At 42.6% G+C, this 221,764-nt stretch overlaps 12 protein-coding genes across 34 annotated transcripts in view; 7 read left to right on the top strand and 5 right to left on the bottom strand.

Moving 5' to 3' along the window:
• Positions 1-5,276: 5,276 nt before the first annotated feature.
• On the top strand, positions 5,277-10,584 carry LOC110516678 (sialoadhesin). The gene is made up of 7 exons (XM_036973705.1): positions 5,277-5,441; positions 6,324-6,722; positions 7,503-7,814; positions 8,065-8,337; positions 8,840-8,939; positions 9,232-9,397; positions 9,645-10,584. The coding sequence occupies exons 1-7, from the start codon at positions 5,387-5,389 to the stop codon at positions 9,876-9,878; spliced, it is 1,539 nt and encodes a 512-aa protein (XP_036829600.1). The 5' UTR covers positions 5,277-5,386; the 3' UTR covers positions 9,879-10,584.
• Positions 10,585-13,605: 3,021 nt separating this feature from the next.
• LOC110516655 (DNA repair protein XRCC1) lies at positions 13,606-37,165 on the top strand. 2 transcript variants are annotated; one of them, XM_036973703.1, is made up of 17 exons: positions 13,606-13,998; positions 14,337-14,429; positions 18,490-18,597; positions 18,726-18,884; positions 22,138-22,215; positions 22,695-22,818; positions 23,010-23,122; positions 23,855-24,023; positions 24,196-24,451; positions 25,013-25,129; positions 31,502-31,574; positions 31,731-31,839; positions 33,366-33,402; positions 34,492-34,628; positions 34,922-35,012; positions 35,266-35,341; positions 36,087-37,165. In XM_036973703.1, exons 1-17 carry the CDS (start codon positions 13,948-13,950, stop codon positions 36,192-36,194), a joined length of 1,899 nt encoding a protein of 632 aa, XP_036829598.1. In that variant the 5' UTR covers positions 13,606-13,947; the 3' UTR covers positions 36,195-37,165. The 2 variants fall into 2 exon arrangements, with proteins under 2 accessions (XP_036829598.1, XP_021450709.2); XM_021595034.2 differs by having other exon boundaries at positions 33,363-33,402.
• A 610-nt stretch (positions 37,166-37,775) lies between these two features.
• On the top strand, positions 37,776-54,180 carry LOC110516667 (D(2) dopamine receptor A). Its single transcript, XM_036973704.1, has 8 exons — positions 37,776-39,777; positions 45,656-46,043; positions 46,379-46,488; positions 47,254-47,390; positions 51,634-51,848; positions 52,009-52,092; positions 52,366-52,732; positions 52,909-54,180. The coding sequence occupies exons 2-8, from the start codon at positions 45,687-45,689 to the stop codon at positions 53,103-53,105; spliced, it is 1,467 nt and encodes a 488-aa protein (XP_036829599.1). The 5' UTR covers positions 37,776-39,777; positions 45,656-45,686; the 3' UTR covers positions 53,106-54,180.
• Positions 54,181-62,209: 8,029 nt separating this feature from the next.
• LOC110516644 (persulfide dioxygenase ETHE1, mitochondrial) lies at positions 62,210-66,724 on the top strand. Its single transcript, XM_036973701.1, has 7 exons — positions 62,210-62,691; positions 63,924-64,068; positions 64,284-64,432; positions 64,683-64,812; positions 65,386-65,475; positions 65,842-65,958; positions 66,291-66,724. Exons 1-7 carry the CDS (start codon positions 62,500-62,502, stop codon positions 66,335-66,337), a joined length of 870 nt encoding a protein of 289 aa, XP_036829596.1. The 5' UTR covers positions 62,210-62,499; the 3' UTR covers positions 66,338-66,724.
• A 1,280-nt stretch (positions 66,725-68,004) lies between these two features.
• On the top strand, positions 68,005-94,350 carry LOC110516631 (pleckstrin homology-like domain family B member 3). Of its 2 annotated transcripts, XM_036973699.1 has the most exons (16): positions 68,037-68,637; positions 71,195-71,275; positions 79,958-80,106; positions 80,363-80,473; positions 80,786-80,923; positions 81,456-81,584; positions 82,649-82,831; positions 83,988-84,098; positions 85,583-85,684; positions 85,837-85,924; positions 86,622-86,799; positions 87,137-87,224; positions 88,869-89,015; positions 89,275-89,482; positions 92,620-92,705; positions 92,869-94,350. In XM_036973699.1, the coding sequence occupies exons 2-16, from the start codon at positions 71,215-71,217 to the stop codon at positions 93,001-93,003; spliced, it is 1,914 nt and encodes a 637-aa protein (XP_036829594.1). In that variant the 5' UTR covers positions 68,037-68,637; positions 71,195-71,214; the 3' UTR covers positions 93,004-94,350. The 2 variants fall into 2 exon arrangements, with proteins under 2 accessions (XP_036829595.1, XP_036829594.1); XM_036973700.1 differs by lacking the exon at positions 71,195-71,275 and having other exon boundaries at positions 68,005-68,637.
• Positions 94,351-100,791: 6,441 nt separating this feature from the next.
• On the top strand, positions 100,792-115,272 carry LOC110516606 (myelin-associated glycoprotein). Of its 5 annotated transcripts, XM_021595000.2 has the most exons (12): positions 100,810-101,454; positions 101,833-101,877; positions 102,213-102,311; positions 103,445-103,804; positions 103,939-104,244; positions 104,337-104,600; positions 104,711-104,977; positions 110,357-110,626; positions 110,732-111,031; positions 111,447-111,534; positions 111,606-111,675; positions 112,138-115,271. In XM_021595000.2, exons 3-12 carry the CDS (start codon positions 102,260-102,262, stop codon positions 112,771-112,773), a joined length of 2,613 nt encoding a protein of 870 aa, XP_021450675.1. In that variant the 5' UTR covers positions 100,810-101,454; positions 101,833-101,877; positions 102,213-102,259; the 3' UTR covers positions 112,774-115,271. The 5 variants fall into 5 exon arrangements, with proteins under 5 accessions (XP_036829593.1, XP_036829592.1, XP_036829591.1 ...); XM_036973696.1 differs by lacking the exon at positions 103,445-103,804 and having other exon boundaries at positions 100,809-101,454; positions 112,138-115,272; XM_021595003.2 differs by lacking the exon at positions 101,833-101,877 and having other exon boundaries at positions 100,809-101,454.
• A 1,315-nt stretch (positions 115,273-116,587) lies between these two features.
• On the bottom strand, positions 116,588-148,806 carry si:dkey-24p1.1 (uncharacterized protein LOC556718 homolog). Its single transcript, XM_036973692.1, has 17 exons — positions 148,768-148,806; positions 137,496-137,575; positions 126,271-126,666; positions 125,858-126,139; positions 125,231-125,485; positions 124,755-125,024; positions 122,678-122,971; positions 122,041-122,352; positions 121,637-121,906; positions 120,995-121,261; positions 120,319-120,400; positions 120,091-120,163; positions 119,826-119,980; positions 119,462-119,519; positions 118,948-119,051; positions 118,096-118,174; positions 116,588-116,995 (listed from the first exon to the last, which is right to left on the bottom strand). Exons 2-17 carry the CDS (start codon positions 137,557-137,559, stop codon positions 116,762-116,764), a joined length of 3,195 nt encoding a protein of 1,064 aa, XP_036829587.1. The 5' UTR covers positions 137,560-137,575; positions 148,768-148,806; the 3' UTR covers positions 116,588-116,761.
• A 2,230-nt stretch (positions 148,807-151,036) lies between these two features.
• Positions 151,037-152,287, bottom strand: irgq2 (immunity-related GTPase family, q2). Its single transcript, XM_021584238.2, has one exon. It carries the CDS (start codon positions 152,285-152,287, stop codon positions 151,139-151,141), a length of 1,149 nt encoding a protein of 382 aa, XP_021439913.2. The 3' UTR covers positions 151,037-151,138.
• Positions 152,288-154,182: 1,895 nt separating this feature from the next.
• LOC110516537 (B-cell receptor CD22) lies at positions 154,183-160,419 on the bottom strand. Of its 8 annotated transcripts, none has more exons than XM_036973691.1 (10): positions 160,015-160,419; positions 157,810-158,292; positions 157,506-157,659; positions 156,918-157,295; positions 156,427-156,747; positions 156,073-156,336; positions 155,760-155,879; positions 155,498-155,624; positions 155,195-155,276; positions 154,183-155,041 (listed from the first exon to the last, which is right to left on the bottom strand). In XM_036973691.1, exons 3-10 carry the CDS (start codon positions 157,564-157,566, stop codon positions 154,619-154,621), a joined length of 1,776 nt encoding a protein of 591 aa, XP_036829586.1. In that variant the 5' UTR covers positions 157,567-157,659; positions 157,810-158,292; positions 160,015-160,419; the 3' UTR covers positions 154,183-154,618. The 8 variants fall into 8 exon arrangements, with proteins under 8 accessions (XP_036829586.1, XP_021450624.2, XP_021450618.2 ...); XM_021594949.2 differs by having other exon boundaries at positions 158,198-158,292; XM_021594943.2 differs by lacking the exon at positions 157,810-158,292 and having other exon boundaries at positions 160,015-160,418.
• A 10,528-nt stretch (positions 160,420-170,947) lies between these two features.
• Positions 170,948-183,630, bottom strand: LOC110516512 (sialic acid-binding Ig-like lectin 11). Of its 4 annotated transcripts, none has more exons than XM_036973686.1 (9): positions 183,563-183,630; positions 176,151-176,302; positions 175,597-175,953; positions 175,033-175,353; positions 172,932-173,189; positions 172,517-172,810; positions 172,215-172,341; positions 171,913-171,994; positions 170,948-171,759 (listed from the first exon to the last, which is right to left on the bottom strand). In XM_036973686.1, the coding sequence occupies exons 2-9, from the start codon at positions 176,209-176,211 to the stop codon at positions 171,367-171,369; spliced, it is 1,893 nt and encodes a 630-aa protein (XP_036829581.1). In that variant the 5' UTR covers positions 176,212-176,302; positions 183,563-183,630; the 3' UTR covers positions 170,948-171,366. The 4 variants fall into 4 exon arrangements, with proteins under 4 accessions (XP_036829581.1, XP_036829582.1, XP_036829583.1 ...); XM_036973687.1 differs by having other exon boundaries at positions 172,215-172,269; XM_036973688.1 differs by lacking the exon at positions 175,597-175,953.
• A 3,063-nt stretch (positions 183,631-186,693) lies between these two features.
• Positions 186,694-194,866, top strand: LOC110516475 (sialic acid-binding Ig-like lectin 9). 5 transcript variants are annotated; one of them, XR_002472386.2, is made up of 7 exons: positions 186,694-186,838; positions 187,006-187,075; positions 187,199-187,537; positions 187,839-188,168; positions 188,271-188,584; positions 190,205-190,316; positions 194,009-194,866. XR_002472386.2 is itself a non-coding variant. In XM_036973684.1 (7 exons), exons 2-7 carry the CDS (start codon positions 187,009-187,011, stop codon positions 194,115-194,117), a joined length of 1,245 nt encoding a protein of 414 aa, XP_036829579.1. In that variant the 5' UTR covers positions 186,694-186,838; the 3' UTR covers positions 194,118-194,866. The 5 variants fall into 5 exon arrangements, 4 of the variants coding, with proteins under 4 accessions (XP_036829579.1, XP_036829578.1, XP_036829580.1 ...); XM_036973684.1 differs by having other exon boundaries at positions 187,009-187,075; positions 188,271-188,558; XM_036973683.1 differs by having other exon boundaries at positions 188,271-188,558.
• A 21,648-nt stretch (positions 194,867-216,514) lies between these two features.
• The window catches only part of LOC118936488 (sialic acid-binding Ig-like lectin 14), a 9,945-nt gene continuing 4,695 nt past the window's right edge, over positions 216,515-221,764 (bottom strand). For 2 of the 3 annotated variants that reach the window (XM_036973680.1, XM_036973679.1), the window contains exons 2-8: positions 220,515-220,666; positions 219,961-220,317; positions 219,392-219,712; positions 218,888-219,145; positions 218,473-218,766; positions 217,503-217,599; positions 216,515-217,247 (exon numbers count right to left, since the gene is read on the bottom strand). In XM_036973680.1, the coding sequence (XP_036829575.1) occupies positions 217,136-217,247; positions 217,503-217,599; positions 218,473-218,766; positions 218,888-219,145; positions 219,392-219,712; positions 219,961-220,317; positions 220,515-220,575 (1,500 nt within the window). In that variant the 5' untranslated portion in view covers positions 220,576-220,666 and the 3' untranslated portion in view covers positions 216,515-217,135. The remainder of the gene's footprint in view (positions 217,248-217,502; positions 217,600-218,472; positions 218,767-218,887; positions 219,146-219,391; positions 219,713-219,960; positions 220,318-220,514; positions 220,667-221,764) is intronic. The other variant, XM_036973681.1, reaches the window with a different exon arrangement.

The following is a 221,764-nucleotide window of genomic DNA, read 5'->3' as shown; positions in this document are numbered from 1 at the left end:
GTTAACTTGCTAATGTTGACCATGAATGGAAGTCAGGCTAGCGAGAAAACATTTTAGCCAGGTAGTCTAGGACAACAAAGAATAAAAGTGTTGACTGTTTCATCAACAAGTAGGGTGAGTCAACATATTTAACTACTTGAAATAGCATGCACCGACACACACACACACACACACACACACACACACACACACAAATCAGAACCATGGACAGCCACATCAGATTTAGCTTACGTTGATTGGACTAAATAGTTTTTGGTTATCTTTTACTTGTCACTGTATTAGACTAAGAATAGATGATTTGATGAGGTTGAAATGTTGAAGTTGAAATGGTGCTGGAATAGTGGAGGCAGCTCCTGTTTTCTTTGCGACTTGTGGTAACTCTCCGTGGTTCTAAATCAATAGTTGTTTAGTGGTCAGAAAATTTTGGAAACATTCACTTGCTTGACCCTGCTGTAGGTAATGTAACGGTTTGTTGCATGTAATATGCTTGGTTTGTGGACTTCACCAGACAGAGGTTGCTCTCTGGTTTTGTGATGATGCAAAGGTGCGGTTGAATTTATTTGGCCCATTTGCTGTAGACTTGATCAGCCATCTCACTTTGTGGATAACCTATGCTCCTCACGGAGCAAAAGGTTAAGTGAAGTCATCTCACTCTAGTCAGGTGAGTGAGGGCGTTCAAAAGCTCCAAGATCTTGGTCTCCAGTTCCAAGGCTTTGGCTGTGTTCTCTCCTTCCCCTCTCTCCCCATTCTCCCCACCTGCTCCCACCCTCAGCCCCTTCAAGATGGACTGTAGGGCATCTGCAATCTTCACTGAGTCCATCTGGTCCCGGTCATCCCATATCTCCTCTACCCAGTCCCAGGTCGTCCACAAAGTTCCCAATGATCCGGAGCCCCGGCTGTCGATGCTCTAGCTCTCTAAGCCTCCTCTTCCCCACCTCCCCAATGTCATTCCCCACGATGCTGGGAAGGAGAAGATCATAACAGGTCAGACAGGATATTATCATAGCAACAACTGTGAAATACACTAGATGGCAGTATGTCAACACCCATTGTAACTTCAGAGAAAACTGTCAACCTCAAATCAAAGTGTATTTGTCACTTGCACAGCATACAGCAGATATAAACAGTACAGTGGAATGCATACTTGCAAGCTTTTCCTCAACAAAGCAGTAATACTAAGTCAGATAAAATAAATATTACAAAAAAAGATAACACATCTCTCTCTCCCCCCTTTCTCTTACGTCAGCGTTTTCAGAGAGGTGTTCTTGCTAGGCAGTTGACAATGTTCTCTGTTCCTCTCTCTGTGATGCCAGTGGTGTCCAGGTAGAGTTCCTGAAGCATAGTGTTCTGCTCCAGGGCATTCTACATCTCCAGAAACCCTTCCGAACCCAAGTTGTTAACACACATACTGTACAAAATAGAGGAGTTCAAGTGTGAGATAGAGGAACTATGAAACAGTGTTAGAGATGCAATTGTTATTTTCAGAAATGTTTTTTTTCAGAGTCACTTACAACAGCTTTTTCACCTGACACTCATTTGATTTCAACACCTCAGATTCCAGGATGGCTGCCTCCCTTTCCAGGCAGTTACAGTATATCGCAGACTGAGAAAAAATACAAATAATAGTTACCTACATGAATGAGTTAATTGCTATTCTTCTCATCAGTTAGTCCCTGTTAATGATCAAACATTTGCAACAGGTGGTGCAGAGCTGTGTCACACAATACAAATGCAATGAATACTCACTAAAGAGATTCACAGAGGTGTAATATCAGAGCTAGCCTGCTAAGACCTCTGTTTCCGATGTTGGAGTATCCCAGGTTGAGCTCCTTGAACCTATGTGGTCAGAATTGCAACACATAGTGTTACACTGCACAGTCAACCACTCAGCTTAATCTTGAACAGGTTCAGAATCCGGATCTCTGGTGCCGCCCTGCTGGTGACTTCCTTCATGTGCAGCTCCATCAAACAGTGGAGCAGGTTCTGCGCTGTCTGATTGGCTAGCTGCCTACCCTTAACCGGCTTCTAGAACCAGATACTCAGCCTGGTGCGGATATCCTCCCCTTCCAATCCCACCTCCATAGGGGCCAGCACCAGCCCATCCAACTGTCCCCCCCAGCCTGGTCCGGAGAAGCACTGTGAAGAAGTGAGTGAACATCTGCAGGTTCTCCACCCTAGTCTGGTCCAGGTGGAGCTCTTGGCTCAGTAAGGGAGTTGGGGAGGTAGAAAGTGGGGGGATCTCACCAAAGCACCAGAAGTCCAGAGCCTTGATGATGTGCCCCTACTTTGAGAGGTTGATCGCACAATACAGAGCGGCCAGATGCTTCTGGACGGTCAAGTGGAAGAAGGAAAACATCTCCACCCTCTCCTCTTTCAGAGGCACCAGGATCTGACTGAGTAAGGTGCTCTGTATATCTACTGGCGTGAGACCATAACATTCCAGCTCCTGTATGTCGAACATGATCATACTCTTTAGAAGGTTTTCGTAAGCTAATCTCCCCAGGTTTGTCAGCTGTTGCCTAACTAGAGAAAGTACCTGAAATATGGGGGTGTTCCTCTCCACCTTCCCTTTTAGTGCATGGTGCTTTGCTTGCTGTAAACAGTAGTAAACCTCGTTTGTCCTAAGTGGGTTCAACTCTAGAGACCGTGAGTCACTATCTTCCTGACTGGAGAAGAACTCAGCCAAGGCAATATAGATGATATAGCAATAGAGAGGGATGAAGGAGAGCACATAGAGGTTGTCTTTGTCCACCCTGTGGTGCCTTGGGGGCTCAGGAGGTGGCGAGGGCAGATGCGTTAGCAGGCCTGGTGGGCGTAGATGCGTGCCCATCGACTGGCCAGGGCGAAGTACTCATGCTGGCTGCTGTCAAATGACTCGTTGTCCACAGTCACGAAGAGATCAGTGTATCGGATTGGAGTTGGAGGCCTGCCCTCCCCTTTCTGCGTAAGATGTAAGTCATTCTGTACGTTCCCGAAGGGTATTTCTGTGAGCTGAAAGGTGAACTGCAATAGAAGAGAGACAAGTAAATTACACGCAACACATTACAATAAGATTCTCAAGTCATATCTAGGAGAAATGTTGCTGCAATTTGTGTATCATGATGTCTTTATAATCAAATATTGATTCAACATTTAATTCAATGTCAGTGTTACACAGTTTGGCCCAACTTTAATGTTATCAACCTACCTCTGATATGAGAAGATTTTACACTCCGCCAAGGTTTCAACTCTTCCTCAACTAAATTATCAAGACAACGATTTAAATGATACATTTGACTCATTTGAAAGATACATTTTCCCCACCTGGGGATTGAATACATTAAATGGTGTTATATTACTGATGTGTGTAAGTTGGGCACACTAGAAAGCATGTTAGTGATAATTGATTAATCATCTCATGTCTTTAATATTGATGGTGGATGATAATGGAATTCATTACCTTTGACCTCAGGGGTCACAGTGAATTTACTCTTGCCTTTGAACAGTTTTGAAATGGGTCTTTTTGCCTTTTTCTTCTCTGCAGAGATGAGAGAAAAAAAATGCATAGTTTCTTTGTGAGAAGATGTTAAAGTTCACAGTTAGCCATTGTTGTGCAAATGCAATCTCAGATGGAAACTCAACAGAATGTCTTATCACATTGACAGAGTATTTTATTGACTACTATATACAGGCTACGATGAGTTCCTTTTCTATCGCCGTGCAAGGATGAGCATGTACGCAAACCGCTTGCCAGTCCAATCTGCAATAGTTAAGACCTTGCTTGGAAAGACATTAGAGGCTTTGCCACAGTTCAGTGAATTGCACTTCAGTTGAATACTACTAGCCCGAATTGACTACGTTAATCATTTCCCCGTAACGTCCTATAGTTCAATAAGTCAATCTGACATCATTCTTGGGCCTGCGCAACGGCATTGATTGTGAAAGCCTCCTCTGATTTTGGCCCCTTTCCCAAAACTGATTGTACTGCGCTTAGAGTGATATCAAATCAAATCAAATTTATTTATATAGCCCTTCGTACATCAGCTGATATCTCAAAGTGCTGTACAGAAACCCAGCCTAAAACCCCAAACAGCAAGCAATGCAGGTGTAGAAGCACGGTGGCTAGGAAAAACTCCCTAGAAAGGCCAAAACCTAGGAAGAAACCTAGAGAGGAACCAACCATATCATGTGCTCCAGTCTACAATCTCACTCCATATGCACAATAAAGATAAACAAATAAAATAGTGATCTTTTACTTTCTTTTAATTTTGTCTGCAGTCTGGCTGCTGTTTACCTTTCCAACACAACATTGACAAGTTTTTGCTCCTGCATAATGAGCTTGAACTGCTTCATTTTCCAAGTAACTGCTTATTTTGCATATTTACATGGGTTGAACCCCCTCCCCTCTTGATCTTCAGTCATGCTGACATGTATTCATTTTATTCACCTTGATCTTGACCTCTCTACACGTTGTTTTTCATAGTTCTTTTCATATCTGCAGCTTTTACGTGAAGGACATTCCATGTTGTGATCCTGGCTTGTGCACCGACATTATTCAGTCTATTTCTTTAAAACGAGTAATAGGAACTTTGCTGGAAGGTTCAAAATACTGTTCTGTAGCCCACCTCTGAAATGTCAGTGGATAAAGTTCAGGTCACACTCTTTATTTATCTTATTAATTACTAACGTTCTATTGAATTTTACTATCTACATTATCAACCTCCATTTATGCCAAATTAAGATTGTTTTCCCTGCACGAATGCAACGGCCTTACAGCTAATAATGAGTGGGAGTCAATGAGAAGAGAAATGCAACGGCCTTACAGCTAATAATGAGTGGGAGTCAATGAGAAGAGAAATGCAACGGCCTTACAGCTAATAATGAGTGGGAGTCAATGAGAAGAGAATTACTGGTATGAGGAAACGGCTAACAGCATGAGTCTGAGTCACACATGTCCTCATGCATCTCCTCACACACATAACTGCTGATGTCTCTCTTTCCTTTATATGTCACTTAGGCAATGGAATCCTCCGACTTCAGGGGTGATGGGCCTGTTTTAAAAAAGCTGATTTTAATTAACAGTTATCCTTCTCACACGAGTGTAGGATCATCACTTACTGCATTTTCACCTTGGCCAGTGCACTGCGCAGACACACAATGTATCGTAAGCCAATGGGTGTATTATAGGCCTATGTATTACATTAATGCCATTACAAATTATGATATAATATGAGATGTACTGTATTTGAAATGTGTTAGCTTAACTGTATAGTACTGCAAACTATTGGGGAAATTCTTAGTGGTCTTAAAATAAATTCATGACACCGTGACATTGTGAAACCAAAACAACTTCCTCCTCGCCTCTTCTTCCATCACACCTTCCTTCCCTCTGTTGTGTCTGTTGAGCATGCTTCTAGTCATGTGTCTGGACAGAATGCTCCTGCTGTGTACTGTGATCTTTGGTGAGTTGCTTATGATGTTATATTTAAATGTTTTAAAATGTGCCTAGAAGGCCAGCATCCCGGAGTCGCCTCTTCACTGTTGACGTTGAGACTGGTGTTTTGCGGGTACTACTTAATGAAGCTGCCAGTTGAGGACTTGTGAGGCGTCTGTTTCTCAAACTAGACACTCTAATGTACTGTCCTCTTGCTCAGTTGTGCACCAGGGCCTCCCAATCCTCTTTCTATTCTGGTTAGAGACCGTTTGCACTGTTCTGTGAAGGGAGTAGTACACAGCGTTGTATGAGATCTTAAGTTTCTTGGCAATTTCTCGAATGGAATAGCTTTCATTTCTCAGAACAAGAATAGACTGACAAGTTTCAGAAGAAAGTTCTTTGTTTGTGGCCATTTTAAGCCTGTAATTTAACCCACAAATGCTGATGCTCCAGATATTTATTGTTTTGTTGCTTCTTTAAACAGAACAACAGTTTTCAGCTGTGCTAACATAATTGCAAAAGGGTTTTCTAATGATCAATTAGCCTTTTAAAACAGTAAACTTGGATTAGCTAACACAATGTGCCATTGGAACACAGGAGTGATGGTTGCTGATAATGGGCCTCTGTACACCTTTTTTTACAATTGATTCAATTGATGATTGAATGTAATGTGAACGCAAAGTTCTTCCTTCATAGTATTACTTTAGGATGTAGTTTTAGCCAGGAGTGGTTATCTGTTGGATGCTACGTGTTACTTCTGTTCTGTTTTAGTGTGGTGCTACTATTTTGACTTGTACAGTATCTTCTTCACATCTACCAGACAGTGACACAGTTGCACAGTCACATTGTTGCACTACAGGGCTTTAACTTTTGATATAGCTATTGTCTCTCTACTACTTCATCTCAACAGGCTTCTGGAGGGACACCCATGCTGTGTCCCCCGTGCCCTCCATTCCAAACCGTGTCCCTGCCTTGGTAGGCTCCTGCGTGGTCATCCCCTGCTCCTTCACTCCTTCAGCCTCTCATTCCGCCCTGGGCAGGCAGGGGAGAGTGGTCGGCGTGAGGTTGCGCTACAAGACTAGTCACATCTCCATCCTGCAGCGTACAGCTTTCAGTACGGAGGACAAATCCACAGTCAGCAGGGAGTTCCTGGGCCGGACATCCCTACAGGGAAACACGGACGATGGAGACTGCTCTGTAATGATTGACAGGGTCCACCTGGCTGACTCCAATGTTTATGAGCTGGCGTTGAAGGGCCATGGACAGAATGACTGGGGGAATGCGAGTAGGGTCAACATCGTTGCGTCAGGTGAGAGGGATTTCATCGCACATAATTACATACACTGAGTATACCAAACACCATCCTAATATTGAGTGGCAATCCCTTTTGTCCTCTGAACAGTCTGAATTTGTCTGGCATGGACTCTACAAGGTGTCAAAAGCATTCCATAGGGATGCTGGCCCGTGTTGACTTCAATGCTTCCCACAGTTGTGTCAAGTTGGCTGGATGTCGTTTGGGTGGTGGACCATTCTTGATACACACAGGAAACTGTTGAGCGTGAAAAACCCAGCAGCGTTGCAGTTCTTCACACAAACCGCCTGGCACCTACTAACATATCCCGTTCAAAGGCACATAAAACTTTTGTCTTGCCCATTCACCCTCTGAATGGCACACATACACAATCTATGTCTCAGGGCATAAAAATCCCCTTCCTCCCCTTCATCTACACTGATTGAAGTGGATTTAACAGGTGAAATTCTGGATTCACCTGGTCAGTCCATGGAAAGAGTAGTTGTTCTTAATATTTTATACACTTTAGTATATCTCTTGTTATTTAACAGAATATCTGTGTCTCATCTCTTATTATATAGAGATAAAGTAACTGCTATCCTTTTCGTCGTTAACATGTTATATAAGTGATAAGATAGTTATTTTATATGGCTCATGTTAATACACCAATCTACCAATGTTTACTCAACCTGAGTTGAATTATCCCTAATGCTAATGGACTAAACATTTACTTTATCCCCATTTAGACTATGTTCATCAAGTCAGTTCTTATCTTTCTTTGTCCCCCTCACTGACAAGAGTCCCCAGAGCTCCCAGTGATCAGCGGTGTGGGGGCAGCAACAGAAGGACAGATGGTGTCACTAAACTGCAGCATCAGTTACTCCTGTCCCTCCCAGGCCCCCACCCTCCAGTGGCGGTGGGGGAGAGGAGTTCAGGAGAAAAGCAGCGAGTACGGGGAGCTGCAGGTACTCCAGCCCCAGGGCCAGGGGCCTACATTACGGACCTCTCTCACCTTTATCGCATCGTATCGCATCAAACCCAGAATGAGGTGTGAGGCAGTATATCCAGGAGGAAGAAGAGTATACACCGTAAAGGTGCTCCATGTGACATGTAAGTACTTTTCTATATAAAGTTATGATTGTTCGTAATGCTAAGCCAGGGCCCATATTCATAGTGTTTCAGAGTGCTGATCTAGGATCAGATTCTACTTATATAGTGTATTTATATAGGTGGGCCCCTATATAGGTGGGGGGGGGGGGGGTGGGGGCGGACCCCTTTCCAGTAGATCCCACGTACTCTAAAGTCCCTGATCCTTCCATGATGCTCTTTCTCTCACACCCTCCCTTCTTATATCCCCCAGACAAGCCTGTCATCCTCCAACTCTCCTCCTACTGTGTTGTGAAGGGGTTGGAGGTTCTGTGTCGCTGTTCTGTGGACTCCAACCCCCGGCCAGGCGTAACCTGGAGTGTCAACGGTAGTGTTCCACCATACAGTTACAACACATCAGTAGGCTCAGAGAACGGTACACTAACAGCCATGCTGAGGGGCCACATGGACACTCCACTGAGGATAGTCTGCTTCGCCATTAATGCACTGGGCAACGACTCCCACACACTGCTTCAGGCAGAGGACGGTAAGCATCAGGACACCACGCCCACAAGAGAAATACATGGGTGCATCTAAATTGTACTTCCTTGACTCCTCACGTCCTCTCTCCTCGCTTCCTTCTCAAAACTCATTGGAGGAGAAGGTCAGAGGAAAGGAACCTCTGACCTTCTCCTCCAACATATTTTGAGAAGAAGGCGAGGACATGTGGAAACAGGGAACACACAATTGAGATGCACACACATTTTACATGGTGTACTTTAGGCAGCATCTGTACTGTGAGTAAAACATGAGGGTGAAATACTAAGCATGAATCGTTCAAGGTCACTAAGGCCTATTCTTTTAGATGATCTTTACAAATGTATGACTGGTTCCTGTAATTTCACTGGTTGGTTGACCTGTTCCAATAATACAGTATAATAATACAGTGTAATATAAGATAAGAAGATAATCTGTTTGCTGAAGGTTGAAGAGCAAACAAAAGTGGTATCTTTAGTTTACATAGCAATGTTTTTGTTGTTGATTGACAGGTTCTCTGCTGTGGAAAGTGATACCTGCAGTATGCATCTCTTTGGTCACCTTCCTCCTCTCTCTACTTCTCCTGTTCTGCTGTCGAAAGAGTTCAGGAAAGTAAGAAACATATTTTCTGAGAGTTGCTTGTCTCTGACTTCTCTAACGTCTGCCACCATTGTGCCTCAATTACTTCAGATGTTTTGCAAACTTGGAATGACCAAATTACACACCAGTACATCAAACATATGTTGTTTCATTTAAGATAACATTGAATAGAATAATGAAAGAGGAACTATTCATTCACATGTAAAACCGTTCCAAGAGGAGACATCTTACATCTTAAAAGTAGATGTTTCATGATGATGTCCTCTCTAATCCAAACTCTTGTCTTCGCCTTCATTCCTTAAAGACGTGTGCTGACCTGCAGACCTCCGGTGTATCCTGGGGACATGGGTATCTACCAGGATCGGATGCCCCTCTACATCAACTGCACTGAGGTCAACAACATCTACACCAATGGCAGTTACCAGCTGGTTTACCAGAACTGCACCCCTCTTTTCGTCCGGACCAAACAGGTACCTGTTTGGGTTATGTTCAAACGGTTTTTGTGTTGCCAATAAAGTTTTCTTTTGTAATGAATTTGCAGTGGGCTCAGTGTTTTAAAGTAGCCCCTATACATCCTAAAAATATGCCAAACAGGTTCTGTACCAAAAATATAATTTTGCTTGTAATTGGGTATATTACAATACAATAGCTTTATTATCCATTGAAACATAAATATCCAATTGAATGGTTGATTAACCACATTATGTTGTGTTTCAGACACATCCTATCGGGAGGCGAGGTGGGGAGAGACGAGGTGGAGAGAGGAGAGGGGGAGAGAGGAGAGGGGGAGAGAGAAGAGGGGGAGAGAGAAGAGGAGGTGAGAGACGAGGAGGGGAGAGAAGAGGAGGAGAGAGTCAAGGGGGCACGGTGGACAGAGGAACAAGAGACAGACAAAGCCCTGCCTACAATGACAATAACACTGAAACAGCTATCTACTTGGAGATCATCTGAGTTCATCTCTCAGTGTGGTATGTCATGGATAGCTCTGGTCCAGATCATTAGCACTAATGGCTTGGATCAGCGTTATGTCATGGAGTGGAAGAGAGCTCTTACATTGTATAACAAGACAAGCATGAACATACTGCTTGACTGATAATGGCACAATGATATGGTATCCGCTTGATATAATTTTGCATGATTATACATACAGTACCAAGTAGTTATGTGGCACATTTAGATTATCCTTCTCTCCTTTTTAATGATATATATATATATATATATATATATAACTTTTGTGTGCATAATTGTAGACTTAATATCCCTAGCTACTTCATCAGTGCATATACTTGAAGATAATGGTCCACACACATTATTCACCTATTTCATGCAGTACATTTAGCATCATTACACATATAATGTCTGTATAATGATATTCTAGATGGGATGAACAGGATTGTATGATGTAATGATGATAAAGGTGTTGGACACACCTCTCTTATAAAACAATCACTTTTGTATATGTTTTATATAAATGTGCCCTTCTTCACCTCCCAGCCTGACCCTGTACTCGAGAGGATTGATGGTTACTAAAGCAAAAAAGCAATTTGTCACTACACTAACAAGATATTTCATATGCTGCCATATGTATGTTCTGGTTCTATATTCATGTGACAAAATAAAGCTTTTTTTCTGTGCTTTTAATGTTGATAAGAAATGATCTCTCTATTTTATTATTTTGTTCTACCACCAACATGAAATACAATCCAGTAAGTGGTAGAGTATACCCCCATACTGGTTGCAATATACAGTATCATACATCATCCCTTGAGAGCTTTTGTTCCGAACCCACTATGGTGTTTCAGGTGCCAAGTTTATGGTCATGTTGCAACAGTATGTAGGAGGGAGATTCCGAGGTATGAAAAGTGTGCAAAAAGACATGGGACAAAGGAGTGTGTCGTTTCAGTGGGAAAAGTGGAGTGTGTCAATTGTGGGGGTGGCCATGTTGCAAGGGATCAGAAATGTTGTGTGTGGGTGAGACAGGTGGAAGTTTCCAGGGTGCAAGCAGTGCAGAAAGTGTCATATGCTGAGGCAGTGAAGAAAGTAGAGGATGGTGGGCAAAGGTTGAGAGAGCCTGAGAGGATCCCTGTGAGTAGTAAGCCAGTACAGAGTGACCCTCACAGTTTGTGCTTTAGTAAGGTTGTCTTCTTTGCCTTTATTGCTATGGTCATTAATTCTACCGCACAGATGGAAAGGAAATCCCAGAAGATTGAATTGGTAGTAGCAGCAGCAGAGACGTTTTTGGGAGTCAGAGATTTTATCGCAGAAGAACAACAGGGGGGTTTGAGAGAAGAGGTTCCAGTCTCCCAGGCTGACATCCTAGTGTAGGATCTGTTGGGGCCAAAGTAGTGGGAAGGGGTGTTGGGGATAGTGGTACATATTGTATATTTGTATATTATATTGTATATTGTATATATATGTACCGCTAAAATTCTAGACCAACTCTACTCCACGCACAGAGACGTGTACAAAGCTCTCCCCCACCCTTCATTTGGCAAATATGACAATAATGCTATCCTCCTGATTCCTGCTTACAAGTAAAAATGAAAGCAGGAAGCACCAGTGACTCTGTTAATAAAAAACTGGTCAGATGAAGCAGATGCTAAACTACAGGACTGTTTTGATAGCACAGACTGGAATATGTTCTGGGATTCTTCCGATGGCATTGGGGAAGTCACTGGCTTTAACGTCACGTCAGTGATGTCAGTCACTGGCTTTAAAAATAAGTGCATCGATGACGTCATCCCCACAGTGACCGTACGTACATACCCCAACCAGAAGCCATAGATTACAGGCAACATTCGCACTGAGCTAAAAGGTAGAGCTGCCGCTTTCAAGGAGCGGGACTCTAACCCGGAAGCTTATAAGAAATCCTGTTATGCCCTCTGACAAACCGTCAAACAGGCAAAGCATCAACACAGGACTAAGATCGAATCGTCCTACGTGTACTCCAAGCATGCGTTGACCAACTGGCAAGTGTCTTCACTGACATTTTCAACCTCTCCCTGTCTGAGTCTGTAATACCAACATGTTTCAAGCAGACCACCATAGTCCCTGTGCCCAAGAACACTAAGGTAACCTGCCTATATGACTACCGACCCGTAGCACTCACGTCTGTAAACATGAAATGCTTTGAAAGGTTGATCATGTCTTACATCAACACCATTATCCCAGAAACCCTAGACCCACACCAATTTGCATACCGCCCCAACAGATCCACAGATGATGCAATCTCTATTGCACTCCACACTGCCCTTTCACACCTGGACAAAAGGAATACCTATGTGAGAAAGCTATTCATTGACTACAGCTCAGCATTCAACACCATAGTGCCCTCAAAGCTCATCACTAAGCTAAGGACCCTGGGACTGAACACCTCCCTCTGCAACTGGACTGACGGGCCACCCCCAGGTGGTAAAGGTAGGTAGCTCCACATTCGCCATGCTGATCCTCAACAAGGGGGCCCCTCAGGGGTGCGTGCTCAGTCCCCTCCTGTAATCCCTGTTCACTCATGACTGCACGACCAGGGACGTTTCCAACACCATCATTAAGTTTGCTAATGACATGACAGTAGTAGGCCTGATCACCGGCAATGATGAGACAGCCTATAGGGAGGAGGTCAGAGACCTGACTGTGTGGCGCTAGGACAACAACCTCTCCCTCAACGTGATCAAGACAAAGGAGATGATTGTGGACTACAGGAAAGGAGGACCAAGCATGACCCCATTCTCATAGACGGGGTGGCAGTGGAGCAGGTTGAGAGCTTCAAGTTCCTTGGTGTCCACATCACCAACAAAGTAACATGGTCCAAGCACACCATGACAGTTGTGAAGAGGGCACAACAAAACCTATTCCCCTTCAGGAGACTGAAAATATTTGTCATGGATCCTCAGATCCTCAAAAGGTTTTACAACTGCACCATCGAGAGCATCTTGACAGGTTTCATCACTGCCTGGTGTGGCAACTGCTCGGCCTCAAGGCACTACAGAGGGTAGTGCGTTTGGCCCAGTACATCACCAGGGCCAAGCTTGCTGCCATCCAGGACTTCTTTACCAGGCGGTGTCAGAGCAAGGCTCTAAAAATTGTAAAAGACTCCAGCCACCCTAATCATAGACTGTTCTCTCGGCAAGCAGTACCGGAGCGCCAGATCTAGGTCCAAAAGGCTCCTAAATAGCTTCTACCCCCAAGCCATTCGACTTCTGAACTGCTAATCAAATGGCTACCCAGATCATTTGCATTGCACCCCCCCCCCCCCCCCCCCCTCTACGCTGCTGCTACTCTGTTATTATCTATGCATAGTAACTTTGATAACTCTACCTACATGTACATATTTCCTCAGTGCCCCCGCACATTGACTCTGTACAGGTACCCCCTGTATATAGCCCTGCTATTGTTATTTACTGATGCTCTTTAATCATTTGTTTTTCTAATATCTTACTTTTTTTGTTGTATTTTCTTAAAACTGCATTGTTGGTTAAGGGCTTGTAAGTAAGCATTTCAATGATCGGCGCATGTGACAAATACAATATTTTTTCCCTATTTCCCTTTTTTGTGAACAATATGTATATCTATTTTCGAACTGTGAACAGCAGCAACACGCAACAAAGCGTCTAGTCGACCGGAAAACCACACGAAGAACAAAAAGTAGAAGAAGACGAAAAGCGTCAACTGATTTGATTGGCTAAATAAAATATCAACCGGAAGTTACATTGGAGGTTGTGAATTGAGAGGGATTTGGTGAAATTCAGTGGTCACGGTTCAATCTTCAAATACATTCCGGGTGTTTCTGTCCGCCTTCACATGATAATAAAATTCACAGGGAAGTAAAATACAATATATTAAATACAGAAATGTTAAACAGTGTACTTCTATGGAGCATTAGAGGTGTTTTGTTTGCTATAAACTAGCCATGAACGTGTTCCATTGTTTGCTAACTAGCTGAAAGCGTAGAGCTGTTCATTAGCTGAAAAAAACACAAATAATGCGGCATTACTTTTTTGACAAGTCAAGTGACTAGCGCAAAATGCCGGAGATAAAACTCATGCACATCGTGTCTTGCAGCACTGAAGACAATGTAAGTTTTCCAACTACTATCTAGACTAATTAACTAGTACAGTATTCGTTAACCCGCTTGCTACCTTCCAAACATGTTAGCTAGCTAGGTTTGCTTGCTGTCTGATTGAGGCATAATGTCAACTGTCTGGCCCTTTATATATACAGTCTGCACATTGCTTTTTTTCAGTACTGTATAGTATTCGAAGTAGCTAGCTAGCTACACTTCCCAGTCATTTTTGTTGTTGTCAAAAATGTATCTTCTTGAATTTAAACAGTAACTCCTGTTTCCAGTGGTAACAACACCAGATGGCAATTGCAGTTCATGGGGTCCTAACTATTCTTGTTGTTTCCTTGCAGACTCACAAGGCTGACAACCTGCTGAGCTCGGACACATATAGAAAATGGAAAGCAGCAAAGGCAGGGGAGAAACAAACCTCAGTCATTATACAGGTAATAGGCTACTTCTGCACTCTTTTTATGGGATTGTCTAACAATTGACTGACTCCAATTCACACAGTGAATTTGAGGGTGTTAAAATGTGTTGTGTGTGTTATATCTTAGTGTTGATTCTAGTGGGGTTAACACCAGTTGGATTTAAATTGACGCAACCTGCAGTGAATAAATGAAGTGTATTTGAATCGCAGTGGAATCAACACCGCTTGTCGTTACTCGACGGAGTTAATTTCCGTTAATTCTATCGGTGAAAAATACTTGGGAGTGGCCCATTTATATTCCCAGCATGCTTTGTTACATGTTGATTTTTGGAATAGTTTGTTTTAATATATACTGTATGTTTCTGCATACACATTAATTAATTGATCTAAGACAAATAACATACATTTTCCTAAATTATTCCAATCTGTAAGTGGTTGGACTTATTACACCCGTACTGAGATGGTTGTTCCTGTTTAGATGTTTGAGGTAGTCTTGTTTGACGAGTTCTTCACCATAGCAGTCGTTCTGAATGCAGATTGTAGATAATCAATTGTTGAATATCTTCCCTATTAGGGGTGTAAAAGTTCATATTTTTTAACGAAATTGGCATCTTCAACCTTAAGGAAACACTCCCTAACTGAATAACTACCACTAACAGGTCCCGATCGTCGTCATCATAAAGGGAAAATAACAGTTTAATAAATTCCCGACGCAACAATGCTGTAACGTTAGTAGGAGGGAAAAAAGCAGAGCAGCAGCTCAAATGTGAGTGACAAGGGGAGCAGGAAGGGGAGAGAGATTGCGACCAAGTCAACGTGTGCTGGTAGACTACTTATTGCTTGTTATTTATCATCTCATCTGATTACACCAGGGCTCTTCAACCCCAGTTGGAGAGCTATCCTCCTGTAGGTTTTTGCTCCAACCCCATTTTTAACGAACCTGATTCGGCTTATCAACCAGATAATTATTATCATCAGGTTCTCTAGATTATAGTTGGAGCGAAAGCCTACAGGACAGTAGCTCTCCAAGAACAGGTTTGGAGAGCCCTGGATTACATAGTGCCTGTATTGACTGCATCAAACCAAGAGACGCAAGATAGCCAGATGGCTAGCTAATGTTAGCTAAGCTAATTGAAACTACTTAACTTTAACTATACAGTTTCTCCTCTTCTTAATCTTACAGTAACAACTCCATTCAGATTATTAAGTAGCAGTTTACCTGTTGGCTCTTGGTGTTGTAGTCTGTCCTTCTCATTTAGCTTCTTGTTCTGTCATTTTAATTCCATCTTCCATTGATTAGGCTCGATATCTACTAAAAAAATAAAAAAATAATTTAACCTTTATTTAACTAGGCAAATCAGTTAACACATTTTTATTTACAATGACTGCCTACACTGGCCAAACCCGGACGACGCTGGGCCAATTGTGCGCCGCCCTATGGGACTCCCAATCACGTCCGGCTGTGATACAGCGTGGATTCGAACCAGGGTGTCTGTAGCGACGCCTCAAGCACTGAGATGCACTGCCTTAGACCGCTGCGCCACTCGGGAGCCCAGTGGCTAAAATCAAATCAAATCAAATTTTATTTGTCACATACACATGGTTAGCGAGTGTAGTGAAATGCTTGTGCTTCTAGTTCCGACAATGCAGTAATAACCAACAAGTAATCTAACTAACAATTCCAAAACTACTGTCTTATACACAGTGTAAGGGGATAAAGAATATGTACATAAAGATATATGGATGAGTGATGGTACAGAGCAGCATAGGCAAGATACAGTAGATGGTATCGAGTACAGTATATACATATGAGATGAGTATGTAAACAAAGTGGCATAGTTAAAGTGGCCAGTGATACATGTATTACATAAGGATGCAGTAGATGATATAGAGTACAGTATATACGTATACATATGAGATGAATAATGTAGGGTATGTAAACATTATATTAGGTAGCATTGTTTAAAGTGGCTAGTGATATATTTTACATAATTTCCCATCAATTCCCATTATTAAAGTGGCTGGAGTTGAGTCAGTGTGTTGGCAGCAGCCACTCAATGTTAGTGGTGGCTGTTTAACAGTCTGATGGCCTTGAGATAGAAGCTGTTTTTCAGTCTCTCGGTCCCAGCTTTGATGCACCTGTACTGACCTCGCCTTCTGGATGATAGCGGGGTGAACAGGCAGTGGCTCGGGTGGTTGTTGTCCTTGATGATCTTTATGGCCTTCCTGTAACATCGGGTGGTGTAGGTGTCCTGGAGGGCAGGTAGTTTGCCCCCGGTGATGCGTTGTGCAGACCTCACTACCCTCTGGAGAGCCTTACGGTTGTGGGCGGAGCAGTTGCCGTACCAGGCGGTGATACAGCCCGCCAGGATGCTCTCGATTGTGCATCTGTAGAAGTTTGTGAGTGCTTTTGGTGACAAGCCAAATTTCTTCAGCCTCCTGAGGTTGAAGAGGCGCTGCTGCGCCTTCTTCACGATGCTGTCTGTGTGAGTGGACCAATTCAGTTTGTCTGTGATGTGTATGCCGAGGAACTTAAAACTTACTACCCTCTCCACTATTGTTCCATCGATGTGGATAGGGGGGTGTTCCCTCTGCTGTTTCCTGAAGTCCACAATCATCTCCTTAGTTTTGTTGACGTTGAGTGTGAGGTTATTTTCCTGACACCACACTCCGAGGGCCCTCACCTCCTCCCTGTAGGCCGTCTCGTCGTTGTTGGTAATCAAGCCTACCACTCTTGTGTCGTCCGCAAACTTGATGATTGAGTTGGAGGCGTGCGTGGCCACGCAGTTGTGGGTGAACAGGGAGTACAGGAGAGGGCTCAGAACGCACCCTTGTGGGGCCCCAGTGTTGAGGATCAGCGGGGTGGAGATGTTGTTGCCTACCCTCACCACCTGGGGGCGGCCCGTCAGGAAGTCCAGTACCCAGTTGCACAGGGCGGGGTCGAGACCCAGGGTCTCGAGCTTGTGATGAGCTTGTAGGGTACTATGGTGTTGAATGCCGAGCTAATAACTTGCCACATGGAGGTTCTAGCTCTGACTTTAGCCTAGTGCCGGTTTGATGACTTGTGATTGGATGACAAAAACGAGCTACATGTGCCACGTGAAAAGGAAAAGCAGCAGCGTGTGAAGCGCCATGTAGACCATCTGCATTGTGAATTCACGTGGAATTGGATGCATTTTTCTTATAGTTTTAATGGAAACCGATAAATGTCTGTTAACTGACAAGAAAACATTTCCAATTGTCACATCCCTACTCCCTAAAGCTTGATTCCAACAGGAATGACAAATTACTTCACACCCCTGCATATATAGCCCATGAGCCATGTTTTTCAGACCACAATGTTGGGGGGTGGAACTAGGCCATAACTAAAGGCCTTATGGAATCTATAATGTATGGTCATAAAGGGTTTATAAAAAAGATACGGAATGGAGCTAAGCACACACAACATTCTAGAGGAAAACCTGGTTCATTCTGCTTTCCACCAGACACAGGGAGATTCATTCACTTTTCAGCAGGTTAATAACCTCAAACACAAGACCAAATCTACACTGGAGTTGCTTACCAAGAAGACTGTGAATGTTCCTGAGTGGCCGAGTTACAGCTACTTGCAAATCTATGGCAAGACCTGAAAAATAGTTGTCTAGCAATGATCAACAACCAATTTGACAGAGCTTGAAGAAAACATTATTTAAATTTTTTTGCACAATCCAGGTGTGGAAAGCTCACCCAGAAAGACTCACAGCTGTAATCGCTGCCAAAGGTGCTTCTACAAAGTATTGTGTCAGGGGTGTGAATACTTATAAATGAGATTTCTGTATTTAATTTTCAATACATTTGCAAACATTTCTAAAAACATGTTTTCACTTTGTCATTATGGGGTATTGTGTGTAGATGGATGTGGGGAAAAAATCTATGTAATCCATTTTGAATTCGGGCAGTAACACAATAAAATGTGGAATAAGTCAAGGGGTATGAACTTTTCTTAAGGCACTGTATGTATTGTGACATTGCATTGCCCTGTTTGTTTTTTCCTAGTTTGTACTAAATAACCCATGCTCTTTCCCCCATCGTTTCAGTTTGAGAAAGAAGAGCAGGTGTACAGCATAGACATAGGAAATGAAGGGTCTGCTTTTATTGAGGTGCTGGTGGGACACTCAACCTCTGTCAAAGACCAGGACTATGAGGTATGCCACCCCCTTACTGTATATTGCAGTACCTGTTTACCTCGCTGATATCTACCACACTGAATGCACTACCATTAGGTATAGTGTGCTGCTTAATTCCTAAGAGAACCTCTCACTGTCTCTCCCAGGTTCTGCTGGCCACGTCGTCCTTCATGTCCCCCACGGAGAGCCGTAACAGCACCAACACCAACCGTGTGCGCTTCTTTGGCCCTACCCAGCTGGTGAAGGCTCAGGCCCAGGAGAAGTGGGACCGCGTGAAGATTGTGTGTAGCCAGCCGTACAACAAGGTGAGCTGCACACCACTAAGAGAGAACTTTAGTGGACAGAGAGCTTTGGGTGTGTATATGATGCCACCTAAGTCATTGTAAACCAGGGTCATATTCATTAGGCAGCAAAAGGACTGAAACAGGGTGGGACTAACTACACTTGTCCAATAAGAAACGTCCATTTTCGTTTTCCATTGCGAAACATTTTGCTACGTTGTGCCCTAATCAATACAACCCTGGCGATGCGGTATTAGTCAAGTTATTTGAAAAATGGCATCTCTTACATTCAGTGTCTCAGCTAGGGTTTTGACGGTCTTGGAATTTGAGGTTACAGTAATTGGCCAGGCCAATGTACATGGTCGAGGACATAATGAGGAGGGGGGTGGTCTGCTTCTCAATAAAACCTGTTTAAAACACGCTGTTAAACTTTGTTATTATCATGGCATATCATTATTATTATTATTAGGTTATTACTTATTAGTGGAGTCAAAATAAAGCTGTATGTCTGCCTTGTCCTTTTCTGTTGGTTTTTCCTGCATATAAAAACATTCTATTCAGATCCTATTTCGACACACAAAATCATTGCAACGGATTCCAATGGGTTTTCTACCACTTTCCCCCGAAATAGTCGCATAACGTCACAATCCGTGCTGCTGTCATTCGATGGCATTGGCATATGACCTTCAAAGAGAGTACACTAATGAGAGAAATGATGTACCCTAAACTTCTGAAAATAGGCCTTTTACAAGATTAAATCATGACAGGAGCGTTTGATTTTTTATTAAGGAGATGGAGTCCAGACAGGCTACTTTAGGAAACTTTCTGAATGGACATATAGGCCTATAGAGCCCCCACAGTGGAGGTGTCCATACAACCTTGTGGTCAAATAGGGAAATTGTTCCAATTGTTTTTCCACCATTCATTTTTCCCATAGGGTTTTTTAGAAACACTTAAAATAAGGGCTGTGTTTCGTGAAGGCTTACCCTGGGGTGACGTTTTGATAACCATGTAAATCTCTCTTGGACAATGTGACTTTTAGCAATATATTCACCTCTATTTACTCTAATTTAAAAGTAGACATCATGCAAAACTACAAATCCCTGCAAGCTCCTGTATGTCATCTCTAGCTGACACCTTTGCTAACAGTTGTGTAATTTTAAAACTTGCACAAGACAGTTCACAGAATTGACAACTTTTTAAGAAATGTAGCCAATTTATTCATTGCTACATTTAGCTAACATTAGATAGTTAATCCAGATATTCTTACCTTTGCCTCAATTCGTCAGTCTCGTCCAGGTCATCATGGCATTTGTAGTTCTTTATGATAGCCACATTAGCAGCTAATTAGCATTTCATTTTGGGGTGGGGAAATACCGGCAAATATATTGATAAGTCACCTTGTCCTAAAGAGCTTTACACGTTTCTCAGAACATTAAGCCAAGGTAAGTCTACACAAAACACTTATTTGAAGTGTTTCTAAAATTAATGGTGGAAAAACGATAACTTTCATGGGTATTTTGACTCATTCTGTGGTACTCTATTAAGAGAATAAACTAAAACACACACACACAAACACAACCTGCACCCGTCAATCAAAACCACCAGCGTATGTCAGACACAAGCAAATATTTCTCCTTTCCTTAAAACGTATTTAAAAAACCTATGCCTACCTTAAGCTTTCTGATAGTAGGCTATAATGAAGTAAAGTATGAAGGGGACAGCTATGATATAGTATGAAGATTAAATTGACAATCTTTAAAATAGAAACAAATACACGCAACAGCCTATTTATCTGCGACTCTGATTATCGAGGGGGAGAGTGTTAAAAAATATTGTTCAAATATTGCGAGCGACTATAATTTGAGTGGATGTAAAAAAAATAAAATAAAAATAAAAACTGACTTTGTTGACTTCCTACTGTGTGAGGTGAAGGACATTTTTGTTTACTGAGAAGCCCAGCTGGGCACTTTCCTACATTTGACATTTACAAGAAGCAGGACAAGTACACTATATAGATACTTTTGTATGTGGAGACACCTTCAAATTAGTGGAATCAGCTATTTCAGCCACACCTGTTGCTGGCGGGTGTATAAAATTGAGCACACAGCCATGCAATCTCCATAGACAAACATTGGCAAAGGGCCTTACTGAAGAGCTCAGTGACTTTCAATGTGGCACCGTCATAGGATGCCACCTTTCCAACAAGTGTGTTTGTCAAATTTCTGCCCTGCCAGAGCTGCTCCGGGTGACTAAGTGCTGTTATTGTGAAGTGTAAACGTCCAGGAGCAACAACGACTAGAGCTGCATATCAGCCAGGACTGGGCCTGACCAGCGTAGATAAGTCTTTAAATTAAGAAAAGATTCCGAATCAAATTATACCATGCCAGATTGGAGAGGATTGGCGCATTTTCCATTCGACACATTAGTGTATTATAGGCCTCAGAGCCAGAACAACATTGTCGACTCCTGTTGCATAATTAATGAATAGTCAGACACATCCAACCTTTTTTTAAATAACAATGTATTTATTTATTAGCAAGCAATGAAAACATCCATTTTATGAAAGAAAGTCCACACATCAATGATTTTTTTTGCCATAGCCTATAGCACTCTCCACCCCCGTGCATCTAGAGATTAGCTGCTCAAACATCAAAGGAAAGTTGGAAAGAGGAGATGGAGAACATTTTGTAGACACTGTTAGCAAAACATTTGCTTATAATCATTAGTAAAAGTTTCCGCTATTCGGTAAAGTTTATCTCCAGAAAATAAAGTTAATAAAACATTTTAAAATCCTCAAATAAATGTTGGCCTATTTTTAAATTGTTTGGACGGTTATTTTAATGACAGTCTTCATCCATAACCGTCAGTTTTAATGACAGTCTTCATCCATAACCGTCAGTTTTAATGACAGTCTTCATACATAACCGTCAGTTTTAATGACAGTCTTCATCCATCACCGTCAGTTTTAATGACAGTCTTCATCCATAACCGTCAGTTTTAATGACAGTCTTCATCCATAACCGTCAGTTTTAATGACAGTCTTCATCCATAACCGTCAGTTTTAATGACAGTCTTCATCCATAACCGTCAGTTTTAATGACAGTCTTCATCCATAACCGTCAGTTTTAATGACAGTCTTCATCCATAACCGTCAGCCTCACGGTTATTCAGTTACTGTCACAGCCCTAGTCTCAGCACAGTTCCTATTGTTCACCCTTATGAAAATGATTCCGATTGGAATGACATGACGACAAATGGCATTTTCCACCCTCAGAGCATAGCATACGGGGTGGCCTTCGTGAAGTTCCATTCACCATCAGAAAAAAGTGATCTACCAACCACACCAACACCGGTAAGAGAAGCTCAGCCGTCATCTTTAACCTTCTACATAACCCACTCTCCACTGAGACTGACTCAATAGACTCATTCACTATAAAACTATATCATAAAATCAAAATGCTTGCAGAGTTTAACTCAAGTTGAATTACATGTTTTCTGACCATTAAAGTGATCTTACATATAAGTCCAAATGCAACCATCTGTTGCACATATCCTGTAATATGCTCCAACGGGCACTGTTTTATTAGTTGGTGCTTGTCTTCCCCAATCATTTGGGATTGGCATATAGCTGGATCCACACAACAGATGGGCTAGGCTGTGGACTCATCTAGAGAGTAGACAACTTTTTTGCAAAACTTCCTTTGATTTGAGTGAACTAACTTGAATTCATACCATCAAAAATGATGTTTATGTACAATGTCCTGTGCTTTCCTAACATGACTGACTTGATCAGACTCTCTCCCAACACTAACGTCTCTTGCCCCATGACAGAAGTTGACGAAACTTGGCCAGTTTCGGGTGAAGGATGAGGCCCCCTCGGCTTGCCCTAGTCTTCAGCCAGGCAGCCTCTTCTTCAACAGAGAGAGCACCTCCAAAGGCAGCCCAGCGCTCAAGGGTACTACTCCTGTACTCAAGCTAAAGGCCTAGTTACAGCTGATTTCACATTGCAGGTTTATTAGTGCGCATTGATGTGGTGTGATTGAGTGCGTGAGCGAAAAGCACCATAAGGTCTGCTGGTGGGGTGAGAAATGTGAAACAATATTTCCCAACTTCTCTCACAATCTCATCACCTCTTCTCCCCCACAGTTTCGCCACAGACTGAGAAGCTCAGCTATGCATCTGCCGCCCTGCAGTCTGGGTCTGGGTCTGGGTCTGGCCACTCCTCAGCCCCACCGTCTTCCAGCTCTCCCCCACCACAGGTAAGGACCAAGGCTTGGTATGTCCCCCAAACGGCACCGTAATCCCTATATAGTGCACTAGTTTTGATCAGAGCCCATAGTGATGCATCATTGGCTTCTCTAAGACCAGAACTGATGGTGAATCATTCATTAAGTCCTTCCAGGCTAGTGTGAACTGACGTGAAACTCCAGGCTATGATACTATGATACTATATGTCCCAAATGGCACCTTATTATATTCCTATATAGTGCACTAGTTTTGACAAGCGCCTTATGGGCCTTGGTCAAAGGTAGTAGGGAATAGGGTGCCATTTGAGAGGCAGACCATATTGATTACTTTAAAAAGAGGTACAAGGTGATTGTTCGGTAGACTGCACCCTCATAGCTAATGTAGTATAGATTTAATGTAAACATTGTAAATCATCAATAATGAAAAGAGATGACACAGTATGGAGGTATATGTTTTGCTTGTGGCACATTTTTTTTTCAGAGGCTCAGAGAGAGATCATTCTTTCAAGCAAGAGGCGATGTTACTCACTTATAAATGCATTTGCATAAGTGTAAACATAATTAGGACCTGCATTTGTTTGCTTGTTTGTTTTTCTCTGCTCATTTTTGTCGATTATCCCACTTCTAGAAATGATAAGCAGTTTCAGCAGTTTTTGAAAAGCAGCTTTGCTCTTTGAGGACACATTTCTGTCATGGTTTTACCATAAGGCCAAATTGCTTTATCCATCCTCTCCTATTTCCTAGGCACCAGTGAAGAGGAAGTTTGAGTTCAGTAAAGAGCGCCGGTCTGCTCTAGCTCCGCCCCCCTCAAAGAAACCCAGCCCTATGGGCTCCCCTGAACTGGGCACTACCACCCCGAAACCCAAGGTGAAACCCAGCACAGCCAGTACTCCCAGCCCCAGCACTGACAAAGGTAAAGACACCCTGCAAGTCAGTCAGTCAGCCAGCCACTCACTGACTCACTCTACACCTTTTTCACCTATGCTTGTGTGAATAAAGTAAGTTTAATAAATCAATGCAAATACCCTTATAGAATATATAACGATTTCCCACTCTCCTCACCTCTGTCATACTTTTCACCCCAGCCTCCCCTGCGCAGAATACCCCAGACACTAAGAAGAAGGAGAGCCTGCCCAAACCAGAAGCCAAGTCCAGACCCAAACCCTCCAAAGCCCAGTCCAGCTCCTCTGATGCCCCTGTTCCCATCAACAAGATCATGGAGGGGGTGGTGTTTGTGCTGAGCGGCTTCCAGAACCCCTTCCGGGGGGACCTGAGGGACAAGGCCCTGGCCATGGGGGCCAAGTACCACTCTGACTGGACCCCTGACGCCACACACCTCATGTGAGTGGAAGAGATGGAGGGTGCTGGAACTGGGAGGTTGTAGTTTGGGAAGTACTCCTTAGTTGAGTTCTCATTGTAATCTGAATACATATTGGTCAATTAAAGATGCATGAAAATGGTAATAGAGTGAGGTTAGAACATATTGGAAACAGGTCAACAAGAATTTTGTGGAATACAACCAACAATGGGGCTAGTATTATTGTGGTAGAAATATTTTTAGGAGTAATATTATCAAGTATAGTCTCCATATCATATACATCCAAGATTAGTGTAACTACAGGAGTATTACAATAACAGCATGGAAAGCAAAGCAGACCATGTGACCCACATTGGCCTAATCACGCTCTCCCGTAGTAGCAGTGGGCTGTCCCTGGCTTCCGTCCAGTGCCTGCATCCCATAGGGCAACCTATTTATTGTACTATACAGGGAATAGGGTGCCATATTTGGATGTAGCCACGGTCCCTTTGGACTGTGGTCGAAAGTAGTGTACGATATAGGGAATAGAGTGCCATCTGGGATGCTGCTGTGCTAACCAAGGGTTTATCATCTGCTTCATCCAGCTGTGCCTTCTCCAACACCCCCAAGTACAGCCAGGTGAAGTCAGCAGGGGGCGTCATCGTCCGGAAGGAGTGGGTGCTGGACTGTCACAAGAGGAAGCAGAAGATCTCCTTCAAACAGTAAGGGGAGGGAGGGGGAGACGGAGGGAGGCAGAACGAGGGGGAGGGAGGCAGGCAGAGAGGGGGGAGGATGGTCAACTCAGCAAAAATAGAAACGTCCTCACTGTCAAATGTTAAGTTCGCTGGGAAAAAAAAGTGTAAATATTTGTATGAACATAGCAAGGTTCAACAACTGAGACATAAACTGAACAAGTTTCACAGACATGTGACTAACAGAAATGGAATAATGTGTCTCTGAACAAAGTGGGGGTCAAAATCAAAAGTAACACTCAGTATCTGGTACCAGCTGCATTAAGTACTGAGGTACATCTCCTCATGGACTGCACCCAATTTGCCAGTTCTTGCTGTGAGATGTTACCCCACCCTTCCACCAAGGCACCTGCAAGTTCCCAGACATTTCTGGGGGGAATGGCCCTAGCCCTCACCCTCCGATCTAACAGGTCGCAGACGTGCTCAATGGGATTGAGATCCGCGCTTTGTCTGGCCATGGCTGACATTCCTGTCTTGCAGGAAATCACGCACAGAACAAGCAGTATGGCTCGTGGCATTGTCATGCTGGAGGGTCATATCAGGATGAGCCTGCAGGAAGGGTACCACATGAGGGAGGAGGATGTCTTCCCTGTAACGCACAGTGTTTAGATTGCCTGCAATGACAACAAGCTCAGTCCGATGATGTTTTGACACACCGCCCCAGACCATGACGGACCTGCTACCTCCAAATCGATCCCGCTCCAGAGTACAGGCCTCGGTGTAACGCTCATTCCTTCATCGATAAACGCGAAGTCAGACCATCATCCCTGGTGAAAGAAAACCGCGACTCGTCAGTGAAGAGCACTTTGCCAGTTCTGTCTGGTCCAGCGATGGTGGGTTTGTGCCCATAGGCGACGTTGTTGCCGGTGATGTCTGGTGAGGGCCTGCCTTTACAACAGGCCTGCAAGCCCTCAGTCCAGCCTCTCTCAGCCTATTGCGACAGTCTGAGCACTGATGAAGGGATTGTGCGTTCCTGGTGTAACTCGGGGCAGTTGTTGTTGCCATCCTGTACCTGTCCCGCAGGTGTGATGTTTGGATGTACCGATCCTGTGCAGGTGTTGTTACACTTGGTCTGCCACTATGAGGACGATCATCTGTCTGTCCTGTCTCCCTGAAGTGCTGTCTTTGGCGTCTCACAGTACAGAAATTGCAATGTATTGCCCTGGCCACATCTGCAGTCCTCATGCCTCCTTGCAGCATGCTTAAGGCACGTTCACGCAGATGAGCAGGGACCCTGGGCATCTTTCTTTTGGTGTTTTTCAGAGTCAATAGAAAGGCCTCTTTAGTGTCCTAAGTTTTCATAACTGACCTTAATTGCCTACCGTCTGTAAGCTGTTAGTGTCTTAATGACCGTTCCACAGCTGCATGTTCATTAATTGTTTATGGTTCATTGAACAAGCATGGGAAACGGTGTTTAAACCCTTTACAATGATCTGTGATGTTATTTGGATTTTTATGAATTCTCTTTGAAAGACAGGGTCCTGAAAAAGGGATGTTTTCTTTTTTTGCTGTGTTTATAAAAACTGAAAGAGAAGATAGACTGTGGTGTTGAAAAGTCTGCTTCAAATAAATGAGTTCTTTGACCCATTCTCTATCAGAAAGCAGCCATTATAACAGTCTTTGAATTCAGCGAATTAAGTGAAGTTGTCAGTTAATGGTGTTTATAAAAACACCTATTGCCAAGGCTTTACCTGTACCTATGCAGCTCACTGAAGAGTGTTACCTTGAAGAGTTGAAGCCTGCTGTGATGGAATCAGTCTAACTTCCACTAATGATTCTTGTCACTACAAGCGGGCTCAATGAAGATCTCTCTTCAGTCTAAACTATGTGTATTGATTCTCGAGTTAGTCAAAGCAAGGCCTCAGATAATATGAAAAGGGTATTTGAGGGTTTCTTACCGCACCGCTCTTCAAAGTGAAAATGTCTTTCACATAAGGTCTTCACTTCTTGTCTGTCGCCTGAGGTGAAATCACGGCTTCCACGGGTAGTTACCAGACCTGGTTTCAAATACTATTTGTATTTCAGTAAGACCTCATTTCAAATACATTTCAAACAAAGTATTTTGACAAAAAAAAATTAAATACAAGTTGAATTTTGGAATGTATTGAAAATACGTTTGAAATGTATTGACATGCATTTATAACTACTTATATTTAAAGTAGTTGTTTTGGACTGTGTATTTCAAATTACTGAAATACACAGAAAAGTGTATTTTCAAATACTTACACAACAAAAATATAAGCGCAGCTGCAACAATTTCTAAGATTTTACTGAGTTACAGTTCATATATGGAAATCAGTCCATTTAAATAAATTAGGTCCTAATCTATGGATTTCACCACTGACAGGGGTGCAGCCATGGGTGTGCCTGGGAGGACATAGGCCCACCCACTTGGGAGCCAGGCCCAGCCAATCAGAATGATTTTTTTCCTAAGAAGGGTTCATTAAAGATATAAATACTCCTCAGCACCCCCCTCAGGCGATCTCGCAGGTGAAGAAGCCAGATGCCAACGTCCTGCGCTAGCGTGGTTGTGACAACTGCACATTTTAGTGGCCTTTTATTGTCCCCAGCACAAGGTGCACCTGTGCATTGATCATGCTGTTTAATCAGCTTCTTAATATACCACACCTGCCAGGTGGATGGATTACCTTGGCAACTGAGAAAGGCTCACTAACAGGGATGTAAACAAATTTGTGCACAAAATTTGAGAGGGAAAAGCTTTTTGTGGGTCTGAACATTTTTGGGGATCTTTTATTTCAGCTCATGAAACATGGGACCAACACTTCACATGTTGCGTTTATATTTTTGTTCAGTGTAAATATGCATGTATTTGAACCCAGGTCTGGTACTTTCTAGGCTAGGTCAGGTCCCAGTGAATGCTGCCTGCTTCAGTCACCTCCACCATATTTTTCTACACTGTTCCCTACTCCTGTACAATGCGCTAATTTTCTTTAGTCTGACAGTATTGACATCATGTCTCTTTAATTGACCCTCATAAATGAATATCGGCTCATCTAATTCGAAAGAGGTTTGCCGAATTGATCAAGTACTGTTGTAAGTGGGTGTTGCGGAAATAAGTCCAATTAACACTGTTGAGCTATTAACACGCTAATTGTGTGTATTTTTCTCTGCGTTAGCATCAGAATTCTACATTGGGACGCGCACACACACTACCACCATTATTTGGCTGTGTTTACTGACCACCTCTGCTGGAGACTGCTTGCCATCTCTCTCTACCACTCTCCTTTTTGTATAGAGAATCCCTCATGCCTTCCACTCGTCTGTCCTCGTTCCTCATACATCCAAGCCATCTCGTCTCCATTGTGCAGCTCTTGTTTGGAGTGCGGAGCTCTGATGATTTATTTCTTATTTAAAAGCTGCATCTGCTATGGATAATTAAAGGGTCCACTTCCTTTTGAAGTAGACTAGTGCTCGTACACACACACACACACACACGGGATGTAGACACATGCATACTCAAACACAGAGACAGTCGTTACACGCTCATACACAAACACACAGCCCAACTCTAACCAGAAAAACACTGTTATGCATCTAAATGTTCTGTGCCTTTTGTCCTTACGAGAACACTTCAAAATGAAAGGAGGGAACAGAAAAGAGGAGAGGTGCACACGCTAGCACACTTCCCTCAAGTGGCATCAAGATAAACCGGCAACAAAATGGAATGAATGGGGAATAAATAAGAAAACTTTGCGTTAGTGTAGATTATTGAAGGGTCCGTCCGTCGGTAACATCTGAAGTGCCTCGGAAACCTTTTTAGATTCCCTTTTAGCAATCACAGACCTAGGCTATGTCCCAAATTTCACTCTATTCCCTAAATATTTTTTTTTCTTTACCATTATTACCTTAGATAACAAATTGTGATGAAAACTAGTGTTGTGCATATAACCATTTTCTTCCGGTAAAGCCCTTGACCTTTTCATAATTGGAATTTTCGGATGAAAGGAAAAATTTAACTGATAAAATACAACTTTATTCCTCCCCTCAGATTGTGCATAATTTCCCACAGGAGGCCTTTTGGTAGGCCATCATTTTAAATGAGAAGTTAAATAAAGTTTAAATAAAAAAACATTACAAAAATTATGATCGTATTGACCATGAATGGATCCCAGTGCTGTCGTCACGGTTACGTCACCAGTAGAGGTGAATTTGAATACAATAGCCAATTGAATACAGTGGCTAGCTATTCAACATCACAATGTTAGTCCACTATATTTTTGCTACTTTTATTATTTGATATTTCGTCGGCCCTTGGCTCATCATTTACCTGAATCAACAATCAGATATATTGATCAATCTGATTTTATTGTAGAAGTAATTCATCAAAAAGGCACATTAACATATTAAATGTGCTCACGGTCATACAGTAAATGTTTTGATCTGCTTTGATTCTTTTTTTGGCCCTGACATCGAGACTAATTCTTTTCCCACTCAATTCAGATTAAATACTTAGCCTTCCGGAGACCTCTGAGTGCAGAGGTAAACAAATCACTCTTGCGCACTGCTCTCCATAGAGGGAGGATAAGTTTTCCTTAAGGACCTACCCTCTGGTAAAGCTTTGAGAATTCTATTCCTTAACTCAATTCAATACATTTCCTTAGGTAATTCGCCACACTGCATATGAAGTGAAGTGTCCTAAGAGGATTGAGAAGCTCAGAGTCTCAGACCCCGTCTCTGTAAGCTAAGCATATAGCCAGTCGTGTGTGTGTGTGTGTGTGTGTGTGTGCACATGCTACACAACGTTAGGAAACCCTCTACTCCTTCATTTTCCAATCTAAACAGTGCTGTAGGATATGAGGAATCAAAGCACAGAATAGAGCGGTAACCGTGTGAGTAGTGATGACCCTTGATAGCCGTATTTCCGTCTTAGCGGTCGTCTTGGTGACTTGAGGGGCTGGAGAGTGTGTGTTTGTGTAAAAGGTAATGCATCTTTGATTGAGAATGATGTGTGTGTGTGAGAGGGTTAGCAACGCCGCTGTCAAGGCTGAGGCTCCATTTCATCTGGGTGCCACAGCCACACGCTGTTCCCCGCCGCCCCTCCCTCTTTCCTCATCCAGACTTATTGTTTTATTCCGTAATGTATTCGCTTCAAGGACGGCCTAATCTAATGCGATTTAAGCCACTTACATTTTTCATAGTGCACATTAGCGGTTTAGTCGTGCCTGAGTGGACCAGGTTAAGGGCTTTCCCTTAAGGGCACTGCCACCACACTGACACCACACTGGCACCACACTGACACCACACTGGCACCACACTGCCACGCTGGCTCGTCATAGGACCCTCTGTCCCTTTCTGTGGGGTGGCTCAGAGGGGACTGGCACCCCTTGATAGGTGTCGTAAAAACCTATTTACTGGTGTGAATGGCTTGGTTCCACTTCAAAAAGGGCATTTGTCTTGTCTGCACATGACTTTGATACTGCAGTAGACAGTATGTCATGTTCTATTGGTGGTACGGAGGTAGAGGTTGAGAATAGATATAGGCCCAGTAAATAACGTGATGTCAAATCCATATACTTTGTTTAGTTTGACTGCCTTATGAATTCCTCACGGAACTTAGCTCTTCAGATTCCAGGTAGTGCATAAATGTGTTTCCACCCTGTCTGCGTAGTAGCACTTTAACATTTGCAAAACAACATGTACAATTCCATTTACAATAGTGTATAAAATATATATTTACTTTGGAGCTGGAGAAATAAACCGACCACAGCGATCACTTATCCCAGGCATTTTGCGGATATCGTTCATTACAGTAAGTAGCCTATGCTAAGGAAATGTGAAGTTTGAAATGAAATACGTTTTGTTAATATGGGTGATTGTTAATGGGACACGCGATGCACATTGTTAAACTTGTCAATCTATTTATCGGTATTGCATCAGTTCATTTATTTTGTCCATATCACCCAGTTCAATTTACATACTGCAAATACATAATTGTGGGGGACAGAACCACCTCCAAGTGTCAAACAAATCCACTTAACAGGAAGAGGGAATTATGTGGATGCATTGACTGTGCTGTCCATGGTGCTGTTTTCTGGTACTGTGTGTGTGTGACCTGTCTCTGGCTAACCTTTTGTGTCTGTCTGGAACATGAAGTACTTTTCTGCACCCTTCAAATGTTGTTCTTCCAACATTTGAACCTTTGCGTAAAATTCCAGCCAGTGTGATCGTTCCTTTGCTGCCCATCTAATGGGAATCTTCTTGTTTACCCAATCAGATGTTTTCAACACTTATTGTTTTGCTTCTTTTCCCCTCACCCCTTTTTTGTATTTCTGTATTTTAAACAATCTTTCTCTTCTTCCCGCATTTCTCTCTTTCTGCCAGGTACCTGATGGACGGAGCGGAGTCCAGCTCGGAGGGGAGCGACGATGAGAGTGAGGAGGAAAAAGAGAGGAGGGTATGGGATTCTTAAACCATTCCATGACCTAGCAGTATGCCGTGACATGATTGCCTAAGAACAAAAACACTGCTTCAAATAATTGTAATGGTTCTGATTTACATGATTGTATTTGTCCTATTCCCACCCCCATACTGCCCTCTCCCTCGTTGGCAGACTCCACAAAAGAGGAGAAAAGAAGAACGGCAACCCACTCCCAGAAAGACCCCCATCAAGAAAGAGGAGGAGGATCTGTATGGTGTTTCCACAGACGCAGATGAACCAGGTTTCCATTTTACACACCTCCATTAGAGCTGGGATGACAAACCTCAAATGACCGTGATTTTGCTGCACAACGTTCCTGCAGATGGTTCTAAAACCATTTGGTCAACAGAAATAGCCTATGCATTATCTTGATTCCCGTTATAAAACTATCTGCCTGTCCCTGTTTCACGGTCGGCTGCTGACTCTCACTCCCTCTTCCCACTGTGCGCATGGTGGAGGGAGAGATGCATTCTGAGAAGCACAAGCATATGACCGTTGCTCAAAACGCTAATGCAGGAAAAATACAGTTCAAAGGAGCTACTGTTCTATACTGAACAAAAATATTAACACAACATGAAACAATTTCATTGAGTTAGTTCATATGAGGAAATCAGTCGATTTTAAATGAATTCATTAGGCCCTAGTCTATGGATTTCACCATGCCTTTAAAAAAAAAAGTTTATCCTAAACATTGAGGCTGTAGTCAAACCAATCAGGATCACTTCAGATTTTCAGTGCAGCACTGCTTTTTAAACAAACAGAACAGATACTAATTTAAGTGGCAGACATTATTCTCACCACTTATTTATAAACTTGAGTACATCATTGCTGCCAGTTTTCTCATGAGCTAATGGTGCTCTCATGAGCTAATGATAGCAGCTGAATCACGTGTATCAGAAAGGAAGGACCCTGACACGGCGTTGGAAAGGGAGGAGAAAGGAACATACACTCTCTGGCCGTACTCGTTTCCAGAGACTTGTTTCGTCACCTTTTCTTGCCAGAGCCGTTATTGCCGTAAATGTTTTTCTTCGACCGTGTAGTGAATGGAATCGCTCAATCGCCTTAATACATGTTGCTCAAGTGGCTAGCCGAGGAAGAAAGAAAGACCACTAAAGACTGAAGAGGATGGGAATGAAAGACGGTGAAATGGACAGAGGAAGTTGGGATCTGACTGCTTTAATGACTTGCATGGAGGGACGGACGGATTGACAACACCGCCGTAAAAAGGACATGCAGAGAGGGATGCGTGTGGAGAGGACAAGGGGAGCGAAAGAACGGAAAGAAGCACTTGCGTAGAGCAATCGCTGCCGAGAGACTTGTGTATGATTCTAATTGCTATGGTAATGCAAGGCCACGAGTAAGTGGTCCGGGCGCATTAGTGAGACGAGAACGTCTTTACTAACCCATCACGTACCTCAAAACATGAAAGAGGGAAGAAGAATGAATTGCGACTGGGTGCATCTCAATAGTCTAGAAGTAGCTTATTTTCCTTGTCTCCATCTGCACTGATTGGAAAATACATATTAAGAATATTAAGGAAACCTAGCCTTTAACTAGGGCCTAAATACAAGGCCTTTTTTATTTTGGAAGAGCAAAGCTTAGCGGTATGGGTAAAGCACTTACAAACGTTTCTACAGCATAGTATAGACTAATATGACCCGATGTAGGTTAGTTAGGTAAGCTGTAGGTTGCTAAGATGGTATGCTTCTGATGTAGGTTATGTTCTTCTGATGTAATAATATGTTATTCTCCTGTATCCCACAGAAGATGAGACTGGCATGGACACGGGGGATGAGCTGAAGAGGTAACTAACACCATCAAATGAACATGAGTGGGATATTATTCAGATTTGACTGTAGCGGGTGTCGAAGCCATTCCTACTGCGGTTCCTCTGGGTTGACAGTGCCTCTGGTCTCAGATCTCTGTGCTATCAGAGTTGCCCAGTGACCGTAGGAGTTGCCCAGTGACCGTAGGAGTTGCCCAGTGACCGTAGGAGTTGCCCAGTGACCGTAGGAGTTGCCCAGTGACCGTAGGAGTTGCCCAGTGACATTTAGGAGTTGCCCAGATAGCACAAAGGTCTGGGACCAAGATAACTTGATCCTCATGTTGGCGGGAGTAGGTAGGTTGGAGAGAGATTTTTTATTTATTTTAGACCCTTTTTCTCCCCAATTTCGTGGTATCCAATTGTTAGTAGTTACTGTCTTGTCTCATCGCTGCAACTCCCGTACGGACTCGGGAGGGGCGAAGGTCGAGAGCCATGCGTCCTCTGAAACACGACCCAACCAAGCCGCACTGCTTCTTAACACAGCACACATCCAACCCGGAAGCCAGCCGCACCAATGTGTCGGAGGAAACACCCGTACACCTAGCGACCTGGTCAGCGTGCAATGTGCCCGGCCCGCCACAGGAGTCTCTAGTGCGTGATGAGACAAGGATATCCCTGCCGGCCAAACCCTCCCGAACGACGCTGACCCAATTGTGCGCTGCCCCATGGGCCTCCCGGTCGCGACAGAGCCTGGGCTCGAACCCAGAGTCTTCGGTGGCACAGCTAGTACTGCGATGCAGCCCGGGAGGCCCTCCCCACCCGGGAGGCCCAGATTGTTCTCATTTTGATTCATCATTTGATTCATTAGTTATTTTTGTTGTAGAGCATCAATACAAGTCTAAAACTGAAATGGTCTTGCATCAAATATTCCCCTCGAGCTCTTTCAGTAATCTGAAGAGAGCCTGGGTGTTTGTTTTGTATGTGGGCAGAAATGTGTGGTTCTGTCGAATTTGTTGTGCAGCATCAATGAACAGGTGTGGTGTCTTCATTCAAGGACACCAGCAGAGCATCAGTCAGTAGTTTCATAACCCCCCTTTCATAAACAACTTTTCTCTCTCTCGTCGGCAGGGTGGAGAGCGAGAATCGGCAGAAGAAAGGAGAGAAGGAGAGAAAAGGAGTGGAGGAGGAGGACCCTTTTGGAGGGTCGACTGACGAGAACACTGACGCTGAGGCCGATGAGGACGAGCCCATCCCTGAGCTACCAGGTCTGTCTCTGTTTGTCTGTCTGACCTTGTTTGCCTCTCTCTGTACAGTCTGTGCTGGCTGGCTGTATGTGTCAGTTTGTTCTTGCTCATTGTTCATGTTATTCTAAATCAAAAAAGTACTTTTCTGTCAGCCACACTGGTTTTTCACAACGCTCACAAACGTCAAGTTGTCAAATTGCAGACAATTTCTTCTCTTTTTTTCCCATCAGTGATGAACAATGATGATTACTGTAATGCTATGCAGGGAGTCTTGCTCTCATGCTGATCTTTCATTTTCTTACTACCCTTTTTAGATTTCCTAACTGGAAAGCGATTTTTCCTTTACGGCAAGTTCCCCAACAATGACAGACGCCTACTCCTGCGTTACATCATCGCCTTCAACGGGTAGGGAGAGGAAAGACTCCAGAATAAGAGTAGGGCAGATTTTCCTGTAACAGTAGTACTTTACTAGTACTTTTAGAGGTAATACAAGTGATCAGCGGATGAGGGCTTGTGTGTCATTGTACCTTTTCTAAAACAGTGTTTGGATCTCAGACGAGACAGGTAGCTTTGGCACTCTCTTCAACCTCTTCAACCTCAACCCCTCCCCATATCTATCTTTCTTTGTCCCCCCCCCCCCCCCCCCCCCCCTCTTCAGGGCGGTGGAGGACTACATGAGTGAGAAGGTCCAGTTTGTTGTCACCAGCGAGGGATGGCACGACTCCTTTGAAGACGTGAGTGTGACCTCCCTTTTGTTTCCTCGAAAGACCTCTTGATGTTACGCATACACACAGACGCACACAAATATAAGAGTGATACACGAGAAGGCAAGCGCACACTCACACCACAAACATGATTGTGTAACACACACACACTTATAAAGGTGTCTTTGTAAAAAAAAAGTGTAATGACTCCAGGGAGTTAGAATGCTCGTCATCTATGTAAAGTGATCAATACATAATCTGCTCCCAAAAAGAGACAGAAATGCATCATGATATTTTCCTCATTGAAAGTCTTGAATGAAATAACTTTGACACTCTAGCTACCACATGACTATCTTAAGTGAAATAATTAGTACATTTTTCCTGGATAAGGTTTATTTATATTTTTTTTAAAGATCAGATTCTAGGACATGGAAAATATTTTTTTTTTTACCTACACCGGGGCCATTTGTTGTACATCGCTGATGTTTGATCTGATATTGGACGTGTGTGGTTAGTTGCCTTTTGATGTAGGTCTGTTACACGGACATCTGTATTCCACGCAAGCTCATTTGCAATGGAAAGTGCCTCTGCCAAGTCACTAGCTATTGAAATATATATGTTGTTGAACTATTTGCTGTCCCCTTTTAAATATTGGCTGGCGAACCCTCATGCCCTCAAAGGGTTCAGTCTCTACCCCTTTATAATTAAACAGTTTCCCACCTCCTGATATATTTTCCCCTCTCTCTCTCCCACTCTCGCTTTCTCTCTGCCACAGGCGCTGATGGAGAATGGTAATTTAAGCTTTGTCAAACCCACATGGATTTTTGCCATCAACGATCGACAGAAGACGCTGCCATATCAGCCCTACACTGTTGTCCCTTGAGACTTGCATTTGCCAACGTGCTCACACACACAAACACACACACAACAGTATTGTACCTGTCCAAAGGGTAGGAGAGGTGTACATTGAAGCCATAGACATTAGCTCTTCTCAGATCCCTAGGTAAATGAAACCAAGCAACGTGCCATTTTGGTACAAACTTTACTTGAGACCATCCAGAGAGATGGATGAAATGGTTTCCCTACCAGAGATGGCATATCTTCAAAGACTTATCAGCACCGGTGCACAAGAATAACTCTCCTATCTGTCTCGCTTTCAGGGCTTTTTATAACAACATATCTCTGCTTCACCTCCACTACCTCAGGGTCCATGTCGAAACTCCAGTTATCATGTCCTGAAAAGCCACTGGCTTTGATAGAGGGGAGTGTATGAGTGTTAGGAGCAACATAAAGAGACCTAGGTGTAGCCGGAATGGCACCCTATTCTCTATAAAGAGCCCTATGGGCCCTTGTCAAAAGTAGTGCACTACATAGGGAATAGGGTGCCGTTTACAGGCGTAAAGGTGTTTGTTAGTTATTTAAGGTCACTGACAATCGAGGCCAATGACCACGAAATATGAATAGAAAAGAAGGCCTTTGTCCTTGTTGCTATGTAGGAATATGAAATAGGCTTCAAGGATTGGTTGGTATTCCTCTCATCTTACTATTTTATTTTTCAGCAAGTCCGCTTTGGGCAAATGCATGGGATTGTAGTGTAATTTGTAGCATGTAGAATTACGTGTACTTTTGTTTTATTCATGTTGTATGCTTTTTGAATTGTAAACAGAAACTATTGTGTGAGGATCCAATAAGTCCTGTTTTTGCTTGTTTGTTTTTTGTAAGTATGTGATATGTGTTCACATCATCCTTATTTTTCCTGTCTGGATTCGACTTGTTTATTACAGCATCTTAGCTTTGCTTTCAGATTCTTCCCCCCCAAAATAAATATTTGATTAATTAAAATAATGGATTTTTTAATTAATTGTACACCCTCTAATTTGAATGGACCCCATCCTTCTTTCCTCTATTCATGCTGTTTCCATCCCTCCATTCTCTATCATCTCGCACCCCTCCCCCCCCTCTAATTCAGTTCTACCCATGTTTCCCTCCCCTGGGCGTCTGGCTCCTCTGCTCTCCAGTCAAGGGCATTAGGGTAATGGAAGAAGAGCCAGGGAGGAGAGGAGAGAAATTAAGATAAAATGTTTGAATTCTCTGCCATGATTATTTTGAAGGGAAATCATTTTCAGACTTCATTTGTTGTTGTTGTTGAAATATCAGTGGTGTGAGACGAATGCATACAGTTTTAAACATTCATTACCTGACCAGACACAACATACTCAACATTGTTAAAGTTGAAATGCCTTCTTTTTTTTACAAGCCTTTTAGGAGTTTATACTTAATTCCATTTGGAGCACCAGATAGATTCATAGACGTTTCAAAGCTTTTCTTCATTGTATGGTCTCATATCCCTCATATTTGGCATGTCCTTGAAATCGAGAGACCGGTAGATCTGAGAGTTTATCATGTGCAAAGTAAGGCCCTCTTCACTTCATAGTGTTGTCTATACTGTTTTTCTTTAGTCTGATAGACTATTTCTTAGTCAAATATCGACATTTTATAGCTATATGGCTACATTCTGATGTACATTGAGTATCATACCAGTCAAGTGGGGCGGCAGGGTAGCCTAGTGGTTAGAGCGTTGGACTAGTAACCGGAAGGTTGCAAGTTCAAACCCCCAAGCTGACAAGGTACAAATCTGTCGTTCTGCCCCTGAACAGGCAGTTAACCCACTGTTCCTAGGCTGTCATTGAAAATAAGAATTTGTTCTTAACTGTCTTGCCTAGTTAAATAAAGGTTAAAAAAAATAAGATTTAAAAAAAGTATTCCTGTTAGTGAGTTGTGCGTTACACAATCTTTTTTTATCAAGCTCTACTGTACTTCCTCAAGTTGTCAATGTGTAGGCTGTACCATTGTCTGGACCATTGTCTGTACCTTATTCACAGTCTCTAAGCATAGGAATGGTGTAAGCATTGGCTGGAAGGAGTTTACCCCATTGTGAAGTCCATGCGAGAAAGTGTGTGCATTGGCTATGTCCCGATTCTCCACTTTTTTCCAGAAGTGTACACTTGCACACTCCCTGTCACAGATTATAACGCATAGGAATGGTGTAAGCATTGGCTGGAAGGAGTTTACCCCATTGTGAAGTCCATGCGAGAAAGTGTGTGCACACTTTGGAAGAACGGTAAATAATTGGGTCTCAGCTATACTGTGTAGATCACATTATGCTCCCAGTGAGGGGCACCGGTGAGAGCTTTGTGCATGGAACAAATCAGCAGTCATGATCATTTTAAGTGAGTCATTTACTGAGATACTGTAAATGGATGAAGGGGTTTTGATTTGTACCTAATTTGTTCAAAGTTCAAGTAGCAGAGAAGCATGATAGACACAGAGAGGCTTAAAGGTCTGCTTCATTGGAGATAGTGTGCTGTCTTATCTTAACTTCTAAGGCAGGGGTAGGCAACTAGATTCAGCCGCAGACCCACTTTTGTCAGAGATGACGGACTGGGGCCTGCAAAATAATTCATACACTGCAAATTGACCAAGTAAGCCCAAAATATATCTTTTAAAATAAAGACACAATCACATACTGTATGTCTATCTTTTTATTTGTGGGAATACTTGGGAACAGATTTCCATTATTTTTAGAGGAATTCCTGCAGATTATAGTCCTTTTTTTTACAAAAAACTGAGAGGCCAAAATAAATGACGACTCGTCTGTTTGTACGATGAAAAACAACCTGAGTGAATAGCTGGCTTCATTCAGTACTTCACTGAACTATCTGTTATAATTAGGAGATATAATTCTTACTCTCACTGTGTTTTGAAGTGAGTTAAATGACATTGCCTATCGCATACTGCCTGCCCTCACCCATTGCTATCCCCGTGTATGCTTTAATGAAGCATATACATTTTCCCTTCGAATTGTCTTCCCCGTCTCATTTCTCTGATCTGGTTCTACTCATTGCGAGCGCTGCCAAACGTATATGGATGATTTTAATTTGTCGCACAATTAGAGAGCTTTTTACCCACTCGGTTCATTTGTTTTCATCTGTTTTTTTTCTGAATAGGTTTCAAGACAAGTGAGCGTCTCGTCTCCTAAAGAGAGTGCACGCACGCGCACACACACACACACACTGCTCACTGGATCTGATCCTAGGAACCACCAACGAGAGAGGAGGGGGGGAAAGAGAGAGGGAGAGTACCGCTAAATCACTTGGAGGAACGGACAGAGTGTGAAAACCAGAGCGAGGTGGAGAGAAGGGATTTACTGCTGAAGCACTCATTGAGGTGTAGAGGGAGTGAGTGTGTTGCATGTTATAGAGGTTGAGGTGTGAGCTCTGACAGGAGAAGGGTTAGCAGGCTCAGAGCACACTGAGTGGTGACTGACTGATTCACTCTACTGTCATTTTCCATTTTCTGCTTATTCAGAGTGAGTAGTGAGTGCATACATTGTCATACTGTCTGCTGTCTATTGCAGTTCTCTGTTCGGAGGGTATGGGACTGACTACCACTACAGCCGAGTGAGGGTAAGTTGCAGTTTAACCTACTTTTTTACTCATCATTTTGTTGCTATCTGGGTTGTCTCTGTATTTGTATGTTATCTGGTGTATGTCTGTGTGTACTTGTGCCCACATGAGTAGTTGGTCCTAAAATAACCACTCTATGAATAAAACCATGCTGAGGATGTTGTACTTCCACATGTCGAGTAGTAGTGGGATCTCTCTTTAATGTGACTTCAGTCCATGGTGTTACGTTTTATTGACGTTTCCCTTCACATATCTGGAAGTCCTCAACTATCCATTTGATCTCAACTTCTCGTTCCCCTCTTCTTCCTTGCCGTTTGAGCTTACTGACAATTATTCTGTCTCTCAGTATCCTTCTCTCCCACCGTTTATCGCAATATGTCATTTCCATGAGAACTCTTGATCTCCTGTCCCCTCTCTCCAAGGATATTTAGCTATAAGTGACCATACTACCACACATGAGACACGCACCTGAGTGTGGCTGATCAAAAAAAAAACGTTGTGACTAACCAGGCCAAAGCTGTGCCAGACCTGTCTAGAGTCCATGTGACAGACAAGGAGGGAGAGAAGACGGGGAGAAAGAGTGCATGGAAGGACAGAGCGATGATCCAGTACATGGGTTGTTGTCATTTAGAGACCCGATATTTAACAGTTACAAGTTAGGGACATATACTTAAAAGAATGAGGTGGCTGTTAAATATATTTTTCCAACACAACCATTTTTAGGGATTAAAGGCTTGTCAGAGAAAGAGAGATGAATGGGATGTTTTCCCTGAGAAGAGAGCAAGAGAGCGGGTTCTTATTTAATGAAAAGTCTGCACTACCTACTTCACAGGATAGTTTTTGAGTCTTCATCTGCATAATTTACTTTAAGTATGGCTTAAAGAATTGCTGACACATACAGTATTGAACAACAATGTTATCTCAATTCCCCTCTTTGACATATCTCATCTCTATCTAAAATTAGGTTGTTGTTTTTTTATCCATGAAACAAGCCTTAGAACACGCTTTGTACCCACTTTCCATAATTTCCCATAAGCACTGCCATGTAGAGCTTTTTCACAACAAGCCCATTTGCCGAACAGTACTGACAGTTTACCTTTGTTGTTAAACATATTGATTTCCTGTCAGTCAAAGGACTAAATGAAGTAGGATACAAATATATAGTAAATACGAGATACAAAGTATACTCCCTTACAAAAAAGATTGCTGTTTTGAAACTGCAGTTGATTGTGCTATTTTGGTCACAGTAATTGCAGAATATCTGCAAAATGTCTGCAGTAAAAAAAACTTATTTTGGATGCCGTATTTGCAGCATACTGCACTCTAACTGCAGTTATGCAGCAGTGTACTGAAGTTATACTGCACTCTGACTGAAATCTTTTTTTGTAAGGGTTGAAAGCAGATGCTTCCACAGAGGTGTGGTTTCTGAATTGGAGATGATCGTGGACTACAGGAAAAGGAGGGCCGAACACACCCCCATTCACATGAACAGGGCTGTAGTGGAGTGGGTCGTGAATTTAAAGTTTCTTGGTGCCCACATCACCAACAAACTATCATGGTCCAAACACACCAAGAAACTTGTGAAGAGGGCACGACAACACCTTTTCCCCCCTGGAAACTGAAAAGATTTGGCATGGGTCCCCAGATCCTCAAAGTTCTACAGCTGCACCATCGAGAGCAACCTGACTGGTTGCATCACCGCCTGGTATGGCAACTGCTCGGCATCTAACCGTAATACTCTACAGAGGGTAGTGCGTATGGCCCAGTACATCACTGGGGCCAAGCTTCCTGCCATCCGGGACGTCTATACCAGGCGGTGTCAGAGGACAGCACAAAAATTGTCAGACCCCAGTCACCATAATAATCATAGACTGTTCTCTCTGCTACAGCACGGCAAGCGGTACCGGAGCACCAAGTCTAGGTCCCAAAAGCTCCTTAACAGCTTCTACCCCCAAACCATAAGACTCCCGAACAATTAATCAAATGGCCAACCAGACTATTTGCATTGAACCCCCCCCCCCCCCCCCCCCCCCCCCTTTTTTTACACTGCTGCTACTCGCTGTTTATTAAATATCCATAGTCACTTTACGCCTGCATGTACAAATGACTTTGACTAACCTGTACTCCCACACTTTGACTCGGTACTGGTACCCCCTATGTAGCCTCATTATTGTTATTTTATTTTCAAACTTTAGTTTATTTAGTGAATCTTTTCTTAAGTCTATTTTCTTAACTGCGTTGTTTAAGGGCTTGTAAGTAAGCATTTTGCGGTAAGGTCTACGACACCTGTTGTGTTCTGTAAGTGTGACAAATAACATTTTGATTTGAATTAGTTGAGCAATCACCGTCCCATCATGCTTAGGGTCACGTATAAAAATGCTGGGCAGGCCATTATTTTGGCTACAATGGCTATCCACAGGGCACAAGTGGTCACTGAATGGTTGGATGAAAATGATGTAGAGCCATATTCCATGGCTGTCTCAGTCACCAGATCTCAACCCAATTGAACACTTATGAGAGATTCTGGAGCAGCTCCTGAGACAGAGATTTCCATGATCATCAGCAAAAGACCAAAATTATGGAATTTCTCGTGGAAGAATGGTGTTCGCATCCCTCCAATTGAGTTCCAGACACTTGTAGAATCTATGCCAAGCCTCACTGAAGCTGTTCTGGCTCGTGGTGGCCCAACACTCTATTAAGACACTTTATGTAGGGGTTTCCTTTATATTGGCACTTACTGTACCTGTAGTATTTCTGATTGTCTTAACTTTTTAACCACAACTAATAAGCTGTGCCTTTTCAGTCATTTTTTTTCTTCACCTCAAACAAAAAGTAACAAAGTCTGTTTTTGTATTTTAAAAATCTTTCCAGCACTCTCCCCTTCGATAACCACGTAGCCTGGAAAATGTAATGCTCTGAAACTATATATCCTGTGGAAACATCATACAATACCTGAACGCTTCTTCTCCCTTGCACAAATAAAGCTGTATGTCTGGAGATCACTGGCACGGGAATCTCTGAGGGCCCAGAATAGTTCGTACAATTTTTAGAAATAGAAAGTAGAAATATTGTTTTAATATACACATAAAACAATAAGAAAAGTGGCATGAACAGTGGCCCATTGGCCTTTATTTAATGATTTTTGCTAAAATATTTTTTTTATAGTAATATATAATCAGCCTTCGGCTGATCAGTGGGCAACGGCTGGCCCTCCTACCAAGATGGGCTGGCCCGGTTACATACATCTTAGCCAAATACATTTCAACTCAGTTTTTCACAATTCTTGACATTTAATCCTAGTAAAAAATTCCCTGTCTTAGATCAGTTAGGATCACCACTTTATTTTAAGAATGTGAAATGTCAGAATAATAGTAGAGGATGATTTATTTCAGCTTTTATTTCTTTCATCACATTCCCAGTGGGTCAGAAGTTTACATGCACTCAATTAGTATTTGGTAGCATTGCCTTTAAATTGTTTAACTTGGGTCAAACGGTTCGGGTAGCCTTCCACAAGCTTCCCACAATAAGTTGGGTGAATTTTGGCCCATTCCTCCTGACAGAGCTGGTGTAACTGAGTCAGGTTTGTAGGCCTCCTTGCTCACACACGCTTTTTCAGTTCTGCCAACACATTTTCTATAGGATTGAGGTCTTTGTGATGTCCATTCCAATACCTTGACTTTGTTGTTTAAGCCATTTTTCCACAACTTTGGAAGTATGCTTGGGGTCATTGTCCATTTGGAAGACCCATTTACGACCAAGCTTTCACTTCCTGACTGATGTCTTGAGATGTTGCTTCAATATATCCACATCATTTTCCTTTCCTCATGATGACATCTATTTTGTGAAGTGCACCAGTCCCTCCTGCAGCAAAGCACGCCCACAACATGATGCTGCCACCCCCATGCTTCACGGTTGGGATGGTGTTCTTCAGCTTGCAAGCCTCCCCCTTTTTCCTCCAAACATAACAATGGTCATTATGGCCAAACAGTTCTATTTTTGTTTCATCAGACCAGAGGAAATTTCTCCAAAAAGTACGATCTTTGTCCCCATGTGCTGTTGCAAACCGTCGTCTGGTTTTTTAAGGCGGTTTTGGAGCAGTGGCTTCTTCCTTGCTGAGCGGCCTTTCAGGTTATGTCGATATAGGACTCGTTTTACTGTGGATATAGATACTTTTGTACCCGTTTCCTCCAGCATCTTCACAAGGTCCTTTGCTGCTGTTCTGGATTGATTTGCACTTTTCACACCAAAGTATGTTCATCTCTAGGAGACAGAACGTGTCTCCTTCCTGAGCGGTATGGCGGCTGTGTGGTCCCATGGTGTTTATACTTGCGTACTATCATTTGAACAGATGGACGTGGTACCTTCAGGCGTTTGGAAATTGCTCACAATGATGAGCCAAACTTGTGGAGGTCTACAATTTTTTTTCTGAGGTCTCGGCTGATTTCTTTTGATTTTCTCATGATGTCAAGCAAAGAGGCACTGAGTTGTGATAGAGTGAATTATAAGTGAAATAATCTGTCTTTAAGCAGTTGTTGGAAAAATTACTTGTGTCATACACAAAGTAGATGTCCTAACCGACTTGCCAAAACTGTAGTTTGTTAACAAGAAATTTGTGGAGTGGTTGAAAAACAAGTTTTAATGACTCCAACCTAAGTGTATGTAAACTTAAGAATGCATCAGATGACCTGGCCTCCACAATCACCTGACCTCAACCCATTTGAGATGAGTTTCACCTTAAAGTGAAGGAAGAGCAGCCAACAAGTCCTCAGCATATGTGGAAACTCCTTCAAGACTGTTGGAAAAGCATTCCTCATGAAGCTGGTTGAGAGAATGCCAAGAGTGTGCAAAGCTGTCATCAAGGCAAAGGGTGGCTACTTTGAAGAATCTCAAATATAAAATATATTTTGATTTAACACTTGTTTTGGTTACTACATGATTCCATATGTGTTATTTCATAGTTTTGATGTCTTCACTATTATTCTACAATGTAGAAAATAGTAAAAATAAAGAAAAACCCTGGGATGAGTAGGTTTATCCAAACTTTTGACTGGTACTGTATGTAAATTAGATATTTCTGTTTTTTGAATTTATACATGTCCTAAAATAAGAGGTCACGAGGTCTTTACATTCCTGAATGCACTGTACATACAGCGTGGTATAGGCTAAGTTATCACCTGATGTAGGTTAGTAAGATGGTATGCTTCTGATGTAGGTTATATTCTTCTCATGTAATAATAATATATTATTATCCTGTCTCCCACAGAAAACGAGTCTGTGGGATCCATTTTAGAATGAGGCAATAAATGTGTAAAAATGTTGAAAAGGTCAAGGGGTCTGAATACTCTCCGAATGCACTGTATGTAGGCTGGTGTAGGTATGTAGGGTAGTTTAGAGGGACAGGGAGGGAGCTTTAGATCTCTCCCTTTAATTATGTATCTCAAAGCCAATCTGAAACATTGGAGTGTAGAGGTGCTGTGTTCGAGAAATAGGCTAAAGGTGGAGTGAAACTGCCAATCGAATGGAAAAAAACACTGTAATTCACTTAAAGTAGAAGAATATGGGCATGTAATAGATGCTTTTATCCAAAGTGACTGATGCGAAGTAACAACAAAGACATTTGATATGTGTGGCCCATATGGGAATCAAAACCACAACTGATATTGAAAGCGCCATGCTCCAATCTATAAAGCCATCAGCACCGGTTCGGTATCACATCCACAGGATGTACAACTCCAATCTGCATTGAGCTGAGATTGTGGAATTGTACATATATCTACTGTATGTGTTGTATATACAAGGTACAGAGTTTAAGTGCTTTGTGTGTCTAATTATGAGTTATAACTCTTGATGTTATTAGTCTCTCTTGTTACTTTTTCAGACTGTTCCAGACTCTCTCTGTCCAGAGGAGCATGATGACTACTTTCCCCAATGAGACAGGCTTCTCCTCCCTCTCTCCATCATACTCCCTCTCCTCTCCCACACCGTCCCTCACCTCCAACCCTTTCTCTTCCTTCTCCCTCTCTACCTCCTCCTCCTCTCCGTCCAACTGCTCCAGCTCTCCGTTGCTCTCCTCCCCTCCCTATAACTTCTACGCTGTGCTGCTGGTGCTGCTCATCTTTTGTGTGGTGTTTGGCAACGTGCTAGTTTGTGTGGCGGTGTCGCGCGAGCGTGCCCTCCAGACTACCACCAACTACCTCATTGTCTCCCTGGCCGTGTCTGACCTGCTGCTGGCCATCCTGGTCATGCCCTGGGGCGTCTACCTGGAGGTGGGTGGGTGTGTGGGTTCGTACGTAAGTGTTTCTATCCATCTGGCAGCCAGTGTTTTTCTGTCTCTCTTTCATTTGTCTGTCTCGTTCCCTGTCTTTTTCTCCTGGGCTATCTACACTAGTTCATTCGTAGGTGTTTCAAAAGCCCTCTCAGATAATGTCACGGTAGCAGTCAATAATGCATCAGCATGGCTGTGTCTCTAATGGTACCCTATTCCCTATGTAGTGCACTCATTTTGATTGGGGCCATGAATTACAAACCTCTGCTGTTCCGGAACACATGTAATAATCCCTCACGTGTGTTATTGTTCATACTGTATGTGTCCCTTTCCTAGGTGGTAGGGGAGTGGCGCTTCAGTCTCATCCACTGTGACATCCTCCTGACCCTGGACGTCATGATGTGTACTGCCAGCATCCTCAACCTCTGTGCCATCAGCATTGACAGGTACTCACACTCTTTATATCTATCTACAGAATCTATCTATCTAACTACAGTATCTATCTACAGTATATCTATCGCTCTATCTACAATGTCTGTCTGTCTCGCTCGCCCTCCTCCCATCACTCTCTTCTCACACTGTCTTCAAACTCTGGATTGATTTCATTGTGCCCTTGCAGCGAAAACATACTTTAAGGTGATGGTCATGTCTCCTGATGGGAAATTTATTTTTTTATGGTTTGTTATTTTTGTTTTCCCATCAGAAAAACATTTCCTGTCTTTTAGTGCACCCTCATCAACTTCGCAAGTATCATCTTCTTAACATGAGCTCATTTTGTCCCACCAAATCCTTCCCCTTTCAAAACCAGTGAAAGAAATTGACAATTTCAGCAGCCTCAATAGTTGTAGCCTAGTTTGTCCCATTGTAGATTGATTCGCTCTGACTGTGAAGCCATGTCTCAGGGCTTAGTGTGGGTACTGTTCTTCTTTCGTATCTGTCACTGACCACCAGCCCTTCGTAGGGATGACAGTCTCCTCTCCTCACACCGGGCTTTCTATGGATGGCTCTTAGAGTGGTTTGTCACGCTGCTGCACCGTGAAACTGACTTGGACAGCTTTTGTTTGTGTTCGACCGGTGAATGAGACTAACTGACAATGCAACTGAACTGTGTGTGGGCGGTGGTGGGCAAGGTGTTTGTGTGCGGGATTCTTTGTGCACACGTGCGCGTGTGTAGGCGTTAGCTCGAAAATACTGCATGTGTGTGTGTGCAGGTACATGGCGGTGGCGATGCCCATGCTGTATAACACCAGATACAGCTCCAGGAGGAGGGTGGCTCTGATGATTGCTGTTGTGTGGTTCCTCTCCTTCGCCATCTCCAGCCCTCTGCTATTTGGACTCAACAACACAGGTATGTCTGTCTCTGTATATGTCTCTCAGTCCCCCCCCCCCCCCACAGAGAAAACTGAATAACTCCAAAACAGTGAAAAGATTGGTCCTTTCTGTCCGAATGTCATCAGTTTAAGAGGAAGTGAAAGACGAAACACGATTCTGATAAGACTTCAGTTTTTCTTGGGTGCATACTGCTTGCTTGCATAAGTGTCTTAAGGTAACATATTTCACACGCTTTCACATTTTCCTCAAGAGATGCTGAAAGAAAGAAATATTTCTCCACTCCTGTTCCCGAGACAAAATGTTTAATTTGTTGTTTAATTTCACTGCTTGAAATGCAGATTTCTGCAGGAGTTAATATTGTATTACGCTACAGATGAGCGGTTATAGGCCTACAGTCAGTTTATATTTCAGTTACTATTCCATTTAACCCATATATTTAAATGAGGTAAATTCTGATTATTCATGGTTCCTCATGAGCGGGATATCAAAGGTGCATGTCAACAGCTTATCCCGGATAAGACCTGAAGCGAGATATGAGCTACTGTTATTCTGTGTGCATGTCAATGACTAGGCCGAGGCTACAAAGAAAGCATTTCCCCCCCGTCCTGAATAGCTGCAATTTGAACGAATGTTCCAAAAATATATACAGTGGGGCAAAAAAGTATTTAGTCAGCCACCAATTGTGCAAGTTCTCCCACTTAAAAAGATGAGAGAGGCCTGTAATTTTCATCACAGGTACACTTCAACTTTGACGGACAAAATGAGGACAAAAAATCCTGAAAATCACATTGTAGGATTTTTTATGAATTTATTTGCAAATTATGGTGGAAAATAAGTATTTGGTCACCTACAAACAAGCAACATTTTTGACTCTCACAGACCTATAACTTCTTCTTTAAGAGGCTCCTTTGTCCTCCACTCGTTACCTGTATTAATGGCACCTGTTTGAACTTGTTACCGTATAAAAGACACCTGTCCACAACCTCAAACAGTCACACTCCAAACTCCACTATGGCCAAGACCAAAGAGCTGTCAAAGGACACCAGAAACAAAATTGTAGACCTGCACCAGGCTGGAAAGACTGAATCTGCATTAGGTAAGCAGCTTGATTTGAAGAAATCAACTGTGGGAGCAATTATTAGGAAATGGAAGACATACAAGACCACTGATAATCTCCCTCGATCTGGTGCTCCACGCAAGATCTCACCCCGTGGGGTCAAAATGATCACAAGAACGGTGAGCAAAAATCCCAGAACCACACCTAGTGAATGACCTGCAGAGAGCTGGGACCAAAATAACAAAGCCTACCATCAGTAACACACTACACCGCCAGGGACTCAAATCCTGCAGTGCCAGACGTGTCCCCCTGCTTAAGCCAGTACATGTCCAGGCCCGTCTGAAGTTTGCTAGAGAGCATTTGGATGATCCAGAAGAAGATTGGGAGAATGTCATATGGTCAGATGAAACCAAAATATAACTTTTTGGTAAAAACTCAACTCGTCGTGTTTGGAGGACAAAGAATGCTGAGTTGAAGATGAAGGGCATTGAAGATGAAACTTGGCTGGGTCTTTCAGCATGACAATGATCCCAAACACACCGCCAAAGCAACGAAGGAGTGGCTTCGTAAGAAGCATTTCAAGGTCCTGGAGTGGCCTAGCCAGTCTCCAGATCTCAACCCCATAGAAAATCTTTGGAGGGAGTTGAAAGTCCGTGTTGCCCAGCAACAGTCCCAAAACATCACTGCTCTAGAGGAGATCTGCATGGAGGAATGGGCCAAAATACCAGCGACTGTGTGTGAAAACCTTGTGAAGACTTACAGAAAACGTTTGACCTCTGTCATTGCCAACAAAGGGTATATAAAACTTTTGTTATTGACCAAATACTTATTTTCCACCATAATTTGCAAATAAATTCATAAAAAAATTGATTTTCTGGATTTTTTCCCCCTCATTTTATCTGTCATAGTTGAAGTGTACCTATGATGAAAATTACAGGCCTCTCTCATCTTTTTAAGTGGGAGAACTTGCACAATTGGTGGCTGACTAAATACTTTTTTGCCCCACTGTATATGGCGGCAGGAACCTTCTCTGTCTGTCAAATAAATACATTTGATTTGTTGTAATGGATATTTCCGTAGAAGCAAGACGCAGTCTTACACATTGCATTGGGGCAAAACAATTAACGTTGTGTGTGATGGTGTAATCTTTATAGTTATGCTGCCATATAGCCAGCAATCTGCCTTCTGTTTAGCCAACGTTTCCAATGATGTCGAGAAAAGGACATTAAACCGCTAGACAACCGCCTCGTGTCGTGCTCATGTTTGCCATAGCCCACGGTTACAACAGACAAAGAACTACCTTTGTTTGAACTGTGTTTTTTTTGTGTACACGCGGCTGCGGAGTCACGGGTTAACTGAGCATCAGCTGAAAGGAGGCTAGTGGATCCCTCATGCACAGAAATCTATGTATTTTTAGCAACAGCAAGTCGGGTTCCAGAGAATCCGGAACCACAGTCACTCCGATGAATCTATTCAATCACACGTGCTCTAGTCTCATTCACTCATTTAAGTCTAGGAGAGACATAAACATGGCCCTGGAAGCCCCCCACGTGTGCAGAAACCCCACACTCCTTTATGTTATTAGCTATGTAAAATAACCATTGCGATCTTCCAGTCCATCTGTAGTCAGCCTGGAAGAAGATTTGCAGCCCTACTGGATATCTGGGTATCACCAGTTGGTGAGAGACCGAATGAACAATCAGTTAGATAGGCCTACATCCTGTTTAATCACGACGAACAGCTATGCAGTCACTGCCATCACTAACACCACACGCACATGAACACACAGACACACTACTGCTTACTAACAGCTTTCAGCTCTGTGTGCTTTTAATCAGTCAACAAGTTTCAATGGAAGAGGGGCTCATTGATTGGCCTGTCAGTCCACATCCACAATACAGAAGGTTTATCAGTGATGCGGGCTGACATTTTAAGTCGGATAACGCGCACATCATCATGTTTTGCTCAAGATGTTATTTAGATATTTTTTTAAAACTATTATTGCACTGTCTCGCCGGAGCTGTAGCTCGTGCAAAACGAAGCGAATATCACACTACCTCATCCCCATATTGTTACTTATCCTCTTCCTCTTTTGCACCCCAGTTTCTCTACTTGCACATCATCATCTGCACATCTATCACTCCAGTGTTAATGCTAATTTGTAATTATTTTGCTTCTATGGCCTATTTATTGCCTTACCCTCCCTACTCTTCTACATTTGCACACACTGTACATAGATGTTTCTATGATGTTATTGACTGTACGTTTGTGTGTAACTCTGTTGTTTTTGTCGCACTGCTTTGCTTTATCTTGGCCAGGTCGCAGTTGTAAATGAGAACTTGTTCTCAACTGGCCTACCTGGTGAAAAAAAAAAAAATATATATATATATATATATATATATATATATATATATATATATATATATATATATATATATATATATATATATATATATATATATATATATATATATATATATATATATATATATATATATATATATATATATATATATATATATATAATTTTTTTTTTTTATTTTTTTTTTTAAATTTTTTTACAGTAAATGCTCTACGGCCACTTCAGATATCAGATTGACCATGCAGTGCCTTTAATCTGCCTGTTAACATTCAGTAACCTTCGAGAGACCCGTCAACACACCGCTGGGAAAACGAGATGATTGGCCTTCAGGGTCACCATGTGTCCTATAGAACGGCTATGGTTATACTGTATATGGGGAAGCTTGCGTTTATTGGATTGGACCTACCATCTAAACATCCAATTCAACAGAAAGGCACCTACTTACAGTGTACAGCATATAGTCATTTGCTAGCAGCTGTATACTGTTGAAAGGGTTCAACTAGACTGTAGTGTGTTGTGCGATAGGCCGTGGCCTGGCCTTATAAGAAGCAGATTTGATATGCCTTTCAGACGTTGCATCCAGCCTGAATATGGAGAGAAACGGCCAATGCCGGATGCTTATGTACCCGTCTTCTCTGGAGCTAAACCAGGCATTTACTTGGTTGCCACACCATTACGGAGTGGACTTTGACATATTTTTAACAGCTAGGGTTGACATCTTTGGCTATCTGACCATAACTCTAGAGGAAAACCTCTCTTGCTTCCTCCTCCCACCTGTCCCCACTCCCAAACAACATCTGTGTTTCTATCCACCTCTTCTCATCCCCTTCACTCCATCAGCCAGTCGGGAGGAGACCAAGTGTGCCTTCGCTGACCCGTCTTTCGTGGTCTACTCATCCGTGGCCTCCTTCTACGTTCCGTTCATCGTGACCCTGCTGGTGTACGCCCAGATCTGTGTGGTGCTGCGGAGGCGGGGCCGACGCACCATGCCCCGCAGACACGGCCTGCACCCACAGGGAGGAGGCAAGACTGGGGAGGGCCACAGGCACAGGAAGGTTCATGATTAGTCAACCAATCTATCAGTTAACTAATCAGCCAGTCATCAATCAATTAACCCCATAAAACAGCCAGCCAATAAATCAGAGGCAGGATGAGGAAGTGAAAAAAGCTTGATTTAAAAGAAAAACGTTCTTATCTTTCCCTTCATCCTCTCAGAATAAGTCTACCCTCCCTGAGGATGTGAAGCTGTGCACTCTGATCACGAGGCCCCCCACCACCGCCCCCCAACGCAAGAAAGTGGTAAGTCGCTGGAACACTGTGACCATGAAATTGGATTACGAAATCTCCTATAATATGAGCCTTAGAACTACAGTACATATCTCTACATTGCTTGCTGTTTCTCTGTCTCTTATTTGTCTTTCCCTCCCTTCCCATCCTTTCTTCCTGTCTCTTGTCTCTCTCTCTCTGTCTGTATCTCTCGCTCTCACTTCGTTTTTCTCTCTATCGAGCTCTCTCTCTTTTTTCTCTCTCTCACCCCCTCCTCTCCCTGCCTCTCTCCCCCTGCCCTATTAGACGTTAGTGAAGGAGGCAGTGGTGCACCCCCTGGAGGAGGAGCCGTTGGGGTGTGGTTTCCTGTCCCAGTTAGACCAGAGCCTCCCCCCACCTCACCCTTCTCACCGCCCTCCCCCCTCCGGACGAGCCACCAAGATCTCCCTTTCTATCTCTGTGGTACCCGCGCCCTTCCCGTCACCGTCGGTGGCACCACGCTCCACCCTCGTACCCCGCCGTGCCACCTTCGAGGATGGCATGAGTGGCCGCGAGCGATGGAGGGAGCGCAATGCAGACAGGGAGAAGGGAGCGATGGAGAAGGAGAGGGTGAAAGGGACTCTGTCGCAGCAGAAGGAGAGGAAGGCGACCCAGATGCTGGCTATTGTGCTAGGTGAGAGAATCAGAAGGAGACGATGAGGGTGGCTGAATAGAGAATGTTTCAGCCAGTCCCAATTCACTCCTTCCCCCTTCCCATTGGCCTTTCAATGTTTGATGATCTGAAGGGAAGTGGCCGAGAGTGAATTGAGGCCTGCTCACACTCTTTCATTCTCCTTCCTTCTCCATAAGGTGTGTTCATCATCTGCTGGCTGCCCTTCTTCCTGACCCACGTGCTGAAGGCCCACTGTGGCAGCTGCTGTATCGCCCCCTCCCTGTACAGTGCTGTCACCTGGCTGGGATACCTCAACAGTGCCGTCAACCCCGTCATCTACACCACCTTCAACATCGAGTTCCGCAAGGCCTTCATCAAGATCCTAAACTGCTGAGTACAGGGAGGAAGGGGATGGGGGGAGAGTGGGAGAAAGTGTGAAAAGTGTAGAGGGGCAAAAAAAAGGTCAGAGACTTGAAATAAAACTAAAGAAGGGAAAGAGAGGGGTGAAAACAAAGACCAGAAGGGAATGGAAGGAGAGATGGAGGGGAAGGGGGGGACAGAGAGAGAGAGAGTCAACAGAATATTTCAAACAAAGCCCCCCAAAAATTGAACAGGTCAAACAGAAGAGCAAGTGAAGCAAGACCGATATACCAAATCAAAACAGACTTGGGAATTATAAAGGGGTTATGTACACTTCTGTAAATCTAAAACATAGCAGGGAGAGAGTAATATTCTGAAGGTTCTATGGGATGGGGTAGGGCACAAACAGTGGCAGAAGACTGTCCCACTCCTTTTGGGGATGACTAAGTAAGTGTATTACTCTCTGATACCCCTCTGAAGTATACTGTCTGCAGACATTGTCATTTAATTAACAGAGTTAAAACAGGACAGAGGTAATATTTTAAGGAGATACACAATAAATCTGCACAATTGTTCTCCAATAGCAGTCTTGTTGCGTCGTCCCAGTGTAAACATGCCTGTAAGAGATGTATTATATTAAGAATATGTTGGTGAAGATATGATGCCATAATAACATGGTGATATGATGCAATATGATAAGCGACTAATCAAGGTTTGTTCATGAGGTGTATGTATATATTGTTGTTTAGAGTGTGAGCTCTAAATATCTGTATTAGTGTTATTGTACAGATAAATGTAATAAATGATGTTCTACTCATATTGCTAGTCTGTCAAGTTTTCTGTACTGCAGGGTTGGGGTCAATTTGAATTGAAGTCAGTCAATTCTGGAAGTAAAGATATTTTCCAATTGATTAATAACGCAGAAAAAAGGTGTTTTCATTGACAACTTAATCTATGTTTTGGATTTTAAATTCAGATCACTTCCTTAATTGACTGACTTCAATTCAAATTGACCCCAGCCCTGCATTACTGTACTGGTCCAACAATGGACAGAAATGGATTAATTGACTAACTTGTTTTCAAAACTGTTTAAATACATTTGCTCTCTACGTTGATCTCTGGCTCTTCTCTCATCGCTTCTTTAAACCCTGTGGTGGTGAAGCAGTGTGGATGCTCCCCGTGCTTGTGGTGGTGAAGCAGTGTGGATGCTCCCCGTGCTTGTGGTGGTGAAGCAGTGTGGATGCTCCCCGTGCTTGTGGTGGTGAAGCAGTGTGGATGCTCCCCGTGCTTGTGGTGGTGAAGCAGTGTGGATGCCCCCCGTGCTTGTGGTGGTGAAGCAGTGTGGATGCTCCCCGTGCTTGTGGTGGTGAAGCAGTGTGGATGCTCCCCGTGCTTGTGGTGGTGAAGCAGTGTGGATGCTCCCCGTGCTTGTGGTGGTGAAGCAGTGTGGATGCTCCCCATGTTTGTCTGCCAACACCTGTCTGCTACAGTAACGTGAGAGGCCAAACAAATGCTGCTGATGTGAAACAGGACACACACACACACACACACACACACACACAAAGATAGTGGGTCAGTGTAAGTCATGGTTAGGTCACTATGACTTTGCGTTTGTGCGTGCCTCCCATTGACAACTCCTGTCCCATCGATGAACATAGACATGGTTTGTATGGGACAGTTTTTCTGTGTTTTTGTCATACTGTATGCAAACCAACCTAGGAGATCATTTAAAATGAGATGCCCTTCAAATACAAATGGAGTCATTGTATATTAACTTAAGTATGTTTGTTTTCATTCAGTATACTGTGTCTGTGTAACTGAGTACCTGCGAGTGAATGACTCGGGGGTACAGTATACATTACCCTCTGTTGTTAACCTCTGACCCTGGCTCACAATTATTCACATGCATATTTCATGATCGATGACAAGAGTGTACATATCTGTTACAGCCCTACCTTGTCCTGTCCTGCTCGCACCTACCTACAGCTACCCCTCTTCAGAGGAGGAGAGAAAGATTAAGGAGAGGTAAAATGGTGGAACTCATGAGAGGAGAAGAAGAGGGATGATGGGGGGGTGAGATAATGAAAAGATTAGGAAAGGAACTGGGTTGGGTACAGAAGGATGATTGCAGGTAGAAGAAGAGACAACAGAGGAGCGGTCTGGCGAAAATGAACTGAAAAAGACCAAGCCTGGGATAGACAATGCATTTGACAGAATTGTTGCCACTATTTCAATGATGTTGTTCTTGTGACTTTGGAACTCCAACTTTGAGTGAAGGAATAATAGATTCAGTTGAATAATCCCTGATGAAGTAGAGACACACAGCTCTCTATGGCTTACATTCAGGTAAAATCAATTTTCTAAATTTTTTGGAAACAAAATGTCCTTGCCTAATCTACAGTGGGTGGTATTTGATTTCCCAGCAAGCTTCAACATTTTTATTCAAATTCCTTATTATATTATATTATTATAGCAATTATGCTCTTTATAATAATTTTCTATAACTCTCATTCATGCACAATTCTGTTGATTTTACCGACCACACACAACTTGTGGAGGACTTAATGTGTATACAGATATATAAAAAAAAATCCGGTGTGTACTTGTTTATAAGAACAGAGATTGTATCAAGAAGTTAACATTCACCCTCAAAACACATTGTACAGGTTCTTGAAAGCTTGTTTATGTCTCTGCTAAAGGGCACCTGTGGTACCAATTCATCTGGGATTGGCCCAGAGCTCCCCTCTCTGGTCTGCTCTCCTGCCCAGCCTCAGACCCTCTCTGCTGGATCCCACTCAGGGCAGACTCCCCCTGGTCAGATCCATCCTCCACCACCTATCGCACGCCTCCAACCCCTACAGCATCGGTCTACTATCACCCCCCTCGCCCAACCACTACTCACACCACCCCCCCAGAAACTCCTATACCCAGACCTCACAAGTATAGATATGAAGGCCTCCATTTTCCTTCCACGTGCACAACATCCACGCAATGAACCCATCACCCCATCCCTCGGAACCTTCCCCTCGGTTTCCCTCAATGTTGCAACTGTGGGTGTACCAGTGGGGGTATTCCAGGAACCATTCTCTACACTCTTTGCACTCATGGGAATTCCCACTTACCACATGGGAATGGGCATACCACCACCACCTACCAATGCCCATCAGACAGACACAACCCCAACACCTCACCCCTCTGAGGTGAATCTAAAGGCCCAACAGCCCCGAACTGAAGCACGACTTGATCCCCCTACATCCTCCTCTGAGGTACCCATGGAGGCCCAACCCCAAAAGGTAGTCCCCTCGCCCCTCCAACCCCCGGACATGGCCTGCTCAGAGGACCCAAATTCAGAGACCTCCTCGCCCCTCCCTCCCTGTGATGGTGGCTCTCTGGAGGTCCAACAGAGGAAGCCATCTGAAGTGGATGAAGGATCTGTTGGGCTAGCACTCCCCAAAGACTGCCCTGATGAAGAGCCAGGTAGGCTACTGTGCAGTATTGGAGAGAGAGACTTGAATACACGGGCGTATTCATTACGGAAACCGTTTACCGTTTAAAAACCAAATGGAAGCAAACAGAACAAAACAAGAGTTTCTATTGGACAAATTCAGGTAGGTCCCTTCCCGTTTTGTTCCGTTTGCTTCCATTTAATGAAACTCTTGCAATGTTATGCAACAGAATTGGAGTATTGAATATGCCCCAAGTCATACTGGGCTTTTGGTTGATTAGCTTGTGTTCATGTCAAGCACCACAGTCTCCCTGGCTGTACCACGAACCTTTCCACGGTTGTATAATACACATTGTTCATTGCAGAAAATGTTCCAACCTATTCCTGGGCAACCATGACAGCTTGCCGACATGTCAACCACACAGGGCCAGATATTATACTTCTCTGAAACGTATTGTACTTTTCTATAAAGGTTATGCACGTACTTGTTAAAAGCACTTGAATGTCCAAGGTATCCAAAGAATGCAGCAGTTTATTCAAAATAACATATGCTTTATTCCATTCCCTTCTTACTGTAGATCTTGAGCCCCCGCGGTGCACTTGCCCCTCACGCCTGACAATGCTGACGACCTTCATCGCCATCTTCACCATTCTTTTCATCTTCTTCGCCATTTTAGGTAACCTCACTGACAATACAGTGCTTGGCATTGTCGACTCTGGCTTTGTCTGAAAACGTCACAAGCCTTTTTCACTCGACTCCTCTCAAAGCTCGCTGGGGGAGGAGGTCCCTTGCATCCTCTCCTCCAATAAGCTTTGAGAAAGCAAGGATTTTATGGCTAGTAACATTTACAGACACAATGTCATATCTTATTATATATACAGTCGTTTAGCAGACACTCTTATCCAGACCGACTTGCAGGCACAATTAGGGTTACATTGACAGATTTTACAGGCGCAATAAGGGCACATTGATTGGTTTTTCACCTAGTCGGGTCAGGGATTTTGAACCAGCAACCTTTCAGTTGTATAATAAAATACACATTGTTGATTGTATAAATGTTCCAACCTATTCCTGGGCAACCATGAAAGCTTGCAGACAGACGCTCTTAACCGCTAGGCTACCTGCAGCCCAAGACAAGATGCATTTGACAGTAAAAAAAAGGATGCAAGCATTCAACAAACACCCATTTTACCTTGTCCTCGCTCACTCTCCTTCGCATCGTGTTTGTCTCCTCCTCAGTCAAGTTCCTGTGTTTCCCACCCAACCTGACAGACATGGTGCAGCCATGTGGCATTAAAGGGAACTGCAGTGTCCCAATGCCAGTCCTGCTGCCCAAGCAACCCATCAACCAGACAGGTAACGCCAGTGCAGGTAATGCCATCCGATCCGCTGATACATCCGAATTGCATAGGTCTTCTTGGTACATTCAAATGCACAAGCAATCTGTAGACAACTGGCCAAATGACTTGCTATCACACAATGACAATAAGTAACGGATCCCACAAGTCAATATTGTACAAACTGAACAATGTCTTGCATAACCGAATAACGTGTTCAGGTTATGTCTGTGTTGACAGTTAATTTGTTGAAGCACCCCCATCCCACTCTGCCTCAGGTTGCCTAGGTCCAGTTGGTGCTGGTCGGAAGGCTTGGAGGATTGTCGGGGGGATGTTAGCAGAAGACAAGTGGGGCTGGCAGAGCAGTTTACACTGGAGAGGGAAACATGTGTGCGGGGGAGCCATCGTCACCCCACGTTGGATCATTACTGCAGCCCACTGCTTCATCCAGTAAGGGGGAGGGAAAGAGAATAAATGCTTTACCTATTGATTTATTTTCATTACGGTGTCCATCTTAGGACATCCTCAGCAACCCCTTTTGACTCTGAGGCTGTCTTAATATGGCAACTGTACTTATTACATTAGATAATATGTGCCTTCTATATCCCTGCATTCTCCATAACCCAGGTACAACATGTTGCAAGAGTCAGAGTGGCAGGTGGTTGTGGACACGCTCAGTTTGACGGACACATCAGTGGGCCAACGCTACAGAGCACTGCAGATCCTCTATCACCCCAGCTTCTCCGTAAACAACAACGACTATGACCTGGGGCTACTGCGCACCGTGGCTGACATAGACATGGGAGGTGAGAGGAATTAATGATGAAAGTTGTTCAGCGGAGGTTATATGGCTATATGTACGGATGCTCATATTCTGATTTAACCTGTTCCTGTTTGGCATTTGTCATGTTCATGGTTTCTCTCAAGGATGAAATCTAACTGACAACTTAACACTATGTCAACACAAAAATAATATCAGTTGGTAGAGCATGGTGCTTGCAAAACTAAGATGGTGGGTTCGATTCTTTATATTAAATGTGAAATAAGTAGAATGTGAAAATACTACCTTACAGAATCGCTTTTGATTTAACCACTGATTTATTGGGTACATGTGAGCTTATCGTCAGTGCAGTACAGTCAATGTGCTGCACAAAACGGAGAAAACTGTCAGAAACTGAGTGAAATGGGGAGGTACTATTTGAACTTATTTAATAAGGAACCAGTTTTCCATTGCAAGAAGTTTTGCTACGGTGTGTCCTAATGAAAATGACCCTGGTGTTGGGTTATGTGTTGCTTTAGGTGGGGTTCGACCAGTGTGTATGCCCAGTCCTAGAGAGTCCTTCCTTCCTGGTGCCCCCTGTTGGGTCACTGGCTGGGGCTTCACTAAAGAAGGGGGTGAGTCACGTTCACAAATATTCCCACACCACTTCCTTATAATTTTCGATTCAACTGATTGGCTGATCACTCTAATCATTCTGCCTTACTTGTCTTCCATTTTTACCACTTTTTCCACAATCACATCAAATTTCCTGACATTTGTCGCAGAATGAAGACAATGTTCCCTTCCATCCCATAATCTCATTCAGTAACCTGACAATTGTCTCTTCATTCTCTTCCCATTAATACACTCCTATTTGTATAATCTCCCCTTCATCTCTCTCATCTGTCTTTAACCCTCTGTTCTCTACTCCACCTCGGTCTGTCTGTCTGTCTCTCTCTCTCTCAGGCTCTGTATCGTCTGAGCTGCGACAGGCTCAGGTGCAAGTGATAGCCCAGTCCATGTGTTCCCGCCCGAATGTCTACGGCTCCTACCTCACTCCCAGGATGCTTTGTGCTGGCACCATGGAGGGAGGGGTGGACTCGTGCCAGGTACACACGCACGCACACCAAGAACTGCAAAACAAAATACTCAAAATACTGAGGAATCAGTTTATTCCATGAGAAAGGAAGGCCTCTCTGTTACTCCAGATGTCAATGGCTATACTCAGCTGGCCTATGCTCTCTACATATCAAAATGGTTCCCTGTCTATTAAGCATATCCACTTAGCTGGCACCAAGTAGACCTATACTGTATATGACATATTTTGATGTGTTCTATCATATAAATAGAAACAAATAATTACACACAACTTACAAGAAAACTAACATCACAGTGCATGCAGCGCACCAATATGCATATAAAAAATATCAGATTGATTGATTGATGCATGTACACTGAGTGTGCAAAACATTAGGAACACCTGCTCTTTCCATGATGTAGACTGACCAGGTGAATCCAGGTGAAAGCTATGATCCCGTATTGATGTCACTTGTTAAATCCACTTCAATCTGTGTAGAGGAAGGCGAGGATTTTTAAGCCTTGAGACAATTGAGACATGGATTGTGTATGTGTGACATTGAGGGTGAATGGGCAAGACAAACGATTGCATTGCCTTTGAACAGGGTATGGTAGTAGATGCCAGGCGCACCGGTTTGAGTGTGAAGAACTGCAGCGCTGCTGGGTTTTTCACACTCAACAGTTTCCCCTGTGTATTAAGAATGGTCCACCACCCAAAGGACATCCAGCCAACATGACACAACTATGGGAAGCATTGGAGTCAACATGGGCCAGCATCCCTGTGGAACGATTTTGACACCTTGTAGAGCCCATGCCCAGATGAATTGAGGCTGTTCTGAGAGCAAAATGGGGGAGGGTGGGGTTTTATGCATGCAGGCATTAATTCACGTGGTCTTCTCTGGTTGTAAGGGAGACAGTGGAGGCCCACTGGTGTGTGAGACAGGGAAGGGGGACTGGAGGCTGGCTGGGATAGTGAGCTGGGGAGATGGCTGTGGTCGGCCCAACAAACCAGGAGTCTACACCAGAATCACCCAGCTGCTCCCCTGGATGTACAAATACGTAGAGGTACATAGTTACAGTAGATGCACCAGCCACACAGAACTGGGTCAGTACTTCTCTGAATGTGAAAATGCACCACTCCATGTCATCATTTGGACTCTTTTACAGATGGATACATTTGAAGAATCTGGAACCCAAACAACAATGAATTATACCTCTGACAGCTAGATTTTATTAGCAGTAATGCGACCAATTACATGTATGCAAAATATTAAAGAATTATGTATTTTTGCTTGACATTCAATATTTGTAATTTTATTGAAAGCACATTCTCATTCAAACCATTATGGTTAATTACTCATAATAATGCATGGATTGTTGGATTCAGCTGGGACTGGGTTTGTTGCCTTTCTGGAGTTGCTGACAATAATCACATAGGGCAGAATGCAGTGCCAGAAAACGTGTTATATAAATACACCTATGTGCACAGTCATAGTGACACACTGAACTCTGACTAACCCTGACCCTATAAACTGACCCTATAAAGAAACGTCCTCTCTCTGTCAACAGTGTTTATTTTCAGCAAACATAACTTGTGTAAATATTTGTATGAACATAAGATTCAACAACTGAAACATAAACTGAAAAAGTTCCACAGAAATGTGACTAACAGAAATGGAATAATGTGTCCCTGAAAAAAGGGGGGATCAAAATCAAAAGTAACAGTCAGTATCTGGTGTGGCCACCAGCTGCATTAATTACTGCAGTGCATCTTCTCCTCATGGACTGCACCAGATTTGCCAGTTCTTGCTGTGCGATGTTACCCCACTCTTCTACCAAGGCACTTGCAAGTTCCCGGACATTTCTGGGGGGGAATGGCCCTAGCCCTCACCCTCCGATCCAACAGGTCCCAGACGTGCTCAATGGGATTGAGATCCGGGCTCTTCACTGGCCATGGCAGAACACTGACATTCCTGTCTTGCAGAAAATCACACACAGAACGAGCAGTATGGCTGGTGGCATTGTCATGCTGGAGGTTCATGTCAGGATGAGCCTGCAGGAAGGGTACCACATATTAGAGGAGGAGGTCTTCCCTGTAACGCACAGCATTGAGATTGCCTGCAATGACAACAAGCTCAGTCCGATGATGCTGTGATCCTCCACCTCCTTATCGCTCCAGAGTTCACGCAGATGAGCAGGGACCCTGGGCATCTTTCTTTTTATGTTTTTCAGAGTCAGTGGAAAGGCCTCTTTAGTGTCCTAAGTTTTCAGAACTGTGACCTTAATTGCCTACAGTCTGTAAGCTGTTAGTGTCTTAACGACCGTTCCACTGGTGCATGTTCATTAATTGTTTTATGGTTCATTGAACAAGCATGGGAAACAGTGTTTAAACCTTTTACAATGAAGATCTGTGAAGTTATTTGGATTTTTACGATTTATCCTTAAAAGACAGGGTCCTGAAAAAGGGACGTTTCTTTCTTTTTTTGTTGTTGCTGAGTTTATGTGTATGTGTGCGCGCGTTGAAAGTGTTGACATCTTGCACATGTCCACTGCTCTTGTTTAGTGCTTGGAGGTTCGCGAGGAGTAAGCTCCCCTTATCAGATTTTTTGGACTTCCTGGCTACATGCACAATAAGTCAGTATAGCTACAACATTTGTGCCTACCATGCTAATTTTGTTTTAGGCTATAGCCAAATATACTGCAAAGGCAACGGACCTCTACAAAGGATTGGGACACAAACTCGTTGGCTCAGTTCTGGGATTTCTACCCTGCCCGTCGCAGTGTCAGTTAAATCTCCTTGGAGAAAAAATGTGTTCAATTGTAAACCGACTGAAACCTGCTCTGGCCTACACGCTGCGCCTCCAAACAACCGGGCACTTGCGTAAAGTTCCAGCCCACATGGGCCCGGGCTTACGCACCAGCAAGCAGCCTCTGGAATCAGTCATCATACGACCTTACTGCGCCAGGATGGAGTTGGGAAAAGGGCCTTTCTTCAGGCAGGTGATTTAGCCGCTGCAATAATGTATATATATTTTTTGCTTTGGGACAAGGTTTGGCAAGTTATAGGCTGAAGTTTCAATTGGGCGCCGACTTTTTGGAAGCACAGTGAAAATATCAATACTTTTTTTCACTGCATGTAAACAAGTATTTTGCAATAGGTCAACATGAGAATTCATTGAAATGAGTCTTAGTTCACAAAATTAAGGTAATACGTATTTTCCAGACATCCTTTGTTTTATTGTTTTCAAACAATTGTTTGTACAACAATGTGGAAAGCTAGCGGAACTGTAGCGGTAGAGGGGGCGTATTCAAAAGGGAATGTTTACACATTTTCTGGCAGCAAAAACCCCACCTAAGATTTAATAACTCAAATCTAAACAAACCAAACTAGATAACTATTACATTATAACACAAGCACACAATCTTCATGCTTGTGTGACACTTGATATTCTGGATTCCCCTGATTGTCTATGCGATTCAAATCCACCCCACCCTCTGTGTCAAAACGGAAATAAGTGTTATCTGAGTTTTTCGGGGGCAAATGACACTGTCTACCGGTGTCCTAGCTAGCTAGTTAGCTACCGGTGTCTGCTGTGTACCGGAGCGTCGTTCACTCTCGCTTGCGAACACCTGCAGTCATTAGCAGAACTGCGGGAAACCAGTGCCCGACACGCGGGGGCTACCTCTCCCACCGGCTTTGTGCCGGAGTCCTAGCTTGTTAGTGTCCTAAACGTCTACTGAACAACTATCCTCGTTAGCAGAAATGCGGGAGAGCAGGGGCGAAGGACGCTCTACTGTTGTCCTAGCTAGCTACGGTTGTAGCTCCCGCCTCTTCTTCGGTGGTGTTTATCTGCGCTTGGCATCTAACTTTATGCTGCATTACCGCCACCTACTGTACATGAGCGCCTCCGTACGGGAGTCCTAGCTTAAAAATTGACCAATAGAAGGATAAACGGGGGTTCCTGTAGGTGCAGGAATGCCCACATGCAGGTCTGCCTCCAATTGCTGGCTGCAATTGCACCCTTCTCTTGTATGAAAATCCACCCTGACAGTGACACTTCACACAGAAAACAGCAAACCTATCACCATAAAAGACCACACCCGTATGTTATCATCCATGACTAATATACAGGCAGGATGTGTGTTATGTAATAGCATACTGTACTGCCCCCTCACCTTTTATAACCCGTGGTTACTCACTCACTTGTCCTTGCTTGTTCCAACCTTTACAGCTTTTTGAGTCGGTGAGCAGCACCTACACCTATCTGCTGGCTGATACAGAGAGCAGGGAGGCAGTCCTCATTGATCCCGTACTGGAGACAGTGGACAGGGATCTGAAACTCATAGAGGAACTGGGTTTCAACCTGAAAGTTGCAGGTAACTTAGATGTCTCTAAAACATGGACAAACACACAAGCATGCGCTCGCTAACACGTACACACACATATAGAGATGCACAGACTGACTCACTCACTTACACACTAACTCACTCCTCACACACGCACTAATCCTACATCCATTTTGATCTACTTGTTTATCGTATTCTTGTTTAGGATGACATACGACTCACACTGTACCCCCCCCCTGAATTAGTGAACACTCACTGCCATGCAGACCACATCACAGGCACGGGACAGCTGAAGAACAGGCTGTTTGGGATGAAGAGTGCCATCTCCAAGCACAGCGGGGCCAGTGCAGACATCCTGCTATCAGAGGGAGATAAGATCAGCTTTGGCAAACATGTGAGGACAGACCTACCTACAGCCATATAGCTATAGAGAATACAGTATGGGTTTGGACCTACCCCAATTTGTGGTCAATTTGTGAAACAATAGCCTACACATCATGTAATGTTACTCTCCAGGATCAGGGTTGTTGCTCTAAATGCTTTGGCTTTACTCACCTTCATCTCTCCTTCACACTCCCTTTCTTCTCTTTACTTCCCCTCCCTTGTTTTCTGTAAACCCTCTTACTGCCTCTCTCGTCCCTCAGTGTCTGACGGTGAGGGAGACTCCAGGACACACAGACGGCTGTGTGACGTTGGTGACAGGGGACCAGAGCATGGCTTTCACTGGGGACACACTGCTAATCAGGGGCTGTGGAAGGACAGACTTCCAGCAGGGTAACCTTTTCCACACTACATAGCTAAACCGAGCAGAACAAGACACATTTTACTGTAATGCGTTGGCCTGGTTGGGCATCCACCAGGCTGAATCCATGCTGGACACGACAAAGTGAAAATAAAGTATCTATGCCAACACAGTACTACAGTGTGACTCAAGTCATATTCTCTCTGATTTTTGACCTCTGTGGTGATTTATCTAGCCATGGAGATATTATCAGGGTATATCATAGACTTTCATCCCTATACACTATTGTTTCCCAATTCTTTGGTCAGGACTTATTTTAAACAATGCATGAAAAGTTTCTGGATCTTTGCCTCACCCACACTTGTTACATTGGTTTTGTAGTTATGCTTAGTGGACACAAGGTGGCAGTATTGTAACCTTTTTTCAGTGTATTCTGATCACAAATAGTGATTGTACTGTAGCCTACTCATGAGTTATGTTCAATAGGGCAAAACGTGAATGATTGTTTCTTATCGGACATGTCCAGGTAGTCCCTCCCTGTTTCAGTCCGTTTGTTTGGGGTCCAATGAAAACAACCCTGATCTGTTTGTTTCTCTACTTCCCAGGCTGCTCTAGGAGGCTCTATGAATCAGTCCACCAGAAGATCTTTACATTACCTCCTCAGTGTCTCGTCTTCCCTGCACATGACTACAAAGGTTGACAAGACATCCTCTTTATGCAATGTGTATATCCTTGTGTATTCCCTGACCCCCTTTCCTTGCAAGATTATTTTTTTTACATCTGCTCTTGGGGATAGCCTCACCAACTATTTAGTACAAGCATACCCAGAAGGCTTGTATACTCTCACAATGCTATGACTATCCTTTCCATAGACTTTACGAAGTTAACTTGTCCAGTGTACTGTACCACCACTCTTCACCATTTGTCTGCTTTCATTTTCAACTCCGTGTTCTCTTCGGAGTCATTCCTAAGCCAGATCAGACTGTGTTCTACAGTTGAGTGTAGTCATTGAATCATCATTGTGTTGTATTGCTAACAGGTCTGCTAACCCTGTACTGCAGGTCAGACGGCCTCCACAGTGGGCGAGGAGAGGAGGTTTAACCCCCGCCTGACCAAGAGCGTGGAGGAGTTTGTGGATATCATGACCAACCTGAACCTCCCCAAGCCTGCTAAGATAGGTATCTCAGACAGTCCCCCCTCTGCAGCAATTCTATTACAATGGAAACTGTTGTTGTGTATGATATAATACTATTCTATTACTATAGGGCCTATTATTATCTAGATTATATGGAGCTATTCTATTATAGTTATTATCAGTGGTCTTTCACCTCGCTTAAACCTCATCATGGGAAAGAGCATGACAAAGCTATTCGTGACGAGATTGCAAGATGTTACACACACTGTACTCTTTCAAACTGTCCTTTGCGCATCAGTTTGATTACTTGTTAGTGTAAGTTCTTAACTCACTGATAGAAACAAGATGTTGATTTGTTATTTCTCTCTCTGCCAGATATTGCGGTGCCTGCAAACCTGGTGTGTGGACTCCATGAGGTTTGAATGTCAAATCGATTTTTAGGATTTCACTTTAAGCACTATTGGGAGGAAGAGGGAAATTCTTTTCACCCGCCCACAACTTCATGTTTTAAATGCAATATTTTGTATCTAAGAAGTAACCAAAACTAAAGTTTGTCAAAAAATCTAAGAATGTATATATTTCATTTCCAATATGAACATAAATTCCTCCTTGTTTGCCTATGAAAAAAAGCAGTGTTCATGATTTGGTGGGTGTACAGATACTGAAATTGTATAGTAGAAGATGCATTCAAATACATGATCATAAAACATACCCATGTACATTGTGACATTTCTAATACAATCTCCTGGAGAAATGTGAACAGTAAAATGACCTAGTTTTATATTAAATCAAAATTGTTCAAATGTAAATGTCTGACTTAACTCTTTCTTTGACTACACCTGTATAAATTGCAGAATTGCAGTGTAACTTATGGAATATGCTCTGGTCGAAGGTTCCATTCATGGTTTAGTATTCATGAATGCTGGACTGACACAATTGAGCTCTTCCACATGGCCTTTCCAGCATCTCCTAGCCAAGGCAATGCACACGCACGCACACACTGTACAAACACATACCGTACACACACACAGTACTCTGACTGTTGCCAGCCATGGCCTTTTTGCATACCAGGAAAACCCAACTCCTATATTTGCATTTGAAATCACTGTGGGCCAAGTTTCCAATGCAAGAGTCCGAAACTCGTCATTGCCGTGCCTTTGTGTGCTTGTTTCTCTATCTACCTCTGTATTTATCCGGTATCATCCTGTTATTCTCTCACCCTCTTTATATAGTACCATGTTGTAATGTTCTGAACACATCACCATGATCGGCTTAGCCTTAGGATTCCACTTAGCTGTGTATCTAGCCTAGTAGCATACTACATTCATGTTTGTCCCACGGCCCATTGACTAGCCTCGACCTGGGAGACAGGTTTGGGGAGATGGGAGTGTCTGGCTCTGACTCAACCATGTCTCTTTTTCTGAACCTGCCTGATCATTTCATAATAATGGTGTACTGTGAGCTCACACATCTCAACGGTTCTATACCCTTCTGTATGTAAATATTTGAGGATGGTTACTTGAGCAGTTCATGCCTTTGATGCTGTGACAAAAGTGACAGCTTGGTTTGGACTGTCCGTCACCGCAGGAGACAAACAAAACATCCACATTAGGCAACTCTTCTCTCCTCTACCTACTGACAGACACACCTGCATTCATTGTTTTGAAATGCACAGGGTGTAACCAGTGTTGCCATCACACCTAAGCTATGTGTTATTGTTTTATTTTAAACTTTTTATATATATATATATATATATATATATATATAAGCAAAAACATACACAGACAAAAACAATTGGCACAATGTTTCGCCTGTGGAAAAAAAATGACCTATTCTTTGACTTTGTTGTGCTTTTTTTCAAGTCCGCAGCTGTTCTTTCACCCAGTCTGTACCCTGCCCCTTCCATCTGCTCTTGCTTTTACCCCATTCACTCTTTCTTTGCCCACTCACGCACTACTACCCACCCTGACTGCAGGCATTCTCTCTCACCCTGTCCACATGCCCTTGTTTAGGGGAAGACTGAGAGAATAACCTATCAGCTCAGTGAGACAGAACTGTTAGGGGGGCAGGGGCCGATAAAGGCCATTAGATATAGTAAAGACAGTGGAGAGATTTACGTGGCAGCTATTGACGCTTTCCAATGGCCCTTGGCATTGACAGCGACACAAGACCACCCGCGAGGTGTGTTGGCCGGGTGCCAAGCCAAACTGCTTTTGCGTTAGCCTATAGCGAGCCTATAACGAGGGCATTACAAAGTCATGTCGTCGCGGGAAATCCCAGAATAGAGTTCTCATTTCGGTGCGGAGCCCCCTCACAAATAGACCACAGAAACTGTATAGTCAGTTAGTGACGCGCTCAGTCGCGTTTTCACACTAACTTTGTGTTGGTCAGTGTGCCCGCCTCACATGCATTCTATTTTACCTGTTGACGACGACTGCGATCTGTCATTTATCGTGGGATTGATTTGAAATGATTGAATCAAACCAGAGAGAGGAGAACATAGACACCAAAGGTATTCAGACGTTATATGACAGCAAACAGAAACTCTGAAAGTTCTCTGGATGTAGTGACTGAAAGCGAAAGCGCGCTTCCCGTTTAAACCCATCACTTCGTTATTTAGTCACTCTGTTTTTATGAGCGTCTATTTTATTCAAACTCAAGAACAACAATACACATTCCCCACAACAAGAACGCTTTTGAATAGAAAGCGGCGTATTCTCAGGTAAGGCATGAGTTCTTTGTTTCTGTTCTGGGTCACTGTAGTTTGATACATTGTAACTGGTGAATGATCGCGATTTGATAACACTATGATTCTTATTATTTCCACAGTAGCTACCCACAGTGTTACTTATCTACTGAAAGTGGTCGTTTGTTTATAAATTGACATCATCCCATCTCATGACACTAATGAAGTCAATTTGAACTTGACATAGCATGTAAATAAATGGAACACATCATCGCTTATGTTTACAGAAAGCCGGTAGGCTACTGTAGCCTACTTTCTAAACTATTTATATAAATAAAATATAGGTCTATGCCATTTATATAAATGGACTATATTAAATAATACAGCTATCATTAGTCTATTAGTTCACACTAAGCCAAAAAGCCTACTTTTTAAAAAAAACTATTTTTGCAAATTGTGTACATACCATAACTTAAATAAAAACTTTTTGGGCGGTTTATTCGTTTTTAAAATGTCAGAATGCATGGTTGTATGATGATCAACATCCAGATACTCAAGATTCTATGACACCATTGTATTTGATTACCCAATATTTGGGACTTTTGTGCTTGAGCATAAGTAGTTAGATGGGCTAAAAAATGTCCTCAGGCCTATAGCTTTTCAATGTGTCATTTTCATTCTGAAACGATGAGAGGACCATATCTGGTTCTAATTCAAACATGTTTTTCTTAATGTCCCAAACCTCCTTTCCCAGGGCATTGTTTTCCTCAGTTTATGTAAACTCACATTTGTTTACCAGACTCTTCTGATATCTGTTGTTTATCATTGTTTATCATTTCCATTGGCTCATAGTGTAAACAAAGGGGGGGGGGGGGGGGGGGGGTGAGTATAGGATGAAGCTGAAATAGGTGGAGAGAAAATATTGCCTGGGAGGGTTGCCTTCAGGGGAGTCCAGAGCACATATCTATCTTCTGTCTTCAATCTCTCCTTGTTTATTTTTCTCCCACGCCCTCTTTTTGGCTGCACTTGTACGGACAGCTCTATAGCTGGGACCTAGCCTGTCATTAATGGGTCGTTATTTCGCTGACCTCAGAACGGAGAGATTTGCTCAGCCCACTGGAATCTCTGCTAATGTTGTTGAACTAGCATATATTCAAAGTCTGTGTAATTAGTGGTGTCTTCAAGCCATTCCAGTCAGTTTTGCAGTGTTGTAATGTGCACAAGTAACATTTGCATGAATTATTCTATTCATGCAGTGGTATCATAGTGTGATAATCTACTTTATTGGAGAAATAATTAGGCCTATAGGGTAACTTACTTGCTAATTAACTTACAGGAAATAAAATGAATCATCTTCCCTAACAATCAATGATCCTAGCTTGTATTTTAATCTTCAACCCTTTGGTCCCCTATAAACAAAAAAACAATTTCTTCCCCAACAGAAGCCAGTTGGTCCAGCTACAGTATCATTCTAGGAGTCTAACAATAGGCCTATCTGCCCTCACACCTAGATGACAGTTAGTCATGATATCTCACCTCTCATCTGACAGACATACGCCACACAGAGCTGTCCAGCCTTGGTTGTATTCATTAGGTACCAAACGGAAAAAAAAACAGACTGAAATGGGGAGGGACCTCCTGGACTTATCCAATAAGAAACGCTCATGTTTAAAATGTGTTTGGGTGCCCTAATGAATATGACCCTCTCACCTGCTTTTCCTGCTCAGGCCCCTTTGTGATAATGACAGTTTCCTCTCTCAGCCCATAGCCCTCCATAGGCTTTGGTGGTATACAGGGGGACTATCTCAGTGGGCTCTGTCATACAGCTCAGACTGGTCACCAGGTATTCCTGGGAACCTGATGTGTCAAGACACACTGGGGTGATGACAGTTTCCTGATAGCCCTCCATAGACTAACGAAGCATTGCTAAGTGGGCTCTGAGGTCAAACAGACTTGTATGGTCACTTCCTACTGGGCATACACTGGTTAAATCAACGTTTCCACATAATTTCAATGAATTTACATTGATCCAACATGGAATAGATGTTGAATTGATGTCTGTGCCCAGTAGGTAGGTTCCAAAATGGCACCATATCCCCTATACTTTTGACCAGGGAATAGGGTGTCATTTCTGATATACACAAATGTATCATGGCGCCGGAGAGGATGGCTGCCATTTTATTGGCTCTTAACTAACCGTGCTATTTTATTTTTTTCCACATTGTTTATAAATTATTTTGTACATAATGTTGCTGCTACTGTCTCTTATGACTGAAAATAGCTTATGGACATCAGAACAGAGATTACTCACCTTGAATTGGACTAATCATTTTTCTTTAATCAGTCTGACGAGAGTGATTTACTCCAGACACCCAAACAGACCCTCATCCCCGTCATTCGCAGGAGAAAAAGAGAGAGATCTTGCAGAAGGAGATCAGGGTGCCTTGTGAGGATCAGGCGACGAGTGGCTAATCTGCCTTTGCCATCCGTACTATTAGCCAACGCACAATCGCTGGGAAGTAATGGGACAAACTAAAAGCACGTATATCCTACCAACGGGACATTAAAAACGGTAATCTCTTGTGTTTCACAGAGTCGTGGCTGAACGACGACATGAATAACATACAGCTGGCAGGTTATACACCCTATCGGCAGGTTAGAACAGCAGCCTCTGGTAAGACAAGGGGTGGTGGTCTATGTATATTTGTAAACAACAGCTGGTGCACGATATCTAAGGAAGTCTTGAGGTTTTACTCGCCTGAGGTAGAGTATCTCATGATAAACTAGACCACACTATCTACCTAGAGAGCTTTCATCTGTACTTTTCGTAGCTGTCTACATAGTTGAAGTCGGAAGTTTACATACACTTAAGTTGGAGTCATTAAAACTCGTTTTTCAACCACTCCACAAATGTCTTGTTAACTAACTATAGTTTTGGCAAGTTGGTTAGGACATCTACTTTGTTAATGACACAAGTCATTTTTCCAACAATTGTTTACAGACAGATTATTTCACTTATAATTCACTGTATCACAATTATAGTGGGTCAGAAGTTAAAAATACACTAACATGACAGTGCCTTTTTAAACAGCTTGGATAATTCCAGAAAATTATGTCAAATGTCATCATTTGAGTCAATTGGAGGATGTGAAATGATGTCACATTTCATCATTTGAGACAATTGGAGGTGTACCTGTGGCTGTATTTCAAGGCCTACCTTCAAACTCAGTGCCTCTTTGCTTGACATCATGGGAAAATCAAATCAGCCAAGACCGCCGAAAAGATATTGTAGACCTCAAGTTTGGTTCATCCTTGGGAGCAATTTCCAAATGCCTGAAGGTACCATGTTCATCTGTTCAAATAATAGTACGCAAGTATAAACACCATGGGACCACACAGCTGTCATACCGCTCCTAGAGATTAACGTACTTTGTTGTGAAAAGTGCAAATCAATCCCAGAACAACAGCAAAGGACCTTGTGAAGATGCTGGAGGAAACAGGTACAAAAGTATCTATATCCACAGTAAAACGAGTCCTATATCGACATAACCTGAAAGGCCGCTCAGCAAGGAAGAAGCCACTGCTCCAAAACCGCCATAAAAAAGCCAGACTACGGTTTGCAACTACACATGGGGACAAAGATCGTACTTTGTCCTCTGGTCTGATGAAACAAAAATATAACTGTTTGGCCATAATTATTGTTATGTTAGGAGGAAAAGGGGGAGGCTTGCAAGCCGAAGAACACCATCCCAACCGTGAAGCACGGGGGGTGGCAGCATCATGTTGTGGGGGTGCTTTGCTGCAGGAGGGACTGGTGCACTTCACAAAATAGATGGCATCATGAGGAAAGAAAATTATGTGGATATATTGAAGCAACATCTCAAGACATCAGTTAAATCTTGGTCGCAAATGGGTCTTCCAAATGGACAATGACCCCAAGCATACTTCCAAAGTTGTGGCAAAATGGCTTAAGGACAACAAAGTCAAGGTATTGGAGTGGCCATCCCAATGCCCTAACTTCAATCCCATAAAATGTGACCCAAGTTAAACAATTTAAAGGCAATGCTACCAAATACTAATTGAGTGTATGTAAACTTCTGACCCACTGGGAATGTGATGAAAGAAATAAAACCTGAAATAAATCATTTTGAACGCATCCTATTCCAGGGCACCTGATCTGTCAGATGTCACAATGTGCTCATGGCTAACAGGTCAGGTCAGCGTTGGATAGTTCAGCTGTAATCCTCTGGAGAGTACTAGAGACCTGAGCAGTACAGTACCTGTATTCTATGGAAATGCCCTTTATTGTTACTGATGAAAATGTCTTTCATTGTTACAGTTGACCGCTATTGATATTGTGTGCTAGCCCATGGTGAGGCTGGCAGACTAGACACTAGACAGACTAGTGGGTTTGAATGGAGCACAAACTTGTATGTGTATGTATGTTGATTACATACTTCTCCCTCAATATGCAGAATGGCATACACTGATAACAGTAAGTTTCCTTTTTTAAGTCTTCTGGACTCAACGAAGAGAGACACTTTAGCTACTTGAACTGCTAGTGGGTTATGTATGTGACATTGTAACACCTGATGCCTTTCTTGAGGATAGGGCAGCAAAGTGCTCACCAATGCAGAAAATACAGGTGTTTTTATGTTTCTCAGGTGAGAGCAGCTCTTGCTCAATATCAGCCAGACAAATGTTAAAGGCACAGTCCATACATTTGATTTTCACCCTGAAATGCTCTGGAGGACTAAGGGGTTGGACGTGCTTGCTAGTGTACCCTTCTTTAAAAAAAACAAAGAATAAGACATATGACCAAACATGTACAAAGAATATACTTATACTTATTGGTGTAAATATTTTTGTTTGTTTGTGTTTATACTTGGTCTGGCCACCAGGGACAGAGAGAGTGTGGACTGTCCCTTGAATTGAATGGCAGCCCCAGGTCAACCCCAAGCAGGGCAGTTGTTCTAGTGTTGTGTGTATAGCATGTTTCCCTGGTGCCCTTGCATTGAGCCCATAGTGAAAACAAACCCTCTGCATTCAGGCTCCCCACAGTTTTTGTCATTGTTGTTCTGAATCCACTGCCTGCAAGTCGTTGTTCAATTTGTGAATATGTGTCATTAAATTACCCGTTAAGATGTTGCCGTCTGTTGCTTTAATGTAACTAAATAATCAGTAATTTTTATTCTAATTTCATTTTAATTTAATTTATTTATAATCAAAGTCATAATTGCTCAGTGAGTCAGTGGTTGTGGTAAAAAAATAATTGGGGGGTCCCCTTTTTTAGTTTCCCCCCCCCCCAAAAAAGTTATGTGCACGGCCCGGTTGCGAGATATTATTGTAGCAGTACTGCTGTACTTTGTTGTCGCTGAGTTTGTCAAATGATTCTCCATGTTCACACAAAACGTTCCATGAACATTCCAACCCAAGACAATTGTCTTGGATCTTATGGTACCAAAATGGCCGCCATCAAATGATCAAACAGAGTTTGTTGAACTGTATATCTATGACTGTGGCTGCAGCCTGTCCTCTTCGGATAGACAAGGCTGATAGGCCGACACATGAGCGTTGTCACCCAGTAAGGGGGTTGATGATGATTCCGTCAGCTGAAGTTTAACTGGATCCAAACCTGACCTCAAGTGGTCAAATGAGATAGAGGACACACACACACACACATACATACACACACACACACACACACACACACACACACACACACACACACACACACACACACACACACACACCAATCAATCAGTATCCTATGGCTGCTGGCAGTAATTGCCCCTCAGCGATGAATAAGGTTGATTGAATTAAATCCCAGTCCTGTAATCCTGTCAACACAGGTGGGTCAAGAGTGAACAGACTTCCACTTCTTAAGATATGGATGCAGATTACTACCTGCAGTGAGAGGGAGAAGGGACAGGTGTGAATGAACTCTGATTGTGTACTCTTTATCTCTTTCTCTAGTTCTGTGTGATTGGTAGTAAAGATTGTGGAATCCTTGCTTCTGTTTGTGTATGATCGATCACTGTTGAGAGAGCGTGTATGTTCTCGGGTGTGTAATGTGTGTGTACTAGTTGTATGACGCTTCAACTGTTGCTGGTTATTGCTGAGTCGAGGGGAAAGATTAGCACTGCAGTGTGAGAGATTGAGTCCTCTGACCTCGGACTTGAGGGTAATGCATTGTGTCACCTCCGGATAGGACAGTAGTTGTATAACACACACTAGAGCTGGGGCCATAAACTGAAAATGATCCACACGACCGTACCGACCATGCTGATATTGTTCATTACGATAAGTAGCCTATACTAGAGAAATGTGAAGTTTGAAATGAAATACGTTTTGTTAGTTTGGGTGATTGTTAATGGGACACGTGATGCTACAACCATCAAACTAGTAGTAGTAGTAGTTTAAAGAGTAATACAAAAACAACTGGTGCACATTCATGTTATAAACGTATCAATCTATTTACTGGTATCGCATCAATTCAGGAAATTTAGAGCAACTGGATCGCCCAGCTTTAATACTCACTCACTCACTCACTCACTCACTCACTCACTCACTCACTCACTCACTCACTCTCTCACTCACTTCTTGGGACCGCCTCTGATTCTTCCACTCTCTTATCGCTCCTGCCACTCCTCTGCAATCAAGACCTATTTTCAGCTCATTAACACACATGTTCAGCTTCCTCTTCCTCTCTATCATACCTTTCCCCTTAATTATGTCCCTTTCCACTCACTTTCTTTTCCATCCTTTTAAATTAGTCTCTTTGTGTTCCCTCCCTCCCTCCCTCCCTCCCTCCCTCCCTCCCTCCCAATCTTTTCTCTGTATTGTTGTCCATGGGCCCTGGTCAAAAGTAGGCAATATGGTGCCATTACAGCCTCAACCCTGGTGTGTTTGTTTAGCCTTTGTTTGTTGCTTTTGAATAACATCTGTGTTGACATGAAATAATGGACTTTACTCCTGCGTGACTCTCTCTCCAACACTACAGTCTCTCTTACTGTTGATAGTGTATCTCAACCGGATAATGCAAACGTACGTTTGGGTCATATGGATGTGAGTCAGTCTTGGTTTAAACAAAGATTTCTCCTCACCAGCATTCACTCTAATTTTGCCCTCTTCCCAAAGCACGACCTCCATGTGGTGTCCATTACATGTCATATCTGGAATGGAAGTAATAATAACTTCACCATATGGAATTTGGCATACGGTATTACTTTGTCAAAAATGTATGTGTAATTATGGGTATTGATGAATGGTAGCCATCCTCTTCAACATGCGTACATCCACACACGCACACACACATACACAATTAAAAACACAGTATATACATCATTCCTGCATGCAACCATGCACTATTCTTCTATAAACAACATAGTATTGTGTGTCCTGTGTACAGCTCTGTGAAGTTATATACCACACAGTCGGACTGTTTCCCATCTCCTCACTGGAAATATGACACTGGCCTCTGACATTTTAGAACCGACTTCCCCCCCCTCTCTCCCCCCACTCGTCTCCTCTCTTCCTCCACTCTCTGTCCCTCTCTCGCTCCCTCCTCTGTCTGTCTCTGTGTCAGTGTGCCAGTCTGTGTTTGGAAGCCCTCACTCATATCAGAGTTGTATATTTATCTCCATGCCTCCACTTCTCCAGGCCCCATCGCCTAATAAGGCCTGTACAGGGAGAGAGAGAGAGAGAGAGAGAGAGAGAGAGCAGGAGGAGAGGAGCGAGAAAGGGAGAGAGAAAAGAGGAGTTCAGGGAGATGGAGTAGAGAGGGAAAAAGGATAGGGTGGGAAAGGTCTGGACAATGGGAATCCAGATTTTCCCACGTGTGTGTGTGTGTGCATGCATGTGATTGTGTATGTGTGTACTCGGTTGCTGCCTGTGAGTGTGTGCACTCGGTTTGCTCGGTCGTTACTTCATATTTGCTGCTATTTTACTACTGCTTACACTCGTATGAGCAAGTGACATATAGACATTAAATAACCTAGTTATTGCTGAGAATTCCCCATCCAAGACCTCAGCAGTGATGCATATCGTTCATAATGTGGCTTTGTGTTGTGTGGGAGCAGTGTATAGTACTATGTACAGTGTATAGTACTTCAAAGGTGAATCCCCTTGTTTCTATGTACAGTGGGGCAAAAAAGTATTTAGTCAGCCACCAATTGTGCAAGTTCCCCCACTTAAAAAGACGAGAGGCCTGTAATTTTCATCATAGGTACACTTCAACCATGACAAAATTGTAGACCTGCACCAGGCTGGGAAGACTGAATCTGCAATAGGTAAGCAGCTTGGTTTGAAAAAAATTAACTGAAGGAGCAATTATTAGGAAATGGAAGACATACAAGACCACTGATAATCTCCTTCGATCTGGGGCTCCACGCAAGATCTCACCCCGTGGGGTCAAAATGATCACAAGAACGGTGAGCAAAAATCCCAGAACCACATGGGGAGACCTAGTGAATGACCTGCAGAGAGCTGGGACCAAAGTAACAAAGCCTACCATCAGTAACACACTACGCCGCCAGGGACTCAAATCCTGCAGTGCCAGACGTGTCCCCCTGCTTAAGCCAGTACATGTCCAGGCCCGTCTGAAGTTTGCTAGAGAGCATTTGGATGATCCAGAAGAAGATTGGGAGAATATCATATGGTCAGATGAAACCAAAATATAACTTTTTGGTAAAAACTCAACTCGTGTTTGGGGGACAAAGAATGATGAGTTGCATCCAAAGAACACCATACTTACTGTGAAGCATGGGGGTGGAAACATCATGCTTTGGGGCTGCTAGTTGAGAACAAGTTCTCATTTGCAACTGCGACCTGGCCAAGATAAAGCATAGCAGTGTGAACAGACAACACAGAGTTACACATGGAGTAAACAATTAACAAGTCAATAACACAGTAGAAAAAAAGAGAGTCTATATACATTGTGTGCAAAGCGCATGAGGAGGTAGGCGAATAATTAAAATTTTGCAGATTAACACTGGAGTGATAAATGATCAGATGGTCATGTACAGGTAGAGATATTGGTGTGCAAAAGAGCAGAAAAGTAAATAAATATTAACAGTATGGTGATGAGGTAGGCAAAATTGGGTGGGCTATTTACCGATAGACTATGTACAACTGCAGCAATCGGTTAGCTGCTCAGATAGCAGATGTTTGAAGTTGGAGATAAAAGTCTCCAACTTCAGCGATTTTTGCAATTCGTTCCAGTCACAGGCAGCAGAGAACTGGAACGAAAGGCGGCCAAATGAGGTGTTGGCTTTAGGGATGATCAGTGAGATACACCTGCTGGAGCGCGTGCTACGGGTGGGTGTTGCCATCGTGACCAGTGAACTGAGATAAGGCGGAGCTTTACCTAGCATGGACTTGTAGATGACCTGGAGCCAGTGGGTCTGGCGACAAATATGTAGCGAGGGCCAGCCGACTAGAGCATACAGGTCGCAGTGGTGGGTGGTATAAGGTGCTTTAGTAACAAAACGGACGGCACTGTGATAAACTGCACCCAGTTTGCTGAGTAGAGTATTGGAAGCTATTTTGTAGATGACATCGCCAAAGTCGAGGATCGGTAGGATAGTCAGTTTTACTAGGGTAAGTTTGGCGGCGTGAGTGAAGGAGGCTTTGTTGCGGAATAGAAAGCCGATTCTAGATTTGATTTTAGATTGGAGATGTTTGATATGAGTCTGGAAGGAGAGTTTACAGTCTAACCAGACACCTAGGTACTTATAGATGTCCACATATTCTAGGTCGGAACCATCCAGGGTGCAGTTGGAGGCCACGGAAGGAGTGTTGTGTTGTATGGCATTGAAGCTTGTTTGGAGGTTAGATAGCACAGTGTCCAAGGACGGGCCGGAAGTATACATAGTGGTGTCTGCGTAGAGGTGGATCAGGGAATCGCACGCAGCAAGAGCAACATCATTGATATATACAGAGAAAAGAGTCGGCCCGAGAATTGAACCCTGTGGCACCCCCATAGAGACTGCCAGAGGACCGGACAGCATGCCCTCCGATTTGACACACTGAACTCTGTCTGCAAAGTAGTTGGTGAACCAGGCAAGGCAGTCATCAGAAAACCGAGGCTACTGAGTCTGCCGATAAGAATATGGTGATTGACAGAGTCGAACGCCTTGGCAAGGTCGATGAAGACGGCTGCACAGTACTGTCTTTTATCGATGGCGGTTATGATATCGTTTAGTACCTTGAGCGTGGCTGAGGTGCACCCGTGACCGGCTTGGAAACCAAGCACTTGGAATGGGTCCATGTATCGTGAGATTTTGAGTGAAAACCTCCTTCCATCAGCAAGGGCATTAAAGATGAAACGTGGCTGGGTCTTTCAACATGACAATGATCCCAAACACACCGCCCGGGCAACGAAGGAGTGGCTTTGTAAGAAGCATTTCAAGGTCCTGGAGTGGCCTAGCCAGTCTATAGATCTCAACCCCATAGAAAATCTTTGGAGGGAGTTGAAAGTCTGTGTTGCCCAGCAACAGCCCCAAAACATCACTGCTCTAGAGGAGATCTGCATGGAGGAATGGGCCAAAATACCAGCAACAGTGTGTGAAAACCTTAAGAAGACTTACAGAAAACTTTTGACCTCTGTCATTGCCAACAAAGGGTATATAACAAAGTATTGAGATAAACTTTTGTTATTGACCAAATACTTATTTTCCACCATAATTTGCAAATAAATTCATAAAGAATCCTACAATGTGATTTTCTTTTTTTGAAGTGTACCTATGATGAAAATTACAGGCCTCTCTCATCTTTTTAAGTGGGAGAACTTGCACAATTGGTGGCTGACTAAATACTTTTTTGCCCCACTGTATATCTGTGTATGGTTATTGTAAGACCACATCATTGCACTGACTCAAATTTGTGTGCCATGCTTCTCCACAATGCACTTCCAAAGCTGGGAGGTGAATCGCCATTGTTTACTGTTTACTGTACAGTACCCTCTGTCCATACAGCAAAAGCCAGTCCTTGTCCTGAAATACAATGCCAAACCACCTTCTCACATCCTGCGTTCTCTCCTCTCTTTCACTATCGCTTCTTCCAGGGTGTTTTCTCCAGTAACAACTTTTCTGGAAGTACTTTAAAGTGCTTAGTGCTGCTGACACACTGGTGTACTGCTCATAGTGTAGTATCACCTGGTTAATTTAGCTCTTAACAATGCAGTGTATTGAATTGCCACTACATTCAGGGTCCTTGGGACGTTCCAACTCTGACGATACCCCATTGAAGTTCACATTTAAAATTGGCAAGGTAAGGGTGCTGTTCAAGGTTAAGGATCCCGGATCCTATACGGTACCACTCATCATCCCACCTTCCATCTCTTTCTATCCTACAGAAATGCCCCTCCACAATATGGACACCCCGAGGAGCCGATGGGAGCAGGGCTTGCGGCCGCCGTGGGTCGCACGATTGTCTGGAGGGCAAAGCCCCGCCTCTTCAGGGGTGGAGTCAGACACAGAGAGCAGCAGCACAGAGAGCGAGAGGGTAAGGAGGAGTGGGTCTCACGTTAACTAGCATCAGGCGGTTGGTTGTTTACACTGGTAATGTGGTCAGAGTCAGACGCTGCTAGCCAAAGCGACTCGACGTACACATCAGTGTATGTGTCCAACGCTGGAATTGAACCAGTAACTTTGGTGCCACAGTCATCGCACTCTAACCAACTGAGCCATCGGAATGACTTTTTGATCCAGGTTGAATAGTCTCTTTTCAATCGTCTGTGTGTCTCTTCTCTACCTCTCAGTCTCCAGCCAAACGTTTAGAGGCGCGGTCACCGAGGATACTACCGTTGCCCTCCATGCTGCAACAGCGAATCACAGAGATTGACCAACAGAGGGAGGAGCTAAAGATAGAGGTGAGACACTGATGGATTAATGAATGAACAAGTTAAACCCTCAAGGGCCTGATTGTGTCTCATATCAAACCATTTCTATGGAGAGTGGTGGGTGTTCAGTAAATGTATCTGATGAAGTCTGATTCTGGAACTGTTCACAACAAACCAACTCCTTTTTTGTAATGTCTCCTTCAAAGGCACATTCTACATTCTTCATTGTGGGACTAAACATCTCTCTCTCTCTCTCTCTCTCTCTCTCTCTCTCTCTCTCTCTCTCTCTCTCTCTCTCTGTCTCTGTCTCTGTCTCTCTCTCTTTCCTGTCTGCCACTCCAGCTGCAGCTGGAGATAGCCCTGTTGGAGGGTGAGCTGCAGGAGGAGAGGAACGAGCTGCGCAGACACACTCTGTATCTACAGACACTGCAGGAGGAAGGCGGGCAGGAGGAGACACACAGACAGACGGACAGACAGAAGGTCAGTAGTGCTGTACACACAAGGAGAAAGACAGACAGACGCAGACAGACTGACGGATGGACGGTTAGCGGTACACAGACAGAGCTCCATTCAATACCATCCAAAGCATCCTGTCTTCAGGCGGTATGTTTGAATCTCATGGTTTGGGACCGGAGAGTTATATGGCCTGTACATGAGTAGCTATAGCAGAGAGGTAGACACTGAATCACTTCATGTGACACTATAGGCCTAAGCTATGTGATAGTGGAATGAGCTGACAAACAGATGGAACTTTATATAAAGGGATGACTGTTCCCTCTCTCATCCCTCATATTCTTTCTTTCTTTCTTTCTTTCTTTCTCTTTCTCTCTCTCTCTCTCTCTCTCTCTCTCTCTCTCTCTCTCTCTCTCTCTCTCTCTCTCTCTCTCTCTCTCTCTCTCTCTCTCTCTCTCTCTCTCTCTCTCTCTCTCTGTGTCTCTGTCTCTCTCTCTCTCTCTCTGTGTCTCTGTCTCTGTCTCTGTCTCTCTCTCTGTCTCTGTCTCTGTCTCTGTAGGAGCGAGCCAGTCTGGAGGTGGAGAGGGCCCGGGTTGAGGAGCTGAGGAGTAGGTTGGAGGAGAAGGAGACATTGCTCCCCAGTCAGCCAGAGGACCAGAGAGAGCAGCTACTGATCCAACTACAACAGGTGATTTACTGATCCAGGAACAGTCCAATGACTGGGGTAGTATTCATTAAGACACGCAATGTTTTAAAACGTTTTGCAAAACAAAAACAAAAAGAGCTTCTTTAAGTCCAGGTTGTCCCTACCTGTTTCAGGTCGTTTTCTTCCGTTCGGTACCTTATCAATAGTACCCAGCTAACTGATTTCATGCCTTGCCACTAGACCGCGTGTAAAAGAGAATGCACTGCGTCTTCTACCTGTTTGTCTGTCTAGATGTAGTTAGGGTAGTTCACAGGTAGCCTAGCAGAGTGACATCACCCGCCCTGAAACTTGAAGTGAAGTCAACTTTGTGCAGTGGAGAGCTAGCTTTTGGTCTAGCCTCATATACAGTTGAATTCAGGTGCTAGTGACGGCATGGTTTCACACTGCCTCTGGTTGGAACCCACTTAACATCATGTGTTCTAATTCTAGCCTCTCTGGTCATGGTTATAAAGGATTGCATGTTCTTTCTTGTCGGCGGTACTAGTTATCTTTGTAGTACCTCTTCTACCTGATAGGTCAAAGTGTCATCGAGGTATCTGAGACAGACATGCAGGCAGGCAGACAAAGGGTTCGTTGTGCGTTTTGGCAGTGACACTGACATGGCGTGTCATTCTGATGACAGTGGATGTGTCCCACATGGCACCCTATTCCCTATATAGTGCACTACTTTTAACAAGAGCCCAATGGGGCCTGGTCAAAAGTAGTGTACTATATATAGAATAGGACGACCTTTGGGACACAAGCTTGAGAGCTACGACTTGGTTTAATGGTCTTGAATGGAGTGGTCCGACCAGTTGTTTTTTGGTTTAGTGTTCTAAGCCGCAGGCTCTTTCTGTACTAATCAACAGCTATCTTCCATTTTCTGTCTGTTCCTCTCCTTCTGCATCTTTCTTTCATCACTTTCTCTGCATCCCTCCATCACACTCTCTTTTTCCCTCCATCTCTCTCTCTCCCTCCATCCCGCTCTCTCCCTCCATCCCGCTCTCTCCCTCCATCCCGCTCTCTTTCTCTCTTCCCCTCTGTCCCTCTCTCTCTCTCTCTTCCAGGAGAAAGAGACGGTGGATGCAGCCGGCCGGGTGTTCGAGGACTGGGAATTCCGTGTCCTGGAGAGCGAGGCCGGAATAGAGGAGGAGGAGAGTGAAGGAAAGATGGAAGGGAAGGAGAGAGGGAACGAGGAAGATAAAGAGAAGGAGATCTCATGCCAAAAGAATGCTGTCAACTCAGCGCAGGTAAGCCAGGGTCGACAAATAAGAAGACGACAACATTTCAGAGAATCTCACAGCTCCAAGCTGGTTCTACTAGTTTGGTTAGAAGCTTATCCCCCACCACAGACTCTCTCTAAATGCCCCCGTCCTCTCCCCCCAACGGTAGTCACTCTCTGTTTGGAAACTGCTCCTCACAAGTAACCCCCCGCCCCCCATCCTCCTCTTCTTAAACTGAGACATGAGCGTGAACTCTCCCTTCTCCTCACACTCTACGGTATCACCCTCCACTGTCACATGACTGCACAAACAAGTTAGGCAATTGCATCAGAGGCCACTTTGGGAGGGAGGGAGGGAGGGAAAGTGGAGAAAGATGTATAGATGAAGGGAGAGCTCGTCAATTGAGGAAATGTATGAGGAAAGGAGAGGGACTGAAAGTAGAGAATGGAGAGAGATGGTAAAAGGGGTATGGTGAGAGCGGTGGGGAGGGGTTGAAGGATAAAAGGAAGGATTGTATCGTGAGGGAGCGAGAAGAAAGAGGATAAACTTAGGATATCATGTGATGAGAGAGAGAGAGAGAGAGAGAGAGAGAGAGAGAGAGAGAGAGAGAGAGAGAGAGAGAGAGAGAGAGAGAGAGAGAGAGAGAGAGAGAGAGAGAGAGAGAGAGAGAGAGAGAGAGAGAGAGAGAGAGAGAGAGAGAGAGAGAGAGAGAGAGAGAGAGAGAGAGAGAGAGAGAGAGTTGATTCAGCTGCACTGTGGCCTTGCTTGGGTTGACAGCTCATCTCTATAACCCTCTCTCTGTCTCTCTCTTTATCTCCTCCTCTCTGACATATTAACTGTGCTGAGCTGACATCACTGATTCCCTATTCCCTGTCATCTCCCACTCCTCTCCTCTGTCAATCGTCCCTCATCTCCTCTCATAACTCCAGTGGATGTTGGAAGGTGTGCGATTGAACACCCCTAGAGTAACTGACTATTGACATAAGTCGTGAGACATAACAGATAAGATGCTGTGCACATTTAACACAACAACTCTATAATGCTAACAACAACACCGTCTGGCTAACATGCCACTGGACGTACAGAACATGAATGACAGGAGACAGAATGGCGCGGTGTTTAATGTTAAGTGTCTGGCGTTTCATTGGTCGATTTCTTTTCTTTATTCATTATCTTTCTTCAGGACCGAGTCCAGCAGCTTGAGAAGCAGTTGAAGGAGATGGAGCGAGAGAAGGACAGAGAGATGAATGCCTTCAAGAAGGAGAGGAGAGAATTGCTCCACACCACTCAAAGGGTAATGAAGGGAACAGAGACTGATGATCAGCAAATGTCAGAACTTTAACTTAATTTATTGATTATTTGTCAGGGAAATTAGGATGATGTCGTATATTCCCGGTGGTTCAAGTATGATAAATATGATACATTCAATGATTGTCCCTGCTTGTGCCATCAAACCCCTGCAACTTATCCAGAACACTGCAGCCCGCCTAGTTTTCAACCTTCCCAAGCTCTCTCATGTCACCCTACTGGTCTACTGATAGCTACTTTATTGAGGAAAACATTTACTTTCTATGCCTGTGATATGTGGTTGTACCACCTAGCTATCTTAAGATGAATGCACAAACTGCGTATGCTAAATGACTACAATGTAAAATGTAAATGAAGTGCTTGGAAGCTAGATAAGAATGTCTGTTGTTGCCAGTGTTTTTATTCAATATTCATAATGGTTGTCTGAAGTGCCAAAGCGTGTGATTTGTCAACTCCCTGCTTGGACAGTGATATGGTTTGTTGTTGAACCAATGGCATGCCTTTGATTAGAATTATGACAGGGGGAGTTGAAAAGGGGGAGGAGACTAGTTAGAGACAGGAAAAGAGCACAACTGAGCTTAGAGAGAGAGAGAGAGGCATGACTGAAGAAAGGGAGGGAAGGAAGAAACAGGGAAGAGAAAAGCAGAACAGGGGAGGGTGACTGTGAGGGAGAGAGAGAGGGAATGAGTGAAGATAAGCTGAGAGAACTTAAAAAGCGTCGCTGCAACACCGGTAAGTGGAGAGACACCACGAATCAAATATGCATGCTTCAAGTGTCTGTAGACTGGGTTAATCAGAAATGGGATTTAATACAGGCTAAGTGTGTCAGTTAATAGTAGGACGTGGGAGGGAGGGAGTGGCAGATAGGGGGAGAAAGGAGGGACAGACAATGTGTTTCTGTACAACTGTGTCTGAATACAATAAGACTTTGTATGACATGCTAGGGTAGTCATATGGGTGGGAGTCACTAATGAGAAGACATATGGAACTGTTTTTGGCAGAGAGAAATTGATTTCATTGCTCATCCAGACACGAGAGAGAGAGAGAGAGACTGAGACGGGTTAACAGAGAATGCATACCGCTTCCGAATTGCTTATGTGTCTGTGAGTCAGGGAGAAGGGGTGGGAGGGCAACCGAGATATAGTGCGAGGGAGATCATTTTTTAACTCATTAGAGTGGTGCCTGAGAGCTGGCATGCGTTTTCCATTCTCAGTGAGTTGCAGATAGTCTTTTACTACCTGTTACACTCCTACTATGTCATTTCATGATGTGTCATGGCTAAATGTTGACACAACCATCTTAGTGTGTCGTGTGGTCATCCAGGTCTTATGACTGACGGCCTGTCCTACCTAACTGACATGTCTAGGTTATAACAACAACATTCACTTGTCTATTTTTTCACTCTCCTCTTCACGGCTGAGTTTATGCCATAACCGGTTATATAACGGTCATACTCCCATCTCTTATCAGGTCTTGAAAGAGAAGAAGCCACTCGCTGATTGGTCCAACATCCCCAGCTCGGTCCCTTGCATGATGTCACTCTCGCCGCTGACCATTCACAAATCACCTCAGGTATTGTTGCCGGGCCGTTACCACTGACACGGATCATGTTTTCCGGTTGTATGTGACACATACTGTACATAAACACTGATTTGATTCACTTGTTGTTTTACTCCCAGTAATGTACTGAAACACAAACTCACAGTGTTATTCCCTAACTTCAGGAACAAGCCAAAGAATCCGTCAGTTTACCCCGGAGACGGAGCTCGCACCGCAACAATAAGCTCGCCGATAGACCGGTCTCGGCGCAAGGTGAGCTATGATGGGTGTTTAATTATGAATTCCTTTGTCTTTTTTATTTGCTTTACCTCAGAGCATTTTTACATATTTGCTTTCTCTTTTTATTTGATCCTCTGTCTTTGTCTGTCTATTTGTTTGGTTCTACCCCATCTCTCTCTCTCTCTGCTTCTCTCTCTCTCCCTCTCTCCTTCTCTCTCTCTCCCTCTCTCCTTCTCTCTCTCTCTCTCTCTCCCTCTCTCCTTCTCTCTCTCTCTCTCTCTCTCTCTCCGCCTGTCTCACTCTCTCTCTCTTTCTCTCTCTGCTTCTCTCTCTTTCTCTCACTCTGCCTTTTCAGTCTCTGCTAAGATGTGTCAGTAGCAGATGTAGCTGTGTGGTATTACCATGCTGTGAGCAGGATATAGCTGTATGAACTGGATGAGCCAGTGGGGCTACTAGTCTATGGCTGTTTTTTAGAAATTCTGTTTGTTTGCTCCGCTGCTGCCTATACCCCATTTCCACGATCTCTCTCTAACCCACTGTGTGTGTGTTTGTGTGTGTGCGCTGTCATCCTCTCTCTCCCTCTATTTTCTCTCCTCTGCACTCTCCATTCTCTCCCCTTTTCTCATGCTCTCCTTACCCTGTCTCTTATATAATATAATACGTGATGTGTACTGTTTTTGTGTCCCTTCCTCTTTCTCTCTCTCTCTCTCTGTCTCCATCTCTTTCACAGGGCTGGTGAGAATGGTACCTGACAGTCCGAGCCCAGAGCGCTTCACTTCCCCTCTCCCCTCCCACCGGCACAGCAACGGGCACAGCAACGGGCACATCAATGGGCACAGACCTGGGCCCAGCAATGGCAGTGATCTCCTCACCCCCTGTAACAGTGCTAGTAGCTCCCGTGCTGCCAGGTCAGTGGAGGGGAAAAAAACGTCTAAAATCACAACGTTTAAAGGAACATGTTAGTGTGATTGTGAATAAGAGGAGGTATCTGATTGGCTGTCAGATGGGAAGAGATGAGTTGTCTGTGGAAGATTGATTGGGTGATTGGGTCAGCGTGGAGATGTAGTTGATGTGAGGTGGAGTGGGATAGACTGGTCAGGTGAGTTTTCTAGGTGTGTGTGAGTGAAATATAAATGCTGCTCTCAGTCTGTGTGTGCATGTGTCTGTATGCTTGTACGTCTGCGTCTCTGACAACAATAATGACAGTAACTCTGCTGACATATGTATTTTTCCTTCTCCCTCCAGCCCAAATCTGGGACTTTTAAACCTGGTGGAGATTGAGAGGAGACTGAGGGAGGCCAAAGCGGAGAGAGAGAGGCTTCTCAAAGAGAGGGTGAGTCACCACCATTAATATCCCTAATCACTTCAGACACAGCTTTAGACGTGCCAGGTCGTATTCATTAGGGCATACCATAACACAACGTTTAAAAACAGTTTGTTGGCCTCCCGGGTGGCGCTGTGCCACCAGAGACTCTGGGTTCGAGCCCAGGCTCTGTCGCAGCCGGGTCATGACCGAGAGGTCCATGGGGCGACGCACAATTGGCCTAGTGTCGTCCGGGTTAGGGAGGTTTTGGCCGGTAGGGATGTCCTTGTCTCATCGCACACTAGCGACTCCTGTGGCGGGCCGAGCGCAGTGCACGCTAACCAGGTCGCCAGGTGCACGGTGTTTCCTCCAACGCATTGGTGCGTCTGGCTTCCGGGTTGGATGGGCATTGTGTCTTAAAGCAGTGTGGCTTGGTTGGGTTGTGTTTCGGAGAACGTATGGCTTTCGACCTTCGTCTCTCCCGAGCCCGTATGGGAGTTGTAGCGAAGAGACAAGATAGTAACTACTAACAATTGGATACCACGAAAAGGGGCGTATAAAATAAAACAATTTGTTTATTATTGGACAGTTAATTCAGGTAGTCCCTCCTTGTTTCAGTCAGTTTTCTTCTGTTTGTTGCTTAATAATGAACACAACCCTGTTGTGTGACCACTTACTGATTACCGTACATAATTAACATGACCACCAGAAGAAAAAACACTGTGAAATGGAAGAACACTTCATAGAAAACGAACATACTCTCCTATGTATTTATTAGAAGCTAAAAACTTGTTTTATATGAGGCGTCAGTACAGAATATTTTATTTTAGAGTATTTTCATACATATCTGTTTTACCGTTTAGAATTGACTGCACTTTATTTGTCTAGTGTCCCCATTTTTAAGGTGTCATAAGTGTTTTGACAAATTCACTTATGGTGTATTAAATGTAGTCAAAAGTTTAGTATGTGGTCCAATATTCCTAGCACACAATGACTACATCAAGATTGTGACTCTACAAACATGTTGGATGCATTTGCAGTTTGTTTTGGTTACGTTTCAGATTATGTTGTGCTCATTAGAATGGTGTCATTTTGGACTCACTTTTATTGTAAATAAGAATAGAATATGTTTCTGAACACTTCTACATTCATGTGGATGCTACCATGATTACGGATAATCATGAATGAATTGTGAATTAATGATGAATGAGAAAGTTAGGTGCACAAGTATCATGCCCCCAAAACATGCCAACCTTTCAAGGGAATTTGTCCAAATACTTATGACACCTTCAAATGGGGGGACTAGATACATAAAGTGCTTTCATTTCTAAATGGTAAAACAGATTTGTATGAAAATACCCTCAAATAAAAGGTGACATTCTGTACTGTCGCCTCATATAAAAATATAATCTCAAATCCAAAAATGCTGGAGTATAGAGACAAATGAAATTTTAGCTTTACTGTCCAAATAAATACGTAGTATCCCTCAGCCTAGATATTGTACTTCATCTTAATCCCCCTGTTGTCAATAAAAGTATGCCTCTTTCTAAAAAATAAAAACTAATTGATGGTCTTTGAAGGGAGTCACCTTCTCCTCCAATATGATTGATAAGGACACAAGGAGATAGGATGCACAGAAAGGATCATTGAGATGGAGCCTGTGTGTTGATCCAGGAGGAAAGGAGGCAGGTGGTGGAGGAGAGGAGGCAGAGAGAGCTGGAGGGCCAAGGAGCAGCAGAACCAGTAAAGTCCCAGAGCAGGCTAGTCCCTGACCCAGAGGAGAAGCCCAAAACCACCAGTCCTGTCCCCAGCTCCCCTGAGGTATGTCTGTCTGGCTGCTCTGTCTTTCTGTCTGGCTGTACTGTCTGTCTGTCTGGTTGCTCTGGCTGTCTGTATTGTCTGTCTGTCTGTGTGCTCCATAGCGTTATACATCCTTTCTCCAACCTCTCCTTTTCCCCTGCTTATTGCTCTCAATCTGTCTTTCTTTCTGTCTCCTTCTCACTAACCTTGTGATGTTGACCTGTTTTATTTGACATGTCTATTGTGAAATTATATACATTATACTCATTATTTTTCTCAGCGCTCGCTACCTCTCTTCCTCTCTGCGAACTTTGACCTGCGGGCCCACGTGGAGTCGCTGGGTCACGGGGTGGCGGGGTGCATGGGCCTGCGTATGTCCCCGCGCCGCTGTGCCGGCTTCTTGACCAAGCGAGGGGGGCGGGTCAAGACCTGGAGGAGGAGGTGGTTCCTCTTCGATATGGACCACAGGCGGCTAGCCTACTACACAGGTGAGGGGGCTGAGAGAGAGAGAGACTGTGTGTGTGTTGGATGTTGGTGTGTATAAGCCTAAATGCTAGGGCTGTTGCGGTGACCCTATTACCGCCACACCGGCAGTCATGAGTCATGACCGCAGTAAAATTCCACCTGACCGTGGAGTTACGGTAATCTCCTGTTATGCACTCTGGACATGCTTTGGTAGTACCCAACTTGCTAATGACCATCAGGTCTTAACAGCCTGATACTCAGGGCTCTATTGTCCCTCTAACCACTCTGACATCATGGCAAATGCCATCGAAAATCACATCAAACACTTATCATCAAAACAGCATCATGCTTTTAAAACTAACCTCACTGTGATGATCAATTTGAAGAAGGAAGTTCAACAGCAGTTTGAAACAGTGTAAAACATGATCATTGCAGTTGTTCTTTCAAAACCTAACAAGGAAATGGACAGCTTTCTAAGTTGAGGATTAGTTCAAAACATCCATAGGCATATTATAGTTTATGCATCAATATCAAATCAAACTTTCTTTTTCACATGCGACGAATACAAATTGTGTAGACCTTTCCGTGAAATGCTTACTTACAAGCCCGTAACCAACAGTGCAGTTCAAGAAGAGTTAAGAAAATATTTACCAAATAAACCAAAGTAAAAAATAATAAAAAGTAACACTATAAAATAACAATAAGGAGGCTATATACAGGGTGTAACGGTACCAAGTCAATGTGCGGGGGTACAGGTTAGTCGAGGTAATTTGTACATGTAGGTGGGGGTGAAGTGACTATGCATAGAGAATAAACAGCGAGTAGCAGCAGTGTAAAAAACAAATGGAGGGGCTGTCAATGTAAATAATCCGGTGGCCATTTGGTTAATTGTTCAGCAGTTTTATGGCTTGGGGGTAGAAGCTGTTAAGGAGCCTTTTGGTCCTAGACTTGGTGCTCCGGTACCGCTTGCTATGCGGTAGCAGAGAAAACAGTCTATGACTTGATTGACTGGTGTCTTTGAAAAATGTTTGGTCTTTCCTCTGACACCACCTAGTATATAGGTCCTAGATGGCAGGAAGTTTGGCCCCAGTGATGTACTGGGCAGTACGCACTACCCTCTGTAGCACCTTACGGCCAGATGCCGAGCAGTTAACATACCAGACAGTGATGCAACTGGTCAGGATCCTCTCGATGGTGCAGCTGTAGAACTTTTTGAAGATCTGGGGACCCATGCCAATTTTTTTCAGTCTCCTGAGGGGGAAAATATATTGCAGTGCCATCTTCACGACTGTCTTGGCGTGCTTTGACAATGTTAGTGATGTGGACACCAAGGAACTTGAGGCTCTCAACCCACTCCACTACAGCCCCATTGATGAGAATGAGGGTGTGCTCTGTCCTCCTTTTCATGTAGTCCACAATCATCTCCTTTGTCTTGATCACGTTGAGGGAGTGGTTGTTGTCCTTGCACCACACGGCCAGGTCTCTGATCTCCTCCCAATAGGCTGTCTCGTCGTTGTCGGTGATCAGGCCTACCACTGTTGTGTCATCGGCAAACTTAATGATGGTGTTGGAGTCATGCCTGGCCATGCAGTCATGAGTGAACAGGGAGTACAGAAGGGGCTGAGCACGCACCCCTGAGGGGCCCCCATATTGAGGATCAGCGTGGCAGATGTGTTGTTACCTACCCTTACCACCTTAGGGTGGCCCGTCAGGAAGTCCAGGATCCAGTTGCAGAGGGAGGTTTTTAGTCCCAGGGTCCTTAGCTTAGTGATAAGCTTTTAGGGCACTATGGTGATGAAACGCTGAGCTATAGTCAATTAATAGCATTCTCACATAGGTGTTCCTTTTGTCCAGGTTTGAAAGGGCAGTGTGGAGTGCAATAGATATTGCATCATCTGTGGATCTGTTGGGGCGGTATGCAAATTTGGGTGGGTCTAGGGTTTCTGGGATAAGTATGGTGATGTGAGCCATGACCAGCCTTTCAAAGCACTTCATGGCTACAGACATGAGTGTTACGGGTCGGTAGTCATTTAGGCAGGTTACCTTAGTGTTCTTGGGCACAGGCAGTATCGTGATCTGCATGAAAAATGTTGGTGTTACAGATTCAGACAGGGAAAGGTTGAAAATGTCAGTGAAGACACTTGCCAGTTGGCCAGTGCATGCTTAGAGTACACGTCCTGGTAATCCGTCTGGCCCTGCGGCCTTGTGAATATTGACCTGTTTTGTCTTACTCACATCAGATACGTAGAGCGTAATCACACAGTCGTCCGGAACAGCTGATGCTCTCATGCATGATTGCAGTGTTACTTGCCTCGAAGCGAGCATAGAAGTTATTTAGCTCGTCTGGTAGGCTTGTGTCATTGGGCAGCCTGTGGCTGTGCTTCGCAACTAAAGTTGCAACTAAAGTTGCAAAACTCTGAATCTAGCATAATATTGGACCTGTTTCGAAATGATCACTTTTACGCTCAACATAGCCACTTCATATGCCCACTCGCTCGGGAATGGGAAAAATATTCTTTCTATTTTATTCAGATAAGTTCAATTATATTCTTCTTGCTATAAAATCTTATAATATAAAATAATGGCATAAGACTTAGAAGCATATCTTGTCAGCTCAATAAACAAGCCTAAATCCCATGGCCCTCAAACTCAAGTCAGTGCCACTGCATTTTTTCATTGTTCCCCTCTAATTGGGACTGATTTAGACCTGGGACACCAGGTGTGTGCAATTAATTATCAGGTAGAACAGAAAACCAGCAGGCTCCGGACCTCGTAGGATAAGAGTTGAGTATCCCTGGCCTATGACATTGAGCATAGCCAGATGACCTACAGTAGGCCAACTCATATTCTGTTCTTCTGAAATGGATTTATTGTGATGGTGTATATTCAATTGATTTATTATAATCATTTTTCAATGTAGATGTTGCAAAGGCCTCACATCAGCGGCTTGTATGCGTGGAGGCCTGGAGATGCTAAATGTGTTTATGTTAATTGCCGGTCAATTACTGTGAGACTGGCAGTCTTTTGCGTGACAATAACCACCTGACAAAATGTAATGACCACAGCCCTACTAAATGCCTATGTGATTTGTGTCTGTCTGTCTCTCTCCCTCTCTTTCTTTCTCTCGTTCTCCCTCAAATTGACTATTGTTTACCTTTAGACTGTGATGAGAGGAAGCTGAAGGGGGTGATCTACTTCCAGGCTATAGAGGAAGTCTACTATGATCACCTGCGCACAGCCACTTCAGTGAGTCCTCATATACAGTATTTTGTCCCCATAGAGAGGGAACAATGTGCCCATGATATCACCACAACTGTTAAAGAGATGATCCATTCATGCATTCAATGCTTGAAACCAAATCCCCAAAATTATCGCTCTCCCACCATTCATCTCTCTCTCTCTCTCTCAGTCTCCGCGGCCCAGCCTTACGTTCTGTGTGAAGACGTACGAGCGCCTCTTCTTCCTGGTGGCACCCAGCGCCGAGGCCATGAGGATCTGGATGGACGTCATTGTCACAGCAACAGACGAGCACAGCCGCTACTGACCTTGACTTTACACCTGTCCCCTTTCCTGTGTCTGTCTGACCTCCCCCTTGGACTGAACCTCCATTCACCTGGCTGATCTGGCTAACCTGGCTACAGTTTCAGCAGTTTACATTATGTGGGGAAAACTGCAATCTTCAACCTCCACCCTCCAATGCGTGTAGGACCCCAGCAAGACTGCCATTTTGCTGCCTGAACTTTACGTCACATGAGTGGTGGAGGTGAGGAGTGACGAGCAGAACATAACGTTCAGGAAAGCTCTTCCTGAAGGAACTGACATTTGATTCTGGATAGTTTCTTAGGAGCTTTGATGACATGGGACTGAGTGGCAGACTGTTACAGGTTCTGTGTGGAACAAGAGACATTTGGAGGAGGGACAAGGCCATGGGAATATAAAGACGTGGAAGTGCAAGCTGGAGCAACCATTTGACATCTTAGAGTCAGTGCCAACCATGATATACTGACAGACAAACCTAATGTCTTTTTATTAGTCTCAAATCAGGATTTAATGGTTGGTGTCTCTCTAGCAGCTGTGTTTGAGCTCCCTCTTGTGGCCAGATTAAAGTATTGAAGTACTACAGCTTCCATTGAAATATGCAGGTAACTGCCAAAATAATGGAAACACCAGCATAGTGTGTCTTAATAGGTCGTTGTGCCACCACGAGCAAGAACAGCTTTAATGCACCTTGGCATGGATTCTGCAATGGTTTGGAATTCTATTGGGGGGATGCGACACCATTCTTCCATAAGAAATTTGATAATTTTGTGTTTTGTTTGATGGTGGAAAACGCTGTCTCAGGCTCCGCTCCAGAATCTCTCATAAGTGTTCAATTGGCTTGAGATCTGGTGACTGAGTTGAAAATGGCTTTACATCGTATTAATGCTCATCAAATCATTCAGTGACCCCTCGTGCCCTGTGGATGGGGGCATTGTCATCTTATGGTGGCATAGCCATGGGAGAAAAAATAAATAGACAAAATTATGGCCAGCTCAGCATTTTTATACATGACCCTAAGCATGATGGGATATCAATTGTTTCATTAACTCAGGGACCACACCTGTGTGGAAGCACCTGCTTTCAACATACTTTGTATCCTCATTAACTCAAGTGTTTCCATTCTTTTGGCAGTTACCTGTACATGTATGTCTGTATTGAACATTGGTATATTTATCATCTGTCAAAAGGGCTGTTCATAGTCAATCAAAACACTGAACGATCGTTCAGTTCTTAAAATTGATTGTTTTTGTTGTTGTTTTATTTTACAATATAAACACAGAAATACTATGCTTATAAATATGTATTATTAATATTGTCATTATTATTATGATCATTAAAGGTTTTTCATACACTTTTGGTGAAAACCTTCCCTTACTGATTTGCGTACTTCAATGTCTACTTGAAAACAACTTTTTAATTATGCTTTTTATTTTTATTATTTTAACTTTACTTTCCTGCCAGACAGCTATAGAGCTATACAAACTGGCACCCACAATTGTATATACAGTGGGGCAAAAAAGTATTTAGTCAGCCACCAATTGTGCAAGTTCTCCCACTTAAAAAGATGAGAGAGGCCTGTAATTTTCATCATAGGTACACTTCAACTATGACAGACAAAATGAAAAAAACAAATCCAGAAAATCACATTGTAGGATTTTAAATGAATGTATTTGCAAATTATGGTGGAAAATAAGTATTTGGTCAATAACAAAAGTTTATCTCAATACTTTGTTATGTACCCTTTATTGAAAATGACAGAGGTCAAACGTTTTCTGTAAGTCTTCACAAGGTTTTCACACACTGTTGCTGGTATTTTGGCCCATTCCTCCATGCAGATCTCCTCTAGAGCAGTGATGTTTTGGGGCTGTTGCTGGACAACACGGACTTTCAACTCCCTCCAAAGATTTTTTATGGGGTTGAGATCTGGAGACTGGCTAGGCCACTCCAGGACCTTGAAATGCTTCTTACGAAGCCACTCCTTCGTTGCCCGGGCGGTGTGTTTCGGATCATTGTCATGCTGAAAGACCCAGCCATGTTTCATCTTCAATGCCCTTGCTGATGGAAGGAGGTTTTCACTCAAAATCTCACGATACATGGCCCCATTCATTCTTTCCTTTACACGGATCAGTCGACCTGGTCCCTTTGCAGAAAAACAGCCCCAGAGCATGATGTTTCCATCCCCATGCTTCACAGTAGGTATGGTGTTCTTTGGATGCAATCTAGAAGAAATTGCATGGATGCAACTCAGCATTCTTTGTCCTCCAAACACGACGAGTTGAGTTTTTACCAAAAAGTTATATTTTGGTTTCATCTGACCATATGACATTCTCCCAATCTTCTTCTGGATCATCCAAATGCTCTCTAGCAAACTTCAGACGGGCCTGGACATGTACTGGCTTGTACTGGCTTAAGCAGGGGGACACGTCTGGCACTGCAGGATTTGAGTCCCTGGCGGCGTAGTGTGTTACTGATGGTAGGCTTTGTTACTTTGGTCCCAGCTCTCTGTAGGTCATTCACTAGGTCCCCCCGTGTGGTTCTGGGATTTTTGCTCACCGTTCTTGTGATAATTTTGACCCCATGGGGTGAGATCTTGCGTGGAGCCCCAGATCGAGGGAGATTATCAGTGGTCTTGTATGTCTTCCATTTCCTAATAATTGCTCCCACAGTTGATTTCTTCAAACCAAGCTGCTTACCTATTGCAGATTCAGTCTTCCCAGCCTGGTTTCCTTTGACAGCTCTTTGGTCTTGGCCATAGTGGAGTTTGGAGTGTGACTGTTTGAGGTTGTGGACAGGTGTCTTTGCTACTGATAACAAGTTCAAACAGGTGTCATCAATACAGGTAACGAGTGGAGGACAGAGGAGCCTCTTAAAGAAGAAGTTACAGGTCTGTGAGAGCCAGAAATCTTGCTTGTTTGTAGGTGACCAAATACTTATTTTCCACCATAATTTGCAAATAAATTCATTAAAAATCCTACAATGTGATTTTCTGGATTTTTTTTTCTCATTTTGTCTGTCATAGTTGAAGTGTACATATGATGAAAATTACAGGCCTCATCTTTTTAAGTGGGAGAACTTGCACAATTGGTGGCTGACTAAATACTTTTTTGCCCCACTGTAATATTTAAATCTGATCTATTAACCATGGTATTGCCCCCAGCTGTTGTATGATGAAGAGGGTGACATATTTATATTAAAAACATTATTTTGATGATTTTATTCATACTATTTCAAGATATAGTCCCGACACAAATCTAGGGTTGCTACCCGAGCCGGCTGGTCGTTCATTCTATCGGTCCGGGTCCTAGAGACGCGACCCAGTCGTTCAGTCTTTTTGTTCTGTATCTATGGATTCGATCCAGTCATTTGTTCTAAATGTTCCATTGCCATACTACCTGGCAAAATTCTTGCTTGCTAGCCAACTATGGCTATCTGACAGTCACGACAAACAGTGCAGACAGAAGCTGTATTTTCATTTGTTTAAGCTGTGTTCTAGTGACATTTTATTTGGATACGTCGATAACAATGAGCTAAAGAGGAGCGATTTTGCCTGACATACAGTAGAAAATGTGTTCTGTTGTTAGGACACTGTTGATCAGAGGAGCTAGCCAAGAACACAGCTAACACAATCACTTCGAACTGAAGCTGTAAATACGGGAAACTAGCTGCACTTCGTTTCGTTCGACCTTTTTTCAATTTAAATTTCTTTGTATACATCTATAGAAATTATGCCAGCTGAGTTAATGATTTCAAATGGCTGAGAAACGCTGCCTGCACTATCTGTCTCGTCCTGACCCTTACACTTTCATTACTATGGGACAGCTGGATATCGAATTTGAATATTGAAACACTGTTGCAAATGTCGGAGAGACATAAAGCAAGGTTTATACAAATCTCTGCTGTTGAAAACTTAAACGTTAGTCTCAAGAAAAATGTTAGACCATTTCTAGATGCTTTTTATAGTGGAGATCAAGTGTATAACTTGCCTGGCTGAGCTGATGAGACAGTGGATTACGCAGTCAAATGGAACAGAGTAAATAGGCATTTTAACATCATAGATTTATCTAGTGGGAATTTGTGGAACCTGGCTGGAATGCGTTTTTAATCAATCAACATTCAGGATTAAACCCACCAGTTGTATAAACGTTATTATACTGTACACTGATTGTACAAAACATTTTATACAACGGGTGGGTCTAATCCTGAATGCTGATTGGTTAAAACCACATTCTAGCCGGTGTCTATTGTACAAATTACTACCGGCTAAATCTATGACGTTAAATGGCCTATTATCTCTGTTCCGTCTGACTGCATAATCCACTGCCTCGTAGTTTGTGGTAACTAAATATCTAGTTTTTCTTTTCTACTTGGTTTACTGTTTTCCTGAGTTCTAGACACAAACCATAATCATTCCTTCTTATGATTTCACTTTAGCTCTTTTAAATCATTCATGTAAAAAAATAAAAAATAACAGAGCATTGAATTTCGAAAGATAATATGTCTGTGTTTTTTGCTGTCCATTCTTCGGTCTAAACTGTTTATTTCAGATGCTCTGTGCCAAAACCAAAAGGTGGCAGTGTTGATGCCTCCAATTATAGAGGCTCTGAGTGGGTCTTGTGTGCTCATTCCATGCAGATTTACACTGGAGTCTACATGTTAGTCATTCCTAACTCGTCCATGTAAAGGAACATGGACTAGAGGTTTCGGGAATACAGTGTTAGAGACAGTGTTAAAGATTGTGCTGGGGACTTGCTTGAGAAGGACTGCACCACTATCCTGAACTTCCCTTATCCCCGTTCCTACCTATCCCAGTATTACCTCAACCTTGAATAAGACAGCAGTCTTCCGCCTGTATTTTCTGAAAGCATCAATATTGGTGTTAAAGGTACATGATTACTATTTTCAACAGTTCTGTGTTTTTATTTCTGGTGGTTGAGCCTCGTTACGGTGTTCACATTTTGATGCAGCTGGTTTATTAATAAGTTGGAGAAATTATCAATAAGGTGGAGAAAAGAGTGCTTCATTTCGTGTCACTAAATTTAGGAATACTAAAGCAACCCATTTGGATTCGACAACACTTCCGGTAGCTACTCACCACAATGCAAAAGGTCGCTTTTTCATGGAATCCAATGGGCTGCTATAGCATTAGCTAGCCTAGCATGTGGTGTGATATGAATGGCATATTACGCCCCATCACCATTTAACGATTATGCTATTCTCTGTATAAATCAGTTACAGTGTCTGTGGATTTGGTAGCTAACAAAGTAACTTAAACATCTCCCTGTCATATTCATCAGTTCCATCCACAATATGTGGAGTGGTCACTGTCCTGTGGATTCTAAGTGTAGTCTTCAGAGTCTACAAACATACCAAGTCAAATTAAATTACGTACTTACCTAAGACCTTGTATTTCATGGAAATCTTTTTAAATGTGTATATAAATATATATATATATATATATATATATATATATATATATATGTGTGTGTTTCATATACTAGCAGATTATCCAGAAGACTGAAGGTATGTCGGTAGCACTGTAGTTTACAGTACAGAAATACTTTGGAATTACCTAGAAATGACATGGTAATAATTGTTTGTTTCTGGTAATTGTTTGTCCATGTTTTAATGACAGTAATAGGTAATTGATTGTAATTACCTAGAAATAACCATTTTAATATTGTTAAACAATCTTTATGTTCTTGATTTCATTGTGCTCTAAATATTGTATTATGTGACGCTCTTATTGCAACAAAGGGCCAGGTCAGCAGATTATACATACGCCATCTCCAAAGTGACCTCTAGTTATGAGGTCATACAGGTGAGAGCACTCTTTAGGCTAGTATTTGTGATCATTGGCATACATAAAATCACTATAGTTTTCACACTTTTGGAAATGTGTATACAATGTGTATACAAGGAATATTTATTTGACCATATAACGTGTGTGTGTGTGTGTGTGTGTGTGTCAGAGGAAAATGTGGCAGCAGAGAAGCACACAGAGAGACCAGTGGTAGTGATATGTGAACGCTGCAGAGGGGACAGAGGCAGTAACACCATGAGCGTAACTCTGGATTCACGGTTTCGGCTCTACCTGAGAGACGTGAATACAGGGAACGTGGTAGTCGACCTCATCAGAATTGTTTTAATCTATCAGATACATGTAAATAACAAGCTTAAATCAAGCTTTTCACTTTGTCATCTCCAAAAATGTTGGTTTTACCATCCATTTCCACCCTTTCTGTCTCTTTCAGTTCATCTATATTTGATTTTATTGCACATTTCTATATTCATTTTGTAATCATATCACATATTCATTTCTTGATGATGATTAGGATGATGATGGTTAATTGTACTAGATAGTTCTTCACTTGTGGTCCTATGCAGCTCAGTTGGTACAGCATGGCACCAGGATAGTGGGTTTGGTTCCCGGGACAAACCGTATGTAAAATGTATGCACACGTGACAGTAAGGGACCGTAAAAAAATTATTGGGGGAGACGGGATGTCATTAAGAACCTAAAAAATATTTTCACATGACCCTCCCCTTTGCTTTACCCTCCCCGCGTGAATTCTGTTCTAACTCGCCTTGGTCAACTGTAAGTGCTGTTATTTTGTGAAGTGGAAACATCTAGGAGCAACAACGGCTCAGCCACAAGGTGGTAGGCCACACAAGCTCACAGAACGAGACCGCAGAGTGCTGAAGCACGTAGCGTGTAAAAAACGTTTGTCCTTGGTTGCAACACTCACTACCAAGTTCCAAACTACCTCTGGAAGCAACGTGAGCACAATAACTGTTTGTCGGGTTTCCATGGCTGAGCAGCAGCACACAAGTCTAATATCACCATGCGCAATGCCAAGTGTTGGCTGAAGTGGTGTAAAGCTCGGCGTGGAAACGCATTCTCTGGAGTGATGAATCAAGCTTCATCATCTGGCAGTCCGACGGACGAATCTGGGTTTAGCATAAGCCAGGAGAATGCTACATGACCCATTGCATAGTGCCACATGTAAAGTTTGGTGGAGGAATAATGGTCTGGGGCTGTTTTTCATGGTTCGGGCTAGGCCCCTTAGTTGCATTGAAGGGAAATCGTAAAGCTACAGCATACAATGCCAATCTAGACGATTCTGTTCAACTTTGTGGCAACAGTTTGGGGAAGGCCCTTTCCTGCTTCAGTATGACAATGCCCCCGTGCACAAATCTGTTAATGCAGTATGCGAATTGGAGTGTGTCCATGGTTCTGGGATAATGGTGTTGATGTGAGCCATGACAAGCCTTTGAAAGCATTTCATGACTACAAATGTGAGCGCTATAGGGCGATAATCATTTAGACAGGTTACCTTGGCGTTCTTGTAGGTATTACAGACTGGTCAGGGAGAGATTGATAATGTCAGTGAAGATACCTGCCAGCTAAATGGCTCTTATTCAACGATAATCATGTTCGTGGAAATTGCATTTCCATGTATTTTAATTTGTTTAACACTTTGTTTGGTTACTATATGATTCCATGTGTTATTTCATAGTTTTGATGTCTTCACTATTATTCTACATTGTAGAAAATAGTAAAAAATAAAGAAAAACTCTTGAATGAGTAGGTGTGTCCAAACCTTTGATAGGTACTATATATATATATATATATGTATGTATATGTATATGTATATTATGTATATTATATATTATATATATTATATATATATATATATGTATGTATATTATCTCCTCAACACCGAAGGGTTAATATAGTGTGTAGAGCAACATTAATATAAATTCATCATCAAAGAGACTTTTATTAATTTCTTCATGTAATTTCTCTCTTTCTAAGCCCTTTGAATTGTACGTTTAGGATATCCACATTACAGTTTGCTTTTACTTCTTCTTTGAATGGTGGCCCATTGAGTAGTAACTATGGAAAGTAACAAGTTAAGCAACATATCAAACGTGTCATTTCCTTCAGCCACAAATGTCTTGAGCAGTTATTGCCCCATTCAACTGGAACTCGCTGTAAAAATAGACATGAAACTACATGATTACATTTGTGGATTTAAATCTCTGGATGAATTACTGTTGGCTGTATTCCTTTAAAATAAAAATATGTTTAAAAAAGAGAAATAAAGAGAAATATTGCAAGGGGCTGTAGCTTTCTGTGTAATTTACAGGTCACTGGATTATATGTCTGCTTGTATTTAATCTGGAATCAGAAGATGTTGCCTTCCTTGTGAAGCTTGATATATTTCACTAGTAACTGTCATTGAAAAGAAAATCTGATGATCATTTGATACTACAGATGGAGGCTATCACTTGTGGGTTGACGCTTATTCAACGAAGGAAAATTCTGTGTCTTGCAAACAGCAGTGCCACTTCTTCTGAATGTCTGCAGTGACAGGCAGCTAGACAACAGACAGCGTTTATATAGCCTGAATTGTGCATTGGATTTGAAATGATGACCATCGCGTGAATACTGGTAAGAGGTCGAAGACACTATTTCTGTTTGTACTATTTCTGTTATGGTAATTCATGTGACTGTCCCAATTTTGTAATGTGGAGAAGCATTTGAAAGTGTATGTACATGTGTCCCTATTTTCGGAGGAGTTGGATTTGGGAACACATTTCAGATATTGATAGCATCTAATTAAAATCGAATTGTAGATATTGTCAAGTTCAACAATACTACATTTTCTTTAGTGGGTCAGGTGTAGGCTACATCTAGATTAACACAAATATCAACCGTTTCAGCTCACAGCTCTGTACGCTTCATTCATTTGTATTGGTCAGTGTTTTCAATGGAAATGAATCTACAACCAAAATATGAACCTGTTTGACTTCATTATGCTTCATTTAGGTATTTATACTTACTCAGAATCAACACAGCTTCATTGGCTTCAAGGTATAATGAAATAACGTATTTTTTAATTCTATATTTATGTGAGGAATATGTTCATATTACTATGATTCAAATCTCATCATGATACAAATGTTTGTAGTGTAGCCAACATGTCCAATTAAAAAGCAGGGTCAATGTTGTTTCAGTTCCCTACAATCAGAATCTGTTTGGAATCATTCTGTTAATGACAAATCAAAACAAAAATGTCAACATTTTGATGTGTTTGACTTTAGTTCAAAGTTATTTTCACTGTTGGTTTCATGTTTAAAAAAAATTAAGACAATGTAATGAAGTGTGTCTGCTGCCTCTGTACTGAACTTGTATGTCTGTCTGTCCAGACAGTGTTAAAAAGCAGGTCATCTGGCCCTTTCTGATACAGAGAATCATGCACATCACAGGAGTTGAAAGACTGATCCTCATTGGTGGTCTGCTGCAAGGTGGGTTGCTGTGGGAAAGGCTGGGTCTGATACACTGCTTTCTAGCATCTCCCATTGCACTTTACCATTTACATTTGATAGGTTATCTGTAGCTAGGTTCCCATCCAATTGGTGACAGATTTTCATGTGAATATTTAAAAGTCTGCATGAAGAAAATATGAGCTGAAATGCGATGGAAACACTATGAACTTTAGATTTAGATTTGGTACATGGAAATGTAAGCGAAAATGTACATTTTGTGTGCACTATGTCATCATGCACTAATTTTTATGCCCAACTACTCCGTTTGGTGGAAACACCAATGGTGGGAAAATGCATATAATGTCTTTATCGGATTTGATAATATTCTAATGAAAATCTTTCGTCAATTGGATGTAAACCTAGCTACTGCCATCATGATTCTTTGTTGTTATACGGTATGACTTTCCTCGCATAAAAACTGGATGGAAACATGATTAGTGTTCTGATCCTTATTAAAAGCCCAGCGCAGTCAACATTCAGTTTTTCCTGTGTTTAGTATCATATTTATACAACAGCTGATGAAACTAACACTGTAATAATGTGATCGGTGTTATTTCCCGATAGTGGCTGGTTGAAATACAGGACCTTCTAATCAGCAGGTTGTTTATGGGTGGAGTTGTGTCTTGCCTAGTGACATCACCAGGGGGGTAAAGTTAATAGACAAATACAAAGAGCGTTTCAAACCTCTCTGCCAATAACTTAGTTTTAAGGTTACATATCCCTTCTCTGCTCAGGTGGATTGAGCCACACTGTGGTTAATGCACCATTATGCGCCCTTCCCCACTCCCAGACAGTCCTAACACAATTCTTGCTTGAGAAATAAATAAATAAAAAACACTTTTTTTAAACTATTACAGGAAGTTGCTTTATTGTTACCCAGATTTTTTTAAATATTGAGATAAAACGTTTGCACGGGGCCTTTAAAAGGATAGTTCATACAATCCATGTCTACTAGTATTGCTACATCCCCCCCAAAATGCTAGCCAGATTATTCTGCACATCGCTAAATAACTAGCCAGCATATTTTTGGCGGTTTGTAGGAAAAAACAACACCCTAGTGAAGTTGAAAATAACCTAACACCCAGTCTAATATTTTGCTGTGTGTATTTCAGGTGTTCTGTGCCTCGACTTTGCAGCTCTGATGCCTCAGAATATAAAGGCTCTGAGTGGATCTTGTGTGAACATTCCCTGCTCATTTACACTGCAATTAGGATTTGAGTCGTTCCTCACAACTTCATGTAAAGGAATATGGAGGAAAGGGTGGCCAGAAGTACAGGTGTTTGATTCTAGTCTCACAGGAACAGGCAGAAACATCATTCAAGGGAATCTAACTGGGAACTTGCAGCAGAAGGAATGCACCACAATCCTGAATGACCTCACATCTTATCTCAATGACTACTTTTCATTCAGAATTGAATGTGACAATTATCTGAAATATAATTTTCCAGAACTTGTCACAATTTATGTAGAAGGTAGAGTATCATTAGAATATGCTCGTTTTGTGTTGTGTGTGTTCTGTTGTGTTCATTTTAAGTTGCAGGTTTGAACCCTGCTGTATTTAATGCACTGCTCATGTAATATAAGTTGGATTTTTTTACTCCCTCAGAAAATCCTTCCAAACCCACTCTAAGTCCAGCAACAGTAAATGTGATGGAGGGGACCTCAGTGAGTCTGATCTGCTCTGCTGCAGCCCCCTGTCCCTCACTCCCTCCAACTCTGACATGGACCCCCACACTGAGTAACAGTGTGGAGGATTTGCAGGTGACTCCGAATCGAGTCATAACTTCTATCCTGAACTTTACCGCTTCACATGTCCACCATGGGGAGAAGATCTCCTGCACTGCGCTGTACAAACGACAAGCTGGCAAGAGTGATAAATCATCCAAAACTGATCTGACAGTCGCTGTTCTTTGTAAGTTGATTCATGCATGATAAGTTTGATTCATGTATGGTAAGTTAATAATTTCTAGAGAATTTGACAACTTTCTGTGCACTCTCCCTCAGACTCTCCCAAGAACACCTCAGTGTCAGTCAGTCCCTCTGGTTCAGTGGTAGAGGGCAGCTGTGTGACTCTGACTTGCAGCAGCAATGCTAACCCAGCAGTGGGGCGCTACAACTGGTACAGAGTTATTGGAGAGCAGGTTTCAACAGTGGGGGCTAGCATAATGCTAACTGTCCAGGTACCAGCAGATGACAGTTATTTCTACTGTGAAGCCATCAATGACCATGGAACCAAGAACTCATCTGTCATTCAACTAAATGGAATGTGTATGTACACAATGAAACCAAATATGAACAATAGTTTCAACTATAGACAGTATCATAACACACACTAAATTGACTCTTGACATACAATATCTATTGTTTCTTTCCCCCAGACCCTCCCAGGAACACCTCACTGTCAGTCAGTCCCTCTGGTTCAGTGGTAGAGGGCAGCTCTGTGACCCTGACCTGCAACAGCAATGCCAACCCTGCAGTGAAGAACTACACCTGGTACAAAATCAATGGGACTGATGCTGTCCTTTTAGGATCTGGAGAGAGCTTCACCTTAGACAGTAAAGCAAGTGATAGCGGGGAGTACTGCTGTGAAGCACTGCATGCACTCGGTACAGAAAAAGCCACAGTTGTTCAGCTGGATATTCAATGTAAGTTACATACATTATACTTTTGCAGTGGTATGGTCAGGGATGGAACTTAAAGATATTGGGCACTAGCCAGCCAGGATAGCAGACTGCAATTTTTACTGGCCTGGGTCCAAAATAAATACGCAATATTTGAAAAGACAAAATGTCACTAGCTGCTGGGCTAGTCGGGCACATTTTCTACTAGCCCAGTCTGAAAAGTACTAGCCACGGGTTAGCGGGCTAGCTTAATTTCTATCCCTGGGTATAATACAGTATATCGCCTAGTGTAGGAACAGAAACATGGAAACATCAAGATGCTGCTAACACTTTACCATATGGCTACATTAATTGGCATCAACTAATGTATCATTTAATGGTGTCAATGCATTTGTTAATCATTTACTAATGGTAAAGAAACACAACATATTTTAGCCATAATTTTGAAATGGTACATGTACAGTGCCTTGCGAAAGTATTCGGCCCCCTTGAACTTTGCGACCTTTTGCCACATTTCAGGCTTCAAACATAAAGATATAAAACTGTATTTTTTTGTGAAGAATCAACAACAAGTGGGACACAATCATGAAGTGGAACGACATTTATTGTATATTTCAAACTTTTTTAACAAATCAAAAACTGAAAAATTGGGGCGTGCAAAATTATTCAGCCCCCTTAAGTTAATACTTTGTAGCGCCACCTTTTGCTGCGATTACAGCTGTAAGTCGCTTGGGGTATGTCTCTATCAGTTTTGCACATCGAGAGACTGAAATATTTTCCCATTCCTCCTTGCAAAACAGCTCAAGCTCAGTGAGGTTGGATGGAGAGCATTTGTGAACAGCAGTTTTCAGTTCTTTCCACAGATTCTCGATTGGATTCAGGTTTGGACTTTGACTTGGCCATTCTAACACCTGGATATGTTTATTTTTGAACCATTCCATTGTAGATTTTGCTTTATGTTTTGGATCATTGTCTTGTTGGAAGACAAATCTCCGTCCCAGTCTCAGGTCTTTTGCAGACTCCATCAGGTTTTCTTCCAGAATGGTCCTGTATTTGGCTCCATCCATCTTCCCATCAATTTTAACCATCTTCCCTGTCCCTGCTGAAGAAAAGCAGGCCCAAACCATGATGCTGCCACCACCATGCTTGACAGTGGGGATGGTGTGTTCAGCTGTGTTGCTTTTACGCCAAACATAACGTTTTGCATTGTTGCCAAAAAGTTCAATTTTGGTTTCATCTGACCAGAGCACCTTCTTCCACATGTTTGGTGTGTCTCCCAGATGGCTTGTGGCAAACTTTAAACGACACTTTTTATGGATATCTTTAAGAAATGGCTTTCTTCTTGCCACTCTTCCATAAAGGCCAGATTTGTGCAATATACGACTGATTGTTGTCCTATGGACAGAGTCTCCCACCTCAGCTGTAGATCTCTGCAGTTCATCCAGAGTGATCATGGGCCTCTTGGCTGCATCTCTGATCAGTCTTCTCCTTGTATGAGCTGAAAGGTTAGAGGGACGGCCAGATCTTGGTAGATTTGCAGTGGTCTGATACTCCTTCCATTTCAATATTATCGCTTGCACAGTCCTCCTTGGGATGTTTAAAGCTTGGGAAATCTTTTTGTATCCAAATCCGGCTTTAAACTTCTTCACAACAGTATCTCGGACCTGCCTGGTGTGTTCCTTGTTCTTCATGATGCTCTCTGCGCTTTTAACGGACCTCTGAGACTATCACAGTGCAGGTGCATTTATACGGAGACTTGATTACACACAGGTGGATTGTATTTATCATCATTAGTCATTTAGGTCAACATTGGATCATTCAGAGATCCTCACTGAACTTCTGGAGAGAGTTTGCTGCACTGAAAGTAAAGGGGCTGAATAATTTTGCACGCCCAATTTTTCAGTTTTTGATTTGTTAAAAAGGTTTGAAATATCCAATAAATGTCGTTCCACTTCATGATTGTGTCCCACTTGTTGTTGATTCTTCACAAAAAAATACAGTTTTATATCTTTATGTTTGAAGCCTGAAATGTGGCAAAAGGTCGCAAAGTTCAAGGGGGCCGAATACTTTCGCAAGGCACTGTAGAGCCTTTCAGTTAATATACAGTTGAAGTCGGAAGTTTACATACACCTTAGCCAAATACATTTAAACTCAGTTTTTCACAATTCCTGACATTTGATCCTAGTAAAATGCCCTGTCTTAGGTCAGTTAGGATCACCACTTTATTTTAAGAATGTGAAATGTCAGAATAATAGAGTAGAGAGAATAATTTTTTTAAGCTTTTCTTTCTTTCTTCACATTACCAGTGGGTCAGAAGTTTTCACACACTCAATTAGTATTTTGTAGCATTGCCTTTAAATGGTTTAACTTGGGTAGCCTTCCACAAGCTTCCCACAATAAGTTGGGTGAATTTTGGCCCATTCCTCCTGACAGAGCTGGTGTAACTGAGTCAGGTTTGTAGGCCTCCTTGCTCACATACGCTTTTTCAGTTCTGAGGTCAGGGCTATTGGGACACCTATTGACAACTTCCGGTGAAATTGGAGGGCGCGCAATTCAAATAAATAATCATAAAAGTTATGGATATAAAACATTTAGGTACATAGAAGTGTCTTATATCGGTTAAAAGCTTAAATTCTTGTTAATCTAACTGCACTGTCCGATTTACAATTGGCTTTACAGCGAAAGCATGCCCTGTCATAAATTCAGAAATAGCGATTAAATATTCACTTACTTTTTCAAAATCTTCCTCTGATTTGGGTCCAAGCTACAACATGTAGTGTCATTATATCCCAAAAATTAAATTTAGTTGGCGCCATCGATTGAGTAATCCACTTGTTCAACATGCAGAGAAAGGAATCCAAAAACCTACAGCTAAACTTTGTTAAAACAAGTCAAAATATGTTTCTATGTAATCCTCAGCTACCCTAAAATGTAAGTAAACTATAATATTTCATACGGAAAGAAGTATGTTCAATAGGAAATTGATATTAGCAGGTCCACATCCTCTTCATCGCAAGCTCACAGACTGATTTCCAACTCTGAGTCCCAGTACTAAAACTCATAATTCTCCCTCGTTTTGGAAGAAACAAGCCTGAAACCTTGAACAAAGACTGTTGACATCTAGTGGAAGCCATAGAAATTGCAATCTGGGAGCTGGATTTGGATTTGCCCTTTTTCCTTCCATTGTAAGAGCATGGGCTCTCAAAAAAGAAAGACATTCCAGTTGGTTTTTCTTTGGATTTTGTCGTGGAAATTTCCTCTATTTACCAAATCATGGGAGCAAACCACACACACAAGTCAGAGTTAGTTATAAAAGTCCATCTTTAATTATATGAGCTCTATCACAACTCTGTGACTCTCAGATAAATTCAGTGTCTCCCAGTGAATTCTCTGAGAGCCCCTTCCACATTGTAAATGAGGTCCTTTATAGTAAAGACACACACACAGGATAAGACAGCATAGACATAATTCATCGTTCAGCTTTGTCTCCTTTCCCAAACCCCAGAACCATGAACCAATCCTCCAAATCAACAGGCATATATCAAATTGTCATTTAGATACAACCCACTCAAAATACAACCTCCTGGACAAACTCACGGAGAGGAGGGTGAGGCTATAGGTTAAGATAGAAACAACATAAGAGGGAGCATAGAATGATTCCAGACACTGAAACCTTCCTTTCCCCACTATGGGAAAGGTAGAGAGTGAAAGATATGTTTACACATGATGACACTTTGACCTCTCCCCTCTCAGCGGCCCAGGCAACTTAGTTTTGACATAGAACAGATAACTGCAACCTCACCACAGAATTACACAAAAATACCATTCTGATGAGAATTAACTTACACATATTTGATGAATATAAAACATCTTACATATGTTACCAACAAATTCTGAATCTTCCCTAACAATTTCCCTCCTACCATATCTATTGTGTTATAGTTTCATATTTTTTTTAAACTTTTCTACAAACCTCAAAGTGCCCAAAGTAAACTGCCTGTTACTCAGGCCCAGAAGCTAGGATATGCATATAATTGGTAGTATTGGAAAGAAAACACTCTGAAGTTTCTAAAACTGTTAAAATAATGTCTGTAGCTCCCAGATTGCAGTTCCTATGGCATCCACTAGATGTCAACAGTCTTTAGACAGGGTTTCAGGCTTGTTTCTTGAAAAACGAACAAGTAGTTGTAGTTTATCAAAGGTGTTTTCATCAGGAAAGGGAGGCTTTTGGTGCACGTGAACGAGGGCGCGCTCTTCATTATTTTCCTTTTCTATTGAACACCGTTCTTTCCGTCTGAAATATTATTGTTTATTTACATATTAGGGTACCTGAGGATTAATTAGAAACATTGCTTGACTTATTTGGACTAAGTCAAAGGAGTGGATTACTGAAATCAATGGCACCAACTAAACATACTTTAAAATATAAATATTTTAGGTAATATTATTTGACTGTGGCGCTATGCTATTCAGCGGTCGCTGATGACAATTATCCTGTGCTTAATAAGGGATGGGTAGCGTCAAGAAGTTAATGACTCCAACCTAAGTGTATGTAAACTTCCGCCTTCAACTGTAGTTGATGCTAATCCATAACCTTATTGTAAAGTGTTACCAAGATGCTTTAAAACACTCTATTTATGACTGGTTGAATATCACTCTGTTGAGGCACACATCCAGCTGCTGTGACTGGCCAATGTCTGGGTCATGGTCAGTGCCCAGACTGTCTGGTCCAATGACAGTGAGCCATTGTCCTGTTGCGTGACGACCATGAAAAATCTTTACTGTGTGTGTGTCAATGCGCTCCATCACTGAAGCCTGTTGTCGAGTTTGTATGGCAGTGTGAATATGTTTATGCATGGCTGTTTTCTATGTATTGCCATTGGCCATTCCTAGTCAAGATTTCTACATATCAACCCCCCGCCCCCCGCTCCAGGTGCAGATTGTGTTTTATCTCAACTGAAGGGTTTCCAAAGACAAACCTAGAAAGAAAAATCATTATGGCCCAAATCCAGCCCCCATTTGTAAACCGCTGACATGTTTATGTGGCCTAGTAAACACTTGGAATTACGGTCCAGAAGTGTACCAGGTTTAATTGGCGTAACTAAGCCAGATCATTACCATGGAAAAGCTAAACCTAGCTTATCAAGGTGGATGCGGCCCGCTTATGGTGTAATTCAAAGTGGTAACTGGGCCAAATCTACATGCCGGCCCAGGTTTGGCCCTTATTGTGGAAAGGATCTGGCTTAGGTATGGCAACTGAATCTGGCTCACAGCTGGCTTATTTGTATAGAGTTATAGATATGTAGCATGGTAAGTATGGATAGGCAGACTTCTTAACAGTGGTGCTAGTGCATAATGCTCAATATTTTTTTTTTATGATAACACAGCACTGTTTTCTTCCAGATCCCCCCAAGAACACCTCATTGTCAGTCAGTCCCTCTAGCTCAGTAGCAGAGGGCAGCTCTGTGACTCTGACTTGCAGCAGCAATGCCAACCCAGCAGTGAAGAACTACACCTGGTACAGAGTTGAGGGAAGGGAGAAGGACATTGTCGGGTCTGAAGAGGACCTCAACATCTCCAGTGTGACCAGGCTTTCAAATGAAAAGTACTACTGTGAGGCTCAGAATGTCCATGGACTGCAGACCTCTGAAGCCATCAGTATCGATGTAACGTGTATGTACTGTATAGTATTTATTCTACTGATTTTGAATCACAATCACTCATTCATCTGAATGAACTATTAAGAATAATCGCGTCCTTCCTTTCTGTTCGCTGTAGTTGCTTCAGAGATCCTGAACACCTCTCACTGCATCAGGATTTCAGCTACATCTCAGATCAGATGTTTCTGTGATAGCTATGGGAACCCTGCTCCCACACTGGTGTGGCAACTGGCTGGAGAGTCTGTCAATCACTCCACTAACACCATCATCAGTGAGGAGCCAATGGGCCGAGCAGGCCTGAGCAGCTCCCTCACCATCCACCAATCACAGAAAATACAGAGTCTGGTCTGCCTCAGCTCCAACTTTATTGCTTTTGACAGCTTCTCATTTGACTTAACATCAATGAAAACATTGGAAGGTAGATTTAGGAGACATTTGTCCTGCTCTACACCAGAATTAGTTCCTAACAGTCCCCCGGTCCCACTAACCATTCAAGAGCTTGGAACTATAAGGTTCTATCTGTATTTTTGTCAAAATGTCATTATTGACATAGCCTTGCTCTGTTCAATGTTCTCTACGTATGTAGTTTAAAAAATATATATATATTCATGTTGTTAAGTTCAAAAGAATACAAGATAAAAATGGCTGACACAATTCAAACCAATGACAGTTCGGAACTTTAAAGCCAATTGTCTCAGAATCATCTTTTTGAAACAAGAACCTTGTAGTCCCAAGCTCTCACATTGCCAAATAAGAAGGATTTTTAGTACAAAGAAGGAATTGTGGCGCTTGTTTTACAACTCATTTGTTTGCTCTACGTTGTGATTGCACAGGTTTCCATCTTCCCTCTCTGTTGATCGGGGCTGGTGTGGGGGCAGGAGTGATGATGCTCCTATGTATCCCACTGCTTCACTTCTGCAAGTAAGTGACTGACACAGGGTCTGGACTGGTATTTGACGCCATTATCTAAACCTCTGTTGTTTTGCTCTCAGGCATAGGAGACCCAGGCAGTCACCAAACAAAAGACAGAAGGACACAGCAGAGTTCATAGTGACGGATGAGGTAAGTAACTACACTGACATTCCGACATTGTATGTGCTTACAGTCTAACAATGTGGAAAGGTGTTGATACATATCTCACAGAAGAGGGTGCATGAACAGCCTATCACATATCCTAGATGGCGCACACATTTCAGCACTGGTATTTTTGTTGCAGTGAAAGATTAGAGGTAGCTTGGCTGTGAAAATGCAAAAATCATCAGTGTGCATGAAGAGGAACTCAAGTCAGTTTAGGCTGCGGTGGCACATTACTGTAATCAAGTCTTTTGCAACCATATTGTCTGGATCTCATGTTAAACAACTAGCTAACAACTAGCCCTTTCCTATCCAGTGGTTGACTTGCTCATATGATTGTTTTGCATTGTTTTTGTGTGGACACCAGGAAGTTACAGCTAATAGGAGTCCACATAAAAAAACGTGGCCAATAAACATATAAACCCCTCTAATGTGATGCTTACCCCTCAGACCCTCTTTCAGGAGGAGGACAATGTCTATGCAAATAAAGCCATGCTGGATGAGGCCCTTGGGCCCAACAGGACAGTGGACAGGGAAATCGACGACACAGACCTCCTCCACTACGCCAACTTGAACTTCTCCAAACTCCAGGCCAAGGTGGCCGAGCGGGGGGTGGGGGAGGGAGAGATCAGGGGAGTCGCCTCCAAAACGACAGAGTACGCAGTGATCCGCCTGCACTCCACAGGCAGTATCGAGGGAGGGGCTGAGAAGAAGGAGGCCATTCCTGCTCTGGAGCAGGGGGAGCACGCTGAGGACCATGGAGCTAAAGTCTTGGAAGAATCCCAGGCAGGGCACGAGAGTGACGAGGAAGAAGAAGTTGCAAAGGATTCTGCGCTGCCAGAGCTACAGGGTGTGACTAATTATGCCCTCAGTGTCCAGGAGTATACAGAGGCCCCACTGGGACAGTCTGAGCAGCACAACACAGCAGAAACTGCAGTGGACGAGGTGACACTGCTTTCTGAGCCGAAAGATTCCTCTAATGGTGAAGAGGAGGAAACATATGGGAACATATGTCGTGGTCAGGTCATATCTGAAGCAAATTGTGGACAACCTGAGTTAGATAGGAGGAAGAGTAGGAGAGTGTAAAGGCATAGTAAGCTGATGTATAGAGGGAGTAAAGCTTAAATGCAGATAAGGTTGAGAAAAATCACCCATAATGCACTGCAGAGAAATCCTCGTCACCTTCCAAACTAGAACCACTATGTCCACCTTTTTTTTAACACCAGTTATTCTACAGTGTCTGTTCATCAGTTGGATTTTCATCTCTATATATACAATATATACAAAAGTCTGTGGACACCCCTTCAAATGAGTGGATTCGGCTATTTCGGCTTAAAATGAAATCCAATAAGGAAATACATTAGATTTTGTCCTGCTGATCTACACAACCAACACATTTTCAAAGTGAAAGAACAATTCTATATATATTTTTCCAATTGAATAAAACAAAAAAACAAAGATGTCTTGATTGCGTATGTTTTCACACCCCAGAGGTAATACTTGGTGGAAGCACCTTGGGCCGCCATTATAGCTGTGAATCATTTTGAATAAGGTTCTACTAACTTTGCACAACTCTTAGGCTAACACATACCCATTGTTTTTTGTCCAAATAGCTCAAGCTCAGTAAATTTGGTTTGGGAGTCATTGATGGACAGCAATATTCAAACATTGTCTCTAATTGTCAAGCAGATTTAAGTCAGCACAAGCCACAGTACTTGAAAATACAGAGGGTTTCACTCTGTGTTGTATAGTTCTGGATTTGGCCCGTGGTTTTTAATTTAGGCCAGAAAAATGCATTTCCCGTGTTGTCTTGCAGTATTACTTAACAGCCTTGTTGCCAACAGAATGTTTGATTTGAAGTGGATTTTTTTTAACACAGGCTTCCTCCTTTTCACTTTTCTATAGAGGCTAATAATGTGGAGTGAATGCAATGTTGTTGATCCTCCTGTTTGTGGTGGAAACAATGTGTTATTGGTGTGCTTGACCTCAGCAGGGATTGGAGAGTTTGTCAGGATCATAATAAATATGAAAGGAGTAAAGCCCAGATTAACAAAACCCAGATTAACAAAACCCAGATTAACAAAGCCCAGATTAACAAAGCCCAGATTCAGTCTTCTGAATACCAAACACTGGGATGGAGTTGTATTTTTCAGCGAGTCAATTGTACACATTTGAATCTCAAAGACACACCAGAATGGCTTTCCAATAGCTGTTGACTGCTTCTGAATGGTCCAGTGTGGTTCAGTCCTGACTTAAATCTGCATGAAAATTTGAGACAAGGGGCTGGACTCAATCCGTATCGCTGTAGTCAAATCCAATGAAAATCAAATCAAGAAGCTGATTTTCAAGGTTTGAATTTTGCTGTCCATCAATGACTCCCAAACAAATTTACTGGGCTTGAGCAATTTTGACAAAAACAAGGTGTATATGTTGCCCTATGAGGTGTTCAAAGTTGGTAGAATCTAATTCAAAATGATTGACAGCTCTAATGACTGCCAAAGGTGCTTCCACCAAGTATTTACTCTGGGGTGTGAAGACATAATTAAGACAGCTCCGTTATTTTTTTATTTATTTATTAATTTGGAAAACGTTCTGTATTTTTTTTCTTTCACTTTTAAAAAGTAGAGTAAGTTATGTACATCAGTAGGAAAACAATCAAATGTCATACATTTTTTATTTACTTTTAAGGCAGCAACATTTTAAGACTGTGCGGGGGGGGGGGGGGGGGGGTGTACACTTTCACTAGGCACTGTGTATGTTTTTTTATTCTGACTTTTTAACTGTGTTTTTATAGATTAGTGTCGCTCCTTACATACATTTTCAATGAATTAAATGTTCATCTTGCAACAGTTAAGAGTGTAATATTTGTTTGTTTTTCTAAGTTTTGTTCCTCTTCTATGAATTTGTAACTTATTGTTGCACAGAAAATGTGTATTTATGAACTTACAAAATGTGTGTGATGGTTATGAATCACTTCAACATGTTGTATTATTGTTTTTATTGTCTTTTTTTATTGAAAATGTATTTACAATGTTTAAAGCTGAATACAGGTGAATACAGGTTACAAGCAGTCAGTAATTTCAGCATGATTCAGTAACTATGTAAAGTCAGAAGTCAGTAATAATGCACGTTGCAATGTTAAACAAATATGAAGACATGGTGTCAGTTGCATAGCATATACACAATAGCACATCCTGTAATATGGGAAATTTCTAAACAGTGAAGCATTTTTGGTTTGACAGCCTAGTAAGCACACATTGCATTGATGTACCACACGATGTTCAAACCCACTTTGAATGACGTCAATAAACTCTGTTTTCTGCCATTGTGGTCTTGACTGACTTGTAATTTCAAAGTACAGTTAAGGCAACTACCGGTTCTTGAATGTGTTTTTATTGCTAACTATCCAGATATAAAGCACTAGTCAAAAGTTTGGACACACTCATTCAAGGTTTTTCTATATTTTTACTATTTTCTAAATTGTTGAACAATAGTGAAGACAACAAAGCGATGAAATAACACATATGGAATCATGTAGTAACCAAAAAAGTGTTGAACAAATGAAAATATTATATTCTTCAAAGTATCCATCCTTTGCCTTGATGACAACGTTGTACACTCTTGGAATTCTCTCAACCAGCTTCATGAGGAATGCTTTTCCAACAGTCTTGAAGGAGTTCCCACATATGCTGAGCACTTGTTGGCTGCTTTTTCTTCACTCTGCGGTCCAACTCATCCCAAACCATCTCAATTGGGTTGAGGTCAGGTAATTGTGGAGGCCAGGTCATCTGATGCAGCACTCTATCACTTTCCTTCTTGGTCAAATAGTTCTTACACAGCCTGGAGGTGTGTTTCGGGTCATTGTCATGTTGAAAAACAAATGATAGTCTCACTAAGCGTAAACCAGATGGGATGGTGTATCGCTGCAGAATGCTGTGGTAGCCATGCTGGTTAAGCGTGCCTTGAATTCTAAATAAATCAGGGACAGTGTCACCAGCAAAGCACCCCTACACCATAACACCTCCTCCCCCATGCTTCACGGATTGGAACCACACATACGGAGATAATCGGTTCACCTACTCTGCGTCTCACAAAGACAGCAGTTGGAACCAAAAATCACAAATTTGGACTCATCAGACCAAAGGATAGATTTCCACCGGTCTAATGTGCATTGCTTATGTTTCTTGCCCAAGCAAGTCTCTTCTTCTTATTGGTGTCCTTTAGTAGTGGTTTCTTTGCAGCAATTCGACCATGAAGGCCTGATTCATGCAGTCTCCTATGAACAGTTGATGATGAGATGTGTCTGTTACTTGAACTCTGTGAAGCATTTATTTGGGCTGTGAGGTGCAGTTAACTCTAATGAACGTATCCTCTGCAGCAGAGGTAACTCTGGGTCTTCCTTTCCTGTAGCGTGTCCTCATGAGAGCCAGTTTCATCATAGCGCATGATGGTTTTTGCGACTGCACTTGAGGAAACTTTCAAAGTTCTTGAAATGTTCCAGATTAAATTACCTTCATGTCTTAAATTAATGATGGACTGCCATTTCTTTTTGCTTATTTGAGCTGTTCTTGCCATAATATGGACTTGGTATTTTATCAAATAGGGCTATCTTCTGTATACCACCCCTACCTTGTCACAACACAACTGATTGGCTCAAACGCATTAAAAAGGAAAGAAATTCCACAAATTAACTTTTAACAAGGCACACCTGTTAATTTAAATGCATTCCAGGTGACTATCTCATGAAACTGGTTGAGAGAATGCCAAGAGTGTGCAAAGCTGTCATCAAGGCAAAGTGTGGCTACTTTGAATAATCTGAAATATAACATACATTTTTATTTGTTTAACACTTTTTTGGTTACTACATGATTCCATGTGTGTTATTTCATAATTTTGATGTTTTCACTATTATTCTACAATGTAGAAAATAGTAAAAATAATGAAAAACCCTTAAATGAGTAGGTGTGTCCAAACTTTTGACTGGTACTGTAGGTGTGATACAACTATTTACAAACAAACCTTAATACTTTTTTTGGACTATGAATGAAACTTCCTCTTATATTTTAACATCAGACTACTGGGTTATGTAGTCTTCTTCATCTGAGCTGCTGCTGTGGCCTGCCCTATGGTGGCGAGGGTCAGAACTACAGACTGTCTGGTGTCCTGGCTTTGCTCTGAACATGACCTCAGAGTAGCTGATCTCCACGTCATCCTCACTGCTCCCCGTCTCCGTGTCCATGTTTGGCTCGATGGTGGGCTTCGAAGCACACACTTCCTTAATGTTCTCGTAGTCATTGCACTTATTAGTCTGAATATAGAAAGAGATTCATACAAATGAAGCAGCTCGAATGTTGCTATTTTGTAAATCTGGAGAATATTTATTGTCTTGGGCAGTCATATTTTTTTTCAAAATTATTCTTATCAAATATCTTAACGCTGTATGAGTTCATTTGCCTTTTCCAAACTATCAAGTGCTAACATCAAGGTCCAGTAAAACACATTTGTCACGTTCTGACATTTATTTCCTTTGTTTTGTCATTATTTAGGATGGTCAGGGCGTGAGTTGGGGTGGACAGTCTATGTTTGTTTTTCTATGTTTTGGGTATTTCGATGTTTCGGCCTAGTATGGTTCTCAATCAGAGGCAGGTGTCATTAGTTGTCTCTGATTGAGAATCATACTTGGGTAGCCTGGGTTTCACTGTGTTTTGGTGGGTGATTGTTCCTGTCTCTGTGTTTGCACCAGATAGGACTGTTTAGGTCCTGTTTAGGTTCGCACATTTATTGTTTTGTTAGTTATTCCATGTATAGTTCCTTTATTAAAGAACATGAATAACCACCACGCTGCATTTTGGTCCGCCTCTCCTTCACCACAGGAAAACCCTTACAACATTAAGTAATTTTCCCATTTTCTTTGCGGCTGTGATACCCCCTTCTGCTACTGCTGGACTGTCTGAACAAACATCCTTCTAAAATGTCCTCTTGCTTTTTTTACATCAGTATTTCTCCTACTACACATTTTCTATGATGTAAGATGCACCACAAATAGAATTACGTCATTTACAGGATCTCTGTGTACTCTTACCTCAATATCCTGTTTCAGTAACAGTGGAGTTTTGTAACTTCAAAGTTTCCATTCGCAATGTTTAGTTTAACTTTATATTCAGTTCATGTGGTTACAGAGTTACAGAGTAACTATACAAATAATTCAATTGAAGCAGAATTTGACTAGCTTCCTTTAAATTCACTCATTATTATATGCAGGCCTATCTTAGCTGCAGTTACAGTGTAAAGCTGAATAATGACATTCGGGTGATCAATGACGTTACAGTGTAACTTCATGGCATAAGGGCCCATGTGTGATGTTGCCCATTGTTTTGGTTTACACATTTGTTATTACGGTTGACTGACCTTTTCCTTCAGCTTTGGCTTGCCAACCTTAGCATAGACGTCATCCTCTCTCGCTTGGTCTCTAGGACCCAAGCTACCCCTGGAAGACAAGTTGTGTCATTGTAAGCGTTTGACTCATATCTGTTGTCTCATCAGGTTATTTCCCTACGTACGTTTTGGTCGACTACTACAGTCATTTTCACATGAGTGGTTTCAATACATTACTACATTATGGTAGGGAAATATCAATTTATGATGTATTTGAGGTCATTTGTATGCTTTCCCACATCATATGCATTCACCTTTTGGAATGACTGAAGAATGCTCTCTATTGTACTGTAGTACGGTGTTGATTTTAGGACAGCCTCAGCCTCAGCTTGAGCCTGGGGGTCCCCTAAAATGGACACCGCACTGCAAATGTGAAGTGATTTGTTTTTTATTATTATAATTGATATCAAATTGGTAGTTAGAGTCTTGTCCAATTGCTGCAACTACCATACGGACTCGGGAGAGGTGAAGATTGAGAGCCATGCATCCTCCAAGCCGCACTGCTTCTTGACACACTGCTCGCTTAACCCGGAAGTTACAAGGAGTTGCTAGAGCACGATGGGACAAGGACATCCCGGCCGGCCAAACCCTGCCCTAACCCGGACAATGCTGGGCCAATTGTGCGCCATCTCATGGGTCTCACAGTCACAGCCTGCTGCCACACAGCCCGGGATCGAACCCAGGTCTATAGTGATTCCTCAAGCACTGCGATGCAGTGCCTTAGACCGCTGCCCTACTCAGGAGGCCAATGTGATGGGTTTTAATTTGAACCTATCCTGGTTTCATCTGCCTTCCCCACATTCTCAGAAAAATGTTCAATCTTACATCTCCTGGCCCCTGAATTGCAGCGACGCATAGTTGACTTCAGGTTCCTGCGTGTGTCCAGTGTGTTCATCTTTGTTTCTGATTGGATGGCTTGGTGAAAGACCCTGAATAAATGAGATGGAATGCATTAAAGAGAATGTCAAGAATTGAAATAGTTAGTTCATCCCTTCATTACTGTACAATGTATATGCTACTTATTTGTTTATATTTAACTAGGCAAGTTAGTTAAGAACAAATTCTTATTTACAATGACAGCCTAGGAACAGTGGATTAACTGCTTTGCTCAAAGATTTTTACCTTGTCAGCTTGGGGTTTTGATCTAGCAACCTTTCGCTACTGGCCCAACGCTCTAACCACTAGGCTACCTGCCACTACGCTCAGGCATTTTTGACGTACTGAATGATTGTAATAGTCATTGATTGAGTAAACTGTAGAGTTACAGTATATACAGCATATAAAGGCCGTCTCTCCTCCATATTTCATCCCTTCAACAACACTGTTCGATTTCTCTCACCTGCTTTCCACCTGGTACCTTCAGAACACTGTATGCAGTGTATATGTCAGAGGTGGACCTTTAAAGAAGAAAAAAAAACAACAATTGAATCACTCTGCCAAGACTGACAAGTAGACACAGGTCTATATCGTCCTTTAGATGTTCAAACTGAGACAGAAAGTAGTGGTGATCCACAGTAACTAGTATAATGGAATCCCATTGTATGTGAGGGAGGCCTGCTAAATGGTCTCATTGAGACTTGCGTATGTCTGCCCATCCAGACTTGTGTGTCTCTGTGTGCACGTGTGAATACAAACGTGGGTGCTTATGTGTGTTTGTTTACAGTGTGATCTTGTCTGTGTGAGAACATGTCTGATGCTCTTACGTGCTGTCTGGACCCGACGTCCTGCTGGGATGGGGATGCGGCGGTTGGGGCAGGGGCTCTGGGTGGTACAGCTGATCTCTGCTGCTCCCCGGGGGGTCTGATGCTGCTGCACCCCCTTCGCTCACCAGGTTCTCACTTGTGCCATTACGCCAGCCCTGACGGTGACACACACACACACACACACACACGTACAATTAACTAGGGATTTTCACAAAATGAACTACAGAATAAATAGAAGAGAATAATCCAGTATTTGTTACAGTACCAGAAAACCAAAGTGAACACAACAAGGCAGTTTATGTGATGTCCCCTGATGGATCGATTTGATTCTCTTGTGTCTGAAAAACGCAAAACAAAAAGTGGATATTTCACACAAACGGTGTTGTGGTGAGTTTCCCGTCATTACTAACTGTAGTCAATACGTATGGTTAAGAAATATATGTGTTTTATAAATAAGAGGAGTGAAGTGAGTAAGTGTTGACAGAGGACTCACCTGTAGACCAGAAAGATGAGTAAAAGAACAAGCGGAACACAGCAGAAAGGAAGGACCAGAGAGAGGACATGGAAGACACTTCCTGCGATGAGAGAACAGAGGGAGGAGTAACGATAAAGAGAAATGGATCAATATTGGACCATTCAGACTCTGGCTACAGTCTTTGGCATTTTGTGTGGAACTGTGACTTTAAATGCCAATGCCACCTATGAGTTGTTACATACTGTCTTACTGTATGCAGACAATACATTTTGCATCTTGAAGGATGGTTTTTAAGGCCTGTATCATCATTGATTCATACATTTAGGTAGCATATCAGGGGGAGAATGAAATATGCAACACTCTTAGAAAGAAGGGTGCTATCTACAACCTTAAAGGGTTCTTCGGCTGTCCCCATAGGGGAACCCTTTGAAGAACCCTATTTGGTTCTAGGTAGAAACCTTTTCTACAGAGGGTTCTATCTGGAGCCAAAAAGGGTTCTATCTGGAGCCAAAAAGGGTTATCTTATGGGGATATCTGAAAACCTCTTTTGGAACCCTTTTTTTCTAAGAGTGTAGGCCTCAGATGAATATCAAAAGTGAGATAGAAATACTGAGGTAAAAATGTTAGTCAGAAAAAGTCACACTTCTGTACTCTATTGATTTTCCAAAGTGGCTGTCAGTTACTATGCACTCACGGTTGAGAAACAGCTCAACTCTTCCAGATTCTTTCCCCCCCATGTCATTGGTGGCGACACAGTAGTATGTCCCGGGCTTGTCCGGGTGGACAGTGATGTTCTGGTGATTGATGATGAAATGCTCCCTTTCCTCGACCAGCCTGTACCACTTGTAGCTGTCGACAGGGGGGTAACTGTGACTGTGGCAGGTCAGTGCCACAGGGCTCCCCCCATCACTCTGCCACCTATTGGTCATGTTGTGAATGACCTTTGTGAGCTTTGGAGCATCTGTGATGGAAGATAATGGAAGAAAACGATTCTTGTACATTTGAATAGAAATATGCATTTGCATTTTCCTTGTGTTGAATTGTCTTTAGTTATAGTATTAGAAGAACAGAAATTCAAGCTCTACACAAATGACCACTTAAGTCTTTATTCCAGAAAGTTATAGAGGACCTGAACCCATTTGAAAGGATGACGCTGATCCCAAATGTAGATCTGAGAGGATTGCAGTAAGCAGTATGGTTCATCTCCCTCCATCTTGCCCTCTGATTGATAATTCCACCTGGCCACCTTATTAATATCTATTAATTCCTCTCAGATCTACATAGGGTGTATATCCTATGGGTAGTTGTCATAAAGCGGCGACAGAGATGTACTCACACTTGACTTTAACTTCAACCTGTTGCGATTCCCCAGTTCCTAAGGAGTTCTGGGCAGTGCACCTGTACAGTCCACTATGGGATGGGGTTGTGGACATCACCGTCAACTTCTGGACCAGCCCCACTACCCTGGTCTCTCCTGCGCTGATCTGGATCCAGGTGTATTTGGTGACATGGGGGTTGGAACGAGCCGTGCAGGAAAGAACCAGCTGGCTGTTTTCAGTCAGGACCGTGTCAGGGTGAGCAGAGGCCATCACATTTTTGGGGCTGTCTGTAGGTGTCATAGCAGAGAAAGCATAATGGAAAATGTTTATCTTGTAAATCAAACATGTTTGACTATTTCATCATAATAATAATAGAAGGATGATGACGGTGATGACGGTGACGATGATGCATTGTACTCACATGTAATCTCCAGCTCCTCCTCTGTGCTGCTCTTCCCCTCAGAGTTCTGGGCTCGACAGGTGTAAACCCCTCCTTGCAGGAATGTAACATTAAAAGAACCCCGGACAACATTGGTAGAATGTTGGAGGAACCCAAGAACTGGTTGAGGCTGCATTTGAAGAAGGGAGCTAGACATTGGTGAGACAGAGGGACGGGGAGTCCATGTCAGAGTGAGCTGAGAGTCTGGGAAACTCTGCACGGTGCAGTTGATACTAACCAGGTGGCCCTCCTGGGCCGTGCGCACCATAGAAAGCACTGGTTTGGTTGGGCCATCTGTAGAGAGGAGGAGAGCTTTGAAAAAACACCTATTCAAATATTTAATTGTACCTATTCAAATGTTTGTCAGAGAGGACTGTAGATACAACATACACATTTCAAATATGAACACAAACATGAACACAGAGGCTGCCGTGTGTAAAACGTCATCATGAATAAGCTAACCAAAATATATTCTATGACATCTATTAATCTATTAGCTGTTCTTTTTGACAGGTGACAGCAGTGCTCAGATACCGAGTAAGAGGAGGCTATGATATGAGATCTGGATGCATTTATACAATAAGAACAGCATTTTACAGCTGTGATGAATAATACTCACATAGAACACGGAAGCATGACATGCTGCTGTTCTGTCCCGTGCCGATGTCATTGGTGGCCCTACAAATGTAACACCCCTCGTCTGTTATGCCCACCCTAACCAAGAGTAGGGTCTGTTTGGGGCCTGTGATGGAGCTTAGTCTATGTGGTAATACTCCACTATGGTGGTACCAGGTGTAGACACTGGGGGCAGGATGGGCCTCAGCCGCACAGGTGAGACATAGCTGAGAGCCTGCCTTCACCTGGTTGTCGTGGGAACCTCCGCTTTGGGTGATGTGAGTGTTTCTTGGAACATCTGCAAAAGATAACAGATATAAAAATATATATATAGTATCAATCAAAAGTTTGGACACACCTACTCATTCAAAGGGTTTTCTTTATTTTTTACTATTTCCTAATAATGAAGACATCAAAACTATGAATTAGCACATATGGAATCATGTAGTAACCAAAAAAAGTATTAAACAAATCAAAATGTATTTTCGATTCTTCAAAATTCTCTCAACCAGCTTCACCTGGTCTTGTAGGACTTCCCATGTATGGGCTCCCGAGTGGTGCTGCAGTCTAGGGCACTGCATCTCAGTGCTAGAGGCGTCACTACAGACTCTGGTTTGATTCCAGGCTGTATCATAACCGGCTGTGATTGGGAGTCCTATATGGCGGCGCACAATTGGCCGAGCGTTGTTAAGGTATTCCCGGGGTAGGCCGTCATTGTAAATAAGAACTTGTTCTTAACTTACTTGCCTAGTTAAAATAGAAAAATCCTGTTCACTTGTTGGCTGCTTTTCCTGCGGTCCAACTCATCCCAAACCATCTCAATTGGGTTGAGGTTGGGTGATTGTGGAGGCCAGGTCATTTGATGCATCACTCCATCACTCTCCTTCTTTGTCAAATAGCCCTTACACAGCCTGGAGGTGTGTTGGGTCATTGTCTTGTTGAAAAACAAACAATAGTCCCACGAAGCGCAAACCAGATGGGATGCCGTATCGCTGCAGAATGCTGTGCTAGCCATGCTGGTTAAGCGTGCCTTGAATTCTAAATAAATCACAGACAGTGTCACCAGCAAAGCACCCCCAAACCATCACACTTCCTACTCCATGCTTCAGACCAAAGGACACATTTCCACCAGTCAAATGTCCATTGCTTGTGTTTCTTGTCCTTTAGTAGTGGTTTCTTTGCTGCAATTCAACGATGAAGGCCTGATTCACGCGGTCTCATGCAGTCTCCTCTGAACAGTTGATGCTGAGATGTGTCTGGTACTTGAACTCTGTGAAGCATTTATTTGGGCTGCAAACTGATGTGCAGTTAACTCTAATGAACTTATCCTCTGCAGCAGAGGTAATATCCTTTCCTGTGGCAGTCCTCATGCGAGCCAGTTTCATCATAGTGCTTGGCGGTATTTGCGACTGCACTTGAAGAAACTTTAAAATTTCTTGAAATGTTCCGGATTGACTGATCTTCATGTCCTGAAGTAATGATGGACAGTCATTTCTCTTTGCTTATTTGTGCTGTTCTTGCCATAATGTGGACTTGGTCTTTTACCAAATAGGGCTATGTTCTTTACAACCCCTACCTTGTCACAACACAACTGATTGGCTCAAACGCATTAAGAAGGAAAGAAATTCCACAAATTAGCGTGTAACAAGGCACACCTGTTAATTAAAATGTATTCCAGGTGACTACCTCATGAAACAGGCTGTGAGAATGCCAAGAGTGAGCAAAGCTGTCATCAAGGCAAAGGGTGGCTACTTTAAAGAATCTCAAATATAAAATATATTTTGATTTGTTTAACACTTTTGTGGTTATTACATGATTCCATATGTGCCATTTCATAGTTTTGATGTCTTCACTATTATTCTACAATGTAGAAAATAGTAAAAACAAAAAAAATAACTAGGTGTGTCCAAACTTGTGACTGGTACTGTATATTAATTTATTCAGCACTGTGTATATTATTGAGTAGTTCCTGATATTGATATTGGATGCATGTAAGAATTTGACATTCAGCATACCATTTTAAAATATAATTGTTGTTCCCTGTACAGTGTTTGAACATGCTAAAACAGGAAAAGACGTACAGGAAACCGTTATCTGATATCCTGAATATGACCTTCCCCCGCCAACATCATTCCTCGCCTCACAGGAGTAACGTCCTCCATCATCTAGCTGTACACTGCTGATGGTATACTCCTTTAAAGCATTGGTTATTTTGTTGTTGTCTTTGAACCAAGACCATGAATGTGCTTCAGGGTTGCTTTTCTGCACCACGCAAGTTAATTTGATTTGGTCTCCTTCTTTGATTGTAGATCGATCCTTATTTGTTTCAATGTGCACTCCGACAGGAGCATCTGAAAGAGAAGAGTATTCCAATTGAATAAAAACGGTGTCGGCTGCCTTCATTGTCTATGTATTAAAAAGTCAATTCCACAATGTATGTGAGCATGGATGTGAGATAGAGACGGCCTAAAACATTATTTAAATGAATTCTTCCTCGATTGCATTTCCCTATGATACAAAATGTATATCTGGACGACACAAATAAGGAATATCTCACATTTAACATTGATTGTAACAACGTTTGAGTTGTGGCTCCCATGTTGGTTTACAGCTTCGCAGTAGTAATTCCCGCTGTGTGTAGATGTGGTAGATCGGATCAACAATTCTGTTCCACTGAATTGGGTCTTTTGACTGTCTTTAAACCAGGAGTAAGTAGCATTTGGGTGCCCTCTGCTGGAACACGTGAGAGTGACAGGCTGTCCTTTCTTTACAGTTGACAAATCTACAACTGCCGTTGTCTTCTTAGGGGCATCTTTTAAAGAGAAGACAAAAAAGTCAAGTGATCATAGAAATTGCTCAACTCTGAAAACAAGATGCACAAAATATCAAATCAAATTAGTAGGGTAATTTCTTTGTAGTAAAAAAGGTTTGAAACAAAAATAATGCAATGGTTATGATAAGGCTAATCAAGCGCTTTACTCTATCTGTGTCGCTGAAGCGGTACAGATTGTGGGATATAAATTTAAAGGTAATTCCCGATTTGAGACGACATATGCAGCGTTTACCGTGAATGCAGTCTCTGCTAACACAGGAACATTGCCTTTAAATGTCAATCACGCTGTAACGCTGAACTTCCGCGATTCGATAAACACAGTTTGAACTAGAAAGTCAGTAATGAACTCACATTCAACCGTCAGCTTGATGCTCTTGCTCACACACTGGTCTTTGGTCCCCTGTGGTTGACAGGAGAGCACCCTCCCATCATCCTGCCAGCTAGCATTAAAGCTGACCGCACTGCTTACACGGTTACCCTCGTAGGTGTGAACAGGCATTACGGTCTGACCAAGCCCTGTGAACTCTGGGTGTGATCCACATGCCGCTGACGTGAAGCATCGAAAGGTCACAGGCGCAGACTCTATAACTGTTGAATGGTTCAACTTCTGAACTCTAACCTGGCACGGGTCATCTACAGTGGTAAGACATCAGACAGAGACAGAACACCATATTGTACATTACAACACTGTCAATCGAATAGCGGTGATTATTTGGATTATTATTGGAAATTGATATCCAGATGTATCTGTAAGGTGAACTTGCCTTCAACTGTAAGATTCAGACCTGCTTCAGTCATCCATTTGTCATTCTTTCCTATATATCTGAATGTGTAGATTCCACTGTCAGTCTTTTCCAGGTTGTTGATGAGTAGGCTGCAGTCGCTTTGTGTGACCTTTCCAAAATTCACAGAACCAATGTACTTTACTCTGTCTGCAAATTCAGGGGCAGGGGTTTGGGCCTTCGTGTTACTGATTACAATTGTGCCAGTGAAGTCCTTCATGTTGTCATTCCACCTTGCATTTTTCATCCAAAACCATTGATCTTGTTCATGTTTCATCAAGCTGGTAACAGTGCATTTGATTGTAATGCAGGAACCTTCCTTTGCGGCCAAGTGCTCTCCAGTTATTTTGATGGGTGTTTCAAGATTGCAAACAGGAACTATGATGGACCAAGAGGAAAGCAAAGATTAAAATAGTACCGTTTTTTTGTATGCAATTGTCACAAGTATATGGTACATTTTTACAACACTTAGTACAAAACTCAGGACCGATTTATCAAAAAGGCAATTCAAACCTCTAAGCACATTTTCAGTAGACTAAGTACAACACACAAAATCGGGCAGTCACTTTTTCACCAAACTTAATCAGTGTTTCATCTAGTTGAATGTTTCACATGTTCATGAGAGAGTAATTGCTTTTCACAATGCAATGCTCGCATTACTGTTGATATTCTCATTCTTGAGAATGAAACGAGTCTTCTCATTTGTTCAAATACATTTCACAATTACTTAATCCGACCGCTCTTAATTTATAATCCCTTAACCGTTTGGTAAACCTATAGACTTTAAATTGGTTGGTCTAGGACAGATTTTGAGAACTACATAATGAAAATGTATGTTTGTAATGTATTAACATATAAAGTATGATACTTTAATGTACTATTATGATGATGACTATTCTGATTATATTCGCAGTAAGTAAAACAATATCAGATATTGACAAGATCAGAGATGTACTGTCACACCCTGAACAGTTTCACCTGTCCTCGTTATTGCCTCCACCCCCTCCAGGTGTCGCTTGTTTTCTCCAGTGTATTTATCCCTGTGTTTCCTGTCTCTCTGTGTCAGTGTATTTATCGCTGTGTTTCCGGTCTCTCTTAGTCAGTGTATTTATCCCTGTGTTTCCTGTCTCTCTGTGTCAGTGTATTTATCGCTGTGTTTCCTGTCTCTCTGTGTCAGTGTATTTATTCCTGTGTTTCCTGTCTCTCTGTGTCAGTGTATTTATCGCTGTGGCTCCTGTCTCTCTGTGTCAGTGTATTTATCCCTGTGTTTCCGGTCTCTCTGTGTCAGTGTATTTATTCCTGTGTTTCCTGTCTCTCTGTGTCAGTGTATTTATCGCTGTGGCTCCTGTCTCTCTGTGTCAGTGTATTTATCCCTGTGTTTCCTGTCTCTCTGTGCCAGTTTGTCTTGTATGTTCCAAGTCCACCAGTGGTTTTCCTGTACTCCTGCCTTTGCAATTTTTCAAGTCCTCCTTTCTAGTCCTCCCAGTTTTGACCCTTGCCTTTTCTGGATGCTGTTATCTCAGAGGCTGCCTGCCACCTCTAAAAACCCCAATCACCCAGTAATTTTTTCCCTCTCTGTGGTGAGTTGGTACAGCCTATCCCGGCTCCCTGAGAACCCTGCTTACCTCCTCCAGAGCGATATTCGGGGAATCCTGGTGCCTGCCAGGGTTTTCTTTCTCAGTACTCACTTATTTTTGAGCTCTAGCCATCTTCGTTTCCTTCAGACCAATCGAAGATAGCGTATATCATTACGCTAATGTCGGGAAGGGCGCTCTCCTGGGCTACGGCAGTTTGGGAGCAACAATCTACCATTTGTGGTCATCTGGAGGAATTTATGGCAGAGGTGAGAAAGGTATTTGAGTCTCCAGTATCTGGGAGAAAGGTGGTCAGTAAACTGCTTGACTTACGTCAAAACTCCTTTAGTGTGGCAGACTACGCGGTTGATTTTTGCACGTTGGCCTCCGAGAGTGCCTGCTATCTGGAGTCTCTTTCTGATAATTTTCTGCACAAATTATCTGAGGATGTCAAGGATGCGCTAGCTGCTCGGAATTACCTCTGGACCTCGACTCCCTTATCGCTCTAACCATAAAAATCGATGGACGCCTGATGGAAAGTATGAGTGAGAGGAGGTCTGGTCTCGGGCAACCTAGTGCACCCGCTATGGCTCCTTGAATCTATGAAGTTTCCAAAGGCAGCTTTTCCGAGAGGATTTGAAGCCACCTGAGCCCTCCCGTGAATCTACGATGGGTGAGTTGGATACTCCTGAGCCTGTGCAGTTGGGAAGAGCTAGGTTGTCAGTTGGGGAACACTCACGGAGGATGAACAGTAATTGTTTTCTGCACTGTGGAGGGGCAGGACCCTACCCTACCTGTCCTGTTAGGAAACCCTTGTCTCGAGTGGGTACCAGTGCTATGGTGAATTAGACTGGGAGTTCCCTAATTCCCATCACCTACACACCCTTTTTTGTGCTTGTGCTATAGGGAGACCAATCCAAGTCTCTCTGAGTGGTCATTGACTCTGGGGCTGATGAATGTCATATGGATGCCACAATAGCTTCTGAGCTTGGTATTCCCACTCAGCCTCTTTCTGTGCCTCTCTCTGTGCCCACGGCCGTTCTATAGGGGAAGTCACCCATATTACTGTGCCCGTTCAATTATAGGTTTCTGATAACCACAGTGAGACCATACAGTTCCTCCTCATTGTATCTCCCCATGTTCCAGTCGTTTTGGTATTTTCCTGGCTACAAAAACACAATCTTGTGATTGACTGGACCACAAGCTCCATCCTGGGTTGGAGCCCATTTTGCCATTCCCACTGCCTTCAAGCAGCACAGCCTTCCCCAAGTCGTCTTCCTCAGGACGTTAGCAAGACTGTGGATGTCTCTGCTGTTCCCACTGAGTACTATGACCTCCTGGAGGTCTTCAGTTAGGCACGTGCTACTTCCCTTCCCCCGCACCATCCTTATGACTGTGCTATTGACCTTCTCCCAGGCATTACACCACCTCAGGGTCTGTTGTATTCTCTGTCCGGACCAGAGACCAAAGCTATGGAGGAGTACATAGAGGATTCTCTGGTCACTGGGGCCGTCTGTCCGTCTGCATCTCCTACCGGCGCAGAGTTTTTCTTTGTGGAGAAGAAGGACAAGAACCTGCGTCCGTGCATTGACTCCCGGGGACTTAACGACATTACTGTCAAGAATATTTACCCCCTACCTCTCCTCGCCGTTTTTGAACCTCCCCAGGGGGCCACCATATTTTCTAAGTTGGACCTTCTAAATGCCTACCACCTGGTTCAGATACGCGAGGGGGAAGAGTGGAAGACAGCCTTCAACACAGCCAGTGGACATTTTGAGTACCAGGTCATGCCATTTGGACTCACCAAGGCCCCTGCTGTTTTCCAGGCTTTGGATAATGATGTGCTTCGGGACATGCTAAACGGGTTTGTGTTCATGTACCTTGATGACATCCTGTTTTTTTCCCGATCTGCACAAGAACATGTTCTTCATGTCAGACCGGTCTTTCAGCGCCTCCTGGAGAACCAACTGTTTGTGAAAGCCGAGAAGTGTGCGTTTCACCGCTCCACAATCACCTTTCTGGGATATGTCATTGCTGAGGACAATGTTCAGATGGATCCTCGAAAGGTGAAAGCAGTAGTGGATTGACCTCAACCAACGTCCAGGGTGCAGTTTCAATGATTTCTTGGATTTACAAACTTCTACTGGCATTTCATTTGGGGTTACAGCACCCTGGCGGTCCCCCTCTTGGCACTCACCTCTCCCAAGGTACCGTTCAAATGGTCTCCAGCTGTCAGCAAAGCCTCTGTGGACCTGAAGCATCGGTTCACAAGAGCACCCATCCTCATCCATCCGGACCCCTCGCGTCAATTTGTGGTGGAAGTGGATGCTTCGGATGTTGGAGTGGGGGCCATCCTGTCCCAGCGATCTGCCCAGGACCAGAAGCTTCATCCCTGTGCCTTCCTGTCCCATCGTCTTAATCCTGCTGAAAGGAACTACGATGTTGGCAACCGAGAACTCCTGGCAGTGAAGATGGCATTGGAAGAGTGGAGGCACTGGCTGGAAGGAGCAGAGCAGCCATTCCTGGTCTGGACCAACCATAAAAAACTTGGAATATCGCCGTACAGCCAAGGGCCTCAACTCCAGGCAGGCCCGGTGGGCCCTCTTGTTCACCAGATTTAACTTCACCATATCCTACTGCCCAGGGTCAAAGAATGTGAAACCTGACATGCTCTCCCACCTTTACAGTTCCTCTGCCACACCCTCGACCTCTGAAACCATTCTCCCTATCTCATGCCTTGCTGCCACTGTGTATTGGTGTATTGAGAACCTGGTTAGAGGCACAACGCTCCTAGCCTGGACCCGAAGGGGGCCTGACTAACCGGCTCTTTGTCCCTAATCCTCATTCCTCCAGGCTGACCTGTCATCCAGGGTCCCATCGTACACTAGCCTTCCTTCGACAACGTTTCTGGTGGCCCACAATGGTCCCTGACGTCTCTGCCTTCGTCACCACATGCACTGTGTGTGCTCAAAACAAGACTCCACGGCAAGCTCCTTCTGGCTTCCTGCAGCCACTACCGTTCCCTCCACGTCCTTGGTCTCATATATCTCTGTACTTTGTCACTGGGCTCCCTCCGTCTGATGGCAACACTGTCATTCTCATGGAAGTCGACCAGTTCTCCAAGGCTGCCCATTTCATCCCTCTCCCCTAACTACCTTCTGCCAAGGAGACGGCCCAGCTTATAGTGCAGCATGTCTTCCGGATCCATGGACTCCCGGTAGACATGGTCTCCGAACTGTATCCTCAGTTCTCGTCTCAGTTTTGGGTCATCGGCCAACCTGTCATCCAGATTCCATCCCCAAACTAATGGTCAGTCGGAGCAAGCCAATCAAGACCTGGAGACCACCTTAAGGTGCCTGGTCTAGACCAACTCCACTACCTGGATCCGCCAACTGGTCTGGGTGGAGTATGCCCGGAACACTCTTCCCAGTTCTTCCACGGGACTCTCCACAGGACTCTCTTTCAAGTGTCCATGAGGTATCAGCCTCTACTTTTCCCTGAACAAGAGCAGGAGGTCAGAGTACCCTCGGCCCAGATGTTTGTCCGCCGCTGTCAACGTACCTGGAGAAGAGCCAGGGCGGCTATAAGCGGACCGTTGCCGAACCCCAACTCCTCGTTACCGCATTGGGCAGAGGGTATGGTTGTCCACACGTGACCTGCCCCTTCGGGTAGAGTCCGTCAAACTGTCCCCTCGTTTCATTGGTTCTTTCCCATCTCCAGAGTCCTGAGTTCCACTGCTGTCCATCTTGTGTTACCCCATACCCTCCGTATTCACCCTACCTTCTGTGTGTCTAAGATTTAAGCCTGTGTCTCACTGTTCTTTGTCTTCTGTGTTGTGACAAGGTAGGGTGGTATACAGAATATAGCCCTATTTGGTAAAAGACCAAGTCCATATTATGGCAAGAACAGCTCAAATAAGAAAAGACAAATGACAGTCCATTACTTTAAGACATGAAGGTCAGTCAATCCGGAACATTTGAAAGTTTCTTCAAGTGCAGTCAAAAAAAACATCAAGAGCTATGATGAAACTGGCTCTCACGAGGACAGCCACAGGAAAGGAAGAGTTACCTCTGCTGCAGAGGATAAGTATATTGGAGTTACCAGCCTCAGAAATTGCAGCCCAAATAAATGCTTCACAGAGTTCAAGGAACAGATGCGTCTCGACATCAACTGTTCAGTGGAGAATGCGCGAATCAGGCCTTCATGGTCGAATCGCTGTAAAGAAACCAATACTAAAGGACACCAATAAGAAGAAACTTGATTGGACCAAGAAGTCCAAATTTGAGATTTTTGGTTCCAACCGCCGAGTCTTTGTGAGTTGCAGAGTAGGTGAACGGATGATCTCTGCATGTGTGGTTCCCACTGTGAAGCATGGAGAGGTGGTGTGGTGGTGCTTTGCTGGTGACACTGTTCCTGATACTGATCCTCATACTTAACCAGCATTGCTACCACAGCATCCTGCAGCAATACGCCATCGCATCTGGTTTACGTTTAGTGGGACTGTCATTTGTTTTTCAACAGGGCTATTTGACCAAGAAGGAGAGTGACGGAGTGCTGCATCAGATAACCTGGCCTCCACAATCACCCGACCTCAAACCAATTGAGATGGTTTGGGATGAGTTGGACTGCAGAGTGAAGGAAAAGCAGCCAAGAAGTGCTCATCATATGTGGGAACTCCTTCAAGAATGTTGGAAAATAATTCCAGGTGAAGCTGATTGAGAGAATGCCAAGAGTGTGCAAAGAGTGGTTACTTTGAAGAATCTAAAATCTGAATTTTTGTTTAACACTTTTTTGGTTACTACATGATTCCATATGTGTTATTTCATAGTTTTGATGTCTTCACTATTATTCTACAACGTAGAAAACAGTCAAAATAAATAAAAACCCTTGAGTGAGTAGGTGTGTCCAAACTTTTGACTGGTGCTGTGTGTGTGTGTGTGTGTATATATATATATATATATATATATATATATATATATATATATATATATATATATGTGTATATATATGTGTGTGTATATATATATATATATATATATATATATATATATATATATATACATACATACAGTGCCTTGCGAAAGTATTCGGCCCCCTGGAACTTTGCGACCTTTTGCCACATTTCAGGCTTCAAACATAAAGATATAAAACTGTATTTTTTTGTGAAGAATCAACAACAAGTGGGACACAATCATGAAGTGGAACGACATTTATTGGATATTTCAAACTTTTTTAACAAATCAAAAACTGAAAAATTGGGCGTGCAAAATTATTCAGCCCCCTTAAGTTAATACTTTGTAGCGCCACCTTTTGCTGCGATTACAGCTGTAAGTCGCTTGGGGTATGTCTCTATCAGTTTTGCACATCGAGAGACTGAAATTTTTCCCCATTCCTCCTTGCAAAACAGCTCGAGCTCAGTGAGGTTGGATGGAGAGCATTTGTGAACAGCAGTTTTCAGTTCTTTCCACAGATTCTCGATTGGATTCAGGTTTGGACTTTGACTTGGCCATTCTAACACCTGGATATGTTTATTTTTGAACCATTCCATTGTAGATTTTGCTTTATGTTTTGGATCATTGTCTTGTTGGAAGACAAATCTCCGTCCCAGTCTCAGGTCTTTTGCAGACTCCATCAGGTTTTCTTCCAGAATGGTCCTGTATTTGGCTCCATCCATCTTCCCATCAATTTTAACCATCTTCCCTGTCCCTGCTGAAGAAAAGCAGGCCCAAACCATGATGCTGCCACCACCATGTTTGACAGTGGGGATGGTGTGTTCAGGGTGATGAGCTGTGTTGCTTTTACGCCAAACATAACGTTTTGCATTGTTGGCAAAAAGTTCAATTTTGGTTTCATCTGACCAGAGCACCTTCTTCCACATGTTTGGTGTGTCTCCCAGGTGGCTTGTGGCAAACTTTAAACGACACTTTTTATGGATATCTTTAAGAAATGGCTTTCTTCTTGCCAGTCTTCCATAAAGGCCAGATTTGTGCAATATACAACTGATTGTTGTCCTATGGACAGAGTCTCCCACCTCAGCTGTAGATCTCTGCAGTTCATCCAGAGTGATCATGGGCCTCTTGGCTGCATCTCTGATCAGTCTTCTCCTTGTATGAGCTGAAAGTTTAGAGGGACGGCCAGGTCTTGGTAGATTTGCAGTGGTCTGATACTCCTTTCATTTCAATATTATCGCTTGCACAGTGCTCCTTGGGATGTTTAAAGCTTGGGAAATCTTTTTGTATCCAAATCCGGCTTTAAACTTCTTCACAACAGTATCTCGGACCTGCATGGTGTGTTCCTTGTTCTTCATGATGCTCTCTGCGCTTTTGACGGACCTCTGAGACTATCACAGTGCAGGTGCATTTATACGGAGACTTGATTACACACAGGTGGATTGTATTTATCATCATTAGTCATTTAGGTCAACATTGGATCATTCAGAGATCCTCACTGAACTTCTGGAGAGAGTTTGCTGCACTGAAAGTAAAGGGGCTGAATAATTTTGCACGCCCAATTTTTCAGTTTTTGATTTGTTAAAAAAGTTTGAAATATCCAATAAATGTCGTTCCACTTCATGATTGTGTCCCACTTGTTGTTGATTCTTCACAAAAAAATACAGTTTTATATCTTTATGTTTGAAGCCTGAAATGTGGCAAAAGGTCGCAAAGTTCAAGGGGGCCGAATACTTTCGCAAGGCACTGTATGTGTGTGTATGTGCGTATGCCATTAAACGTAGCAAGCACTTTAGTCCAAAGTAACCACAGTCAGTCTACACATTTTCGTATGTGACCCCAGTGAAAATCAAATCCACAACTCAGATGTTGCTAGTGCTGTGCTCTTACTAACTGAGCCACACACAACCACTACAATAGATAAGTACACTACAATACTGTAAAATACCGTATATGATTACAATACAGGTGGAAGGTGTATGATTGCCTTCCCTATGAGTGTGTCACCCTCTTTCAGGCTATGGATGAAGCATGCAATGACATCAATCCAGACCAACAGTATGTAGGGCTTAGATTCACCATGCCTAAAGGTTTTTCCCCAGGTGCTTGAACAATGAGGACATTTACTGTGATGTTGATGAGAGCCACATTATCAAGACAGGCTTGATTAAAACTAGTTCCTTTTATGATTTTAAAGTGTAATTTTATATTAACAATGCATACTTTTTTTGCATCAATGTTTTGATCACACATGGGATAGAAAGTTTGGAAATGGGATTTTCAGTCCATTTTGATGGGTGTGGAAACGTCCTGTAATTTACTGTACCGTAGCGTATTACATTCAAAAGGCAATTTTGAAATACACCACATGACCAAAAATATGTGGACACCTGCTCATTGAACATCTCATTCCAGAATCATGGGCATTAATATGGAGTTGGTCCCCCCCTTTGCTGCTATAACAGCCTCCAATCTTCTGGGAAGGCTTTCCACTAGATGTTGGAACAGTACTGCGGGGACTTGCTTCCATTCACCCACAAGAACATTAGTGAGGTCAGACACTGATGTTGGGCGATTAGGGCTGGCTCGCAGTCAGCGTTCCAATGTTGGAAGCACAGCATTGTCTAGAATGTCATTGTATGCTGTAGCGTCAAGATTTCTCTTCACTGGAACTAAGGGGCCTATCCCGAACCTGAACCAAAAACTGCCCCAGACCATTATTCCTCCTCCAGCAAACTTTACAGTTGGCACTATGCATTCGGTCAGGTAGCTTTCTCCTGGCATCTGGCAAACTCAGATTAGTCTTTCGGACTGCCAGATGGTGAAGCGTAATTCATCACTCCAGAGAATACATTTCCACTGCTCCAGAGTCCAATGGCGGTGAGCTTTACAGCACTTCAGCCGACGCTTGGCATTGCACATGGTGATCTTAGGCCTGTGTGCGGCTGCTCGCCCATGGAAACCTATTTCATGAAGCTTCCATCAAACAGGTCTTGTGCTGACATTGCAACTGACGACAGACGATTTTTACTCGCTATGTTCTTCAGCACTCAGCGGTCCCATTCTGTGAGCTTGTGTGGCCTACCACTTCGTGGCTGAGCCGTTGTTGCTACTTTACGTTTCCACTTCACAATAACAGCACTTACAGTTGACAGGGCAGCTCTAGCAGAGCAGAAATTTGATGAACTGATTTGTTGGAAAGGTGGCATCCTATAACGATGCCATGTTGAAAGTCACTGTGCACTTCAGTAATGCCAGTATACTGTCAATGGTTGTCTATGGAGATTGCAGGGCTGTGTGCTCGATTTTATAAATGTGGCTGAAATAGTATGTATCTTGCCTTTTTTGCTATTGGATTAACTGGTTAATAACTCCATTGAGAAGAGATGATTATGTTGTGTTTTGGTGATTAAATCAATGTTTCCACGGTATTTCACAGTAAATCTATATGTTGGACCAAAGGTGGTGTGGTGAAAGATATGTCCAAACAAAATGAAGGCACAATAAAAGGTTTTGAATATGAGACTTGCTGTGTTACAAGCGTCACCAGTTTGGAGTTTTGTACTAAGAGTTTTGAAAATACACCTCATACTTCAAAAATAGCACCAAAGCAATTGAAACATTTATGAAATGATATGGAATATATGGTTTTCAGTGCACCTGACAGTAACAGTTACAGTGCATTCGGAAAGTGTAAGAACCGACGCTGGAGATGAAAAGCAGGTACGGAGAGTGAAAATGTAATTTTGCACAGACATGGAACAGGACAGAAACAGCGTCAGAACCGAGTAATACAAAGACATACGACAGTTAATGCTGAAGCGGGAAACAGAGCTGGGAAACAGACAGATATAGGGGAGGTAATAACACAGGTGATTGAGCCCATGTGAGTCCAATGACGAGGGAAGCAGGTGTGTGTGATGATGGTGGCAGGAGTGTGTAGTGCTGGGAAGCCTGGTGCCCTCGAGCGCCAGGGAGGAAGAGCGGGAGCAGGAGTGACAGGAAAGTATTCAGACCCCTTGACCTTTTCCACATGTTGTAACTTTACATCCTTATTTGAAAAAGGATTAATTTTTTTTCTCAAAAATCTACACACAATACCACATGACGAAAAAGCGAAAACTGTTTTTTAGAAATGATGAAAACCTGCTCCAGAGCACTCAGGACCTTAGACTGGGGTAAAGGTTCACCTTCCAACAGGACAATGACCCTAAGCACACAGCCAAGAAAATGCAGGAGTGGCTTCGGGACAAGTCTCTGAATGTCCTTCATTGACCCAGCCAGAGCCCAGACTTGAAACCAATCAAATATCTCTGGAGAGATCTGAAAATAGCTGTGCAGCGGAGCTTATCATCCAACCTGACAGACCTCGAGAAGATCTGCAAAGAAGAATGGGAAAAATGTTCCAAATACATGTGTGCCAAGCTTGTAGCGTCCCACCCAAGAAAACTCAAAGCTGTAATCGATGCCAAAGGTGCTTCAACAAAGTACTGACTAAAGGGTCTGAATACCTTTGTAAATATAATATTTGCAAAAATGTATAGAAACCTGAAATAAACAATTTAATCCATTTTAGAATAAGGTTGTAAAGTAACAAAATGTGGGAAAAGTCAAGGGGTCTGAATACTTTCTGAATGCACGGTACATTTAATATGTAACTAAATAAGATAAAATGTTCACCTACCATTTATCACCATCAGAAGAACTGTCAAGAAATGGAACATTGCAACTGTTCTCTTGAGTATCATGACTATTACTGGATATCTGTAGTAGAAACATACTATTAGTGTGTCTGTGTGTGTGTGTGGTGTGTGTGTGTGTGTGTGTGTGTGTGTGTGTGTGTGTGTGTGTGTGTGTGTGTCAATATGTCACCCAACTCAGTCATTTGTCTGAGTTGAGATGGGACCTAAATCAAAGAGAGTAGAACAGTCTTATCCATTTGTTTATTGAAATCTATGTGTGTATCAAAATGATCTACATTCTCCAAAGTTCTTTAGCCTATCACTTTAATAATGAAATGTTTCCTTTAGGCCTGTCCAAACACAAAATAAGCCTTCAACTTGTAGGCATTGCAATTTAGGTAATCATTTTGGGTACTCGTGTGTTGCGGAAAAATTTTGTTACTCTATTTGTGTTTTCTAACTGTTTTTATTATAGGGCTCCCTTTAAAAAGAGACCCAACCCACAAGCCTCTCAATATAGCCTCTAAATACATTTTAGACGAAATAGTTGAAGAAGCAGTGGCTGATTGGGAAAACAGATCTGGCAATAGGAATACTGTAGGCTATAGATAGTCTTGACCATTTTGGACCCCTGGGCTATTTCGCTCAGGACAGGTTATACCCAAGACTTAAACAATATTTTGTTTTGTTTCATTTAATGATATGGTTATTGCCTCTGCGTGATGAGGTTGTGCAACGCAAACAGCTATGACAAGCCTACATACAGAGTGGAATTCACTAATACAACAGCCAAAATGTCTATAGGACAATAAAAAGACGATGCAATTATATGGCCATTAAATAACACACAACAGCATGGGATATTTAGATAGAGGAATAAGCCTAAATCATATTTACTTTCTATTTTGCAGCTCAGGCGGTTATTCTAGGCAAAGCTCTTCTGTGTCTTTATCATTCTCACACAAGTCACTTGCTGAAGGCCCAAGCCTATACTACGCCATCTACTGGTATAACGTTGTTATTGAATGCAGTTCTAAAACAAGCTCTCTAGAATTGTATTTTGGAAATGAAACCGGAAGCTGCAAAGCAACTCTAATGTCTGTGCCAGAGCTGCTTGGCTGACTAGCTAACTTTGACGAGCTACGTTCGGTTCATGTCCTTTGCAGATGCCACATTACTGACAAAAGTTTGTATTTCTAAAAAAGATCTGTTACTGAGTAAAGGGAGATGTAAAGTAAGAATTGAACATATTTTTTACCCCTTTTTCTCCCAATTTTGTAATATCCAATTGGTAGTTACAGTCTTGTCCAATCGCTGCAACTCCCCTATGGACTCGGATGAGGCGAAGGTCGAGAGCCATGCATCCTCCAAAACACGACTCTGCCAAGCCACACTGCTTCTTGCCACAGACTCGCTTAATCCGGAAGCCAGCCGCACCAATGTGTCGTAGGAAACACCATCCAGCTGGCGTCCACAAGGAGTCACTAGAGCGTGATGGGACAAGTAAATTCTGTCCGGTCAAACCCTCCCCTAATCTGGACGACGCTGGCCAAATGTTCGCCGCCTCATGAGTCTCCTGGTCTGTAGTGATGCCTCATGCACTGCGATGCAGTGCCTTAGACAGCTGAGCCACTCGGAAAACGTTTATAGATCTAATTTAACATTTACGTTTCATGTTTCACGCATGGCTTTTCTTAAGATGTGTATGTTCAACCTTTAGGCAGCTATCTCGCTCCATACTTCTTTCCTCAAACAGTTTTTCTATGGCTATACACAGCTAGAGATGCAGGTGTCATTTGGTTAGCTAGCAAGAACTTGAATGACTGTTATCCAGTTATCATGTCTCTTGCGTTCGCAAATTCACTCTGGCTATCTATTCTGATTTCAGAGCACTCACCTCTGAGTGTGCCAGAACGGAGAATAACTGATGCATTTATGAATGCACAACACTTGCTGCATATGACCGGCGTCTGTAATTGTAGACAAAAAAGTAATAGTTAGTCACAAACGTTCTAGATAACATGTAAACAGCCTAACCAGCTCTGCAAGTATAAAGGTCAGAGTGAGGTGTTCTCTCATTTGTGTCTGGAAGTAGCTAGCTAGCAAGCTAGCCAACTTTAGCCAGTTAGCTTGGGTGTTTGGTTGGGGCAAGCATACATTGACAGGCAAGCTGCAGGACGAGTAGGCTACAATTCCCCATCGTTTATCAGTGCAATTTTGTGAAAAACTGTGAGAGGGTTTATCTAATGTTCCTTTGTTACTGTAGATTTCTAGCTAGCATTAGTTGTTGATCTTGTTGTTGTTGATGTGCATAATAACTGATGTTTGATCAATAGGACTGTACATTTCCCAAACGTAAGAGAACTCCCGTGGTGTTTACATATTTGCAGAAATCCATTCAGGTGTATTTGGTATCTTATGGCGAATGAGTTATAATGATCTAAAGTCACGCTGTTGCAACTGCCTGTTAGCACACAGTCCAGTTCAAAGTGAATGATGGCAGGCACGTGCAGGGTTGCCAGGTCTAACTAAAATGTATTTGACCTCTGAAAACCTTCCCACAAGGCCTAAAAACTAGCCCCCAAAAATGTTTTTCGCGAGAGAGTTGCCACATTTATCCAATAAACCCTTTTTCCATAACATTACTGAGCGAATTAAGAAGAAATATCGAAATCATTTTTAAACGCTAAGAAGAAAAATGTGGTTTTCCATCAGAATAATAATTATTGCTAGTTTAAGAATGTGTCACAAGAGAAAAGATAAATCGCCCTTATTAAATTCTCCAGATAATTTTCCATCAATGGATGTTGATTTAACCTGTTTTGACTGCTATGATTAAGCAATAAGGCCCTGGGAGGTGTGGTCTATGGCCAATATACCATGGCTAAGCGCAGTTAGTTCTTAGGTCATAGCCCTTAGCCATGGTATATTGGCCATATACCACAAAGAACAGCCCTTAGCCGTGGTATATTGGCCATATACCACAAACCCCTGAGGTGCCTTATTGCTATTATAAACTGGTTACTAACGTAATTAGAAGGAAAAAACAGTTGTCATTCCAGTGGTACACATCTGATATACCAGGGCTTTCAACCAATCAGCATTCAAGGCTCAAACCACCCAGTTCAAATAAATCCTACAGATAAATCCAACAGGAGAGTTTGAGTGATGAAAGTTGGACAGAGGATCTCGAAATCTCTGTGCAAGAAACACTTAGATGAACTTCAAAAAACAAATGTTATGCTATTTTCTGGCAATTGCGTCATTATTATGTGCCTGATGTTTAAGACTACAAATGGTTATAAATGGCCTATTTGCGTAATTGACTTTCAATAGGCGTAGGCTACTGACTAAAATCTGGGATTATAATTGCAATTTAATTTTGCCATGGTTTGCTGAGCTAGATGCAGGAAGCCTATAGCCCTGATAGGCCAACATGCCTACATCTCATTTCAGGGGAAAATCCACAATGAAACTGACATTAAATGTGGAGAATGATACAATTGTGATAGAGCTGTGACCATGATCACAATTGATAACTTCCAATTGAATTAACTAAACATGACAATGTATAACTTAATAATAACACAAGGCTAAAACAACATCTTGGCCATGTACTGTTATAATCTCCACCTGCCACAGCCAGAAGAGGACTGGCCACCCCTTAGAGCCTGGTTCCTCTCTACGTTTCTTCCTAGGTTCCGGCCATTCTAGGGAGTTATTCCTAGCCACCGTGCTTCTACATCTGCATTGCTTGCTGTTTGGGGTTTTAGGCTGGGTTTTTTGTACAGCCCTTTGTGACATCAGCTGATGTAAAAAGGGCTTTATTAAGACATTTGATTGATTGAACAGAGTTATAGTTTATTAAATCAATTTGCCAGCTCCAGGTAGGCTACACAAGTGGCATAAATTGATATGCAATGACTCCAGTGATATCGTCATTTCAATATAGATGTATATATTTATTATATCAAATGGTATGCTACAGTAGGCTGAAATGGCATAGAAATGAATAGCCAACTTGATTACCAACAGATGCAAATGTTGCCTATTATTCTCCACATATAATGTAATTTTCATCGTGGACTTTTTTTCCATAACACAAGCACGTGAGGGAGTTCCATAACTTCCACTTCAAATTTCCACATCTGGAACACTCCAGACCCTAGAACTGAGCATGAGTAAAACCTTTCACTTGATACTGTTCGACATTAGAATGCAGTAGGGGACCTTGTGCATTTCAGGTAAACTAACAGCTAAATGTTTATAACCTAGGACAAATTAGCTAGCAACAGCAAGCTAGCAAGCTAAATAGGACACATTAGCTAGCAACTGCAAGCTAGCCAGCTAAATTCCCATAAATGTTTAATGCTAAATTGTCCTGGGATATAAACATTGAGTTGTTACTTTAGCTGAAATGCACAAGGTCCTCTACTCCGACAATTAATCCACACATAAAACGGTCAACCGAATCGTTTCTAGTCATCTCTCCTCCTTCCAGGTTTTTTCTTCTTTGGACTTTATATGGCGATTGGCATCTAACTTTTATAATAAGGTGTATTACCACAACCAACCGACCTCAGTTCATCTTTCAATCACCCACATGGGTATAACCAATGAGGAGACAGCACATGGGTATACAGTGGTTTGCAAAAGTATTTATCCCCCTTGGCGTTTTTTGTTGTTGCATTACAACCTGTAATTTAAATTGGGTTTTATTTTGATTTCATGTAATGGACATACTCACAATAGTCCAAATTGGTGAAGTGAAAAAAAAGCTTGTTTCAAAAATAAAAAACTGAAAAGTGGTGGGTGCATATTTATTCACCCCCTTTGCTATGAAGCCCCTAAATAAGATCTGGTGCAACCAATTACCTTCAGACGTACCACAATTAGTTAACTAAAGTCCACCTGTGTGCAATCTAAGTGTCACGTGATCTGTCACAAGTTCTCAAGTATATATACTGTACACCTGTTCTGAAAGGCCCCAGAGTCTGTAACACCACTAAGCAAGGGGCACCACCAAGCAAGCGGCACCATGAAGACCAAGGAGCTCTCCAAACAGGTCAGGGACAACGTTGTGCAGAAGTACAGATCAGGGTTGGGTTATAAAAAAATATCCAAAACTTTGAACATCCTACGGAGCACCATTAAATCCATTATTAAAAAAAATGAAAGAATATGGCACCACAACAAACCTGCCAAGAGACAGCAAAACTCATGGACCAGGCAAGGAGGGCATTAATCAGAGAGGCATAAAAGAGACCAAAGATAACCCCGAAGTAGCTGCAAAGCTCCTCAGTGGAGATTGGAGTATCTGTCCATAGGACCACTTTAAGCCGTACACTTCACAGAGCTGGGCTTTATGGAAGAGTGGCAAGAAAAAAGCCATTGCTTGAAGAAAAAAATAATCAAACACATTTGGTGGTCATCAAAAGGCTTGTGGGAGACTCCCCAAGCACATGGAAGAATGTGCTCTGGTTAGATGAGACTAAAATTGAGCTTCTTGGCCATCAAGGAAAACTTTATGTCTGGTGCAAACCCAACACCTCTCATCACCTTGAGAACACCATCCCCACAGTGAAGCATGGTGGTGGCAGCATCATGCTGTGGGGATGTTTTTAATTGGCAGGGACTGGAAAACTGGTCAGGATTGAAGGAATGATGGCGGTAAATACAGGGAAATTCTTGAGGGAAAACTGTTTCAGTCTTCCAGAGATTTGAGGCTGGGATGGAGGTTCACCTTCCAGCAGGACAATGACCCTAAGCATCCTGCGGAAGCAACACTTGAGTGGTTTAAGGGGAAACATTTAAATGTCTTGGAATGACCTAGTCAAATCCCAGACTTCAATCCAATTCAATATCTGTGGTATGACTTAAAGATTGCTGTACACCAGCGGAACCATCCAACTTGAAGGAGCTGGAGCAGTTTTGCCTTGAAGAATGGGCAAAAATCCCAGTGGCTAGATGTGCCAAGCTTATATAGGCATACCCCAAGAGACTTGCAGCTGTAATTGCTGCAAAAGGTGGCTCTACAAAGTATTGACTTTTTTTTTGGGGGGGGGGGGGGGGGGGGGGGGTGAAAAGTTATGCACCCTCAAGTTTTCCGTTTTTTGTCTTATTTCTTGTTTGTTTCACAATAAAAAATATTTTGCATCTTCAAAGTGGTAGGCATGTAAATCAAATGATACAAACCCCCCCAAAATATATTTTATTTCCAGGTTGTAAGGAAACAAAATAGGAAAAATGCCAAGGGGGTGAATACTTTTGCATGCCACTGTATGCTTCTAAAAGCCATTGAGGAGATGGGAGAGGCTGGACTTGCATTGCGTTTGGTGTCACAAATAGAAGCAACTTCTATTTTAGCACTTGGCAAAGCAGGCGCTTCTTGGCGCACACCTGCAGTGTGGGTGCAATGATTGAATAACATGTATGTGTACATTTTGCAACGCTTGCTCACATGACACATCTGGTAAGTTTCTAAACCAGCTTTGGTATAGTGTCGCCATAATATTTGAATTCATAAAAGTCATAGTCATTGGGATATGTTTGCGATCCACAGTAGAAGACGTCCTCAATGCCCAGCCCCCAGCTTCAGATGTCCTAAATTCCCCCCCACAGCCTATGTTAGCTGAACAGCACACTTGCGCTTGATATGCGTTTATAAACTGTGAATGAGAAAGTGAACTTGTCATTTCCAAACATTTAGCTCAGTGGTATGCTGCTTTGCGATCTAACAGCAAAGGCTGCATGAAATATGCACAATATTTGTTTTATGCTGCCTTGGCGATGTTCAATTCATTCGCATAAAACGTAATGGCAGGGAGCAGGTCGATAGCTCTGGACTTCTTTTTTTTCTTTTTAAAATTTGACCCCTTTTTCTCCCTGCACCTGGAAACCTTGGATAGCGCACACTACGCCCGGCCCGCCACAAAAGTCGATGGTGCGCGATGAGACAAGGACATCCCTACCGACCAAGCCCTCCCTAACCCGGACGACGCTAGGCCAATTGTGCGTCGCCCCATGGACCTCCCGGTCACGGCCAGTTACGACAGAGCCTGGGCACGAACCCAGAGTCTCTGATGGCACAGTACACAGCCCTTAACCACTGCGCCACCCGGGAGGACTTTTAGCCCGAAGTCCAGAGCTATCGACTGTTCAAGGAATGCCGTCCGACGAACCATCAATCAGGCAAAGTGTCAATACAGGACTAAGATCGAATCGTAGTACACCGACTCTGATGCTCGTCGGATGTGGCAGGGCTTGCAAACCATTACAGACCATAAAAAGAAGCACAGCCGAAAGCTGCCCAGTGACACAAGCATACAAGACGAGCTAAAATAGTTCTATGCTCACTTCGAGGCAAATAACACTGAAGCATGCATGAGAGCACCAGCTGTTCCGGAAGACTGTGTGATCATGCTCTCCGCAGCCGATGTGAATAACTTTTAAACAGGTAACCTTTAAACAGGTGTATTGTGAGCATGCACTAACTAACTGGCAAGTGTCTTCACTGACATTTTCAACCTCTCTCTGTCCGAGTCTGTAATACCAACATGTTGTAAGCCGACCACCTTCCTAAATGACTACCAACCAGTAGCACTCACGTCTGTAGCCATGAAGTGCTTTGAAAGGCTGGTCATGGCTCACATCAACACCATTATCCCAGAAACACTACACCCACTCCAATTTGCATACCGCCCCAACAGATCCTCAGATGATGCAATCTCTATTGCACTTGCCCTTTCCCACCTGGACAAAAGGAACACCTATGTGAGAATGATATTCATTGACTACAGCTCAGCGATCAACACCATAGTGCCCTCAAAGCTCATCAATAAGCTAATGGACCCTGGGACTGAACACCTCCCTCTGCAACTGAATCCTGGACTTCCTGACAGGCCGCCCCCAGGTGGTAAGGGTAGGTCACAACACATCCGCCACGCTGATCCTCAACACAGGGGCCCCTCAGGGGTACGTGCTCAGTCCCCTCCTGTACTCCCTGTTCAATCATGACTGCACGGCAAGGCACAACTGCAGACACCATCATTAAGTTTGCCGATGACACAACAGTGTTAGGCCTGATCACCGACAACGACGAGACAGCCTATAGGGAAGAGGTCAGAGACCTGGCCGAGTGGTGTCAGGACAACAACCTCTCCCTCAATGTGATCAAGACAAAGGAGATGATTTTGGACTACAGGAAAAAGAGGGCCGAGCACATCCCCATTCACATCGACCGGGCTACAGTGGAGCACGTTGAGATCTTCAAGTTCCTTGGTGTCCACATTACCAACAAACGAACATGGTCCAAGCACACCAAGACAGTCGCGAAGAGGGCACGACAAAACCTATTCCCATTCAGGAGACTGAAAAGACTTGGCATGGGTCCTCAGATCCTCAAAAGGTTCTATAGCTGCACCATCGAGAGCATCCTGACTGGTTGCATCACTGCCTGTTATGGCAACTGCTCAGCCTCCGACCACAAGGCACTACAGACGGTAGTGCGAACGACCCAGTTCATCACCAGGGCCAAGCTTCCTGCCATCCAGAACCTCTATACCAGGCGGTGACAGAGGAAGGCCCTACAAATTGTCAAAGACTCCAGCCACCTTAGTCATAGACTGTTCTCTCTGCTACCACCAGAGTGCCAAGTCTAGGTCCAAGAGGCTACTAAAAGAGCTTCTACCCCCAAGCCATTCAGACTCCTGAACACCAAATCATATGGCTACCCAGACTATTTGCATTGCCCCCCCCCCCCCCCCCCCCCCCCTTCCTCCTTTTTCACACCGCTGCTACACTTTGTTGTCATCTATGCATGGTCACTTTAATAACTCTACCTTCATGTACACAAATAACCGGTGCCCCCTTACATTGACTCTGTACTGGTACCGCCCTGTATATAGTCTCGCTATTGTTATTTTACTGCTGTTCTTTAATTACTTGTTACTTTTATTTCTTATTCTTAGACGTTTCTCCATTGTTGGTTAGGGGGTCGTAAATAAGCATTTCACTTTAAGGTTGTATTCGGCGCATGTGATTAATACAATTTGATTTGAGTTGATCAATTTGTTCCCATGTTCTTACCCAAAACTGGGTGCAGCACCTGTTAAACTCTGTAATTTCCCCAAAACACAGGGATTAATATTATCAGAGCACCTGGGAGTTTGCTGAAAAACAATCGATTTTTAGGGCTGGGATAATAACCTTCCTGACAAATAAAAATGACTGACATGGCAGATTCAGACCAGACTAAAATTACGGATGTGGTGATTTGTGCTTTTGTACATAATTACATTACCTTGAGCACCCCCAGTAAAATGTATCCCCAATACGGATTGGGCTTTCTACTGCCGATCGCTAAATTATCCTCATGATTGTGATCACACTTCCTCAATTCAAATATTATGTCGACACTATACCAAAGATGGCTTTGTATGGTTTAGAAATTTGAGAACCAAGCTCGAGTTATCAGTCACCTGTCGCCAGGACTTGTTGAAATATATTCTCTCCTATAAAAAAAACTCCAGGCTTCCGTCCTAACTGCCAATGTATAAAACAAAAATATATATAATTACAGGTGGCAGTTTGGAAAAAAAACTAATTCAGTCCGAATCGTCCTCTGGAATAACGGGCATTCGGGGGTAGTACATGCATAACCAATGTTCTCTGGTAATATTAGTCCCATGCGAATAGGGCTACAATATTATTCCTGGGACTAGGGGTGTATATGGATTGGGCGATGTCTGGAATGACACATCGTCCCATCAACCTGTCCAAACATCGTTGATATACGATTGTATTGTCTTTTGGGTTTTTTTACCATGGGAAGGGGGGAGTGCTTTGTTGCGTTGCCTACCAACGCGGTAAACGGTCTTCAATGCAGCCTGTGTCATGCACAAACCACCGATAAAGTCTAATCATGTGGAAATCATTTTACCAATATTGTATTTTCATGTGTGCAAATAAGTAAACACATATGAACCAATCATATTGGTGATATGTGTTACCGATAACTTTGAATGGTGATTTGGAATCAAACGTTGTAGACCTGCAGGGTGATACGAGACCCTTTCAATGGTGATTTTGAATTAGAATAGAGATCGAGTTTGCATGTTCAACAGAGAAGACATCACTGGGCAGTGTTCTTGGGAGAGCTAAGCAAAAAGTCATACTCCGTTCACAACAGCGGGCCAGCGCGGAGCTTCACATCCACCCAACAAAATGTAAATGTATGACCTAGTGGCATTGGGGAGAGGGAATGACGATCGATTTCCGCTCTTTGTCAACGTCGCCCTCAAACACCTCTGCATCTGTGCAAAAAAAAGTTCCCGTCTGAACGTTTTTTTCAGTAAGCCTACAGCAGGCAATATTGTTAACCCACTCTGCAGTCTATTAAACCAGAAAAGGTGAACATGATTTTGTTCCATGCCAGAAACCTTTAGGTAGGTTAATATATAGTGAAAAGAAAAATAGCCCGAATGGTTCTTGTTACACTTTTTTTTGTTTCATTTTCAAAGCCTGTATTCACAGTGCATCTTATTCGAAATAAATGTAGCCTTCGCAAGAATATTATGTTGTGTGCCTTACACGTATTTGCACTGTATTTATTTTGTTAATTTCGTACTTATTGTGATTACTTTATTTATTTTGTAATTAGTAGCCTATCCAAATGTGGATTATTATTTTTATAGGTGGCATTTATTTTATGTTCTTGCTTTCGAAAGTGCTGCTGTGAATTCTTATTTAATCCCCTTTGCTCACTTCAAGGATAGTAATCAACACTTCCACAATAATATATCTGTTTAGAAGTTTCACTTGTACAAGTAACGTTTACTGCAAATTTTATTGGCAGTAACCTAGTGTAGGCCTATATTATTGCCTGTTTGGTGGCGGCACACAATTCGTTTTTCCTAAAGTTTTTGTCAGGTGGAGGCCAGGAACTTAAATTTACACTTCCCATTCGATTATTCTGTCTTGCAATTGTTGGTTCTCTCTCTCTCTCTCATTATTACCATATCATTGAGACAGAAATATCTAAATGACTGTACATTCTCATGTAAGAAATGTATTGGTGACACTTTATTGTGACTTTAAAGTGGAACTGACAGCATTTGAGCGACGTTCCTATCTCAATGTGCTCATGAGGTATTTCACATTATCACCTCGTTATGACTGCAAATAAAGATGTATCCAGGATACATTTCTCACGTTATAATGGGTAGACATGCGTAAAAGAAATAGCAAACATTCACAAAGTTGTTTTCTTCTTACCTCAGAAGGGATTCGCTGTGATGACTGTCTCGTGAAAGATACTGTATCTGCAGCATATCGGTCTTCTGAAGATGAGGATGAGAAACTAAAAGACAAACCTAAAAATCTGCCAGGCTTTGCATTTGTTTTTTGCATGATCATCCAAGCATGACAGACAGAAGAGTCTATTTGTATGATTCGGGGTTGATGATGGAGGGAGGTACTGTATCTATTTTCCATTCTGCGCTGTTCAGAACTGTATTTGTGAAGTGAGCTTAGACTCACTTCATCTGTCAAGTGTTTTGTTCAAATTTACAGTATGTGTAGTGTGTGTGGTTGTTGTACATGAAGAGCATGAGGCACTGTACTGTGCCATACTTTCTGAGTAAAACCCTTGCTGATTTAAGCAGAAATACAGTGCTGACTCGTATTTGTCTGTGAAAATATTGTATTGCATATAAAGACAACATGTTATACTGCCCAAGTTACTGTATTCAAGTTGAATAATTCCTATACACATTGGCACCGCTATTGATTGTGGATAACAAAACATGTAAAAGCCCATAAATGCACCCACAGTAAATGTAATAACTGAGCATAAATACAAACTGAGCAAAAGTGATATGAAAAGAACAGGGTCACATTCAAAAGGCACCAAATGTAAGAAAAGTTACTGAAACAAAGGACTTGGATTTTGCTGCAGTGGTTGAAATCAGGATCACTCTGTTTATCATATATGCAAAGTCCCTTTAACCATATCTACATGTACATACTACCTCAATCACCCCGACTAACCAGTGCCTGTATATAACCTCGCTACTGTTATCTTTCACCGTCTATTTATTGTCGTTTTTATTTCTTTACTTACCTATTGTTCAACTAACACCTTTTTTGCACTGTTGGTTAGAGCCTGTAAGTAAGCATTTCACCTGTTGTATTCGGCGCACGTGACAAATCAACTTTGAATTGATTTGATTTGAGTAAAGGGGGTGTAGATTTTTTTTTTTGCCTCTGGTTGCATGTTTAACATGCTGATAGAAATTTGGTAAAACAGATTTTAGTTTCCCTGCATTAAAGTCCCCGGCCACTAGGAGTGCCTCCTCTGGATGAGCGTTTTCCTGTTTGCTTATGGCGGAATACTGCTCATTGAGTACGCTCTTAGTGCCAGCATTGGTCTGTGGTGGTATGTAGACAGCTCCGGAAAATACAGATGAAAACTCTCTAGGTAGATAGTGTAGATAGACACCAATAAAAATAAAATAATTGCTTGGGCCAAGAAACACAAGCAATGAACATTAGACTGGTTGAAATCTGTCCTTTGGTTTGATGAGTCCAAATTTGGGATTTTTGGTTCCAACCGCCATGCCTTTGTGAGACACAGAGAAGGTGAGGGGATGATCTCTGCATGTGTGGCTCCCACCGTGAAGCATGGAGGAGGTGGTGTGGGGGAGCTTTGCTCGTGACACTGTCAGTGATTTATTTAGAATTGAAGGCGCACTTAACCAGCATGACTACTACAGCATTCTGCAGCAATACGCCATCTAATCTGGTTTGGGCTTAGTGTGACTGTCATTTGTTTTTCAACAGGACAATTACCCAACATACCTCCAGGCTGTGTAAGGGCTATTTGACCAGGAAAGGGAGTGATGGAGTGCTTCATCAGATGACCTGGCTTCCACAATCACCTGACCTCAAACCAATTGAGATGGTTTGGGAAGAGTTGGATCGCAGAGTGAAGGAAAAGCAGCCAACAAGTGCTCAGCATATGTGGGAACTCCTTCAAGACGGTTGGAAAAGCATTCCAGGTGAAGCTGGTTGAGAGAATGCCAAGAGTGTGCAAAGCTGTCATCAAAGCAAAGGGTGTCTACTTTGAAAAATCTCAAATATATTTGGATTTGTTTAACACTTTTTTGGTCACTACATGATTCCATATGTGTTATTTCATAGTTTTGAAGTCTTCAATATTACAATTTAGAAAATAGTAAAAATAAAGAAAAACCCTTGGATGGGACGTTAAACGGGTGTGCTGACTCTCTGTGGTCACTAAAGACCCCATGGCACTTACCGTAAGAGTAGGGGTGTTAAAAGAATTAAAAAAAATAAAAACCCTTGAACGAATAGGTGTGTCCATACTTTTGACTGGTACTGTACATTACAGGAGACTGAAATGTAACAGAACCCTTTGACATAGAAACACCTGATTTTCTGCAGGGTTTTTGAAATAATGTTTATTAATTATGAAATTATGAAAAATATTAATAACAGTTTAACCATGAAGCCACTAGATAATTTGTCTGCAGGAAAGTCCTACGCCATGCATATTTGCATTTCCATTGCAAATGTTTTAAAACATTTTTCATTGCACTATTTCTAGCCCTCCTCTTGACCTCCTTCATTTCCCCTCTCCAACACCAGCAGCAGCCAGTATCTTCTCTGCGTCAACCACCATCTCATCAATGGCCTCATTGAGAGCCTGCAACATGACAGTGAAGGAACGACCAGCTGAGCGGGCGTGCCTGGGCATGGCCATCTCCACCAGCCGGGTCGTGTTGGTGGTCAACTCCTTCTCTGCCGCTGCCAGCCGAAGCTTTACCTCCCCCTTGGTGACTTCAGCCGACAGGTTACACGTCCGCAGGGCTTTGAGCCGTGCCGGCTCCATGCCGCGTTGCCGTGCCAACCGCTCAACAGACTCGTCGTCCAGACAGAGCGAGGCCCTGGTCTTGGTGAGGATCCTCACACCCACTCTGGCGTCCACCATGGAGGCCACCAGGGGCACAGGGATGGCCGACACCCCACCAGAGAGTGACGCGGCAGCCCAGACCAAGGCCTTGAAGGCGTCTCTCTTCTGGGTGATCAGGACTGGGGAGAGAGTGGGCAGGGCCAGGAGGAGAGCGTGGGCCCGGATCTCTGGTAGGTCCCTCTCCATCTCCTCCAGGAGTCCTGGGAAGTCAAGTTTCTCCAGACAGGAGGGCCTCACTAGGAACACCTTAGGCAGGGCCACCCCCTGGACCTTCAACAACTCCAGGCTGGCCTTCCGCCTCTCCTCCAGACCCTTTTCTGTGTCCTTCTCCGAGGCCAGCAGGGCGAAGTACACAGTGTCCCTCTGCACAGAGCGGGCTTCCAGGAACACCGCCACGCTGTTGGCCTGGAGACTCTGTGTGAACGCCATGACCACCACGTTGTACCGCAGGAACTTCACCCGCTCCATGTACCCTTCTGGGTCAAAGGGCGAGGCTGCGGGGGTGGGTGGCAAGTCCCAGATCCTGAAGTCAGGGTGCTTAGGGTTGGGATAGATGGCCATCTCTTCTGGAGAAGTGGGGCACGGGGATAGGGCGGCTCCTTCATCCTCAGGCCCCAGGCCACGGAGGGCGTTGATGAATGCAGACTTCTCGGGTCCCCGCTCTCCTGCCACGGCCAGGTTGATCCGGCTGATCAGGAGGTCCTCCACAGCATCCTTGACATCTGACAGCTTGTTGTTCTCAATAGACTCTTTGAGAGTCTCCAGGAGGTTCAGGCTGTGAGATACAACATCTGCCGCCATGGCTGTGAGAGAGGTGCGGATGGTCATTAGCATAGATCAACACGTAGGAACACTCACACATCTTAATAGTGTAGGATTACATTTCTTGGGCACGTAATTGATCAATTCAATTGATAATTGATTGGCTGTTATGTCCACACAGTTTAATACTGAGGTATTTATTAGTCTCTGAGTAGAAGGCAAGAACAACACTGACATACAGTGCAGCCCTCGAGGACCTGGAACACAATCCCTTACTGCTGTATCAACTCGGGATAAGTGGGAACACAATCCCTTTCTGCTGTATCAACTCGGGATAAGTGGGAACACAATCCCTTTCTGCTGTATCAACTCGGGATAAGTGGGAACACAATAAAACAATTTATTTACACAATTAATCAGATTTAACGTATTTAACTTTTTTTATGACAGTATTGGGTAGTGTAAGTGTTGTGTAAACAAATACACTATCTTAGCGCCAAGTATCTGTCTGGTCTACAGTACTAATGTATGCTACTGCCTGTGCCTTACCTTTGACCTGGATGAAAAAACCTAAGGGCAGACCTTAAAAAGGGAAATACATCCTTATCCAATGATCAATGGCAGATACATCCTCAATACAAGCGAAGTGTGCTGACTGTGTCTGCTAGATCTATTTACAGGCTCTTTAATGTGAGTGGAACATTCTAATCCTGTAATCCCATCCTTAATCCAGTATGAGTGTGAGCACATACTGTACACACGACAGAGTCCATGATGCTCACACTGACAATTGGCAGGTGACGTACTCTCTAAATGAACAGTTAACAGTAAAGGGACATCTTCATTTTCTTTTCATCCAAAACTGAGGAATAACACAGGTGTTTGTATGTGGGTTTGTTCGGTAGCTCAGTGACAGGTACAGTGCAAAATAAACCACCACCACAACACAGCCAGATTTACAATGTGAAAGGGAGTGTCCATTTCCTGCTATTGTGACTCACACACACACACCTCTTGGTGTTTTTTTTGTTCAGAGGAAACCATGTGAGAAACCTCTGCCGACATCTGAGAGTTTCAGGGTTAATTTTAAACATCTGCCTTCCAATCAGAGCCTGTTGTTCTGTTTTCACTTACACCAGCAGATGGTTGAGATCACCTTAAATGAGTTTCCTTTTCTGATAAATGAGTACTATGATAAAAACTCAAACTGAGAATGGGGTTTAGAAGTGGGCTTGTAAATGATGTGGCTTTGCGGTTGTCATGTCAAATGGAGTGCCTCTATCTAGGGGTTGTTTGTAGCATATTAATATTGTTTACATTTTTATTTCATTTAAATGTAACATTTATTTTAAGAACAAATTCTTATTTACAATGATCGTGAACATATACATTTTGATTATGTCAACATAGAATACACGGTGAAGGAACTGGATTAGTTCTATAGAAAACCTCTACTGTTCTCTGCAGTCACACCATCTGTGTAATCACTGTCGAATACAATTTGTGGAGATAATAAATAGACATCCAACTTCTGACACCATGTATTACAGAGGAGGCTGGTGTGATGAGCTGTAGGAGGACAGGCTTGTTTTAATGGCTGGAATTGAATAGAGTCATATATGTGGTTTTCATATGTTTGATTACAGTTTCAAGTATTTATTTTATCTTTAGTTAACTAGGCAAGTCAGTTAAGAACAAATTCTTATTTTCAATGAATGCCTAGGAACAGTGGGTTGACTGCCTTGTTCAGGGGCAGAACGACAGGTTGTCCGCTCGGGGATTTGATCTGTGCAACCTTTCGGTTACCAGTCCAATGCTCTAACCACTAGGCTACCCTGCCGTCCCATTCCTGCCATGACAATGAACCTGTCCTCCTATAGCTCCTACCACCAGCCTCCTCTAATGTATTAATAAGTAGACGGGACACCATAGTGTTAGCTTTAGGAACGTCTTTACCAAGATGAAACCGTATATTGATACAGAGCATTATGGGTACTGTAGTACATCATGCTACAAGACAGTTAAAACATCATTTAGAAATTCTTAGCAGATAGCAAACAACTAAAACACACACAAACATCAAAAGTAAGGTAGTGCCTCAATATATAGGGTTAGGGTTAAATCAAAATACAAAAACATGAAGGATCAGAGGAGACACCATGTCCTTCCATGGTGACACAAAAACAGAATCATTACAAAACTAACATTACATTATACAAGGCTGAAAAATAAAGAATTACCAAAACTATTTCCTGCAGTAGTTTCAGTTAAACAAAGTCTCTATCATCATAAAACATTCAATCTGAGAAAACACTGCAGTGCTGTATATTAGAAGCCATAGTACTGTGCGCTATTTCCCACATTGCTGTGTCACTCTCCACCCATAATAGCCTTGACGTTGGAGTAAAGGGCTGTATCCTCATCTGTCTCTCGTAATGGCTTACTGTTCTCTTTCTCCTCTTCCTTCCCTACCGTCTCCTCCCCTTCCTCCCATTCCACCTCTTCCATCACACCACTCCCCTCTCCACCATCTTCTTCCTCCTCATTCTTCTTCTGTCGTTTGATTTCGGCGTAGTCTGTCTCTGTGGTGGTGGTCTTCTTCTCTGCCTCCTCAGGAGTCTTCTTCTTCAGCAGGGAGTAGTTGATACTGGCGTAGTCCACTTCATTTGGTTCTCCCCCTGTGGTAGATTTCCCTACGGCTCCACTGGTCTGGGGCCCTCCGTTTTCTTCTCCCTCCCTCAGCTCCACCTGCAGAGGGGTCTGTTTGCCTCCCACAGCCTGTCCTGCATCCATCTATGCAGTAGATGACAGAAAGCACTGTGTTAGGAGTATTTTGTTAGCTTGGTGGTGCCAGACCTTTTTGTGTTGCCTTGTAAACTCCTATTGGCATGTCAATGCTAACTAAATGTTGGCAGAGCTGAATAAAGAAAGAAACTGGTACTGCACCTGTTGGTCTTCACATGTCACCATCTCCAGGTTCATGAACGGGCTTTTGGAGTCTGAGTCCTTTGGGATCCTCTCTTTTTGTCTAAGGAAAAGAGTTCAAATTAAATGTCTCAATCACTGTATTTTTGGAGGGGTTAGCAAGCACTTCCATTACAATATGGTGCAAGGCATTGGTACTTTTGACAAGAAATCTGATGTTCTTGATAATAAATATAAATAAATAAGTGAGACAATTTACAATTGATTTTTAAAATAACATATTCAGTCAATAGCGACTGTACATCAGTACTAGAATGCATGTACCTTTTACGTTTCCCTTTCAAACACAGGAAGATACAAAAGATGGTGGCTGAGAGGGATGCACCAACCACAAATGCAGTAATCAGTTGTAGGTCCGACAGCAAAGCCATGATGTCTTTAGACACATCCTCTATAAAGAGAACAACGCGTTTGATTTTAGAAGTGGCTCACACCTTTTCTCAATCCAAGCGTGCAAATCCTCTATGTTGCATTGATATTGGGAAGCTGTGGCTCTCTAACAAAGTGTGTTAACTTGTATCTTTACCTTCTTGTTTTTCTATTTGGGTGACTTGCACCTCTCTCACTCTGCCCGCTTCATTTCTGCTGACACACTCCATAGTGGTATTGGTGTGGTTTCTGACAGGCAGGCTGATGGTGCTGATCACTGAGAACATCAACACTGATGTAGTAAAACTGTACTCTTTTAGTGTTAACCATCTTATGAAGGGTAAGGGAACTCCCTGAGTTACACACACACACACAGGTCATGAGAGGAGAGATAAACCATAGGCAATTTAAAGGTAACAGCATGTCACAAGCCATTTTCAATCTGTCTGTACAGTGCTGCTTGTACTCACACATCACAGTGACAACAGTGGAAGCCGTCAGAGATCTACTGTGGTGTTGAGCTGTACACACATACTCCCCAGCATGTTCTCTTGTCATGTTAGAGATGATGAGAGTGGCCCGTCCAGAGTTATTCTGTTCCAAAGCTGTTGTCCCCTTCTTACTCCAGGTGATGTTAGATGATGATGGTGGGTATCTGTCATCACTGCAGGTCAGATTCAGGGTATCACCCTCTCTCACTGTGTTACAACCAGAGATCTTGGGTTCCTTCACATCTAGAAAACAAAGAACAGTACGTACAAATCGTGTTCATGAAATGGAAGTGTTGCAGCACAACGGGAGGTCAGATAATGTACACTACCTACGTGCCACATTCATTGTCAGTGTCTTCTTAGTGGTGATGCGGCCATTGAATGTCACCAGACATGTGACGTTGGTGCCGTGATGCTTAGCTGAGGGGGTGAAGGTCAACGTTGAGAAGTGGGTTGTCGTCACAGTGGTCAGGTTCTCTCTCTCCTGTATGGTGATGTTGTCTCTGAGCTCAGTGATGTTGTCTCCTGTTCCTCTCCATGTCCATGTGATGTTAGGAGGAGTTCCAGAGCACATCCCCGGGGCGGTGCAGGTCAGAGTAGCTGGTTCTCCCTCTGTCAGAGCAGGAGTCAATACTGAGGGCTTCTGGGTCAGAGCTGGAGGCAGGAAATACAAATACAGAAGTGAGTTTTACATCTGTGTACAAAACAGCAACCCTAACCCTAACCCTAACCCTGACCTGAGGGGGAACTTGGCAAGTGTGTACTGTATACAATTAACTACAATAATAGGTTGTCCCTGTAACTGGTAATAATAGTCATAGTACCGCTCACTGTGATGTTCACTTTCTTCGTGTATGTATATGAACTTGGAAGTCTGAATTGATACTCTCCAGCATCATTCTCTCTGATGTCGTTGATGATCACACTACAGTTCTTCTTTGTCAGATCAGTCTCCAGTAGAGACACTCTCTGTTTATAACCCTCCTGAGCTTGAGAGGGTTTTTTAGAGTGGAAAATTATGATTTTATCCTTATCACATTTGTCCTTTGTAGGGCACTTGAACCATATTGCAGTGGTAGGTTTGATGTTATCAGGGTGAGAGAAAGTACATGAAATAACAGCACATAGTCCCTTCTCTGCTGTTATTTCTGCTGGACTGAAGGTGATGGTCCAGGGTGATGCTGCTGGTGGTGCTGCCAGTTCACATGGAGGGAAATGAATACAGTCATGAGTAATACAGAAAGCACTTCACTTGTTCATTACATTTTTGATGATACAGAATCAGTTGAGGTTAAAATGTTTTGGGGTTTTAATTACCATACTGTACCACTACGATTACCACATCTATACATCTACAAATTATTTCAATAATAACAATATTAACAATACTTTAATGATGAAAGGAACCCTACTTCGACATGTTGCTCTCTCTGCCAGAGAGAAGAGTAGAGCTGCCAAAATGAGGACCCACATCCTGTCTCCACTGCCTCAATGAATCAACCACAACACTCTGTCCTCTGTCCTCTTTCACCTCTTTCTCTGGTCCCCTTGTCTGTGTCCACAGGTCTGGAGCACAGAAAGAGAATAACACAGAATAACATGATAAATAGTGTTAGACAAGCACTGAATATTTGAAATTCACTCTCACCCTTGATGCACGAAACAAGTTTTCTTGACATTTTGATAAAGAGGGAGGGGGAGGGCTTCAGCACCGACCTAAACAGGAAGCCGACGGACAGGAATTCCTTGTTACCCGGAGACAGCTTCCAACCTTAGACCCCTAAAAAAGAGCCTCCCCATCAGCCAATACAGTCGCATACGCAGGATTTGTAGTACACAGAGTGACTATGACAAGCAAGCCGACTGTCTGGATGAGCGTTTCAGACAGCGAGGTTACCCAGAGGAATGGCTGCATGATGCAGGGGAACGTTATAAAAATATGACCAAGGATGACAGCCTCATGCCAAAACCTCCCCGCCCTCCTGACCAACGTGTTAAATGCTTCCTTCAATACTCCCCACTTGGTAAACAGTTTGACCACATCATTAAAAAGCCCTGGCACATCTTAAGCACTGATCCACAACTGGAAAAAAGGTTAAAGAACCTCCGCGGGTAGTCTTCAGAGGGGCCCCCAACATCAGTCAAATGGTGGTGCGGTCTGATCTTCCACTGGTGCCACGTAGCATCTTCCGAGACAATCTGCCGGATGGTAATTACAGATGTGGTCGATGTACCCAGTGTAACTTTACGAACAAATGCACAATGTTCAATCCCCCAATCACGGGCAAGGCCATCAAGATTAAGGACATCATTACACGTTCCACAAAAAATGTGATAAGCCTGATCAAGTGTATTTGTGGTCTATGCTATGCAGGAAAAACGAGACGCGCTCTGAAACAGGAATAGCAGAACACAGGAGTAATATCAGGACCCTCGACCAGAGAAACCCTGTGGCTGCACATTTCATGGAGGCCCGTCACAACATTAGCTCTCTGAGATACATTGGTATCGAACATGTTAAGACTCATGGGGGGGGTACTTATAATCTATTATTGAGAAGAGAATTGTATTGGAATCACCGTTTGTGCACCACGTTTCCTAAAGGTCTGAACCAAGAGTTTGATATCAGACCCTTTCTTACATACTGTATGTCTGTCACACCCTGACCATAGTTTGCTTTGTATGTTTCTATGTTTTGTTTGGTCAGGGTGTGATCTGAGTGGGCATTCTATGTTGGATGTCTAGTTTGTCTGTTTCTGTGTTTGGCCTGATATGGTTTTCAATCAGAGGCAGGTGTTAGTCGTTGTCTCTGATTGGGAGCCATATTTAGGTAGCCTGTTTTGTCATTTTGGGTTGTGGGTGATTGTCTATGTCTAGTTGCATGTTAGCACTATGGTTCATTAGCAGTCACGTTGTGGTTTTGTTAGCGTGTTCAGTTTACGGCGTTTTTTTCGTCATTCAATAAAAGAATGCATTCATACCACGCTGTGGTCCGCTTCATACGACGATCGTGACAATGTCACTTTGATTTGTCTTGGCTTCCTGGTCTCCTAGTTACTTTGTACATACTGTACATATTAGATTCTGTAACTACTATATCTGCCCATCTCATTGATATCAAATTATTAGAGATGCACTAATTGTTTTTGAAATAGGTCACTGGAATTATACCTACGGCCACCTCACCTCCTGCTCGTGATAGTCATATGGGCGGGTATTCCAAACGTTTTCAACAATCTTTTTACTACTGTTGCCAAGATTTTGAACTTGAATCCATGTGTATGTATATAATCCTTTATGACCATATGTGCCTCTCAAATGAATTATGATTGCTTGTGCAACATGTTTTAATGTTTCCACGCCTACACGCGTCATGTGCATAATGCGTAAGATGGAATGTGTATTTTGGGAAGTGAGTACTCAGTTTGTTTGACCTGACGAAGATCCGTTTCGGATGGAAATGTTGTCAGTAAAGCAGTGAATTGAGAGCATCAACCGTGTGCGGGCCTTCTTGTTCGTATGATATCTACACATCCCGTTGCCAGCTGTGTAAGGAGAATACATAGTCATTCATAACATCTGACGTGAACGTTTCATGTCACGTTTCTGATTGTCACAACCTTCTCACCTCGTTTTTTTCAACTGTAATTTAATGCATGGAGAGATGTCAAACTCCTAGCTATGCTTTATTTAACCATAATTGTCTGGAACTTATTTTGAAACTACATGGTAACAGAGTAATTACGTTTTAAGTCACGTGGGGAGTCATTGTAACAAACAAAGTGCCAATTGTTTCTACCAAAGACTAAGGAGTTACTGGTTTAGTTACATAAGTAACGTCCAGAGTTCTCCATTTTTTCCAAGCACTTAAAAAACAAACATATTTGCCATGCAAAGAATTAGACTGAATCAGTACATTACCTCTCTCTGTGTGCTCTCTCTTCTTGTTGACTGTGAGCCATGTGTGAGTCTCTGATGAGTGTGAACTGTCACTTCATGTCCCCAGTCTGTTACTCCTCCCTCTAACCTGATGCTGCATCCAGGAAGTCCCTCTGTACAGCACACCGCCCAGCCATACTGGACTGTATATAGACCATAATCAACCCAAGCCCATCAACCAACCCATCAATCCATACCGATCAACCAACACTACAATCCCGTAGCTTATATATTCAGATAAATTCTGAAGTATTACTATAATTTGTAACTTATTCAAAATCAGTAATAGTGTCATTTTGTGTAGTTGTACAGCAAATGTGCATGTAGTCATAAATCAACATAATTGACCGGTACTGTACATAAAGAGATCTAACTGTAATTCCTGTGAAAACAGCATTACTGTAAAATCCATTATGTCACATGTTTTGGGGCGGCAGGTAGCCTAGTGGTTAGAGTGTTGGGGCAGTAAGCAAAAGGTTGCTGGATCAAATCCCCGAGCTGACAAGGTTCTGCCCCTGAACAAGGCACTGTTCCCCGGTAGGCTGTCATTGTAAATAAGAATTTGTTCTTAACTGACTTGCCTAGCTAAAAGAAGGTAATAAAATGATGCCTTGGTCTTCAGCTCATGATGTGATTTACTTTAAGATCTGATAGTTAGCCTTACTGAGTTTGACCAAGGCTTTTACAACACTCTGTCGGCCTCAGTTAAGTTTCTTTTCACATTTTAAGACTTTGTTTAAGTGCCACCAACCTTACTATATTTATATAGGTGGGGTTTTACTTCTCCCAAGTAATTACATTTGAACTATAATCCCTAAAGTACAGTATGTGTTGCTGCTATTAGAAAAAAAGTATGTGCAGATTAAAACATGACTAAGGCCTCAACATGGACATTTATTGTGGTATATTTTCTTTACAACATGTCTAAGTTAGCTGGATATTCCTTGTCTTTAGATGTTCTAAATGTCTGATGGCCCGATGACTAAATCCTTAAACGTCTTCCATCCAGTGGTGGCCACTGATAGTCTAAATACCCAAGTTCATCCCATCTACAGAAAAGCCATCTTTCTTCGATTCCAAGCTAAAATAAAGGAAGAACATTTTTGGGTCGAAAATCTGTTTTCTCAACACATCTCCTAAACAGTAAGGTAGAAATACCCCCTCCAATTATAGTTCTCCATTACTTTATTAACAATTATCCTCACGCCACCTCTCCATTGTTTACAGTACTACTGTACATCACACAAATATGTTTTTAACCATTTAACTTGCCAATAGTTGCAACTGCAGTATCCGAATCAGGCCGAGATTCAATCCGCGCCACAACACCTCTTAATAGTGTTGGTAAATGCTTTATTTTACAGCCCTGTGTCAGCTGGTACTGTATGTGCCTGGTGGTTGTACATTTTCAATACAATTATGTACTTGTTGTACAATGAGGCAAGTTTGGAAGGTGTTTTGTAATGTTTTTTAAGGAAGTGTAATTTTACTTTTGCAACGTTTCTGTTTTTTCACCATGGGGAAAGACTGACAAAGATGTGGTTTGGAAAAGTAGAGGTCAAATCATTTCTCTCTTTTTTTTTTTTTGTATTTCAATTGCAAAACTTTCAAGTGGGCAAAACCATTCATCTTGAGACCACAGGAGTGTACATTACTAATCACTGAAAATATCAAAATACCCAATGAATCATGATACTTTCTAGTTTAAAGGGGTACAAAAACATACACTACTGGTCAAAAGTTTTAGAACACCTACTCATTACAGAGTTTTTGTTAATGTTTTACTATTTTCTATCATGTAGAATAATAGTGAAGACATCAAAACCATGAAATAACACATATGGAATCATGTAGTAACGAAAAAAGTGTTAAACAAATCAAAATATATTTTATATTTGAGATTCTTCAAATAGCTACCCTTTGCCTTTATGATAGCTTTGCACACTCTTGGCATTCTCTCAACCAGCTTCACCTGGAATGCTTTCCCAACAGTTTTGAAGGAGTTCCCACATATAACTGAGCTGCTTTTGGCTTAGCTCTGTGGTCCGACTCATTCCAAACCATCTCAATTTGAATGAAGTCGAGGGATTGTGGAGGCCAGGTGCGCCGTTTTCTACATTGCTCAGGCGCAGCTACTGTTTTGGTTCAGTGCCTTAAAAGGCTTTGCATGGTCAATCTGGCATCTACTGCGATATGGCCTCTGCAGAAGTCAGGGCATTTAAAGTGCATTCAGAAATTATTCAGACCCCTTGACTCTTTCCACATTTAGTTACGTTAAAGCCGTACTCAAAAATGTATTAAATAAAAAATAACGAAGCCAAAACTGTTTTTTAGAAATGTTTGCAAATGTAAAAAAAATTAAAACAGAAATACCTTGTTTACTTAGGTATTCAGACCCTTTGCTATGAGACTCGAAATTGAGCTCAGGTGCATCCTGTTTCCATTGATCGTTCTTGAGATGTTTCTACAACTTCATTGGAGTCCACCTGTGGTAAATTAAATTGATCAGACATGATTTGGAAAGGCACACACCTGTCTATATAACTTCCCACAGTAGACAGTGCTTGTCAGAGCAAAAACCAAGCCATGAGGTTGAAGGAATTGTCCGTAGAGCTCTGATACAAGATTATGTCGAGGTACAGATCTGGGGAAGGGTACCAAAACATTTCTGCAGCATTGAAGGTCCCCAGGAACACAATGGCCTCTGTCATTCTTAAATCAAAGAAGTTTGGAACAACCAAAACCTCTTCCTAGAGCTGGTAGCCCAGCCAAAACGGGGGAGGAGGGCCTTGGTCGGGGAGGTGACCAAGAACTCGATGGTCACTCTGACAGAGCTCCAGAGTTCCTCTGTGGAGATAGGAGAACCTTCCAGAAGGACAACCATCTCTGCAGCACTCCACCAATCAGGCCTTTATGGTAAAATGTCCAGATGGAAGCCACTCCTCAGTAAAAGGCACAAGACCTGCCAGCTTGGAGTTTGCTAAAAGGAACCTAAAGGACTCTCACACCATCAGAAACAACATTCTCTGGTCTGATGAAACCAATAATTAACTCTTTGGCCTGAATGTTAAGTGCCACTTCTGGAGGAAACCTGACACTATCCCAACGGTAAAGCATGGTGGTGGCAGCATCATGCTGTGGGGATGTTTTTCAGTGGCAGGGACTGGGAAACTAGTCATAATCGAGGGAAAGATGAACGGAGAGAGTACAGAGATCCTTGATGAAAACCTGCTCCATGAGAGCTCAGGACCTCAGACTGTGGCGAAGGTTCACCTTCCAACAGGACAACAACCCTAAGCACACAGCCAAGACAACGCAGGCGTGGCTTCGGGACAAGTCTCTAAATGTCCTTGAAAATCTCTGGTGAGACCTGATAATAGCTGTGCAGTGATGCTCCCATCCAACCTGACAGAGCTTGAGAGGATCTGCAGAGAAGAATGGAAGAAACTCCCTAAATATAGGTGTGCCAAGCTTGTAGAGTCATACCCAAGAAGACTTGAGGCTGTAAGGTCAAAGGTGCTTCAACAAAGTAGTGAGTATAGGGTCAGAATACTTACAGTTGAAGTCGGAAGTTTACATTCACCTTAGCCAAATACATTTAAACTCAGTTTTTCACAATTTCTGACACTTAATCCTAGTAAAAATGCCCTGTCTTAGGTCAGATAGGATCACCACTTTATTTGAAGAATGTGAAATGTCAGAATAATAGCAGAGAGAATTATTTATTTCAGCTTTTATTTATTTCATCACATTCCCAGTGGGTCAGAAGTTTACATACACTGAATTAGTATTTGGTAGCATTGCCTTTAAATTGTTTAACTTGGGTCAAACCTTTCGGTTAGCCTTCCACAAGCTTCCCACAATAAGTTGGGTGTAGGTCTCCTTGCTTGCACATGCTTTTTCAGTTCGGCCCACAAATTTTGAAGTCAGGGCTTTGTGATGGCCAATCCAATACCTTGCTTTTGTTGTCCTTAAGCCATTTTGCCACAACTTTGGAAGTATGCTTGGGGTCATTGTTCACTTGGAAGGACCCATTTGCGACCAAGCTTTAACTTCCTGACTGATGGCTTGAGATGTTGCTTCAATATAACCACATAATTTTTTGCCTCATGACGCCATCTATTTTGTGAAGTGCACCAGTCCCTCCCGCAGCAAAGCACCACCACAACATAACGCTGCCACCCCCGTGCTTCATGGTTGGGATGGTGTTCTTCGGCTTGCAAGCCTCCCCCTTTTCCCTCCAAACATAACAATGGTCATATATTTTTATTTCAAAAATCTAGACCAGAGGACATTTCTCCAAAAAGTACGATCTTTGTCCCCATGTGCAGTTGCAAACCGTAATATGTTTTTTTTATGGCGGGTTTGGAGCAGTGGCTTCTTCCTTGCTGAGCGGCCTTTCAGGTTATGTCGATATAGGACTCATTTTACTGTGGATATAGATACTTTTGTACCTGTTTCCTCCAGCATCTTCACAAGGTCCTTTGCTCCAAAGTACGTTCATCTCTAGGGGACAGAACTTCCTGAGTGGTATGACGGCTGCTTGGGTCCATGGTGTATTGTTTGTACAGATGGACGTGGTACCTGCAGGCATTTGGAAATTGCTACCAAGGATGAACTAGACTTGTGGAGGTCTACAATTTTTCTCTGAGGTCTTGGCTGACATCTTTTATTTTCCCATGATGTCAAGCAAAGAGGCACTGAGTTTGAAGGAAGGCCTTGAAATACATTCACAGGTACACCTCCAATTGACTCAAATGATGTCAATCAGCCTATCGGAAGCTTCAAAAGCCATGACATCATTTTCTGGAATGTCCCAAGCTTTTTAAAGGCACAGTCAATTTAGTGGTGTAAACTTCTGACCCACTGGAATTGTGATACAGTGAAATAATCTGTCTATAAACTATTTTTGAAAAAATTACTTGTTTCATGCACAAAGTAGATTTCCTAACCGACTATAGTTTGTTAACAAGAAATTTGTGGAGTGGTTGAAAAACTAGTTTTAATGACTCCAACATAAGTGTATGTAAACTTCCAACTTCAACTGTATGTAAATGTGATATTTCAGATTCTTATGTTTAATACATTAATACACATTAATACACACAAACGTTTCTAAAAACCTCTTTTTGCTTTGTCATTATGGCGTAATGTCTGTAGATGGATCGGGGGAAAAAATAACAATTGAATCCATATTAGAATAAGGCTGTAATGTCACAAGAAAGTCAAGGGGTCTGAATACTTTCCGAATGCACTGTATACTTCTTGCATAGCTGTTGTGAAGGAAGTTGTCAAAGAAGTGAGTTTGTGTTTTTTCTGGACATCCTGCCCCTCCCGCCCACTCCTAGCGTCCACCAATCATGTCAATGCGGAGCTATATGGAGCCCTCCAAACTGTGGAGGTTTACGGCTATACAGTATAGAGCTACATTTGGCCTCTGCATACTTCCAGGGGCTCCACATTTGCGTCATACCGTCCATATAGCGCCTCCGACCATATTTCCAGATAAAGCATACATTTACTTTTAAAGGCAATTCGTGGTCAGAGTCTGCCTTGTCCGTGCCGTATTTACAGTGATACGGCTCTGCAGAAGTCAGGGCATTCATACTTCTTGCTCTTTGTGCAGCAGCACAGATCTGTTGAGCAGAGCTTGTTGTGAAGGAAGTTGTCAAGGAAGTGAGTTTGTGTTTATACAGGACCTCCCACCACCCCCTACTGTCAGCCAATCATGTCAATGCGGAGCTATATGGCACCCTCTGCATTGTTACAAAATGTGGGAGGCACACAGCAATGCGGTATGGAGCTCGAATTTGGTCTCTGCATGCCTCAGGGGTTCCGCAATGGTGTCACACCCTCCATATGAAGCCTCCCACCACATTTTCAGATCAAGCACAAATTGGCTTTTAGAAAGCACTGGTTTCAGCACTGGTGTTTAAAATGAAAAGGCACCGGCAAAAGATAGTTGCTTATCTATTTTGTTGTGCTGTTACATTCGTTTTGTTGTTTCATGTTCGATGCACTCAGGGTGTTGTTACATGTCATGTGAGAGGCGTTCACCACAAGAAAATGTTGTCTTGTCACTTTGCCTGATTTAAATACTGTATGTGAAATATTTGTTCCCCCCAAGCTTGTTTACAGGCATTTGACACTATTCTGCATTTTATCATCTATTTACCCAACATCAATCAGTTCAATCATATTACATGTTAAGATGTGTTCATTCAGTGGGAAAAGTCACAGTCCTGGCTGAGCGCACTGTGGCCGCTTCGGTTACAGTGTAGCCAAGCTGTCTGTATGCGCCTATCAATTCAAATACAATGTTATTGGTCACAGAGACATACCAAGCCAGACGTTACTGCGGGTGTAGCGAAATGCTTGTGTTCCTAGCTACAACAGTTCAATAGTATATAGCAACTCACAAGAATACACACATCTAGAAGTAAAAGAAGGGAATAAAGAAATATATAAATACTCGGACTAACAACGTCGGAGTGGCATTGACTAAATACAGTAGAATAGAATACATTATATACATATGAGATGAGTAAAGTAGTATGTAAACATTTATTAAAGTGACTGGTGTTCCATTATTTAAAGTGGCCAGAGATTTCATGTCTGTGTGCAGGGTTGAGGTGCAGGGTTGAGTAGCCGGTTATTACCCGGCTTGTGATGGCTATTTAACAGACTGATGTCCTTGAGATAGAAGCTATTTTTCAGACTCTCGGTCCCAGCTTTGATGCACCTGTACTGACCTCACCTTCTGGATGATAGCAAGGGAACAGGCCATGGCTTGGGTGGTTGTTGTCCTTGATGTATCTTTTTGGCCTTCCTGTGACACCGGGTGCTGTAGGTCTCCATGTCTCAGTTCTCTCAAGGCTTATAAATCATTCTTTAACCAGTCTCCTCCTCTTCATCTACACTGATTGAAGTGAATTTAATAACAAGTGACATCAATAAGGGATCATAGCTTTAATCTGGTCAGTCTGTCATGGAAAGAGTAGATGTTCTTGATGTTTTGTGCACTCAGTGTATATGTAGCAATTTAGCAGTTAGGATCTATCTGTAATGGTTATGATAAATTAGGCATTGTTGCTCAATGTGGGCATATAAATAAATCCACACTTTTTTGCCCTTGTGTTACATAATTTTAAAAAAAATCTTCATTAATGTACTCTAGTTTAATATCATTTATTGTGGAAGAACCTAGGAGATATTGTTCTGCTCTGTTCATAAATGGTGTCAATGCAAATCAATCAATCAATCAATCAATCAAATGTATTTATGAAGCCCTTTTTACATCTGCCGATTTCACAAGGTGCTCTACAGAAACCCAGCCTAAAACCCCAAACTGCAAGCAATGCAGAACTAGAAGCGTGGTGGCTAGGAAAATAGTCTGGGTGGCCATTTGATTAATTGTTCAGCAGTGTTATGGCTTGGGGGTAGAAGCTGTTAAAGAGCCGTTTGGACCTAGACTTGGCACTCCAGTACCGCTTACCATGTGATAGCAGAGAGAACGCCTAATATAGAGGTCCTGGATGGCAGGAAGCTTGGACCAAGTGATGTACTTGTACTATTTCCCTCTGTAGCACCTTGCGGTTGGATTATATATTTCGGAACATACAATGCCTTGCGAAAGTATTCGGCCCCCTTGAACTTTGCGACCTTTTGCCACATTTCAGGCTTCAAACATAAAGATATAAAACTGTATTTTTTTGTGAAGAATCAACAACAAGTGGGACACAATCATGAAGTGGAACGACATTTATTGGATATTTCAAACTTTTTTAACAAATCAAAAACTGAAAAATTGGGCGTGCAAAATTATTCAGCCCCCTTAAGTTAATACTTTGTAGCGCCACCTTTTGCTGCGATTACAGCTGTAAGTCGCTTGGGGTATGTCTCTATCAGTTTTGCACATCGAGAGACTGAAATTTTTTCCCATTCCTCCTTGCAAAACAGCTCGAGCTCAGTGAGGTTGGATGGAGAGCATTTGTGAACAGCAGTTTTCAGTTCTTTCCACAGATTCTGGATTGGATTCAGGTCTGGACTTTGACTTGGCCATTCTAACACCTGGATATGTTTATTTTTGAACCATTCCATTGTAGATTTTGCTTTATGTTTTGGATCATTGTCTTGTTGGAAGACAAATCTTCGTCCCAGTCTCAGGTCTTTTGCAGACTCCATCAGGTTTTCTTCCAGAATGGTCCTGTATTTGGCTCCATCCATCTTCCCATCAATTTTAACCATCTTCCCTGTCCCTGCTGAAGAAAAGCAGGCCCAAACCATGATGCTGCCACCACCATGTTTGACAGTGGGGATGGTGTGTTCAGCTGTGTTGCTTTTACGCCAAACATAACGTTTTGCATTGTTGCCAAAAAGTTCCATTTTGGTTTCATCTGACCAGAGCACCTTCTTCCACATGTTTGGTGTGTCTCCCAGGTGGCTTGTGGCAAACTTTAAACGACACTTTTTATGGATATCTTTAAGAAATGGCTTTCTTCTTGCCACTCTTCCATAAAGGCCAGATTTGTGCAATATACGACTGATTGTTGTCCAATGGACAGAGTCTCCCACCTCAGCTGTAGATCTCTGCAGTTCATCCAGAGTGATCATGGGCCTCTTGGCTGCATCTCTGATCAGTCTTCTCCTTGTATGAGCTGAAAGTTTAGAGGGACGGCCAGGTCTTGGTAGATTTGCAGTGGTCTGATACTCCTTCCATTTCAATATTATCGCTTGCACAGTGCTCCTTGGGATGTTTAAAGCTTGGGAAATCTTTTTGTATCCAAATCCGGCTTTAAACTTCTTCACAACAGTATATCAGACCTGCCTGGTGTGTTCCTTGTTCTTCATGATGCTCTCTGCGCTTTTAACGGACCTCTGAGACTATCACAGTGCAGGTGCATTTATACGGAGACTTGATTACACACAGGTGGATTGTATTTATCATTATTAGTCATTTAGGTCAACATTGGATCATTCAGAGATCCTCACTGAACTTCTGGAGAGAGTTGCTGCACTGAAAGTAAAGGGGCTGAATAATTTTGCACGCCCAATTTTTCAGTTTTTGATTTGTTAAAAAAGTTTGAAATATCCAATAAATGTCGTTCCACTTCATGATTGTGTCCCACTTGTTGTTGATTCTTCACAAAAAAAATACAGTTTTATATCTTTATGTTTGAAGCCTGAAATGTGGCAAAAGGTCGCAAAGTTCAAGGGGGGCGAATACTTTCGCAAGGCACTGTAGAATACTCATAGCGCAGCATAATGCTGCAATAAGCAAGAAATAGATCTAATTTGGACTAGCCAGAAAAAAAGTACATTACGCTTTTAAGTTGTATACTATCCGAATGTTATGCTATTTATGTATGAATCATGGTAAAATAAGTAAAATAGCATGAAATGAGTAATACAATTGCCAAATCTTCTCTGAACCCCTTGACAGAATGTGTATGTATTGCATAATTTCTCTAAGTCCCATGGCAAAATGTGTAGAATAATATTTTTTTTGAGGTCAAGAGTGGGGCCCTAAAATGTTGTGCTCACAAGGTAGGGGAAACAACATTTTTCTTAGGGCCCCCAAAAGGTTACCGCCAGCTCTGACTACATGTGTGGGTATGGATGTTGTTAAGCAGACCCGCGAGCCACTGCTGCCCCCCTGACGAGTTCAGATTTTTTTGTGGCCCCCACCCCCATCAAAGTTGGCCATTCCTAATTTATACCATTGGTAGCCTGTAATTATTGTTGAATGAAATTTGTGGAGATGGTAGGTTGGAAATAGCAAAAAAGAAATACACCATTTATACATGCTTTGAACAGATTTCAGAGAACAAACAAATGAAAGAAGTGAGGTTGTGCCTCAATATAAAATCATGTTGAAATAATGAACACCTATAATAGAAAAATTGTCGTGATTCTGGATGGCCAGACAGCTACAGTAGCAACAATGTCACAAACGATACACACGCTTCAATGGGGCTGAAGGCCGTGTGTTGTCGTGATTCTGGATGGCCAGACAGCTACAGTAGCAACAATGTCACAAACGATACACACGCTTCAATGGGGCTGAAGGCCGTGTGTTGTCGTGATTCTGGATGGCCAGACAGCTACAGTAGCAACAATGACACAAACGATACACACGCTTCAATGGGGCTGAAGGCCGTGTGTTGTCGTGATTCTGGATGGCCAGACAGCTACAGTAGCAACAATGACACAAACGATACACACGCTTCAATGGGGCTGAAGGCCGTGTGTTGTCGTGATTCTGGATGGCCAGACAGCTACAGTAGCAACAATGACACAAACGATACACACGCTTCAATGGGGCTGAAGGCCGTGTGTTGTCGTGATTCTGGATGGCCAGACAGCTACAGTAGCAACAATGTCACAAACGATACACACGCTTCAATGGGGCTGAAGGCCGTGTGTTGTCGTGATTCTGGATGGCCAGACAGCTACAGTAGCAACAATGTCACAAACGATACACACGCTTCAATGGGGCTGAAGGCCGTGTGTTGTCGTGATTCTGGATGGCCAGACAGCTACAGTAGCAACAATGACACAAACGATACACGCGCTTTAATGGGGCTGAAGGCCGTGTGTTGTCGTGATTCTGGATGGCCAGACAGCTACAGTAGCAACAATGACATAAACATTACACGCGCTTCAATGGGGCTGAAGGCCGTGTGTTGTCGTGATTCTGGATGGCCAGACAGCTACAGTAGCAACAATGACACAAACGATACACGCGCTTCAATGGGGCTGAAGGCCGTGTGTTGTCGTGATTCTGGATGGCCAGACAGCTACAGTAGCAACAATGACACAAAGATGCCATCTGGGGAATCGTAGGTGGCTCGTTTCAGCTAGTTTTAACTTGTTCTTGATAGCATGTCTTATTTTGACTGATGTCACGTCCATGTTAATATGTAATATGTTTATTTTCAATAAACATTGGAGAAGAAATATACTTTACATGTTGTCAACAATCTAAGTCAACTTGTCTTTACCTTTTCCAAACCACATCTTTGTCAGTCCTTCCTCGTGGTGACAAAACAGAATTATTACAGAAGTCAAATGACACTTGAAAAACATTACCAAAACTTGCTTCTATGTACAACTAGAAAATATTCTTATTGAATACAACCACCAGGAACATACAGTACCAGCTGACACAGCGCTGTAAAACAAAGAATTTACCAAAACTACTAACTACACTAGCTTCAGTTAAACAAAAGTCTCAGTATCATCATAAAACTCAATCCGGATTCAGAAAATGATATAAGAACCCATGGCTAATACTGTATGCTTTCCCCCATGTTTCTAGCGAAAATTGCTTTGTCACTCACCACCACCCATAATAGCCTTGACGTTGGAGTAAAGCGCTGTATCCTCATCGGACTCTGCTGCTGGCTTACCGGTCTCTTTCTCCTCATCCTTCCCCATATTCACACCACTCCCCTCTCCTCCATCTTCATCCCCTTCTTTCTTCTTCTCTCTTTTGATTTTGGCATAGTCTGACTCTGTGGTAGTGGTCTTCTTCTCTGCCTCCTCAGGAGTCTTCTTCTTCAGCAGGGAGTAGTTGATTCTGGCGTAGTCCACTTCATTTAGTTCTCCCCCTGTAGCAAATTTTCCCGCGGCTCCACTGGTCTGGGGCCCTCTATTTTCAGCTCCCTCGCTCAGCTCCAACTGCAGAGGGGTCTGTTCGCCCCCCACAGCCTGTCCTGCATCCGTCTATGGAGTAGAAGACAGAACGTACTGTGTTAGGAGTCTTTTGTTAGCTTGGTGATCCCAGATCTGTTTATGGTGTCTTAGCATTCACATGCCAATATGAGTTGATAACTGAATGTTTGCAGAGCTGAATAAAGAAAGGAACTGGTACTGCACCTGTTGGTCTTCACATGTCACCATCTCCAGGTTCATGAAAGGGCTTTTGCAGTCTGAGTACATTGGGATCCTCTCTTTTTGTCTAAGGAAAATATTGCAAATGACATTTCTCTAACTGTATCTTGGAGGGGTCAGCAAACACGCCCATTACATTATGGTGCAAGGCGTTGGTGCATTTGACAACGTATCTGATTCTCTTGATAGTAAATATGAATTTCTAAAGACAATCTGAAATGTATTTTAAAACAACACTCAGTTAACACTACAGTTAACACTGTACGTAAGTAATAGAATGCATTTACCTTTTACATTTCCCTTTCAAACACAGGAAGATACAACAGATGGTGGCTGAGAGGGCTGCACCAACCACAAATGCAGTAATCAGTTTTAGGTCCGACAGCAAAGCTATAATGCCTTCCAATTCCTTCTCTAAAAAGAGAACAACAACTCTGAATGAGAAGGGGCTCACATTCCTTCATATCCTCTGGAAGAAAATATTAATTTCCCTAAGCCTAAATGTACAGAACATCCTCAATATTGCAAACATTGGGTGGGAATGGGAAGCTGTGACTCTCTAACCAAGTAACTTGACATACATATTTACCTCTTTGCTTTTCTTGGCTCTTATTTTGTGTGACCTGCAGCTTCTCTCTCACTACACCCACCGCATTGCTGCTGACACACTCCACAGTGGTGTTGTTGTGGTTTCCAACAGGCAGGCTGATGGTGCTGTTCACTGAGGAACCCAAAACTGATGTAGTGGGGCTGCACCTCTCTGTGTTGAGCTCCAGCAGTTTCCACACTATGTGGGGTGAGGGAACCCCCTGACTGACACACACACAGGTCATGACCTCTGCCTGGTCCACACACCCAGAGCCAGGAAGAATCACAGGAAGGTCTGGAAAAAGACAGTGAAGAGAGAGATATCAGTGATAGATTGATGCTAAAAACATGCCAGAGTAATTCCAAATCATAAAATATGACATGAGTTTGTATATTACAGTCAAGTTAGTACTTACACATCACAGTGACAACAGTGGAAGCTGTCATAGTCCTGTTGAAGTGTTGAACTGTACACACATACTCCCCAGCATGTTCTCTTGTCACATCGGAGATGGTGAGAGTGGCATTTTCAGTGTAATTCTGAAGTGGGGCACTTGTCCCATTCTTACTCCAAGTGATATCAGATGGAGGGTAACTGTCAACACTGCAGATCAGATCCAGGGTACCATTCTCCTTCACCATTTCATTTCCAGTTATTTGGGGGTCTTTCACATCTTTAAGTGCAAAGAGTTTCTAATTGTACAGATGTATTTTTAAACATACACTAAATTCAGACTATGTTGGTTGAGGGACTAATAACAATGGATCATGATTAAAAAGGGGAAAAGTCAAAGCCATGACATACAGTGCCTTGCGAAAGTATTCTGGCCCCTTGAACTTTGCAACCTTTTGCCACATTTCAGGCTTCAAACATAAAGATATAAAACTGTATTTTTTTGTGAAGAATCAACAACAAGTGGGACACAATCATGAAGTGGAACGACATTTATTGGATATTTCAAACTTTTTTAACAAATCAAAAACTGAAAAATTGGGCGTGCAAAATTATTCAGCCCCTTTACTTTCAGTGCAGCAAACTCTCTCCAGAAGTTCAGTGAGGATCTCTGAATGATCCAATGTTGACCTAAATGACTAATGATGATAAATACAATCCACCTGTGTGTAATCAAGTCTCCGTATAAATGCACCTGCACTGTGATAGTCTCAGAGGTCCGTCAAAAGCGCAGAGAGCATCATGAAGAACAAGGAATACACCAGGCAGGTCCGAGATACTGTTGTGAATACAAAAAGATTTCCAAGCTTTAAACATCCCAAGGAGCACTGTGCAAGCGATAATTTCGAAATTGAAGTAGTATCAGACCACTGCAAATCTACCAAGACCTGGCCGTCCCTCTAAACTTTCAGCTCATACAAGGAGAAGACTGATCAGAGATGCAGCCAAGAGGCCCATGATCACTCTGGATGAACTGCAGAGATCTACAGCTGAGGTGGGAGACTCTGTCCATAGGACAACAATCAGTCGTATATTGCACAAATCTGGCATTTATGGAAGAGTGGCAAGAAGAAAGCCATTTCTTAAAGATATCCATAAAAAGTGTTGTTTAAAGTTTGCCACAAGCCACCTGGGAGACACACCAAACATGTGGAAGAAGGTGCTCTGGTCAGATGAAACCAAAATTGAACTTTTTGGCAACAATGCAAAACGTTATGTTTGGCGTAAAAGCAACACAGCTGAACACACCATCCCCACTGTCAAACATGGTGGTGGCAGCATCATGATTTGGGCATGCTTTCCTTCAGCAGGGACAGGGAAGATGGTTAAAATTGATGGGAAGATGGATGGAGCCAAATACAGGACCATTCTGGAAGAAAACCTGATGGAGTCTGCAAAAGACCTGAGACTGGGACGGAGATTTGTCTTCCAACAAGACAATGATCCAAAACATAAAGCAAAATCTACAATGGAATGGTTCAAAAATAAACATATCCAGGTGTTAGAATGGCCAAGTCAAAGTCCAGACCTGAATCCAATCGAGAATCTGTGGAAAGAACTGAAAACTGCTGTTCAAATGCTCTCCATCCAACCTCACTTAGCTCGAGCTGTTTTGCAAGGAGGAATGGGAAAAAATGTCAGTCTCTCGATGTGCAAAACTGATAGAGACATACCCCAAGCGACTTACAGCTGTAACCGCAGCAAAAGGTGGCGCTACAAAGTATTAACTTAAGGGGGCTGAATAATTTTGCACGCCCAATTTTTCAGTTTTTGATTTGTTAAAAAAGTTTGAAATATCCAATAAATGTCGTTCCACTTCATGATTGTGTCCCACTTGTTGTTGATTCTTCACAAAAAATACAGTTTTATATCTTTATGTTTGAAGCCTGAAATGTGGCAAAAGGTCGCAAAGTTCAAGGGGGCCGAATACTTTCGCAAGGCACTGTAACTGCAGGTGGAGCCTTCATACTGTATCATTTGCTTATTATCAAGGTTATTCTTAGGTTTCAAAGATTCTCTGGAACAAGGTGTTTAATGTCAAATGTAGGATAGGTGGTACTCACATGTCACATTCAAAGTTACTGTCTCTTCAATTTGATATTTTTTCTGGAAGGTTACTTGACACGTAACCATCATGTTGTGGTGTTCAGCTGAGGGGGTAAAGGTCAACGTTGAGAAGTGGGTTGTCGTCACAGTGGTCAGGTCCTCTCTCTCCTGTATGGTGGTGTTGTCTCTGAGCTCAGTGATGTTGTCTCCTGTTCCTCTCCATGTCCATGTGATGTTAGGAGGAGTTCCAGAGCACATCCCCGGGGCGATGCAGGTCAGAGTAGCTGGTTCTCCCTCTGTCAGAGGAGGAGTCAACACTGAGGGCTTCTGGGTCAGAGCTGGAGGCAGGAAATACAAACACAGAAGTGAGTTTTACATCTGTGTACAGCAGTGACACATAATCAGCCGTAGGAGAGCAGCATGCATGTGATGACTCTGAATGGGAGTTTTCCCAGTAATGTCTTCTTATGATAGGACTTTATAATAAGGGAGACCTGAGGGGGAACTTGGCAAGTCTGTACTGTATACAATTAACTACAATAATAGGTTGTCACTGTAACTGGTAATAATAGTCATAGTACCGCTCACTGTGATGCTCACTTTCTTCGAGTATGTATATGAACTTGGAAGTCTGAATTGATACTCTCCAGCATCAGTCTCTCTGATGTCGTTGATGATCACACTACAGTTCTTCTTTGTCAGATCAGTCTCCAGTAGAGACACTCTCTGTTTAATACCCTCCTGAGCTTTAGAGGGAGTATTGGAGTGGAACATTGTGTTTTTATCCTTATCACATTTGCCCTTTGTAGGGCACTTGAACCACATTGCAGCGGTAGGCTTGATGTTATCAGGGTGAGTGAAAGTACATGAAATAACAGCACATAGTCCCTTCTCTGCTGTTATTTCTGCTGGACTGAAGGTGATGGTCCAGGGTGATGCTGTTGTTGGCCAGTTCACATGGAGGGAAATGAATACAGTCATGAGTAATACAGAAAGCACTTGGATACTACTTCACTTGTTCATAAACATTTTTTTAATGAGATAGTGTCTACTGAGATATTTGCCATACCACAACTACTACCACATCTACTAATGATTATCACATTAACATTAGTTGTGATAAAAGGGACCTTACTATCGCATGTGGCTCTCTCTGTCAGAGAGAGAAGTAGAGCTGCCGAGATGAGGACCCACATCCTGCTTCCACTGCCTTGATGACTCAATCACAGTACCGGGGTCTCTTTCCTCTTTCTCTTCTTGTCACTGTCTCTGTCTGTGTCTTCTGGTCTGGAGCACAAGTGTGAAATAGAATATGAACTGGTGTTGTGATAATAACAACATATAGCAATACACATCCGATATTAACGTTTCATTACATCTTTATGAGTGCTACAGTGTCATTCATAACAACCGTCTTAGCATGTTTATTCAACTAAGACGTATTTTGCTGTAATGCCTAGAGAGTATGTCAAAGAAAAATGTATGGTCACAGTTCCTATGAGGGCCTTCTTCATAATGCATTCCAAGCACATTTATAACTCCTTATGAGTGACTCCCTATAAAACTGTTACGGTGAGTGAATGAGGACCCAAAAGCGAACTAACTTAAACAGAGCTTCTTTAATAACCAAACATAGGTAGGCTCAGATAGACCGGCAGATTCCGACAGGACAGGACAAGGTTACAGCAAACATGACGATAGTCTGGCTCAGGCATGAAACACAACAAACAAGAATCCGACAAGGACAGGAACAAAAACAGAGAGAGATATAGGGGACTAATCAGAGGGAAAAGGGGAACAGGTGGGAGAAGGGGTGACGAGGTAGTCAAGAGGAGACAAGGAACAGCTGGGGGAAAGCGGGGGAGAAAAGGTAACCTAATACGACCAGCAGAGGGAGACAGGGTGAAAGGAAAGGACAGAAAGACACAACATGACAATACATGACAGTACCCCCCCACTCACCGAGCGCCTCCTGGCGCACTCGAGGAGGAAACCTGGCGGCAACGGAGGAAATCCTCGATCAGCGCACGGTCCAGCACGTCCCGAGAGGGAACCCAACTCCTCTCCTCAGGACCGTACCCCTCCCAATCAACGAGGTACTGGTGACCACGGCCCCGAGGACGCATGTCCAAAATCCTGCGGACCCTGTAGATGGGTGCGCCCTCGACAAGGATGGGGGGGGGGGGGGAAGACGAGCGGGGGCGCGAAGAACGGGCTTAATACAGGAGACATGGAAGACCGGGTGGACGCGACGAAGGTATCGCGGAAGAAGAAGTCGAACTGCGACAGGATTAATGACCCGAGAAATACGGAACGGACCAATGAACCGCGGGGTCAACTTGCGAGAAGCCGTCTTAAGGGGAAGGTTCTGAGTGGAGAGCCAAACTCTCTGACCGCGACAATATCTAGGACTCTTAGTTCTACGCTTATTAGCAGCCCTCACAGTCTGCGTCCTATAACGGCAAAGTGCGGACCTGACCCTCTTCCAGGTGCGCTCGCAACGTTGGACAAAAGCCTGAGCGGAGGGGACGCTGGACTCGGCGAACTGAGATGAGAACAGCGGAGGCTGGTACCCGAGGCTACTCTGAAAAGGAGATAGCCCGGTCGCAGACGAAGGAAGCGAGTTGTGGGCGTATTCTGCCCAGGGGAGCTGTTCTGACCAAGACGCAGGGTTGCGAAAAGAAAGACTGCGTAAGATGCGACCAATAGTCTGATTGGCCCGTTCTGCTTGACCGTTAGACTGGGGGTGAAAGCCGGAAGAGAGACTGACGGAAGCCCCAATCAAACGGCAAAACTCCCTCCAAAATTGAGACGTGAATTGCGGACCTCTGTCCGAAACGACGTCTGACGGAAGGCCATGAATTCTGAAAACATTCTCGATGATGATTTGTGCCGTCTCTTTAGCAGAAGGAAGCTTAGCAAGAGGAATGAAATGAGCCGCCTTAGAGAACCTATCGACAACCGTAAGAATAACAGTCTTCCCCGCTGACGAAGGCAGTCCGGTGACAAAATCTAAGGCGATGTGAGACCACGGTCGAGAGGGAATGGGAAGCGGCCTGAGACGGCCGGCAGGAGGGGAGTTACCGGACTTAGTCTGCGCGCAGACCGAACAAGCAGCCACGAAACGACGCGTGTCATGCTCCCGGGTGGGCCACCAAAAACGCTGGCGAATGGAAGCAAGCGTACCTCGAACGCCAGGGTGGCCGGCTAACTTGGCAGAGTGAGCCCACTGAAGAACGGCCAGACGAGTAGGAACGGGAACGAAAAGAAGGTTCCTAGGACAAGCGCGCGGCGACGGAGTGTGAGTGAGCGCTTGCTTTACCTGCCTCTCAATTCCCCAGACAGTCAACCCGACAACACGCCCCTCAGGGAGAATCCCCTCGGGGTCAGTGGAGGCTACTGAAGAACTGAAGAGACGAGATAAAGCATCAGGCTTGGTGTTCTTAGAGCCCGGACGATAAGAAATCACGAACTCGAAACGAGCGAAAAACAGCGCCCAACGCGCCTGACGCGCATTAAGTCGTTTGGCAGAACGGATGTACTCAAGGTTCCTATGGTCAGTCCAAACGACAAAAGGAACGGTCGCCCCCTCCAACCACTGTCGCCATTCGCCTAGGGCTAACCGGATGGCGAGCAGTTCGCGGTTTCCCACATCATAGTTACGTTCCGACGGCGACAGGCGATGAGAAAAATACGCGCATGGGTGGACCTTGTCGTCAGAGAGGGAGCGCTGAGAAAGAATGGCTCCCACGCCCACCTCTGACGCGTCAACCTCGACAACGAACTGTCTAGAGACGTCAGGTGTAACAAGGATAGGAGCGGATGTAAAACGATTCTTGAGGAGATCAAAAGCTCCCTGGGCGGAAACGGACCACTTAAAGCACGTCTTGACAGAAGTAAGGGCTGTGAGAGGAGCTGCCACCTGACCGAAATTACGGATGAAACGACGATAGAAGTTCGCGAAGCCGAGAAAGCGCTGCAGCTCGACGCGTGACTTAGGGGCGGGCCAATCAATGACAGCTTGGACCTTAGCGGGATCCATCTTAATGCCTTCAGCGGAAATAACAGAACCGAGAAATGTGACGGAGGAGGCATGAAAAGTGCACTTCTCAGCCTTCACAAAAAGACAATTCTCTAAAAGGCGCTGGAGGACACGTCGAACGTGCTGAAGATGAATCTGGAGTGACGGTGAAAAAATCAGGATATCGTCAAGGTAAACGAAAACAAAGATGTTCAGCATGTCTCTCAGGACATCATTGACTAATGCCTGAAAGACAGCTGGAGCGTTAGCGAGGCCGAAAGGAAGAACCCGGTATTCAAAGTGCCCTAACGGAGTGTTAAACGCCGTCTTCCACTCGTCCCCCTCCCTGATGCGCACGAGATGGTAAGCGTTACGAAGGTCCAACTTAGTGAAAAACCTGGCTCCCTGCAGGATCTCGAAGGCTGAAGACATAAGAGGAAGCGGATAACGATTCTTAACTGTTATGTCATTCAGCCCTCGATAATCTATGCAGGGGCGCAGAGACCCGTCCTTCTTCTTGACAAAAAAAAACCCCGCTCCGGCGGGAGAGGAGGAGGGGACTATGGTACCGGCGTCAAGAGCTACAGACAAATAATCCTCGAGAGCCTTACGTTCGGGAGCCGACAGAGAGTATAGTCTACCCCGGGGGGGAGTGGTTCCCGGAAGGAGATCAATACTACAATCATACGACCGGTGTGGAGGAAGAGAGGTGGCCCTGGACCGACTGAACACCGTGCGCAGATCGTGATATTCCTCCGGCACCCCTGTCAAATCACCAGGCTCCTCCTGTGAAGAAGAGACAGAGGAAACAGGAGGGATAGCAGACATTAAACATTTCACATGACAAGAGACGTTCCAGGAGAGGATAGAATTACTAGACCAATTAATGGAAGGATTATGACAAACTAGCCAGGGATGGCCCAAAACAACAGGTGTAAAAGGTGAACGAAAAATCAAAAAAGAAATGGTTTCGCTATGATTACCAGAAACAGTGAGGGTTAAAGGTAGCGTCTCACGCTGAATCCTGGGGAGAGGACTACCATCCAGGGCGAACAAGGCCGTGGACTCCCTTAACTGTCTGAGAGGAATGTCATGTTCCCGAGCCCAGGTCTCGTCCATAAAACAGCCCTCCGCCCCAGAGTCTATTAAGGCACTGCAGGAAGCTGACGAACCGGTCCAGCGTAGATGGACCGACAAGGTAGTGCAGGATCTTGAAGGAGAGACAGGAGTAGTAGCGCTCACCAGTAGCCCTCCGCTTACTGATGAGCTCTGGCTTTTACTGGACATGAAGTGACAAAATGACCAGCAGAACCGCAATAGAGACAGAGGCGGTTGGTGATTCTCCGTTCCCTCTCCTTAGTCGAGATGCGGATACCTCCCAGCTGCATAGGCTCAGCTCCCGAGCCGGCAGAGGAAGATGGTAGTGATGCGGAGAGGGGGGCAACGGAGAACGCGAGCTCCTTTCCACGAGCTCGGTGACGAAGATCAACCCGTCGCTCAATGCGAATAGCGAGTTCAATCAGGGAATCCACGCTGGAAGGGACCTCCCGGGAGAGAATCTCATCCTTTACCTCTGCGCGGAGACCCTCCAGAAAACGAGCGAGCAAAGCCGGCTCGTTCCAGCCACTGGAGGCAGCAAGAGTGCGAAACTCAATAGAGTAGTCTGTTATGGATCGATTACCTTGACATAGGGAAGACAGGGCCCTGGAAGCCTCCTCCCCAAAAACAGATCGATCAAAAACCCGTATCATCTCCTCCTTAAAGTCCTGATACTGGTTAGTACACTCAGCCCTTGCCTCCCAGATTGCCGTGCCCCACTCACGAGCCCGTCCAATAAGGAGAGATATGACGTAGGCGACACGAGCAGTGCTCCTGGAGTAAGTGTTGGGCTGGAGAGAAAACACAATATCACACTGGGTGAGGAACGAGCGGCATTCAGTGGGCTCCCCAGAGTAACACGGCGGGTTATTGATTCTGGGCTCCGGAGATTCGAAAGCCCTGGAAGTGGCCGGTGGATCGAGGCGGAGATGATGAACCTGTTCTGTGAGGTTGGAGACTTGGGTGGCCAGGGTCTCAACGGCATGTCGAGCAGCAGACAATTCCTGCTCGTGTCTGCCTAGCATCGCTCCCTGGATCTCGACGGCTGAGTGGAGAGGATCCGAAGTCGCTGGGTCCATTCTTGGTCGGATTCTTCTATTACGGTGAGTGAATGAGGACCCAAAAGCGAACTAACTTAAACAGAGCTTCTTTAATAACCAAACATAGGTAGGCTCAGATAGACCGGCAGATTCCGACAGGACAGGACAAGGTTACAGCAAACATGACGATAGTCTGGCTCAGGCATGAAACACAACAAACAAGAATCCGACAAGGACAGGAACAAAAACAGAGAGAGATATAGGGGACTAATCAGAGGGAAAAGGGGAACAGGTGGGAGAAGGGGTGACGAGGTAGTCAAGAGGAGACAAGGAACAGCTGGGGGAAAGCGGGGGAGAAAAGGTAACCTAATACGACCAGCAGAGGGAGACAGGGTGAAAGGAAAGGACAGAAAGACACAACATGACAATACATGACAAAAACATTATAATGCCCAACATAAGCTTATATGACTGCGCCAAAATACATTTAACAGCATTTATAAATCTTTATGAATAAGCTACAGTTGAAGTCGGAAGTTGACACACACTTAGGTTGGAGTCATTAAAACTCGTTTTTCAACCACTCCACAAATGTATTGTTAACCAACTATAGTTTTGGCTGTGGATGTATTTTCAGGGCTACCTTCAAACTCAGTGCCTCTTTGCTTGACATCATGGGAAAATCAAAAGAAATCAGCCAAGACCTCCAAAAGTCTGGTTCATCCTTGGGAGCAATTTCCAAACGCCTGAAGATACCACCTTCATCTGTACAAACAATAGTACGCAAGTATAAACACCATGGGACCACGCAGCCGTCACACCGCTCAGGAAGGATATACGTTTTGTCTCCAAGAGATGAATTTACTTTGGTGCAAAAAGTGCAAATCAATCCCAGAACCACAGCAAATGAGCTTGTGAAGATGCTGGAGGAAACAGGTACAAAAGTATCTATATCCACAGTAAAACGAGTCCTATATCGACATAACCTGAAAGGCTGCTGCTGCTCCAAGGAAGAAGCCACTGCGCCAAAACTGCCATAAAAGTTTGCAACTGCACATGGGGACAAAGATTGTACTTTTGGATAAATGTCTTCTAGTCTGATGAAACAAAAATAGAACTGTTTGGCCATAATGACCATCGTTATCTTTGGAGGGAAAGGGGGAGGCTTGCAAGCTGAAGAACATCATCCCAAGCGTGAAGCACAGGGGTGGCAGCATCATGTTGTGGGGGTGCTTTGCTGCAGGAGGGACTGGTGCACTTCACAAAATAGATGGCATGATGAGGTAGGAAAATTATGTGGTTATGTTGAAGCAACATCTCAAGACATCAGTCAGGGAGTTAAAGCTTGGTCGCAAACAGGGCTTCTAAACGAACAATGACCCCAAGCATACTTCCAACATTGTGGCAAAATGCCTTAAGGACAACAAAGTCAATGTATTGGAGTGGCCATCACAAAGCCCTGACCTCAATCCTATTGAAAATGTGTGGGCAGAACTGAAAAAGCGTGTGCGAGCATGGAGGCCTTCAAACCTGACTCAGTTACATCAGCTCAGTCAGGAGAAATGGGCCAAAATTCACCCAACTTATTGTATGTCTTTCCTGAGAGGGTACGAGTCTCAGTGTCTGGTACGTAAGAAACTATGTCAACAATATACTACTTTCCTTCTCTTAAATCACACTACAGATTATAATGAGTATTACTGTATTGGTCTTTGCCTGATGAAAATATCACCTTATGTGTCCAAGTGAGAATAAATGTAGCCTACACACTCTGAAATCTAATCATGTTCAATTCCAACATATTTTGTCACTGATTCAGAACCTCCAAATTATAATAATCGTGTTCTTCACATCACAGCACAATCTGAATTAAAATGCTTGAAAAATGAATTGTCAAAGTGATCAAGCTTGTGGAAGGCTAGCCGAAATGTTTGACCCAAGTTAAACCATTTAAAGGCCATGCTACCAAATACTAATTCAGTGTATGTAAACTTCTGACCCACTGGGAATGTGATGAAAGAAATAAAAGCCAAAATAAATAATTCTCTCTGCTATTATTCTGATATTTCACATTCTTAAAATAAAGTGGTGATCCTAACTGACTTAAGACAGGGAATATTTACTATGATTAAATGTCAGGAATTGTGAAAAACTGAGTTTAAATGTATTTGGCTAAGGTGTATGTAAACTTCCGACTTCAACTGTATATAAAGCCTTATGGAGCAATGTGATGTAATGCCCTAAATGATTCATAGAAAATTACCATTACATTAAGTAGTCATAATCAAGTTTTAACGGTCATTCAATGTAACAAAACAAAAAGTATATAATGGTTGAATAGCTTGTCTTTCGATCCATGCAGAAAGTTAGACTGAATCAGCACATTACCTCTCTGTGTGCTCTCTCCTCCTGTTGATCAGGAGCCCTGTGTCTCTCTGATGGGTGTGTACTGTCACTTCATGTCCCCATTCTGTTACTCTCTCTAACTTGGTGCTGCAATCCAGGAAGTCCCTCTATACTGTATACCGCCCAGCCATACTGTATATAGACCATAATCAACCAACCCATCAAACCAACTTGGTTGACATTTAAGTCATTAAGCAGACATTCTTAACCAGAGAAACTTACAGTAGTGAGTCAATGCATTTTTGTACTTTTTCCTGTATTGGTCCGCCGTGGGAATCAAACCCACAACCCAGGCTTTGCAAGCACCGTACTCAAACAACTGAGCCACAGACTGCGATTCCAACACACACTGCAATACCCATGCCTTTTATATTTACATGCAGTTTTATTTACCATAAGAAAGATTTATACAAGAAAATGTGTACATATTTAAAGATTGGCTGTTTGTAACAAGTACATGTGAATAATATTCCAAATGCCTTGCATTGGATAGAGATACACTTGCAATATCCTCTATCTTTTTTTAAACCCCTCTGTGGTCTGATGGATGAAGTCATTTCCCCAATACGCAAGATCTGCTGAGAAAAGGGTACTTACCTTTATATGAGTTAAAAACACATTCGCTGACATATTCTTCATTAACTCACAAGCATGCTGAATGCATTTATCATGAGCGACAGGTAGCCTACAGTTTAAAAGCGTTGAGACAGTAACTGAAAAGTTGCTGGTTTGATTAACCAAGCATCCAAAGTGGAAAAATCTGCGAAATTGGGTTTAATGTAGAAGACAGATTTTGGTTGAATGCATTCAGTTCCGCAACTGACTATGTATTCCGTTCATTATTAACATTAGAGGCTACCGGTTTGTACTCAATATACACTGCATGACCGGTTTGGGCCGTCCCCAAACTGTTTCCACAAAGTTGGATGCACAGAATCATCTAGAATGTCATTGAATGCTGTAGCGTTAAGCTTTCACTTCACTGGAGCTAAGGGGCATGGCCCGCACCATGAAAACAGCCCGAGGCCATTATTTGTCCTCCACCAAACTTTACAGTAGGCACAATGCATTGGGGAAGGTAGCATTCTACTGGCATCTGCCAAACCCAGATATGTCCATCGGACTACCAGATGGTGAAGCATGATTCATCACTCCAAATAAAGTGTTTCCTCTGCTTCAGAGTCCAATGGTGGCGAGCTTTACGCCACTCCAGCCGACTCTTGGCATTGCGCATGGGGATTTTAGGCTTGTGTGCGGCTGCTTGGCCATGGAAACCCATTTCATGAAGCTCCCGTTGAACAGTTCTTGTGCTGACGCTGCTTCCAGAGGCAGTTTGGAACTCGGTAGTGAGTGTTGCATCTGAGGACAGACAATTATTAGGCGCTACACGCCTACCAATTTGCGGCTGAGCCATTGTTGCTCCTAGACATTTCCGCTTCACAATAACAGCACGTATAGTTGACATGGCAGCTCTAGCAGGGCAGAAATTTGACGAACTGACTTGTTGTAAATATGACACCCTATGATGGTGTCACGTTGAAAGTCACTCAGCTCTTCAGTAAGGCCATTCTGCTGCCAATGTTTGTCTATGGAGACAAACATAGACAAACATGACTGTGTGTTCAATTTTTCCATTTGTCAGAAACAGGTGTGGCTGAAATAGCTGAATCCACTAATTTGAAGGGGTTTCGACATACTTTTGAAAAAATAGTGTATTTTGTGATGATTTTATAGCTTATTCAAAATCAGCAGCAAATTAGATTGTTTTTCTTCCACAATCATTCACTTATACATTTATATCAGAACCACATTTGAAGAGTGATGATTCCTCTTTCACAGTTGCATTATTTTTTAAACGTTAAAAAAAATATTTGACCATTACTGCAATTCCTCTAAAAACAATATTACCGTAAAAGCCATTATGCCTTCTTGGTCTTCAACTCGGTTTCCCATTACATTTTTATTGTATTTTAACCAGACATGTTAGTGCATCTTCACAGAGTTTGACCAACCCTTACAACACTCTGTGGGCCCTAGTTTAGTTCCTCTTCACACTTTGAGACTGAGTGCTAAAGTTTTGCTATATTTGTTAGGTGGGGTTTAACTTCTCCTAAATACTTCCGTTTAAACTCTACACCATGTTCCCTGAAATATATGTGTTTCTGCTGTTGAAAAAGGGCGTAAAGTACAGGTCTCCTGAGCAGGCCTCATGCTGCAGCAGGGACAGTATAGCAAACTGTCTTTACAATACCTGCTATCGTGACTTTTATAAGGGATTCTAGATATGGCTTCATTTGGGCTGAATTCTGGTGGCATGAGCCTCAACCTGTTGGCTACTCCTGCAAATGCCTTCCAAAGTCTCTCATCAGTATGCACCAAACTACAGATACTCACACAGTTGGTACCTAAACTAAAAGCCTTGTAGAGTTATTCTAGCCATTGTAAGTCATAGTCAAACTGAATGGAATTTAAATGAAATTTAGGGTAAACCTAAAGTGTGTTAACAACTAAGTAAAACATACTCAACTGATGCATTTGGCACAATCGTTGTGATAAAACGGGGGTTTTCTGCACAAATATAATTACATAAGCGTTGGAAGCCTGCAGTGGTTGTTTGAACTCTTTATTGTATCACCAAAATATCAGCTATCACAACCATGGTGTCAAATGCGTCGTACATCAGTTGTACAACCTAAGTGTGTATGGGGCCCAAAGATATCTGTTGAGTCAGATATTAGTGAACTATTAGTAAAGATCAACCAGCAGCATAAAGTATAGTTGTATATGGTCTACCAATGACTTTTGGTTTGAATTTGGTCGTTTTTGTAATACATTGAGATGCACTAAAAATTCATTCCCAGGATAAAACTGACCAATGTGAACCATATGCACAGTTATTTTCATCTGAAATATGAACTGCCCTCATGCATTAGTTCAAAGACTAAACAAACAAGTATACCAAGGGCCTGAATGTTAATGCAGTATTTTAGGTTACTATGCTGACTTTAGTATATTCTACAACTGTTTTGAATTGTACTGACATTAACACAGTGTTGTACTGTGCAACAGTTTATATTGTTTCAACACAAAATTAGGTTGTGAAAAGGGGGAACTAAAGATAGATACTGACTCGACTCTGGCCTCTACAGATATTTTTACATTTCCCGCAGCCAGAAATGACAGAAAATATTTAGATATCTCCACCGAACAAAGAGAGCTAAGTGAGACAGACAGAGGGCTGGTACACAGTAGGGAGTGGTAAGTTGATTTATAACAATATAAACAAGTCATTAAGTCAGCATATTATGAAGTGATGAATCATTTGTGCATTTGGTTAGCTGTTGAGGGAAATAAATTGTATACTCTCTATTACAGCATAGATTTGTATCTCATAAATACTGATTTCTTATGTCTTGTGATAAAAGAAGATGCTGGTTGAGATCTGCACCGTGGCTATCTGCTGGATCATAACAGCAAGTTGTAGTCAGTGCATAGGTACAGTATAATGCTCTATGACTTGACAAAAGAGTATAGTAACATGTTTTGGAATAAGATTACTCTCTTTGTAAGCTTTGGCGAGTCAATTGTTAAATGTATTACTATACTGGACATTTTTAGAGCCTCGTGAGACAGGTACAAACTTCTCCATCACAGTGACCCAAGACGTTACAGTAGAGGCTGGACGGTGCATTCCTATATCATGTAAATTCACGTACCCAGGCAACATTACTGAATACGTACGAAGAGTCTGGTTCAAAGGAGATGCACTTACACCTGTATTTGAAAAAGATGCAGAGGTGTGCGGTGTTGTTTGGCAGTCCCTGAGAGGTCCTGAAAGGTCTTGCAGCTTTTTCCTCGAAGACCAACAAGAAGGAGAAAGCGAGTATAGATTCAAGTTAACATGGGGAGGTGATCAAATGTATGTCTTTCCTGAGAGGGTACGAGTCTCAGTGTCTGGTACGTAAGAAACTATGTCAACAATATACTACTTTCCTTCTCTTAAGTCACACTACAGATTATAATGAGTATTACTGTATTGGTCTTTGCCTGATGAAAATATCACCTTATGTGTCCAAGTGAGAATAAATGTAGCCTACACACTCTGAATTCTAATCATGTTCAATTCCAACATATTTTGTCACTGATTCAGAACCTCCAAATGATAATAATCGTGTTCTTCACATCACAGCATAATCGGAATTAAAATGCTTGAAAAATGAATTGTCAAAGTGATCAAACTTTGCCAAATTCTGTTTAGCTCTAACCCAGAAGAAGCCCACTGTGGAGACACCCCCTCTCACAGAGGGAGAGAGGGCCACACTGACCTGCAAAGTATATTCACTCAAACTAAATGACCTCTGCCCGCAAAGACTGGAAGAAGATTTTGTTGGAATAGACTGGAGAGGGACAGAGAACTTAGGCATGTATTGGGGGATAATGGAGCCATCAACAGCAGAGAATACATTCAGTGTGAATAAGTTGTATTTCACTCCTAAATCCGAACATCACAACATCAACCTCACATGTATGGGCATCTACAAGAAGGCCAACATTACTGTGGAGAAAACGGTGACTTTAACAGTAAAATGTACATTCACCTTTCAGAGCATTCCCTCATTATCAAAATACATTACAGTACTTACTCTTCAAGTCTCTGTTAGGTAAACAAGTATTTATTTGTCTTCCCTAGACCGTCCCAAGTTCCTGAATGGCTCGGTGTGTGTGGTCCAGGCAGAGGTCCTGACCTGTGTGTGTGTCAGTCAGGGGGTTCCCTTACCAGTGATTGCTTGGCCAATGTTAGGGGTCTATATTAGTTACAGTGTCATCGTCTCCAGGAGTGCCCAAACCGTGACCAGCACCATCACCATGTCTGCCTCAGAATACAAGAACAGCAGCATGGAGTGTGTCAGCAGAAATGTAATTGGCCAGACCGAGATGGAATTCCCCGTACTACACCAAGCTGAAGGGAGCCTGACACGTAAGTTCTTCAGTTGAACATTCTATGTATGTATAGGACTAGTGTTACATTTTACAATTTGAGTGAAGATGAATCACTAATTCATTTCTGCTCAAATTCAGCTCAAATCACACCGACAAGGACGATGACATTTTCATCGTGCAAAAGTTGTGTCAAGTGCAAAATTCACCATTCATCTCATTATAATGTGGCAATGTGTTAATTTTGAACTTTTCTTCAACAATGTTTGTAATAAATAGGTGACTACTCAGTATATGCTGTTTATACTCAGTTTATGCAGAGTTGAAAAAACTATAGTTTCATGATCACCTCTTTATAAAGCACATTGTTTCATGGTTCGGGCTAGGCCCTTTAGTTCCAGTGAAGGGAAATCTTAACGCTACAGCATACAATGACATTCTAGACGATTCTGTGCTTCCAACTTTGTTGCACGTTTGGGGAAGGCCCTTTCCTGTTTCAGCATGACAATGCCCCAGTGCACAAATCGAAGTCCATACAGAAATGATTTGTTGAGATCGGTGTGGAAGAACTTGACTGGCCTGCACTGAGCCCTGACCTCAACCCCATCGAACATCTTTGGGATGAATTGGAACACCGATTGCGAACCAAGCCTAATCACCCAACATCAGTGCTCGACCTCACTAATGGTCTTGTGGCTGAATGGAAGTATGTCCCTTCAGCAATGTTCCAACATGTAGTGGAAAGCCTTCCCAGAAGTGGAGGCTGTTGTGGAGGCTATCATAGCAGCAAATGGGGGACCAACTCCATTTTAAAGCCCATGATTTTGGAATGAGATGTTTGACGAGCAGGTGTCCACTTACTTCTGGTAATGTAGTGTATGTCAGATACCACATTTCCATCCACAGTTTTTATGATAGTAAAGTCATACCGGATTTTTTAAAAAGTATGACATCTGTGATGGAAACAGGAAGTTTCGATACAATTTTATAAATGCAGACAGATCATTTGTTCGTTTGACATGGTGGGATATCTATGTGAGAAATGGCAGTGGAAACGCCTTTATTGAAATAACCACCATAATATCGAAGTATAAACTTGGACTCAAGCAATGATATGGTGTGTGGTCCTCCACTACGATTCAGGAAACCATGCAGTTTATTAGGCTACAAATGAAATCAATGATGAACTTCACAGGGTGGTGCACGGTTATCCTGATGCTACTTTGAAATAAATATCGAGGGTCTTATTCTAATGACATGATCGTTGCTTGACTGCCTTTTGACGAAGAGAAATATTCTCGCTCCTATCCATGATAATTTCATCATGTAGACTAGCCAACCAGCACAGCCTTCCCACACTGTATATGTGAGCTGTTAGTCTTTATGCCTGTGCCAAAATCAGATTAGGCACATTTGCTATTTACCGCAACAGTTTTTTTGACAAAACTATCGCTAAAGTTATTAGGTAAATGACGACTTAAGTGAAAAACAACATTTTGTCTGGACTGCGTCATCACACACAGATTATATCTGAAACAAGTTAGTTTGCACATTTGATTCTGCATGAAAATCTGTCGCCAATTGGATGGAAACCTAACTAGTGGGGTAAAGAGTAAAAAGTAGAATAGTGTTGGATCAATTAAACAAAGTGTTTTTGTACCAATGAATTTGTATCACTTCCCATAGATATCCCTGGGTCAGAGAAGAGGGATGTTGCAGTCTTTCCCTGGATAATCGTTGGCTTGTCCCTCAGCCTTAATGTGGCCCTCCTTGTCTATCTGACCAGCGCTTGTAAATGGTAAGAAAACATTACAATCCCACTGTTTCGTACATGAGGACATACGGCATAAATTCAGGTGGCATAAAATGCTTATCATTGTTATACTGAGCTTTTTTTTAATCAAAAAGTTAAGCAAGGTACGACTGTCTGAGCGAGGTAAATTCAGCTTTGGAAAATGTACCCAAATCTCATACTTGAGTAAAAGTAAAGATACCTTCATAGAAAATGACTCATGTAAAGTACTACTTGAGTAAAAGTCTAAAAGTATTTGGTTTTAAATATACTTAAGTGTCAAAAGTAAAAGCCCTCTCGGGTGGCGCAGTGGTCTAAGGCACTGCATCGCAGTATTAGTTGTGCCACTAGAGATTCTGCGTTCAAGCGCAGGCTCTGGCACAGCTGGCTGTGACCGGGAGACCCATGGGGCGGCGCACAACTGGGCCAGCATCGTCCGGGTTAGGGGTTTGGCCGGCAGGGATGTCCTTGTCCCAACACGCACTAGTGATTCCTTTGGTGGACCAGGTGCAGTGCACGCTGACACAGTAGCCAGGTGTACAGTGTTTCCTCTGACACATTGGTGCGGCTGGCTTCCGGGTTAAGTTGGCATTGTGTCAAGAAGCAGTGCAGCATGTTTGGGTTATGTTTTGGAGGATGCACGGTTCTCGACCTTCACCTGAGTCTGTACTTGGAGTTGCAGCGATGAGACAAGACTGTAACTACCAATTGGATAGCACAAAAAAGGGTTCAAAAATATATATTTAAAGTACAAACACATCTAAAATTCATTATATTAAGCAAACCAGGCCGCACAATTGTCTTGTTTTCTTTATTTACGGATAGCCAGGGTCACACTCCAACACTCAGACATAATTTACAAACAAAGCATTTGTGTTTTAGTGAGTCCGCCAGATCAGTGGCAGTAGGGATGACCAGAGATGTTCTCTTGATAAGTGTGCGAATTTGACCATTTTCTGTCCTGCTAAGCATTCAAAATGTAACTAGTCCTTTTAGGGGTCAGGGAAAATGTATGGAGTAAAAATACATCATTTCCTTTAGGAATGTAGTGAAGTAAAAGTAAAAGTCATCAAAAATATGAAAACTAAAGTAAAGTACAGATACCCTCAAAAAGTACTTAAGTAGTACTTTCAAGTATTTTTTACTTCAGTGCTCTAGACAACTGGTTAAATTATAATCAAGGAAAACTTTTTAGCTCTGTTTGGCTAACTGAAAGTTGCAACTAGAGAACGCCTAACCTCTCTAACCGCCTAGCGGAGAGTTGCCAGTTCTAATGCCTGGTCCGATGGGAAAAGTCTGGTGGAAAGTCAACTAGCAACCGGAGGGTTGCTGGTATCAAATCCTTGATGCCATTGCCTGCGGTTGTGCCCTTGAAAATCACCACATAACAACAGCTCCCCAAAACAACAGCCCCCGTCCAGTTCCAGCTAAGCAGACTAACGTTATATAGCTAATTCATTTGCTAACTATCATACAGTAGGCGTATATTAATAATGATATATTTAATATAAGTAGACATGCACTCGTAATTGACTGTAGTGCATATACAGTAAAGCACCCACAAGCTACCGATGGCTGAAAACACAATCATCGCGGGACGAACGAGTGACAAATTTCCGGCCAAGGGTGGTCCATTTAAAAATCATCCCTTCATCCCTCGCCCCTTTCTCTGCAAGTGTATACTCGTCAGACGTCATAATACGTCATTAGAAGTGTCCACTTAATTTGAAGGCTGAGAGGATAGGATTTGTCTTTTAAGTGTTCGGACTACAGGCCATATCCCCTCAGCCCTCCAATTACACTTACAGGGCAAGGGGCGAGGAAGGAAGAAATGATTCTTAAAAACTTCATGATGCACCTATCCCGTTAGCGGAATCATTTTCGTCAACATCCGCTGAATTTCAGAGCTCAAATTCAAATTAAATTACTAAAAATATAAAATGTTCATGAAATGACAAGTGCAATATAGCAAAACACAGCTTAGCTTGTTGTTAATCCACCTGGCATGTCAGTTTTCAATAAAGCTTTTCGGCAAAAGCATACCAAGCGTTTATGTAAGGACATCTCTCTCAGTAGACAAAATATTACAAACAGCTAGCAGCCAAGGTCACAAAAGTCAGAAAAGCAATGAATGAAATCGCTTACCTTTGATGATCTTCGGATGTTTGCACTCACGAGACTCCCAGTTACACAATAAATGTTCCTTTTGTTCCATAAAGATTATCTTTATATCTAAAATACCTCCATTTGGTTGGCGCGTTATGTTCAGAAATCCACAGGCTCGAGCGGTCACGACATCGCAGACGAAAATTCCAAATAGTATCCGTAATGTTCGTAGAAACATGTCAAAAGTTTTTTATAATCAAGCCTCAGGTTGTTTTTACAATATATAATCGATAATATTTCAAACCGGGACTGTAGCTTCTTCAATAGGAGAGAGAGAGAAAATGGCTGCTCCAAGCTGTTGCGCATGAAAACACTGCTGGCACCCAGCCATCCCCTTACGCGATGTGATCTTTCTCGCTCATTTTCCAAAATAAAAGCCTGAAACTATGTCTAAAAACTGTTCACACCATGGGGAAGCCATAGGAAAAGGAATCTGGTTGATATCCCTTTAAATGGAGCGAAGGCAAGCTATGGAACAAAGAGCTTTCAGGAAAAACAACACTTCCGGGTTGGATTTTTCCTCAGGTTTTCGCCTGCAATATCAGTTCTGTTATACTCACAGACATTATTTTGATGGTTTTGGAAACTTTAGAGTGTTTTCTATCCTAATCTGACAATTATATGCACATTCTAGATTCTTGGCCTGAGAAATAGGCAGTTTCATTTGGGTATGTTTTTCATCCAAACATCAAAATACTGCCCCCTACACTCAAGAGGTTTAAATGGACCGCCCTAGCTCGTAAATTCGTCACTCGTTCATTCCAAGATAACTGCCACCGGTAGCTTGTGGGTGCTTTATATGCACAACTGTCAATTAGGATTGCACGTGTACTTACATTAACTATAGAATAATTAATATACACCTACTGTACTAAGCTAGCAAATTAATTAGCTACCTTACATTAGCCTGCCTAGTTACTTCTGAAGAAGGAAACATTTTTATTTCTGCAATTTCCAAAAGCTAACCAAACAAAAACATGATTACTTTTATGAGACGTGTTTGTTCATTAGTAGCACAATTTCTAACTTATTTACAAGAGTTTTTACTTACACTTGTATGTTGACTCCATATTGATGTTGAGGTTCTAAGTTTTGGCTGACTTTTCTTACAATCATTGCGAATTGAGTTATGGGGCGTTTCAGGCTCTGAAGTCAACATAATTGTACACTCGCAAACTTCATTAAAAACGAGGGCTGAGGGGCTTACGTTGCAAACTTCCCTTGGCTAATCATTTGGACCGATGACAAATATGGCCGCAGGGGCTGAGGGTTTAGGGGCCGAGGGCTATCTATCTCCCTTGAGTTTGAAACGCTACCCACCTCTCCAACATGTTTATGTATGTGTGTCTTTCAGGGGTTGGGTTAAAAGAGGTTGGACCTTGTGTGCAACTGACCATTAAAGTGATCTTAATCTTAAATAACAGGTTGCAACATATCGTACAGTAGATGTTTCCTTTATGTTATTATTTTCAGTTCTGCACAAATTGACCCTAAAATCATCTCAGAGAACAATGTTTTTGTGACTTAAATAGCAAAAAGGGTGGACAGAAGAGAGCTAAAGAAGAAGATAGTACCTACATCTCATTGGACAAGGCAGACGTGTCTCCTGAATATGACATCATCTCCCCGAATCCCCATTGATCCTCTGCTTGTGATAAACTTCTACTTTATTTTAGCGTTTGGTTCTGAGGCTTGATTTTGCTCTTTTATTTCAATTTCAATTATTTTCTATTGCTATACTTTTTTTGTTGTTGCTTGAGCCCTGAAAACATTTTGACGTGAATGAATTCAACCTATTTTCTGAATAATGTCTCAAGATTTATGCACAAAAAAATAACTACATTGTAAGAGTTTTTCTGTAAAAGCACATACGGAAGCTACAAGTTCGTGTTATCTTCCACATGTTCAACTATGTTAATCAAAATGGTATGCAGATAATCAAGGTACCACAGTATGGAACGCCGTTTGGGTATTTCCGTGTCAAAAAAGATACACATCAAATAACACTATTTGACACATTGAATAAGCTTTTAATTTGACATGTCAAATAAAACAGTTTAATTGTAGAATGTTGTGTTGGACCGCAACTTCTGGGCTAGCAGCTAGCTTTAGCTTAGTCCCTAGCAAGAGCCACATGTTGTTCGCCCGTTGAAATTGAACTTCAGTTCATGACAAGAAATAGCTAGCCAGCTCCTAAACCCTGGTGCCCAAAGTAAACGTTATATATTGCCAGCTAGCTTCATGAGGCTCGACCAGACCGGGTTATGTGTTGTGAAGCTAGCCACAATAAGGAGTAGGCATAATAGTGGAATTTGCGATTTGTCTTCAAAATAAAAGTTCCTCTTTGAAAGTGATGCAGAAGGTAACAACTGGTGGAATCATGCCATATTACCATGTTATTAAACAAGGTTGGAATGTGAAGCAATGAAATGGGGTATCAGTCTACTCGGTGACACCCACAGAACACGACTGTGAAGAGTTTACTCAAATATTAGCGTTGTAGCTCTGATTGCGGGACTGTGACTGTGTGAAATCGCCACCCAAGTCAGCCTATTGTGTGTATTGACATTCATATTGTACTGTACAGCTTTACCTAAGGATTGGGGATCAATGAAATAGGGTATCAGTCTACTCAATACCCAATATATTTTTTCCCAACGTCCTCCTCAGAGTTATCAGACTCCAAAACATCCACACAGTATTGTTTTTCCTCTGGAATAGTGTTCAATACACATAGCTTGACAATAAATGTGTCTCAGTTCAGTTGTTTCAGAGTCCAGCAATAAGAGCTACAGTACGACAATAATGTTCTCTGGGTGTCCTGAGTAGACTGAGACCCCATGTCATTGATCCACAATCTATAGGTAAAGCTGTACTGTGAAATAAGTATTTTTTTTAAAGTTTTAATTCACTTTTATTTAACCGGGTATGCCAGTTGAGAACAAGTTCTCATTTACAACTGCGACCTGGCCAAGATGAAGCAAAGCAGTGCGACAAAAACAACAACAGAGAGTTACACATAAACAAACGCACAGTCAATAACACAAAAGAAAGAAAAATAGAAAAAGTTATTTACAGTGTGTGCAAATGTAAAAATAATTATACAAATATATATGAAATATATATGAAGAAAACTGATATATACAAGGGACGAGACAAGACAATCAAAACAGACATCCCCACTGCTAAGCCACCTTGGTTTAGTATGCCCCCAATGCAATTCTAAAGTATAATCCATCCAGTGTGATTTCAACAGATTTTTGTCAAATTAACAAATTATTGTCTTTTGTTGATTTTATATAATAGCATTCCAACCTCTTTTGGCATCATATATTCAATTATGGCATAATTATACTATTTGTATTAATTTGCATCACTGTCAATGACATACATTTATTTTGAAGGCTAACCGCAAAATCCACTATTGTGGCTAATTCTTATTGTGGCTAGCTTCACATAGATGGGCCCGACCACCATTAATCAAATAAGGACTGTCTTATAAATTAGGGTTATTTTAGATGATGACACCTAGCTATATAGTTAGCTAGCTACTATAGCTACAGAAAACAGATTATTTCATTTTGCTATGTTTTTGAGGAAGAACATTGTTTGCATCCATGAGCTAGCTAGCTTTTTTTATGACCAGCACTGTAGGTGCGCAGAGACAACTTTACCAGCATCTTTTATATTATTTTGTATAAAATATATGTTTTATTCATAATACAAAAATCAACTTACATTGCTACATTAAACATACATCAAACAAGAAAATACTCAAACATACAAAACATCTATTAAAATAATTAAAAAAATAAACATTTTTAGTGCAATTGTATTAACTCTGAAAATATCTTATTATAATGATTCAGGAATATGTTATTCTTGTTGTTATTCACTAGGGTTAATGTTTTAATAAGATAATTTAATTCAATCAGAAAAATGTGTAATTTTGGTATAGAATTTTGGAATTTTTGTTTGTGTATAAAGTATTTGGCAAAAAGAATTAAAAAAATAACAATCATTTCAGTGGTCTTGTTATCATTGCAATAGTAACATATTATATCTTTCATGTCAAGAACATAGGCAGTGATCATAATGGTAAATAAGTATTTTGCAAGGTTTTCCATAAATTCTAACACAAATTTACATTCAAAGAACAAGTGAGACAGATTCTAATCTTCTTTTTCACAGAAAATGCATATATCATCAATTGGACATCATAGAATTACATGGATATATCTTATGTAAAATTTTGAAGTGCACTTCCTTTACTTTGTTTGGTATACAGTATTTGTAAGGCCTTAACCATGGATTTTTCCAAACAATGTCAGGAATAAGCATGTTCCAGAAAAACCTTCCTCTCGGTGTAAGTTGGTTTTGTGAATTAAGAATTTGTCTTATATATTTATTAGAACACGATCCCTCAAGAAAGCCCACGCTTTCCAATCTGAGTTCTGGATAAACTTTGTGATCATTTCTACAATGAAGATGAGTTTTCATAAGTGTAGTTAGACCACTGGGAACAGCTTTGATCACAGACATGAACTCTCTGAAAGGTATTGGAAACTCTTCCAATGTTATAAATTGTTCATATGTGAGAATATTACCCTTGTTGTCTAAAACATCAGGAACAAAGTCAATATTCCTCTCATGCCAGCTGTGGTAGAACAATGACTTATTCCTTACAGTTATGTCTGAATTATTCCACAAAAGAGCTTTATGTGGGGAAAAATTGTGCAGGAAACATATTTTCCAGGCCATTAAAGCATGTTAGTAAAACCTAGCCAATTTAGCAGGTAATCTTTCAGGAATAGAATTACATTGCAGTAAAAATTGAAGACCTCCAATTTATTAAACACATTATTTGGAATGAAATACCATATTGAATCAGTATTGATCAAACATGTTTTCAACCAGTTTATCTTGAAAGTGTTATTTACGTCAACAAAATCCAACACTTCTAGACCGCCTTCAGCTCTTTTGTTTGAAAGGACAGATTTTTTTAGTCCGTGAGACGTATTTTTCCAGATGAAGTCAAGAAAGGTCTTATTAATCTCTTTATAAGTAGCTGGATTTACACATACAAATAATGAGGGGTACACAAAACGAGACAGTCCCTCTGCCTTGGACAGAAGTACTCTCCCAAGTATAGAAAGATCTCTTTGTAGCCAATAATTAAATATATTTTTAGTTCAAATTCAAATGTTGTCTGACTAAGTGGTTTTTTGACAGATGTATTCCTAAATATTTAACAGGAATATATCATTTACAGGAATATTTTCTCTTTCTTTATCACCCGAGTCAAATAAACATAAGATTTCACATTTAGAAACGTTCAGCATTAATCCTGATGCAATAGAAAATGCAGTTATAGCATTAAGGGCATGGGCGACCTGGTCTTTGTCTCTTAAGAAAATAGTAGTATCATCAGCCAGTTCGGAGATTTTGATTTCTTTGTTAAAAATGGTTAAGCCATACAAATTTGCATTATTCAGAATATCTAGAGATAGAAGTTCCACAACCAAAATGAATAAAAATGGCAAAATTGGGCATCCCTGTCGTACACTTCTGTTGATACTGAATCTTTTGGAAGTATTAGGGTTTAGTAGCACTGAACTATTTATATCTTTGTAAAACATGCAAATTACTTTAATACAATTTTCACCAAATCCAAAAGGTTTAAGAGACCTAAAAAGAAATTCATGTTCAATTGTGTCAAAGGTTTTACAGAAGTCCAAAAATAGGACAACCGCATCTGAGTCAATTGCATCTGAATAATCTATAAGGTCCAAGACTAAACGAATGTTAGAGCTTATGTGACGGCCCTTCATAAATCCTGTTTGAGTCTCATTTATAATGGTATCTATTCTATGTCAATGAGAGAAGGGTCTTTATCGGGAATCAATGAAATAAGGCCCTGTTTCATAGTGGAGACCATTTCCCCATTTTTTATGCAATCTTGAAACATATTGAAAATTGGGTCTTCTCGTAAATCCCAAAACTGTCTATAGAATTCAACTGACAGGCCATCAGGGCCAGGTGATTTCCCATTTTTCATTGAATTCAGAGCCTCTCTAATTTCTTCAATTGACACAGGTGAATCGCAAACTGAGTGGAAATCATCCTCAATTACAGGGACATAATTATGAATGTGGCAAATGTAGCTTTCACAACCATCTTCCTGAAATTGAGAGCTGTTAAGGTTTTCATAAAAGGAATTGACAAATGATGATATTGTAATGGGATCTTTGCATAAAACATCATTAGTTTTGAGTGCAGTTATATGTTTTCTTTTGTAGTTTCTCTTTTCAAGTGCAAAAAAGTAACTAGTGTTTTTCCCCCTCTTCAATCCATTTTACTCTTGACCAGATCCGTGTAAAGCTGTTCTAATTCTAGTTGTCAAGAATTGAACATACCCTCCTCTTCTTCAGATAGATGATCTTTCTTTAGAAAACGGTCAAGCTTGCTCATCTCCTTTTCCCTAATGTTCTTTAATTGCATCAGCTCTTTGGAGCGTTTAATGGCTACCACTCTGACTTTATATTTGTCACGTAAATCTAGAACAGATTTATTCCCAATTTCCCCTTTTTTGTTACAATTTGTTATAGATGTAGATCATCAGTTGGCTCCCCTTTCTGATCATCACTTGATTTACCTGAATTTACAAGCTACAGAAAAATCAAAAGGTACTCGAAGATATTGGAAATTAAACAACACACTTCTTCAAGATACTACTCTCATTGAAAACATCAAATCATTAGCTAAAGATATATTTTTTGCAAGAAAACTGTGACTTGGGTCATGGAAGTAGATGGGAACTTTACCAGTATCATAGCATATGAAATATGAGTTATAGTGTAATCAATGTGCAATAAATACATAAAAAATGATTTAATGCGTCCAATTATTATGTGACGTGCATCATTTTCAGGTCCTGATTGGTCAACAAGCTTTTTTAGTGTTATTTAGTGTTATTTGTTATTTGACGTGTATCTTTTTTGACACGCCAAGACCCAAACGGTGTTCCATACCACAGTTGCAAATATTATCAAGTGAAATGGTTTTAAAAATGCTTTGAGTGATGTCGCTTCTGCAAACAATGAGGGGTGGTGTGGGAGGAATAACTGTTACATACTGTATTAATTTAGTCATACTAATACATGGAGATATAGAATGTATTTGGGGTGTATTTTCCTTACTGTTTTGGGTATGAGAGAACAGATAACACACTATATAGATAAACTGAGCGGGTCACATTCTCTGTTGTTTACTTTATTTATTTGTTGTTTGGAACCAAAGAAAGATGGCTTTGCTTGAGGCGGGACAGACTTGTAAAATAAAGAGAGTGATCAACCATCATCTTAGAGCTCATATTGTCATTAAGTAATAACAGTGGTAAGTTGCAGAAAGATTGAAGAAAGATTGAAGAAAGATTGCAGGATTCTGACTGGCAGCTTCATTAAATAGTACCCGCAAAACACCAGTCTCAACATCAACGGTGAAGAGGCGACTCCGAGATGATGGCCTTCTAGGCAGAGTTCCTCTGTCCAGTGTCTGTGTTATTTTGCCCATCTTAATCTTTTCTTTTTATTGGCCAGTCTGAGATATGGCTTTTTCTTTGCAACTCTGCCTAAAAGGCCAGCATCCCGGAGTCGCCTCTTCACTGTTGATGTTGAGACTGTTTTTTTGCCGGTACTATTTAAGGAAGCTGCCAGTGAGGCCCTGGCCTTGGTGAGGATCCTCAAACCCATGATGGCCTCCACCATGCAGGCCACCAGGGGAACAGGGATGTCTGACACCTCGCCAGAGAGCAAGGTGGCCGCCCAGACCAGGGTCTTCAAGGCTTCCCTCTCCTGGGGTACCAGGGCTGGGGAGAGATTGGGTAAGGCCAGGAGGAGGGCATGGGCCTGGATCTCTGGGAGGTCCCTCCATCTCCTCCAGGAGGCCTGGGAAGTCAAGTTTCTTCAGACAGGAGGGCCTCACTGGGAACACCTTAAGCCAGATACGGCTAATCAGGAGGTTTTCCACAGCATCCTTGATGTCCGACAGCTTTTAACACTTAGAATAAAATAATTCTAAGTGTTAGGTAAACAAACACACAATCTTAGATCCAACTAACTGTCTGGTCTACAGTACTAATGCATACTTCCTCATATGCCTTACCTTTGACCTGGATGGAAAACCTGAGGACAGACCTTAGTAGGGAAATACATCTTCATTATTAATAGCAGATACTGTATATCCTCAATACAAGTGAAGTATGCTGACTATGTCTGTTAGATCTATATACAGGCTCTGTACTGTGAGTGGAACATTCTAACATTCTTAATACAGTATGAGTCCATGATGCTCACACTGACAAGTGGCAGGTGATGTAATATGTAAATTAACAGTTTTATTTTATTTTAGTGCACACAATATCGTGTGAATGTGTAATAACCGTTGATCTTAGCGCCACCCATTGAATTGTATTGACGACTATGATGGTATCAATTCAAACATATAAAAACATGACTAGAGCTTTCATTGTCTGTGAGTACGTAGTACAACCATTGAACATTAGGAAAACACATTATTACAAAAAAACAAATTCCCTCTCTGGACATTAATATTTGACTCCTGAGCAAGGAGGATGTAAACGAGTAGGCAACGTTATTGCCTCTAAACCAATCAGCAAAAGTTGTAATTCCTTTCCCAGTTTGGTGTATTTATGTATTCAAATTTCTGTTTGACTTCCATGATAATGCTTTCATTTACTCTATTGATACTTAGTCTGAAGTGAGTTTTCAAACAGGGCCTCATGCCCGATATCTGCAAAAGTATCACTTCTCTAAAACAGGGGTTCTCAACTGGTTTTGCCTGGGACGCAAATGGAGTCACGACCCAACATTATATACTGTTGATGACTCCATTTTGTAATGTTGTATTGCAGCTGCCTTCTCGGGCAGGCTTCACTTGCAAAATAGACTCCATCTCACGGTCTACTCTTATGGCATTAAATAAAGTCATTACACCGCCATATTAACTGAGAAAACATTAATTATAAATTCAAGACAATAAGCCATTTTAATTAGGCGACCAGTTCAGGAGTGGGGTGTAATAAATGACCACTCAGAACATGACATCATAACCAGTCCAATAATGTTAATGAACAGTAACACATACCCTCTTTTAAAATGTATTGAACTGGTTAAAAACTTTAAAAACTTTAAAGTTGTGAAACTATTCACATTGTAATGGATGATTAAGATTTCCTAATGATTGCTGTTTTTTCAAATGTAATGTGAATGTCAGTATTAATTAACAATAACAATTAACACAGTGAACAATAACTAATGAATCTGTTTATTTATTGTGTGTGTCTTTGCATGCGCAAATAGTTTGATAAGTTTATTGAAGTCTGGGGTGTTGATCAGATTATGAATCCCTAAATCAGCATTAGGAAACATGTCAATACTCCCGTTCGAAACATGATTTGCCCAACCGGTAAGCTTAATCTTGAAGGCATCCATTACATCCCTCTGTACAAATCGATTGTGCCCCCTCCATTGCATTGACACATTGAGAGAATTCAGATGATCAAAAATATCCACCAGGTAGGCAACCTGTGCGAGCCATTCCTCACAATCGAAATGTTCGGCCAGAGGTGACTTCTTTTCCGAAAGACATGTCCTGGATTCTGCTCATGGTGTCATTGGATAGGGGTATGGTTTTACGTTTGTTGGCGGCTGACTCTCCCAAGATTTCAGTGCACATATCAATCGCAGCAGGGAGTATGAGATCCTCTGCGCTGGCGTGGGCTTTTTTGCATTTAGAAATGCGGTGGGCCACAAGGTATGATGCGCGAAGTGCCTTTTCTTGTACTGTGCATACGATCTTCAATTAAACTTGTGAGGCCTCTAGATATTGACACCTCAAGAACGTTATTGTATTGATCAGTGAGTGTGTGCAGCGCGAAAACCCACCAAGTCCGAACGCAGCTTGTCATTTCACCACTGCGACTCGCTTTCACTTATGGGACGTGCTCCAAGTCGGCAACAATAAGAGGCCGTATCCTTTCAAAATAAACGTTTTGGTGTGGAGGTTACCTTTCAAAATATTTTTTTATTTAAGTCCCACGACCCCTAAAATCCTGCCCCGGCGACCCCCCAGTTGAGAATCCCTGCTTTAAAACACAACAACTTCAAAAGAAACAACCCCCACAAGAACACAACCAGACTTTCAGTGTGAAAGGGACTTGAACAGTGTTAGTTTCCTGCTCCTGTAACCCACACCACACACTTGGGTTTTATGTTCTGTGTCAAATCAAATCACATTTTATTGGTCACATACACATGGTTAGCAGATGTCATTGTGAGTGTAGTGAAATGCTTGTGCTTCTAGTTCCAACAGTGCAGCAGTATCTAACAAGTAATATCTATCAATTCCACAACAGATACACAAAAATCTAAGTAAAGGAATTAAATAAGAATATATACATATAAATATATGGATGAGCAATAAGAGAGTGGCATAGGCTAAGATGCACCAGATAGTATAGAATACAGTATATACTGTAATGAAACAGGTCTTGAACCCTTGACCTTCTAGCCCGAAGTTCAGCGCGCTATTGACTGTGCCCCAAAAGCATGCTCGAGTGGCAGAGTCGATATCCGCGCTTATAAACCCAGGGTCGTTACAATACATATGAGATGGGTAGTGCAAGATATGTAAACATTATTAAAGTGGCATTATTAAAGTGACTAATGTTCCATTTGTGCTATGTTCCATAGCAGCTTCTCGGTGCTAGTGCTGGCTGTTTAACAGTCTGATGGCCTTGAGATAGAAACTGTTTTTCAGTCTCTCGGTCCCAGCTTTGATACACCTGCCCTGACCTCACCTTCTGAATCATAGCGGGGTGAACAGGCAGTTGCTCGGTTGGTTGTTGTCCTTGATGATCTTTTTGACCTTCCTGTGACAACAGGTGCTGTAGGTGTCCTGGGGGGCAGGTAGTTTGCCCCCGGTGATGCGTTGTCAAAACCGCACCACCCTGCGGTTGTGGGCAGTGCAGTTGCTGTACCAAGTGGTTATACAGCCCGACAGGACGCTCTCAATTGTAAAAGTTTGTGAGGGTTTTAGGTCAAAATGTTCAGCGGAAACAAAGGAAACCATGCGAGAAACCTCTGCGGACATCTGAGAGTTTCAGGGTTCATTGTAAACATCTGCGTTCCAATCAGAGCCTGTTGTTCTGTCTTCACTTACACCAGCAGATGGTTGAGATCACCTTAAATCAGTTTCCTTTTCTGATAAATGAGTATTATGATAAAAACTCAAACTGAGAAAGGGTTAAGAAGTATGTAGGCTTGTAAGTAATGTGGCTTTGCAGTTGTCATGTTTAATGGATTGTCTCCATCTAGTGGGGTTGTTGGTAGGATATGATCTCGAACCATAGAGATAGATGGAGGACTCTAGCGCCCAAAATCCGGTTTTAGCATGGGCAGAGCCGTTGAGGACTTTCACCATTTTGAAGTTGTTAACTGGGAGGGACTTCCTATTGGTTAAAGAAGGATCACATGATTCCATCTGGGTCATCAAGAGGGATCAGCCAATGAATTATACCTGTGAGCAAACATTCCCTACCTGTTACGTCCGTCGTTAGAAGAATGAGACCAAAGCTCAGCGTGGAAAGAGTTCATGATTTTTAATAATGAACTCCGACAAATAACAAAATACAAAAACAAACATAAAGTTTGGCAGGCTCCACAGCAACTATGCAAAATCATGATCCCACAAACTAGGGTGGAAAACAGGCTGCCTAAGTATGATTCAATCAGAGACAACGATAGACAGCTGCCTCTGATTGTGAACCATACCCGGCCAACAAAGGCATAGAAAACTAGAATGCCCACCCAAATCACACCCTGACCTAACCCTGACCTAACCAAATAGAGAAATAAAAAGGCTCTGTCTAAGGTCAGGGCATGACAGTACTCCCCCCCCCCCCCCCCCCCCCTGCCGACCGTCACTGGAGGCTCTGGACTGCCGACCGTCGCTGGAGGCTCTGGACTGCAGACCGTTGCTGGAGGCTCTGGACGACAGACCATCCCTGGAGTCTCTGGACTGCGGACCGTCGCTGGAGACACTGGACTGCAGACCGTCTCTGGAGGCTCCAGGCCATGGATCATCACTAGAGGCTTCGTGCCATGGATGATTACTGGAGGCTTCGTGCCATGGATCCTCTCTGGAGGCTTCGAGCCATGGATCATCACTGGAGGCTTTGTGCCATGGATCATCACTGGAGGCTTCGGGCCATGGATCATCACTGCAGGCTTCGGGCCCTGGATCATCACTGGAGGCCTGGTGCGTGGAGCCGGCACAGGATATACTGGGCCGTGGAGACGTACCGGAGGTCTGGAGCACAGAGCTGGAACAACCCGTCCTGGCTGGATGCTCACTTTAGCCCGGCAAGTGCGGGGTGCTGGCACAGGACGCACTGGGCTGTGAAGGCACACTGGAGGCATAGTGCGTAGAGCCGGCGCAGGATATACTGGGCCGTGAAGGACTACTGGAGGTCTGGAGCGTAGAGCTGGCACAACTCATCCTGGCTGGATGCTCACCCTAGCCCAGCAACTACGGGGCGTTGGCACAGGACGCACTGGGCTGTGAAGGCGCACTGGAGACACGGTGCAAAGAACCGGCACCAATTGTACCGGAACGGTGACACACACCCCAGGGCGAGTGCGAGGAGGAGACACAGGACGCACCGGACTGGGGAGGTGCACCGGAGGCCAGATGCGTGAAACCGGTGTCCATGACACCGGACTGGTGTCACGCTCCTCAGCACACCCGCTCTGCAGTGCTCTCAACGCCAGCACCTCTCTCCGGAATATTGCGTCGAGCTCCTCCCACGACACCCTGACTGGCTCTGGTTCACCCCTCGGCTCCGCCAACCACTCCGTGTGCCCCCCCACCAAAATATTTGGGGGCTGCCTCTCGTGCTTGCATCGTGTCCTTGATTCCTGGTCTCGTCGCCATTCCTCTCTCGCTGCCTCCGCCTGCTTCCATGGCAGGGTCTTGTCCCCTGCCGTTACCTCCTCCCAGGTCCAGGATGTCCTCCACTCCTGGGCACGCTGCTTGGTCACTTGGTGGTGGGATCTTCTGTTACGTCCGTCGTTAGAAGAATGAGACCAAAGCGCAGCGTGGAAAGTGTTCATGATTTTTAATAATGAACTCCGACAAACTACAAAATACAAAAACGAACGTAAAGTTCTGCAGGCTCCACAGCAACTATGCAAAATCATGATCCCACAAACTAGGGTGGAAAACAGGCTGCCTAAGTATGATTCCCAATCAGAGACAACGATAGACAGCTGCCTCTGATTGGGAACCATACCCGGCCAACAAAGAAATAGAAAACTAGAATGCTCACCCAAATCGCACCCTGACCTAACGAAATAAAAAGGCTCTCTAAGGTCAGGGCATGACACTAACTGCATGTGGGAGTATATCGCCAACCTTGGCTTTATACCTGTTCATATAACACACTCTTGGTGGCAGTATGCACCCTTTCATTTTGCTTGTCAACTCATAGAAGTTGGAAGAAGAAAATTGACTACTTCAAAATGGAGATGGCCTCAATGGCGCTGTTCTTGCTCTCACGGACGCCCTAATGGGACAGATATAATGATGCGAAATCTATCTGAGTCTGTGTCGAACAGATGCATGTTCAAAAGTAAACGTAGAATAAATGGTGAATGAACTGAAATAGATCTATAATAAGCATTTCTTCATTTTGAAGAAGAAAAAAAATCTTCTGATGAAAATGTGTTTTTTCCTTTATTTAACTAGGCAAGTCAGTTAAGAACTAATTCTTATTTTCAATGACGGCCTAGGAACAGTGGCTTAACTGCCTTGTTCAGGGGCAGAACAACAGAATTTGACCTTGTCATCTCGGGGATTCAATCTTGCAACCTTTTGGTTACCAGTCCAATGCTCTAAATACTAGGCTACCTGCCAGGGATGTCCAATTGGTGGTGCCCCCCCTCCCCCCCTTTTGTAGGACCACAGATCAATTTCCAAATACCAAAAAATATACAATAATAATATTTGTGGGGAGGGGAACTCAGTCGAGGTCTCAACTTACTGTTGAGGTGCATTTTCGAAATGTGGTTCTCTATCAGCAGTTTTTCTCTTGTTATGTCATTCAATGACAGTCACTAAACTAGACCATGTCAGCCAAAGATCTTTTCAATTGGTTAGTTAGTCTAGCGGCCAGCTAACTAAACTTGTCACAATCATGGTCGAATTACCAACCGAGGGGTCTCCATTGATTTTGTTAGTCACTCTCACTCAGATATCATATTAAAAACTGCAAACCTTTTTCTACACCCTATTGTAAAATGTGTAGATTTGCAGCAAACTTGTTTTAAAACTGCAACATTTTCTCTATGACCCATGGCAAAATGTGTAGTTGCAGGAAATTACCTCTAAAACCTACATTTTTTCTCTCCGCTGTCAAGAGGGGAGACCTAAAATGTTGTGCTCGCAAGGTTTAGGGAAACAACATTTTGCTTAGGGCTCCCAAAAGGATAGGTCCGGCTCTGACTACATGTGTGTGTATGGATGTGGGTATACAGACCCGTGAGCCACTGCGGCCCCCCGTGATGAGTTCAGATTTATTGTGGCCTCCACCCCCATCAAAGTTGCCCATCCCTTATTTATACCACTGACAGCCTAAAATTACTCTTGAACGAAATTTGTGGAGATGGTAAGTTGGAAATAGCAACAACAAAAAATACACCATTAAACATTATTTGAACAGATTTTGGAGAACAACAACTGAAAATACCCAAAACCATGAAATGAGGTAGTACCTCCATATAAAACAATTCTGCAATAATGCACACTTATAAATAGAAAAATATTCTCATAGATGGGATAGCTCTTTATACTACTTTTTTTGTGTGTTTTTCGCTAATTTGGCAAAATATTCAAGTTCAAATCCACGAGCTGATAAGGTACAAATCTATCGTTCTGCCCCTGAACAGACTGTTCCTAGGCCGTCATTGAAAATAAGAATTTGTTCTTAACTGACGTGCCTAGTTAAATAAAATAAGAAATAGAAATCCAAATATGAAAGGAAAGAGGGGAAAAACAAGAAATGGTTTGACCTCTACTTTACAAACCACATCTTTGTCAGTCCTTTCACCTGGTGACAAAACAGAATCATTACAAAAGTAAAATGACACTTCCTTGAAAAACATTGCAAAAACATTATCAACATTTGCTTCTACAGTATGTACAACTAGGAAGTATTCTTATTGAAAATGTACAACCACCTTGCACGTACAGTACCAGCTGACACAGGGCTGTAAAATAAAGAATTTACCAAAACTACGAACTACAGTAGTTTCAGTTATTATACAACGTCTCTGTATCATAAAACATTCAAACTGGATTCCGCACATGAGGAAACAACACCAACACTACTAACTACAGTAGTTTCAGTTGAACAAAAGTCTCAGTATCATCATAAAACTTTCAATCTGGATTCAGAAAATGATATAAGAACCCATAGCTGTATAATACTGTATGCCATCCCCCTCATTTCTAGTGAAAATTGCTGTGTCACTCAACACCCATAACAGCCTTGACGTTGGAGTAAAGCTCTGTATCCTCATATGTCTCTACTGCTGGCTTACTGTTCTCTTTCTCCTTATTCTTCCCCATCATTTCCTTCCCGTCTAACCCCTCCTCCATCACTCCACTGCCATCTCCTCCATCTTCTTCTCCCTCTTTCTTCTTCTCGCGTTTGATTTCAGTGTAGTTTGACTCTGTGGTAGTGGTCTTCTTCTCTGCCTCCTCAGGAGTCTTCTTCTTCAGCAGAGGGAGTAGTTGATACTGGCGTAGTCCACATTATTTGGTTCTTCCCTTGTGTCAGATTTTCCCGTGGCTCCACTGGTCTGCGGCCCTCTGATTTCTGCTCCCTCCCTCAGCACCACCTGCACAGCCTGTCCTTCATTTGTCTATGGAGTACATTATAAAAATAACTGTGTTAGGAGTCTTTTGTTAGCTTGGTGGTCCCAGATCTGTTTATGCTGTCCTATCAATTCCTATTGGCATGTCAATGCTAACTAAATGTTTGCAGAGCTGAATAAAGAAAGAAACTGGTACTGCACCTGTTGGTCTTCACATGCCACCATCTCCAGGTTCATGAAAGGGCTTTTGGAGTCTGAGTCCTTTGGGATCATCTCTTTTTCTCTTAGGAAAATATTATGAATTAAATTTCACAATAACTATATTTTGGAGGGGTTAGCTGGCACGTCCATTACAATATGGTGCAAGGCTTCGCGCTTTTGACAATATATCTGATTCTCATGATAATAAATATGAATTTCTAAAGACAATCTGAAATTGATTTTAAAACAACACCCAGTTAACACTACAGTTAACACTGTACGTCAGTAATAGAATGCATGTACCTGTAATGCCACAGGGTGTAGTGGAGGAAGGAGTCAGACGCAGGAGACAGATAGTTCAGAGTAGGCTACTTCTTTATACACCGACCAGGTGAAAACAGACGTCACTCAAAACAAATGCCCCAAAACACAGGGGAACTAAACAGTCCCAAAAAACAGCTCACGTACACGAACAATCGTGACATACATGCGTGTACAAAGAGTACACACAAAACAATCCCGCACCTCATAACTCACCACTACTGTAAATACAGAGAACTAACTGAAATGTATCTAAAAAAAACAACAACATATTACTGTAATAGCCATTATGCCTTCTTGGTCTTCAGCTCAGTTTCCCATGACGTGTTTAACCAGATCTAATAAACTCCTCAAAAAAAGAAACATCATCTCACTGTCAACTGCATTTATTTTCAGCAAACTATATTTGTATGAATATGACAAGATTCAACAACTGAGACATAAACTGAACAAGTTCCACAGACATGTGACTAACATAAATGGAATAATGTGTCCCTGAACAAAAAGGGGGTCAAAATCAAAAGTAACAGTCAGCATCTGGTGTGGCCACCAGCTGCATTAAGTACTGCAGTGCATCTCCTCCTCATGGACTGCAACAGATTAGCCAGATCTTGCTGTGAGATGTTACCCCACTCTTCCCCCAAGGCACCTGCAAGTTCCGAAACATTTCTGGGGGGAATGTCCCTATCCCTCACCCTCCGATCCAACAGGTCCCAGACGTGCTCAATGGGATAGAGATCTGGGCTCTTTGCTGGCCATGGCAGATCACTAACATTCCTGTCTTGCAGGAAATCACGCACAGAACGAGCAGTATGGCTGGTGGCATTGTCACGCTGGAGGGTCATGTCAGGATGAGCCTGCAGGAAGGGTACCACATGAGGGAGGAGGATGTCTTCCCTGTAACGCACAGGGTTGAGATTGCCTGCAATGACAACCAGCTCAGTCTGATGACGCTGTGACGCACCACCCCAGACCATGACGGACCCTCCACCTCCAAATCGATCCCACTCCAGAGAACAGGCCTCGGTGTAACGCTCATTCCTTCGACAATAAATGCGAATCCAACCATCACCCCTGGTGAGATAAAACCGCGACTCGTCAGTGAAGAGCACTTTTTGCCAGTCTTGTCTGGCCCAGCGACGGTGGGTTTGTGCCCATAGGCGACTTTGTTGCCGGTGATGTCTGGTGAGGACCTGCTTTACAACATGCCAACAAGCCCTCAGTCCAGCCTCTCTCAGCCTATTGCAGACACTGCTGAAGGGATTGTGCGTTCCTGGTGTAATTCGGGCAGTTGTTGTTGCCATCTTGTACTTGTCCCGCAGGTGTGATGTTCGGATGTACCGATCCTGTGCAGGTGTTGTTACACGTGGTCTGCCACCACGAGGACAATCAGCTGTCCATCCTGTCTCCCTGTAGTGCTGTCTTAGGCGTCTCACAGTACGGACATCGCAATTTATTGCCCTGTCCACATCTGCAGTCCTCATGCCTCCTTGCAGCATGCCTATGGCACGTTCACGCAGATGAGCAGGGACCCTGGGCATCTTTCTTTTGGTGTTTTTCAGAGTCAGTAGAAAGGCCTCTTTAGTGTCCTAAGTTTTCATAACTGTGACCTTAATTGTCTACTGTCTGTAAGCTGTTAGTGTCTTAACGATCGTTCCACAGGTGCATGTTCTTTAATTGTTTATGGTTCATTGAACAAGCATGGGAAACAGTGTTTAAACCCTTTGCAATGAAGATCTGTGAAGTTATTTGGATTTTTTCGAATTATCATTGAAAGACAGGGTCTTGAAAAAGGGACGTTTCTTTTTTGCCTAGTTTAGCCTCACTGAGGTGACCACAGCTTTTACAATACTGTGGGCCACAGTTAAATTCCTCTTCACACTTTAAGACTGTGTTTAAGTGGCCCCATCCTTACTATATTTATCCTAAATACTTACATTTGAACGATAATCCCTCAAATATGTGTTGCTGCTGTTAGAAAAAATAGTATGTTCTGATCAGAACAGGCCTCATACCTCAACGTGGACATTTATTGTGGTAAATATGGCGAAGTTAACTGGATATTCCTTGTCTTTGGATGTTCTAAATGTCTGATGGACTAGTGACTAAATCTTTAAATGTCTTCCAAACAGTGGCTGAAAACCCAAATTAAATCCAAATTAAACCCCAAAATACAGTGCCTTGCGAAAGTATTCGGACCCCTGGAACTTTGCGACCTTTTGCCACATTTCAGGCTTCAAACATAAAGATATAAAACTGTATTTTTTTGTGGAGAATCAACAACAAGTGGGACACAATCATGAAGTGGAACGACATTTATTGGATATTTCAAACTTTTTTAACAAATCAAAAACTGAACAATTGGGCGTGCAAAATTATTCAGCCCCCTTAAGTTAATACTTTGTAGCGCCACCTTTTGCTGCGATTACAGCTGTAAGTTGCTTGGGGTATGTCTCTATCAGTTTTGCACATCGAGAGACTGACATTTTTTCCCATTCCTCCTTGCAAAACAGCTCGAGCTCAGTGAGGTTGGATGGAGAGCATTTGTGAACAGCAGTTTTCAGTTCTTTCCACAGATTCTCGATTGGATTCAGGTCTGGACTTTGACTTGGCCATTCTAACACCTGGATATGTTTATTTTTGAACCATTCCATTGTAGATTTTGCTTTATGTTTTGGATCATTGTCTTGTTGGAAGACAAATCTCCGTCCCAGTCTCAGGTCTTTTGCAGACTCCATCAGGTTTTCTTCCAGAATGGTCCTGTATTTGGCTCCATCCATCTTCCCATCAATTTTAACCATCTTCCCTGTCCCTGCTGAAGAAAAGCAGGCCCAAACCATGATGCTGCCACCACCATGTTTGACAGTGGGGATGGTGTGTTCAGCTGTGTTGCTTTTACGCAAACATAACGTGTTGCATTGTTGCCAAAAAGTTCAATTTTGGTTTCATCTGACCAGAGCACCTTCTTCCACATGTTTGGTGTGTCTCCCAGGTGGCTTGTGGCAAACTTTACATGACACTTTTTATGGATATCTTTAAGAAATGGCTTTCTTCTTGCCACTCTTCCATAAAGGCCAGATCTGTGCAATATACGACTGATTGTTGTCCTATGGACAGAGTCTCCCACCTCAGCTGTAGATCTCTGCAGTTCATCCAGAGTGATCATGGGCCTCTTGGCTGCATCTCTGATCAGTCTTCTCCTTGTATGAGCTGAAAGTTTAGAGGGACGGCCAGGTCTTGGTAGATTTGCAGTGGTCTGATACTCCTTCCATTTCAATATTATCGCTTGCACAGTGCTCCTTGGGATGTTTAAAGCTTGGGAAATCTTTTTGTATCCAAATCCGGCTTTAAACTTCTTCACAACAGTATCTCGGACCTGCCTGGTGTGTTCCTTGTTCTTCATGATGCTCTCTGCGCTTTTAACGGACCTCTGAGACTATCACAGTGCAGGTGCATTTATACGGGGACTTGATTACACACAGGTGGATTGTATTTATCATCATTGGTCATTTAGGTCAACATTGGATCATTCAGAGATCCTCACTGAACTTCTGGAGAGAGTTTGCTGCACTGAAAGTAAAGGGGCTGAATAATTTTGCACGCCCAATTTGTCAGTTTTTGATTTATTAAAAAAGTTTTAAATATCCAATAAATGTCATTCCACTTCATGATTGTGTCCCACTTGTTGTTGATTCTTCACAAAAAAATACAGTTTTTTTATCTTTATGTTTGAAGCCTGAAATGTGGCAAAAGGTCGCAAAGTTCAAGGGGGCCGAATACTTTCGCAAGGCACTGTAAATGAAGAGTACAACAGTAAATGTGGCAAGATTGTAATCTGTATTCTCAACACATCTCCAAAACAGTAATACTAATATTAGGGCAAAAAAGTATTTAGTCAGCCATCAATTGTGCAAGTTCTCCCACTTAAAAAGATGAGAGAGGCCTGTAATTTTCATCATAGGTACACTTCAACTATGACAGACAAAATGAGAAAAAAATGAATTTATTTGCAAATTATGGTGGAAAATAAGTATTTGGTAATCTACAAACAAGCAATATTTCTGGCTCTCACAGACCTGTAACTTATTCTTTAAGAGACTCCTCTGTCATCCACTCGTTACCTGTATTAATGGCACCTGTTTGAACTTGTTATCAGTATAAAAGACACCTGTCCACAACCTCAAACAGTCACACTCCAAACTCCACTATGGCCAAGACCAAAGAGCTGTCAAAGGACACCAGAAACAAAATTGTAGACCTGCACCAGGCTGGGAAGACTGAATCTGCAATAGGTAAGCAGCTTGGTTTGAAGAAATCAATTGTGGGAGCAATTATTAGAAAATGGAAGACATACAAGACCACTGATAATCTCCCTCGATCTGGGGCTCCACGCAAGATCTCACCCTGTGGGGTCAAAATGATCACAAGAACGGTGAGCAAAAATCCCAGAACCATATGGGGGGACCTAGTGAATGACCTGCAGAGAGCTGGGACCAAAGTAACAAAGCCTACCATCAGTAACACACTACGCCGCCAGGGACTCAAATCCTGCAGTGCCAGACGTGTCCCCCTGCTTAAGCCAGTACATGTCCAGGCCCATCTGAAGTTTGCTAGAGAGCATTTGGATGATCCAGAAGAAGATTGGGAGAATGTCATATGGTCAGATGAAACCAAAATATAACTTTTTGGTAAAAACTCAACTCGTCGTGTTTGGAGGACAAAGAATGCTGAGTTGCATCCAAAGAACACAATACCTACTGTGAAGCATGGGGGTGGAAACATCATGCTTTGAGGCTGTTTTTCTGCAAAGGGACCAGGACGACTGATCCGTGTAAAGGAAAGAATGAATGGGGCCATGTATCGTGAGATTTTGAGTGAAAACCTCCTTCCATCAGCAAGGGCATTGAAGATGAAACGTGGCTGGGTCTTTCAGCGTGACAATGATCCCAAACACACCGCCCGGGTAATGAAGGAGTGGCTTCGTAAGAAGCATTTCAAGGTCCTGGAGTGGCCTAGCCAGTCTCCAGATCTCAACCCCATAGAAAATCGTTGGAGGGAGTTGAAAGTCTGTGTTGCCCAGCAACAGCCCAAAACATCAATGCTCTAGAGGAGATCTGCATGGAGGAATGGGCCAAAATACCAGCAACAGTGTGTGAAAACCTTGTGAAGACTTACAGAAAACGTTTGACCTCTGTCATTGCCAACAAAGGGTATATAACAAAGTATTGAGATAAACTTTTGTTATTGACCAAATACTTATTTTGTGATTTTCTGGATTTTTTTCTCATTTTGTGTGTCATAGTTAAAGTGTAGCTATGATGAAAATTACAGGCCTCTCTCATCTTTTTAAGTGGGAGAACTTGCACAATTGGAGGCTGACTAAATACTTTTTTGCCCCACTGTATATATATATAGTCGTGGCCGAAAATATAGGCACCCTTGCACTTTTTTAAAATAATGCCCCATTTCTTCCAGAAAAATGTTGAAATCATATGTATGTCTTCAGTGTGCAGTTGAACAAAACAAAAAAATCTATATAATTTGCTATGTCTTAGCTCATTCCACAAAGAAATCCTTAAATGGCCCGGACAATATTATTGGCACCTTCTTGAAGTAGTTAGAAATAATTTGATTTCATGCAGGTGATTCTCATTTACTTTGGAATTGAACTCACCTGCGGTGAGTTGAAGGTGCCTGCAGTATAAAAATCACATATTCAACCAGTTTGAATAGTGTCACTGTGTGTACCGCAATGAGCATGGACAAAAGAAAGAAAACCAAAGAATTATCTGAGGAGGTCAGACTCAAGATTATAGCCAACCATGGACAATCTCAAAGCTACAAGTCCATCTCCAGAGACTTTGATGTTCCTGCTTCCACCGTACGTAATGTTATCAAGAAGTTTAAAACTTCTCTAGTCTAGGTGGGACGGTAGCTTAACTTCTTGTTAATCCAGTCGTGGTGTCAGATTTCAAAAAGGCTTTAAGGCGAAAGCAAACCATGCGATTATCTGAGGACAGCGCCCAGCATACAAATGCATAACAATCATTTTCAAATAGGCAGGTGGTGACACAAAAGTCAGAAATAATTACATAACTCATGCCTTACCTTTGAAGAGCTTCTTCTGTAGGCACTCCAATATGTCCCAGAAACATCACAAATGGTCCTTTTGTTCTATAAACTCCTTTTTTATATCCCCAAAATGTCAATTTATTTGGCGCGTTTGATTCAGAAAAACACCGGTTCCAACTCGCCCAACATGACTACAAATGATCTAATAATTTACCTGTAAACTTTGTCCAAACATTTCAAACAACTTTCCTAATCCATCCTTAGGTATCCTAATACGTAAATAATCGATACAATTTAAGTGGAGTGAGCTACAGGTCACTAGCGGATAAAATCAAAGTGGAGTGAGCTACAGGTGGCGCGCACCAAACAAAAAATAAAACTTGGCTTGACTCTCATTCTGAATAACCGTACTTCTTCATTTCTCAAAGGAAATACATCAACCAATTTCTAAAGACTGTTGACATCTAGTGGAAGCCATAGGAACTGCAACCAAGTGCCTCATAAATCTAGTTACCCATAGAAAACCAATTGATAACACAGTCTACTCAACAAATGAAAAAATCCTGGATGGTTTGTCCTCGGGGTTTCGCCTGCCAAACAAGGTGTGTCATACTCACAGACATAATTTTAACAGTTTTAGAAACTGTACAGTGTTTTCTATCCAAATCTATATTTGCGTCTATTATATGCATATCCTAGCTTCTGGGCCTGAGTAGCAGGAAGTTTACTTTGGGCACATTTTTCATCCGGATGTCAAAATACCGCCCCCTATCCCAAAGAAGGACCATGCCACTGCAGCCAACCTCACTGGACGTGGCCACCAAAGAAAAATGTATGTACGTTTTCAGCGAAGGATTGTTCGATTGGTGGAGAAAGCACCTTGGTCAACTGCCACACACATTCAAGCTGACCTTCAGACACAAGGTACGACAGTTTCAACTCGCACCATCCGTAGCCAACTCAATGAAACAGGGTTATATGGCAGGAGACCCAGGAAGACCCCACTGCTGAGAGAAAGACATAAGAGAGCCCGACTGCAATTTGCCAAAACACACCTGAACATGCCAAAATCCTTCTGGGATAATGTCCTGTGAACAGATGAGACCAAATTAGAGCTTTTTGGTAAAGCACCCAGGAATGGTTCAAGACAAAACGCTGGACTGTTCTGAAGTGGCCAGCAATGAATCCAGATCTAAATCCCATTGAACACTTGTGGAGAGATCTGAAAACAACAGTGAGGAGAGGGCACCCTTCTAATCTGGGAGAACTGGAGCAGTTTGCACAAGAGGATTGGGCTAAACTGCCAGTACAGAGGTGCTCATTGATGGTTATAGGAAGCACTTGATTGCAGTTATTTTGACCAAAGGCTGTGCTACCAAATATCAAGTCGAGGGTGTCAATAATTTTGTTACTGCCATTTGTATATTTTCTGATTTAAATCAATATATTGTGTTCTGAATCAAAAACAAAGGTTCTGTAATATTAACAGTGAAATAAAGAACTGTGGAGACCAAATACTTTATTCAATTTCAACTTATTTTTAGGGAAAATTGTGAATTACTTGAAAAAAGTGCAAGGATGCCAATATTTTGGCCACGACAGTATATATTATTTCATACAGTTTCTCCATTACTTAACTAACAGTTAATCTCATGCCACCTCTTCATTGTTTACAGTAACTACATCACACATATTTTTTTTACCACAATATGGAATGGAAATATATATATATATTGAAGTCAGAGAATTGGCAGGTGAAGGAATCTACAGCAGTGCACAAAGTGCAATGAGCAAATGTACAATTTCAGGATGATAGTGCAGAGTGCAAAGAATCATTATATCTCCATGTTTGATTCACATAGTCTCTCTAAAGTAAACATTTTAAAAAGTATGTGATTTAAAAAAAACGTATAATACTTGTGCTTTTCCATGAAATACATAATCATTTTTATTATAAAAAATTGTGCTTAATAACTTGTTCATTTTATGCATACAAATCAGAAACTTTACTAAGATGATAAGTGTGAATTATTTTACATGAAAATGATCTCAGTCTACTGAAAACTCTCAGCATAAGCTTAGGAGTGGGGGGGGGGGGGGGGTGCTCAATCATCTTGGACGCCTGGCAATGACCTCATACTCTTCCTGAGACGTGTATTTTTTATCCAATGAGATGTAGGCACTCTCCTCTTCTTTTGGTTTCACATTCTTACCTTGCATCCTTTAAGAACCACAATAAAAAACCAAGTGGTAGGGTTAAGTTACTTCTAGCACTCAGAGAAAGTAAATCTAGGCCTATAGTAAGCATCTTATCAGACATTGTCTGGGCTTATAATAGGTACTTTGAGAAATAAAGTGTCCTGTACACGTTAAAAAAATACATCTATGAACCAGATGTGAAATACATTGGCAGAAAATAAGAAGTATAACTATCCTCATTTTGTCTCTATTGTGCTATAAGTGAAAAGGATCCTACCGTATGTAAGCATTTGTAGACAGGTAGATGAGAAGGGCTACAGTCACACTGAGAGACATACCAGCTATGGTCCAGGGGAGAACTGCAGTCCCACATCCTTCAGAAAGATCGACAATTTATGAAGAGAGAAAGAGTGTCATTAGAGCAGTCTAGACCTATTGCAATAACCACACCATAGGCGGAAATCCCAGGGGGGACGGGGAACACCCCCACCCTGGGAAATATTTTTCCCTCCCAATATATCACTGTAAACATAACTATGTAATTTCAATCATATTAATAATACGCAATGAAAGCACTTGTGCTGATTATAGACAATTAATAGTGCGTTTTTAAGTTTCAAAAGATTGCGACCACCCAGCAGTGGCACATGATGCAGGTCTGTCGTTGGTGGCTGACCTCCAGTAAGTAGGTCAAACAAAGGATATGTTAGACACTTCTTTACTACCACTCAATACAAGAAAACACGTGTATAACCGTCACCAGTCTTCTTTTTCGCTGCATTAAAGTACAGGTCACTCTTTATGTTGAGCTAGCACCTATTGCATTTATGCATTTAGTCAGTTTACTCCAAGGTTGGCACACAGGTGCTTCGTAGTCCCCAACGGCATTTTAGCTTTTACAACGAGACCATTAAAGATATTTAAGACAATGGTAGAAGAGAGTGTAGTTCTGTTCAGTTTGGAGTTCAGTTTATCGCTAACCTTATCACAGGGCCTTCGAAGCACTACAGCTGCATGCTGATCTTGGAATAAATGCATAAATGCAATAGGTGCTAGCTCAACATAAAGAGTGACCTGTACTTTAATGCAGCGAAAAAGAAGACTGGTGACGGTTATACACGTGTTTTCTTGTATTGAGTGGTAGTAAAGAAATGTCTAAATGTACAGAACATCCTCAATATTGCAAACATTGGGTGGGAATGGGAAGCTCTGACTCTCTAACCAAGTAACTTGACATACATATTTACCTCTTTGCTTTTCTTGGCTCTTATTTTGTGTGACCTGCAGCTTCTCTCTCACTACACCCACCACATTGCTGCTGACACACTCCACAGTGGTGTTGTTGTGGTTTCCAACAGGCAGACTGATGGTGCTGTTCACTGAGGAACCCAACACTGATGTAGTGGGGCTGCACCTCTCTGTGTTGAGCTCCAGCAGTGGCCACACTATGAGGGGTGAGGGAACCCCCTGACTGACACACAGACAGGTCATGACCTCTGCCTGGTCCACACACCCAGAGCCAGGAAGAATCACAGGAAGGTCTGGAAAAAGACAGTGAAGAGAGAGATATCAGTGATAGATTGATGCTAAAAACATGCCAGAGTAATTCAAGATCATAAAATATGACATGAGTTTGTATATTACAGTCAAGTTAGTACTTACACATCACAGTGACAACAGTGGAAGCTGTCATAGTCCTGTTGAGGTGTTGAACTGTACACACATACTCCCCAGCATGTTCTCTTGTCACATTGCAGATGGTGAGAGTGGCATTTTCAGTGTAATTCTGAAGTGGGGCACTTGCCCCGTTCTTACTCCAAGTGATATCAGATGGAGGGTAACTGTCAACTCTGCATGTCAGATCCAGGGTACCATCCTCCTTCACCATTTCATTTCCAGTTATTTGGGGGTCTTTCACATCTTTAAGTGCAAAGAGTTTCTAATTGTACAGATGTATTTTCAAACATACACTAAATTCAGACTATGTTGGTTGAGGGACTAATAACAATGGATCATGATTAAAAAGGGGAAAAGTCAAAGCCATGACATAACTGCAGGTGGAGTCTTCATACTGTATCATTTGCTTATTATCAAGGTTATTCTTAGGTTTCAAAGATTCTCTGGAACAAGGTGTTTAATGTCAAATGTAGGATAGGTGGTACTCACATGTCATATTCAAAGTTACTGTCTCTTCAATTTGATATTTTTTCTGGAAGGTTACTTGACACGTAACCATCATGTTGTGGTGTTCAGCTGAGGGGGTAAAGGTCAACGTTGAGAAGTGGGTTGTCGTCACAGTGGTCAGGTCCTCTCTCTCCTGTATGGTGATGTTGTCTCTGAGCTCAATGATGTTGTCTCCTGTTCCTCTCCCTGTCCATGTGATGTTAGGAGGAGTTCCAGAGCACATCCCCGGGGCGATGCAGGTCAGAGTAGCTGGTTCTCCCTCTGTCAGAGGAGGAGTCAACACTGAGGGCTTCTGGGTCAGAGCTGGAGGCAGGAAATACAAACACAGAAGTGAGTTTTACATCTGTGTACAAAACAGCAGTGGCACATAATCAGCCGTAGGAGAGCAGCATGCATGTGATGACTCTGAATGGGAGTTTTCCCAGTAATGTCTTCTTATGATAGGACTTTATAATAAGGGAGACCTGAGGGGGAACTTGGCAAGTCTGTACTGTATACAATTAACTACAATAATAGGTTGTCACTGTAACTGGTAATAATAGTCATAGTACCGCTCACTGTGATGCTCACTTTCTTCGAGTATGTATATGAACTTGGAAGTCTGAATTGATACTCTCCAGCATCAGTCTCTCTGATGTCGTTGATGATCACACTACAGTTCTTCTTTGTCAGATCAGTCTCCAGTAGAGACACTCTCTGTTTAATACCCTCCTGAGCTTTAGAGGGAGTATTGGAGTGGAACATTGTGTTTTTATCCTTATCACATTTGCCCTTTGTAGGGCACTTGAACCACATTGCAGCGGTAGGCTTTATGTTATCAGGGTGAGTGAAAGTACATGAAATAACAGCACATAGTCCCTTCTCTGCTGTTATTTCTGCTGGACTGAAGGTGATGGTCCAGGGTGATGCTGTTGTTGGCCAGTTCACATGGAGGGAAATGAATACAGTCATGAGTAATACAGAAAGCACTTGGATACTACTTCACTTGTTCATAAACATTTTTTTAATGAGATAGTGTCTACTGAGATATTTGCCATATCACAACTACTACCACATCTACTAATGATTATCACATTAACATTAGTTGTGATAAAAGGGACCTTACTATCGCATGTGGCTCTCTCTGTCAGAGAGAGAAGTAGAGCTGCCGAGATGAGGACCCACATCCTGCTTACACTGCCTTGATGAATCAATCACAGTACCGGGGTCTCTTTCCTCTTTCTCTTCTTGTCACTGTCTCTGTCTGTGTCTTCTGGTCTGGAGCACAAGTGTGAAATAGAATATGAAATGGTGTTGTGATAATAACAACATATAGCAATACACATCCGATATTAACGTTTCATTACATCTTTATGAGTGCTACAGTGTCATTCATAACAACCGTCTTTGTATGTTTATTCAACTGAGAAGTATTTTGCTGTAATGCCTAGAGAGTATGTCAAAGAAAAATGTACGGTCACAGTTCCTATGAGGGCCTTCTTCATAATGCATTCCAAGCATATTTATAACTCCTTATGAGTGACTCCCTATAAAACATTATAATGCCCAACATAAGCTTATATGACTGCGCCAAAATACATTTAACAGCATTTATAAATCTTTATGAATAAGCTACAGTTGAAGTCGGAAGTTGACACACACTTAGGTTGGAGTCATTAAAACTCGTTTTTCAACCACTCCACAAATGTATTGTTAACCAACTATAGTTTTGGCTGTGGATGTATTTTCAGGGCTACCTTCAAACTCAGTGCCTCTTTGCTTGACATCATGGGAAAATCAAAAGAAATCAGCCAAGACCTCCAAAAGTCTGGTTCATCCTTGGGAGCAATTTCCAAACGCCTGAAGATACCACCTTCATCTGTACAAACAATAGTACGTAAGTATAAACACCATGGGACCACGCAGCCGTCACACCGCTCAGGAAGGATATACGTTTTGTCTCCAAGAGATGAATGTACTTTGGTGCAAAAAGTGCAAATCAATCCCAGAACCACAGCAAATGAGCTTGTGAAGATGCTGGAGGAAACAGGTACAAAAGTATCTATATCCACAGTAAAACGAGTCCTATATCGACATAACCTGAAAGGCTGCTGCTGCTCCAAGGAAGAAGCCACTGCTCCAAAACTGCCATAAAAGTTTGCAGTTTGCAACTGCACATGGGGACAAAGATCGTACTTTTGGATAAATGTCTTCTAGTCTGATGAAACAAAAATAGAACTGTTTGGCCATAATGACCATCGTTATCTTTGGAGGGAAAGGGGGAGGCTTGCAAGCTGAAGAACATCATCCCAAGCGTGAAGCACGGGGGTGGCAGCATCATGTTGTGGGGGTGCTTTGCTGCTGGAGGGACTGGTG

This window comes from Oncorhynchus mykiss, chromosome 3 (assembly GCF_013265735.2).
Source record: "Oncorhynchus mykiss isolate Arlee chromosome 3, USDA_OmykA_1.1, whole genome shotgun sequence".
In the NCBI taxonomy this organism is placed as follows: domain Eukaryota; kingdom Metazoa; phylum Chordata; class Actinopteri; order Salmoniformes; family Salmonidae; genus Oncorhynchus; species Oncorhynchus mykiss.
The sequence above is the reverse complement of the archived record's forward strand: the minus strand, read 5'-3'. Positions and strand labels throughout refer to the sequence as shown.

Coding starts and splice junctions, on each gene's coding strand:
- LOC110516678 (XM_036973705.1), top strand. CDS start 5,387: ATGCTTCTAGTCATGTGTCTGGACAGAATGCTCCTGCTGTGTACTGTG. Junction 8,338..8,839: donor ACTGCTTCAGGCAGAGGACG/GTAAGCATCAGG, acceptor GTTGATTGACAG/GTTCTCTGCTGTGGAAAGTG. Junction 9,398..9,644: donor TTTTCGTCCGGACCAAACAG/GTACCTGTTTGG, acceptor GTTGTGTTTCAG/ACACATCCTATCGGGAGGCG.
- LOC110516655 (XM_021595034.2), top strand. CDS start 13,948: ATGCCGGAGATAAAACTCATGCACATCGTGTCTTGCAGCACTGAAGAC. Junction 22,819..23,009: donor AGGCAGCCCAGCGCTCAAGG/GTACTACTCCTG, acceptor TCTCCCCCACAG/TTTCGCCACAGACTGAGAAG. Junction 34,629..34,921: donor GCCCATCCCTGAGCTACCAG/GTCTGTCTCTGT, acceptor TACCCTTTTTAG/ATTTCCTAACTGGAAAGCGA.
- LOC110516667 (XM_036973704.1), top strand. CDS start 45,687: ATGATGACTACTTTCCCCAATGAGACAGGCTTCTCCTCCCTCTCTCCA. Junction 46,489..47,253: donor TGTGCCATCAGCATTGACAG/GTACTCACACTC, acceptor GTGTGTGTGCAG/GTACATGGCGGTGGCGATGC. Junction 52,733..52,908: donor GATGCTGGCTATTGTGCTAG/GTGAGAGAATCA, acceptor CTTCTCCATAAG/GTGTGTTCATCATCTGCTGG.
- LOC110516644 (XM_036973701.1), top strand. CDS start 62,500: ATGTGTTCAATTGTAAACCGACTGAAACCTGCTCTGGCCTACACGCTG. Junction 64,433..64,682: donor AGATCAGCTTTGGCAAACAT/GTGAGGACAGAC, acceptor CTCGTCCCTCAG/TGTCTGACGGTGAGGGAGAC. Junction 65,959..66,290: donor CCCCAAGCCTGCTAAGATAG/GTATCTCAGACA, acceptor TCTCTCTGCCAG/ATATTGCGGTGCCTGCAAAC.
- LOC110516631 (XM_036973699.1), top strand. CDS start 71,215: ATGAATAACATACAGCTGGCAGGTTATACACCCTATCGGCAGGTTAGA. Junction 85,925..86,621: donor TAGACCGGTCTCGGCGCAAG/GTGAGCTATGAT, acceptor TCTCTTTCACAG/GGCTGGTGAGAATGGTACCT. Junction 86,800..87,136: donor AGTAGCTCCCGTGCTGCCAG/GTCAGTGGAGGG, acceptor TTCTCCCTCCAG/CCCAAATCTGGGACTTTTAA.
- LOC110516606 (XM_021595003.2), top strand. CDS start 102,260: ATGCACATCACAGGAGTTGAAAGACTGATCCTCATTGGTGGTCTGCTG. Junction 104,245..104,336: donor TCTGACAGTCGCTGTTCTTT/GTAAGTTGATTC, acceptor ACTCTCCCTCAG/ACTCTCCCAAGAACACCTCA. Junction 104,601..104,710: donor CATTCAACTAAATGGAATGT/GTATGTACACAA, acceptor TCTTTCCCCCAG/ACCCTCCCAGGAACACCTCA.
- si:dkey-24p1.1 (XM_036973692.1), bottom strand. CDS start 137,559: ATGATACTCAAGAGAACAGTTGCAATGTTCCATTTCTTGACAGTTCTT. Junction 125,486..125,857: donor CATCAAGCTGACGGTTGAAT/GTGAGTTCATTA, acceptor TCTCTTTAAAAG/ATGCCCCTAAGAAGACAACG. Junction 119,052..119,461: donor AGGTACCAGGTGGAAAGCAG/GTGAGAGAAATC, acceptor TCATTTATTCAG/GGTCTTTCACCAAGCCATCC.
- irgq2 (XM_021584238.2), bottom strand. CDS start 152,287: ATGGCGGCAGATGTTGTATCTCACAGCCTGAACCTCCTGGAGACTCTC.
- LOC110516537 (XM_036973691.1), bottom strand. CDS start 157,566: ATGTGGGTCCTCATTTTGGCAGCTCTACTCTTCTCTCTGGCAGAGAGA. Junction 157,296..157,505: donor AGAGAGAGCAACATGTCGAA/GTAGGGTTCCTT, acceptor TCCCTCCATGTG/AACTGGCAGCACCACCAGCA. Junction 155,277..155,497: donor TTGAAAGGGAAACGTAAAAG/GTACATGCATTC, acceptor TCTTTTCCTTAG/ACAAAAAGAGAGGATCCCAA.
- LOC110516512 (XM_036973686.1), bottom strand. CDS start 176,211: ATGTGGGTCCTCATCTCGGCAGCTCTACTTCTCTCTCTGACAGAGAGA. Junction 173,190..175,032: donor AGTAACTTTGAATGTGACAT/GTGAGTACCACC, acceptor TTGCACTTAAAG/ATGTGAAAGACCCCCAAATA. Junction 171,995..172,214: donor TTGAAAGGGAAATGTAAAAG/GTAAATGCATTC, acceptor TATTTTCCTTAG/ACAAAAAGAGAGGATCCCAA.
- LOC110516475 (XM_036973684.1), top strand. CDS start 187,009: ATGCTGGTTGAGATCTGCACCGTGGCTATCTGCTGGATCATAACAGCA. Junction 187,076..187,198: donor AAGTTGTAGTCAGTGCATAG/GTACAGTATAAT, acceptor GGACATTTTTAG/AGCCTCGTGAGACAGGTACA. Junction 187,538..187,838: donor GGTACGAGTCTCAGTGTCTG/GTACGTAAGAAA, acceptor AATTCTGTTTAG/CTCTAACCCAGAAGAAGCCC.